Source organism: Vicugna pacos, chromosome 2 (assembly GCF_048564905.1).
Source record: "Vicugna pacos chromosome 2, VicPac4, whole genome shotgun sequence".
In the NCBI taxonomy this organism is placed as follows: domain Eukaryota; kingdom Metazoa; phylum Chordata; class Mammalia; order Artiodactyla; family Camelidae; genus Vicugna; species Vicugna pacos.
In genome coordinates, this window is record NC_132988.1 from 102,716,628 (window position 1) to 103,004,985 (window position 288,358).

The window sequence follows — 288,358 nt, forward strand, 5'->3', positions numbered from 1 at the left end:
TGCCAAAGGCGGGCACCAGTATGTTCGTTTACATCTGAGAAGACCAAGGTCTAGAAGGTTGAGAGACTGCCCAAGATTACATCAATAAAATGTGATGGAGCCAGGATTCCAACCCAAGCTGTCAGCCCCCAGAGTGTAGGCTGTCTATCAATACAACTATGATGATGTCCCTGGGAGGTGAGGGCCCAGTGACCCCCTGCTGCCCAAACAAGTGGGGGGAAAAAAGGAACAATGACTTCTAGATCCCCAGAGGGCTCCCATTTCTCTGCTCACTCTCAACCTGCTGTTTCCCCTGAGTGTACAGCCAAGAGGGCCAGAAACTCAGCCACTATCCCAAGTCCACTCCCCTCCCTGCCCCGCCAGCTGCTTGACAATCGGGGAGCCAGCCTCAGCAGTCCTCCAGTCACAAATGCCTGTCGCCCAGGGCATGCTGTCCTCTTAGCAGGAAGCCGGCCCGGCAGGTGGGTGGGCTGTGGGGGAAGGGGTCAACTGGAAGGTGGAGGAGAGGGGCTGGCGGCATAAAGACGTTCCAAGTAGTCCTTGACAGTAATTTCCGTCGAGGAGGTGGTGTTCGGAACATCATAGGCTATCATTTTATTTTAGGCTCTTTCATGGGGCCAGGGCAGCAGGGGGGAACCTGGAGACTTTGCTTCCACCCTCTTCTCCGCTGCGCACTGGCGGTAGCTCCCTGCAAGTCGCTCAGTCACGCTCTCGGGGCCAAGTGAGTCTGGACGTGATCGAGGCATGCGGCGTGGGGGGTGCGGGGAGTCTTAGGACCGAAAGTAGCTCACTAAAACTAGGGGTCCTCGCCGCACAAAATGCACGTAGCCATCTAACTGGGCAGGAGGATGCAGACTTCCCGGAGGGAATCCCCAACCACTGGTTAAGATCGGCGGGACTCCGGGGAGTTTTAGCTGGCGTGCTCCTGCTCTCCGAAAGCCGTGGAGAACCGCTCCCCCTGGCTCTGCTGCCTCCTGTGGAAGGAAACCTCGCAGGCACCTCCTGGGCTCCTGTGCCAGCCGCCCCGGGGCCCGCTGGGCCGTGGAAAGCACAGCCCCTCCCCGCAAGCCAAGGCCGCTGGCGGCCTGGCACCGCGCCCCCGGACGTGCTGGCGGACAGACAGCCCTCTCCACCGAGCCTCGTGCGGGGTGAGTCACGGCCCAAGCGCCTCTGATTCACAGGTAGCATTTATTCGACAAAGGAGGTTGAAGGGGACTTGCTTCCCTCTGTGACAGCTCATCCTTAAAATCATTTGCTTCTTCGCCGTCAGGGGAGGGTTTCTGCCGTGCGCAGCCTTTCAGCTGCTCCCCGGGAGCTGGGGGAGAGGCCGGCTGCAGCTGTCCTGGGCACAGGAAGTCCAGGAGCTCCTTGTGAAACGTAAGGGGAACTATAAATACTGTAAAAACTGAGAGCCTCCAAGTTCAAAGGAAGTCCGGATGTGGTCAAGGTCAGGCTGAGGAACAAAGGGGGCCCAGAGGGAGATTTTTCTGCTTCCTCTGAACCTCCACGATTCCCTGCTGACCTCCCGGAAAAGCCAGAATCCCTTAGCATTTCAAGTCCTCTAACTCAGGTCCCATTTACCTTTGCAGCTTCAGGAAACTACAGCTCCAGGTAGCCTCCCTCAGTGACACCAGTGTGCTGCCAGGTTTTCCAGGTACATGCTCTCAATGTCCTGTTCTTCCCCCAGACTACCCTTCTTCTCTTTCCATCCATCTCCATCCCATCCTTGCTCCAGGCCTGCCTGTAATCTATGTCCCCCAGAAACTTTTCTAGACCATTATGAACATAAAGAAGCATAGTCACTCACTCTTGATCGAGTGCCTACCATTGCCATGCTTTACAAACCTCACATTTGATTCTTTCATCAATCTTTCAAGGCAAGCATTCTCATCTTGTTTTATAGGTGAGGAAATTGGATTTGAAGGAGTTAATTAAATCTCCTGAGGTCATGCCGCTTGTAAATGACAGGGCAGCAGCTCTTGCCCAGCTGGCTTTAAAACCACTGTGTTACGCTGCTACACCCATGCATGTGTGCAGGCACCCATCTGTCTGCCTGTGCCTGCACCCTCCCATCCATCCATTCGACTGACCAACGCTTCTCAGACTTTTGTTCCTCTCCCAAACCTACCGGTAGCAAGGCACCTCTCGTCCTCTTCCAACATCCTGGGACATCAGTATCTGTGCCCCTCCCAGCAGCCCAATGTGGTTCAACTTCTTTCCTAGTGTAGACATTACCGTTCTAACCAGATTAGAATCACTAAGGACAGGGGTCATGCGTCCCTCATAAAGCCTACCCCAGCCCTTTGGGCATTTTGGACAGTTACTGACAACTGGCTAATGACTGAATATTTACCCTGCTTTCATGGGCAGGCTGACCACATGACCAGAAGCCAGGAGACCAAGTCTTCAGATGACCAGGGCCAGGGAAGGCCATGCAAGAAAAATCAAAAACAGAGAAAGGACCTCTTGCCAGAGTCCTGAGCCAGAGTCTCCTGGAACCCCAAAGAATCCTAGTTTTACATTCTTTAAAAGACTTTTTGACAGGTGTACACTGCTGTCAAAAGACTCCTGCAGCAAGCATGGAAATTTAGCCTTGAGATTGTAATCACAGGAAACAGCACTCAGTTTCCTAAGCAACCATAATTCTTTTTCTCTCCATCCTGTGTGCCTCTCATATGACAATGAGATCTCTGATGCCTGGAAGACAAATCCAAAATGCTCTTCAATAGCAGCCCAAGTGGTATTTTTAAAAGACCCTGGAGATCCTGGTCCTACGTGGCACAAGGAAAAGGAAATAAATAAAGCAGCGGCTGCCTGAACCCAACTCTCTTCCTGTTTACATAGGCTGGTGGACAAATAAGCAGTCATTTTACAGTCATCCATGCACATCTGTGTTGACTGAATGGTGTGGTCCCCACCGTACCCCTGCCCCCAGCTTTGGCTGGATTCTCCTCTTTATTCCTGATCACTCTTCATGCATTATTCTCAGTGCACTGTATTCCGATCAGCTGTTTACTTGGATGCTTCCACCACTGGGCTGTGAATTTCTTGAGGATGATAACCATGTCGTCATCATCACCATCATCACCACCATCATCACAGTGATAGTTCACGTCTTTCAGTGCTAACTGTGTGATGGACATTGTGTTGGCTGCTCTGTGAGCAGCATTAATGGAATTACTGGTGGCTGGTCCAGAAGCCTGGGGGAAGCTTCCTGGAATTGGCAACCACCAGAAGGTGTGCTCCAGAAACGCTCCTGCCCTGGGTGTGCAAAGCATCCTTCCTAGTTTATTCACCTGCCTCCATCCTTCTATCTTACATATTCCCTGTCTGGCTATTATTTTGACATTGTAGTGCCAGTCTTTACACTGAGTTCAAAAAGCATAGCCACTTGATTTCTTGGAGATGACAAGTTCTTTTGCATTAAAAGGAAAAAATAAGATTGGCCAATGTTTCTACCAAATAGTTTTTTTTTAAGTGCTTTTTTACCTTGGAATAAGATATTCCAATTTGTCCTGATCTTTCCGGTCTCTTTTAGAATGTTTTTCAGTAAACCTTCAATCTGAAACCAGAATTTTTCCCCCTCGTACATTTCAATAGGTGTTTCTCTAACGCAGTGCAAGTCACTTTTAGCGATCAGCATCCAGAATCAATCACTCCTCATGCTCTTAATTAAATCTGCAAGTTGGAAACTAGTTAGTGAGATTCTTTGTTGAGAAATACCAAGAGGAACATAAGCAGGCTTCATTTCTGGTTGTAACAATGCCAGTTTTCCATAATCTGACCTTCACTTGACTTCAGTGGACCAGGACCTTTCTTCAAAGCAGTGTATGTATTTTTATAACCTAGATGCACGAATGACGACAGAGGATTATCTTCGGTCATTAAAGATGTTGGAACACTCTTTATTACAGATGGAAAAAAAATAGCCCTGCGGTTAGTTTGGATTCCTGTTTGAAGCTGACTTGAGTTGTCTTTTGTTGTCTCAAGGTTGGACTCCAACTGTAGGATTATAAGTACCTGGGTTCTTTAGGACCAATATTTAAAAGCAGATTAGATATGTGACTCATGCATTCTGTAGAATGTATAATATGTGATCATAATAAAATGCAGATATACTCACAAACGAAAAAACTACTTGTATTCTCATCCCTGAGGAAGCTGTGTTTATTTTCAAGGAAAACTTATTTATGCATTGTGTTCAGGATGTATGCCATGTTTTATTCTTCTGTGATTTTTAATAATTTGTTTTATAAGAAAAGAATCTACACATCCTTCTGGAATACGAATAAATAAATGATCAGGGACAGAGAAAACTGGCATTGACACAAGATACTTATGTCAAAAGAAATTTAATTTGACCATAAAGCTTTTTTTTTGAAGTATAAATGATTAACAATGTTGTGTTAATTTCTGGTGTACAGCATAGTGATTCATTTATACATATATGTATTCCTTTTCATGTTCTTTTTCACTATAGGCCATTACAAGGTATTGAATACATTTCCTTGTCCTATACAGTAGCACCTTGTCATTCATCTATTTAATATACAGTAGTTAGTATCTACAAACCCCAAACTCCCAGTTTATTCCTCCCCACCCCCTTTTACCCATGGTAACCATAAGTTTGTTTTCTATGTGAGTCTATCTCTGTAAATAAGTTCATTTGTGCCCCACTCCTTTTTAAGATTCCATGTATAAGTGATATATATAGTATTTTTCTTTCTCTTTCTGGCTTACTTCACTTAGTGACCATAAAGCTTCTGATCACTGTTAACCACACTGCAATGCTGGGGAGGGGCTTCAAGGCAGCATAATAGAAGGACGGGTCACTCACCCTCTCACACAAATACGACATACAATGCTGAATTTAAGACAAAGATGCAAAACTGTGCAAGTAATGAAGAGTCCATCTCCAGTCTTGACATTTGTTTGCTGAGAATCTTCAAGCTCACCTTCCCCCTTTCCCTGATGGTCCACCACCGGGCAAGCTAAGGAGCCTGCTCAGGGTCAACCTCCTTTGACACCAGTGGGAAGCTCAAACCATGCAAAGCCCCGGACTCTGGTGCAGGAACCATCACCCCATTCCCAGCTTCTAAACACACACACAAAACCCAGCCAATCTCTGTCCCCTGCTCTCTCAAGCCATTTTTGGACCTCCTTCAAAGACTGCCCTGCACTCCCCAGAAAACCTCATCATGAGAGTAATAAACCTCTTCATATCCTCTTGGTGTGTGTGTGTGTGGCATTGTCAATTTTGACATCTGAATCAAATTTTGGGTGGGGGGAGTCCATCCTGCCTCTGCAAGGTGATCACAGCAATATGGCATGATCCTATTAAAATTTTTTTATATGTACACACATTAATGATTATACCTGTGAGCAGAACACCAAACCACAGAGAAACATACTGAAACATTAACAGCGATTAAGTGATTATCTCTAAGTTGAAGGATATGGGTATTTTTCTCCTTTACATATTTCTCTGTACTTTCTAAAATTCTTGCTAAAAAGATACTCTTTTAAAAATATGTAAGTAAAAACAATGTTGCATACAATATAGAGGCAAAAATGTTGTGCCTTGGGGAGTGGGAATAAAACTCAGTGGTAGAGCACGTGCTTAGCTTGCACAAGGTCCTGGGTTCAATCTCCTGTACCTCCATTAAAAAATAGAAAGATAAATAAAACAGCGAAGTTTTTAAAAAATGTGCCTTAACTAAGAGTAAAAAAGAAAATGCTCAAGTCATTTTGATTTGTTTTGTTAATCCTGAATTACATACACAAAAACCCAAATCAAGCCTCCCATGGTGTGTTCTTCCTCTTTCTCTTAAAAAAAAAAGGAGGAAATATAACTGCATGAATTTAAGTTTCACTTTTTAGGAAAATTTTAATCTAATCTTTGAAACTATTTGGATGAGAGTCAGCATGAGGAAACATATTTCTGCTAAAAAAAAAAATCCTTATCCTCAGGACTCAAAGGCTGAACTGAACTCTTTTAAATCGAGAGCCATTAAAAAATGTTAATTAAAAATGTATTAACATTAGCATCCTGTACATGTGTGGCCATTTCCTGTCTTGCAGATTTTCACTCTAAGGACAGTAGCTCTTGTTCTGTAAATTTCCTATCAGAAAGACTGGAATAGGAAAGAGACAGAAACTATTACATGCCAGACACACGGCGCCTCCTGGGGAAGGGGTGTTATTTGCCTCTTAGGGCCGAGGGGACTGGTTTGCAAGGTCACGTGACTAGGAAGTTGCAAAGCTAACGTTCAGAATCAGGCAGTCTGACTTAGAAGCCCCACTTTATGATCCAACCCTCCTTACTTACCGCTGGATGGTCCCAAAGCAGCCTGATTTAAGGGGCTGAACAAATGGTGGGCAGTGATCCTTAAACCTGAGGTGCACCACAGTCACCTGGAGGGCTGGTTAAGACGCAGACTGCTGGATCCCGCTGCCAGAAACTGGGACTCAGCAGGTCTGGATGGTGCCTGAGAATGTACATTTCTAACAAATTCCCAGGTGAAGCTGATGCTGTTTTTAGCATCCACACTGAGAACCATTGGGTGAGAGCAGGACGGTAACTCTGGGGCTTTCCAAGGCAGATGGTTCAAGGCCTGGGTCTTAGAGCCCTTAAGAAGTTCCTCTAATTTATTGGATGCTTAAGGCTGCCAGAGGGCCCCATCCTGCAGATGGCCACTCCTCAACACACAGGGCTGTTCCTCCGCTTGCCCCGGGCTTCCCTCTAGAGTGGCGTCCTCCTCTGCTCAGTTGATTAATTAGCTACCCCCCCAGGTGTGGTTTCACAAGGCCAATTACTTACCAGCCAGGAAATTTCTTCTTTTGTTTCTGCCTTCAAATGCCTACATTTAAATAGCGCCCCCAAGGGGGTGTCACCAGGCTTGGGGAAGTGAAAGGAACTTCAGTCTCCTGAGACCAGTCACGGGAGACCCGAAGCAGATCTGAGAGGCTGGGTCCAACCTCTGGCCCCTTAGTCGCTGCCACAAGAGTCTGCTGATGTTGTTGGCCCCCTTGTCTGGGGATGAAGCATTTCCTTGGCTCCCCTTTGGGGAAAAATAAGGATTAATTATGCTCTCAGGAGAGAGAAGAAACTGCTCAGCCTTTAAGCTACATTAACTCCTTTAGGTCCCAGACTTTCTCCAAATCCTTAGAAACTGGCAGGAAATTAAAGAAAGTCTCAAGAATCTGGGCGGGGTGGGGGCGCTGGTGGGAGGAAGGGTATTGCCAAGGTTAAACAGGTTGTGATCTGATGTCTAGTTTTATCTGGCACGTGGTGAAATGCCTTGTAAATAGTGCTCAGAAAAAATGTCAAGGAACAAGCCCCAAATTAAAACCACGGGACAATCTCAGTGCAGAAAGAGTCCCCTCCTTGGCTGCCTTCGCACTAGACGTCCTACGGTCTGCTTTTCCCTTCCCTCTCCATTGTCTCTTTTTTTTTTTTTTCCTGTCAAGCCTTGAGAAAAGTACATTAGTTTGCTCCATGGTACAGGTTAGTTTTTGGTTTCTGGAATTTTGGGTAAGCATCCTACCATCTTAAAACAGGGTCAGTTAAGGCTGCCAGGGGGATTCCTCAGGCCAGAGGGTAGCCCTTACTTACTTCGCTTCACAGACACCCATCCCCATCCGGCCACAGGCCAGGGGATTTGGGTCAAAATGGGGCCACAGCCGAACCCAACACAGGCCTGCCTCACGCTCAGCAAGTCCCACGCAACCTGCTGATGACAGGGAGAGAAATATGTAAATTATAAGCTGGAGCGAGGACAGTACGTGTTAAGTCCTGCCAAGCTGCAGTCGTTAGACCAAATCTTGCATGTCGTGAGTGGAGCCAGCATGAACAAACAAACCATGTTCTGTCACGCTGCGGCTCCCGGGCGCTCATCCCCGTGGCCGTCATCCTCCTGGCTTGAGTTCCTCAGCGTCTTGGCCTGAGCTTTGGCAGTTGTGACTCAGTCTAAAGCCAAGTAAGCCCGCAGGGGGCCGAGCAAGTGCCTCGGGGACTGCTAGTGGACCTGGACACAGGACCCCGGGAAAAGTGAGGGTGTGCTAGGGACAGGGAAGGTGGACAGCCCGTGAAGGCTGTGGAAGGGAGAAATGTGAGCTCGCACGAGCCCTGCCCTGGGGCCCCAGCACAGCGACGATGTGAGGCCGGCGGCCCACTCAGTCCGGCCAGGTGCAGCGCCCAGCCCAGCCCCAGGTGTGAAGCAACCTCCTGGAAGGCCCTGGAAGAGCCTGCAGGAACCCCTCCTCTGCTCCCCGGGTTCCTTGTTTCGTCACACTCTCAGGACGGTGCCTGAGATCAGCTTGCCTTCATTCTGTGCTGTTTGTACTTACTGGTGTTGTTGAAGGAACCCCCAGATTGTTTCATTTTGCTCCAGAAACTCCTGGGAGCAGAAGCATCTGTCACTTGCGAACTTGTTAAAAATGCACAATCTCTTTGGGATTGGCTGATACAAACTACGATGGACAGAACAGATAAACAACAGGTCCTACTGTATAGCACAGGGAATTAATTATATTCAATGGCTGGTAGTAGCCTGTAATGATAGAGAATATGTGTATATATATGTGTATATACACACACACACATATATATATATATAACTGAATCACTGCGCTGTATACCAGAAACATACAACATTACAAATCAAAAAAAAAAGAAAGAAAAAAAAGAACAACACACCATCATGTTATACACCTAAAAAATTTATTGAAAAGTAGGTACAAGTTTTTTAAGCCATAATGGTGAAGTTTGATGCTAAGAAAATGCTGATACACTTAGTATCTGTTATCGCCTTAGTATTGCCATCACTTCATGAAGCAAGTAGTAATAAATCTGAATTTTTACAGTTGGGAAAATAACTACAAAGGAAAAGAAATACAGAATATCAGGCCCCACCCTGCATCCACTAAGTCAGCATCTGCCATTTAAGATGCTCCCAGATGATTCCTAGGAACATTAAGGCCTGAAAAGCATGGCCTTGAGCACTGGTTCCCAAACTTGGCCGCACTTTTGGGGAGTTTTAAAATATGCTGATGCGTGGGCTCCGTCCTGAGAGATTCTGACTCATTTGGTGGACTTTGTGGCCTGGGTATCAGGATTTTTAAAGGATTCCAAGGCGATTCTAACATGCAGTAAAAGTTGCATATATTGCATAAAATACCTTCAGATTTTTCTCCTAGATCAGTGCTTCTCAAGTTTTAATGTCACAGGAATCATCAGGGCATCTTGTAGAAATTTGGATTCTCATTCAGTTGTCCTGAAGCAAGGGCAGTTCTGTAGCCCTAACGAGCTCCCAGGTAATGCCAATGCTGCTGGTCCAAGGACTTGACTTTGAGAAGCAAGGTTTTAAGACAGATGAGGGCGACCATCGGAAAGAAAGGCAGTGAATTAACAGGGAAAATCCAATTGTGACACATCGGCACCTGGGCTGCAGGGAGAAAGGCCTCAGGAACAAGAGCTAAGGAGATGGGCGCTTTAGTTTCCTCCTACAAGCTGTGGAAGTTTGAACAAATTATGTAATCTTTCTGATCGTCAGTTCTGTTAACTGGAAAATGGAGATAAGAAAGCCCATTTAACAGAGCTATATAAAGACATAAGGTGACCTGCAATCCCAGGGTTTCCTGTGGAAGAAAACCCAAACAAAGAACCAGGACCGATACTAAACACTATACGTCAGTCAAGCCTTTAATCACTTACTGCAAAGTACGAACTGGAGGCTAAGCTGGCGAAAGTACCGCCCTCCTCTTCCATTTTTTCCCCATGAAGTGGCTCTCATTGAAGGGCAGGTGGATCACCGCAGATGTGTGGAATTGCCTTAGTGCTCAGGGAGTCCCAAACAAAGGCTCCTGCAATAGTAAGGCCCTGGGGACCAAGAGGAGCGAGAATGGGAAGAGATAGGAGCGGAAGGGTACGTAGTGCTGGAACGGGTACCTAGTGCTGAGTTAAGGTGGAAGAAGGTGCCAAGGCCTCCCTCCGCTCACAAGGGGGTCTTGGCAGAGGCACCTGAGGGAGGCCCCCGTGAAGACCCCTGATAAAGGGGCTTCCGTGTGGAGACACCTGGGCCAGGACTGCAGCGCTGCTGAAGAGCGTGGCCGGCCAGGGCAGCCTGCATCTGCGACTGCACTCCCTTTAAAGCCTGCGGGGCACTTGCTGAGTCTGGTGCAGGGAAAGCAGCTTTCTCCCTGAGGCCTTCAGAACTGCCTGTGAAAAACGTGACGCGTGGGTTTTTGGCCGTGAGCCAGACTCCTCAATAAAGATACAGAGGTACCAGGATAGCCAAGAAAACTTTGAAAAAGAACCAAGTTGGAGGGCTAGAAGTACCTGACATTAAATTTATAGTCATGACCTCAATAACAAAAAAAGCTTTTTGTAATTTATAACTGTGAAGTTGTTTGTAATATTTCCTGTAGTTACTTACAGCATCGCTCTCATTTCTGATATTGGTAATTTTGTCTTTTCCCCCTGATCAGTCTGGATAGAGGTTTATCAATTTTATTGATCTTGTCAAAGAAGCAGCTTTTTGTTTTATTGACTTTCTCTGTTGTTTTTGTTTTCTATTTCATTGATTTCTGATCTTTTATAATTTCCTCTTTTCCTGCTTATTTTTGGCTTAATTTTTTTTTGCTAGTTTTTTAATGGAGGCTAAGATCACCGATTTGAGAGCTTTCTCTTTTTCTAATATAGGTATTTATAGTATCAGTTTCCCACTAAATACTCTTTAGCTGCATTCCAAAAATGTCGATATGTTGTGTTTTCATCCAGTTAAAATCCTTTCTTATTTCCATTTTGATTTAGTCTTTGATCATGAACTATTTTGCAGCGTGTTATTTTCCAAATTGTTCAAGTTTTTTTCTAGATATCTGTTATTGATTTCCAATGTAATTCCACTGTAGTCAGAGATCATATTTTATGTAGCTTGAATCCTTTTAAATTTGTTGAGACCAAAATACTATTTGGCCTAATGTTCTATATTCATAAAAACTTCGTGTGCACTTGAAATAAGTGTATTTTGCTGTCATTGGATGGAGTGCTCTACAAATGTAATTAGATGAAGTGGTTAATAATATTCCTTAATACCTTGATTTGTCTGCCTATTTTTTCTGTAAATAGTTGGAAGAGGGGTGTTGAAGTCTCTATAATTTTACATTTGTCTATTTTTCCTTGTATCTCTATCAGTTTGGCTTCATATATTTAGAAAGTGTTGTGTGTATAAACATTTAGGACTGTTACACCTTTTTGATGAATTCACCTTTTATCATTATGGTAGTGTTCTTTACTTTGAAATTTAATTTGCCTGTTATTAACACAGCCACTCCAGGTTACTTCTGATTCATGTTAGCAAGCTGTATCTTTTTTCATCCTTTTACTTTTAACCTAAATATGCTTTCATATTAAAATGGATTGATTGTAAGAACTATATAGTTAGGCCTTGTTTTTTTAATCTAATCTGAAAATCTTTGCTTTTTAATTGAAATATTTACATTTAAACCTTACATTTAATGCGATTATTGATTTGAATACTTTTCTATTTTCTTTTTCTAATTAAAATTTTAAAAATTTTTATTGAAGCATAGTTGATTTACAATGTTAGTATCAGCTGTACAGCAAAGCAGTTCAGTTATACATATGTATTTTTTTCTTTTCAGATTCTTTTCCATTATATATTATTACAAGAAATTGAATATAGTTCCTTGTGCTATACAGTAGTTCCTTGTTGTTCATCTGTTTTATATATAGTAATATGTATCTGTTAAGCCCAAACTCCTAATTTATTCCTCCCCCACTCTTTCTCTTTTGGTAGCCAGTGTGTTTTCTATGTCTGTGACTCTGTTTTGGGTTTGTAAATAGAATTTGTATTTTTTTTTTTTAGATTCCACACACAAGTGATATCATATGATATTTATCTTTCTCTGTCTGACTTACTTCACTTAATACGATAATCTCTGCATGTTGCTGCAAATGACGATGTGGCATTCTTTGTTATGGCTGAGTAATATTCTTTTGTGTGTGTGTGTGTGTGTGTGTATGACATCTTCTTTATCTATTCTTCTTTATCTATTCACCTGTCGATGAACACTTAGGTTGCTTCCATGCCTTGGCTATTGTAAATAGTGCTGCTATGAACATGGAGATGTGTGTATCTTTTTGAATTAGAGTTCCCTCTGGATATATGTCCAAGATCAAGTTTCTGGCAAGGCAAGTTTCATTCTAAGACCTCTTCCCTTGGCTTGTAGGTGGCTGCTATATCTCTGTGTTCTCACATGACCTTTTCTTCCTCCTGCTGAAGAGAGAGGTCTGGTTTCTTTCTCTTCTTATAAGACACTAATCCCATCGGGGCTCCACCCTCATGACCTCATCTAAACTAATTACCTCCCAAATGGCTCACCTCCTAATACCATCACGTTCTGTATTAGGGCTTCAACATATTTGGGAGCAATACAGTCAGTTAACAACCACCTTGGACAGAAGCGGAAGTCTTCTGAAACTGTGTTTTGGGAAAGACTAAATCTGCCAGATGTTAATAGCTTGTGTTATATATACTATACTGAGAAACTTTGGACTAAGCAGTTATTCAGGTCATTAATTGCAAGAATTCTCAGAGTCTCTAATGCCTTTGTGTGCAATATAAATCTCCAAAAGGAAGATATAGCATTAAACATTTCCCAAATGTATTGATCATGAAACCCTAAAAATGGCGGAGGCTTTTGATGGGTCCTGTTATTCTGGGCTTGCTATTTTTTTTGCATGACTATGTACCTATTCATTCTATATCCCTTGAGGAAAAGAACAGTTTGCTTTCTAATTCGTAGTTAAAGTGTTAAATGTGAAATGTTTTATACATATTATGTCATTTAATTTTCAGAGTAACCAGCCCTATTTGGTTCTGATTAGCATTTTATAGGTAAAGAAATTAAGCCTTATAAAAGTTGGTTAAGTTTACCAAGGTCATGTAGCTAGCAAATGGTGGAGCTGGGTTACAAGTCCATGTCTAATAGAATATAAACAAAAATAGGGGATACTGAATAAATAAAAAATAAACAGAGCCAAAGATCACCAGAAAAAGATGTGGGATACTGGGAAAGTATTTGTTTTCAACAGTGGTGCCCATTCTCTCTGTCTTCAGCATAGGAGTTACTAATATGCATGGTTCTCCACAAAGCACAGGTATAGGAACCCTTGCCCTCCCTTCCAGCAATCTCCCTCACATGGAAGAGGTGTCTGGTGGTTCCTTGGAGTAGAGAGTCCTGAGGGTAACTCTGGGAGGTGTCCTCACAGTCATTGTGTGTAGTAGTAAGAGAAGTCTTACTAATGTAGAAGTAAGGTCAGGTCAGTACTCTTTGGATGAGGCCACTGACCTTGTTCTAGGGCTGGAGTCCTGGGCTGGCCTTCTGTCCAGGGGAGTTCCTGGCCCTCGTACAGTGCCCCCCCAAGTACACAACACTTGTGTACTTGGCCACCCATTTGCCAATGTCAGATCTGTCAGAGTTGGGGTCCTACAGGCTTGTCCGCAGATCCAAATCTTTCTTCCCATTCGTGTGTTCAGGTCTTCCCATTTTCTTTTGGATCTCACATGTGAGATACTTAATCATTCAGCCACTTTTCAACTCCACTCAGGGGGAGAAGCCCATCGACATAGAAAGTAGTATGCTTCTCTTTGAGGGTAAGGCACACAGTCCTTTGAAAAGTGACGGGGGGAAGAGGAAAACCTGCCTATTTCTTCCTATAGTCTTACTACTGATAACCTAATCTTCTCATTCATTCATTCTCTCTCTCTCACATACGTACATTCTCTCCATGAGTCAGTCCATCACTGTACACGCTGTGGGTGCAAATTAAGTCATGTGTTAAGAGATAATTTGCTGCTTTCTATTTCATGAAAACATTGCAGTGATTCCGTTTATAAAGGAAGGGTCCTTTTATCTGAACAATTAAAATAATCTATCCCTAAGCCATGAATAAGTTGAAACATGAATAAGCAAGAGCCCAAAGAGGGAGAGGAGGACCAAATTCATTTGACAAGAAAAAGAAAAGTAGCCAAGGCACCAAACTAGTGCGGTGCTAGAGCAGAGACAGCCACGACTCCCGCTGTCTGAAGAAGCAGCTGACTATACTTAGACCATGCCAACCCCAGGCTGCCACCGCAGGAAAATGGTCCAGGCCACAGCAGCCACCTCTGAGAGGATTAGCCATCCACACATGCCTGTTTATCCCACTCTCCATCCGAATTCCAAGCTTCCCGCTCATCAGTTACTTACCCAAGTTTCCTCCTTTGTTCTGACCTAATTCCCACCCACCCTTCGTTCCTCTCCCTAGAAAAGTCCTCCCCCTCTGCCTCTTGGAATTCCCAATTCCCAAGGTGAGATCAGTGACCTCCTGTATTTTCCAACCTCTTCTCTGAAGACCGTATTCACCTTTTAACTCAAAGCTGGCTGCATCCTGGGGACACGTTTTCTATGCAGCCGTCTCAGGTGGATTATGTTTTCTCATTTACCCAAAGTGCTCCAGTGCCAGCCTTATGCCTCAATGACAATTTGAGTTTTATTCCCCCTTCTCTCTTGCAAACCTCTTTTGCTCCTTTGAGGCTCACACCATCTGACTACCCCACTCTTCTTCCTCCGTGTTATTGTCACTGACTAGTAGCCTCTGGGACTTTCTTCCTCATTCTCAGTAAAACTAACTTGCGATTCAGTTTTCTTATCTCTTCCCCCGTCATTCTTCTTGCTGATTTCAACATGCAGGCTGATGATTCACCCACTACCACGGGCTCCTGGTTTCTTGACGTCCTCGTTCTCACTGACGTTTTCTTCTACTCCACCTCAGCGATCCACTATGCCTTAGATCCCTGCATCAACCAAAATGACATAATCTCCAAAATTTCAAACGCAAATATCTTACTCTGGCTACAAATATTATCCTTCCAAGGTACTTGCGGAAGTACACGTTCTTCAAAAGTGCTTTTCCTTTTTTTGTTGTGACCTTCAGTCCATCCATTTTTCTTTATCCATATCTATCATCACCCCCTCCTTACCCTTCATTTCTTCTTTTTGAGCTCATATTCCATGATCCATCACTATGGCTTCATCCTGAACTTCCTTGCCCTATTGAACGAAGGGTGGCGGTCCAATAAATAGCACCTTTCTTCCTGCCGGGGTTCTGAGAACTTGAGACATAAAAATTAAAATCGACACAAATAAAAGCAGATGAAGATGATGTTCATCCACACCTCTACATTTAAAACAGATCAAGGACCTTCTGTAGCACAGGGGACTGTATTCAATACCCTGTAATAACATATAATGGAAAACAATCTGAAAAGAACATGTATGTATGTATAACTGAATCACTTTGCTGTACACCTGAAACATTGTAAATCAACTGTATTTCAGTAAAAAAAATTAAAAAAAAATTGATGTATCATCTTTCTTACTGATAAAGCTAATCCCACGGAACGTGATTTAGTTTTTCAGCAAAGACAGGAGTTTCAAAACTGCATCTTAAACTTACCCACTCACTGATGAGCTGCAGTCACCCCTGTCACCCCACTTTCTCCCATACCACGGGACCTGGATTTTCTGAAGCTAGGACATAGAGGAACAGTACGGAACATATGTTTGCTGTGGGCTGCTGGATCCCAAAAGAAATATGAGAGAAAGAAGTTGGCTTTGCATGCCCACTCATTGCTCCCAACCTCCTTATCTATCTGTCTGTCTGTCTGTCTGTCTATCTATTTTTTTTAGAGAGGAATAGTTTTCATTCAGGCCAAGGAGCCTTTACAAGTAAGTCAACCAAAAAATCAGGGATGAGGAGGGGAGGCATACATGTTAAATCATGTACACTTTATTTCTAGTCTCTAAATTGTTAAGGCACCTCATTTCCAACTTAAAAAAATCACACAAAATGCCAACCTCATCAGTATAATTCACTCCTCTCACTAGCGGAGTCTCCCCACGTGGAAGGAGACCTTAAGACATGGCTACACACTTCCTCCAGCACCTCTCTTCCTCCGTGACACCTGCCTTATAAAAGCCCAACTTTCTGGGGTCTTTCTCCTGTCAGTACCAGGGCAGTAGAAGGTAGTCTTCAAAATACTTTCACGAATTTTATTTTATTTGGATATTATAAAAGCCACACGAGAGGAACTGGACAGGGAGAGTCACCTATTTTATAGGTAGGAGAACTGAGGCAACGTGAACTCACTGTCAGAGGTTCCAGGTGACGGGTAAACCCAAGTAATCTGAGAGGAGGTGGATTCGTTTCCTGTTGACACTGTAATGAATTACCACACACTTAGTGGCTTCAAATAATACACTTTTATTATCTTACAGCTCTGGAGGTCAGAAGTCCTAAAATGAAGGTGTTGACAGAGCTGAGCTCCTTCCAAAGGCTCTAGGGGAGAATCCATTTCCTTGCTTTTTCCAGTTATTAGAGGCTACTTGCATTCCTTGGTGCATGACCCCTTCTCCTCCATTTCCCAAACCAATGGCATAGCATCTTCCAATCCCTCTCTGGTTCTCACACTCCCACCTGCCTCCCTCTTTCCCTTATAAGGACCCTTGTCATTACACTGGGCCCACCTGATAATCCAGAAGACTAGCCCCAGCTCAGTTCCTTAATCTAATCACAAAAGCAAAGTGCCTTTTCTCACGTAAGGGACCGTTCACAGGACTCGGGGACTGGGACGTGACAATCTTTGGGGGATCATTATTTTTCCCACCATAGGAGGGATGGCACCATTACTTCAAAAAACAGGTGTTAGTATTCTACTTCCATAAGAAATAATCTCACCACATTTGTTACTGAAAAAGCAAACATACAAATACATATAAACAGTTGAAGTAATACAAAACAACTATGTAATTACCATAACAAAGACATTGGTAATACCCGAGGCCAACTGCTTGAAGTTGAAAGAATGATTCGAAACAGCCATTTGGATCATCAACAACATAAAGCTTGGTGAAGTTATCTTGACTGTGTTTCAGTGGGTCTCCCCACCTCATCCTGAATGTCTCACTTCCTCTCACTGTTTTATCCCTAAATTGGCCATACTAGTACACTGATCTATATTCAAAATATTGCACTTATTCAAGAAAGAAGTACATTTAATTTAAAACGAGGTGAGCTGCAACGCTTGTATGTTCTATTGCAGGTTCTAGTCAGTGAATGAAGGAAAAAAAAAAGAAATAAAAGGCATATAGATTTGAAAAAAATGAAAAATTGTCTTTATTTATAGATGACATATTATATATGTAGAAAATCCTAGGGCAGCTACAAAAAGAGATACCAAAAGTAGTAAATTTAGCAAGATCTCAGAATACAAGTTTAATGTAAAAAGGAACCAATTCTATTTCTATATACTAACAAACAATTAAAAAGTGAAATTAAAAATACTGTTTACAATAGCATAAAAAGTAAAATAATCAGGAATAATTTAACAAAATATGTGCAAGAATTCTACATGGAGAACTACAAAATACAGCTGAGTGAAATTAAACAAGACCTAAAGAAATAGAGAGCTATTCCATATTCATGAATTGGTGTGAAATGATATTGAGACCCAATGTCGTTAAGATATCAACTGTCTCCAAACTTATCTATAGAGTTAATGCTATCTCAAAAATTTCAGCAGCTTTCTTTTTGGGGGGTGGGTACAAGTGGAAAAGCTGATTCTAAGAGCTATTTTGAAAAGCAAAGAACTTAGAATAGCCGGAATAGTTCTGACACAGGTGAACAAAATGAGAGGATGTCTTCTACCCGATTTCAAGATTTACTATAAAGCTACAGAACTCAAGACAGTGTGGTATTGGAATATGGACAGACATAAATCCATGAAATAGAATAGAGAGTCCAGAAATAAGCCCACAGATATATGATCAATTGATTTTATACATAGGTGCTAACATAAAGGGGAAAGGGCAGATTTTTTAGCTGGAAATGATGTTGGGACGATTGTATATCCATATGCAAAAATGTGACCAATAACACTTTAATTTGTACCACACACAAAAATTAACTAAAACAACAACAACAACAAACATAGGGCGAAAGGTAAGAGCTAAAACTATAAAGTTTCTAAAAGGAGAGGAAAAAAAAATTTGTTTGTAACCTTGAGTTATACAAAAATTTCTTAGGACACACACACACACACACAAAGAACCATTAAAAAAAGGCTAAATGATTCAACAAAATAAAAACTTTTGCTCTTTAAAGATAGTTAAGAAAATTAAAAGATGAGCCAGAGGCTGAGAGAAAAATTTTACAAACCAGAAATGTATCCAGAATAAATAATTCTTACAACTTCAAGTAATTGATTAAAAAGGGGCAGAAGACTTAGACACTTTACAAAAGAATATGTACAAATGGCAAATAAACATAAAAAGATGCTCTACATCATTCGTAATTAGGGAAATGCAAATTAAACCACCTTTTGAATGACTAACATGATAATACCAAATACTAGGATTTGGAGCAACTGGAACTCTTATTACATTGCTAGTGGGAACGTAAAATGGAGAATAACTTCAGAAGAGTCTGGAGGTTTCTTAGAAAGTTAAACTTGTGCTTACGTATGACTCAGCAATTCTACCCCTGGGTATTTACCCAAAAGAAATAAAGATATACGTCCACATGAAGGCTTGTACACACGTTTATAGTAGCCATCCATAATACACCAAAATGTGAGAACAACATGGATGGCCGCTAACAATGATGGATAAACAAATTGCAAGAAAGACTACTGAGTAATAAAAAGGAATGGAAAACGAATCGCACAAAACCATGGCTGAATCTCAGATTATGCTAAGCAAAAGAAATCAGACACAAAAGGGTACATATATGATTCCATTTACACGAAACTCTAGAATAAAGACCAATCAAATGTTTACGGACAGAGCAGATCAATGGCTGTTCGGAGTGAATGTGTATATAGAAGATCAGATGGGAAGAGGCATAAAGAGAATTGTTTCAGGCGATGGAAATGTTCAACACCTCGACTGTGGTGGTGGTGACGTGGGTGTCTACATTTGTCAAACTTTATAGAACAGTATAATTAAAACGTACACATTTTATTGTACATAAATTATACCTTAATAAAGTTGATTTAAATGAAAAAAATTGAGTGAACTGAAGCGTTTACATTTTTTTTCTCTCAAAATATTCTTCTTTATTGGATTTCCACAGGCAACTCCACAAATCAACCTAGTGGGTGAAATAACGGGGTGACACTGAACAAGTAAGTTACTACTCCGAACCTAGCAAGTTTCCTCATCAGTAAAATGAGTGAATTAGATTAGCTGACTTCATTCATTCATTCACTAAGTGTTTACTAAAGCCCATTAAGGGGCAAGCACTATGCCAGGTTCTAGAGATAGAAAGCTGAAAAGTGAAACCATCTTTGCCTGAAGGAATCAGTGCAGTGGAAGAGAAAGACAAGCTAGCACATGGTTATGATACTGCTTAGGTACATTTAGGGATGAGAAGAATTCAGAAGAGAAGCAGTCTTCCCTGGTCATGCAACACCTGAGTTGGGTTTTGAGGTACAAATAAGAGTTCGGTAAAGAGGGAAGAGAAGGCATTCCAAGCAGAGGGTGCTATATGGGCAAAGGGACAAAGGAGAGAGAGTCACACCATGTGTTTCAGGTACTGCAGGTAGCTTAGTAGGTCTGGAACATGGACATTGTCCTTGTGAGGTCATGGTGTGTCTTGACTGAAAAGAAGTTTACAAAGATTCCCCTAGTTTAACCAGTGTGTAGATAGGGGTCCTGTGCCAAATAATGATACCCATGTTGTAGAGGATTACCTAAATAGGAAAATAACTGTGTCTACAGTGAGGATCCTTTCTGCTGCAAAGAGAATCTTTGGCTCATGTAACAGAGTAAACAGTCCAGACAGAGACTGGGGGGGGGGGGTTGACGTGAGGGTCAGCAAGGTCGACAGAGCAGCTTCCTGCTCCTTCCGTCCCTAGGCTGGGGCAGCGCCAGACCCTATATCCATCCTCCCTGAAAGATTAAATCAAAGCCTCAGAACCAACTTTCATTGATTTTGCACAGTCTTAGATTTTGTGCCGATCCTGAAGCAATCCCTGTGGCCAGAGGGATGGTACTTAATGACCACTTGGCCGGGACCCAGAGGTCCTGGAGGTGGGAGTCAGCCTCATCTGAAGCACATGCAGGAGGCGGTCGATCTCCAAGGAAAAATTAGAGTCTTTGTAGAAGAAGGGAGACTATAGATGCTGATGAGGAATTATGTTGTAAGAAAAACAGATTCCAACAATTTTTAGAACAAGTCAGGGGGTACAAACACACATGGACAAATTTCCTCTTTCATCTTCCATGCCTACTGACTTCAGAATAGTGATGTTGAGACTTCACACGTGTACAAAAAAACTATCACTCAATATTCTAAGCACCATATTAGTAAATGAATGGTTTTATGAGAAAAAGAGTAGAGTGTAATTCTAATTTATAGGCTCTGGGTACCTTCACAATAGAGGAGAGATTTTTAGTGGGGCCTTGAACAGTGGAGGTCTTTCTGGAAGAGACCAAGTACGTGGCCACAGCTGGTGGAGGACCAGCACGTAATCTGGTCAGGCTGAAGTGAAGCGGGATGGTGAGCAGGGTGGGAGTACAGGAACGGGAAGATCAAGTTGTGGAGACTTTCCCCCCACTACGCTACAGAGCCTGGACTTTCCCCTTGAAGCAATGGGGTAGTGTTTACTTTTTAAGCATATAAGTGACACGGCGGAACCTGTATTTAGAGAGTGCAGGAGCAGATTAGACACTTCCTGAGATAAGAACGGAGATAAGTGTTGGGGAATAAAGCCAAGCTGTGAGCTGGAAGCCGAGGGAGTTCAAGCCTAATGGTGTCTAGTTTCTCTATGAAACAGGCAGAGAGAGCACGTGCTGCGTGTAAGCGGTGCATGCCGTTCAGACAGGCTGGAAACTACAGTTAGCCCTCAATGCTGCATTACCAAAATATTCTGATCAAAGAGATTGTTCAATAAACTTTCATAATATAAGACTGTACATACCACATTAGTGAACTGATAATCAGAAAAACCAAATATAATTGGTCTATTAGGCCATCTCATCTTCGGTGAGAATGCCTCAGGCAGAATACTTATGTAATTATCACTGGTCACTCAGATCCCTGTGATCACGGGCAGAGCCTAGGCCAGGGCGTCAGGGGTTGGTGGGAGAGGGCTTGGGAGGACGCTGGAGGAAGGAGGCCAGTACTGTGCGGAGTGCAGCTGGAGACGGAGTGGCTGAGGCAACCTGAGTGCCCCCCATGCAGTATTTTCATAAGCAGCCAAGAGCAGCCCGTGGCTCAGACGGGGTTTGTGACCGTAGCAAAATGCCTGGCAGCCTCCCAGGTTTGGTTTTGGGATTCAGATTCAGGACTACTGGCTGGAGCCACCTGTTCCAAATGAAAGGATCTGTATGCCATGGTCCATTCATTTTTTAAAGATATGGATAAAGCCTCAAATCATCAAATAAAGTCATACAAAAGCTAAGGAAGTTGGGCATTCTTCACAAATTATCTTCTACCACTTGACCTTAAAATGTCATATTTAAAATTGATTACTGACAACCTCTTATATTTGCTTGGTGCTTTGTAGTTTAAAAAAAAATCACTTTCAAACATATTTTTTCATTCGGTCTTACTCAACCCTTTAAGGTAAACAGAGCAAATACAAAAAGTTCCTGCTGCCTGTCCGCTTCCCGCCCCTCCTAACCTCCTGCACCCAACTTACAGACACGAGAGATTAAATTATCTAGGGACTTAGAGCTAGGACAAGAACTCTCCAGTCTAATTCTTCTGCTAGACTACTACATTAACACTTTTAAAAAAGCTTATGGATATTCTCCTAAAGAAAAAAGCCAAAGATGGGTGTATCTGTATACATTTGACCCCAACCATCCAAAACTCTCTCTCTTCCTAACAGGGAAGAGAGGGAGACAGCAGTCAGGCGTGTGCTCATCCTTGTGATGAACGTGCACTGGTACACACAGAGCGGCAAGAGTATGATTATAACTGTACCACCTGCAAAAGCAGTAAAGTGGGGTTTATTAAGAAGCACTCACTGAATAAATGATTATTTAGTCCTCAACAAGTCAACATGTACCTGATGGATAAAAGCATATCATTTAGGTTTTCAAGTTAATAACTAGCAGTTACATCAGATTTCACCAGGCTTGCAGTCTTGTGCTAAACCTCATACATTTCCTAACATATACTCTCTTAATAAAAGGCTCAGGAAATACATTTGGATAAAACTTAGTACAATTCTAGGCATTCAGTAAGACTATTAATCTACTGATTCAGAGTTTTGTTGAAATGATCAGCATCTCGAATTTGAGTTTAAAATTGAAAGACAATGATTTTTAGGCTTTTTTTCCCCTCACATTCTATTATTCTGTATTACAGAAATGCTAGGTCTTTAAGTAGAGATATAAAATAAGACCCTTCACTTACAATAAGGACCAAAATGAGACTGATGTCTTGCAGAATGTCTTCCCTTCTAGAGTGAATGTATAGTACCTACTTCTGGCCTCTCTGCGCTGCTCTGTCCTAGAGGTAAATCTTGTTAAACCACGCTTCAGTTAAAGCGGATGTAGTTCCGATTTTTCATTCCCTTCACGGAATCGTTGGGTGTCTTCTTTGTATACTTCTCAAGTAACGGAATCTGTCAACCTCAGCCCCGTCAAGGCTTCTAACCAAGAGACGCAAGGTTGCGAAGTTTGAAGGGATCACTCTGTAATTTCCTTTTTTCCAGAAATCATGACTGAAATACTGTCAGCTAGAGATGACTGCATTTGGCCTTCCCCAACAGAGATCTTTGAGGGAGAAATAAGGTGGGAGGGATCTAGAAGATCTCTGATGAGAGAAAGGTTGTTAAAAACACCAAAGGACATTTGAATTCCTATTTGAAAGCATTATCTTTTTCAAGTCTTCCCACATCCTACCCCACCCCTGGCTCTGAGTGAAGAGCAATTTATAAGACAAAATGATTCATTATCTAGAGACAAATTTACAAACTGACATAAGAGAATTGTCCCAGAGGCTACATGACCTCTTCAAGTTTATTACAGTATCTTTAGTTCTTATTGCATCTATTGTTACATGCCTTTCACAACCCAGGATTATCTAGAGTGTGCTCAGTTTAGCAGAAGTTAAGTCTATTGCTTCTCTCTTGAAATTCAGCAGCATGCAGTGCATTCATGACATGGTGTGCAGAGCTATTGTTTCAAAAAGTGAAAAACTACTTAGGTTTAACTGAGGAGGGAACATGATCTTTATTGGCTTATATGCAAAGTTTAATTTTGGTTTTATGCAGAGTTTGCATAGTTCATGATTTTACTTTCTAATGAAAAACTAGATGTGTTGTCAGTGACCTTGGAGAAGATCAGGTGACAGTAGCAAATAGAAAAATCTGAAGAAGAGGCATAACTTTTAAAGTAGAAAGGTCAGCAAGAACTGCCTGAAACAAACAAACAAAAAGGAATTATTAATATGGGTGTTCTGGTCAACAAAGTGAAGCCTATGAAATAAGGTACAATGGAAACACCCTTACAATGCAGTTCTGACATCAACACGCTCTAAGTCCTTCAGATTTGTCCCAAATCTCTGTACTGAAGCTACAACCTTCCTTCTCTTTTCTGAATATCTTAATGCTAGAACGTGTGTAAAATGCTCAAATGTGTGGTAGAAAATAACCTGGACTCTAGCCTTGAGCCTTCTTCAAATACACAAGGTAGCATGAGTTTCTAAGAGGTCTAACATTTCAACATGCTTCTATAAATAAACGTACATTATGAATCCTGTCCTGTTATACTAGTGTAAGGAGTAACTGACTTTGGGAAATCATTTTGAGATGAAACTAATGTTTATTCAGTTGCAAGATGCATAAACATCCTCTTCCCTTTAAACAAGAATGTAGGCAGCTATTTTAAGGATAAAATTTACACTTCTGTGAGCGATAACAAAGAGAGGAATACTGTAAGCCACTATTTAATTGAATCATGTTTCAGGTATAAGTTATACTCTTGAAAAGAAATCAGCTTTAAATAATTAACTCACAACTAAAAATAACCACAAAGCCCCTATATCTTTACTATATCATCCAAATATATGCTCTTTAATTCCTTTAACGAGTTTGTCTTTGCTCTAGGAGCATAATGCGTGGATGTGAACAATTACAACAACACGCAACATAAACCCCAGTAGCTCCTATTAAAATGACTAGGCCTCCTGTTTCCCATAATGATTATAGTAGTTTCCTATAACAATCTGTTTATGACTCCTTCTCAAGAGCATTGTTTTCAAGTAGTTATGGATTTTGAATACTTAATATTACTTAGCTCGAAACTTAGAGGTTTTGCCCAAGTTAAACAAACTAGGCTATGAGTGTTGTGTGTCCTGCGTGTCTGGGACCGAAGTGCCCACGCCTGGCGGTCTCTCAGGAGCTATTTCCATCCCATCTGAGTGAAACTTATCCTTACTTCAGCTGCAGCCAGTGATGTCACCTCCATCAGGTTCACTGCTCGGAAAGCAAACACAGCAGCTGCCAGGACTGGAAAAGAATGCACACTATTTCAACTGCTGGCCTGCTGAGCAGACAGACAAATTTACTGCTATGCCCACAACCTACTGTGAGACCTCAGACGTAAGTGCAGGACTGCCTTCTGTGTTAAGGTCTTATTCATTATGATGAATGGAAATTGTCTCCTCTGGCATCGTTTTGGGAAAAAGAGAAATTGAGTGGTCTTAAAAAAGTCATTTTATAAATTGTTTCTTTCATACCTAAAACTTCAATTGTAACAATTTTTCATTTGTGTTTATTTTTTTGTCTTTTTTTTTTTTTTAGTGGGGTAATTAGGTTTATTTATTTTGACAGAGGTACTGAGGATTGAACCTAGGACGTCGTGCATGCTAAGCACACACTCTACTCCTGAACTGTACTCTCCCCTTCAATTGTGAGTTTTTAAAAGGCATGAAGATCTAATGACTGTCATATAAATGAAGGTTTCTTTGGATGCAGGTGTTTCTTACTGATGCAATGGAGAGGCTTCTGAGAAGTTATATGCAGATTGAATTTTTAAAAATATCAGATGATGTTTCATGTGTAGCAAGGAGGTATCCTGATAAAAAATGTGGCAATAAAGTCTTTCCTTAAAACTATTTTTATAATATTTTGTAATATTTATATTTTTGTACTCAGCACTGATTTTCTTAGAGTGTCATAAGTGGATGTGTGAGTGGGGTGGGCTGCTGTGGGACTGATCCTGACATTTACATTAATGTTGGCTACAGGAAAAAGAAGTTGAAACTTTGAAAACCAACCAACCAATCAACCATTATAGAACATCCTGAAGGTCAACAGTATATATCGAGTAGAAAACCACATTTGGATTTTTGCTCCCATGAATCATAAGCATATGAAAAGAATAATGCTGACATGCAGTACGTTTTATTATCTAATCTACCATAAAACCTCATGAAAGGGAAAGAGTCACCATGAACAATGGAAGGACCCATGTAACAGGCTGAGGCAATTCTGATAAGGAGATGGTACTCTGTCATCATGATGTGACTTCTCCCCACTTTTTCCATCACCAGGGGTGGAAGTGCAGTCCCTACCCAACAAATCCTTGGAGTTTAGGAAATGAATGGTAAGGAATCTTTAAAATTATTTGGAAGACTGGTTTCTAAGTATACTGCATAGCTAATGCAAATTTTTAAAAATATTTTTTCTCTGTGGGAACAATAATAATGATATGAGTTAATTCTCATATCAACTCTATGAGTTAAGTACTAATGTTACCCCATTTTACTAATGTGGAAACTGAGGTGCTGTGAGTCTGGACGACATATCTGGAGTCACACAAGTTGAATACAGCACAGTGAACACTCATCTCTGACGCCAGAGCCCAAGCACTCAACCACCATGTGATGACATTGCTGAGACTGAAGGTAAGCAGGAATGACTCATCCCTGACATGGAAATCTACTGCTTTCCTAAGAATCACTTTCTTTTCTGTCCCTCAGGATGGTTTTCCAGAGTGGCCTGAAGGATGGTGCCATGCTGGTCCTGGGCTCTGGACCACGAGGTAGGTGGTAGTGCCTGAGGAGCAGAAGTCAGGATCAAGGCCTCTTAGCTTCCTCAGACAGGGGCCGAGTGCAGCCAGTGACTGGGAAGCACAGGCACTTTTTGAGGGGACAATAGATTTTTGGACAGTTTGGCCAAATAAAAAATAAATAAATAAATAAATTAGGGCTTGTTAGAGAGAAACAATAGGGAAAATAGGTGGTAATGGTAAAACAAAATTTAAACAGCCAAATTAGTAGGGATTATCTAATATGTAACAAGGGATATAAGAGATCTGGGACAAAGAATTGACCCTTTAATTGAAATAGAGAAAATTAAAGTACTTTAAAGTCACTGAGCTTCCATTTTTACAAGAGTATCAAAGAAAACCAGGCCTGTGGACCAGCAACTTTATGGTTTTCTAACATCTGGAATCATATTTGACAATGGAGACATTTTAGAAGCTAATGTGATCACCATTTCCTTTTTTTGTGTATAATTTAACGGAGTTGGTGAAAGCTTGACAGCATGGTCAAATTTTCTGCTGTAGCAGGAAAGAGTTTTACATGGCGGGAAATTGTTTTTCCAAAGGTAGATAAGAGGGGGGAAAAAGAGCAGTTCACTAATTAGCTTCAGCACCCAAAATGCTTATGTGCTCATAACCTTTATTTATCTTGATGTCACATCACAGAGCTTCCTTTCCGTCTGCTTCATGTTTGGTTTGCCCAGCCCTTCCGCAGACCAAGTTTATTTGCCAAGGAGAAAAGGTCTATACTTTGGGATATTTTCAACTGAAATCATGCTTCATATGAAACATAGAAACTCAAATATTTACCTTGGTCTTTTAACCTGTTCTTGTTACTTTAATTCTAAGCAACTCTAGCATGAACGTTAAGACACCTGTGCTTTATACTGTTCTTCAAAAGCCCCCAATTAATTCACAATTCAAACCAGTGATATTTACTAAAGTATTTCTAAAGACCATATAGACTCACTTGAGCAAAAAAGGTAGCCCTAAAATATGCAGAACAGAAAATGCATAAGATAATCAAACCTGATTTGTATCCATCTACTTGTAGTTACCTATCCTCTGGCTCTTGATCGGAATTCCATGGTAGGGGAGTGCCCATCAGTCTAACTCCATTTCTAGATGTTCTACAATTCTTCCCTGTTGATTTTTTAAAAACACTCAGAGAAAGTGAATGGATGCAAGTGTGGACTGCACATCTACCTGTTCATCAGTAACTTTTTTAAATGTATTAAGTTCAGAGCAGAGTACCTGGCTTAGAGCAAATGCAGCAATCACCACTCCCTTATTTCTCTCTTACTTCAGTTTGCTGAGGGCTGCTAAGTTACAGAATGGGAGAATTTAAATTGGAAGAGGCTTTGAAAGTCTTTCAATTCAACATTTCTTTCATGACAGAAAACCTCTTAATCCTTCAGGTGACAGTTAAAAAGCCCATTCTACTTTTGGAAAGTCCTAATCGTTAGAAAGTACTTTCTTATACTGAACCCATTTCTTTAATATTCTCTAATGTCTTTTTGAAATGATACAAAAAGCTACATGCAATACTCTTTAAAATTTACAACCTACCTCGAAGAGAGTTATTTGGTGGAAAATCTAAAATCCTGTCACCTGAGAAATGGTAGCAAAAAAACAAGACTACTTAGCCCAGAAAATAGAAGACTTCGGGGAAAAGAGGGGCTGAGAGGTAGAAAAAACCTGATGGTGACCCTGGTGTAATGGCAGTACATTGTAACAAGTTATATTACTCAGAAATGAAAGTGGCTACTTGGTAAGACAGAGATTACCCAACACTGAACATTCAGACAGAGGCTGATAAGGACTGCCTGTCAGAACCATTTAAAAGAAGTTGTACTGATGATCTCTAGGAGTCCTTCCATCTCTAGACCGTATGGTTCACTGCCATTCAGCCAAAAAAGATCAGGACAGACCATTTCTTCCTAACTCATGTTTGTAAGGGCTTTAAAAACAACAGAGATAGAAGGGTACTGGGAGTTGTCATCTCTGAGTACACCAGGGGCAACGTTTATCTTCATGGCACTTTGTTATTACCCTAATTTTCCTTTTCAAAATGCCACCTAATTACTCTAGACCTCTTAGCATTCAAAAGTATATTCATATGATACTGAGAGAATCTTCTGCGAGAAAAGGATCTTCAATTAAGCATTATTTCCAAGTGGCCCAGAGAGGGGTCTTTACAACACACTTGTTCTTTACATTGGGTAAAGAAACAAAGGTTCACACACGCTGCATAATTTGCTCAATATCACACAACTGGAGAAGGTTGGAACCAGCACTCTGCCAACTTTTCCACCCTCCATCCATGTGAAAACCCTGCAATACTTATTTTGAATTTCCTGATAATCCTAATGATAAAAATATTGAGTCTATTTTGCATAAGAGAAGCAAAATATATAATAAGAAATCTGTGCCGTATGCATTATCAAACAGTTGCCTGGGTGTGTATCTGTTGCAAGAACTGCTTAATTATTAAATAAAAGATGGATTTGTGGATTCCTGAAAAAAAAATTTCTTTTTGGCTTAAGAGACTACCTAACAAGGAAAACAGCCCATCAGGCCAGGAGTCAGAGGCTGCTAGCAAAAACGAAAAGGTTTTAAATTCAGCAGAAACTTAAGTCCAGAAGAGCTGAGGTTTCAGCTACGCAGGGAGGCTCAGTGTGAGTCTGGATTTTAGGCAGCAGTTGTGAAGGGGCACAGAACAGAACGCTAAGAGCGTCAGAGGAGTCAGGAGAAGAGCGGAAGTGTGCTACATGGCTGCACAAACCCAGCGGATGCTGAGACCGTAAGCCTAGGCTGAACTAAAAGCAGGGGAGGGATAATGGACTTTCCTGGAAGTCCAGAAAGACTAGGAGTGGACTGGTGTTGGGCAGTTATATAGGCAGTGCTTGACTTCTAAGGCAGATAAATCTATTAAATGTTCGTGAATTAGAAATGACAGACAACTGTAGGGTCACACTCCAATTACGGGCGGTGAATGTTAGAAGGGAAAGGGGCTTTACCCTAGAAACAGCATGTGATTTACAAACAAGCACTTACTCTTACCAGCAAGAATTTCCAGAGAGTTGTACCCTAGGATTCTATCCCACAAAAGCAAGAGCTGATCTGTAGCTAAGTATCCAGAGAAAGCTCGAACCATCCATTTAAATGATATGCGAAGTCTGTAAGCAAAGAAAAAAGAAAACAAGTTTTACCAGGGGAATTTTTTCTCATCAAAAAGCAGTATCAGAAGAACATAACCAGTTCGATTATTAAGGTAACTCCTTTGTGGGTCTTAAAAATCACCTGAACATTTAAAACTCAAGCACTCTATTAAAAGCAGTAAAAGTGCAATAGTGAGAAACCATGAGTCCTCAAATTAGTGATCTCAAAGTATTAAAGAGAAAGAATTACATTGCTGGGCCCTACTTTATGTATGAGTTGATCCTTTAGTACACTCACTACTACATTCCTGTCTTTCAGGGTGTGTACTAATTAGCTATCAATGAGGTGGTCTTAGAGTCTTAACAGTTCAAGGCAAACAATTTGAATTTTTATTCAAAATACCTGAAAGAGAGCTTGATAGCTGCATATTTTTACAATTCAATAAGTTATATTCCAACCTTTCACTCAAATAGCTACATAGGATAAAAAAATAAAACAATAGGTAGGAGTTTTTGAAGACAAAGAAGAATAGTTTTAAAACTATAAGGGAATTTAGAAATAGATTTCTGATCTCAAACCTTTTGTTTTAAAAAGTAGGTTATCAGAACTCTAAAAGATCAACCAGAAAATTCAATTAAATTCTATTTTGTCCCCCCCCAAAATCCTAAGAAGTATGAGATCTCACTGTTTTTATAAGTAGGTAAATTTACAATAACAATTTATCTCTGGAAACAAGAAATAAACTCTTTAGCTTTGGTGCCTAAAGAGATAAAATAGCCCCTCACATTTCTGTGCTATCTATCAGCAACTAAACATCACTTGACTGCCCTGAGAGGTACTAGCCAAACTCTTTGTTAAAATTGTTATCATATTATATAGATAAATAACTGTGCTTTTTCTTAACAGAGAGAATGGGATCCAGAGGTTGCCTTTGCTGGTGTCAAATTAATTCTCTTAAGATTGAGAAAGACCCCCAACTTTCAGAAATTCCTCAACACTAGATAACTATTGTTCTAATATAACAAGACACATGTCAGCAGTAGTACTGATAAGTCAAGCTTTTTGGTTGGTTTTGGAATATCTTTTTATAGACGCCAAAGAAAGTTTTGGTCACCGGATATTTTAAATTTTAAAAATTCACTAACTTTCAAGTCTAAATTATTAACTTCAACTAGTTTCATTTTACTGGATCTCGCATAGTGTCTCACCACATGTCATGCCTCCCTGCTCCCTAGTATATGTAGCACAGAATTAGTTTCTTAGAAATAAAGTTTATTGAGGTATAATTTATGTATAGTAGAATTTGTTTTTATAATGCACAGTTCTGAGTTTTGTTAAGAACCAAATGGGAAGTTTAGAACTGGAAAATACAAAAACAACAAAACAGTAACAACAACAAAAACCCTCACCGGATGGATCCAATAGCAAAATGAAAATAACCAATGAGAGAGCCAGTGAATTTGAATATAAATCAACAGAAACTATCTAGTCTGAACTACAGCGTAAAAAGGATTGAAAACAAAATGAACAGAGCTTCAGACACCCATGGGATAAGCCTGAAAGTTTTAACATTTTTGTCACTGGAATTCCAGAAGAAAAGGAGAATAAGTGTGGTACAGAAAAAAATATTTGATGAAATAATGGTTGAAAATTTCCTAAATTTGGCAAAAGAAGTAAGCCTCAGATTCAAGAAGTTCAGCAAACCCCCAACAGGATAAACCCAAGAAATCCATGCCCAGATACATCATAACAAACTGCTGACAACTAAAGATCCTGTTAGCAGCCAGAGGAAAAATGATTGATATTATTTATTCCTGAAATGTTTGGTAGAATTTGCCCATGAAGCCCTCCAGGCCTGGAGTTTATATGAAAATAGAATGTGATTAATTACAGATGTGTATTAAAAACCCTGGGGCACTGTTATATACTGAATGCTTATGCCCTCTCCCCCTAATTCATATGTTCAAACTAGACCCCCCGATGTGACGGTATTAGGAAAGTGGTGTGGCCTTTGGAAGTTAATTAGGATTAAAGCTATGAAGGTGGGTTCTCATGATTGGGATTAGTGACCTCATAAGTCATGAGAGGGCTTGTTTTCCCTCTCTGCTCTCCATCATGTGAGGATACAGTGAGAAGTCAGCAGTCTGCAACTTAGATGGTCCTCACTGGAACTCGACCATACTATCAACCTGATCTTAGACTTACAGTCTACAGAACTGTGAGAAATAAATCTCTGTTGTTTATAAGACAGTCAATTTATGATAATTTGTTGTAGCAGACTGAACTAAGACAGGTATCTATCAAAAAATATTTATAAATAATAATCCAATACTGAAGATAAAAGGGACTAAAAAAATTCAAAAGTAGGCAGGAAAAGAGGGAAAAAAACAAAGAGCACAAGGAACATACACAAAATGTCTATCAAGATAGGACATAATGTTAATTGATATCACTGTAATTCAATAATCAATTACATTAAATGTAAATAGAATAAACACATTGATTAAAAAAGAAACTGTCACATTGGAAGACCCATATTTTTGACAAGAAAGTCACCTAAAAGTAAAGACATTGATCAATATATTAAAAGTAAAAGGATAGAAAAGAATACTGTACACAAATCATAATAAAAAGAAAGCTTGAATGATTATATCAGAAATAGTAGATTTATTACTAGGAAAAGATATTACATGATGATAAAAAGATCAATTCTCCTAAAAACAACTTCAAATACGTTAAGAAAAAATATATATAGCAATGAAGGAAGAAACTGACAAATTCATAATTTTAAATGGAGACTCGAACAATTCTTTCTCAAGAATCAGTAGAAAAAGTAGATAGAAAATTAGTAAGTATATAGAAGTCTCAAACATTGTCAACAAGTGTGACTTCATTATCACTTATATAACATCCTACTCAACACCAGCAGAATATGAATTCTTCTCAAGTATAGATGAAAGATTCACCAAGACAGATCATTATCTGGGTCATAAAAGAAACCGCAACTATTTAAAAGAACTGAAATCTTATGAAGCATGTTGTCTAACTGTAACATAATTAAAACAGGAATCAATAACAGGAAGGTATCATACCTTCTGAAATATTCGGAAATTAAACAACACACTTCTATGTAACCTATGGTCAAAGAGGAAGTCATGAGAGAAATTAAGAAACATTTTGAACTGAATGAAAATGAAAACATAACGTATCAAAATTTGTCAAGTGGAGATAAAGCAATGCCTTGTGGGCAATTTATAACATTATTGCTTATATTGGAAAAGAAGAAATGTGTCAAATTAATGATCAAAATTTCACCTTAAACAAGTAGAAAGATAAGCAAAATAAAATTAAAGCAAGAATACAGGAAGAAATAACAAACCGAAGAGCTTATAAATCAATGAAATTGAAAATAGAAAAACAGAAAATCAATGAAACCAAAAACTGATTCTTTCAAAGAAGAATAAAATTAATAAACCTCTAGCCAGAATAATCAAGAGAGACAAGACGCAAATACTAATCTCAGGAGTGAGAGAGGTGATGTCACTCTGATTCTACAGATATTAGAAGGCTAATTAAGAATAATTAGGGAATATTAGGAATAACTTTATGTCTGTAAATACTATAACTTAGCTAAAATTCACAAAGTACTCAAGAAGAAAAAAATAACCTGAAGAGTCCTTATATCCTATTTAAAAAAATTAAATTCTAAATTAAAAACCTTCCAATAGCATCAGCTTTAATTCATGAAAACATTTTAATAATTGATTTCTAGCCTGACAACTGAATTTTTATATTTTCTCCTGCATAAGAATTTTAATTCATAAGTCACTGAAATAAATTTGTTCCTTTTAATGATTAAATTTATTCATTATATAAATAGTCTAAGAAAAAAAATCAGGATTTTAGTTTCTAGCAATAAACTACATGTCTTCACCTAGTAAAGGAAAATAGTACATTCAAATATTCATTTCACAATAGCAAAAAAAAAAAAAAAAAGAGGTCAGTTTACCACAAGTTTAAGGAAGAAAAGACTTGTGTATAATATAAAATATCTCTGCCATAATATTATATTTTATAATGTTAGTCATTAACAGAACCCTATTTCTTAATGGCTACAAAAGAAAGCGTGTCAGCTAGGTAATATCAAAGAATGATATAAGGTGTTATTTTATAAATGGCATTTTTGAGATCTAAGATGTCGGAAAATTGATGGTGCTTTACATAACGGAATATATATATATATATGTGTATATATATATATATATATATATATATATATATTCTTCAAATAACTCCATGAGGTAGGAATTCTCTTGATTTTAAAGATGAAGGAATTGAATTATCTTGATTTAAATCATGAAAGAAACTGAAGCTTAGATAAATTAAATATCTTTCCCAGGATTATACAGTTTAATAGAGAATTTGAGTCTGGGTCTGTCTGTTAAATCCACCCATTCATCCATCCATCCATCCATTCATCCATCCATCTATCCATCCATCTGCTGTGGATTCAAGCATGGAGAAGACAAATACTGAACTGTTCTATTTCCCGTTAACTCCTTTGTGGTTGCAAAGAGTTAATGTTCCTTTCAAATACGCTCTTATAGAGGAGAAAATTGTTACACAGAGAGGAAGACAGTAACAAAACATTGATAAATCATTAGGAAATTTCTGTTGCCTTAGACATTGTTAAAGAGAGAAGAGAATCAATAACAATGAAGTCCACAGACAACCTACATATTCACTGATAACTCATACTGAGATAAATGAACAAATATGTAAGCTTTTGGAAGGAAAATCACAACGAGATAATTGACCTAGTTTCTTTTAATGAAAGACAGCAAACTTAAACCTATCTGGCTTTCATAAGTTGTTCTCTGATAAACTTAGCCTACATCGACTTAATTTTAGTATTGTCACATTTCTTAGGTAGTATTTGTTGCCACAAATTGTTACCTCAGTTCGGGCCAACGCCTTTCATTATGAATAGAAATTAGTTCTTTTGCTGATTCTTGTACCAAGCGCAAAAATCCTAGCAAATAAGAATTTATTAGGATTTTGGTAAGTCTTCAAAGAATTTTTTGGCACAATGTCGAGTTACAATTTACTACTTGATAATTATTGTTTTATTGGGGAAACTGTTAGTTTAATTTCTCTGAAAAATTACTGCATCTTTGATGATAAAAAAAAGCCTTCTGATATCAATTTATTCTTCAACTAGTAGAGAAAAATACTCACGGTTGAGCCCCAATTTCTCGTAGATGATAAAAGAGCTGGGGGAGATAAGTTTGAAGAAGAGTTTCAAACAGCAGACAGAGTGACACAATACCCTGGATACAATAATAAATCACAAGAGAAATGCATAATTTAGTATTTCAATATGAACTCTGCTGACAAATTATTTAATTGGAAATGAGAAAAAGATTATCAATGTAAATATTTTTTATATTGTTTAAGAGCCAAAAATAGTAAATGCACTAGAGTTCCCTAACACTGTTCAAATGTAAGTTTTATCCCCCTTTGTGGATCCTCACTCTTAAAGACACGCTAGGGAGCCTCCTTTTTGACAACAGTAGGGCTCCCCACATAACCTGGCATGTAGCAATGTTCAAAGTTCAAGGAAAACACCATTTAACAGAAAACCTGCTACTTTGTAAGCCATGTATTCTCACTTAGGCCTAGCAAAATTAGTTTTTTCTGGAAGCATTCCAGTTTCCAGGTATTTCTCTGGTGCTACAGCCACACCCTTACTTTCTCCCTCCACGTGTCCCTTCCCTTCCAGCTGCCTCACCCATCAGGGAAAATATTTCCTGCTTTTTTTCACTCTCTCATTGAAATACATCCCCAGGGAACGACTGATTGCTGAATGCTTGACATTTGCGTCAGGAAGTTATCAAACACGAATGTTTGATTACTTATATAAGGATAATTTTTTTAACTGAAATCTACTTGTTTAAAAGGGCATTATTTGTAGAGTACAAGCAGATGGTTTTTTCAAGTGCATTTATTACTTGACAACTCTGAATAAAGTCTTTCTTGCAGCTCAGCATTCCTTAGGGTTGATCTCTGTAAGGAAGTTTTAATCCTCTTTTTGAGTTTCTAAAGAAATAAGGCTGTCATGGTACCAAATAGTTCAGTCTGGCTGCAGGCCAGAAAAGGAGATGACTGCCTGGAAATCTTTATTTCACTGAATAAAGAAGGGCAGAGGCAGGGCTGTCTCAATCAATTAGCTGAAAAAGGACACCTTCAGGTCAGCATGGAGATAGAGAATGAATATTCAGAGTTGCTCAGTGGCAAGCTTCAGTGGTCTGCACAGGGGAACACTAGGGTATGTAATGGGCAGCCAGTTAAAAATTTTTTTAAAAACTCTGAAGTATAAGCTAGTACAGAATATGAAAGCAAGAAATCTGGTGGCTAAGAATGAGTTATTAGAAAAGAGAATTATTAATATACTTCTGGTTATTCTAGATTAAATGTTAATGTAAGATAGGCACTAAATCAAGTTGTCTCAGAGAGAAGAAACCCAGGATGACTGCTGGTACTTCATTTGCTCATCTGTGACGTCCTGGGTCTCTGTTATTTGCCAGCTTTCACTGGCAACGTATGAGAACAACACTGGAGACAGGAAGGTGGAACAGGAATACATAGGATTCAAATGAGGGGATAACGAACAGCTACTTAGTTTAGTAGCGGTGACAGTTTCTTCTTTTGGGAAACTTGGTAGCCCTGACATATTCTAATTTTTAATATTTCTTCTGGAGAGTCAGTCTGGTTACCAACAAGCAGAGCAAAGCAGATTCAAAGACAGAAAAAGTATAACTGATATAAACACTGTTTTAATGCAGGCTTCAGTGGGGGTGAGGGAAGGATATGATAAAGGACTAGCCAGAATAAAACAGATGCAAATGTTCACCTCCCAGTATGCTTCTTGAATTTCATGTTAAGGCCAAGGAGCCATCTACTGAACAAACACAAAGAAAACATCTAGTTTGACAACTGGTAATTAGCCAAATACGATACTGAAAAATAACCGACAAACAAATGTTTACTTTTCATTAACGAAGAAAGATGATGATGATGAAAACCATAACAACAACAATTTATTTATTTATTTATTTACCGAACACCTGCCATGAGCCAGGTACTACCCAAGTGCTCTGTACACTTCTCCACAGCACTGCCGAAACTAATTATCAACCCCATGTCATAGCTGAGGAAACCAGCATTCAAGACAGGCAGGCACCTTTGTCAGAGAAAATAACACAGACTTTGCTATGTTTTGTCTTTCAACATATAAATGCAATTGATTTAGATGCTACTGATAAAGGACTGTTTCCTCTCTAATTGTTACCAAAACTATTAAAATACCAATTTCTTCTTCTCTTTCATTTATTCTATAAGCAAAGTGTTGCTTGACATCACAAATTAAGATTTGTTTTTCTTAAGGAAAGAAAGACAGATTAGAGTCTAGTTTGATCCAATTTTTTATGAACTTACAGAAGGATGAGAAGAGATGGAATGAAGTCTGAAGAAAAAACGCACATACATCTCACGGAATATCTGATACAGTTTGGAAGGTTCATGGTATAGAAAACAAAGTGGTGCAACTGAAAGAACAAACAAATTAATTGATATTATTGCAGAAGTATGAGCATTTTAAAAATAAGCTCACAAAATGTGAAAGAAATATTTTATAGTTATAATATTCATTCATAGACAAGTTTAAAATCATATATATATTTTTTTCATACTGAAAAGGGAATATATGCACATGTAAAACGTTGAGTCATTAAAAATTAGAAAGGAGTAAATTATAAACTATTATAATCTCAACAGAAGAATAAGAGTGACAAAATGGAGTTATACAGTGATATTAAAAATTCTAAGTAACTTTTAAAAACCACATAATGCCAAATCTCTCTTTTTTTGTTAAGTGAAGTGATAAGAAATTGACAATCAGGCAGTTCATTTTTACTCTGCCGCACAAAGGATCTTTCAAATTTTCTTAAATTTTGGAATTTAAGTAAGTAAAATATAAGATGATTTACGACTAGCTTTTAGAATGATGGTCCTCAACTAATTGAATTTGAAAATTAACATTTTGATCAACACTTTATTGTTCTATACTGCCATGTCTCAAAATGTATCTAGACAGTTTTCACAGGCTCAAAATAAAACAGCTCTAAGAACTTATTTCTCTAATGAATTTGAATTGTTTTCTTTTGAACCCAGTTCATGGCAGCTCTAAGCACGGGCGGGTCAACTCAATCAGAAAGCTCACAGCTGAACGTCACAAAGTCAAATTTTAAAATCAAATGGGAACCTGACAGTGTGATTATTTTGCACAGACAGATGCGGTTATGCTTTTTATCTTTTCAAGACTCAAGAATTTGAGGCAGCATAAATACACTTACAATGCAGACATATACAAGTTTATTATCTAAATATTAATTTTAATAAAAGCGTCTTACTTATTGGGTAATTTCATCTGAGATACAAATCAGACAGGTAAGAAGGTTTTGGGCTCTACAGTCCGCAGGTGATGCCCCGAGGGCAGTGGGCATTAAGAAAGAAAACCAGTGAGCCAACTCAGCTCATTTCTCTTTGACAGTGTGAAAGGAAAAAATGATAAAAAAAAAAATTTAAATCTGACAAAACAAAAGTTCAATTATCTGGGATAAATTTTGGTGCACAGTATTACTGATGAATAAATCACCAGAAACTAGCATTACAACTGAGAAATTTCACTTTTTCTGAGGGGCAAAAGACAGACAAACCAATTTTGGGGTAAATATCTAAATACATACAAAAATAACTTCTTCTATATATTATAGGAAAAAACTTTATATTATACATATATTTAAAAACTGACAGCTATATCTTTTCACTTCAAAATTAATTTTATTTTCAAAATAATTTACCACTTATTAAAATAGACCGAATTGAAGTATTCTATAAATTAAAAAAAAACTCATGTTCTAATTGCAACAACCTAAGAAAAAGCAACGTGGCGCAAATACATGGTATTATTGCAGATTCAAAGTGAAAGTTTGGAATTTATTTACTTTTTCTAATGACGCATATTTTTCCTCCAACTTCTTAAGTTACTGATATGTAAAAACTGTAATCTGAATCTAAAGACTGGAAAGGTTCAGTAACCATTAATGATCATTTCCAGTGAAGGAATGAAAGAGAATTTTTAAATCAGCACTTTTCTACAAACATATATAATACAGAAAACTTTACAATCAGCTGTTATTCAAGAAGCTACATTTGTTTACGTTGAATTCCCTTATATAGCTATGAAATGGAAAAGCTTTAGGCCATTACATATAGTATGTAAAAATATCTTCTACATGACTTTGTTTTCTTTTTTAAGCATCTTTCCGTATTTAATTCTTCCATAAAAATGAATTAGATCATTATCTTTTTAACTAATTAAATACTGCACTAAAGGAATTTATTTATGAAATAATAATATACTATACCAACAATAAAACTTTCATTAATCTCCATTAAGTAGGAGAGAGGAAGGAAGCCCAGTTTAAATTAGAGAAAAGTTTTGAATAAATTTTTAAAAGAGATAAGTATTATAATTTTAAACAAATACAGTAACCAAATCTAAAACGTCCAAGTACTATCTCCAGTTCCTAGGGATGATTTGTGATTATTCTAATATACTGGTTCTAAGCAAGTGGTGCAGATCTTCAGTGCTTGTGGATACTTAACATATTTTTCTAAAATAGTATAAATAAACTCTCAAAATCAAATATTTGGCATCATCTATTTCCTCAGTGAACATTTTCCCCTCGAGTGTATAAACCTTAACCTTTTCAAATGTCCAGAAATGTGAATAGGCAGGAGTCAATGATGTAATTTGTACCCTGAGACTTGTTAGATTTAAAATTTCCTGACATCATTAACTGTCCTCCACATCACTCAAGTATACCTTTTAAAAACGATTTACTTAAAAAATCCTTGCAATTGGAGTTACTAAAATAAAAGATATAAAAGGGCTAACATTTTTATTATTAGAGATAAACATTTATATTCTTAACCTTGTTTTTTTAACCTTTTCTATTTTAAATTCCTCACACATTTATAAAAGAGAAACATGCTCGAACTTCAATATAACGTTATGTATGATGTTATGAAATTTTGGTTGCTCATGAAATTAAGCAAAGGGACCTATAATTCAAGCCCATGACCAACACCGCCCAGAGCAGCACAATGCAGAAATCCCAGGCACTCTGAATCCTTTTGGCTTTCATTGCTATGCTGGTTTTAAAAGGTTTATATTATGTCATCACCCTGATTCTCTGATGTTGAACACCCTGAGGGGCTTTTTACAAAGAAAAGTGTTAATTTATGGCTGATTCTTTCACAAAAGTAAGCATTAAAGTATTTCCATTTAGTTTAAAGGCGGGGGAGTAGGAATGGTTGGGACAACAATCTTCAACAAGTTCACATGTAATGCATGAAAACGTACAAATTAAGTGGCATTAAGGTGGAGGGTGTTCTTCCACCTGTTAGTCTTCGTTAAGCTTCCTGCATTCGTCATCCAGTGACACGGGAGGCCAGAAAGGTGCTCAGGGCTCTCTAGCCTGCACGTGTTTTTCATGTGTGCTTCAGTGTAACTGTGGCTGTGCACACCAGCCAGTCTGGAGAAACCACAAACTCACATTCAGTGTTGCCCCTCCCTCTGTATTCTTTCTGACCTATTATTTTTTTTTTAAAGACATGAGAATTAGTTCAGGAATTTAAGCAATCTCATTTTACATCTATTAGAAGTAAATATCAATGTGTATCTCTAGTTTCCACCGAGTTAGAAAATGGTAAACCACAGAACCATTTTCATAGTATGTTCAATTCTAATTTGACAAGCAATCATCACCTGAACAATTATGATGATCCTTTATTTAAAAGTCATTTTAATTGGACATATAAACAAATACCAAACTCAATGTTTAAAAATATTCACAATAATATTGTTAAATGTGTGGGTGATGTGATATAAAGTGTGATCTTCGTGTTTAATTTTCTAAAGTGTAATAAAAACAGTGAATGTTTTAAAGCCCAACTTACCATACATTGAAAATCCATGAAAAGGGATTACACCTAAAAAAATAAAAAAGTATATCTTTTCAATTTGTATACCCACTGAATTACTAGGTAAACTAATAAAAGGTTAAAACCCAAAATAGAGAGATTTCCTATTTTTGCTTCAACTTTGTTCTTGAATGTCAGAAAGACTTAGTGATGGTAACCAACAAAATGATATGCTTTTTAATACCTTTAGGAAAACAGTCTAGAGGTTTTCAAAATATATCCAGTTAACTTTCTGTTGATAACGGTGGAAATTAAGATTGTGAACACATGTTACAAAATCAGAACAAGGCAGATCACAGAAATAAGTGTAAGAACTAACTACTGTGGTCTCGGAAAGTCAACAGATTAAATTCTTCCTGAAACGACTTCATCCTGTATGTTAAGAATCCAATTTGTTAAAAGGTTTAAGTGAGCATTTCAAGGCACCTCTCATATGGATGCATTCCCTTATAAACTTACCAAAAATTACATCACAGGATGTGGTTTAGAAAAAGTGCTGGCAGGAGTACAGTACAAATTCAGTGTAAGCTTTGGCAAGAATTACACACAAGTAAAGTACACATTCATTTAAAAGAAATACTCGAAGCCTAACCTGGTATACTAAACATCTCGTCACATTCTATGTGAAAGATTAGAACTTGTACAGCTTAGGCCCAAAACAGAAGTTCTGTGGTGTATACACCACATACACCTAACAGTGTACTAAGTCAGGCTGCAAACACAGAAGAACGCTGAGAAGTTCACTCTTCTGGGCAACAGTATAGAGATGCTTTATTCATCTGCCACGTTCAGAGGCAAAACAGCGTTGGCAGAGACTTCAGAGGTCATTTAGAGTACGTTCAAATGAATGCTGGCTCAGTCTCAGTCTAAAACACACCCAGCAATCGGTGACACCCTAATTCTCAATGCAACCAATTACAATATTGAACAGGTGTAACTTGGGGGGAGTTACTTCTCATACTGAGTCAAACTCTGGCTCCCTATAATCCCCCCTTTCTGTTGCTAGTTCTGACCACAAAGGTCACACGGAACAAGCCTAACTTCCCTTTTATGAAAACTTTCAGAAATACTTGAAGACCTTCTCTCCCTAACCCCCATCACCACCAGGTTGGGGATTTTGTGTTTGTTTGTTTTGCTTCTAGACTTTATGAGTTTGACAGTTCCTCACATGGAGCAGTCCTGAATAGCTTCTTTACTCTGTTCTCCTCTGGACAAGCTGCAGCTCACAGCAATCCTCAGAGCGAGGTGACTAGAGACTCTAAGCACTCGCCCTCCTCCACACCCACGGCTAAAGCACAGCGCACTTGCGCAGTTGCTTCTGACCTAAGTAAAGGACTGTATTCTTATCTCTGTTCCATCTCTTTTTTAGCGGACCGTTCCAATTTGAGATAATCCTGGATTCTTATCTCATTATATAATGTAGTCCCCATTTTTCCTGCGTCACATTGTTGGACAGTTTGATAAATGCACTATCTATGTCCTCATGTAGAACATTATAAAAATGCTGAACAAGACAGAGTGAGGACAGGACTTGTGTCTAGAGACCGCCTTCCATGTTGATAGTAACTCACTGATCAGCACCCTACTGCGGTGAGTTAAGAGCACAGAACAGGTGTCGGACAGACTTGGCTGGGTTCATCTAGCTCTGCTGTTTAAGAACTCTGTATGCCTCTAGGTAAGTTTCTTAACTTCTATAACCTTCAGGTGCCTCACCTTGTAAACCAGAGATAAAGCTAGAACCTACATAAATGATTGAATGAGATAATAACAATAACTGTAGCTTGGCCATTAATAAATAAATAACTTAGGCTCTTAATAAAAGTTAATTATTGGTATTATCATTCACAAGTTAGCTCATATTTCTTTGTGGATTCTAGGTGTAACTTTATCAAAAAAAGAGTATGAGAAAAATCCAATACAGCTCTGAACTGGTATGCCAGGCCAACCACCTTTAGAATTCTGTGCAACATCACACTTAAACTTCACAAGCTATAGTTCTCAGGATCTGCTCTTTCCCATTTTCCCACAGTCTTCTAGAACACACCACAGAGTCATGCTGTCCAGCTTGGTCTGAATCCTGCGTTGTCCACCCCTTTCCTTGGCCGTCTCTATTTGATCAGCCGCCCTGTTCTTTCAGAACCTTCCTACTCTGCACCCACCTGCAGAACTCACTTCCCCTCCTTAGGAGGCTGACGCCACGGACAGAAACTCTCACTTGTCTGTTCTCTACCTCAAATGTCCTTCACACACTTCACCTGTTTCCTCATGTCCCTTTGAGGGGGTCTTCAGAGGAAGCTGGTTCCTTTTTCTTTTTCAGAGCTAACATCTTCACCTGTGCTTAATCCTGTTTCCTTGCCTTTCTCAGAAGCTATGGTCAGATCTGTGGCTTGTCTGTGTGTGGCCTGTGAGCTACGAATGGATTTTACATTTTTCAAAGGTTACTTAAAAAAAAAAACACAAGAAAGAAGAATAGGTGGCAGAGACAGGTTGTGGCTAGCAAAATTTAAAATCTTTACTATCTGGCTCTTTCAAGAAAAAAGGGTGCCAGCCTCTGCTCTGGAATCCTGCCCATCAATCTGCCCCGTCCTCTTTTACGTGCATCAGTCAACAAATATGTGTTGAGCCTCTACTATGTATGCTGTTCTGAGATCTGGAGCTTACTTTTCACTAGGGACAGAAAAGTCATGATAAAATAGGTGAATACATGTCAGTGATAAGTACCATGAAGAGAGAAAACGGAGGGAAGAGGGGAAGAGGGGACAAGGCCAGGGGAGCGGGGATAAAAGAGCTTCTGAAGCTCTGGAGGTGACAGTCATCTGATTAGGGGTGGCCTGGAAGCCCTGGGGTTCGTGGGGTGATTGCTACGAACTGGGGTGAGTTTCCTGAGGTCAGCTGGTCTGCAGGCGGATAGTGGTGGCATCGGCTCTCATTCCTAGTGATGGAGGAACAGAGGCAAGAGGTGGGCAGGTCCTGTGAAAGTCCTCCTCTCTTCAGTCTCCTACCTCACTGCAAACTTTCACACAAAGGTCTTAAACATATCCTCGCTAATAATAATAATAATCATAATCATAATAAATAATGAAGAAGAGGAGGAGGATTTGTTCCTGTTCTTCCCTGGACCTTACTTTCCCATGAAACAAATCTCTAATCTCTCTCCTTCTTTTGAAGCCAGGCTTAATTTTTAAAAAACAAACTAAATTAACTTTCTTTTCTTCCTCATTATATATCCCCAATTCCTTATAAGCTGGTTTCCCTCTCTGACCCCGATCTGATGCTGAATCCAGAGGTCTCCTCTGTGTGTGTGTCCTGGCCCCACAGCCACTGAAAGGCCCTTCTCAGACGTGAGCCCATCAGGCCCTGGTGACGCTGCGCAGGTCAGGCTCCCTGCCTCTCAGAAGCTTCTGCTTCTCGGTTTTTGCTTGTGTCCTGTTGTGTTTGGGGCTAGTTCTGCTACCCACCCCTTAAGTGCAGCCACCTTCCAAGACTCTGTCATCCTTGTTTTCTCCCTTCTTCCACCGGTGTTCTCATTATTAGCCCCTAATTCAAACAGGAAAAGCCCAGTTTCCTGCGCCTCCATCTTTGCTTCCTAGTTTTCCCTCAGCTCTTGTACCTAAATATGATTGTGTTCCTTTCCTGTCCCTTTAGGATAAAGAATACTTAACTCTTCAGGACTTGACCACAATCTAACATCAGCAGTTTCACTTTTCTCCCCTATCCCACAAGCACAGCTCTAATCCTGCCAAACTGATGGCCACCCCTTCCGCCTCTAGGGCTGAGGACACGGGCTGCAGGCAGAGCCGCCCTCCACCTCCAGCGCTGTTCAGCCCCACCCCTTTGAGATTTCAAACTATATTAATCAGTATGCTGTGCCACCTGATTCGCCCTGGCTGACTGAGGTACCCCGTCCTCTGTGCGCAGAGACAGTCCTGCACAATTCTGGCTCTGCTTTCTACCCGTGTACGGTTGGGTCAGTTACTTAACCTGTTTCTTCATCCAGAACTGCTCTTAGGCCAAGGCAGAGGGGCTTGGAGTAAGGGCCCTGCTCGGACTTTCCTCTGACTATACCCCTCACCCAGAGTCCATGTCCCTCCTTCCAGACCACACCCAGATACCTAGACTCTGAAATTCCCAGCCCAGAGGCCCTAAGTCAGCTTCCCGGTTCTGCATGGCCTCTTCGGTGGAGCTACCTTCCTGATGGGTGCATGTCTTCAGGATGGAGAGGTGGCCAAAGGGTGGCTACTTGTGGAAGATGTGAACAGAGCTTGGACCTGCAGGTAGAGGGTCCATATGCATGAAGGCTGTCTGGGTGTGGCGTGGAGCCACCACGGGTGAGGAGTGAGTGGGGGTACCACTAGCTGGGGACTGCTGACAAGTCTAAGAATTCTGAATTTGAACCTGGTCATCCAGATTGCTTAAAGGTACATCTGTCAAGACAAGAAAACAAAGCAGATGTTACTTATCAGTTTATCAGTCTGGTTTAGAACTTTAAAAAAAATCTAGACTTATAGTAGGTGGACTTTCAATTGTACTCCTGCCCTGTACCCTGAGAAAGCTAGGAACAGACTTGCCTTCAGGTATAAAGTGAGAACAATACCAATGAGGTTGTGAAGATTAAATAAGAAGATGTATGTTATGTGCCCAGCACAACACTTGATGCAAAGTCGGTACTTAACAAATGATCTTTTTCCTTCTCTTATACACTATATTATAATCACTTTTCTTTCTTCCAATGGAATAAATCCCTTGAGTACAAACTATTCCTTATTTATTTCCATCCCGAGGCAAGTATAGTGCCCAGAATTTAATAGGTCCTCATTAAATGTCTGTGGAATGAATACATGAAGCCCTAGAGGACCTACTGATACCATTTTTTAACTGTTCATTTCCTTCCTACTTCCAGGGCCTGAGTTCAGGCTCTGATAAACTCTTACCTATGGTCCTGCAAGAGTCTCCTAATTGGTGTCTCTTTCCCCAGACTCTGCCCTCCAACCAACTTTCGTAATGGGTCAGGTTATCTCCTAAAATGTTGATGAGACCTTGAAAAAACACCTTTACTGACCATTCATCCACCCACCAAATATTTTCTGAGTTCCTACTCATCCAATCAACCAATGTTTGAAAACCTACCCTGCAGCTTCTGGAGATATTAAAATGAATGTGACATGTTCTCTGTAGTTGTGGAATTCACATTCCAGCCTTGTAATATAGGTTAAGTAACTACAGAGTGAAACCAAAACCTTTCATCTGGTCTTAACCATTCATGACGTCAACTTGAGATATATCTGCCTCCCCTTTGTCATCCTGACTCTACACCTACTGTGGTTATGCAGCTACACTGCATTACTCACCATCACCAGAATGCATCATGCACTTTCATACTTTGGTAGCTTTGAACTTGATAATTCTGTATCCTGAAATGCTTTAATTTCTATCAAAACCTTGCTAAGGACAAGTACAATCTCAGAGAAACATCGCTTAACCTCTTAGTCATAATAAGTGCTCATTCTTCTGTATTCTCATGGCACTTTGTTCATATTTCCATCACTATCCTTCCACTATATTTTGCTTTATAATTAGCTGGTGAATGAATTGCTGCAGAGGACAGGAAATGTGTTTTATTCATCTTTGTATGCATTTCATGATACCATGAACGTAGTTAATTATGAACGCACATTTGCTGAATGAATGAATAGGTGAAAGAAGGAGTAAATGATGAATAGAGAAGCAGCATGAATTTTACTGGCCTGTAGTCAGATCAGGATTCCATCATGGGCTTATCAAACCAGCTGGGTAATCTTAGGAAAGTTATCAAACCTCCTGAGCTTCAGTAATTGGTTGTCATTAAAAGGGACTGAGATTGTCTCTGAACTAACTCTAAAATTCTATGTTTAACAGTCATGTCTAGAGAAAATACAGAAAAATTTGTGAGACTTGAAGAAAACTGGACATATGAGGATCTTCCAATAGTAAGATTCTTTCCAACTTAAAGATCTTTTGCTTTTTAGAAACTAAAAAGATGCAAAACCAGATTAGATACATATTGAAAGTCAATGTTCCTAACGAGACTGCAGCTACAGCTCTAGCTCAACAGCACACTTAGCAGGAGGGCCCAAAGGCTGTTCTTCTTCTTCAGTCCCCCTCTCTGCTTTTATCTGTGGCTGAGTCTCTCGTTCTTCTTGTGAACACCCATGTTTTCTATCTTCCTTAACTGAGGCCTCATTTTGTTTCCTTTACTGATTAAAACCTTTTAACAATTTTAAACGTCCATCTTTTCTAACTTTTCCAAAATAATCATGTTGTCATGTGAAAGAAAAGCTAAGAGAGAAAGATAAGTTAATAAACAGAAGGAATATTTTGATACCTTGCAGAAAGAGAAGTACATATTATATCTTTCTAAACACTAAATCTCAAAGCAGATTGCTATTATACAGAACCCTATATTCTAACTGCAAAAACACTTTTTGCTTCCTCTGTTAAGTACTGCAGAAACATTTGAACAAACAAGTTAAGGTAGTCAGAAATGAAGGCCTTACAAATTTTCATCTACAAATACTTATAAAGATGTCCTGAGTGTAGGAATACCTTAGGACAAAGCACTTTTCCTTAGGAAGCATATAGTGAATGAATCAGTGAACTGCCAAGCAGCAATAAGGGATGCATGTATTAAGAAGACTAATAGTTAATCACACTTTCACCACATTTCCCCCAAGTTCTGAAATCTATAGCTGTTCTATAAGCAGCTAGGTCATAAGCTCTTTGCGGAAGGGCCACAATTCAAACTGTGTATTACCTTTAGCATCCAGCATAGTTTCTTCTACAGGTGAGATGCTCAATGTATGTTGCTAATGATGTAGATTTGAACATTTATAAATATAATCAAGGCTTATAAATAAAAAAGTACAAGACTTATTTATGAATAAGTAATTAATATATAGGATAGGAGGCTCTCAATAACTCAGAGTTGAAATTATAAGTGGCCAACAAAGTCATACAGACATGAGTTCCAGTCCTGTGTGTCTCCAGGAAAGTTAGCAACACTCTCTGAGTCTCTATCTTCACTTCTGAAAATGGAGATAAATAATACTGACTTCACTGGGTTGTGCTAAAGCACGAATGAGTTAATTTATTTAAAGCGTACCAGCATAGTATTCAGTACACAGCAGATGCTCACTAACTAGAGCTGTTTCATGCTCTCAGAAGGGAGAGTATCACATTTAACTAGTTAAATGTGATAGCTTAGATAACTAGCTTAAACCCAAGAAAATCTTTTTGGTTTTTTTGGTCAGTATTAAATAAGAGTTCACTTCAGCTTAGTCAAGATTAGCCAGGGCTTCAGATGCCAAAAAAGGGTAAGTTGTCTGCTCTGTTGAAGAAGGACAAAGTCAGATTCTGGCAAAGAAAAGTAGGAGGCTTAAGAAGCAGTGGAGAATTCATTAGCTCTCTAGGGCACATACCACCTAAAGCATGTCTTTGATCTCAGAGGCTGTCATGTTCTTGGCCAGTTTTTCAAAATCCTTTCCTTTGCCACGCAGCACTTCAGTCTTTCAAGGGTCAAGTTTCACCCACCTGGCCAGCATCCAAGAGTGCACTTCTAACAGGCAGTGGGATGCTTGGGACACCATCTCTTATCTGGCCTCAGAGTTCCACAAGTCTGCTGTGGGTGATTCTTTTAAGATCCTTTATTTAACTGAAGAAGTCTCAAATATTAACTGCCTACTCCAATCAATAGAAATAACTTTATAGAGTAATGATTTAATGGGCCTCTGATATAGCAGAACGGTAAACATTATCAACAAAAATAAAATCTTGAGCTAGATGAGATATAAATAGTAAATATGACTGTGAAAATACTCTAGATATAAACATGCTTTGCACTTACTAAATATTTGCCCTGATCTTCACACCATCTCTATTAACACTTAGCATTTGTAGCTGGATCATAATCATCACATCCGATTCCCCTTAACATCATTCCAGTTGAAGCAAATTTTTACACTCACTTGGGATTACTTAGCATAGTTTATTCATTTGTTGAAACGATCATTTCCTTCGCTTATTCTCATTCCACATATAGCCTACAGGTCAGTAAACATAGGGATTAGGCCCACGGTCAAATTGTTTTCTAGCCAAATCTGTTATCTTTCTGAACTAGAACTTCAGAATATGACTTTGTTTCTTTATTATAGCAGTTAAAATTTCCCAGAACATTAGTACATAATCATTATTGTCAATCTAAAAATCATACTTTTCAATTTATGTCTAAAGTTACACGTGCAGTGAATTTTGGAATATAAGGTGTTTTGAATTTTATTTTATTAATATAGTTGACAAAGCACACTGCTGTTTACCAACCTGACACCTGAAGGCAGGTTTGAAAGGATATATTTTTGTCATTTCTTCTAAGTCTTCCCTAGTCTTTGTGAAGGGCTGTCCTGTGCACTGCAGGTGTAGCAGCATCGCTGGCCTCCACCCATGAGATCCCAGTGAGTATGCCCTGCCCTCTGACAACAAGATGCGTCTTCAGACATCACCAACTGTCCCTGGGGGGCAGGGGGTGGGACTGCCCTTACTGGAGAACCACTGCTCTGAGTCCTAAAACTCCTCTCCCTAATGTTCACTAGCAATGACTTATTTTGTCTTGGAGGAAACAAATGGTATTAGCAAATTATGATGTTCATTTAAGTCTCAGTCAGGTCTATGTATATTTTCCCCAAGTCTCACCTCCTTGCTTTTATTCTTGCTCCTCTATAATTATCTACAGTCATTCCCTCATTCATTCGCTCACTTGTTCAATACTGTTTCCTGAGCAACGACTTGATGCCATGCATGGTTCCACGTGCTAGGTATGCTGGTCATCAAAATTATTAAGGCCCTTGTTCTCGCGGAGCTTAAGTTAGAGTGACACTTTTATTTTACATAGTATTCAGGATGATCTTTTTGAAATATTAATCAGGAATTGGAGGAGAGATGTCACTGAGAAGACAAAGTAGAAAACTAAAACTCCATCCCCTCCACTAAAGAAATGGCTAAGCTGGCTAGAACTGCTAGAATCAATTTTTTCACAGTCTGGAATCTAATTTAAAAACACAGCAATCAAGGAAACTTAATAAAGACGGACGCTCCTGAATTTTGGAAAGAGAAGATTGTGGTATTTTAATTTACCCACTACTATCCCCTACTTTCCAGCTTGGTGGCTATAAAGACAGCTGCCCACAATCCTGGTGCAGCTTTCTGATGCCAGAAGGGGGCAATATGGATCTTGAATCAAAAAATTGGTTGTGTTTTGACCTGAGGGATTCGGCTGAAGTGGCCAGCCAGGGATATTGATCAAAAGCATTTAAAATATATTTGCATGTGTGTGTGTGTGTGTGTGTGTGTGTGTGTGTGTGTGTGTGTATGTACATATACCTCAAATATATTAGCCTTAGCCACCTGGGGCAGCAAGGGATAACAGACGGGGCGAGGAGCAGACAGACTGGAGAGCCTGGGAAGGAGGAGGCTGAGGAAGTATGTATACAGAGGGATAAAGGCTCTGAAAAGCTCCTCTATAATCAGGGGAATCTAAAAAAGACCTTCAGCTTTCTTTTCTTCTTCTTCTTTCTTTTTAAAATTTCAGCTTTCGCTTCTGCCTGACTTCTGGGCTCTGTGCAAGCAGGAAGTGAAAGCTAAGGCAGAGCTGTAAACGGCCTGGCTAAGCCTTGAAGGAATACCCCTTCACACGGCCTATCAGCAAAGACTGGGAGAATTTTTTTCTTTTTTGGTTTCAGACATACGGAAATCTCTTGTCAAATCACTTACTAATTACTGAGCTAATAGAACAGAGACTTCAGTGGGCACTCAATACAAAAGAAGGTAATCTTTATAGTTTAGAAAAGTCACTCAACAAACAACTACAACCCACAAATAATAACAGCAAATTCTGGGAAAGGGAGAAAATTATAATACTCAAATATCTAGTTATCAACAACAACAAAATTACTATGCACGCAAAGAAATAAGAAAGTATATAGTCAATTCACAGGAAAAGAAACAATTAATAGAAATGGCCTCTAAGGAAGCCCAGACACTGGACTTACCAGATGAAACTTGTAGCTGTCTCCCGACCCGACCAGGCCCCTGTCAACCTCTCCTCCCTCACCTTGTACCAATTTATGTTTTGCTCACTGTCGTCGATCACACTGGCCATCTTGTTGTTCTTCAAATCATCGAGGCCATTCCTGCCTCAGGCCTGCGAACGTGCTGCGCATTCCCTCCGGAGTGCTCCCCCCCTTCCCTGCAGATCCTGGGCTCTGTTCACATTCTACTGCCCCAGAGGCATCTTTCCTGACTCCCTGGTCTACAAGAGCTGCGCCCCCCGCCTCCCTGCCTCCCTGCCTCCCTGCCCACTAACAACTTCCGTTCCCTTTCATTGTTCACATCATCACTCCCTGTATAGTTGCAGAGTTATTTATTCACATTAGCTACTCATCGCACGTCTCCCTCACTAGAACGCACGGTCCCTGAAGCAGGTCCTTTATCTGTGTCCTTTACTGTGGGCTACTCACCTAAAAGGGGAACTAGAGCAAGGCCAAGAAGTATTTATTAAATGAATAAAGACAAATTATACATGTTGAACAAAGAATAAAAGCAGGAAAACCTTATAAAATTCCCAGGCAGACTCTCCTTCAGCTCAGAAATTTTGCTCACCAGTTGTTAAATGAATCTACTAGAGACAGTCTATCCATGGACAAGGCCTCGAATGTCCTGGCCCCTGTGGCCTGCTATTTCTACCCAAGGAAAGGCGATCACAGGTGGGGAAGTGGTGAGCGAACCTCTGTCCCTTGTAAGCACCTCCCTGGTCAGGTTGGAGAGTGTGTCAGGGAGCTACAAGCAAACCTCTCTGTGTGAGCCCCAGTGACCTGAGAGCCAGGCCAGTTTTGGTGGTGGTGGTGGTGGTGGTGGTAGAGATGTCCTTGAGATTTCAAAGTAATCCTATCTTTGGCAGGGGTTGAAAAACAGGGCAGGTGACAGAAAAATGTTGCTAGTGTTGCCTTGAGGAAAGAGTAAAGGGACAGAAAGACTGACTGCTCTTTGTCTCTTCTTGTTATGCAATTTCGGACTCATTGCCAGAGAAGAGAGTCCTCTCTGATCCTGGTAAGGCTCTAAAACAACCTGAGGAAAGAAATGATTCTTAAGTATTAAGTTTACGAACAGCTGTGGGTTTACCCTATTAAGCATTAACCTATTTTTATTCTGGATGAAATTCTTTCTGGAACCTATTGTATACATCTACTTTTTCAATATGTTAAATACTTAATTTTCTTCCAAAAGACACTATAATGACTCAATAACGTCTTTCTGAGGGAGTAGGGCATGGGGATTAAGAATATTGCTTCTGAAGTTGAAGAGTTCGGCCTCAGAGCCTGCATTTGCCACTCACCAGCGGGGCAAGTGGATGCCCTGTGCCTCAGCTTCTTTATCTATTAGTAGCTGCCTTGGAAGGACCTTGGAAGGATTAAGTGAGTTAGTACGTGTAGTGTACTTTGCACACGGCCTGGTCTATAGTTTTGCGTGGAAGATGTTAGCGGCTGCTGCTGCAACTACTATTACTGCTATTATTATAGGAGCATTTTTTTCTTGGTGCCTTAAGCTCATTATAAAAGCCTTAAATTACCATAATATGTTACAACCCAATGATATTTTTTAAAAGGGTGGAGGGTTACTGGCTTTTCCATAAAATGGTCCCAGACTGATTTGCGGGAATGCTTTTATATGCTGTTTTATAGCTTTTCTATTTTCCTTTGTGAAGTCTCTGATTTTCGCTTCTGTTGTCAGCCATTTTCCTATCTATATCAGCTTCTTTCCACACTTCTTTTTTTGTAGGAGGGCATAAAGACCAGCAACCAAGTTTGTTAGACATGTATGTTAAGTAAAAAGCTAATATATCCCCAACGAAGTTGGAAAAGCTCTCCTGTGAATAGAGAGAAGGAACTTGAGTCCATGGACATCCTATTTGGCCTTTCAGAGGTATTAATTTTTTTCTTATTTCCTGATTCTTATATAAATATAAAAAGTTATATGAAAATTAAGTTTCTGGGGAGACAGATGTAACAAAGGTTACACATAACTATTAAATTAAAAAGCCTCTAATTTAGTTCAAATAAATACTCATTAAGGTCCCACTACAGGTAGCTGCTGGAGGAACAGAAGTCAACGATACAATCTTGAACCTCAAGAAGCTTGCACTGTAGAGGGCAGATAAGCATAAGCAAACAATACCAAGATAACATAGTAAGAGATACCATAGATTTTCACCCTGGGTACCATGGGACCCTAGAGAAAGGGCCCCAACCCAACCTGGGGATGCAGGAAAAGTTTCCTGAAGAGGACCGTGCCTGACCTGAGCTTTGAGGATGGCCAAGTGAAGAAAGGCTGGGCGGACTACTGCCAGCGGGAAGAGGAGAGGTAATGATAGTGCTTATGTAGCCGCGTGTGGGTAAAGAGTTAATCATTTGATATTACTGTGATTAAAAAAAAAAGTGAGGTGGGACAAGGTGAGAAATGAAGCTAGGAGTTAGACTGAATGGGGGCCAGAGACAAGAGATGCCTCTTACAGTGTGCTTGCACACTGCTTAAAAGGGATGAGGAGGTGTTAAGAAAACTCTAAGGAGAAAAGTGGCAGCTTTCAGGTTTTCCTTTCAGATGTATAACTCAGACAGCATTGTGCAAAAAGCTAGAAAAGACTGGAGGAAGAAAGATTAGCCAGCTATCTGCTACAGTGAATGAACTAGAGATAACAGTCTGAATGATGGTAAGGCAGTAGTTATGGTGAGGGAGAGAGGGTCCCAGATGTATTTTGAAGATAAAATTGGATGAGCCTGGTGACTTATTAGATGAAAGGGGTCCAAGACTGAAAGGAATCAAGAATGACTACCAGGTTTTAGGCTTTGAATTACTGGTTACATGAGAGTCCCATTAACTGAGAGAGAAACAGGACAGAGTTTTGTTTTGTTTTGTTATTTAATTTTTGTCTTTGTTTGTTCTTTTTTAAATAGTGGGCATACGAAGATGAATTAGTTCAGGCTGAGACATGTTAAGTTTGAGTTAAATACTGTAGAAGTCAGAATTGAAGACATAAATTTTAGAGTGACTAACAAACAGAAGCAAGAGAGCAGGTAAGAAGTCCCAGGAAAATGTATGAAAAGAAGGGCAGCAGAACAAGGGGGGCATGGGACACTGGGACACCAGTGCTTAAAGAAAGGCAGAGGTGGATGCCCTGGGAAAGACTCTGGGACCCACACTGAGAAGTGCAAGGAGAGAACAGTGCCATGAAAGTCAAGGATGAGTTTCAGCTCGGCTGGTCAATAAAGAAGCTAAACACAACTTGTAACAGCTGCATTTCTTGAGCACTCACTACCTGTCAGGTACCATGCTGTTTCATACAGTGTGTCTCCTTTCATCTGTTACCCACATGTTACAGACGGAGAATCTGAAGTTCAGCGAAGATGCATAACTTGCCCAAGGTCACAGGGTGAACTGGCAGAACTGGGCTCTGAACCCATGTCTGCAGGGTTACAAAGCCCATGTTCTTAACTCTACTGGAGTAAAATAATTTCTTCAGGATGCAACTTAATATTATCATAATAAGGACTGCTATATATTGCTTTTCCAAGAAGCATATCTTAAAAACTGTCTAATAATCTCAAAGAAATATTTAATCCCTAAGGAGGTCACTATACATTTGATAATTTTAATCAAAACACACTATTTTGGTGATATATTTCTTCAAATCTTTTCATTTATAAATACCACAGTTGTCAAATGATGAGAACAATAAAGTGCAACACAAGGCGATCCGCTCATTACAGCACTGCTCCAATAAAGCCAAAAGGCAGGCCCGGGATGGACCAGTGAGAGTCCTTCAGAGGAAAACTAAGCACCTAAGCCTACTCAGCTTCCTCTAAATGCTACTACTGGTCTCAAGAAAATACAGAAAGGGTATACATAGTTTAGCACAAACCTACGACAAACATGGGAGAATTAATTAGAATGGCTATTCTATAGAAGGTTTATTTAAGATGATAAATTATTATCCACTTAAAGACAGTGAGTGAGAAAGTCAAATTCCTATTATAAAAGTTGCAGTTTTCCCTATTTCCCACTAGAGGAAGCAATAGCATTATTCTTACCATTTGGTGGATAAAAGACAGCATATTCTTCTAGTCCTAGTTTTCCTGTGAGAGAAAACCATAGAGTTTCAATGTGATTAAACAAAATAGGAAAAAAAAAACTTTAAAAATTAATTTTGTGAATGTACTAATAATTAAAGGAATTTAAAAATTGACTACAGTACAATCTCCTTTCATTTTATTTTATGATATGGAATTAATCTGAAAACATGCCAGCTAATCTTTTGATATTAGCAAATCCTTTCATCAATTAAAGTCAATAATATAAACTTAAGTAGAAGTGATACAAAATAATTAAAAGAACAAACATTTTCTAGATCTTAATCACTTAAGAACAGCATCTATTTATAAACATAGAATGGTTGTGCTAATTATAAATAAGTCTATTCATTAAAGTAAGTCCCAAGCTTTGCAATGCCTCATTAGTTTATATTTTTATGGAATGTGCTGAAAAGTTAAAATTAAATGTCTTTAACTGTATGATGGTAATATATTCTGAATCCCTAAACAGTTGATAAAGTCCGAGAATGAGGCTAAATATTTGAAATCAGAATTGTCTAAAAAAATAAAGTATATTCACAATCATTAAATGTTTAAAGGAGTTTTTAACAGTTTTTCCTCCAAACTTTTAAAGGTCTGAATTTTTTTCCCACTTTCCACTGAAAATCTTTAGGTAGCTTTTATCTTAACAGTTTTCTAACACTGTGAGTCTACCAAAAAGTCACATACGTTTTTGCACTTGGCTTTAAGGTAAGATTTTTTAATTAAAAATTTTTTTGTTGTATTTCTGATTGGGAATGGTGGCAGAGAGGAGACAAAGAACTTCATGAGCAGCTTAGGTTAGGGTGGAGACAGCAGGGGTTGATCTCGTGAATAAGGAGAGAATCGGTGGATGGATGGATGGCTGACTCTGAATGGGCTCCTGGATGGAGGCTGGTTACCAGAAAGACCAGGACATGATTAGAAGCTTGGAATTTTCAGACCCACTCCCCATCCTCCAGAGGAGGGAGAGGGGCTGGAAATGGAGTTTAATAATGGATCATGCCTGTGTGAGGAAGACGCCATAAAATCCTAATAGTAGGGGGTTCAAGAGCTTCCAGGTGGGCAAACACGTCAAAGCTGGGAGGATGACGCATTGCAACTCTTCATCTGGCTGCTCATCTGTCTCCTTTATCATGGCTTTTAATACACTGGCAAGGGTAAGTATGTGTTACCCTGAGTTCAGTGGGCCACTCTAGCAAATTAACCAAACTCAAGGGGAGGGTTATTGGAACCTTCAATCTATAGCTGGTTGGTCAGAAGCACAGGTGATAACCTGGGTTTGTGACCGGTGTCTGAAGAGTATACGTGTGTGTGTGTGTGTGTGTGTGTGTGTGTGTGTGCATGAGAGAGAGAGAGGGCAGTCTTGTGGGACTGAGTCCTTACCCTGTGGGACCGACACTATCTCAGATGTCAGAATTCAGTTAAATTGTAGGGTACCCAGCTAGTGTCAAAACTTACCTGTTGCTGTGGGGAAAACTTCTACAGAGTTGTGACCACAGGTGTCAGAAGTGAAGTGTTTTGTGTGAGTGGTAAAATAAACACACAGAAGAGAAACACAGTAAGAGAGAACTGGGTTTTTCCCTGCATAGAAGGAAATACTCTGAATTTTTCTGATACGGTGAGATATAGGCTAGTTCTTCAAGGACCTATGATTTTGAGGGTGGAGGAGTGCGACTCCTGACACATAGTGAATATATGGAAATTAGAATGAATCTGCTGTAATATGGAATAAGCCGGGAATCAAAATCAGCTAGTTTAAGACAGGATCAACTGACAGAAAGCCTTACAATCTTGGCTGAATTTAGAGGTGACTCCATTAGATAATTAAGTTCTACAGTAAGTGTTTCAGCAGGTGATGTTAAAGAAACAAACAAGCAAGCCAAATGTTTCTATCAGTTCCATGTAGAAGCAACGGGACTGGGAGAGCCCCCAGGCTGTGGGGAGCCCGGTCCCAGCACCAGGCAATGCGGGCCTGTCTTAGGGCAGGGGCTGCAGCGATCATGCAGACAGCAGACTTAGGAGGTACAGGACAACAGCTTCTTTCTTTACGGGCACAGCAGAACCACCATACACAATACGCTTATACGCTTGCAGTGCTGGTTGTTCACTATTTTATACAAAGGAGAAATCAGGGAGAGGCTTCTAGGTGAAGTCAGTTCAACTGTCAGGTGACTGTAGGATCCTGAAATAGTATTATTTTGTAGCAGTTAGTGATAAAGAGTAGAAGCATTAAAATAGAAATTAGAGAGCCAATAGCATATAAATTGTATCAAGCTTTTACATGTGGTATAATATTTTGAGATAAGGAATAAAGATGGCAAAAAAAAAAGTAGGAAAAGCAAATTCAAGCGACACTCACAGTCAGAAGGGGAAATAGTCAACAGATACGGCAATAACAGCAACAGAGGAGAGAGCAAACAGGAAGGATAAAGAAGGTAACTTTACATGCTGTTTTGGGAATCACTTTCCTGTGATTTGTGGTAAGTTGCTTGGGCACTGACTTAAGTGGGAGTGAAAGGATGGTTACCATAACCTGAGAGAAATCTTATTACATAATTTACAACAACAGTTTTGACAATACTGATATATGCTATAAAACAAACAGTCTTGGCATGATTAAGTAAGTGTTAAAGAATACTTCCTTTACGTTACTAAAATTGTACCTCGTATGTACGATTTCGGTGGCGAAGCACTGCTGTACGCAAAGTGACCCAACACAGACGTATCTCGAGAAAAGCAAAGTAATACCTGGGTACAACATTGGAAAAAAACAAACCATTAAGCACTGTCTTATAACACGTAATTCATTGCTGCTTCTGCTTGGGAGGCACCGAGGTAGAATCTTTCAAGTCCTGTGCCTCTCAATGGGAACAGCGCCCTCTGTTGGTACACCTGCGGTACGTGTTAACAGTAGATACCAAATGCGATGGCCAAAGCTCATCCAAAGATTCCTCACTGTTAGTCACCTAAACCTCGAACAACAGCACAAAATACAAGTTATTAACTACCAGCTGATTTTTTTGAGTGTGTTTTTAAGCTGGAAAAGATAACCAGCTGGGAGAACTTTAATAAGGCAAGCAATGTAGAGGGGGGACCCGAGGTAACTACAGTGGCATGGAGCAGCTGGGGGAGTGGAGGACAGCGGAACTAGGCTCGTTGCTGGGATGCAGCAGCTGGCAGCTGAGCACGTCAGGGTGGGAGGGACGGCAACTCATGGCATCTAAGAGGCATTAGCAGCAGTAGAACAAGCAGCAGCCCAAAACAGGTTGGAAGCTGGTTGTCCTGACCAGCAGGTAGAATGCGACAACTCCACCTGGAGTTGAAAATAGGTAGGGCAGAAAGTCAAAATCAAAGGTGTCCATTAGGAGGCACTGGACTGTTGACACCAGCCTGGAATTTAGGAGCAGGGGGCCAATCCCCAGGAAGGTGATTAGTGAAGGAAATCTGGGTCCTGGTATTAGAAGGCCTGGGATTCAAAAGATGTTACTGAGAACAGAGTCTGACAGTAACAGAAAAAGGCAGAAGCCCAGTTAACAGAACAGGGGCACAAAGTCTGGGCTGGACTAGCAGCAGTGTGAATGGAGAGGGGAACCGTGGGTCCAAGACTTAAGAAAGGGGCTCAGCTTTAGAGAAAGGCTAGATATCGAGATTGGGTATCAGCCAGTCCCAATGGTGACATGTGTACCAACCACTGCCACTGATTTATTTTTACATTTTAAAAGACTATGCAAGCAATACATGTTTATGATAAAAATTAGAAATACAGATCTTCAAAAAAGGAGAAAAAACACACACAATCCCTCCAGTGTTAATATTTTGATGTATACCCTTTCAGACTGTTCTTATACATACACATAAAAATTTTTCAAGCAAAACAGAATTATGCATACTGTTCTATATTTTCTCTCCCACATTTTTTAATGCTATAGAATATTCTGCTATGTGCATGAACAATCACTTACCATGTCTTTTGTTGAACATTTGATTATTTCCACTTTTCCCCAGCTATAAACAATGTTGAGTAAGCTCCCTTATAGCTAAATATTTATGTATAACTTGATTTAAATTTCTAAAACTGGACTAGCTGTCTGGTCAAAGCGATGGGCATTTTAAATCTAAAACTTTTGATATTATTGCCAAATTGCCTTCTGGAAAGGTTTTGTTTTTGTTTTTAACACAGATGGCAGTTAGTGCACATTTTCTCTTATTCTCTTCAAAACGGTTTATTACCATCTTCTAGGTAAAAAAGGGCATCTTGCTTTAATTACTAATGAAGAAGATTACTCTTCCATTTGCATTTTTTTGTTATTTTCCAGTTCATCATCTTAGTCCATTTTACAATGGATGTTTTTAAAATTATTGATTTGTTTAAATTTTTATATATTCAGGAGTCTAACCTTTGGTCTAATTATATGTTATAAATGGCTTTGCTCAATAACTTGTTAATTATTTTTGACATAGATTTTTTTTAACATTTATGTGATCAAATTACCAATACTTTCATGCTTAGAAAGTCCCTTCCCACATTTATAATATTCTATACATATTCACCTAAATTCTGAAAGTCATTGGTGTTTTTCATCAACTGTTTCTGGTTCTTCCTCTGTGGGAACATATGTCAGCTTACCTTTTTGGCCACTTTGGTGTTAGGTGTGGTCACAGGATTTGCTCTTTACTCAATGAAATAGATACGTATCGCTTGAAAGTTTCCAAATGAAAGCTCCAAGAACCACAGTAGTTAACATCGTTCCCTCTTTCCCTTTGCATGGAAACCGTCAAGTGTTCCAGACAGGGTTCCACTATCAGCTTGGGTTCCAGAGTCAGGATGACACAGAGCTAGGTCCCCATTCTATCTGGGATGGACACGACCATGAGCAAGAAACAGACCTTTGTTGTTTTAAGCCACTGAGATTTTGGATTTGCATGTTGCCACCATATAATCTAGTGCATCCTGTCTAGCATTTTTAATAGTTTCATTTTGTGGTAAAATCATTAACCTATCTGAATTTATTTTGAAACTAGACTGCTGGAGTTCAAACTCTAGCCCCACCACTTACTGGCTGTGTAACATTGGGCAAGTTACCAGACTTCTTGGTATCTCAGTTTCCTCCATGTAACATGTATACAATAATAATACCTACATCAAAATCTATTGTAGGGATTAATTAATATTCATAAATAGCTTAGAACAGTGCCTAGTATATGATGAATATTATTACAATGTTAGCTGTAATTACTACTACTACTACTGTGACTTTAATTTTATTCTATATTCAATAGTTTTCCCCCCAAATATATTTAATTTGGGGTTTTTTTTTCTATGACTTAAGACTACCATGTTTCTTCAATTTGAAATTCTGTTTATCTTCATTTCTGGGAAAATCTCAGCTATCACCTTTGTGAATGAGGCCTCTTTCACATTCTCTAGTCACTTCCACCTGACCCCTGTGAGACCTAAGATTGACTGACACTTATTCAACCTGCCACAGCTCTTAGTTACTTCCATCCCTCTGTGCACCATTCTGGATGACCTCCTCAGACTTTTCCATCAGTTCACTAATTGTTTCCTTCTGTTTCTACTATGTATCAGGCTCTGTTCTAGCTGTTTGGTGCCTGGGATACAATGAAGGAAACAGACAAACAAACAAAAAATCCTACCTTATGGAGCTTAATTACGGTCGGGGTAATAAACGGAAAGCATTATAAATAATTACATTATACAATACATTAGAGGGTGAGTGCTATGGAACCAAAGCAAAGGGGAAATGGGGAAGGATGATTGCCATCGTAAAGAGAATGGTCATACTGGGCTTCGTTGAGATGGTAACATCTGATCAAAGACTTGAAAGGACTTGAGGAAGTTAACATATACATATCTGGGGGATATCTTCTGGGTGGAAGAGCCAACGATCACAAAGGTGCCAGGGCAGGAGTATGCCTGATGTGTCGGGGGAACAGCATGAAAACAGGTGCCGCTGGAGCAGATGAGTGGGAAGAGAAATGTGAGAGAGGTTAAATTATACAGGGCATTGTGGGCCATTGTCAGGATACTGGCTTTCACTGGGAGTGAAATGGAGATCTGCTGCAGGGGCTTCAGCAGAGGAGTGAAATGATCTGACTTATTTTCTCAGGATCACTCTAGCCACTGTGAAGAGAACTGGCTGTGGGGGGGGGGGGCAGGGCAGAAGCAGGGAGGCCCTGTGGAAGACTAGTGACAGTGGCTGGGACTCAGATGGTAGCTGTATGTGTTGGCCACTGGGCTGTGTCACCCAGATCCCTCTTCAGGAATAAAGGACCTATTGCAGCTGCTCGCGGTGCTGCAGCAGACAACTCTCAGCTGCCCTCGGCAGGCAGCTTCTTTTAGGGAAGGCCTCTGCCAAAGAAAGCTATTTTCCTCAAGGATTATGCCCTTTCCCTGGAATGACCTACATCCAATGACAACTGATGAGATGCACGGGAGAAAGGTCTGCACCTCTTACCCCAGCCTCTGGACAGACCTGAGGATTTATCTCCTCATCAGAACTCTCTGCAGCAGCCCCTGAGGCTTCCACTCAAACCACCGTGGCTAGACTTCTCCCCCTGCTCAGTCCCGCTTCACTCACTGCCTGCTATAGCTGTTGAGCCCACCAGCGCTCCCTAATCAGTCTTTGGCATGCTCATTTCCACCTGAGTCTCCTTGCCGCGGAACCCAACTTGCAGCATGATGACAATGGAGGGAAGTGGTCAAATTTTAAATACAATGTAAAGACCGGGCCAAAAGGATTTACTAACAGATTGGATGGTGTGTGTGAGAGAAAGGAATCAAAGATGATGCCAACTGGAAGGATGCATGATCTGAGTGAGTGGAAAGATGGAGTCACCATCTACTGAGACAGGAAAAGTTGAGTGAAACAATTTGGGGAGTAAGAGCAGAGGTTCAGTTTTCAACTTGCTAAATTTGAGATATCTGCAAAATAACTAAATGGGGATGTTGAATAGGTAGTTGGAGATACTAGTCTGGAGTACAGGAGGGAGGTTTGGACTGAAGATATGAATTTGGAAGTTATCAACATATAGAGGATAATGAAATCCACAAGATAGGTGAGCTTGGTGAAATCTTCAAATGAGTGAGTCTAACCAGAGAAAGAAAACCAAGAACTGAGATCTGGGACACTCTAACATTAAGATATAAGAGAGAAGAGAAGGAACCAATTTTGGAGACTGAGGAGTAAACAAGAGAGGGGGTTTCCCATGATGCTAATGAAGGCGCTTCAGTACCCTTCACTAGCATGGGTCCCTCTCAGTGCTGGGAACTGCAGGGAGACGTAGGTAAGGAGAGTCTCTATGTATGCATTTCTAGTAAACTGCCTAATAACATCTCAGAAAGGGACCTAAATCTCTTATGATTCTAATAAATTGTTATTCTAACAATTATACATGTTCTTACCTGATTTGGTATTTATAATATTATATTTTCTTAAAGATTTATAATATTATACTCTTGTTCTTAAAGAGAGCTCTCAAAATTGTAGAAGCCTTAGGTACCCCAAATGTTGGATTTGCCTCTGTTAACTGGTAAAGTAAAAAAAGAACCAAAAAGAGTGTGTGTCTTGAAAGCCCAGTGCAGAAAGGGTACACCTAGGTCAAATGCTGCTGAGACATCAGTTAGGAGGCTTGAGCATGGGCCACCGGATTGTTACTGGTGACTATGACAACAGTATTTTCAGGTCAAATGGGCAGACATCGTATACAACGTTCAGTATCCGATTTTTTTAAACTTAACAATGAATTGTTAAGAGATCTTTTTATACCAGTATATATGAATATACTGTTGCTTTACAAAGAGTTGCTTCATTTTAAGGGTTACATTTTAAGGGCTATATATACCATGATTTATTTAATGGCTTAGTCTGCTATAAATGAATATTTAAACGATTTTCAACTGTATGCTATTTCTAACAATGCCAAAATGATAGCCTTTATTGCATCATTTCACACATATATGAATATCCTTATAAATGAAAGAGAGAGGCAGCAGAATCAGAATGAGAGAGACTTGAAGATGCTGTCTGCTGGCTTTGAAGACGGAGAAAGGGGCCATGAGCCAAGGAGTGCAGGTGCTCTGAAAGCTGGAAAAGGAAGGGAATTTACTCTTCTCCAGAAGGAACACAGCCCTGACAACAGCTTGATTTTCGCCCACTAAAACCCATTTCAAAAGACATCCAATCTTCAAACAGAACTGTAAGAGAACACATTTGTTTTTAGCCACTAAATTTGTGTTAATTGTTACAGCAGAAACAATAAACTAGTACCATTAATATAACAAATAAATTTATATAATTAATATAATAACAAATACAACTAATAAACTAATATTTTTCAAGTAAAATAATGCAAGAGAAAAATATACTTACAAATATCTTTCTACCGTTGCCTAGAGGGACAATGATTCCTAAAGAAATGTTTATATTAACTTTCCCTTAGAAGCTGGTGGGAATATGGTAACGTCAGGAGAAGCTCTGTGTTTAAATATATACCCCTCAAGTCCCCATTGTCCTACAGAAGACAAGATACTTGAGGCTGCTCTTGGGACAGTGTTAGTAACTGTAGCGTGGTAATGCCAGAGGTGGGATGTTACGCATTACCTACTGGTGTGCAACCCTAGCATGCAAGCAATGAGCTGCCAACCCCCAGTGTAACCTGCACTGCTGTTTTAACTTCTGAGATTCCAATTTAGTATCTATAATGACGTGATAATTCAATTGTAAATTTGCTAGAATGTAATTACATGAAGATGACAAGTTCAATCAAATTAACTAGAAAATTTAACTTTGATTACTCACTAATTAAGTAAAAACTGAACTTTATGAGGATTAGGTTATACATGGTAATGATTTACTTTATTTAGAAAAGCTGTAAGTGTAAGCTGGACGTGTAACTCTGAACTACGGTTTATACAGCAGAACTGTCCCCAACATTTCTACACACAACTGCAAGAGTCACTGGGGCCTAGAATTTCTTTAGTCTTTTGAAAATATATAATGAATGTTTCTGAGAAATGTTATTTACGTAATAAAAAGTACAAAGGACACAATAGGTCTCAATTGGACAATCACTTTAACTTAGAACTAAATTTTTAAATTTGTGGTGCTTGCATTTTCATCCAAACTAATCTGGAGAATTTTCAAATGATAAATTTTCAAGAATGACTTTTTGAAACACTCTGCCCTGATTTAATTTTCCTATATCAAAGGGCAATGTGGCTTACAGGGCTTTGAAATTGAAAAGACCTAGCCTGGGTCGTGGTAGCTATGAGTTAGGACTCTGAGCTTCTGCGTCTTCAGCTATAAAACAGGAAAAAAGCTACCTTACCCGGGTGCTGTAAGAATTAGTTACAAAGTATGTACGTGTCTAGAGCAGATCTTGGCACCTAATAAACACTCCATAAATAAATGATGAAGATAGTGTTGATAATCTCACTTGCAGTCATTAGAGAATACTGGGAGAAAAATAAAGAACTTTTTTCTGGTCTAATTTCTTGCTTGGGCATGGGGTCTCATCTTCTCCTCACATTCTTCTGGAGAAAAATATACTTTAGAAAATCTTTCCCGGCCCTGTCCCCCTGCCTTCCGACCTTATACATCCTTCCTGTGTCTCTAAGCTCAATTCCCATTATCACCATGCTTGTAACTATCCAAAGCCTGAAAACTCAGCCATTCTTGACTCTTCTTTCTCCCTCAACCTGCATATATAGCCAGTCACCAAAATCTTCCTGATTCTACCTATAATGATAGCTCCTTCCTACTTTCTTTCTTCCTCTCTCTCTCCCTCCCTCTTTCTGACAAGTATTTACTTGAAAACCTATTATGTGGCAGGCACTGCTCTAGGGACTGAGAATAAACACATGAATTAAAAAAAAAATCCCTATCCTCACACTGTTTGTTTTTGTGAAAGGAGAGAAGGGGAAAAAAACCAAAATATATCGTATATTATGTGGTGTTAAGTGCTACAGAAGAAAACAATGCAGACAAGAAGGATAATGCATGTTGCACATGAATATATTTGGGAGAAGTTTGCTGTGTGTTTTAGTTAGAAACCGAAAAGTGGTCAGGAGATGAGCCTGGAGAAATAAGACTTTGGACAGAAGAATGGCTCCCCAAGACCAGATAAATACCTGGAGTTGAAGGGAGAGGTCTAGAAAGAGATATAAATCTGGCAGTCATCAGTGTATAGATGGTATTTAAAGCTATGGGAATAAATGAGATCACCAATGGCCGCATGGGGGAAGAAAGAGGTCCTTGGAACTATCCTTGGGGTCCAGGGTAAGACAGGGAGATGAAGAGAACCTGGCAAAGGTGAAGGAGAATGCCAGCTAGTAAGATGAAGCAAACCAGAAAGCATGACATCCTAGAAGCCAAGTGAAGAAAGAGAATCAAGGAGAGGGCGTGACTGAGTGATCAAACACAGTAAGATGAGAAGTGGGAAATGACCACTGGCTTCAGCAGTATGAAGTCACTTGTGATCTTAGGTGGGACAGCTGGGCAAAAAAAAGGCTGATTAAGGAAGGTTCAAGAGAGAACAGGAGGATAGGATGTATCAACAATATCTACAGACTTTTAAAAAAGAAGTTTTGTTAAAAAAGGAACAGAGGAATGGAGTAGAAGCTGGAAGGGATGTGGGATTAAGAAAGACTTTTGTTTCACTTTATTTTGCTTTGTTTTTCAGATGAGAGAAATAACAGTGTATTTGTATATGGAGAAGAGTGACCCAAAAGAGATGGGAAAATTGACAATGAAAATATTAACAATTGCACTGCCCTTGAGTACCAGAGAGATGAGCTTTCGTGTCCAAATGCAGGGACTGGCTTTATGATAAATAAAAGCACAGACAGTTTACCCATGATAAGAAGGGAAAGCTGAGTATATGGGTGAAGATGCAGGTAGGTCAAATATATGTGGTGGTGGGAGTATATGTGGGGCTGGTTCTCAGAGCTTTTATGTTTTTCAGAAACAGGACTCAAAGTCATGAACTGAGAGAGAAGAGGTGGAGATTTGAAGAGAGAGGATTGCGAGAAGTCTTCTAGGAGAATGGATGAATGACTGGACTAGGGAAATGCAGTAGAACTAAGGATTCTCTTGAGGTTAGTGGTCGTGAATTTAAAGTAAAACTCGTTATCATGGTTGCATGTTTTTTCCAGCCACTTGCAAGTGCACACTGCAGCTACAGAGCTGGTGGAGGGCTGTACCGAGCCAGGATTAAGGTTTTGTTAGGTCATTACTATTAGAAAGTGGGAGAAGGGCAGGGAGCAGAACACGTATTCAAGAGGAAGTGACAGGACAGGTCATGGTATTGACAGCCTTTCACATCCGTTCTCTTTCTGTTCACAGCCCTTGCTCTGTATCTGGTGCTCATTAACGCTAGCCTGAACTGCTTGTTCACTGTCGTGCTAAGCTAATCTCGCCTCACTAATCACCCTATGCACATGGCTCACGTTTATTTTTGTTTTTCCCATTCTCCTCCTCACTCCTTGCCTTTAAGAACCAGACATGATCTCAGAGAAAGATAAAAACCATGTGAAAACCATTCATTTATATGTGGAATCTTAAAAAAATTAAAATAACCACAAGCAAACAAACAAACACACAAATAGACTCATAGCAGAAAACAAATCGGTGGTAGCCAGAGGGGAGGGAGTGGACAAAATAGGTGAAGGGGGTTAAGAGGTCAAACTTCCAGTTATGAAATAAGTAAGTCATGGGGATGTAATGTGCAGCACAGGGAGTATAGTCAATAATACTGGAATAACTTTGTGTGGTGACAGATGGTTACTAGACTTATCATGGTGATCAATTCATAATGCATATACATGTTGAATCACTATGATGTACACCGGAAACTAACATAATATTGCATGTCAACCATACTTCAATAAAAATAAACATTTTTAAAAATAAAGGAAAAAGAACCAGACAGTTCTTGTAACATGTCTATTCTGAAACCACAACTAAGCTGGACTACTCCCAGAATTTATTTCCACATTAATTGTATTTGCATGGAACACTGCATAAACCTTTATGAGAGCATTTATCAGATTATAACTATGTATTTGCCTTTCCCTGATTTTTCACTATAATGTAAGCTTAATAAACATCTTCTTATGCAGCACCTAACACAGTGCCTGTATCAGAACACTCAATAATTTGACATAACAGTTTCCCAAAGCAATAGAAATAAAAACAAAAATTAACAAATGGGACCTAATCAAACTTATAAGCTTTTACACAGCAGAGGAAACCATAAACAAAATGAAAAGACAACCTACGGAATGGGAGAAAATACTTGCAGACAATGCAACTGACAAAGGTTTAATTTCCAAAATATACATACAGCTCATACAACTCAATAAAAAAAAAAACGAACAACCCAATAAAAAAATGGGCAGACCTATATAGATATTTCTGCAAAGAGGATATACAGATGCCCAAGAGGCAAATGAAAATATGTTCAACTTCACTAATTATTAGAGAAATCAAATCAAAACTACAAAGAGGTATCACCTCACACCAGTCAGCATGGCCATCATTAAAAAGTCTACAGATAATAAATGCTGGAGACAGTGTGGAGAAAAGTGAACCCTCTTAAATTGTTGGTGGGAATGTAAATTGGTACAGCTGCTATGGAAAAGTGTATGGAGGTTCCTTAAAAAAAACTAAAATTGGAGTTACTATATGATCCAGCAATCCCAGTACTAGGGATATATCTGGAGAAAACTCTAATTCAGAGAGATACACACGTTCCAACATTCATAGCAGTACTATTTACACATAAACCATGGTGGAAAGGAATAGGAAAAGAACACATACATAGGAGCGAACTCTAATGTGAAAAGATACATGCACCCCAATATTCATAGCAGCACTATATACAATAGTCAAGACATGGAACCAACCTAAATGTCCATCGACTAATGACTGGATAAAAACGTTGTGGTACATTTACACAACGGAATACTACTCTGCCATAAAAAAGAATAAAGTAATGCCATTTGCAGCAACATGGATGGACCTAGAGATTGTCATTCTAAGTGAAGTAAGACAGAAAGAGAAAGAAAAATACCATATGATATCACTCAAAAAAAAAAAGGCACTATGAACTCATCTATAAAACAGAAACAGACTTCAGACTTAGTAAACAATCTTACGGTTACTGGGGAAAGGGGGTGGGAGGGGATACATTTGGGAGTTTGAGATTTACAAATGTTAGCCACCATATATAAAAACAGAAAAAAGTTTCTTTTGTATAGCACAGGAAACTATGTTCAGTATCTTGTAATAATCTTTAAAGAAAAAAATATGAAAATGAATATACGTATGTATATGCATGACTGGGACATTATGCTGTACACCAGAGACTGACATACTGTAATTGACTGTACTTCAATAAAAAAAGTGTGTGTGTATATATATATATATATATATATATATAAAACTAAATATATATGTAATCATTTTGCTGTACACCAGAAATTAACACAACATTGTAAATCAACTATACTTCAATTTAAAAAGTAATAATTTGACATGAATACATGATTAAAGGTTATCTGATTGCACCTGGGCCTTTCTTAAACTCCACTCAATGGCATTAAATGTCTGTAAGTCTGGCACACTCTAATATGTCAGTGCTGCCACTAAGCACACGCTAGACACGCCAAGCACATGACAGAGGATTTGTCACACACTAGGAAGAGTCAATTCCCATGCCTTCCCTTTACTATATAAAAATTCTTCCCTAGAAATATCTTACACACTTCGGACAATAAGTTAACTTTGGTAGGTTGTCATGATGTCATTAAGTAGTAGAACCTGAAAATGATATTATCAAACTACCCAATTTACTGCCATGGAACAAGGATTGTCTTCTGTTTGAACATGTTTTAAAACTCTGACATAATTTAAAACTTTCAACACCACTAAGTATTTTTACAAATTTCATGCAAAATAAAAACTAAATGTTGGAATACTAAAAAGTTGACTTATTACTCAAAACATTCTTTCTATAATATGCAGTGCTGTTGCCTATGAAATTTAGGTAACTGAGTTACTCAGAAGAGTGCCTGTGTATCCTTGTAACACAGGCCCAGATTTTCCTTCAAGAGGATTACTGGATGTCTTCTCATTTATATACAGACAACAGCAATGCCATACGCCATCTAATTTTGTAGTCTCATCACAAAACTCAATAAATGTGTTATGACCAAGAGCATGACCAGAAATATTAAGTTCTCTCCATTATCATCAACAGTTTCCCTATAGAGCAGTTGTGTTGCTAGACAGCTCTGACAAAGGAAAGCCTATAATTAGTGACAAAAGGCTTTCTTCTTCTTATGTCATACATAAACACACATGCGGGTGCACGCAAACACACAATAGGAATAACGTGAAAAGGCAACCTACAGAGTGGGAGAAAATATTTACAAATCACATATCTGATAAGGGGTTAATATACAAAATATATTAAGAATTCATACAATCCAATAGGAAAAAACAAACAACCCAACTGAAAAAATGGGCAAAGGAACTGAATAGAAGTTTTTCCAAAGAAGACATACAAATGGCCAACAGGTATGTGAAAAGATACTCAACATCACTAATCATCACGGAAATGCAAATCAAAACCACAATATGTTATCACCTTATACCTGTTCAAATGGCTACCATCAAAAAGACCAGCACCGCCCCCCTCAAAAGACAAGTGTTGGCAAGGGTATGGAGAAAGGGAACTCTAGTGCACTGCTGGTGGGCATGCAAGTTGGTACAACCACTATGGAAAACGGTATGGAGGTTACTCAATCCTGCTCTCAACAGAAGTCTGCCCTATGAGTGGAAGCAGGGAGCCCTTGACTTCTTGGCAGCATTCTCCCGCAATTTAGTATCTGTAACACAGAGCTGAAGACCATGAGAAATACTGGCCACCTGCCCCTCCTACAGAGATACTGTAGCCCTTGACTAGAAGTTACAGGGAAAGGGAACCCCTTCCTCCTGGCCACACTCAAGCTGGACTGAAGCTCCCATCATGCTGATCTGGGGGCCATGGGGGGAGAAAGTGCATCATGGTTTCAGGGCTACAGACTGTTCTTACTGAGATTCAGTAGCTTTTCTTGAATAATATATTTTTTTAATTTGCTGACTTCATGTATGACCTTAAAACAGTTTCCAGATAGTTTAAATTTTTTTAAAAATAATTTTCACCAGTTATGATTTTTCTACTAGGAATGGTTCCGTGGGCCTCCCTATGTTACTATTCCAAAAGTGATAATTTCCACTCAATATAGTTAAGTACAGAAACTATATAAATAAAGAATTAACTTTATTGTACATTCAAAATTTTACTGAGTACTAAGCAAAGTACCAGGCTACATATTACCTACATAAAGAAATAAACTTTAAGATTTTTGTATTTTCCAACTTTTAATTAATAACTATACTAAAGAATAGGATTTTAAATCTTTACTATTTTTTAAAATAAAAAAATTAATGGTATATTTGAAATCACTGGAAATTTCCTTAACATTGTTTCCAGGGTTATTCCAAACTTTAATTTTACAAATAAATTTTATAAAGTCTTTGGACTTCAGTTCTTGGAATGTATGATTAATTAAACCTGCTTGAGAGATTCTCATTTAACTCTTTTTTTCTGAAACAGATGCATAATTACCGCCACTATTACCAATCAGAAACCTGCTAATCCAAACAGCTGGAACTGATTTACATTTAATCAAGCAGGAGTTACCATGTGGAATCTAGACATTTCCTCCACAACACATATTGATATTCACTCAAAATCAAATTATTAATTTATCTATCTATCTATGTGTGATCTTTTAAAAGAGGATATCATTTAGGCAATTCTACATAAACTACATATTTCCTATTAGTGATAAGATGTTTCTATTTTAGTAGATATGAAAAAGATCTAGGTAAATCTAAACATCTACAATATCAGCATATGAAAATGATCAAAGAGTCAAAACGCTTGAATCATAACACTTCAAACTGATTTCAAGACATTTAATTATTTATTCAATACCTTTAATAGAAAAGTATCAGTAAAATGCTTTCTCTAAACATCTTGGGATGGCTTAAACATGAATCTGGTGCTGAATTTAAGAATCTGTGCCTCTACCTCTCCTGGCCGGAGAAGACATGTAGCTCTTATTCTTCCACCTAGTCCCACATAAGAACAAAAGTTAACCTTATCCCAGACTCAGAACATTTAGTTTGATAATAAACATGGCTTGGACTTCAGGAGGATTTAGTTAACAACACAGGTATTTTCTAAAGTATCTTGAGTTAGAGAATTTAAAACAAGAACTATACATTTTAATTTTTCAACTTACCTGATATAAATAATCTTCAAATACAAAATAATAATCATCATTGCTTGCTGTCAACTTCACATCCTATAATTAAAAGTAGAGAGCAATGAAAAAACCTAAATGAATGTGTCTATAGTACTAAGACATAAAAACAACATCTAGAAATAATACTGCAATGATTTGATTACTTTAGGTATGACTATAAATGTTTCAATTAGATTTTATCACTGTACTTATCACACGCAAACTTATAAATTTACTCAACTAATATATGAGATACATTATTTGACCTCAAATTGTTCAGACTTTTTTGGTTCCATTAGTACTTCTTTATTACTTATCTCAATTTTATCCCCTTTAAATATAATATTTAGGTCTCTTGAAATTAGAAAAACAGATGTAAACATAACATCCAAAAGCAACTATAACAAACTGGCCTCAAATTATTGTTCCAATCTCATCCTCCACTGTTCAAGTCCACATTCTTGCCATTCCCTCAAAATACCAAAAATCTTTTGTGTTTTTGTGATTATTCACTTGCAAGTCATCGCTTGCCAAACAAACAAAGACAATGTTTATTTCAATCTCACCAGCGAGAAAATATACATAGTAGAAATACTGGAACAATTACAAAGAAATATAGCAGAAATCCATGATAATATTGCTCAGCCTACAAAATTCAGTTGGGCTGTTAATCAAAGCAGCAATTAGGAGAGGATGAAATGAATTATGGATGACTTCGGAGGCAGTGGATGTGTGCTAAATCTGGAAAAACTGAAAGACACAGATTAAGAGAAGGGAAAGGAGCCAGTCTAAATCACAACATAGGCAGCCGTAGAGATCATGCAGTCTCAACAGGGATAGTATTGCCTCTAAGGGGGTGGGAATTGGGTCCTGGGAACCCAAAATTTTTACATAGTACAATGGTTTGTGGACCTCCAAAGCTTATCCCTACCCAACAAATTCTTATTCTTTAGTATTTCATTTTTTATATTAAAGAATTTTTTCTCTTTAGGGGTATAATAATGAAGAAAAAGTTGAGAAACACTGGCATAAACTGTCAGATCATAGTAAGTAGTGGAAAACTGTAGATGGTGTGGATTCAAAGCAGGTTTGTAGAAAAAAATATGTAGTCCAGAGAAGACCATTTAATATTTTAGCTTAAGGAGGGCTTGGTGTTCTGTATTTAAGCATTGCTGTGTTTCTTTCATTCATTTCTTTAACCACTAAAATAATTCTACTTTAGTTTCAGTTAAATTAAGAATGAGTCTTTGCCAAAGGGAGTTGTAATGAACCTTCAAATAATTTTTTAAAACGTTCATTCCCTCAAGGGCTGACTTTAATAACGTTTGGAGTTGCTCCAACAAGACAGCAGAGCTCAACTAACACAAGTCAGGAACAACCAGAGACAGAGATCTTCCTAAAAACACTCATGTTGTGGACAGTCAGGATTGATTCTACCAAAATTTATAGTCAATTCTTCAGATACAAACTGTCCACCTCCTTCTCACAGCAGATTTTCTTTACTGATTCTAGCAGAAATTCATGCTGGCAGCCAAGAGAACTCTCATGCTAGCACTCTTCGATTCTCTGAACTTCTCTTGTGAGCCTTCTCTCATTTGAACAGAAAAGAGGTTGAAGGTCTTAAAGCCCAAAGATCTTGTAGGCTGTTGCTAAAATAATCCTCTGAGCACGATCATTTGACCTCAAAGTTAACAGTAGTATCTGTGATCTAAATCTATGTAAAACCTCTGTGAGAGTCAAGACTTTTGATGAAAACGTCTTGCATTCTCTTCACTTTCATCTTTTCTCCCTGTAGAGCAAAGTGGTTAAAGGTACGACTGTGAACTCAGATTACCTAGGTTCAAATCTTGGCTTTGCTACTTAATATGTGAAATTTAAACACATTTCTTTAATATTTCTTTACCTAGCTTCCCTCATCTGTACAATGGTGAAGTGACAGTACTTCCTGTTTTGCTGTAACAAATGTATCAATATGTGGCTGGTGACTAAGGGAAAGATGTCAGTATCTCTTGGAAATAGTGTTGGTTCATATGTGATTTTTCTTTAAAAAAGAAGAGCCAGAACAGCAGGAGTAGAATTATAACCTCCAGCAAGAAAGGAAAAAGCCTTCAGCTCAGCTGCAGCACATGCATGAGCCCTTATAACTGTATTTCAGGAAAATGAAAAATGAATGAGTGCACTGCAGGCTCCTACTCTGGAGAAGCACACCCGTCAGCCTTGCACATCTCTTTGCTGCTGCATTTCCTCTTGCACCCACTTGAACAGCAGCCTCAGTGGCCCAGCGCACCACTTCTATCTGCATTATTTTAGCACTTACACTTCATTATTTTTGTACATTTTTAATAGCTCCTGCGGAAGCAGCCTGCCTGAGCTGTCCAGTTCATATCCCCAGCTATGAATTCTTGTTTTTGTTAGCACTCTGGTTACAAACTTTTGAAAGCTACCCCAATACTATTTCCCCCATAAACATTATTTTTAATGTATGATTTTGCAGAATACACGTTTTTTTTCCAAGAAAAAACAATGCATTTATCATTTACAGCCCAGATGCTCGTATATATAGTAGCCTTAAGGTAGCTGTCAGAATCAAATGAAAATTTATGGAAAGAGTTTGGAACAATGTATGGCACATAGTAAGCAATCATTAAATGCTAGTAGTCATTATTATTAACCTTGGCCATGTTCTCCTGAGACAAATCTTTAAATTCTCAATGTGTAATCTTCTGTCCCCTGTTTCTGAGATCTGGAATATATGACCGACTCCTCTATGTTACAAGTTCTAAATCTAAAATCTATTTATAAAACAACCCAATTATTTAAAAAAAATTTTCCTTTTTCAGTTTCATTAGGTAGAATTATTACAGTTTGCACATATACATTATATTGCATGTAAATACATATATACAATATACTGTACTTTTTTTTAGTTTATTGATGTATATATACATATATATATACTGATCATTGTTTCTAAGAACAGGTTAGAGCTTTAGCTTTTCAAACTTACATAATTATCAGAGGAATAAAGCCAACCACAAAAAAAGAATCAACCGAATGTGGTAATCCAATTATACAGGACAGTCAATAAACAACCCAATTACTAATCTAGAATCAGTCATATCCTACATCATGCTTTCAGCATCTACATCTTGACTCTCAACTTAATATCAGATGCCTAGGAACAAAACCTCAATGTATCCCTATCTAAAACTTGAGATGTGCTTAATTATATGGTGTGAAAGTAGAAGAAATTAAAAATAAAACATGACTTCAACATAATAAAACAAATAAATAAGGAGGCCCTAAAGAATCATGAGATAAATAAGATAAAAGTTCCATAGTCTAGTTTTCCTTTTAGTTGCTTTTTTAGTTTGTGAAAAACTTGTATTTATAAGGACAAGGAATGCTTATCATTCTCTTAATCCAAAAATGGGAGGGCCAGGCAAGGATCTTGAGAGGTTAGCTTCAAAGGGGAAAAAAATAACATCGAATGGAAACTACAAATTTTGAAGGTCAAACTAAACTTATAAAGTATAATGATCACTTAAAATTATTTTTCAAGGCTAATAGGTATCATCATATATAATGCAGTCCCTGAATGTTGAAAACTCTCAATAATTGCTTACTGATTTTAATGAAATGGAAAAACTATGTACACTTGTACTTACTTTATAAATTAGACTATCCACCAAAAGGTCATGTTGTATCACATTTGTCTTAAGCTGCTCATAATACAAGATGTCCTAGATTTAAAAATAAAACAAACAAAAACATTAAAAGTCAATCACATTTATAAAGTCAGCCTCAAACTTTAATAAGTAGTATCCTCTAGGACTATAAACACTAGAGGATAAGGACTTTATTTTACTCGCTACAGTCTCCATGTCTGGCCAACAGTGGATGCTCAATGTGTATCCATCCTAATCCCATCAGTTAGGATCAAATCTGACACGTGGTGGGCATTCAATCAATGTTTGCTAAACTGATTAACTGTAAGTTAACTTTAATAGCAAACACAGTGCTTATTAAGTAATTATTAGGTTCCAGGAACTGTTTTACCCACTATACATGGCTTAATCTATTTAAACCCATGCCAACAGAATAAAACAGTTCAACTTGCTGTCCAAGACTACAAAGGTAGTAAGATTTGATCCCAGGAAACCTGGCCCCAGAATCTATATAAAAACCTAGAATGACTACCCTATACTGTCTTTCTAAAACCCTAATTACTATAAAATAAAAAAAAAATTTAAACATACTAAATCATCCCTGAGGTAGTAAAAGCAATCAAATAGCATAAGAAAAAAGTCAGGTTTTAAAAAATAATAGAATATGGTACCACAGCAATAGAAAACCTGATTAACTCTAAACAGTGATATGCCTACGCTAATGTTTAATTTAATAGAGAATAAGAAATAGAAGGAAGAGAGGAAAGACAGGAAGGAGAGAAAAGGGGAGGGAAGGAAAAGAAGGAAAGCCAGAGGAAGGGAAAGAGGGAGGAGAGATTTAAGATGTAATCCAGTTAAGCATCAGATTAGTAGCGGGTCAGGCATTTGTAATAAAGGTTAGAAAAAAAAAAGAAGAAGAAGAAGGTTAAGAGTAAGAGGGTAGTAGCTGTGTTAAAGAGATGGAAATATCATCTCATTACTTTAGCTGATCCCTGTGTTCCTCCCAAACCCTCCAGCCATCTCCCAGGCACTCGAGCCCTGGTTTCCGCCCAGACCCATACTGCCAGCCTCCATCAGTACACACCAGTCTGTGCGATTCTTTCTGAAGATATTCCCTCAAACAAGCAAGAGGTGTGAAACAGGGTCATCTGGGACAAAGAAGAATATCTGTTGTACGCAGCTGCCTTGGCAGAGTGATTCCCAACCCTATTTTTCCTGAAATATGATTTATTTGCCTTGAAAAGACTCTTAATACACAGTTCTCTGATTTGAGTCAAAGTGCTCTTTGCCTCAAGATAATCTGGGGATTTACTGGCTATTTTTAGTCCCTTTAATTTTAAATAAAAAGCCTTACTTTGTTCTCATTCATGATGTTTTGATTTCTTTTTTTTTATGATGATGTTTTGACTTCTTACCTGAGCAAAATTATTTACTATTTTATTTACTCTATTGTATACATTAAATCCATCTCTCTGGCTAGAGTAAAAGAACATTTTTAAAGGCAGGAACAACACCTAATTCAAATACCAATCCTTGACAACTGGCAAAGGGCATAGTATTATACTTTAATGTTTTCTAGTGAACGTAGTGGAAAATTTGAGAAGTTTAGAGTCATGTCTCTTTTTAAAAATACAGTAAGTTTAAAATTAAAAAATGATACATGACCATTAAAATAAGTGAGGCAGTCTGAAGCTGGATAAAGAAAAAGTTAATAATCTTTCTTTCTTCCATCCCACCTCCCTGAAGAAACATTTTATTTATGTTGTATCTGTAACATTATTATAATTTGTGTTTTTCCATAATTTTATTCATGCTTATACAAACATATATCATAGTTAGGGATTTTAGTTATTGTTTTTTAACATAAAATGGAATCATTCTATATTTATTATTCAGCTTCCAGTGATATATCATGGTCATCTCTGTCAACAAATATATATCTATCTTATTCTTTTTAATAACTGCATACACTTTAATATTTTTAAAGCTGTGCTACCAATGTATCACAATTTATTTAACCATGCCCCTATAGATGGATATTCAGGTTGTTTCTAGTGTTTGTCACTACAAATACTGCAATAAATATCCCCATGCACATATGCTTTTGTATCTATGTGATACACTGGCAACGTTAGGATTGAAGGCTGAAGGCTACACATATCTTTAGTTGTACTACAGACTGCCTACTTTCCAAAAAAGTATCAATTCAAATTCCCACCAGCACCCCATGAAAGTAAAAGTTTACCTATATCCTCACCATTTTAACTTTTCCACAGATAAAAAATGGCTTATCATATTGTTGTATTAATTTGCACTTTCTCAAATACCAATAAAGTTGAACATTCTTTCATATGCTTATCAGCCATTTGAATTTCCATTTCAATGATTTACCTATTTTCTTCTAGATTGTATTTATTTTAGTAAGTAGTATTATCCCTTTGTCATTTGTGTTACAAAAGCTTTTTCTTCAAATTAAATTGTGTTGTTATTTGATTTTTGTTTATGGCTCACATTGGCAAAGTTTTAAAAAAATCTTTTAAAAAATCCTTTATGTTCTAGGCTTCTTGTCTTACACAAGCCTCTCCTACACTACACGTTTACAAAAATATCTTCCTAAAATTGCTATGTTTTAATTTAAATACTTATAATCTACCTGGAACTTATTTTTATATACGGTAGGAAAGGTCTGATTGTTTTCTTTCAAAAATAGTTATCCACATCATTTACTAAGTATACCATGCACTTCCAGTTGAAATAAAACTTCAACACTTCTCTATCAGAAATGGATTCAGGAGGCAGAAAATCAGTTAAGGTCAAGGTTGAACTCAACAATACCATTGATTAACTTGATACAATGGACATCTATTTATTACTTCATCCAACAACAACAGAATATACATGCTTCTCAAGCTCACATGGAACATTCATCAAGATAGACCACATTCTGGGTCATAAAACATAACTCAACAAATCAAAAAGCACAGAAATCATACAATGTCAGCTCTCAGACCACAGTGGAATTAAACTAGAAGTCAATAATAGAAAGATAATTGGAAACCCCCAAACACATAGTGATTAAACAACATACTTCTAAAAAACACATGGGTCAAAGAAGAAATCTCAAAAGAAATTTTAAAATATATTGAACTAAATGAAAATGTAGCTTAGTAAAATTCATGGGATGCAGTAAAAGTAGTGCTTGTAGGGAAATTTATAAAACTGAATGCATATTATGAGAAAACAATAAAGATCTAGAATCAATAATCTTAGTTTTTACTTTAGGAAACTAGAAAAAGAAAGACAAATTAAATTGAAAGTAAGCAGAAGAAAAATGATATGACTTAGAACAGAAATAAATGAAATTAACAACAGGAAATCAAAACAGAAAAATCATCGAAACCAAAAGCTGGTTCTTTGAAAAGGTCAAACTGGTGAGCCTCTAGCTGGGCTAAGAAAAAAAAGAGAAAGGACACAACTTACCCAAATCAGAAATGAAAGAAGAAACATCACTACTGATCATGTGGACATTAAAAAAGATAATAAAGGATAACTATGAACTATGAAAGAGATAAATGAATAATCTGCCCACAAATTTGATAACCCAGGTAAAATGGATCAATTACTTCACAAAACAATTTGCCAAAATTCACACAAGAAGAAACAGACAATCTGAATAGGCCTGTATCTATTAAAGCAATTGATTTAACAACTAATATCCTTTCAAAACAGACAGTTAACGGGCCCAGAGGGGTTCACTGGTGAATTCTACCAAACATTTAAGGAAGAAATTCTACCAATCCTCTACGATTTCTTTCAAAGGACAGAAGCAGAGGGAATAATTCCTAACTTATTCTATGAAGCCAGCATTATCCTAATACCAAAACAGGACAAAGACATTACAAGAAAAGAAAACTACAGATGAATATCTCTCATGAACACAGACATAAAAATTCTCCGCAAAATGTTAGCAAAATCAAATCCGACAATGTAAACACAGAATTATACGTCACAACTAAGTGGATTTTATCCCAGGTCTGCAAGACTGGTTCAACATTTGAAAATCAATTAATGTAGTCCATCACATCAACAGGATAAAAAAGAAAAAACACATGATCATATCAATAGGTACAGAAAAAGCATCTGAAAAAATCTAACACACATTCACAATAAAAACTCTCAGTAAACTAGGAATAGAAGGGAACTTCTCAATTTAATAAAGAATATTTACCAAAAATGTACAGATAACATCATACTTAAGTGTGAGATATTCAAGGTTTTTCCCCTAAAATCAGGTACAAGGTAAGGGTGTCCCATCTCACCACTCCTTTCAACATCATGCTGGAATTTCTAACTAATGATATACAACAAGAAAAGGAAACAAAAGGTATATAGATCAGGAAGGAAGAAATAAAACTGTCTTTGTTTACAAATGACATGATTGTCTACGTAAAAAATCCAAAAGACCAGATCAAAATACTTCTGAAACTACTGAGCAATTACAACAAGGTTGTAAGATATCAGATTAATATACAAAATCAATTTCCTATATACAAGCAATGAACAAGTGAAATTTGAAATTAAAAACAAAATATTTATATTACTACCCAAAAATGATTTCAACTTAGGTATAAATCTAACAAAATATGTACAAGATCTATATGAGGAAAACTATAAAACTCTGATGGACAAAATCAAAGCGGAAACAAATAAATAGAGAGATATCCATGTTCATGTATAGGAAGATTCAATATTGTAAAGATATGCACTCTCCCCAACTTCATCTACAGATTCAGTGCAATCCTAATCAAAATCCCAGTAAGCTGTTTTGTTAACATCAACAAACTGATTCTGAAGTTTGTGTGGAAAAGCAAAAAGACCCAGAATAGCCAACACAACATTGTATGAGAAGAACAAAGTTGGAGAGCTGACACACTACTCAACTTCATGACTTACTATAAAACTACAGTCATCAAGACAGTGTGGTGTGGCAAAAAAACAAATAGATCAATAAAACAGAATAAAGATTCCAGAAACAGACCCACATAAATATAGTCAAGAGATCTTTGACAAAAAGCAAACACAATACAAAGGAGCAAAGACAGTGTTTTCAACAAATGATACTGGAACAATCAGATATTCTCATGCAAAAAAAATTAATCTAGACACACATCTTTCATCCTTCACAAAAATTAACTCAAAATGGATCACAGACCTAAATGTAAAATGCAAAACTATAAAACTCCTCGAAGATAGCAGAAGAAAACCTAGATGACTTAAGGTATAGTTATGTCTTTTTAGATATAACACCAAAGACATGATCCATGAAAGAAATAGTGACTAACCTGGCTTCATTAAAATCGAAAACCATGCTCTGCAAAAGACACATCTGATGAAGAACTGTTATCGCAGATTTACAAAGAACTCTTAAAACTCAACACTAAGAAAACAAAAAACCCAATTAAAAAGTGGGCCAAAGACCTTAACAGACACTTCACCAAATAAGACATATAGACAGATAATAAGCATATGAAAGACGTTCCACACCACCATATGTCACCAGGGAAATGCAAATTAAAACCACAATGAGATACCACTACACGTCCAGTAGGATGACCAAAATTCACAACACTGACAACACAAAATGCTGATGTGGATATGGAGCAACAAGGACTCTCATTCATTGCTGGTGGAAGTACAAATTGGTATAGCCATTTTGGAATATAGTTTGGTGGTTTTCACGAAACTAAGCATTCTCTTACCATATGGTTCAGCAGTTGTGCTCCTTGATTTTTACCCAAAGGAGCTGAAAACTGTGTCCACACAAAAACCTACATGCAGGTGTTGACAACAGCTTTATTGATAATTGCCAAAACTTGAAAGCAACCAAGGTGTCCTTCAGTAGGTGAATGAATAAACTGTGGTACAGTCAGACAATGGATTATTCAGCACCAAAAAGAAATGAAAACTATCAAGCCATGAAAAGACATGGAGAAACCTTAAATATGTATTACTAAGTGAAAGAAGCCAATCTGAAAAGGCTACATAATATACAATTCAACTATATGACATTCTATAAAAGGCAAAACTATGGGGACAGAGGGGAGTTGGGGGGAAAAGGGGAGGACGGAGATAGGAGAATTTTTTTATAGCAGTGAAAACACTACCTGTTAATTATACATTATAATATTATACATACAAACCCATAGAAAGTACACCAAGATGAACCTTAATATGAACACTGAACTTGGAGTGATTATGATGTGTCAGTACAAGTTCAATCAGTTGTAACAAATGTACCACTCTGGTGGAAGATGTTAATAACTGGGGAGGCTACCCATGTGTTGGGGTAGAAGGTATGAGAGATCTCTGTATCTTCCCCTCAATTTTGCTGTAAACTTAAAACTGCTCTAAAAAATCCAATCTTTAATAAAGAAATATTGCTTTAGAACAGTTTGAATAATTTTAATTCATTACTTTTGTTATTTAAAAGTTGTCTTGGTTTACATTTATATTAACATAAAAGAGCAAAGTAAAATCAATTAAAGGAAATATTTCTTTAGATAATATATACTGCAAGCATGTATTTATATCTGTATGATTAGCTACAACTTATAAATTCCCACAGGGAATTTCATTTTAATTGCTATTCTAAATAATAATTTGTTTGTAATTGAATTTATAATGCTTCTCATTATAAATTAATATCAAATATGCTTCATGACTAAGCTAGAAAAAGAATATTTTAATAAAAGGAAATCATTAAAATTCTAATTTTAGTACAGTATGCTTCCATAAGAAAGATATCTTCAGAGGAGTTGGGGTGTAACTCAGTGGTAGACCGCATGTGTAGCATGCATGAGATCTTGGGTTCAATCCTTAGTACCTCCATTAAATAAATAAATAAATAAATAAACAAACCTAATTACCCCCCCAAAACCCCAAAATTTATATGCATTTTATATATTTATATCAGAAAATTGTGGATAACTTAATGTTTAACTTTAGACATAGAAGAGAGTTACTAACAAAAATCTACTTTTATTTCTAGAGAAAAAAGAAAACTATATCAGAGAATTTGAGACCTAGAAGGGACCTTAGATATACTTCATCCATTTTTCTTATTTGTACATTAAGAAAATGAGATCTGGACAAGTTAACTGCCTTAGCCATAATTACAGAAATACCTAGGGACTGAATTAGTCCTCCTAATTCCCAGTCTATGGTATTTGGTTTCAATAGTTTTTAGTGTAATTTATCCATATAAAATGAAGGAAATACATAGATAGAAGAGTCAAAATTACAACATAATGTTATAATGATAAGGGACAATTTTATATTAGTATTTTAAATTTATTCTATAAAACACACAAGCATTTATAAAATACAACAATTGCCAACAATATAATAGGATATTTTAAGAGTACCTTGTATAAGCTCTGACAATATTTAAGAGTAACAAATCATGATTATAAAAAGCAATCTCTGAAAAACAAAATTAAGCAAATTTTCAGCATCAGAGAATATTTAAATTTTAGTATATGTATTTATTTGGTGTTTTATGCAGACTTAAACTATCTTTTTAACTAAAGGAAAAAGGAAATGTATTCTCAGGAAATCAAAGAACGCACAGAACACTTCTAACATTTTACAGTTAATTATTCATTGAGCATTTACACGGGCCTACCATTTCTAGTCACTGTTCAAGATATTGACATTAGAGTTGATGAAGAAAAAAACAATTCCTGTCCTTAGGTACTCAATCTAGAAAGGGAGACAGCCAAATACAGTAAGAGGTATGATATATGATTCTCTGTCTTTAGGTCATTGCTCCTGTCCTGATTATGGTGGGAGAAAAGAAGAAGGAAGTATCTAACTGTGGCAGTGATGGAGTTGGGAGAAGACAAAGTAAGGAGAAGTCAGGAAGTCTTCTCAGAAAAGGTGATGGAACAAGCTACACATGAAAGAAGTGCAGAAGTATCTAAGAAGACAAAAGTCTGAGAAAGTTTTTTCAGGGAGAGAACAGCATGGTGGGAAGAGAGACAATACAGCATCTCTTGGATGACCACAAACACACTGAGGTAAAGATTACGCCTTTTCTTTTAGACATCAGAGGTCTGAAACACTTCAGAGCATGTACTGGAGTTCTGCAGGCAACTGAGAATAAAACTTTAAGGCTTAAGTTTGGTTGAAAACAGAATTGAAGCCATTAGGTAAGAGGAACTTGTGGATGAGACAGTCCAGGGAAAATGTACAGAAATCAAAAGAGGATCAAAACGGAATTCTGAATTCTTCAAAGGTGTGAAGATCATGAAATAAAGAAAAGAATGGGGAACTGTCAAAAGTTAAGGAGACAAAACAATTCAATGCAATGTGGGATACTGATTGGATTCTAAAACAATAAAGAAATGGCATTAAGGAGAAAAAGAAAAAAAATGGAATTCTGAGAAATTCAAGCACTTATGGTACAGCAGAGGAACTCAAATACAGACTTGAAAAAAAAAAGAAAAGAAAAAGAGGGAAAGAACAACTAGGAAAACATGGTGATTAAAGACCAACAATATCTCAAGGACAGAGTAGACAACAGTATCAAATGCAGTAGGTGTAAAGACTAGAATGTGTCCATGGTTCCTCGGTAGCTTTACTAGGACAGTTCTGGGCATGTAGTGGGGTGTACGCCAGACTGGCAGACTGAGTGCCTGATGAAATTAAGGAAGCAGGAGCATCCAGCATAGACTTTTCTTTCACAAGGTTTAGCTGTAAAAGTAGAGGAGGCAAGAACAGGTGTGATGTAACTAGGTTTACAGATTTCGTGGAAGGAATTAAAATGAGTTTCTTCTAAAGACTTCTGTTTCCTCTGGATAGGAGAAGGTGAGATCGTTTGCTAACACTCTGAGAAGTGGCGAGGAGAGTGAAGGCCAGAAACGGGCATTGTGAAGACTAGATGAGCTGACCAGAAAGATCTAGGAAGGTCAGGCATTGTTGTAGCCTTTGAGGTGAGGTTGTGGAGAACCTTATTATGAAATTATTAAAGAAAATGTTAAATATTACTACTCATCTTGGCTATTCTCTCAGTAAGCAAGAACCTAGAATAAAGTGTAACAAAATTTTCTGTCTTCACTTAATGAGCAAACTGAAATTAAGGCAACAAAATTAAATACGAATATGGATATTTTGATATACACCTAGAGATTGGTAGAAAAAATGTAAAAGCAATCCTTTTAAACATCACATACTTTCTTAAAAAGAGAAAAATAATCACAGATAATGTTCTAGTGAAAGTACCACATAAACTAACTGCTAGGAACTTAAAGCATTATATCCCAAGTCTTTCCATTGAGATTTAATTTTAAAAATGGCTTTATGGATATGAAATGTGAAATATTCCATTTATCTAACTCCTCAACTAGGATGCATTTGTATGTGTAGTTTATTTTAAGTGACTGAAAAGTAATTGAACAAAAAGTTCTGATAATGTATTCTTCAAAAAAAGTATTCTTCCTTTTTTCCTCCCTCCCCTTCCCCCTCTAATGTACCACCTACAACAATTATTTTGCAATTGCTACAGTTTGTTCAGGTCACACTTTACAGCTGAAAATAAGTGTAAGTGATGAAGTGATTCAATAAAATCAAGATTGCCTTTCTGATAATATTAATTTCTATTTACGTATCTATTTACAGATCTCACCTTCTCCTATAATGTAATTACATATTTGCCATTTTGCCTACAGAAAATTAAGATAACTATTAGCTGCAGATTTCAAGTGTAAAAACTGCCTTTAAACATTATAATAAACAATCATTATCCAAGATTACTGCTTTCATTCTACAGTGATATTTCTGGAAAATTCTAAATCTGTTTTTGAAATGGTAGTTGTTAGTTCCTCTGCAGAGACAGGATTTCTTAACCTAGCTCCTTAGTGAAGCTGGCAGGTCATCTACACAGTATATCAGGACAAGACTTGCCACTTGTACAAGAATTGATACAGTCACAAAAAATACTCAACATACATTCAAATCTGTTTTGTAAACTGTTACTTTTAAATGTCCCTACAAAAGTTCAGCAGTATAATTTGGTTTAAAACTGCTCTAAAATAAATGACAAGGTTTAGTCTTTCAAAAAGGAATTAGGTGATTTTTGACTATGCTGTTCACAGAGGGAGATTTAAAATGCTTTCTCTCATACACATATAGGCATGCATGCATATATAATTTGCAAAGGTTAAGTGTGTAGTCTTTATAATAGATGTTAATAATGTTCGATTTTCTTAAAAATTGCATTATTATAAACTATAATTAATTTATAACATAATTACACATAATATGTAATTATTATTGCTACCATTAATGGTGACCAGTTATCTCAGGTATTGTGTTAATAAAAGACTCACATAGATTTCATTTAACTCTCACAACTACTCTGTGATATAAATATTATTAACCATATTTAAGTATGGGAAAGTTGAAATTTGAAGAAATTTTGCTCACTCAATGATTTACTTCAAATAAGTCGGGGGAGCTAGGAGTTGAAACCAGGTCATATGATTCCAAACAAAACCCACATTTTTAATCACTAGGCTAGGGAACTATTAGTTTGCTATTTTTTAAGATCTTCACACAGATGACTCAAAGGACCAATAAGCTTATGCAAAAAAAAAAACACCCTAAAATATTTCAAAAAGAATCTAGGTCTTATATATTTTTTCTTTATTGATCTATTACCTACCTGTTGGTGATTTCTCTTCGTATTCATTATATTCCCTAAAATAAAATGTTCTTATACTTAGAAAAATAACAATCCCACATAATCTGCCAACTTTTAGTACCATAAAAATAGTGTATATTTCGAAAGTAACTGCAGAGACAAAGTACTCATTTACATATACCGAGTTGCCCATCTTTATTTCTCCCGATTCTAACATTTCAATTCTATCACACACCTTCACTGATCTAAGCTGGTGGACTCCACTTCTTAAAGTGTTACTTGTTGTTCTGCTGTATGTATAGGTTCACACTATCCAACCAATTATTAATAACAAAAACTTCTATATTAAGCACACAGTGATTTAATTAGATGTTAATCTTGTCTTAGAACTCTATTCAACTATAATAAATTTGACAATTAAAAAGGGGATAAATACTAGACTAAGAAGAAAAGTATTTCCATTTTGAATAAAGGGTCTTTGAAAAATAAATACCAATAGCTCAGATTGGGCCCATCCATTTTCTCCTTACCTCAGGTTGACTGGAAATATTCAAAATGAGAGCCCACAGTTCAGCTCTCAGCGCTGTGGGGCTTCCTTGCCTGATATACTGCTGAGCGGCAGCACTATCTTGCTCTGCTAGAACTGTCAAAAGTGTATTAAAATCTCATTAGGAAATTCATAATGTAAGATATAACACTGAAATATTTCATTAAAAATCTTTTGGGAAGCTAACATTTCATCTTCACATCGAACATACTTACATCACACCTTTTACTCCCTGAACTTTGATGTGGCCTTATTTACAGCCCTGTAAGTTTTAAGCCTTAAGCTCTTCCACCTCCTACCCAACCTGGGGAAAGTTTTTAAAGCAGGTATCTTGAGATGACTTTGCTTTAACTATAGTTCCATGGATCTGAAACTAGTTTTGCATATATATAATAATTTTTGGACTCCATGATCAAGTAAGGTCATATCTACAGAAACCCTAAATTTCTTACGTGTATTCTATCTACTAAGTCATGAATGTTCTAGTATTTGGAAGTAGTACATTATTTGAAGTATTACGGCTAAGAGTTATAAAGGATGTAGATATCCATTCTATTAGATTTTTTTTTTAGCTTTTTGCCAAAATCAACAGAAAAGAGGGATTTTTAAAGAAGTAAAAACAAAAAAGATCTGACAATCTTTTATGAAGGCCAAAAATTGTTCACAGTCAGGTTCACAAAATTAATATATTATCCTTTTGCTTTCATTTTCATTTTCATGACAATACTAGCTATTAAGTCTGGAAATTAAGCACCCCCCAAACAAACAAAACAAAACAAAAACCCCACAAAAGAAGGCAAACTAGACAACTGCTGATATTTGTCTAACAATATTGTTTTCCTGTATTTTTTTAAAAGAAAAGGGAAAAAAAATCTTTCACTAAATGAAAATGATAAGACCAAAAGAAATAAAAGGACCATATGAAATAAAAAGAGATGAAACATATTCTTCAATTTGCAACTGTGTTTAATGAAAATATCAAATCATAAAATGAAGTCTTTGAAAAAAATAAAATTCTGGAAAACTGAACCAGGGAGTTTAGAACATGATAATATAATTGCCACAGAAAGTTCATTCTGATACAAAGACTTATCTGCATTTCATATTTCAAAGGCGTTAAAACAGGATTTATTAAAACAAGGAAAAGAATCTTCAAAAGATGGGGAAAATTTATTCTCCAGAACGCTAAGAGCTGCTTCAATTACTAACTCCTGCCATTGTGAACAGACATCAGGAAGTGAGACAGTTATTATTTTCTCCTGATGCAGAAGCATTTTCCTATTAACGCTAATGAGAAGTGTGTGAGCACATCAAAGAGAGAACCTGCCTCTTTGATTTTAAAATGAAATTCTACTGTTGAATGGATTAAGCTAACTTCCTTGAGGAATGTGTGCCTGCATTTATTTCCTTTTAGTGAACCATTTGTGTACTTCTTTATCTAACATTTATTGGAAAAGCCAAAATGATGCATTTCCCCTCTTTATAAAGGTTCCCATTGTCTTGTCTACATCGTTAAATATTATTCCTTTTTAGGTTTTTAGCTTTTCAGAGATTAAATTTCAGTTGAGGGTACACTATGCAGACATTTACTTAGGACTGTCTCATTTTCAGAAATTATAGTAAGCATAACCAAAAGCTTACCTTTTTGCCCAATACGTACATGCTCATTTTCAAAAAGTTCTAAAAATGATAAAATAAAATAATCAGACACAAATATGATCAGCCACATTTAGAACAGTATTATCTATTTTTCTCTGGTATTGACACTTTTAATTATTTTCAAAGCTGAATGGCTCTATAGGAAACTATAAGAATATTTCTCTTTATATGTAGAAAAGTCTTTTTTTTTAAATTGTTTAGTTTGTAGAAATTAAAAGGAAGTTAAGCACATTTAATTAGAAGAAAAAATGTATAAATACCTTTCCTTTGTTCAAATAATATAGAATATCTTCTCACAACACAAATTTTTCTGTCCATTCATCTTTGATTTTTTTTTCCCTAAAAACTAAACCTGTTGACAGCTTCATTTGCAAATCCCTACTTCTACTCTAATCTACCATGAAAGCATATCTAATAAAAGCCTTAACACTATATAGGTAAAATCCCAGTATACAAATGCCATTTAAAAAGATTATGTGGGAGAAGCAGATTTGTTTCCTAAGTGCTAATCATAATGAAAAAAAACCTCATAAGCTGGATTACATTAAAACCAAAAATTTTCTGTTCATCAAAAGACACTATTGAGAGTGAAAAAGTAAGTCAGAGAGAGGGAGAAAATATTTACAATACGTATATCCAGCAAAAGACTTATATTCAGAACAGATAAGGCACAGGTAAGTCACAAATAGGCAGAAGATGTGAACAGGTCCTTTACAAAAGGGGTGATCCAAAGGACCAATGAACACATGAATAGATGTTCAACCACATTAATCATCAGAGAAGTGCAATTAAAACCATTATGAAATGCGCACCCACCACAATGGCTAAAATGAAAAAGACCAAGAATTTTAAATGTAAAGAAAATGGAGCAAATAAGCTTCTCGTACAAAGGTGGTGGAGTGTAAATTAGTACAATCACCTTGGAAAACTGTTTGGCAACATCTACTAACACTGACTACATGCACACCCTAGGACAGTCAGCAGCACACCACTGTCAGGTGTACACCCTAATGTGTACCGATGTGCACCAAGAGACTTACACAAGAAAATTCACAGCAGCGCTACTGATACTACAGTCCACCCTCCATATCTGTGGGTTCCACATTGTGGCTTCAGCCAACTGCAGATTGAAAATACTTGAAAAAACATTCCAGGAAGTTCCAAAAAGCAAAGCTTGAATTTGCCGTGTGCCAAGCACTACACTGAATCTGCACCAGTGAACTGATGTGCTGGCAGTCCCTCCTGTAATCTCCCACCACTTCCTGGACCCTCACCCTCTCTCCAGCACTTGGGTTAAGTGTTGTTTACCTTGTGTCCCGCTCATGCATTGCTTACGTTGTGTGCGCCCATTGTTTCTGTGAAAAATGGCTCCTAAAGAGCAATGAAGTGGTCCAAACAATCCAGCAAAAACTAAGAGGGAGCATAAAGTGCTATCTCTCAACGAGAAAATAAAAATCTTAGATCTTCTGTAAAAGTGGCATATTGCTTGCCAAGGTGGGCTATAAGATTGGTAAGAACAAATCAAGCATTTGCAAAACAAAGTAGACAGAAGCTGAAATTTGTGGAAGTGTTAGTGCTGCCGCAACAACAGCAAAAATGGTCTCTGGTTTGTGACCAAGTGCTTGCAAAGTCTGAGAAGGCGTCAGGTGTGCGGCTGGAGGATGTCACAGAAGCATATCCTTGTTAATGGCAAAATTATGTGTGAGAAAGCACTTAGTCTCTTCGAGCACTACCGTGAGGCAGGCAGAGAAGAATGCAGGAGTTTAATTAAGTCTAGTAAGGATCAGCATTCTTCCATAGTAAGGGATGGCTGGCTAGTTATGTAAAGTGCTGCAGCCTTAAGAACTTAAAGATCACGGGAGAATCAGCAGTGACTGATGCCAAGGCAGCCGCAGCATTCCCAGAAGAGCTCAAAAAATTTATAGAAGAGAAAGGCTACCCTCCAGAGCAAATCTTCAACTGTGATGAAACGGGCTTGTTCTGGAAGAAGATGCCCAATCGTACCTACATCCATAAGGGGGACAAGCGGGCCCCAGTGTGAGATCTGGACACGAGGGAGAAGGAGACTTGTCCTGGGCTAAGGTTTTAATGGTTTTCTAGAAAGAAAGCCTATTCTGTGATGTCCAGGTTTAGCCCAGCTAAATATAAAGTGGTACTGTACTTCTAGTTTCCATTTGTTACTATTTTCAGTGTTAGTTTTTTAGATTAAAAAATTATCCATAAAGCTGCTTTTACTAAATAGAATATTTGAATCAAAGTATCCTATTCTTTCAGTTTATTCTATTCCTAATGGCTCTGAAGTAATTAGTAAGCAGATTATATCATGATGAAATAAAGTGGTTGGGGTTCCAGCCAAAATACAATCATTTTCTATTACTAAAGTTCTTGAATACATTTATTTTAAAGACTGCATATAAAATAACAATACCAGTTTCATTTTAATTAGCTCTGATTGCCGAGACAATAACCAAAGAATCAAAAGTCATCAGCCAATTCCTGTCTCTTATAAAAGTGGACAAAACTACTGAATGCTTAGTGTTGTATTACTGAAAGCAGTATGAAATTAAGACTCCTGTACAGAATTTATTCAGTTACATGAAATATAATGATTTTTCTAAGTGCTGTTTTCTATAGTCCAAGAATAAGAAGCCCAAAGAAGTCAGATTTCCAATATACACTCTGTGTTACTCAAAGAACACTCTGAGGACCACTATATTAATAGATATATCTATATTAATAGATCTTGCTTGGGAAAAAAAGATCCCTAGTGAAATGAGTTGGGGAGAGGCTGCACTAGAAGTTAATTTAGGACTTCCCACAGTCTTTAAGACAGGAACATACACTGTTTATCTTAAAAAGGTATATGGCACAGCCTTTCCCAAACCTTATTTGACAACAAAGGCAATGATGCCCTCTTTTTCACAGGGCGTCTATCTGATGCACGCTTCATGGACTGCACCTCAGGTGAAGATTGTTTTTTTTTTCTTTTAGAAATAAGCTGTAGAAAATGTCTATTTAGCAGAACCCTCATTTAATATGATTCATTATTATATATAGCACACAACAGTATCAGATATATGACCCCCTCCTTTTCATAAAGCCTTATGGAAGAATGCTGATCCTTTTAACATAGACCTTATAAATGCTTTCTGTAGAAAGTTTGTGTACATATGCATGTGTGTGTGTATGTGTGTATTTAAAATAAATGCATATTCACAAGAGTTTGTAGGAATAATGAATATATTTAATGGCTCTTTTATTATTGTTAAATAAGGACTCTGTATTACAAAGGTAAGAACTTTTCTCCTGATTTTTACATAAGGCTATTAAATTAGTAAGAGAGGAATGTACTTCAAATACAAAAATTGAATAATAGTATTTATAAAACATAGGTAACACAGATTTTTAAAGATGAGTAAGAAGAATATAGTTTCATTAAGTAACCCTTAATCCCAAATATAAAACTGGCCTCTAGCCAAACACAAGTATTAGCAACACTTTCAAACATTTAGCATTACACTTCTAGTTTAACCAAAGCCATAGTCATTGACTAAGAAAAATAAGTAATAGTGAATTATAGGCAAAAGTAGTTACATATGACTCCATTCTTTTCAAGAAATACTGTTAACTAGCAATTCTCAAGTCAGGCAAAAATCCTAGTGCTAAACCACTGAAAACAATCTCATTGGATAAATACCAATTTAACCCAATTTTTAGTAGTCCTGCTTTGAGATGTAAAGAGAGCAAAAATAACTGCACCAACTATAGAGATTATCAACCTCCTATATAGGCAGACTTGTGTTCTTTCCTCTGCTCCAATTGCTTCTTATATATAGGAATAGCAAATGCCAAACTGATTGTTATCTGAATCTTATTTTCTGCTGTATCATTCCTAAGAGCAAAAATTATGTCATATTTATGTATTCACTAGTGCTTGGCCCTTAGTAGGATCTCACATTTGTTGTATTATGAGTGAATCAAAGAACTATACTCTAAATTTAGGGGGGAAATAGCTTTTCTAAAGCATAGCTACTATTAGATTTAGAATAATTTTAAATAATTCTTAAGGGCTGTTTCCAAAGTGAAAAACATGATTATCATCCAAGGCTGTGTATTTCCTTTCCTTTTTATTATGCATTGCTATCACTAGCCATGAACAGAAAAAGGTATTAGTCTTAGTCTGTTCAGGCTGCTATAACAAATTATCCAGAGGCTGGGCAGCTTATAAACAACAGAAATTTATACCTCACACTTCTGGAGGCTAGAAGTCCAAGTTCAGGGTGCCAGTATGGTTGGGTTCTGGTGAAGGTCCTCTTCTGGGTTTCAGACTGCCAACTTTCTGCTATGTTCTCACATGGTGGAAGGGGCTAGAAAGCTCTTTTATAAAGACACTAATCAAACTCATGAGGGCTCTGCCCTTGACCTAACTACTTTCCAAAGGCCTTACCTCCTAATACCATCACCTTGGGGATTAGGACTTCAACATACGAATTTTAGGGGGACACAAACATTTAAACTGTAGCAATATCTTATTCTATAAGATATCTGATATCTTCTTATAAAATAAGAAAAGACTATCAAAAGGGGAAGGAGCGGGGGCAGTATATAACAGCAGGCTTTGGAGGCAGGCTGCTTAGTCTTCAATGTTGGTTCTATCACTTACTAGCTTTGTGACCTTGGCTAAGTTACTTAACACCTCCACTTGTTCAACTTTAAAATGGTAGTAATACTTCTACCTCACATTATATGAGAAATTAAAATCATAGTTCAATACTACTATCTACCACTAAAATGACTAAAACAAAGGAGCTGGAACACACCAAGTATTAGCAAGCATGGAGAGCAACCACCACTTAGAGACATTGTTGGTGGAAGTGTAAACTGGTACTTCTACCACTTTTCCAAGTTCTTTGGCAGTTATCTACTAAAGCTGAACTTTTGTAAACCCTAGGACTGAGAAATTACATTCCCAGGTATATTCTCAACAAAAGGGTACCCATATGTTCACTGAAAGACATAGTAGGATGTTCATAGCAGCTTTATTTTTAATAGCCCTAAGTTTGAAACTGCCCAAATGCCCATCAACAGTAAAATGAATAAATAAATTTGTGATATATGAACTCACTGGAGCATAATAATGGAAAAAAAGATCTTCAAATACATACAACAATATGGCTGAATTGCATAAATATAATGTTGAATAAAAGAAGCCAAACATCAAAGAGTGCATACCATATGCTTCCACTCACAGAAGTTCAAGAAATGACAAAACTACTCCATGCTGCTAGAAATCAAAATAGTAGTTATTTCTGAAATAGAAGATAAAGACTGAAAGAGTGTAGAAGGGGGCTTCAGTTTATTGATCTGGTGGTACTTTAACAAGTATGTACAGTTCATAAAAATTCATTAAGCCATTTTCTTATGATATATGTACTTTTCTATATGCATTATGCATTAATACAGCTTTTTAAATTCTATTTTATTGAGTTATAGTCAGTTTACAATGATGTGCCAATTTCCAGTGTAGAGCACAATTTTTCAGTTATACATGAACATACACATATTCATTGTCACATTCTTTTTCACCATGAGCTACCACAAGATCTTGTATATATTTCCCTGTGCTATACAGTATAATCTTGTTTATCTATTTTGCATATGCCTGTCAGTATCTACAAATTTCAAACTCCCAATCTGTCCCTTACCACCCCCCTCCCCACTGGCAACCACAAGTTTGTATTCTCTGTCTGTGAGTCTGTTTCTGTTTTGTATTTATGCTTGTTTGTCTTTTTCTTTTCTTTTCTTTTCTTTTTTTTTTTTTTAGATTCCACATATGAGAGATCCCATATGGTATTTTTCTTTCTCTTTCTGGCTTACTTCACTTAGAATGACATTCTCCAGGGACATCCATGTTGCTGCAAATGGTGTTATGTTGTCGTTTTTATGGCTGAATAGTATTCCATTGTATAAATATGCCACAACTGCTTTATCCAGTCATCTGTCAATGGACATTTAGGCTGTCTCCATGTCTTGGCTATTGTAAATAGGGCTGCTATGAACATTTGGGGTGCAGGTATCGTTTTGAAGTAGGGTTCCTTCTGGATATATGCCCAGGAGTGGGAATCCTGGTCATGTGGTAAGTCTAGTCCTAGTCTTTTGAGGAATCTCCATACTGTTTTCCACAGTGGCTATGCCAAGCTGCATTCCCACCAGCAGTGTAGGAGGGTTTCCTTTTCTCCATAGCCTGTCCAGCATTTGTCATTTGTGGACTTTTGAATGATGGCCATTCTGACTGGTGTGAAGTGATGCCTCATTGTAGTTTTGATTTGCATTTCTCTGATAATTAGTGATATTGAGCATTTTTTCATGTGCCTATTGGTCATTTGTATTTCTTCATTGGAGAATTGCTTGTTTAGGTCTTCTGCCCATTTTTGGATTGGGTTGTTTGTTTTTTTCTTATTGAGTCGTATGAACTGCTTATATATTCTGGCAATCAAGCCTTTGTCGGTTTCATCTTTTGCAAAAATTTTCTCCCATTCTGTAGGTTGTCGCTTTGTTTTACTTATGGTTTCCTTTGCTGTGCAGAAGCTTGTAAATTTAATTAGGTCCCATTTGTTTATTTTTGCCTTTGTTTCTATTGCTTGGGTAGACTGCCCTAGGAGAACACTGCTGAGATGTATGTGAGATAATGTTTTGCCTATATTTTCTTCTAGGAGGTTTATTGTATCTTGTCTTATGTTTAAGCCATTCTCTTATGATATATGTACTTTTCTATATGCATTATGAATTAATAAAATTTTTAAAATGGTAATAATACATACCTATATCTCGAGTTGCTGAGTGGTTAAAATGAGATAAAACACATGTAACACATAGTATATGCTCAATAACTGTTTATTATTATTAACAACAGCAATAATAATAAACAGCCAACTTCCTTATTTTATAGAGGAAGAAACAAGTCCAGAAATATAAAGTGACTTCTCCAAGTCATACAACTAGCCAGTGGTAGAGGAAAGACAGGAACAGTTCCCTGACTCCTGTCTAGTATGATTTTACTAAAATATAGATCTCTCATATTTTATGTCAATTTTTGCTTTCTGTTTATCATAATTAAACATTAATCTGGTCTTTTATGAAAAGCACATTGTATTTATGCACAAGAAGAGAAACATCGGGGTAATTTTCTGGATGAAGAGACACTATTTTTAAAGCCTAAGTTTATACAAGATAGAATGTCAGTATTCACTTAAATTGGTGATATTAAAAACAATAGATAGTGATGTCCAATAAAGGGAAATATGAGCGTTGCTAATGAAGATTTTGCCAACAAAATGACTTATATATGTCTGATGTCTTTTCAAAATTATTTTAAAGACCTTCAAATAAAAAGACAAAATCTAGTTGAACTCTAATAATTACAACATACAATATTCTATTCAATAAATTATAGCAACCAAGGAGAGGCAAAAAGCATGTTAGTTGTCAGATATTAAAAAGTTACTACATTAATTTGAAAATAAGATAAATCTTAAACTTACTCTCATGTTCATTTATTATATGCCATATGGCGAAATACTAACCAGGAGGCACTTGTGTAGAGTCATCTATACCCAGTTGTCCTGTAGTTAAGCCAAGTTCCACAAAGAATTCTTTCTGAAAAATAACACATAGAATTAACATACATCTCAGACACTGCCACACATTATTAAAAAAAAAAAAGCCTTCATCTAAACATCAACTTAAGTGAAAAAAATCACAATGTAAAATAAATCTTTGCTTCATCAAATATTTAAAATAGAACCTTTAAATAGTAATGCATTAACCCAAAATTTTCCCTTTTAGGTAATAAGCTAATCAGTAAAAGTAAGGAATAATTATTCTTTTGATTAAAAAACTAAAACATTCAAATCTTTCTTGAAACATACATACACACAGTCTATGTAGCACTTATCAATTTTATTTTCTAAATTCATTGTCTAAAATTACCAATATAATTCTGTATCTGTGCCTTCTATGCTACCATATTTCACTCAGCTCTTAATCAACTAAATACTGCAAATATACAAAACAACTTAAATTAACTTTTAAGCAAAATTAGACTATCAAGTGCTCTGCTAAAATAAGAATAAATTAGATTTATTCTGCAGGCTTCCTCTACTTATCTAGTAATCTCTAAGGAAAGTAATCATATTTGTCTGTTGTTTTTAAAATATAAAACAATTCCATATTATTCACTTATTTTTATGCCATAAGTAATTAAATATTTCTATTAATATCTGCCTTAGTGTTTTATTACTATTCTGATTGCTAAAACCAAACTTCCCTCTCCTTTAAAAAATGGAATTAGTTTTAATCCTTCATAATAATCTATTATTATTTAAACTAGTGATTTATTTGTGTCCCTCATAAGACTGTTATTCAGCTGAACATGCACACACAGTTCATTTTTGTATTGATTTTAAATAACTGCCATTATATTTCAGCTCTGAACTAGCTTGATTTTTACCTATACTTTAAAAAAGCATTGCAGCTTGTTATCAATTTTTAATGACTAAAGAGGTAAAAATTTAATGTCATTTTTCCATTTTCAGCCACTGTCATCCATTTACTTCAAACACTCTTCCTTCATTGAAATCATTAGAATTAATAAGGCATTTGATTTAATAATCTTGATCTTCATACTACAAAACGAACTTAGGCACAATAAACATTCCAGTATTAGGTTCTGTATTCACAATGGAAAATTTTACTTGTGCTGAGACATGTTAAGGAGCATAAAAGAACTCTGAACATCCTTTTTCTATTTCACTGCTCTGCACTGATTTTTTACAATCAGTAGACCTGGGCCCTAATCTCAGATTTTCTTCTCTATGAACAAGCATTACCTTTTATCAACCTCTATCAAAGCATAAAATCACATCATATTGAAATGATCTTTTTACTGTCAATCTCCCCACTAGCCTGAAGCTCTTGGAAGAGAGGGACTATCTCTTACACTTATTTGTACCTCCAGTATTTAGCATAGTGCTATGTGACCACAGTGGCAGGGGGGAGGTGGCCGCTAAATATTTAACCACACTACTGAGTTCTACTTCCAATCTTCTGCCTCCATATGACCAAATTAGTGAATAGGAATTGATTAGCAACTTTTCTTTAGAATTAATAAACTTCAGTTTCAAGAAATTCCCTTTTGGCAAGATAGGGGTAGGGGATTAAGAGGTACATATAAAATAGATAAGCTACAATGATATATGTACAACACGGAATATAGCCAATATTTTATGATAACTATAAATGGAATATAACCCTTACAAATTGTGAATCACTATGTTATACATCTGAAACATACAATATTGTACATTTGCTATACTTCAATTAAAAAAAAAAGAAATTCCCTTTTAACATGAATGCGTCTACATAACATCATGAATAACATTTAAAGGCCATCTACTATAAATTCACATAAGACTCACTGAGTCTTACAAGTTCAGTGCTCATACAGACAGCCCAGGGTTACAGATAAACTATGCATGCTGGAGTCAAAATCAACATATATCACCAGGCCACATGATTCAGGAAAGGCAGGGACAACTATCCCTAATGCCTGCAGACATTAGGTATAGCCAGTTTTCTAAAAATTAGCCATAGGCTTTTTTTTAGAAAATTAGCCATAGGCTTTTGGTTCTCCAATAGTTCAGAATAAATCCATATCAGTTCCAGGGCTCTTCAGACAGACAGAAGGCATAATGAGTCCCACTTATGTAATGCTGAACCTTTTCATACACTACCTTTCCCCTGCTTCTTTACCTAACAAACTCCCTCAAACTATTTCAAATGGTAATACCTCTAAGAAGACCTCCCACCACTACCAGAAGAATCTGACACTTCTTCTTTTGTAGAGCCATATCACTTTGTATAAATTGCTAATAGGAATTCTAGCATCTTTTAAAAATAACTTCCTAAAAATTTTTTTATCAAAGTTGCAGTAGCAATGGTTAATAGTTATATACTGTTTGCCATATTCCAAGGATCATCTATATGCTTCATTTTTACATATTATACAGTTTCCCAGGGCTGCCATTAAAAAAAAATATGTAGTTGTAAACAACAGAAATTCATTCTCACTTCTAGAAAGTCCAAAATCAAGATGTAAAACAGGGCCATGCTCTCCCTGAAGGCTCTAGGAGAGAATCTGCTCCATGTCTTTTTAGCTTCTGGTGTTGCTGGCATCTCAGTGTTCCTTGGCTTATGGATGCAACACTGCAAACTCTACCTATCATATCACCTTCTCCTTGTGTGTCTCTCTTCTGTGTTTCTTGTCCTCTTATAAGGACAACAGTCATACTGGATTTGGGGCCCACCCTGCTCCAGTAAGATATCACCTTAATTTCATCTGCAAAGACCCTATTTCCAAATGAGGTCACACTCACAGGTAGTGCAGGTCAGGACTTCAACGTATTTTTTGAAGGAACACAATTCAACCTATAACTTATATCTTAACTTACTGATCTGCACAACACTTCAGTGAGATACTACTATCCATATATTTATAAGAAAACTAAAACTTAAGGTCAAGAAAATTTGCCTAAGGTCACACAGCCAGTGAGTGGCTGAGCAAGAATTTAAAACCAGGTTAAAATGGTCATACTGCCCAAGGCAATCTACAAATTTAATGCAATCCCTATCAAATTACCCAGGACATATTTCACAGAACTAGAACAAATCATAATAAAATTTATATGAAACCACAAAAGACCTAGAATTGCCAAAGCATTACTGAAGAAAAAGAAAGAGGCTGGAGGAGTAACTCTCCCAGACTTCAGACGATAGTAATCAAGACAGCATGGTACTGGTACAAAAACAGACATATGGACCAATGGAACAGAATAGAGAGCCCAGAAATGAACCATAAACTTTTGGCCAACTAATCTTAGAGGCAAGAGTATACAATGGAATAAAGATGGTCTCCTCAGCAAATGGTGTTGGGAAAACTGGACAGCAGCATGTAAATCAATAAAACTAGAACACTCCCTTACACCATACACAAAAATAAACTCAAAATGAATCAAAGACTTAAACATAAGACAAGATACAATAAACCTCCTAGAAGAAAATATAGGCAAAACATTATCTCACATACATCTCAGCAATGTTCTCCTAGGGCAGTCTACCCAAGCAATAGAAACAAAGGCAAAAATAAACAAATGGGACCTAATTAAACTTACAAGCTTCTGCACAGCAAAGGAAACCATAAGTAAAACAAAGTGACAACCTACAGAATGGGAGAAAATTTTTGCAAAAGATGAAACCGACAAAGGCTTGATTGCCAGAATATATAAGCAGTTCATACGACTCAATAAGAAAAAAACAAACAACCCAATCCAAAAATGGGCAGAAGACCTAAACAAGCAATTCTCCAATGAAGAAATACAAATGACCAATAGGCACATGAAAAAATGCTCAATATCACTAATTATCAGAGAAATGCAAATCAAAACTACAATGAGGCATCACTTCACACCTATCAGAATGGCCATCATTCAAAAGCCCACAAATGACAAATCTGGAGAGGCTATGGAGAAAAGGAAACCCTCCTACACTGCTGGTGGGAATGCAGCTTGGCATAGCCACTGTGGAAAACAGTATGGAGATTCCTCAAAAGACTAAAAATAGACTCACCATATGATCCAGCAATGCCACTCCTGGGCATGTATCCAGAAGGAAGCCTAATTCAAAAAGACACCTGCACCCCAAATGTTCATAGCAGCACTATTTACAATAGCCAAGACATGGAGACAGCCTAAATGTCCATTGACAGATGACTGGATAAAGCAGTTGTGGCATATTTATACAATGGAATACTATTCAGCCATAAAAATGACAACATAACGCCATTTGCAGCAACATGGATGTCCCTGGAGAATGTCATTCTAAGTGAAGTAAGCCAGAAAGAGAAAGAAAAATACCATATGGGATCTCTCATATGTGGAATCTAAAAAAAAAAAAGAAAAGAAAAGAAAAGAAAAAGACAAACAAGCATAAATACAAAACAGAAACAGACTGACAGACAGAGAATACAAACATGTGGTTGCCAGTGGGGAGGGGGGTGGTAAGGGACAGACTGGGAGTTTGAAATTTGTAGATACTGACAGGCATATGCAAAATGGATAAACAAGATTATATTGTATAGTACAGGGAAATATATACAAGATCTTGTGGTAGCTCATGGTGAAAAAGAATCTGACAATGAATATGTGTATGTTCATGTATAACTGAAAAATTGTGCTCTACACTGGAATTTGACACAACATTGTAAAATGATTATAACTCGATAAAAAAAAAGTTTAAAAATTTAAAAAAAATAAAACCAGGTTAGTTGGTTTCAGAATCTAATCACCTAACCATCAACCTAGTCTATCTCTATACACAATAAATAGAAGTTAAATCAGCTAAAAGACTTAACAGGAACAACAAAATAGCAGCTCCCTGTCTTATGTACTCCTCCCCAACACACACACATTCACACAGACACAAACCCAAACAAAATTAGCCCACTATTCAGAAACAACCACTTTCAGCTTTTTTTTCTGGTATTTATCTCCATATCTCAAGTCGCAAGTATATACTGCTATTTTTAATATACCAGTTTCAAATACCTATTGATTTTTCATGATAAATGAGGATTTTTAGCTCATGTACATTCTCTTTTCCTCCCTCCATCATTCCAATATAAGTATATATCAATTTTTGATTAAATCTATATTAAGAGATTACATTATCATGACTACTTAAATATTATTCACTGCTGAGGCATGCAGTATGCTATAAATGTTTCCTTTGTTATACTTTTTTTCATACTGTTCATAACTAAAGCACTTTTTCACTTATACTATTTTCTCTAATCACTTACCTCTTCCTATACCCTGTAGCAACTCTGAAAAGACCTTCCACAAAACAATTTGCATGTGGTGAAACCTGCCAGATCATCTATACTTGGAGTGTTTTTCTTGCGCACACTCATTCTGGAACCCTCCAACCTCCTGCTCCAATTTGGAAGCTCTGTGCTCTGGTTGTGTTGCACAGACTTTGTCCTGGAACTTCTCTTCACTGTCCTTCTGGTAAATTGTTCTTCTCTTAGGCTGAATCTCATTTCCTGGATTCGCTATTTTGCTTTTTTTGTTTATGACCTTGTTTTGGAGCACTTCTATAATACAATAGCCCCCTGATTAAGAGCAAATGTTTTAGGTCACATACATCTGGAAATATCTCCTTTGACTTCACATTTGATTGACTGTTGGTTACATATAGAATTCTAGGCTGGAAATCATTTTGATTTTTAAAGGAATGACTTCAAAATCATCTGGCTACCAGTCTTACTGCTGAGAAGTCAGATGCTGCTCTGATTCCCAGGACTTTATACATAATCTGCTTTTCAGGTGCCTTGGTATGGGTCTTCTTTCATTCATAGCATTGGGTGCTAGGTGGGCCTTTTCATAATGAAGATTCCTGTCTTTCAGTTCTTAAAATTTTTAATAATTCTTTTACCTCTGTTTTTCTTTCTGGAACTCCTGTTGGTCAGATGCTTACCCTTCTGGATTGGTCCTCTATTTAAAAAAAAAAAACTTTTCTCTCTTATTTTTGATCTCTTTGGCTTTTTGATTTTGCTCTGTCTTCTGATAGAGACTTCCTTGGCTTTCTCCTGATCTTTAAAAAATTTTTTGGCATACTGTATTTTTGATTCCTAAAAGTTATTTTTCATTTTCTATTGTTTTGTTTTATTGTTTCAGTGAAATTCTGTTCTTGTTTCATGAATAATACCTTCTCTCTGAGAATATTAATGTTTGCTTTAAATCTACTATTGGGAAGAAATGGTTAACAACAGGCTAACCTCTTTGTCTATAAGATTATAACCTTGGGTTTATTTTCTCCCAGCACTGGTGCCCTGAAAATGTACTGGGTCATTGTGGAGAGGAGAGCTAGCTATATTACTAAGCAATGTAATTTACTGAAAAAATATGACCCTTGACTGGTAAATTACATCTGAAATGGAAGACTGTAAGTAGACTATAAAAATCTATTGGCAAACACAGGCCTTAGCTGCCTGGTGTTGGAAAACAGAAGACTTAAGCTGCCTGATGTGCCTCCTGAGAGGACCTGGAAGCTATGCTCATGTGCATTACAAGAAATGGTTCCTGTTATATATGAGACGTCCCTGTGTTATGCCATGTAACCGTGTCATTTCCAACTGCACGAATTCCTTGTGGGGGCTGGGAAGTAGCCTCTGGTTGGCTGTAAGGACTCCCACTGAAGATCTACATGATATACTGACATGCTATGTTTTCTGTCCTGTTTCATTCTACAGATCTACTTGCACCTCATACAAGTTATGGCCTACTATATCTTGTGAGTGTAGGTGTAAATTCACACCTGAAATAACTATTAGTGGTCATGATAAGCACTCATTCCCTAAATTGGCTACTTCTTCTTCCTTATTTTTTTGTTTGTTTGTTTGTTTGTTTTAGTTTTGAGCTATGCCTTTCAAATTGCAAGATTTCACATATCTGGAGCTCCTGGGCTGGTCACTCATGTTTAGGTCTGAGGCAATGAACAACTGACTGGAAGCTCTGTCTGCAAGGACTGGGCACCCAGTGGGGTGGGCTTCACTGTGAAGCAATTTTATAGCCAGCCAGCTACTCTTCTTTCTTTTCTTTTCTTTTCTTTCTTTCTTTCTTTTTCTTTTTTGGTGAGGTTTCTCCAAATTCCCTTTAGCCTTCTCTCTGGGGCCCTAAAGCTGGTGGAGGGCGAAGAAGGGGAGGCTGGGCAGGCACAGTGATGGCAGTAAGGCTGAGGTATTAGTCTCACTATTTGGCCAACTTTCACTTACTTCCTCTGTTTTCAATATGGTGCCTCGTTCCTGTTCAGCTCTATATCTGAGGTCTCTATGAGTTCATAGCCTTCCTGATTCTGTTCTGTAATGAATATATACACCTCTTGTCTCCTGTTGGAGACGAGGAGTCACCAGAATATACAGGATGGGAAGAGTCTGGGGGTCTAATACCTCCTGACACAGATTTTCACACAATCTCCATTTTCAGCTCTATAGCCCACCAAAGCCTTCTATAACATGTGATACCTCCAATTCTTGATCCTTCCCAAAGTTCTAGAGAGAAAATCATCTGGCTTCTTGTATCAGTCAGAGTGCAATCAAGAAATAGAAGCCATACCAGACATGTGAATAGGGAAAAACAGAATTACCAAATGAAGAAAGCAACCATGACTTGTAGGCTGAAGGAGAGTGAACCAAGAAAGAACTAGAACTCAGGAAAGGGTCCCCCATGCCCTTAAGACAGAGATTTGGATTTTTAAGGAGAGAGAGTGGCTGCCACAGGAACGTGCAGACCAGAGGTGGTGCCAGAGAGTACAGGCTGGAGCCGATTGACTGAGGGCTGCCAGGGTAAATGCTACTGGACCTTTTGTTTGCTGATCTGCTGGCTACCATACACGGAAGGCCCCTTTCTCCTGTTATGGTCTTGCAGTGTCCCTCTAGAACCTTCCATTCACAAAGCCTAACATCGAGCAAGTTGGCAAAAGGAAATGTTTATAAGGTCCAGCTCCAGTATAATGAAACAGGGCAAAAAAGTATAGATTTGCAAAACTATAATGTGGTAACACCTCACACCAGTCAGAATGGCCATCATCAAAAAGTCTGCAAATAATAAATGCTGAAAAGGGAACCCTCCGACACTGTTAGTGGGAATGTAAGTTGGTGCAGCCACTATCGAAAACAGCATGGAGATTCCTTAAACAACTAAAAATAGACTTACTATATGATTGAGGAATCCCACTCCTGGGCATGTATCAGGAAAAGACAAAAACTCTAATTTGAAATGATACATGCGCCCCAATGTTCATAGCAGCACCATTTATAATAGTGAAGACATGGAAGTAACCCAAGTGTCCATAAACGAATGGATAAACAAGATGTGGTATATATAATATACGTGCAATGGAATATTACTCCGCCATAAAAAAGGATGAAATAATTGCCATTTGCAACATTATGGATAGACCTAGAGATTATCATACTAGGTGAAGTAATATAGAGAAAGACAAATATTATATGATGTCACATATGTAGAATCTAAAAAGAAAAAAAAATACAAATGAACTTATTTACAAAACAGAGACAGACTCACAGACCTAGAAAACAAACTTATGGTTACCAGGCAGGGAAGCGGTAGGGAGGGATAAATCAGGAATACGGGATTAACAGATACATACTATTATATATAAAATAGATAAACAACAAGGATTTACTGTATTAGCACAGGGAACTATATATATATATATATATATATATATATATATATATATATAATCAATATCTTATAATAACCTATAATAGAAAAGAATTTGAAAAAGAACATATATATATATATATATCTGAAAAAGAATATAAATATATATCACTTTGCTGTACACCTGAAATTATCACAGTATTGTAAATCAACTATACTTCAATTTAAAAAAAAGAAAGGTAGATTTGGAACTGAAAGATAATAAACTGATTATCGGCACACTTGTCATCCATACCTCCCATCTTTTAGAGGCATTAAGGCTTGACCTTCTTCATGTTTGAGTCATCTGTTGATCTCTTTATCTTAATACTTTTTAAAGCTTAGAGTTACAAGTTGTTTCTTAGTTTCACCAAAGACAATGTTTACATTTCTGTGCTCCCTATTGTTTCAGAGTAATTAACAAAAGAAAGAGTGACGGTAATTTAACTCCATCAGCAGGAAATCTCTCCACCTTTCTACAATTACTCTATTTTAAAACTAACTTCCTTACCAAAATGTGACAGTCTCCATAGCAAAGATATCTCTAATTCATTTTGAGTTCCTTTATCTCTCTCAGTGCCTCACCATGTTATGAGTTTAATAAAGGTTGGTTGAATTAAGTGAAATGTACATTCTTAAAATTTTTTAAACAAAATTCACAATTTGTTTCAATCTGTTTTATGGCCATACATCAGCAATACATACCAACAAGATGTCTTATAAATCTATGCCATTTATTAAAATAAGAAATAAGCAAAAGCAATTATTTATTTAAGATTCTCCTATTGCTTTAGATATATGCTGCACTAAGATATTTTTCTAATAGCTGTCTTCTAAAATATGTTAATTTATTTTTAAATGCCTATACTTACCAATTCAGGGATGTCTTTTACTTTGAGAGGAACTTGGATTAAACCCAAATGAGTCCTGAAACTAAGAGAATCACCATTTTCATAATTTGGGTTGCGAAGATTAATTAATACCTTTAAAAACAAATCCAACAAAATTGGTTAGTTTCTTTATAGATTATTTACAGTTATAAAATTGGCAGTGATATTCTTGGAGTATCATCACAAAATAAAAACTATTTGAGTTATGTATGTACTTTAATTGCATTCTAAAAACTATAAAATTGTATTAAAATGTTAAAATACCATAAATATGCTTTTAACTTAATATTCCAACAAATGATCTACCATATGAAATTCTGACAAGTTAAAAATTTAGTTAGAAAGAAAAACTTTTTGATGGGAAGAAAAAATAAAAATTGTTTGACTGTAATATTTTACCAGGGAAAATGACAGGAAATTTTAAATTGCTTGATTGTAATATTTGCCAGAGAAAATTTTAGAACCATCTCTAACCCTTTTAAAAACAGATATTGACAAGGTTTACAGAAAGATGGCAGAATAACATCATAAGGTATCACCTTTAAACCAAAACCAAAGAGAAAAAAATGTTTTTCAGAAGCTAAGCTAGCAAGAAAAACCATTCAGATATTTTTCAAAATTAAGTAAATAGAAAAGATTAGATATCCTTTAATCTAGGAATCTCACTTCTATGACTATGATTATGGAAATAATTAAAGCTGTTTGCAGAGACAGTGCAGAGAAAATGTCAGGGAAATACTGTTCATTAACAGGAAAATATGAAACAATTTAAAACATTCCATTAGAGGAAATTACCTAAATAAATTATGGTTAATTCATATAAATTACAGTGTAATATACCTCAGTTATATAGGTAATGTAGGTAATGACATGAGAAAAATTTCACAACATACTTATTAAGTTAAAAAATTATAATATAGTAGTATTTACTGCTGTATGATGGCATTATGAGTAATTTTTGTTTTAAATTTTCTTATATGTGTTTTCTCATTTTTCTAACAATTAACATACATTTTGGGGAGCAAATAATAATTTTTAAAAATATTTTTAAATGGAAATTCTTGAGGAAAAGAAACCACTAAGATTCCAGTGGAGGAGATTATAATGACAGGCACACCGTCATATCTGAGGAAGGCATGAATAAATTGATAAATAACGGCTGACAAAATGGAATATGCTGTAAGGCCAAAAGAGTTTCCCAAAACTGCAAACACTAAACTGAAACTAAAAATATCAATCGTATTTGTTTAAAAAAAAAAAAGACAAAGCAAAAAATCAACAGTGTTAAATACAGACTAATATAGAACAATACAATTTTAACCTAATTATGCAAATAAGGGATCATACTGCACACGAAACTCACAAGCACAGAATTGAAAAGAAAAAGAAACTATGAATATGTGGGAAATAGAAAAGAGAAAATATTAGAAATGTAGAAACTGTAACTAAGGAAATGATTATAGGAAACCTGCTTGAGTTAAAGAAGAATCCAGCATGATTCATAAAAGGATCAATTCAGCAACAGTCCTTAAGAAAACAGAATGCTATGATTATTAAGGAGAAAAAAACATAAAAATAACCATATAAAAATTACATGAAATTTAAGTGCTAGAAAAGGAAGAGTTTGGGAGAAATCTTTAATAAGCTAAGAGAAATAATGCTATCACCATAAAGGCAGTTTCAAACCAAACTAACTTTTCTTTAAAGTTAAATGTTGTTTACAATTCTAAAAGGCCTGAAATAATTTCTAAGACTGTTTTATGCTGGCAAACTGGTATCAGAGACAGCAGGCTCAGGAAAGAAATTAAAATAAAATGTGAGAGAGTCAATCACTCATTTACTCATTCACTCCACACCTATTTATTGAGCAACTATGTGCTAAGCACTGCTCTGCCTGTTAGAGAGGAGCAGTTAAGGACAGGATTAACTTGCAGCTGGTTTGTGGTGGCTCTATCTTATCTTCAGGGATACCTGGACATCTGGTAGTGACTCTTGGCCAAGATGGGATGAAATGCACTAACTTGTCATTAATAATGTGTATTTAATGTCCCCTGGAGGCACTCCATATCAGTTTATTTACATTGTTTATTGAAAATTTGCAGATTGCTAGTTTGCACCCGATATAAAAGACCCCTCAGAAGACTTGTATCTTGACTCCCAAGACCAAGGTGTCTTGCCTGTATCTTAGTAATTCATAGTTTAAAGACAAAGTGCATCCTGTACAACTGAGAAAGGGCCCTGGGAGCTGTGCCTGGAAATTTGTATCTTTGTATTTGCATGTGCTTTCTTTCTCTTCCTGAAAGAAAGCCTTATGTAGGTGAAGTCTTGTGAGTCTTTTCGATTATCTGACTTTATGTTGTAGCAGAGAAAAATGCTTCCATCCAGTAGGAAAAGGTGGGCAATAAACAAAACAGAAAAACAGTATGTTATATAAGGATAAATGCTATGGAGAAAAACAAAGTAGGAAAGGGCTATAAGGAGTTCAAAAGAGGGGAGCCAGGGAAGGCTTTGCTGAGAAGGTGACAATTTTGTGTGTGTGTGTGTGTCTGAATTTTTAACACGAATGTTCTTTTTTTATACTGAAATATAATTGATGCAGAATATTATGTTAGTTTCAGGTGTACTACACAGTGATTTGACATTTGCATGCATTATGAAATGATCATCGTGGTGAATCTAGTAACCATCTCACCCTGTACAGAGTTATTACAATATTATTGACCATATTCTTTATGCTGAGAATGTGACATTTAAGCAGACATAAGGAGTAAAGGAATATACACACAGGTATCTGTGGGAAAAGGACGGCAGGCAGAGAAAACAAGTAGCAAATGTCCTCAAAGGGGAGGAAGCCAGGTTTGGAGAGCAGGAGGCCTTTAGAGTTGGAGAAGAACAAATCAGGAAGAAAAGTAACAGGAGATGAACTCAGAGAGGTGATGGGGGATCAGATCAAACAAGGAGTTTTAGATCACTGCATGACTTTGGTTTTTAAGTAGAATGAGTTGGGAAGCCACTGGATGCCGGAAGAGTAGCTTCTTCAGAAGTGTACTTACAAGGTTTTCTCTAGAAACTCTGTCCAGAACAGAGTCTAGGAGGGCAAGGGGAGAAGCAGAAAGAGCAATTAAGAGGCTACTGAAATAGTGCTGATAAGAGATGGCAGCTCGGACCAGTGACATAAGAATGGTGGTGATAAGAAGTGGCTGGATGCTGGTTACACTTTGAAGGTAAAGCTGAAAGGATTTGCTGACGGATTACATGTAAGGTAAGAAGAAGTGGACTCAAAGATGGGTGAATTAAAATAATTAGAGCCTACTGAAGAGCTCCACTTGAATACTCAATATGCCTCTCAACTTGATCAAGCTCATCATCTTCACTAACGGAGCTGTTCCTCCTCCTGTGCTCTCTATCTTGAGAGAGCAAGTTACTTCTGCCCAATTACCCAATGTAGACACTTAATGGTCACCCTGATTTTTGATTTTTTTCCTACTCCCTGATCTAATCAGTTCCTAAATCTTCCTTAAAATCTCTCAAGTCTGTTGAATTCTTTCCATTTTGAATGCTATTTTCTCAGTGCAGACCTTTACCTTGTCTTACCTGAACTACTAGAACAGAGGGGCAATAAAAAACAAAAAGACTCACTCAGCACCTGTATGTGCCAGGCAGCAGGCTACATGATTTACAATCACTATTTTTTAATCAAATTTTCCTAACTGATTTACTTGCCTCTAATCTTTCCACATTCTAATGTATTTTGCAAGAGCAATTTCCAAACAAAAATCTGATTATGTTATTCCACTGCTTCAAAGGCTCTGGGGTTTTTCACATGGTGATTCCTCTGCCTGGAGAATTCTTATATCATCATTTCTTTTACATTTTTATCTCATTAATATATGCATATTTAGCCAATAGAACCTACCTCAAGGAAATCCTTAGGCGCATAAACAGGTCTGAAAAGGCTTAAATCTAGAATTAATAAGATAGATAAAATATCAGTTAATATATTATACTTAATGCTTATAACAAATTTTAATGGTTCTTTTATATGTTGCTGTGCAACTGATGAACTCAAACAACTGCAGAGTATCAATTATTTGTCATACATGGTGTTAAGTACTGGGCCAACAAGAATAAAAGGCCCTTTTTGTGACAGCCTAGATGACATATTCTAGAAGAAACTAAGAGTCCTCCTTTCATAAATTTGCAAGATTATTTGTAATTGAATCGGAAAACAATGTCAATATAATACGAAATTTCCATATGAGAATTCTTAATGTCCTTAGAATACAAACAATGCATTCTCAGTGAACTGCTGTCACTGTAGTGAACTGTTCTCCCTTTTGAACTTCCATAACGCACTGCTTCATTTATTACACATGTATTTTTTGCCCTCCCACTTTTTTTAAGCAGTTGTGAGGAATTATGTACATATCTACCTAAATAATAACAAACATCTATTTATCATAATAAAGGAGATATAGTTGTCACTCATTATACATTTATAAAATTGATTGACTGAATTTTAAACATTAAAATGAACAAAAATAAATTCTTAAAAACATTTTAGAAGTCTTAAAACTTTTCAACATTTAACCTGCCTTTAACATCTCAACGTAATTAAAGCTTGAAAAAGATTTACCCTAATTGTAAGTCTAAGAAATCCACTGAATGACTTAATTTACTATTTTATAAAAATGTTTTCAAATGCTGCTTTAAAAAAAGATAAGTGATTTAAACATTCTCAAAATAATTGAGAACACTGACCAAAGTTAGGAATTTTTAAACTGCAAAATAGAGGTTTGAGCAAACAAAACAGAGGACAATAAATTAGTGGGGAGGGAAAGTTGCCATCTTCCCCTCAAAATTGTTAATATTGTTATTTTGGATCCATAATTAAGAAAGCATTTTTCACCCATTATCACATTTTGAAGAAAGTTTTCATATACCTGGTTCATCGGTTCCCATTTCATTCCATTTATTGAGAAGCTCTTTCTGTTCTCCAACTGGCCTCTAAAAAAGGTAATTTTAAAACTGGTTTCATTTTGTGAAGTTAGGCAATACAGCTGAAAAATAAGAATCAATACCTCATCTAAAAGCTTAAGTAAGCTACCATCACACAAGGAAAAATAATTTCATTACATATGGTGAGTTTTTTTTGGAATTACACTTAAATTATTATTACTTAACTATTACATTATATGTAGTCTCAAGGGTTCAGTTAGAACATGGTGCTACTGAGCCCAAGAATAGAAGGTAAATGATCTGTACTGGTCAGTAGAAGTTCACAAAGAAAAACTGCTCCTCAGCCACATACTACATCTCTTACCCCATCCCGCAATCTCAGAAAAGCACCCAAGGGGGACGGGCCAAGAGAGTGTGGCTGGGAGTCAGTAGCATTGTCTTCCTACATGAAAGACAGTATATTACACAATACTACATATTTAGACAGTTTTCCATATAAATTTATCTTTTTTTATTTTTTACGCCATCCTTCTGGTGACTTGAGTGACTTGTGCTGGGATATTATCCAAAGTACATCCACTACATCCTGCCTAAAAGCAGGGAATAAAGAGCAGGTAGGGAGAATGAAGGGAAGAGAAACTTGTTCTCTCCTACTCGTGAGCAGCCAGGAGAATCCAGAACATTCCGCAAGTGGCTTTTCTCTCTTTTCTCATCTTTCCCCTCCCAAAGCCCAGAGTGACACATAAATGCTGAGTATTAGTTCTGCAGAGAGATGACAGAGCATTCGAGCAAAGAGACTAAAGGTAACTAAGACCTTTGAAGTGCATTTATAACCTTTACAGCCAAACCTCTAAGTAAGCTGCACTGCAGAGCCTACGCTTTTTTCATTTTCAAGCTATAGGTTTACTACAAAAACTGTGACAGCACACGTAATAGAGATCTATACAGAATACACCCACGTAATTGGCCTTCTATAGGTCAAAACAAACCGATATATTAGTAAAAAAAAAAATCCGCCTAACAGTTATACCTTCATGATACCTCCTAGTAGCTGATTCACAATGAAATACTTCAATGTTAAAAGTACCTTTCGTGCCAACGGGATACTCAGTTCAGTGCACATACTATTTAAACTCTTCAAAATTCTTTTTTCCCAACTTCCCTGAAACATAAGGAACAGTCTATTATTTTTTTCTGGTTGACAATACCAAAACTGATAGTAAAAATTAAAGATACTATGAGTTACACAGAAATGGTGAAGATGGTTACGATTGGTAATCTTTAGTCATTAGGTCACTCAACAAATATTGATTACTGCCTACTATGTGCCAGATACTATCCTTAGTGCTATGAAGGAAGCTGTGAGCAACAGGAGGCCTCAGACCTCACGGAACTGACATTCTAGCGGAGGATGTGAATGAAGACAGATAAAAAACAATACATCAACAAGTCAGATGGTGATAAACGTTATAAGGGAAAATAGCAGAAAATAAAAAGGTAAGTTAGATTTAAGCATTTTATAAATCCCATTAATGACCTAGTAAAATAAAATTTTATAGGAATTGTTATATTGTAATTTTTCCAAACGTGGTATTTTACCCCTAAATACTTCAGCATGAATGTTCTAAGAATAAGAACCTTCTACATAACCAGAATACCACTGTCACATCTAAGGAAATTAACAATAATGTTTTGTATCATCTAATATTTAGTCCATATACAAAATTTTCCAATTGTCCCCAAAATGTCTTTGTAGTTTTTTAAAAATCCAGGATCCATTAAATATCCATGCATTACATTACATTTGGTTGTTATGTCTCTTTCAGTGCAGCTTCATCTAGAGTGCCTTTGTCCTTTTCTTTTTCATATTGACTTGTTTAAGGAGTCCAGGCCAGTTATCTTTTAGAACGTGTCACAATCTGGGTTGGTCTTACTGTTTTTTCACAATGTTGATACACCTTCTTCTCCATCCCCTATATTTCTTGTAAACTTGAAAGAATAAGTTAATTTGAATGGTCAGTCAATAAATCTATATGTACCATTATTTTAGTAAGCTACTCTTTTTAATGGAAGCTAAAATGCCATAAGCTTTTTGGTCTTTTTTACTGAAATATACAGGCCACTTCTGACTCACTAAAACCAGAATAAAATAACATCAAAGCTCCAAAATTTAGATCTAGTGAGGAGAAAATGAGTTATATGCATTATTTATAAAGAACAGTTACAACCAGTTAATAAAAGTAGAATAATAATAGCTCTTTTACATGATTGTTATAAAGATTAAAAATGTAAAATGCTTTGAACGGTAACACAATAATGATAATAGTAGCCATTCAGTAACTGACAGCTTTACTAGAGCTATCATCACTCACAGCTTCTTCTTTAACACACATACTTAAATACTTTACTCTGTATCTGGAAAATACTCTCCATGCTCTGCTCCCATCCCAATATCCTTATTCCTACTTTATCTGAATACATTTTATTCACCTTTCAGGTCTTCACCTCTCTTAAGCCTTCTCTTACCTGGTCCCCCACCCCAGAGAGTATGAGGTGCCTTTGCTTACGGGTTCTCACAGCACCTCGTCCTCCACCTATCACAATACACATCACACTTTATCTAGCACATGATAATTTCTCAATAATTGAACAGATTTCTACTCTAAGCTATGTTGCAAGCATTTAAAAAACACTTTGATACAACTGCCTACTCAGTCAGTGAACAGAAAAAAAAATCACCTAGGAGAAATACAGAGCTGTGTGAAATGCATAAGGCTTAGTTCACTAAATATAGAGAAATAGGTTTTTTAAGAATAAAAGAATACTGTTAATAAATCACACGAAATATTCCACCCCCCCAAACTAATACCATTTACTGGCTTATTTTTGATTCTCTCTCTGTCTCTTTTTTAATTATAAATAATTCTTAGACCCAAAACTTAAAATTTGGGTACATTATTTATAACCAAACATTAATTACTGCAATACAACCCACTTCCACTCTCAACATCCTTATCTTCAATTTATCTGGATAAATCTTACTCAACTTTCAGATCTCAGCTTAAAAATAATCTCCTCTAGTAAGTCTTCTGTCACTTGCTCCCCCAACTCCATATTGTGGGGGGAGCAGGTATGAAAAAAGTTAATTTAAAAAATTTTTAATTCAGTCATTACTATAAAAATAATATTTATATAAAGATTTAAAACTCAACCCCTGAATTTATAATATTTATCCTATTATATGAGGGACTAAATTTCTAGCTATTGAATTATGGCTCTAAAAATTCTCATTTTCAAACACTAATAAAAGGGTTCCTGAGTTGATAAAAAGACAATATAACCCTCAGATATAAAAATAAAATTAAAATTACAATAGACATTGATGTGTGGCTCATAATATATACTGTACAAATTTTCAAGACTATAATATATAATTTTAATACAGCACAAAACCTACAAAAAAACATTTAAAATAGAATGATACTTTCTATAATTATATCTTGACAAGATATTCTGAAACATATTTAACTTATCCTTTAAAAAATTATTTTAACAAAAACATTTTTTCAAGTGTTTTCTATAAAGTACAATCTTAAGTGAATAATCATAATTCTCCTAAATGGATATCCCACTGTACCAAGTATTTCAATTTAACAAATTTAAATTTCACGTTAGATGTAAAGTAGAGAAAATAGTTAAGAAAAAAGTTATCCAGACAAGAAATTAGATATTAGAAGAAAGCAGCATTTTGAATGAAGAGTTTAAGAAACAGAGCTGTGTGATTTACACGTGTTTACATATGTTATTAATCCTGTGAGATATGTATAATTACCCTCATTTTACAAATGAGGAAACTTTTTAAAAGAACCCATGAGAGTAGAATGGAAAAAATATGAAGCACTAAAGCAACACGGAACAAATCTGTATTCAGTTATCATTTTGTTCTGTGCTCCACAGCTACAGTAGAAACTTGGAAATGATCCAGAGCAGAAGAACGAACACAACTAAAAACTGAGGGAAGGACAGAGGAAGAAAATGTTCGAATCAGAAAAGTTCAAATTTTTATAGCCAGAATGGGGGAAATGAAGTGTAATAGCTGAATTTTCAAATAATAAAAAGACACTAATTCAACAAATATTTATTGGGTGCCCATTAAACACATGCCACTAAAGGATGGATAAAACAGCATAGTGAGGGTGGGAAGGATAAGACAGAAACACAAATAGTATGGGACATGTTGCAAAAAGTTCATAAGGGCTGTATCAGTCTATAGATCATACACCACAGAAAACATAAAACAATAAGCAAAGAAACAGGAAGCTAGATATATCAAAACTTCTGGCAGACAACAGAACACATACCACTTCCTAGAAGTTCCTAAAGATAATCAAAGAAAGTGAGCCCATAGTTGGTCATGTCTTCCCTATTCCCTGTCTATACCTATGACCCAATGACAAGACTGGCTGGATTTTTCCAAGGTACCCCTTGTGAGAACTTCAGTCAGATTGTCTAAAGTCATTTCCATAGAAGTCTTGGATAAATCATTTCCACAGACATGAGAAATAATAAGAATTTCCTGACAGTGAAGGGATGATCCAAGATAAGTATGCATTTTGAGGGGGGGGGGTTGAAGGGAGGTAACTAGGTTTATTTACTGATTTACTTTTAGAGGAGGTACTGGGGATTAAACCTGGGGCCTCATGCATGCTAAGCATATGCTCTACCACTTGAGCTATATCCTCCCCAGAAATCCAAGATGAAACTTGGCTGCTTTCCAGCTGGGTCATTGTTTAGGTTCCCTCAAGAACTCTGATCTTAATTAAGGGCTTCTCGCTCATTCCTCTGTCTCAGTGACTGGCATGTATCGACTGCCTTCTATCTGCACGCAAAGCTCAGATCAGCGAGGAAGTATTATAAGAAGCACATGACCATTTAACACAAGAAAGAAACTTTCCAACAAGTAAAAAGATTTAATAAGAATGGGTTAAGTCAGTGAAAATGTGAATTCCCTGTTTCCAGAAATTTTTGACCAAAAGGAGATGAACTCCAGAGGTTGGACTGGATAAATGTGAAGGTCCACATTAGCTCCAGTTTTATAGATTCTTAATTTTTTTCAGGTCCTATTCGTGAAGGTGAGTAAATAAGCCCTAAGTCTCAAAACTAAATGCTCAAAAAAATCATAGTTATTCCTATGTTATTATTTGAGTAAAAATTCCAAAATATACCTAGCTCCAAAAAAAAGTAGAGGTAGCAAATAAGTTATTGAAAAATGACAGTGCATTAATACAAAATAAGAAGAAAATAATCATTTCTACCCCAAAGACTTATGAAATAAAGACCCTTTAAAATGTTATTTAAAAGGAAAATGAATGGCCTTTTACATTTAAAATGTTTAAATAGGAAGACATTACCTTTTACCTAAACCCATATCCTCTCTAAATGAAATTATTGTTGCTTTCAAATCAGTTTCCCTAATAATTGGAATCTATGGTATTAACTCAAAGGATTTCAAGAGTTTTATAAATAAGGTAACTTCTAAGCCATGAGAAGCAAAACAGTCACAAAGGAATTGCAATTGTATTGAAGTCTTTAAATGGGTATTAACTTGTACCTTGCTTTTTTTTATAATAATGAAAGTAAATAAGAAGTCATTAAAAACCATGTAATAACTACTTAGCCTACAAAAAGTACAAAATTATAAAATTAAAAAATTAAAAAATTACCTTCTTCACTCTGAAAAGAATAAAGCAAAATAATTATAACCCAGCTATCTACTGGAAAAAGGTTTTTAATAATTCTTTGATTATAAAAGTAACACATTTGTCAAGATAATTTGAAAAACAGAATAATACGTAAAGAATAAAATAATAAAAAAAAGCATTCATAAATTTCCATCAGCCAAAAATAACCACTGTTAACATTTCATTCTTTTGATTTTTTTTCTATGCATGTGTGTGCACAATTGAGAAGTATGTGTGTAGTCACACACCACATGCATATATATATTTAATTAAAGTGGAATTATATTGTTTTATAGTTTCTTTTTCTGTTTAAGATTATATTGTATGCAATTTCCTGTTTCATCATATTTCTTCAAAAATGTCATTTCTAGTACCCATATAACATTGTCTTTTAGAGATTCCATGTTACATTTAAGCAGACCCTATTGCTACTCACTTAGATGCTTTTAAAGTTTTTACTTTTATTGAACATAAATTTCTGTGATTCTTTCCTTTAGATAAGGTTCAAGAAGTGAAATTACTAGCAATAAAGGTATGAATGTTTTCTAGAAGAGAAGATTTTCTATTTTTTGTTTATTCAATTCATTCATCATTAAAAAAAAAATATATATATATATATATATATATATATATATATATATATATCTCTATTGAGCATCTACCATGGGCCAGGCACTGAGCCAAATGTTGCAGATACAACTGTGAAAAAAGAGACACTGGTCCTGCTTTACAGAGACTACAGAATCTAGGTGATTTTACAGACAACCCAAGCCTTGTGGTAAGAAGTACAGGGTGGAAGACTGGAGATACAAGATAAGTACCTGGGTATCTGAGATCTGGGGATCAGAGAGCCTTTATAAAGAAATGATCATCTACCGTAAGACCTGAAGAATGTGCAGAAGTTAGTCAGAAATTTGTGGGTTTCGAGGGGAGGTGGTTTTGGGGGTAGGAGCAGCAGCATAAGCACAGGTTCTCCTGCTGAGGAGATCGAGTGTTAGAGACAGAGAGAGTGTGTGTGTGTGTGTGTGTGTGTGTGTGGAAGTGGGGAGAGGAGTGGCAGGAGAGGGAGGGACAGCGTGAGGAGCCAAGAGATGAGACTTGAACAGTAAAAAGGGGCAAGATCACTTACAGCCTTTTAAGCAAAAGTAAGGAATTGGAGCTCTATCCTAAAAGTCTTAGAAATTTTAGGAAAAGGAGTGGCAATACAGAAGGCAGATGAAGAAGGGGAAGAGAACCGAAGTAATATAAAACTAGCAAAATTCTCATTTTTGCTAGGGTTCCTGGATTGACAGAGAACAGGATAAATTCAACCATACAGCATATCTTGAGTTTGCGTGAGCATTTCTAGACTGAATCCAGAAATAGGCTGAATATCATCAGGTGGTGTAGATTCTGGAGTGGCTTTCCAGGTTCAAATTCCAGGTCTTCCACTTAGTAGTTTTGTGAAGTTGGACCCATCTAAGACCATAAGAGTAACTCATCTCACATGGCTGGCATAAATACTAAATGAGTGAGCACTTTTAAAGCACTGGAATGGTACCTGGCACATAATTAGAGCTGTATGTGCCTACAGGTATTATTTCACAAGAAAACTTAAGCGCTTACATTTATCGCGCTGTGTATAGCTTCTTCATGCTGTTTTCTGTGAAAGGCGTAGCAAAGTAGTCCCCAAACTATTTTACATGGAAATAAGTCACATAAATTTGAACAAAACTGGATTAAATAAAAATTAACAGTTTCTTTACTGCAGAACCTCTCTGAGCCTTTAACAAGCCAAAATAAATTGTAAGCAACAAAATTAAGGAGTATCAGATTAAAACCCAAAGTATAAAATAGTATCCATCAGTCCATACTAATAGAAACAAATGACTGAATAAATAAATACATGGGGGAGAGGAGACAACTCTTCTATGCAGAAGAATTCCAAGTATTTTCTGTAGATACTCCCTCTTTAAGGAGGTGGAGCATAACTTCTCCGTAAGTGTGAACTGTGACTTCCTTCCGGAGAGTACAGTATACACATGGGGGCAGGGAGAGTGACTTTGCAGTGGAGAAACCTTACAAACACTACCTCAGTCAGGCAATCAAGGTCAACATCAACAGTGACATAGCATGTTGCTAATATGTATCATGACATAATTTAATGAATATAAATGGCACTTTATATCTGTGATCTTCCTCCCAAAATCCCACAACCCCAGTCTAAACAGGAGAAAAACATCAGACAAATTCTAAGAGAGGGATATTCTACAAAATACCTGACCAGTACTTCTCAAAACTGTCAAGGCCATCAAAAATAAGGAAAGCCTGAGAAACTTTAGCCAAGAGGAGCCTAAGGAGACATGACAACCAAATGTAATGTGGTGTCCTGGATGGAATCCTAAAACAGAAAAAGGACATTAGGTTAAAACTAAGGATATTTGAATAAAGTATGAACTTTAGTTAATAAAGTATTAAAATTGGCTCACTAATTATAACAAATGTACCACAGTAATGTAAGATGTTAATAAAAGGGGAAAGTGAGTATAGGATCTATGGGAACTCTATACTATCTTCTCAATTTTTCTGTAAATATATAACTCTTATTTTTAAAAAATCAAGTCTATTAAATATAATAAAATGTGATTCGCCAAGTGGAAGGCAGGATGCCTCTATTCCCAAACTTATTTGTCCACGTAACCCCCTTTCATGGAGCATCTCTCAGGGCTATAGGATTCAGCAGAAAACACTCTGGGAAAGGCTGATGAGGTATAAGAGGCCTCTTTCCCTCATAAGCCCAGAAAACTTCCTAACCATCTTCCCCAGAGCACACAGCACTTTCTACCTTATGTTAGAGCTACATGTGTCCAAGTCTTATTTCAATTATTAAACCATGAAGTTACCCAAAGGCAGAATTTGTATCTAATTTATTTTTGAATCTCCATAGCACATAGCAGCATCTTCTACTTGTAGGCATTCAGTAAATATTTTTAAAATAAATATTATAATAATTGGTAGAAAAGATGGTAAATGCCTTTACTTATTAATTCATCATATGCTTAATAAGTTCCCACTACATTAAAGGTCAGTACACTAGAAGTATGGGTATACAAAAGTATTTTAAAATTGGTACTGCTTTCAAGAGGCTTGTAGGAAAAGCCAGAAAGATATGTACAGAAATTATGATAACAGAATGTCATTTGTGATAAGGGCCATAAAATGATAGTATGCTACAAAAGTCCAAAAGAGGGGGAAATCCTTTTCAACAGAGCTAATAACAGCCTCAGAGAAGAGATGCCATCTGAACTGACACAAAATAGATGAGATTTTCACAATGCAAAGCAGGCAGAAGGGCTTTCCATGAAAGGAACACAAAGTAAGGAAGGGCACAAATGACAGTTACAAGACAGCAGAGCCCGATACAGTGGAAGGAGCAGCTGGGGACAGGTAGTGAAACTCTTTTAAGAGGTGGGATTTGGAGTAGGAACTTCATTTGTTAAGAAGCTGGCAGTCACTGGAGGTATGCTAGAAGGCAGTGAGATACATTATAAAGGTTCATCTGCTCATCTTGATCATCACCATGATCACGGCGGTGATGGCCTTGGTAATAAAAAGTAACGGAAGACCATATAATCTTCCTCCTAAGTATTCAACAGTTTGGGAGAAGAGAGAAAGTGGATGGTAGAAGTGACCTTGGGCTGAGGACTGGAATGGCAGGCAGAATTGAAATCTAATGGGGAAAAAGGCATGAGGTGCAAGGGAGAACATGATGGAACAGCAGTCATTCAATACACGCCACGTAGCTTTCATGCAAAGACAGAACTGCCTAATAGAACAGGGAGCAGAAAACTAGACAATTAGAGGAGAACAAATATGGGAAGACAGGCAGGCACTAACTGGTAGAAAAGGTATTTAGTGTGACCATGGCTCAAGAATTATTTACAGTTGACCCTGGAGCATCTCAAGGGTTAGGGACGACAACCACTGCCACGATGCAGTGGCAAATCCAACTACAGTCTGAGAGTTGGGCCCCTGTATCCGCGGTTCCACACCTGCAGATTCAACCAACCCCAGACAGTGCAGTACTGTAGTATTTTTTAGCACTGAAAAAAAATCTGTGTATAAGTGAGTCCACGCAGTTCAAACCCATGTTGTCAAGAGTCAACTCTATTTCAGCAAATGTGGGCTGGGTACCATGTTTAGATGCTGAGAATAAAAATCACAGTCCCTGCTCTTAAAGAACTGAATCATTTAGTGCATGGATTTGCAAACTTGCTGTAAAAAGACAGAGAATAAAAATTTTAGGATTTACAGGTCATAAGGTCTCTAATGCAACTACTTCACTCTGACATTGTAGTGCAAAAGCAGCCACAGACAAAATGTAAATAAAGGAGCAGGACTATTTCCCAATAAAACATATTTTATTAATTCATATAATTTTCATGGGTCACAAGATATAAAAAATATTCCTAGCTTGCCAGCCACACAAAAACAAGTACAGGGCAGATTTGGCCTATGGGCTGAAACATGCCAACGCCATCTCTTGATCTAGTGGGTAAGTCTGGAGAGAAAGAGGACCATACATATATTTACACAAGACAGATACTTACCAGTCATATATAGTCACAGCAATTAGCAGTAGACTTTAAGAACAGACCTATTACTTATCTCTGTATCTCTTCAGTCTTAAAAGGAAACCAACTTTTGTGTTTTGTTTCTTACACTTATGCTAAAACTGATACTTTCCCTAAAACAGAAATTTCCAAACTTTGCCAAAAAATATTCAGACCCAAATTTTTAGTTTTATTTTCTTGATTTTATATCTTTACAACAAAAGACCAAACAACTCTTTCACACATGTATTATTTAATGATTATGCTTTATGACGGATCGATAATAAATGTCTGATGGCTAGCCCTAAAGGTACCACCTAGAGATAGAAATAGATTACGTATTTCCTCAAATATCTCCATGTTTTTTGCTTATATTGCACCTTTCACCATCTAATTTTGAAGATTTTTTAAAATGAAAATAAAAGCAGAAAAATAAAAACCTGCCTAACATTCACGATCATGAAACATGGGAACTGAAAGCAGCAGAACACATCCCAGGAGCAGCAGAACCACCCTGACAATTGTTGCAGCTTGGTGATGGGTGCGTGGGAGTTCTTTGGGGCATATTTGAAAATGTTCATAATAATTTCTGAGACTATGATGGCCTTAGGATGGCCTTAGGATGGACTTAGAATGGCCATTAAACACCTCGGCAGTGGCAGTTAGAGTCCCCAGGACTGGGAGGAAGGCTTTTGAACAGTGCGACTTCACAGCAGGTAGACCAGGCGATGCCAGGCAAAGGCCAGCGAAAAGAATTAGGGGCATGTGACAGAATTTATAGGGAACAGCTTTTTACAGTTTTTCTGTTTAAATTATTTTATTTTATTTTATTCTTTTAAAGTGACTTTTAGTTGTTTTCAGTGCATTTTAGATACAAGGTTCATTTGAGTTTCAGAACAGAATACAATTAGCATTTAACAACCTGCTGTGAAAACAGACATATTTCAAATACAGTATCAGTAACACTGGTGTCAAAAGTCAAAATGTTGAGGGAAGAGTGAGTCAGTTCATTCCCATTTCATTCCTTTAAGATCACAGAGCATGAGGAACAAATGGTTGTATAATACTCTTACCATATTTGAAATTTCAGGCCAGTACGGCACATGATTTTTTTTCTTCTACTCAATATTTTCAGGATCACTACAGTTAACTAAGTGCGATTGTTGGTTACGGAAAATAGAAAGAAAGCGTACGCAAATACTGTTCACATCACTTCAGTGGTCTTTACCCAGTCTTTCATACAATAAACATAGTCCTGATAGTAATAAGGACCTTCTGCCCTGCAGTATATAACTTTGTATGGAAGAAGAAAATTAAAATGAACAATAGCCCACCTGCGCTTTCCTCATATACACCAAAGGCTCTTTAAGATGTTCAGGAGGCGCAGCAGGATGACTAGGTAAAGGAAACCTAGGGACAAAAGGAGGGCGCTGAATATCGTACGTTACTCTTGACAATTAGTCAGTTCTCTTGGTTAGAAATTACTTACCTCTGAGGTCCATGATATAAATGGAACAGAATGAGCAGTTTTACGTGCCTACACAAGGTACAACCACCTAATAAAATTTTAATTCTTATCCTACTAGTACTGTAGTTTTAAATTAGCAATTTAATGATTTACTAAAAGTTAAAGTAAATTCATAAATTGAGGTAATTTTTAAATTATTTACCTCTGTAAATGCTCATATGAAAATTATCACAATGGTTCATTTTAGTATACAATATTATATCACTAATTTTTTTTAAGTCTAAAGTCTAAAAAAAATCCATTAACTTACCAATATGTCAAATCTTCTCATTTCTCCCAGTTCCCTTTTTACATAGTTGAAATATAGTATAAAAATACTCCCTTTTCTAATAGCCATATTTTAGTATATAATAAATTCATAAATTTAATAAAAATTTAAACATTTAGTATCTTATAAATTCTTCCTGTTTTCAAAGTAAAATTATATCTTATATTCAAAATATATTGTTTTTAATAAGAAAACAGATTTATTTATTCAACAAATATTTGAGTCATTCTAGGTATTAATACTAAGTATATGGTAGGATTAAGACAGTGTCTCCTGTTCTCATGTACCTAATATTCTTGTGAAGAAAAATAGTCAATATTTACAAAAACAAATCAATAAATAGAACAATATCAATAAGTAATAAGTGCCATGAGAAAATGAGAGCAGAAAATAGAGTCAAAAGTGATTTGGAAGGCAGGAAAGGTGTCTAGGAAAGCTCATATTTGAGCCAAGACATGAGTGAAGAGGAGCCAACTCTTCAAAAATCTGGGGGAAGAATATTCCAGGCAAAAGGTAAGAAAGCACAAGACTCTGAGGTGGGGAAGGCGGAATGCCTAAAAATCAGAGACAGCCAGGATGGTTGGCATGTAATGGCTGAGACACAGAGTGATGTACAATTACAGAGAAAGCAACCGGAATATACAGTAATTTAACATTTACTTAGAGGTTTCAATCTCTTTCACAACAACATATAACTCCCATTGAACTTAGTCATAGAACTTGTACCTATAGCAAAGCAACCATGTTCTAACAATCAAGAACCCTATACTGAATTTTCAAGAAATTCCTCTTCTAAAAGGGGACATCAGCATGTAGAGGGTTAATGATATGCCAAGTCTCTTGCACCTATCCCAGAATCTGAGCATAAAAGATTCAAAGGTCCATAAGAAACATTTCTGGAATAGAAAAAGCCAACCTATCCTACCAAATCAATAAGGCAATTTCACTAACTGATTATTCCTGGCTAGTAGTTCTTCCTATGAAAATCTGTATTCCATGTACCTAAATAAATCACCTTTCCCCACTCACAAATGAAAAAAAAAATGATAATCTCTGGATACCTCAGTGTATCTTCTTATATGCAAGATAGTTGAAAAGCTACATATTTTATACCACTCCAAACATCATTTGTAAAGAGACATGTGGTTTATAATTAAATATAACTCTAAAATCTTTCCATTTTAATGGTAATTATTTCTAAATTTAATAAAACTTAGAAATTTAAGATTGAAACTAGAGAGCACTTACTGATGATCTTAACAGTTATTTAATTAATGTTCAAAGAAATTTATCCACAAAAACAGGTAACAAGAAGTGGCAACCCTAAAATCATTCACATTGAAACCAAAATAAACTTAGGTATATTTATTCATTTGTAAATATTTAATGAGCACCTACTAAGTGTTCGAGGTAATACAGATACAGCAGTGGACAAAGCATGTTAAAATCTCTGTTATCATGGATTTTACATTTAGTGCACAAAGAGATGAGGATCAGCAGATAGGAAGAATGTAGAAACCTGAATATCACTCTTGACTCCTCTCTCTTCCTGTCTCCCTAAATCCCCATGAATACTTCTCATCTTTTTCTACCCCAGTGACTTTGTTTTAGGCAACCAACATTTCTTGCCTGCATTCATCTGACAGATTCATAAGCAGTCTCCCCTGCTTCCACACTATTTTCAAATTGCCAATTGGCCTGTCTGTTAGTCAGGAGCAGTATCTTCCTTATTCACCAGTGACTGTATTTCCAGTGTCTAACATAAGGCTTGGCACATATTAGATACTCAGTACATTGCTAAATGAATAAAATGCAAATGTGATCATGTCACTGCTCTGCTTAAAATCCCAAAATGGCACCCAAATGCTTTTAGGATCCAGCCTACAAATCCTTGAGTAAGAAGTGCATCCCTGCCTACAGATCTAGCATCATCCTTTCCTATGCCCCTTTTCCCTCTACCATCCAGCCATACAACTTTTGTTCCTCCAATATTCCACATTCTTTTACATCTCTAAACCTCTGTTGTTCCCTTGTGCCTTAAGCACTTTTCTTCTTTACTCCTCCTGACTAACTCTGGTTTAGCTTTGTGATCAGTCTGAATATTATTTCCTCTGGTAAGTCATCATGACATCTCCAATGTGAGTTAGGTGCCTGCCCTATGTACTCCTTGTACTTACCCTATTATAGCACTTATTGTATTGAATTGCAATCATCTCTTTGAAGTCTCTGTGCCCCACCAGGACGGAAGCTCCATAAAAGCAAAGACTATTTACCTTGTTCATTATCCTCAGCACCTAGCTCCGTACATAACGCATAACAAGCACATAGTAACATTTAAAACTAAGAAAGGAGAAAAAACTTTTTAAATCTACTTTTATATATAGTGGCTAACATTTGTAAATGTCAAACTCCACAAATTGACACATTGTAACTGACTGTACTTCAATTAAAAAAAAACCAGAAATAAATAAATAAAACTAAGAGGGCAAAGAAGAACTATAATTAAGACATTCTGGAGGTGCCCAGGTCTACTACTTGAGGACTCTTCCAGGAACATATGAATGTCTATAAAGACTTTCCCTACCTCGTGGTCTAGGGTAAGGTACATCATCTAAAATCTTTCCATTTTCAGCTCTTATACTCAGCACATACACCCTCCAAGGTATGGCAGACACTTGCATATAGCTACTTAACAGTAGGCTATGGTATATGTTTTTATAATATATTCATATATAGAAAGTTTAAAAAGGTTTATCTATTTCTCTAATTCATATTCCTTAAAGGAAAATAATAGGTCTTCTAATTCTTTATAAACTGCTCTACACAAAATAAAATAAAGACTAGGATACAGAAAAAACTTGGTACATTTTCAATGTAAAGGCTTTCTTAAATCTTTACAGTAAGTTTAGGATTAATAATTATGCTATATTTCCTCAATTCAACAAATCTTTATTGTGCTAGCATTGGTAGGTGACAATAACTACTTGCTGACTCAATGTCATTTATTTGATGCTACAGGAAATATTGAAATAAATTTAAGACAAAATTCTTGTTTAGAAGACTTTTAATCTAGGTAAGAAATAAGATACAAATATATGTGAGATGTAGTAAAACGTATGGGCTTTGGAATCAAACAGCTAGAGGTCAAGCCCTAGCGCTGCTACTTACTAGATATGTCATCTTAAGCAAGTTACTTAAGTGGCCTAAGACTCAATTTTCTCTTCTGTAAAATGATGATAATAACAAATTCTACTTCACAGGGTGGTTATGAAGACTACATTATATAAAGCAATGCATATAAAGTGCTTAGCACAGAGCTGAACATAAAATAAGCATTCAGTCAATGTAAATTATCATTAACATAATGTTAAGTGGTTATTAACACAATAATAATTAAACAAAGTAGGCAACCTGAAGTGGGAAGAGCTAACCTGGGCTACAGTTACAAGTTTCATGTAACAACAGAATACAGAAAATTTTCTGCTATATTTGTTAAATAAAATATGACTAAAATCTTTGGAATGTTTACTAAAATAAGTAAAATAACATGAGCAATTTTCAGGCATGAGCTGTTTAACCCATGTGTCCTTCTATTAGGAATGAGAATTTTTTTTCAGCTCCAATTATTTAACTTAATGAATATTTATACTTTCTGCTTTCTTTACTTATCCATCTAATGGTTTCTGCCAATGAAAAACACAACAGAACATGCTAAGTCCACTTTATTCTTCTGATTTATGTCAGGAAACACACCTTCCCCCACTCTGGATGTGCCCTTTCATCTGAAGAGTTCCTCACTGTAACATTCTTGGCCTCTCTCTAAGGCTTAAATCATTACACCACAGATGAGGTTTAATGCCTTATCCAACTTTCAAATTTTGAAGGAATAAACTGAATATGTTCATCAATGCTACTTAACTAAAAGGTAAAGTCTACTGAAGTCTAGAGTTCAGTTAAAGAGCTTATTCTGCTCTTGAACTAAGCTATGTCCTCCTACCTAGTCTTTACCACAAATAAGAGTATGCTTTTGATCTCTCATTTGCCTTTACATTTTATCTTATTACTCAGTTTGTTCAGAATCCAAGTGAGGAAAAAGGTAGTTTTTACTGAACCCCTTCAAATATCCCTAGAAGTTATTAAAAAATAACTACTTATGTCTATTATGTAGGATATCAAAGACATGTCAATGAATGAAATGCCTGTCCCTGGCACCAAGTAAAGAGGCACTCTGTAGCACAGCACAGTTTTCAGGAATGCATTATACCACAAAAAAAGCAATCATCACTAATATCTCCTCAGATGAGAATCTAATGTTTGGAATTATACACAACAGATGCTTTTATTCTGCTGGTATCAGAGACAAAGACACTGAAGTCACAAGCTTTAACAGGCAGGAGAGAAATCACCATGTCCATATTAGTGTAATCAACTCATGGCGTCTCTACTATATTTGTGGAATTTTAAAACTTTACTTGTTATGATAACTGTCTTTTCCTTTGGTGACTAGAACCAAAGGTATGGTCACAGTCAACTTTAGTTAATAGATAACACTTTATTTGTGATGTTAAGAGTTCAAAAACCAATTTGGAAGATGGCAATAAGCAAAGAAGCAAATACTAATTTTAAAAATGTGTCTAAGCACAAATCCACAGGCATTCATCTGAGTCTCTTTGTTTCAGAAACAATTCAGGTAAACAAGGTTATCTCGTTTCCCAGTTATCAGTAGATTAGAAAGAGCAAATTAGAAATGGAAGTGTGAGAAACTAGAGAATGCTAGAGACACAGCTAACTGATAGCAGGAAAAAAAAAAAAGGACATAAGAATTCTATTAGATTATTAACTCCATGAGGGCAGAAATTGTGTTTATTGTTCTGTGCTATATTCCCAGTGCCTAGGACGGCACTAGCAGTAAGTAGTTAATGAATAATGGAACACTGAACAAACTAACGCTAACATTCAGGATCTGTATTTTTTGTAATGACAAATAGTTCTACACACTTCAACAGACTCTCAGGACAAGTCCAGATAAATAAAAACATTGATATTCTTAATAAGGACATCATTTTTTCAAGGAAAAAAGTTGTGTTTAAAACGGTCAGTTTATAAAGACAGAAAAAGGAAAATAAAAAGAACATTGGTAAATTTAAATTATCTGAAATATTAGCTTATGAGAAATATCATTCCCTAATTACACTGGTTAAATGAATTGTTAATATATAAATTTTTTAGGCAGTAAAAAATCCCCACCTCTTTATTATTAATTCTCAGGCAAGACTGTAATTTTCAATAGTGTTAATGTACTTGAAAGCCATATAAATACTAAGAAGTAATAACAATGAGTACACATAGCAATACAACATTCACTACTTACAAAGTAAATACAGCTAAACATAAGAGGATCTCAAAATAGGTAGGAAAAACTCACACACTCAGTTCACTATATACAGCATTCTGAAGCTTCTTCTCCCAACCTATTTTTTTTAAAAAAAGGGATAAAACATACAAACATATTAGTGTTTTAAATAAACATACATTATAACTAAATTTATCTCACAAAAACTAACATCATATTCATTTGTGAAAGGACTTTATCAACTGCCAATTGCTGTGTAAAGTGTTATATTAAGGAATTATTCCCTATATATTTGCCAATATCCCTTGGCTAACACTAAATAGCAAAGTCATAAACATGATACTATTTTGTGAGTAAAACTATGGTACCCTTTTCTTAAGATGGGAGGAACATTTCCTTCTTCCACTGTTAAGGTGCTCACTCAATGAACATCAAAATCTTTGGCTATTGTACTACCAGAGCTGTGAGGAATGTGCCAAGGACAGGGCAAGAAACAGCCAGGCACTTGACAAAGATCACAAGTAATTCGTTACAATTAACTAGTCAGTAAACTCCTCAACAAGAGAAGACGACTATTACGAGGCACCACCAGTCGGATCAGTAAGTTTGGCTGCTAACTAGCTGAACTTATCTGGGTAAGTAAACCATTTAATATCTCAGTTCCCATGTGCGAAGGCTGCTAAACAGGTTGATTTAAAAAAAAACAAAAAAGGAGGGGGAGATTTTCTCCTGTTTTCTTTGAAAGGTAGAAAAGAGGAGAGAAAAAAAGTATAGAAGAAAAAAAGCCACAAATGAATGGTAAAAGACAGGTAACTTAACTAAGGAGATTCTTAATACATTCAGGATATAGCTTGACCATGAAGGTAAACAGTATTTAAAACTGATTAATGTAAAGCAGTCATTCTCACAGTGCTCTGAATTTTTGCAGCATTCTATTGAAATGTCTGAAAGTTCTAATTCTCCCCAAATAGAAACTTATCCAGCCATCATTTCACAATTTTGAATGAGTAATTAGAAGGCTAGGGATACAATATTTCCTCAAATAAAATATTTCCTTATTTTGCTTTAAAGAATTAGAGGGAAAAAAAAAACAACTTACAAACCTGATATTTTAAAGAATTCCTTAATATCTTCTTTTAGTGATTCAAGTTTAATCTCGGGTCTCTGAAGACTGGCCTAATTTTAGAATGAAGAGGAAAAAAGAAGAAAGGAAAAGACAGAGGTCAAAAGTAAGTTATTTGGGATGATATTTAATGCTAATGAAATTTTTAAAAAGGAATGTCCAAATGTGCATACTGTTTTAAAAATCCACCTTGAGGTCAGACCACCTGAGCATCTGGAATACCTCATAAGAGAAGACTTTTTCACCCACTCTTAAAATAAGGATCTGTGATAGTATACTGCAGTCTACTTAAAATATTAAAACTTGAAGCTTTTGAATAGTTAAAGTCTCCATCTAAGGCTTTTATTTTTATGAATACTCAACATCTATTTTTCTAACAGGAAAAATACTTAGATTTTATCAATTCATTCTCTTAGTATTATATTCATTTTTTATGAATACTTAACATCTATTTTTCTAACAGGAAAAATACTTAGATTTCATCAATTCATTCTCTTAGCATTATATTCAACATATATGGCACCTACACCTAATGACCAAAAACCTTCCTGCACCCATATAACTAGATCTTTGAACAATATCATCCTCTTTGGACTGCTGCTCTGTAAGCCTGCATTTGTTGTACATATTTACAGAAAATACATAAAACTACTCGTTCACAAACGCTTATTAGTATCTCTTTCATCTTCAAGTGCATGCTTTCTATTTCACTGGTTTTTCACACTAATTTTTATCAAAAATAACAATTTCTCCAACTTAATATGCCTTTAATTACCTTCAAAGTGTTGGTATTTCATCACTTAGATCTTTCTATCAAGTTCTGGAACCATATTTCTTAAGAAGGCATTTCTACTAGGATCTCTCATAAACATTTCAAATCTAAGAGATCAAAAATTGATCTTATCTTCCACTCACCATCTTTCTCATCCCCTTCTATTTTAATCCTCATCCATGAAATTACTGTCTACCAAATCTTCCAAGTCAGAAAATTCAATTATTCTCATTTCTACTCTAACTCTTCTAGGATTCAATCTCTTTCTGGGAAGGTGGTATTGGTGGTAGTGAGGTTTTTTAAATCTTCCTGATCTCCACATAAAAACAGACCAAGAAACTAGACAGCAAAATCAAAATCACATGGAAAATATTTACAGCAAAACTTGTTGATAAGCTATTCTCCACAAGTGTGAAATACAAGCAGCTGGGAAAAAACCAACAGCCACAACGGTATTAACATTTATACAAAAAAAGCAGAGGGGTATCTGATGGATATGAAAAGAGAAGAACCCCAAAATAGCCAGGAAGTACTCATTGGACCATATGATGAACTAATTTTAGAAATAGTAGCTGACCCTGGGAGGGGTTTTGTCTAATCCAATATAAGAGATGAAGTCTAAAGACCCCTGAGCAACCTAGCACCTTTGAATTCTTGAAACTGACCAGCCAGGGCTCCATTTCTGTCTTTCTGAGGAGAAAATTTTGGTAGAGTAATAAAAATTGAGGATGTCAGGGAACCAGTTTATTACCCTGAAAACTTGGTAAATAAATGAAAAGGCATTTATCTAGCCTGCCATTCCTATAGGAACTGTACCACTGGGTAACCAAATAATAAAGGGAAATGTGTCTTTATAAAAGTATTCCAGCTAATAACTAAAACAGATATGATATAATTAGAATATCACCATATTGTAACCCCTAATTAATAAATTGTTTATTTATTGTATGAAGTTCCTCAAAAATGGAAAAATTTGAATTACTATATGATCCAGCAATTCCAATTCTGCATATATACTCAAAAGAACTGAAAGTCGGAACTTGAACAGATATTTGTACACTCATAGTCATGGCAGCATTATTCACAATAGTTAAAATGTGGAATCAACCCAAGCATCCACAGATAAATGAATGGATAAAGAAAACGCAGTATGTACCTATAGTGGAATACTATTCGGCCTTTAAAAAGGGAAGAAAATTCTGACACATCTATAACATGGATAAACCTTGAGGACATTATGCTAAGTGAAATAAGCCAGTCACAAAAAGACAAATACCGTATGATTTCACTTATATGAGGTACATAGAACAGTCAAATTCGTAGAGACAGAAAGTAGAATGGCAGTTGCTGGGGACTGTGAGGAGGAGGGAATGGGGAGTTATTGTTTAATGGGTACAGAGTTTCAGTTTGGGATGATGAAAAAGTTCTGGAGATGGATGATGATAATAGTTGCACAACAATGTGAATGTACTTAATGCCACTAAACTATACACTTAAAAATGGTTAAAATGGTAAATTTCATGTTTATTTTACCACAATAAAAATATTTGTTAACTCATTTTAAAATAACAATATAAACAATATATTAACCTAAATAATTTGATTTAAAATAACTATTTTCAGAAACGAAAATTAGTGGGGAAAAAAGGCTTGTTTTACATTTTGCAAATCTCTTTGATGTTTGGATTAGAAGACAGCTGGATTCTTCAATCCGTTGTGATATTCCATCTATGGTACTAGGTTGTTTTGACTGATATATATGAAAATCAATGTCACACAGATATGCAACTGGAAAAGGGAAGGATATTTTAGTATCCATTTCAGATACTGTGGATATACTCCTTTGATAGTACACTAAAATTTGACAAGTAGTAGTGTCCTAAAGATTAGCTGCAATGTGGAATCTGAACATCAATAACGTTTTCGTATTTTATTACATACATATATATTGATCTACATTGCACTCTGAATCAATTCTCTGCCTATACTTGATTATGTAACATTATGTAGTGATCATTTCAAATATATTAACTAAGCGATGCAGTGGACACATTCCACTGAACAATATTAAAAAGTAATATTTGTTATTATCACCACCCATATCAGCAGAAAAGACTTTAAGTATTGGCAAGCCATCAAATTCACAGTGACTGATACAAATTTTCCAGAATCTGATTTTAATTTAAAGCTTGAATTTTATCACTGCCAACACATAATGGTTTCTTTGGAGTGATGAGCTCAGTTTGCTCATTTTAGAGAAAATTTCTGCCAAATATCCAAGTCTGAATAAGTTTGTCAGTAGCTTACTCTTGTAAGTAAAGACACTGTTTCACTAAAAAAGAAGAAGGAGAAAAAAAAAGAAAGAAAGAAAGAAAACAAGCCAGCAGTTCAGCTTCAGCCTGTAACTCCTGAAACTCAATTAATTGCTGGAGTGCTTTTCCTCTAGATAATCATCTTATTTCAATATATAGTGGTAGTGCTTTATGTATATTTTCTGTTTCCTAAAACAGAATATTAAAAAATGTATATTTAAGAAAAGAAATTTAATAAAATTGTTCACTGTTTCACTAAGTACACTCAAATGAAACTGGCTTTTTTTTTTTTTCAGAAACTGTGAATGTGTATAGTGAAGAATATAATGACTATTAGCACAGTTTGGTACCAGTTCCTTGATTTGTGCTAATACACCAGCACTTAAACCCACAGTCATTGCTTTTGTACCATCAGTGCAAATGTCAGCACAATTTTTTTAAAAAAGGTCTTTGTATCATATGGAATAGTTTTGACCTGAAAGGGTCTTAGACAAGGGTCCACAGACCACACTTTGAGAACCACTGTACTAGACTATAGGCTTCTAGAGGACACATGTCTTTCATCTCTGTATCCCAAGATCCAGCACAATAGCTGTCACATAGTCAGTACTTCAAAAACATGTTTTCAATGAATGCATTTGCACTAAAGATTTCTTAGACTTACAAATGCAAAACCCCATGGGGAACACAAGATGAATTAAGACCCTGTCCTTGTCATATGGAGTTTTAGTTCAGAAAGGAAGATAGCCAATAAAAAAACTAATTCACTATGAGAAAGAAAATATGTTAGTTACAACAGAGGTATCAACCATAGAGAAAGGAACAATTAACTCTAATTGAAGAAGCTGGAAGAGAAGCAAAGGAGTACAGGCTGAGCAAAAGCGTGGGAATGTTCTTATGCTCCTTCAGTCTGTGGAACAGCACAGTTCCAATAGAACACAGGAAGGAATAAAACGGAGGATGAAGCTGGAAAACTCTCCCCATTCCTATCTATCCTGCTCACCAGTGCCTGACTACTGCTCCTGAAAACCACTTTCAAGTCTCCACCCTCCTCAAAAGACCTCAGTGACCCCTTTCCTGCCTACAAAATAAAAACAAACTCATTCTGGTATTTACAATCCTCTAAAAATCTTATCCCACCCAACTTATACAACCTATCTCTCTAGAAGTGCCCTACAACAGAACCTTCTGCTTAGACTTCTCGCTAATCCTACATTAGGAACTCACTCCTATCTTCCCATTTTGAGTGCCATCCAAGCACTCTCCAACCGCAGCTGTTTCCTTTCAGTATGGTTATACTCAAGTATATGCCTATTCATTTGCATTCTTCTTTCAATATTTAATTGAAAACCTACATGTCAGTTGCTGAATATAAAAAGAAAAACAAGGCATAGTCCTCTCTCATTCTTGAGGAAAAGAGGCTCAATTAAAACACGTTGGGAAAGTGGCCAAGATGGTGGAGTAGAAGGACCTTGAGCTCACCTACCCTTATGCGCACACTAAAATCACAACTAACTGCAGAACAACCATCGATGAAAAAGACTGAAACCTACCAGAAATGATCTTCCACAGCTAAAGACATAAAGAAGGAACCACAATGAGATGAGTAGGAGGGGTGGATTTGCGATATAATCAAATCCCAGACATCCTGGATGGGTGACCCACAAACTGGAGAATAATTACATTGCAGAGGTTCTCCCATAGGAGTGAGTCCAACATCAGGCTCCCCAGTCTGAGTGTCCGGTACCAGGAAGAGACAACCCCAGAGCATTTGGCTTTGAAGGTCAGCAGGCCTTAACTGCTGTCCCCACAGGTGTGAGGGAATTAGAGACCTCACTCTTAAAAGACGTACACAAAATCTCATATGTGCCAGGATGAAGGGCAAAAGCAGTAATTTCATAGAAGCCTGGGCCAGACCTACCTGCTGGTTTTGGAGAGTCTCCTGGGGAGGCAGTGGGGAGCTGTGGCTCACCCTGGAGACATACAATGGTGGTGGACATATTGGGGAGTATTTGTCTGTATAGACTCTCCAGGAGGCTGACATCTTGGGTCATTAGCACCAAGACCTGGCCCCACCCAACAACCTACAGGCTCCAGTACAGGGATGTCTCAGGCCAAACATCTAAATGGGTGGAGACACAGCTCCACCCATCAGGAGATGGGCTGCCTAAAGACTTCCTGAGCCTATAGCCACTTCTAGACATGCCCCTAGACACAGCCCTGCCTGCCAGAGAGCTAAGACCCAGCTCCACCTACCAGGGGGAAGACACCAGAAGCAAGAAAACTACAATCCCACAGCCTGTGGAAGAAGTCCACAAATGCAGGTCAGTCCCTATCCTGGGACCAGCAGACCCCAGGGAGAGAGAAGTGCACAGTCGGAATGCATAGGGCATCTCCTGCAGAAGGCCACTTCTCCAAGGTCAATAAACATAATGAACCTACCACATACACTACAATACAAATAGCAATTTAGATAAAATGAGGTGGCAAGGGAATATATTCCAGACGAAAGAACAAGATAAAAATCCCAGAAGAACTAAGTGATCTGGAGATAGGCAATCTACCCAAGAAAGAGTTCAGAGTAATGATGGTAAAGATGATCAAAGAACTTGGGAGGAGAATGGATTCACAGAGTAAGAAGACAGACATTTTTACCAGAGTTAGAAAACAGAATTGAAGGATATAATAACTGAAATGAAATACACTGGAAGGAATTAATAGTAGACTAAATAATGCAGAAGAATGGATCAGTGAGCTGGAAGACAGAGTAGTAGAAATCACTACCACAGAACAGAAAAAAGAAAAAAGAATGAAAAGAAATAAAAACAGTTTGAAACCTCTGGGAAAACATCAAGCATACTAATAGGCATCTCAGAAGGAGAAGAGAGAGAGTAGGGGCCTGAGAAAACATTTGAAGAGATAATAGCTGAAAACTTCCCTAACCTGAGAAAGGAAACAGTCATCCAAGTCCGGAAAGTGCAAAGAGTCCCATACAGGATTAACCCAAAGAGGAACATACCAAGATTCACTGTAATCAAAATGACAAAGATTAAAGAGAGACTATTAAAAGCAACAAGGTAAAAGCAACAAATAACATACAAGGAAACTCCCATAAGGTAATCAGCTGATTTTTCAGCAGGAAACTCTGCAGGCCAGAAGAGAGTGGCACAATATATTTAAAGTGATAAAAGGGAAAAACCTACAACCAAGAATACTCTACTCAGCAGGTCCTCATTCAGATTTGAGGGAGAAATCAAAAGCTTGCAAGCAAAAGCTAAAAGAATTCAGCACACCAAAGCAGCTTTACAAAAATTGCTAAAGGAACTTCTCTACACAGAAAAGAAAAGGCCACAACTAGAAACAAAAAAGTTATGAAATGGAAAAGCTCATCAGTAAAGGTAGGGAATCATCCACACACAAACTAGTCAGGAGGTTAAAAGACAAAAGTAGTAAAATCATCTGTATCCACAATAAGCACTTAAGGGATATATAAAACAATTAGAGGTAAAGTATGACATCAAAAACAGTAAATGTGATTAGAGGAGACTACAAATGCAGGGTATTTAAAATATATTTGAAATTAAGAGATCAACAACTGAAAACAATCACTTACACATATTGAATGCTTTACCAAAACTTCATGGTAACAACAAACTGAAAAGCTATAATACATTTACACACAAAAGAGAAAAAAGGAGTTCAAACATAACACTAAAGATAGTTTTCAAATCACAAGAGAACAAAATAAGAAAGGTGAAAAATACCTACAAAAACAAATCCAAAACAATTAACAAAATGGCAATAAGAACATACACATTGATAATTACCTTAAATGTAAATGGACTAAATGCTGCAATCAAAAGCACAGACTGACTGAATGGATACAAAAATAAGATCCATATATATGCTGCCTACAAGAAACTCACTTCAGGTCTGAAGACACATACAAACTGAAAGTGAGAGGATGAATAAAGGTATTCCAAGCAAATGGAAACCAAAAGAAAGCCAGAGTTGCCATACTTATATCAGCCAAAATAGACTTCAAAATAAAGACTGTTACAAGAAACAAAGAAAGACACTACATTATGACTAAGGGATCAATCCAAGAAGAAGATATAACAATTGTACATATAGTTCACCTAACATAAGAGCACCTCAATATAAAAGGCAAATGCTAACAGACATAAAAAAGAAATTGGAACTAACCCAGTAATAGTGGGGGGCTTTAACACCTCACTTACATCAATGCAGATGATCGGACAGAAAATCAATAAGCAAACAAAGGCCTTAAATGACACATTAGACCAGATAGACTTAATTGATATTTATAGAGCATTCCATCCAAAAGCAGCAGAATACACATTCTTTTCAAGTACACATGGAACATTCTCTGGGATAGACCACATGCTGGGCCACAAAGCAAGCCTCAATAAATTTAAGAAAATTGAAATCATATCAAACATCTTTTCTGACCATAATGCTATGACATTAGAAATAAACCACAAAAGCAATTTTTAAAAACTGCAAAAACACAAACAGGTGGAGGCTAAACAATATGTTACTAAACAACCAATGGATCACTGAAGAAATCAATAAGGAAATGAAAAAATATCTAGAGACAAATAAAAACAAAAACAAGAAGATCCAAAACCTATGGGACACAACAAAATCAGTTCTAAAGAGGGAAGTTTCTAGTGATACAAGCTTACGTCAAGATATAAGACAAATCTCAAATAAACAACCTAACCTTACACCTAAAGCAGCTAGAGAAAGAAGAACAAACAAAATCCAAAGTTAGTAGAAGAAAAGAAATCATAAAGATCAGAGCAGAAATAAATGAAATAGAGACTAAAATAAAATAGAAAAGATCAATGAAACTAAAAGCTGGTTCTTTGAAAACATAAACAAAATTGATTGAAACCTTTTGACAGACTCATCAAGAAAAAAAGGGAGATGGCCTAAATCAATAAAATCAGAAATGAAAAAGGAAAAGTTACAATCAACACTATCAAAATACAAAGGAACGTAAGAGACTACTATGAGCAACTATATGCCAATAAAATGGACAACCTAGAAGAAATGGACAAATTCTTAAAAAGATACAATCTTCCAAGACTGAATCAGAAATGTAAAATATAAACAGACCAATTACCACTGCTGAAATTGAATCACTAATTTAAAAACTCCCAACAAACAAAAGTCTAGGAACAGATGGCTTCACAGCTGAATTCTACCAAACATTCAGAGGAGAGTTAACACCTATCCTGAAACTAATCCAAAAATTGTAGAGGAAGGAATGCTTCTGAACTCAATCCATGAGGCCATTACCCTGATATTAAAGCCAGACAAAGATATCACAAAAAAAGAAAATTACAGTCACCATCCCCACCCACCCCATCCTATCTTGTGAATCACTGTTGTGAACCAGTGTTCTTGACAATTCACAGATCTCTGTGACAACTCAAAACTCATCTATGATGAACACAGATGCAAAAATCCTCAACAAAATACTAGCAACTCCAACTCCAATAAGACATTACAAGGATCATATACATAATCAAGTGAGAATTATCCCAGGGATGCAAGAATTTTTTAATATCTTCAAATCAATCAAGGTGATACACCAAATTAAAAATTGAAAGATAAAAACCATATGATCCTTTCAACAGAGACAGAAAAAGCTTTTCATAAAATTCAACAATCATTTATAATAAAAACTCTCCAGAAAGTGGGCACAGAGGGAACACACCTGAAAATAATAAAGGCCATATATGACAAACCTATGAATAATATCATACTCAACAGTGAAAAGCTAAAAGCATTCCTTTTAAGATCAGGAATAAGACAAGAATGCCCACTCTCACCACTTTTATTCAACATAGTTTTGGAAGTCCTAGCCATAGCAATCAAAGAAGAAAAAGAAACAAAAGGAATTCAAACTGCAAAGGAAGTAAAACTGTCACTGTTTGCAGATGACATGATAAATACTAAAGACACCACCAGAAAACTACTAAATCTCATTACTGAATTCGGTAAAGTTGTAGGGTACAAAATTAATATAGAAATCTGTTGCATTTCCATACACTAACAAAATATCAGAAAGAAAAATTAAGGAAACAATCCCAGTTACCATTTCATCAACAACAATAAAATACCTAGAAATGAATCCACCTAAGGAGGCAAAAGATCTACACTCAGAAAACAGTAAGATGCTGACTAAAGAAATTGAAGATGACACAAACAGGTGTAAAGATATACAGTGTTCTTGGATTGGAAGAAGTAATATTGTTAAAATGACCATAATACTCAAGGCAATCTACAGGTTTAATGTAATCTCTATCAAATTACCAATGGCATTTTTCATAGAACTGGAACAAAAATTTTTTAATTTGTATGAAAAACACAAAAGACCCCAAATAGCCAAAACAATCTTGAGAAAGAACAGAGCTGGAGGAATCATGTGCCTGGAATTTAAACTATACTACAAAGCTATGATAACCAAAACAGTATGGTACCAGCACATAAACAGACACATAGATTAATGGAACAGGATAGAGAGCCCAGAAATAAACCCACACACTTATGGTCAATTAATCTACAACAAAGGAGACAAGAATATACAACAGAGAAAAGACAGTCTCTTCAATAAGTTGGTGCTGGGAAAACTGGACAGCTATATGTAAAAGAATGAAATTACAACATTCTTTAACACCATATATAAAAATAAACTCAAAATGGATTAAAGACCTAAATGTAAGCTCAGACATTATAAAACTCCTAAGGGAAAACCTAAGCAGAACACTCTTTGACATAAATCACAGCAATATTTTTTGGATCTTTCTTCTAGAGTAATGGAAACAAGCAAAAATAAATAAATAGGATCTAATTAAACTTAAAAGCTTTTGCACAGTAAAGGAATAATAAACAAAATGAAAAGACAACCTATTGAACGGGAAAAAATATCTGCAAATAATATGACCCACAAGCAATTAATATCCAACATATATAAACAGCTCATACAACTCAACATCAAAAAAAAAAAGAAAGAAAAGAAAAGAAAAAAACCAACCAACCCAATTAAAAAATGGGCAGAAGACCTAAATAGACATTTCTCCAAAGAAGGCATACAGATGGCCATCAGGCACATGAAAATATGCTCAACATCACTAATTATTAGAGAAATGCAAATCAAAACTACAAGGAGGTGTCACCTCACACCAGTCAGAATGGCCACCATCAAAAAGTCTACAAATAATAAATGCTGGATAGGGTGTGGAGAAAAGGGAACCCTCCTATACTGCTGGTGGCAATATAAATTGGTACAGCCACTATGGTAAACAGAATGGAAGCTCCTTAAAAAGCTAAAAATAGAGTTACCATATGATCCAGCAATCCCCACTCCTGGGCATGTATCTGAAAAAATGAAAACTAATTCAAAAAGATACATGCACCTCAATGTTCACAACAGCACTATTTACAAGAGCCAAGACATAGAAGCAACCTAAATGTCCATTGACAGATGAATGGATAAAGCAGATGTGGTATATATATATATATAATGGAATATTACTCAGCCATAAAAATGAAATAATGCCAATTGCAGCAATATGGATGGACCTAGAAATTATGCTAAGAGAAAGACAAATGTCATACGATATCACTTATATGTGGAATCCAAAGAAATGATACAAATGAATTTGTTTACAAAACAGAAATAGACTCACCAACATAGAGAACAAACTTATGGTTACCAAAGGGGAAGTTGCAGAGGGGGATAAATTAGGAATTGAGGATTAATATATACACACTACTATATATAAAACAGATAAACAATAAGGACCTACTTATAGCACAAAGAATTATATTCAATATCTTGTAATAATCTATAATGGGAAAGAATCTGAAAAAGAATATATATATATATACACACACACACACACACACACATATATATATATGTATAACTGACTCACTCTACTGTATACCTGAAACATTGTAAATCAACTCTACTTCAATAAATTTTTTTTAAAATGTTGAATTGGGTATGTCCATTTCTTCCCAATATTTTTGTTTCTTTCTAAAACTGTAGATCAGATTTGTTTCTGTAACCGTAGCAGTCCCAGTGGACATACACTGTAGCCAGAAATGAGTTTAGTTTCAAATTGGAAATGTTGGCTCTGTGCAAGCTGACCACGCCTTATAACCAATCTGTGTCATATAATTCGAGCTCTACTCTGGTTCCTCTCACCTGAGGATGGATCCCTCACTGGTTTTCATCTGATGACACCGCCAAGCTGATCCACTTCTCTGTCAGCACTGGCTGTCTTAAACTCCTTACTCCACATCTTTACTTCCTTAGCCTCCCTCACAATATACTTTATGCCTGAAACATTAGTAATCAGTCTTTTCCCTCTCATTTCAACATGGCCTTATCTAATTCAAGAACCCTACATTACCTTCTCTAAGCAACTTAGTACAGAAATAAAACATGAGGAGATATACTTACTTATACACAGCAAACCCACATTTCTACAGTTATCTAATCCCTCAAGCACATAAATTCTGTGGGGACAAGAAGTTCCTTATTTTGTAATCCTGTACATTATAATTCATCTCTTCACTGTCTTACTTTCCAAGATGAAAGGACATGAAAAAAGCCTAGGTAGATATTGGTAAAGATGAAGCCACTCTCTGGTTAACAGCAAACACAAAGAGTCACTGAATTATTAATTTATGTATCAACTGCAACAGTTTCATATGGAGCTTCCTCTAATATATGCCAAATCCCACCCTAGAGAGAAGAAAAAGACAGAAGATAGTAAGCTCTAATCATGGCACGGGCTTTAAATACTAATATATGTCCTACTCATCCATGCCTAATAGAAAATATAATTAGAATCTATTTAAGTAAACATATTTAATTTTCATTTCCCTAAAATAAATAATAAATAAATGCCAGATTATTCTCTCATTTTTATGATCTCTAAATTCTCTATTCATGGTACATATTTCTGATAATGATGAATAAAAACAAACAATATTTGAGATATGATTTCCTAACTTTTTTAGTACGGAACACTAGCATTGTAATGCTCTGTGGTTCTAGACTCATGACAACATCCTATCAGTTATATTATTCCTTCTCTCTTCAAAGCCTATCTTCTTTCAGGTTTCTTCCTTTCACAATTCTATTATTTATAATAACAATGTGAGCAACAAGACTTACCAAGCACTTAATGGAATGCAAATAACATTTGAGGTCTTACACAACATCCATTTTAAACACAAATAATGTGTGATACAAAATAACAATGTTAATCTGGTGCTAGACATCAAATTTGGAATTAGGTTATCTCTCTAATGTCTAGAGGATGAGTTAGCAAATTCAGTTTTAAGATGTAGGCTGTCTTTGTAACTTAAGAAAACTCAGAAATCAAACAGCACAACCTTTTTTCCAGAAACACAAAATTCCGTGTTATTATACTAAGATCTTAAACAATCAAACTTCAATTTATAAAAAGATACATTAAAATAAAATCACTGTTTAATACTAAAAGAGAAGAGCTAGTGGCAGGGGAAAAATCTGAAAATCATTCATATTTGGCTTTGAAAATATTCTATGTGATTTTATTTTTCTAATTAAGTTGGGCCAACACTGCTGTAGCACTTTCTGAATATACTTGGACAAAATGAAGGCAGTGTAGAAAATGCTGGTGTCAGGAAAAATGCCCTACTGATTAAATTTTTAAAGTCATGTAACGAACAGGCAACTATTTAAAAGTATATTATCAAAGCTGATTGTAAGGTTGCTTTTAAGAGTTAGATGATTTCTATTAAATGTCTGAGCTACTGGATATAAACTAAAGCAAAGTTGTTACTACATATTTTTTTCAACCCAAGACTGTATTAGTTTTAAATGATTTATAATTATATTTTTAAAAATATGAATCTATAATATTATATATCTTTTATTTTATCTTAAGAATCAGCCTAATACATGTTTTTGAGTTTCCCATGTAACTATCTCCTTTCCCTGCCTTTATTTTTCCTTCCCTGCTCTATTTTTTATTACAGCAAGGCAATTAACTGCCTGAGGTTATATGTATAGATACATAATCATTTATTTGAAATTCCAAAGTTTTCTTCATAACTGAATTGGTGGCAAAATCTGTCCTGACTTGTACTCATTTGTTGGCAAAATCTGATCTGATCTGAATTGATATGAGACTATTTATAGCCCTTATTTATCACACTTAGTGTTAAAATTCATACATTTTGCTGCATAAATATTAATTACAAGGTTTAATTACAAGGTAATATAAGATAATGGTAGAGATATTAAATAACATACAAAATATGCATGAATTTCTAAAATTTGAAAAATCTGAATTCCCAAACATATCTGCCTCGAGGTTTTGGATAAGGAATTGTGGACCTGTTTTTATTTGTAATACTATGATCGCTCCATGAGGGGAGAACTTTATTTTTATTCATTGTTATATCCCCTGGCCTAGAACTGTGCCTGACACATAGTAAATACTCAATAAACACTTATTGAATAATCAAATAAATAATTACACTGAATTAATACAAGTAGAGTTCAAAACAAAAAGGAACAAAAATATTTCTTCAAGGTGGTCATCTCCAAATAAAGTTATAGTTTATATAGGTCTTAAATCTCTTACTTGCAATTCTAAAATACAAAGAGCTTTGAAAACAGTTTTTTTCATTACTGCTTTCTTTCTGGAACTTCAAGCTATCTTATAAAATTGAGAAATAGTTATTAACTTATTAGATTCCAAATCAGAATAAAAAGAAATATTTAAAAGAAAAACATTTTTAAAGAAAAGCAGAGTCCCACATCAAACTTTGAATTCCTTAAGGTAAGAAGGCTTTTAGAAAATTTTTATCACTAGCAAAGTGTCTAGCACATAGTAGGTACTCAATATATATATTGTTAGAATGAGCATTAAAAAAGAAGAATTGAGATTTATTCCATTTAATGCTGAGCACCTTCCTCACGCCAGTCATTATGCTAGGTGTAGAAGACAGTAGACCAAGAAAGACACAGTCTTTTCCTGCCTTCATGAAACTCAGATTTAGTGGGGAAGGCAAACATATAAATAATACAAAAGCTAAAGTTCCAGGTACTATGGATCACCAAAAATGGAGTACCTAAATTAAACTGGGAGGTTACTAAAGACCTATAAAACTTAGACAGTCATGGCTGAAGGGTAGAGGGTGAAGAAGAGTGCTGTCAAGCTTTTAGGCCTAATTAAGGACTTTGTGCATTTTTCTAAGGGCAGTGAGAAGCACTGAAGGGTTTTTAACAAAGGAGTGATACCTCATTCCAACTTTTAAAGAACAATCAGGCTTCTATTTACCGAGCACTATGTGCCAGGCATATTATCTTGTTCAATCCTCACAAAACAGGCCCTATATTTCCAAGTTGTATAGGGGAGCTGGTGGCTGGTCAGCATCCCTATGTAGAAAAACCAGTAGAGCCAAACAAACAAGCAAACAAAAATCCAACCATTAGAGGACAGAAGAGGGTTGCTGAGAGAACAAGAATTGGAGTGAACAGTAAGGGAAAAATCCTGTGAGGCAAACTGCCTTCTGCAGCCATGTTTTCCTTGGGATCGTTACTCTGAGCATGAGCAAAAAAATCAAGAATCAGGTCAAACCCAGTACAAAGCCTGATGGAGGGCTCATAGGATGGACAGAGAAATAAGCAGAGCTTTGGCAGAGACTTAAGATCTTATGCACATGGCCAGTTTTCTCAAGCAATTTTTTAAACACTAGAACTCTGTCGGGTGGAAGACTAAAAACCTAACCAGAAAACCTGTGAAAAAGTTTTTTAGCAGTCTGACAAGAAGAACGTTAGCATTCAGGACCCAAGAGAGAAAATGATCCTTAGAATTTATCAAATTATTTGTTGAAAACTTAGGAGAGCCAGGAGAGAACCATTCGAAGAGCAAGCCTGAAAGTAAAACTCAGCCTTAACCCAGCACACTCCTAATTGGATTAATGGAATCAGTCACAAGACTATCTGCCCAGCAGAGGGGAGGGTAAACCCTCAATAAAGAAAGGTATCAGCAAATCTCAAACTCCCAATATACACGTATGGCTGAAACACTATACTGTGCACCAGAAATTGACACAACATTGTAAACTGACAATACTTCAATTAAAGCATAAATTTTAAAAATCCAAAGGGGGAAAAAAAAGGAAAGATATCAGAAGGAGACATTACAATTTTTCAGACTCAATGGCATCAAATAAAAATTAGTAGGCATGCCAACAGACAAAATTAGATGAACAAAATCTAAGAGAAAATAACATAAAATAACATAAAATAACCATAGACAGAGATCCATATGTGATCCAGATATTAGTGTTAACTGACAAAGACTTTAAAATAATTATGAGTTATATTTTTTAAAAGAGAAAAACTGGACAAAGTAGATGAAAAGCAGATAATTTTACCTGAGAATTGGAATCAATAAAAGAGAACTATCTGGAAATTTCAGAACTGAAAAATACACTAAATGTAAATAACAACTCATTAGATGGATTTAACAAGAGATGTAAAATAGCATAAAACAAGATTAGTGAATTGAAAGCAGATCAAAAGAAAATAACCAAATTGAAGCACAAAGGAAAAAAATAATACAAAATAAAAAGAGTACTAGAGATCAGTGGAACTCAGTGAAATATATAACATGTATAAATTGGAGCCTCAGAAAGAAAGGAGAGAGAAAAATGTGGCAGAACAAATATTTGAACAGATAATGACCAAGGATTTCCAAAACTGGAGAAACATATCAATCCCAGATTTAAGAAGCCCCAGAAACTCAAACCAGAATAAATTCATATTTATAATTATTAGTAATATATAATATTATTATATATTATTGATAATTAATAAATTATTGTTATTATTCAAGGAACAATAACAACACACCAAGGTACATCTTAACAAGACTGCTAAAAAACAAAGACAAAAAGAAAATTTTAAAACAGCCAGGGTGAGGGCTGGGGACACACCTTAAATGGGTAATAAAAAGCCTAATGGCTGACTTTATGACAGAAAACAAAGAAGCCAAAAGACAATCAAATGTCTGTCTCAACATGCTAAAAAAAAAATTACTGCCAACTTTGAAATCTGTGTGCAGGAAAAAAAAAATCCTTCAAAAGTAAAGATGAAAAAAAAGACATCAGACAAATAAAACTGAGGAGCTTGTCACCAAGAAACCTGTACTAAAAGAAATAACAAAAAAGAGCTTATAGTAGAAGAAGAATAATCCAAGGGTAAATGTGGAAATGTAGGATGAGAAACAAAAAGGATAAAATTTGGTTAAAAATGAGTAAGTGTTGATTAAATACTGATGCTTCAAAACAGTAATAGCAATGTCTTGTGGAATTTAAAATAAAATGCGTGACAAAAATAACAGAAGAAAAGAGGTGTAAATAAGTAGTGTTCTAAGTTCTAGCATTACATTATAGGGAAATTGTAAAAGTAATAATTTATACAAGACTATAATTAATCAATAATAAATGCTATAACCTCTATGATAGGTACTTAAAGAACAATAAAACAATGTGTAACTACCACATTAATGGAGATGAAATTAGAACAACAAATATATTTGAATAATATTTGAATAATCAAAAAGAAAGCTAGAAAAGAGAGAAAATCGTATATGAGGCAAATGTATCAAATTTAAAAAAACAAATATTAAGACCAAAAATATAAAACCCAATATATTGGTAAATTCATCAAATGTAAATATACTAAATAATAAAATTAAAATATTTGTCAGCCTGGATTTTAAAAACAACTATATGATGTTGATGCAGAAAGGTTGAAAATGAAAGTATGGAAGAAATCATACCATGCAACCACTAACCAAAAAAAAAAAAAATGTATAGTTATCACTATACTAACATTAGACAAAATAGACTTTAGGACAAGAAACTTATTAGAGATAATGAAGAACATTTCATAATGATTAAGGGGCTAATCCAACAGGAAGATATCACAATATAAATCTGTATACAACCAATAAAATAGCCTTAAAATTAAAAAATAAAATAATTGAGAGCATTAAAAGAAATAGACAAATACATAACCATGGTGGGAGATTTAAATATATTTCTTTGAATGGCTGGTAACAAGTAGAAAAAAGTTCAATAAGATTATAGAAAAACTGAAAGGCATAATTGACACCTGGACCTTAGTGGCTTATATAGATAACCTGACCCAACAGTGACAATATACACATTCTTTACAAGTACAAGAGAAACATGCAGCAAAATTGACTATATACTGGAATGTAAAGCAAGCCTCAACACATTTTTAAAAATTTAATCAGTCAGAGAATGTTCTCTGACAACACAGACTTTAAGCTGGAAATCAATAACAATGACATGATACCATACATAGAAAATCCTAAAGACACCACCAGAAAACTACTAAAGCTCATCAATGAATTCAGTGAAGTTGCAGGATACAAAATTAACAAAGAAATCTGTTGCATTTCTATACACTAACAACAAAGTATCAGAAAGAAAAATTAAGGAAACTATCCCAGTTACCATCACATCAAAAAGAATAAAATTCCTAGAAATAAATCTACCTAAGGAGGCAAAAAATCTATACTCAGAAAACTCAGAAGACACTGATGAAAGAAATTGAAGACGACACAAACATATGGAAATACTATGTTCTTGGATTGGAAGAATCAATATTGTTAAAATGACCATACTACCCAAGGCAATCTACAGATTCAATGCAATCTCTATCAAATTACCAATGGCATTTTTCACAGAACTGGAATAAAAAACTTTTAAATTTGTATGAAAACACAAAAGAACCCAAATAGCCAAAACAATCTTGAGAAAGAAAAACGGAACTGGAGGAATCATGCCCCTTGACTTCAGACTATACTACAAAGCTACAGTAATCAAAACAGTATGGTACTGGCACAAAAACAGAGAGATCAATGGAACAGGATAGACAGCCCAGAAGTAAACCCACACACTTATCATGGTCAATTAATCTACAACAAAGGAGACAAGAATATACAACAGGAAAAAGACAGTCTCTTCAATAAGTGGTTCTGGGAAAAGTAGACAGCTACACATAAAAGAATGAAATTAGAACATTCTCTAATACCATATACAAAAATAAACTCAAAATGGATTAAAGACCTAAATGTAAGCCTAGATACTATAATTCCTAGAGAAAAACAGGCAGAACACTCTTTGATGTAAATCACAGCAATATTTTTTTGGATCCCTCTCCTAAAGTAGAGAAAATAAAAGCAAAAATTAAAAAATATGATCTAATTAAACTTATAAGCTTTTGCACAGCAAAGGAAACCATAAACAAAATGAAAAGACAACCTACTGAATGGGAGAAAATATTTGCAAATGATATGACCAATAAAAAATTAATATCCAACATACGTAAATAGTTTATACAACTCAACATCAAAAAAACAAACAACCCAATCAAAAAATGGGCAGAAGAACTGAATAGACATTTTTCCAAAGAGGACATACAAATGATCAATAGGCACATGAAAAGATGCTCAACATCGCTAATCCTCAGAGAAATGCAAATCAAAATCACAATGAGATAACACCTCACACCTGTCAGAATGACTATCCTCAAAAAGAACACAAATGTTGGTGAGGATGTGGAGAAAAGGGAACCCTTGTACACTGTTGGTGGGAGTGTAAACTGGTGCAGTCACTGTGGAAAACAGTATGGAGATTTCTCAAAAATCTAAAAATGGAACTACTACCTGACCCAGCAATTCCACTCCTGGGCATATATCTGGGAAAAAAAAAAACAACAAAAAAACAAAAAACAAGGACACTAATTAAAACCAGCAGCATTATTTACAATCACCAAGAAAGGAAGCAACCTAAAAGTTCATCAACAAATGAATGGATAAAGATGTGTGTGTGTGTGTGTGTGTGTGTGTGTGTGTGTGTGTGTGTGTGAGTGTGTATGGTGTACTACTCAGCCATAAAAAGAATGCAATTTGGCATTTGCTGCAACATGCATGGATTTGTAGAGCATTATGCTAAATGAAATAAGTCAGACAGAGAAAGATAATTACAGTATGATATCACTTATATGTGAAATGTAAGAAATAAAACAAACTAGTGAATATAACAAAATAGAAAGACTCACAGATATAGAAAACAAACCAGTGATCACCAGTAGGGACGGGAAGGGAGGAGGGGCAATACAGGGGTAGGAGACTAAAAGGTACAAATTCAAACTATTAGGTATAAAATAAGCTACAAGGATATACTGTACAACATGGAGAATATAGCCAATATTTTATAATAACTATAAATGGAGTATAACCTTTAAAAATTGTGACTCACTATATTGTACACCTTTAATTTATATAATATTGTAAAGCAACTATACTTCAAAAAAGTACAAAAAAGAAGCAAATATCTCAACTGCTTGGAAATTAAGCAATGTACTTCAGGATAACCCTTGGACCAAATTTTTAAAATGACAAAAAAAATTACGGAATGTTTTAAACAAAAGGACAGTAAAATTATGACTCATTAAAACAGTGGAATGTAGTTAAAGTAATGCTTAGGGGAAAAATCATAACCTTAAATATATTTTAGAAAAGAAAAAAGTCTTGAAAACTATGATCTAAGCTTCTATCTCAAGAAACTAAAAAAAAGAAGAGAACAGCAAATCAATCCCCAAGATAGTAGGAGAAAATTAGTAATAAAGATATGATCCAAAATTAAGAGAAAATTAGCAAAGCCAAAATTGGTTCTTTGATGAGATTAGTAAAATTGATAAACCTACAGCAAAACTGTTTCAAAGATATACATGCACACAAATTTTCATTATCAGAAATTGTGATAGACTTTTCATACATTAAAAAGAAAGAAAAGTTCATTATAAACAACTTTAATCAATAATTTATATCATTTAAATGAAATAAACAAATTCTTTGAAAAACACAACTTATCAAAACTGACAATAGAAGATACAGAAAATCTGAATACTTCTATATCTATTAAAATTTAATTTCTTCCTTAAAATCTTACCAACACAATATTGAAGGACAAAGTTGGAGGACTGACAACTTCAACTTATTATAAAGCTACCAAAATCAAGACAGTGCGTAATGCTGAAAAAATAGACAAACAGATGAATAGAATCCAGGAATCAGGTTCCTTGGTATTTACCCAAATTCGTTGAAAATTTATGTCAATACAAAAATCTACCCATAATGTTTACAGTAGTCTTATTTATAACTGTCAAACTTGGAAGCAACCAAGATGTCCTTCAATAGGTAGGTGGATGCATAAACAAACTGATACATTCACACAATAAATATTATTCAGAGAGAAAAAGGCTATCAAGACACAAAAAGACATACAGTAAATTAATACACATTGCTACGTGAAAGAAGCCACTTTGAAAATGCTACATACTGTATGATTCCAATTATACCACATTCTTAAAGGCAAAACTATAGAGTCAGTAAAAAACCAAGTGGTTGTCAGGGGCTTGGGAGAAGAGGGAGGAATGAGTAGGTGGGGCACAGAGGATTTTTAGGGCAGTGAAACTACTGTGTAAGATACTGGAATAGGAGATACATGGTATTATACATTTGTCAAAACCCACAGAACCCACATACAGGTTTCACTCCTCTGCAAGGACGAACCCTAATGTAAACTGTGGACTTTATCTAATAATAATGTATTGATACTGATTAGCTCACCAGTAGTAACAAATGTACCACACTAATAAATGCAAGATGTTAATAATATGGGAAACTGTGTCTAAGGAGAGAGGATGTATGGGAACTCTGTACCTTCTGCTCAATTTTTCTGGAAGCCTAAAACCATTCTAAAAAATAGTCAACTAATTTGAAACAAAACAAAACAAAAAAATTTTCCCAAAAGAAAATCCGAGACACAGGCTTCAATGGAGAATTCTTTCCAACATTTAAGAAAGAAAAAACACACTCTTATAACACTCTTATAGCAAACAGAAGACAAACAAAGAGGGAACGCTTTCCTACAATTTTATCAGGCCAGCATAACCTTGATATAAAACTTGTCAAAGACATTACAAGAAAGAAAACTTACAGACCAATCTTGTCCACAGACATAAATGCAATCCTTCAACACTTATAACCAAGTTTGGCTAATGCACAGGATGTGGAAAGCCTTAACAAGAAATGTCACTCCCACCCGAACAGTAAGAAAAAGCTATATAATCTACAAAATCATAACTTTGAACCCATCAGAAAAATGAAGTTTTAAGACAACTGTGTGAACCAAATTCCAAAGAGTAACAAGCCCCTTCAAAGAGATAGGATTCCAAACTACTTCATGCTTGGCAAAGCACAGAAAGAAAAGGAAGCTACCATACCAGCAAGAAGGAAGAAATCAGCTAAAATTTTAAGTCCCTTATGGACTAGCTGTGGGTTAGCATGTCAGTTTAGAAACACTGGGAGCTCAAAACACAAGGGGAATTCATACTCGCTTGCGTGCTCTTTTCCATGGGTCTCCACCAGGTGCTCACACAAAATATCGGGGGCAGAGCAGGGAACTGCAGAGAGCCCCTTTCTGTGGCACAGGTGTGCAAGAGAGGATAGGTTACCATTACAAAACAAGCATACAACAGTGCCACCTTGCCCAAACTCTCCTCCCATTTGAGGAAAAGGCCTTAAACCTCTAGGGGAGACAACAATTCATTGTTTCTGGGGGTGAGATGGATACAAAAACTGTCTTCCTCATGGAAAGGTAAGAAAACTCTCGCAGGCCCAGAATCTTACACCAGTATAAAGTAGAGGTAAACCAGCACTAGGGAGGGGCAGGAGTCTCTCCTTCACCCGTCACCTGCCACAAGGCAGAGCCTGGCTGCCAAAAGCAGAAGAGAAATGAGCACAGTCAAAGACCCATCCCCAGCGCACCTGGACTAAAACAGGACCAGGAAAACAGAGTGCCTGTACCTACAGTGAACTTTAAGACTGAGTAACAAACAACAGACGACTGCTGAGGAAGGGATCAGAGGATGGAGAGAGACTTCCCTCTGTGGCACAGGCGAGCAGAGACAAAGGAAAGCCGAGGACGTAGTAGAAACACTGAGAAAAACCCTCAGTACCCCAGGGAGTTATTGGGGCCTGCAGAATTCTTTGTGGCCCCACGAAGTTACAGGAACCCACTGAATTTGAAGCCTGTGGCACACTGAAGCTAATGACAACAATAACAAAACTCAAGCCTAGCTTGACTCTTGGCTGTACTGACTGAAGCCTCCACACTCAGCAGGGCTGTGGAGCAAAACTGTCTATCTACCTGACCTAACTGACATGTGTGAAACAGCAACAGCAGAATGCTCATGCTTTTCAAGTGCACATGGAACATTTAACAAGATAAATAACCTGAATGGCCTTGCACATGTTTTTTAAGTGAAATTTTTTATTTAATATGTTCCCACAGAGAATACTGCAGGCCCCAATAACATTAGTGGGAATTCTACCAAACATTTAAGGAAGAAATAATATTAATTCTACACACATTCTTCCAGAAAATAGGAGCCAGAGGAACACTTCTCAACTCAATTTAAGAGATCAGCATTACCTGATATAAACCTAAACAAAGATATTAAAGTAAAACTGTAAACTAATATCTATTATAAAAATATAAAATCTTCAACAAAATATTAGCAAATTGAATCAAGAATTATAGAAGGACAATGTATCATAACCAAGTGGAATTTATCTCAGGAATGCAAAACTGGTTCAACATTCAAATCAATCAGTATACTAACCATATCAACATATTTTTAAAAATCATGAGCATATATTATATCTACAGATACAAAAGAAGTATTTAACAAAATTCAACATCAATTCATAAGAAAACCAGAAATACAAGAGAGCTTCTTCAACCTAATAAAAAGTATCTATAAATATGAAAACAAATATATGTATGTATGTGCATGACTGGGACATTGTACTCTACACCAGAAACTGACACATTGTAACTGACTGTATTTCAATTTTAAAAAGTATCTATACAACATTGCACTGGGGGCACTAGCCAGTGCAAGAAAAAGAACTAAAAGGTATACATATTGGAGAGGAAGAAGTTATTATAACTAACAAGGAAGTTTAGTAAGGTCGCAGGATACATAGTAAATATACAAATATCAGTTATATTTCTGTATACTAACAATAAACAATTGAAAACTGAAATGAGGAAAAAATCAGCATTTATAATAGTATCAAAAAATATGAAATACTTAGGGGAAAATCTTAACAAAATATATGCAATATTTGTATACTGGACTATAAAACACTGACAAGAAAAATACAAAGATATAAATAAATGGAGAGATAAAGCATGTTCACAGGCTAGAAAATTCAATATTGTGAAGATGTCAGTTCTCCCCAAATTGATCTATGTATTCAACATAACCCCAATGCAAATCCAAGCAAGTTTCTGTAATAATTTACAAGATGATTCTAAAATTTATATGGTAAAGCAAAGAGCCTAGAGTAGCCAAATCAATTTTGAAAAAGAGGAACAAAGTTGGAGAACTAATCACCTGATTTCAAAACTTACTAGAAAATTACAAAAATCAGAATAGTGTGATATGAACATAATAATAGATAAATAGATCAATGGAACAAAACAGAGTGTCATAAATTGTGTGTGTGTACTAAATAAATTTTCAACAAAGGTGCCTAGGAAATTAGCAGAGATAATATAGATTTGTCAACAAGTAAGTACTAGAAATAGATACAATATTGGACATCCACATGCAAAAACAAAAGCAAACAAACAAACAAAAATCTTTACATTACATCATACGCAAAAATTAACTAAAAATGGATCACACATCTAAATGTAAAAGCTAACATAGAAGAAAATTTTAGAACAAAACATAGAAGAAAATTTTTGAGACCCTGGTGTAGATTCTTAGGTAAAGCACAAAAAGCACATGTCATAAAAAAATGGATAAAATTGTATGTCATCAAAAGTAAAAATTTCAGCTCTTTGAAAGACCCAGGTAAGAAAATGGAAAGATAAACCACAGCCTGGGAGAAAATATTTGAAGAGTATCTCTGATAAAGGACTTGTGTCATATATAAAGAATACTTACAATTCAACAATAAGAGAACAAACAATTTTTTAATGGGCAAAAGATTTTGACAGACTACTTCACTAAAGGAGATAAAAAACATATGATAAGATGCCTAAAACCTTTGGTCATTAAGCAAATACAATTAAAGCCGTAATGGGATATCATCACACTCCTACTAGAGGAGTGTAATTAATAAAAATTAATTAATTAAAAACTGACATCAAGCACAAGTAAGGATGTAGAGCAACTGAAACTCTCAAAATTGCTAGTGGAAATGCAAAATGATACAGCCACTTTGGAAAAGTCTGGCAGTTTCTTATAGAATTACACGTACACTTACCAAACAACTCAGCAATTCCACTCCTAGGTATTTACCCAAAAGAAGGAAGACAAATATTTAAACAAAAACCTATACCAGAAAGAATATATCAGCTTTACTCATAATCTCTACAGCCTGCAACCCGTAACTCTGTAACTGAAAATGCTGAGCAATCAATGAATAGATCAACAAAATGCAGTACATCCAAACACTGAAATACTACTCAACAATAAAAAGGAAGAGAACTACTGACATACCAACAACGTGGATGAATATCAAAAGCACAATGCAAAATGACAGAAATCAGGCACAAAAATTTACAAACTGTATGATTCTATTTATGACTTTCTCAAAAAAGGCAAAGATCTCCTGCAATCTCTGCATCCAAAGAACCTAGCACATGAGAAACCTCTCAATAAAAACTGGGTTATATGGGAAATTATTGCAAGGTAGGTAGAGATCAAGAAGGTGATAGATTGACTTGAAAGCCAAAAGGAACCTGGGGGCCCAAACCCATCTACAGGACCTAAAAAGTGAAGGAAGGTATAGCCCAGCCTACCTCCACTGATTTCAGCAGCTTAAAAAATTAGACCCTGTAAAGGACTACAGTATGAATGAACAGTCCCAGCCTTTCTCTGACCTGAAGAAAGGCGTGGTGTGCTCCACCCTTCCTTAAAAATCTATTACCCCAAGCGACAGGCTGAGAAAGTGGAGCGGACACCTGGCAGGGAGGCTTTTCCGTGCCCAGGAGCAGTGCTGGAGGGACCAGAGGCGGGCTCGGGCTTAGGTCGGCTGGGTGCAGGAGGAGCCGCAGCACCCCGCGGTCCCGCGGGGCTCCGTCCCTTCCCACTCACCATCACTTACCCAGGCCTGCCGTTCCAACTGAGCGTACAAATTGGAGCCCTTGAGCTTTTGGACAATCTGAGCAATAATGAGAGACAGATCCGACTCCTCCTGCAACATTTCCCCTGTCCTAGCCCGCCAAGCAGCGGGGCCTGGCCGCTAGCGCGGAGAGAACCGGCCACGCCGGGGTCCCACTCAGGGCCAGTGACACTTCTCGGGGACCTTATTAGGCTGGGACTCCTCCAGCGAGCGTTACCAGGCAACTGCCGAGCCGTGTGTCCGTTCCTCTCCGGTCCCCCCCGCGCCTGAAGGTCTCAGCACCTGCGTTCCGCTGGCGGAAGACGACCTGCGGGATTGGGGGAGGGGAATAGCTTTTCATTCCATTGTTCCAGTTTAGTCTATGGTTGAAAGGCAGGAAGAGGAGCTCTTTCCTCCAGAGCCACAGGGCCTCTGATGAACCATGGGAAATCAGAAAGTTGTGTATTTATGTGTTTATAAGGATCATTCCTCTCCCACCTTCCAATTTATGTAAAAACAGGGCAGTGCACACAGTGACGTGGCAAATTACTTTCAAAATTATAAGGTTCTGACACTAGCTGTGTTAACTTGCTTAAATTTTAGAATTTACGTTTCTGCTTCTTTAAAATAATACCTAATTCACAATGTGAATGAAAACTGTTGGGGGGAGGGTATAGCTCAAGTGGGACACATGCCTAACAATGAAAAGGTCCTAGATTCAATCCCCAGCACTTCCTCTAAAAATACAAATAAATAAACCTAATTCTACCTCCTCACCCCCACCCCCGCAAAAAGCTGTTACCTGACAGATCAGTAAACAAAAGATGTTGCAGCCATCAAGCCACTACAGCTCCCCCTGACAGTGATCCCAGGGGAGATCAGGATGAAGACCAACCGGCTGCCTGCTGCCAAGCCCTCAGACACTGCAGACTACACTCTGAATAGCAAAGGACTAGAACAAGTAAACAACAGAAATTCAAAGGAACTGGACCGCTGGCATCTATGCACAATACCTGGCCTTCACAATACTACTGCTCAGAATATTGTGATGGTAAATACAAATTCCAAATGATCCATTTGGCCAGGTTTGTCTATTAAAAACATCTTTGGAAAGAGGCAGGTAGGGAAAAAGAGCCAAAGTACTTAAGGCAATTAATGATAGACTCTACAAAACATCCTCCCACAACTCAGAATTTCTCAAACTTGTAGTTGAGTACATCTCCTCAGCTCTTTACAATCTCCCCAGCATCCCACCCAGCCATGAATCTCCAGCCCACACCTCACTTTGAACCAAAGAAGAAAACTATGGAGACAGTTCTTTTGAGATTGAGAGGGGTGAAGTGATTAATAACTAAAAAATAAGGATGCTAAGTTTGAGAAGGGCCATAAAGCATAGAGGAGAAAGCAATGAAACTCCAGAGCAGAAGAAAAGGCATGGTGCCTAGCGTTTAGCTCCCTTCCTGCTTCCTGCTGCCTTCCTGCAATTCCCTTGGAGTTGCATGAGTCCCTTCCTTCATCAGATTTTCAGCTTTCTCATCTGTAGCAAGAGTATTAAATACCCACCTGAGGGGATATTATGAGGAACAAATGTATCTGTTATTAAAATAGCAGTAAATATTAATAAATTAAACATTAAAATTGAGATAATTCAGTAAAAATAATGTCCAGTTCAATTGACAAGGGAATAGAAAGTACCCAAATAAATGTAGTAAAATATGTGAAAGTGCCCAGCACAGTTCTCTTTTTTTAAACTACTTGCTTGAAATTTCTTTTTTGGGGGGGGGGGTGTGATCAGGTTTGTTTGTTTATTTCTTCATTCATTCATTCATTTAATAGTGGTACTGGGGATTGAACCCAGGGCCTCCTGCATGCTAGGGACTCACTCTGCTGGGCTATATATACCCTGCCCCACCCCAGCACAATTCTTTGTACAGATAGAGACTTAGGAAATTTTTTTTTTTAAGGAGAGAAAAATTTGTAGCAAAACTACAAATTGCTTCTTAATCAGCAATTAAGAAGTTTGTATTTGATTCTGAAGGCATGTCCAAGCAAAAATAAATTTAATCCTAACATTAAAAAACTATTTTTCACATCCATAGAAGCAGGTGTGTTACAGCATATCTCAATTCTAGAATGCTCTCTGTTCTCTTTTCAATTCAGTTTAGCAAAACTTTTCAGAACAGATACTCTGTGCTAGGAATGGCAAGGGGAATGCAGATATGAGTAAAAAATGGTCCCTTCTCTCAAGGAATTTTCAGTCTCAAAGGGATGGTGAGGCCAGTACACAAAGAGCTGTGAGGGTAGTCAGACACCTATCGTCTCCCACCTGAGTATCTGGAAATGTTATCACTTTAAAGTCATTGTCTCGTAAGACACCAAATGTGCAGATTTCCATATCCATCCCACAAGGAAGAACTTTGCCTTGGAAATCCTTACTCTCCCCAGTGTGGGTGGGGATTGGGAAGACATTCTCCTTCTGACATTTTAGAATGAAACATGACCCAGCCTAACAGATGAATAGCAAAGGAGGTCCAAATCATCTGAGTAGTTAAAAATGTATAAACAGAGACAAAAGCAAAATAGACGTAGAGAGAAGTCTCCTCAAAAATGGTCTTAAATTCAGAGCAGAGGTACATGTGTGTCCAGTCTTGACTTTCTCAGACCTGCTCTGCCTTCATCTGTTTTACAGATGAAGTATCAGGTTTCACTGTGGGTGAGGGGATGCATTTGAAAATAACTGACCAGTGGCCTCACAGGGGCAGGGATGTGCACCACATCAAAAACACCCTGCCAACCTAACACAAAAACAAGGCATTCTTCAGGGTATACCAGAACTCAGCCTACCTTAATTCCTATAAGCATGGCTTGCATAAACTCTAAAATCTACAATGAAAGGATTTTCAGCTGTTGTTACAGACAGAGATACTGCTTTTAGCATGCTGTGTCTGCAGAATAGCTTAAATTGTATGTTGCCAGAAATTTACTTAAATAATTATGTGTGTTGTGTATATCACAAATGTCACAGGCCTCGTTGTCTTTGGGAACAAATGAACTCATTGTGATATCAACTACCTGTCACTGGACAGTAAGCCCCACTTGCTAGCACAAGACCTCACGCTCCTTTCCAGAGTCTTTTCCTGTTACTCCTGAGAGTCATTAGGAAATGAAACATGTGTGCTTAGGAAAAATTCTACTGCTGATCTGCTCTACGTACTTCTGTGATACTTGATGCACCCAAGCCACTGTCCAGGGTGTTGCTTATTGTTGCTCCCAAAGCTGCAAAACACCAGAGGTGCTTAAACCCCAAGGCTCGCTGAAGCCCTCATGAAAAACGCCCCTTTGATTCTGCTTGCCACCTCTCTTTACAAGGTGGCCATACCTCATGTGTGAGTCCAGGCTAAGTATCAGACATGCTGTCTTCCATTCCCATCTTTCCTTCCTCTGGTGCCAGGTGATTGTGTATGAATGGGGAGGACTGGGCTACTAGCACTGTACACAATCTCATGGACCGTGTTGACTCCTTACAAATAATAAAACTCTCAAGAGAAAAGCCAAGTAACAGTGGTTTAAATTATAGGATATTTATGATTAACAACAAGTCTGGAAGACTGTCCCGAGCTTGGTTCAGGGCCTGAACATCATCATCAAGAATCTGAGGTCTTCTCTTCCTTCCCATTTTGCCATCTGCAAGCTCACTTTCACTGCGCACCTCATGGCTTCCGTCTCAGATGGCTGCTGCAGTTCCAAACTGGCAGGAAGTGGGGATATGAGTTCTCAATGGCTGTGTATGTCTCTCTTTATTCAGAAAAAAACTTTTGTTTTTTTTTCAAGAAGAATTCCCCATGCATTGTATTGCCTGAAGCTGTGTCGTATAACCACCTCTAGCTACAAGAGAGTCTGGCAAGAAATAATCTAGTCTTTTATTCTCAATCCTGGGAGAAAGATGAAAGAGAAGAATTGCTTGTTGATGCTGCTATAGTGTCCAAAATGACTTCAGTATAAAATTGTAGTAGGATATGAGCACTTGTAAAGGAACTTCCCTGACTGATATTTGGGCCATCAGACTACAAATAAATTAAAGTCCTTAGAGTTAGGCAATATTCAGATCACATACCATTCACACAGAGTTGATTGTGTGCAGTTCAAGATCCAGAATCTAAATTACAGTACTTATCAATGCAGCAATTTATCCATATCATGGTGAATTTTTTTAATTGAATTATAGTTAGTTTACAATGTTGTGTCAATTTCTGGTATACAGCACCATTTTTCAGTCATACATGAATATATATATATTCATTTTCATATTCTTTTTAACTGTAAGCTACTACAAGATCTTGAATATATTTCCCTGTGCTATACAGTATAAACTTGTTTATCTATTCTATATATACCTGTCAGTATCTACCAATCTTGAACTCCCAGTCTTTTCCTTCCCACCTGCCTCCCCTCTAGCAACCACAAGTTTGTATTCGATGTCTATGAGTCTGTTTCTGTTTTATATTTAAATTCACTTGTTTTTTTTTTTTTTTAGATTCCACATACGAGTGATATCATATGATATTTTTCTTTCTCTTTCTGGCTTACTTTACTTAGAATGACATTCTCCAGGGACATCCATGTTGCTGCAAATGGCATTCTGTTGTCATTTTTATGGCTGAATAGTATTCCATTGTATACATATACCACAACTGCTTTATCCAGTCATCTGTCAGTGGACATTTAGGCTGTTTCCATGTCTTGGCTATTGTAAATAGTGCTGCTATGAACATTGGGCTGCAGGTGTCTTTCTGAATTAGGATTCCTTCTGGATACATGCCCAGGAGTGGGATTGCTGGATCATATGGTTAGTCTATTTTTAATCTTTTGAGGACTCTCCATACTGTTTTCCACAATGGCTGCACCAAACTGCATTCCCACCAGCAGTATAGGAGGGTTCCCTTTCCTCCACACCCTGTCCAGCATTTACATGGTGATGTTTTAAAAGCTAGAAACAACTAAGATTTGCAAAATAAGGTCTATAAGTAAAAGATTATGTGCCAAGAGAAAAACATTTGCAAATGTTATTGTAAAAGAAAAAAGAAGACAATTGGTGATGTGTGAAGAAAGCAGCTTGTGCATAAATACCTTGCGGGGAAGGGCTCTCTGTATCTGAAAACCTCTCTGTTGGAATTCTCGGTTATTCTCTGGTTGTACAAGCCAAAGTGAACATTAGAAGGAATCTGTTCTTCAGTACGATCTGTCCTGCTCGGTAAGAAAGAGATTAACTGCTGCAAAGTGATGCCCTGGTTTCTTCAGGCCCTTCCTCTAGCTTTCAGGTAACACAGCAGAGTAGGCTCTACACTCATTTTCTCCTCATTTCTATGAATACAACTCTACTTTCTCACCTCTCCTCCAAACTGCAACACACACACACACACACACACACACTCCCATTCCAGGATATTTCCTTTTGCACTGTTCTTTTCCGTTTTATAGGGCCTTTCCACGTTTGCCTCCTGGGAACTTACATACTGTTTATCATCTTTTTTTGGTGGTGTTGCTCCAGGGTTCTTGAAGGCATAGTGACATGTACAAGGCAATCATACATATCAGAATAAGACAGCCACAATATTAAGTCCTTGAGATCAAATTGAAGATTGCAGTGGGTCCTATCTCTGTCTACTATGAACACTGTCCCTGTGGATGCAGATGGGGAATTAGGATCAAGTTATAAACCTAGAAAGAATATCAAAAGCCATATGTCAGAGGCCCGGTCATCTGAGAGCAGAGCTAGTGGGAGGCAGAGTAAGGCCTGCTGGCGCATAAGCAGCATCCCACGACAGGTTGTGAACAGGAGGGGGCCCGGGGAAGGGGCCGACAGGGCTGTTACCGGGACTTAAGCCCGAGTGAGACAAGCTCTATGCAGTGGAAGGACCAAGGCTATGAAGCCTGGAATAAAGTGGGTGTCACAGCAAGGAGAAACTTTCAAGTGGGAAGTTGAATTACATGTTTGATAGAGGGAACTTGACAAAAACTACACTAAAATAGTGGTTCTCGACTAGCTCAAAGTATCTTTGAGTTCTCATGCTTTATCTCAAATATGCACAAGACCATATAGCTATTCCAAAATATGCCTGTGTTTATTTTATTTTATTTTAAATTTTATTTATTTTTAAGCCTTGGAGGGGGAGTGTAAGTTAATTAGGTTTATATAATTTTTTTTAATAGAGGTACTAGAGATTGAACCCGGGACTTTTTGCATGCTAAGCACACACTCTACCACTGAGCTGTACCGTCCCCGCCAAAATATGCCTGTGTTGATTTTAATATAAAAATACTTTAAATAATGCAACATCTAGAAAACTGATGCACCTTTTTTTCCCTTGATATTCAGCACATTCCCTGGCACAGAGCTGTATGTCCCCAGGGCATAGAGGGCCCCAGTGTCAGTGGCATTGAACCTTAGCCCACAGCTGTACTCCACTTACTAACATTCACTTCCCTGTCTGCTTCCCCACTCCCTATCTGTTTTTGCTGGGATCACCTCAACACACTATTTACACTCAAATTCTTATTTCAGTGTCTGCTGTGGGGGGAACCCAATCTGAGTGGAACACCAAATAAATTGCCCAGAAGGTAGCAGGCACAGCTGGTCAAAGGGGAAAAAGACCACTTCTCATTTTCTGTAGGCAGGGCTGCTTGGCTGGAGTCTCGCAGCTTTAAACTCAAATTTCCAGCCCAAGAGAGTCTTCCAAACTTTATACCCTTGCATTAGAGAAGACAAATCACAAACAGAGATATTATCAGTCAGGATCCTCCAGAGGAAAAGAATCAGTAGATACAGATGTAGATATAGACAGAGATAGATTTTAAGAAATTGACTCGCATGACTGTGGGGACTGGAAAGTCTGAAATCTGTAGAGCAGGTCAGCAGGCTGGAAATTCAGGTTAAGAGTTGATGTAATCTTGAGTCCAAAATCCATAGGGCAACAGGCTGGAAACTCAAGCAGAATTTCTAGGTTACAGTCGTGAGGCAGAATTCTTTCTTCTCCAGGAAACCTCAAGTCTATAATTGATTCCATGAGGCCCACCCCCATTATGAATTTACATAAAGTCAACAGATTGTAGGTGCTAACCATGTCTATCAAGGACCTTTACAGCAACCTCTAGTTTAGTGCTTGACCAAATGGGCACCATGCCTAGCCAGGTCGACATGTAAAATTAACTAACACAAGAGGCTCTTTAAGAGCCGTGGTCATACCTCCCTCCCTCCACAAAGTCCCATTCTATCTTGACTCCTCTTTGTCTCCCTAACATCCTGACATTCTTTACAGAATTTCCATTCTGATCTTCTGCTTTATGGGATTCTGGCCCTTTACCCTGCTGTATTATTCTTCTGTTCTGGGTTTGTCCGTACTGAACTGGACTCCACTTTTGGGGACTGACCCCTTGAGCTGGGTCCACAGCCCCTTCCAGGGTGACCCTTGGGTCTGGGTCCAGTGGTCCATTGTGCTGGGTCCCAAATAAATTGTGAGATTCTCTTTCCAGATTCCCAAAACAAAGTTTAATTCATAGAACTAAACATGAAATGTATGTCAAATAGCACTTTTGTTAAGAAGAAGAGAAGGTGTCAAAATCAAACTGGGATCCCTAAAGGGAAAGGATAGGTGGCTGTGATTCACCACTAGCATTTTCATCAGTCCATATGTGCGTGTGTGTGTGTGTGTGTGTGTGTGTGTGTGTGTGATGTTGCTTAATATCAAAACATACTGGAAACACTTTAAAAGAATATCGTCCATACATTATATCAGATAAATAAATGTTTCCATCTCAACTGACTCATTTGCTGAAACAACTTCACTCCACAAAACACAGAAAAGGGCCAAGAAATGGAGATGGTTAAAAAACACATTTTAAGGTTTTTAGGATATGAGGAAAAGTGCACATCTTTAAATAAATTTTAAGAATTACATTTTATATTCCTGCACCATAAATTGTCAGAATTAGAACAAACCTGGGAAGCCAAAAATTTCATCTTTTGACAAGAGTGAAATTTGCTCTTTCCAAGAGTAAAACTAAGAATTATTTCAAGTCACACAAGAAGATGGAGGCCGAATTCCAAGTTTACACCCAAGTTTTCTGACAGTTTATCTCAGGCATTCTCATGATTCCAGAATTTGCATTTTGGTATGTGTGGTTTGTTGTCATTATTTTTTTTTATTTCCCTCCCTCCCTCCCTCCTTCCTTCCTTTCTTTCCCTTCAGAGCTGCAGAGATTCAACCTGGAGGGAAAGAAATTAATATTATCTCATTTAACCCTTGTAATGCCACATAAGATCTAAGTTATTTTCCCTAAGTTTTATAGAAACTAAGACTTGAAAGTTAGGTAACTTGTCAAAAGTCACAATACAGTGCGTAATAACAGAGCTGGGATCTGAACCAGCTTGTTTAATCCCACATCTCCTCTCTGGGACAAATGAAGGTAATTTTTGCCTCAAAAATGTTCAGGACCCACTTTCGTTTTGCAAGCCCAACTAGTGACAGGAATGAAAATTCCAAAAGTTTTCAGAAATCCTCCCTTTTAATAATGATAAAATTTAAATGTGAGAACTTCTATTGACTAAAGAGATTACAAAGCACATGAGGGGAGAATATCTTCTTCTCATTGTGCATTTCTGTGCATCTCTATAGGAAGTTCCTCTGGACATCATCTAATATCTTCTACATTATTAACTTCTAGGCATTAGAAAAGTAATAGGATTTTATTAAATCATAGAGATGCAATCTTAAGACTGTAAGGAATATTGTTAGTAAGGGGGAAAGGGTGGGGGACTCCACAGCTAAATAATACTATATCGATCTATTCTTCTTGCAAATGTAAGAGGTTTTCTCTAATAAATGGGTGGACCTAAAGGTCAGTTTTGTCATTCTTCACTTCAAAGATAACAATAAAATTCAGGGAATTATTAGTTTCATTTAAGAGAAATTATTCCTTCAAGCTATTCTTTGATTTAAATCGGCCTCATTAGACTTGGAAGTAGGCTGGCATTTATCCAAGAGACTATCGTTTGGTTAGAAAAGTTTTTGTTAGCCCAATATTTCTCTTTAGTAATTGAAGGACCTGGTCAGAGAGACTGAGATGTATTTAAGTTTTAAAACATTACTTGAAAAAATCTGATTTAAGTTTATATGAGATTCATCTTTAGGGTCTACAAAGAGAGATCATCCAAGCAGAAGACTCTAGTGGTCATGAACTTGGGGCTCATGGTCTAAGCTCCTGGGTGCTTAGGGTCAGATGCTAAGATCTACCACTTACTTGCAATGTGATTTTGGGTACTTTACTAAGGTTCTTTATACCTCAGTTTTCACATCTGTAAAATGGAGATAATACTACTTTTGACTTTATAAAGTCAACAAGTCACTAAATATCCAGTGCTTAGAAGCATGCCCTGATTCCTGGTAGGCTTCAGAGAATGGTTAAACCAGAGTTCCTCAAACTCTGGTGAGTATTAGAATCTCCTATGTAACTTGGTAAAACTACAAGGACTAGGGCCCTGTTCTACCTCAATGAGCCTGGGCCTTTGTGTTCTTCATTAGCAGATTTAGAACCACTCATTTAGACAACAGCAATTAACATGTGTTCATTGTCTACACATGCCAGGCACCGTGCTCAAGGCCAAAGACACAGAGGAGAATGCAACAATGTGGGTTCAGTTGTTAAACCTTCTAGCTTTCTTAAGCAGAAGGAGATTTTATATAAACCATTAAAATACTTATGGAATAGGAAAGACTTGAAGAGCAAGATCTAGACCAGGGTTCCAGAAACAACGCTGTCAAGGTGACTCACAAGGTGGCTGCTACCCCTGGCACAGTCAGCGAGGGAGAATCAGATCACCTTTAGGAACTGGGGAGTTTGCAGATACACTGCCTGGGCGGCCGTCTAGCAATCAAGAGGCGACTTCCACCACGACGACATCTGTCTTTCAATGCCCTCAAAGCTGGGATCTGGATACTAGAATGCTGTTGCAGAACAACTCAGCATCTTCATGACCGTGATCGTCCCAGCAACACCCACAGCAGCCCGAAGACAGCCCCTGCCTCACTTCCACATTCCAAATCTCCCGTAAGGGCATCTAACTGGGGAAGCTAATTTGCGTTCAAGACTGAAAGAGAAGACTTTGAGCTCTCTGACTCTACACTACAGGAAGACACATTGGAGGGAGGCTGGAAGGCTTGCTGAGTGCCAAGCTACCATCTTCACCACAGAGGACAGTATTAGTCGGCCAAGGCTGCCATAATAAAATGCCACAGACTGGATGGCTTAACCACCAGAAGTCTGTTTCATGTGTTTTTTCTCCACTATTTCCTGGACATCAGGAATTTCTTGGTTGAACTCTCGGAAGGTGAGTGTGAATGCTTGAAACTGAAAGTTATGTGTGGATGTTCCTTCCTGTTAGTTATCAGTAGAACTCAGGGCTTAGCCTTCCAGAGACCTGCCATTATATTGAAACTTAAAATGATTGTCTTAGCGAAAATTCATGTTTAAAATATACCTCATTATGTCAACAGGATGCTGGCTTCTGATTATACACTGCAGCTGCATTGCCTCCATTCTATCTCTTATGAGATATTTTTCCAATTCATTTTTGAGTATATCAGTTGTACTGTTTCATATTCAACTAAGCAATGTTCATTCATTAAGCTAGTAATCATTGAAATCTGTGCCTAAAATTTCCAATTATATTCCAGGTAGAAACAAATTGTTCCTTGATGGTAATGCAGGCTTGAATGCAGCTGTGTCCATGACTGTAAATCTGGATGATAAAATAAATTCAGGTAGTCATATGATACTTGCAGAACTGCCATATGTTTGTCATTAGGTAGCTAAAATACCCAGACAATTGACTGTTGTTTTTTTTCCCCAATTTTCCTCCAGACGATTCAGTGAAAATGCAGCCAAGGAAATCTTTGAATCATAAATGCTCAACTTTTATAGCAGATTACAAATTTCTACAACCAGCACGAGTCGTCAGGTTTTTCTCAGAAAGAAAGAACAGCTCCTCCAAGGACCAGGATCTTGGTATTTCAGTTTTTTAAGGACTTCTTTGATATTAATCTTGATTGTAACCTTTGGTCTTTAAGATGAGCTTCTGAATTTTCAGCATAAATTGGAAATACTTAATGAGAGAAACAGAAAACAAACAACCAGTTCAGATGTCACTGGCTCTATCACTCAGTTAAGCATCTTCCTTTCTTGTTAGGCCAAGCAAAACAAAAAATTGCTGAATGGAAAAGTCAGCCTCTTAAAGACAACCACATCATCTGAGAACATTTCCAGTGAGCTCAGAAAGCCTGGGAAAGAATCGCTTAGTCTCCTCTCCTCTTCCAGAATTGGATTTACTCTAAAGGAGTCACACCAGTCAGCATTCTCTATTTTTGAAATACATGGGATAAGTGTCTTTCTGGAGCCACCTTTGGGCTTATTGCAAAATAGTCCATGAGGTATAGTGGACGAAGAGCTGGACACAGCTTCAGGGGATTCAGGCTCTCAATTCTGGCTCTACAAACTAGATGGCTCTTTGGGTCTCAGTGTCTCATCTGCTTAGCCACACAGTGTATCTGAATAAGATGATCTTTAAGGATCTTTCATCAAAAATCTATGATGGTGTAAGGCTAGCAAGGGGCCCAGCAACTCAGTGATACCACATTTTAAGGAAGGGCATCTTTGGCAATGTGATGAAAGAGCTCAGTATCAAAGAGAATTAGTTGACTTTTCTAGTATTCTGCTATATATTAAATTTCATAAATATACAGAGAATAGTATGAAATTAATGTAAATAATAATGATTAGTCTTGGGACAAAAAAAATTAATGATTACGCTTGATCAAAAAGCCACATTGAGAAGCACCGGAATTGTAACATCCCACTGCTCAGATGTAGTTCAGCTGGCTTTAAAAAACCACAACCACCACTACCACAACCACAGCAACAACAACCAAAAATAGTGTTCCTGGTCTGTATCTAAATAGCAACAATACATCTCAAGAGACTTTTAACTTGAGATTTAGTCTTTATCAACTTCCTTGTTTATTCAAGCATTTGGATCTTGTGGCTTTAACTAATCAAATTTAGACTTTCTTGCCCTCACTTTTCTTATCTATAAAATAAAAAGTGTGTTCAAAATAGTTCTAAGATTCTCCCAATCTCTAAAGTCCTGAGTCAGTATTTTTGGATGGTTTGAAAATCTGGACTCTAATTAATTAAATTCAACTAATCCAAGAAACCCAAGACATCAACTATGCAGACCTGGAGAAATACCTTCCCAGAGAGCAAAATGGCTTCATAAATAGCTTCATTTCTAAGGATATCAAAAAGGACATTTCAAATCTCTCCTGCTGCCTGACCTATAGAATTACAGATTCATCTGTTTAACTTAAGACCTTATCTTTGGGTAAAATATAAACGCCTGTAGAAAGGTCACACATTAAACATTATCAGTCATTTTTACCTTTGTTTGAATGAATTTTTTTTTTCAGTTTGACCTCGTCTTGTTCCATAAAGGATTTGAAGCTGCTTACTGAGAATTAGTGGAGCAAATGCATTTCTGAGATCAGATTTGGTGGAAGTCCACAGGGACCAGGGGAAACCATGAGGAGGAGGGTGCCACCAACTAGAAAAGCTCTATGTAAATTGCAAAGTACTATAAAAATATTAGAGATCATTATTAATAAAAGGAGGAGGCTGGATGGCTAAAGATAAACCTCATTTCCCAATAATTCAGAGTCTGTTATGTCAACAGGTCAAATTATTCTTCATTCTTCTTATGGGGCTTAATGTTCCTTGTCTAATTCTTTGGATGCTTTGTTAGAAAAAGAAGTCCATTCATAATTTGCTCTTTACCTTGCTTGGGTTGCTTTCCTATTTCCTGAAGGGCATAAAATTCTATTAGCCATCACACTGTCTGGGACCACTATTTGCACAGTCTCATAATCGCCCCTATTCCTGGAAATGCAAAGATCCGTTCTCTGTCTTTGCGTAAATAGGTGTCTATTAAGCCCAGGAAGGAAAAGATGACTGATTTTAAATGGTTTTCTCAACTTTGTCAGAGCTGACTGTAGTGAAATGGATGGTTCTGCCATTAACAGCAAAGAAAAGTCATAGCCCATTTTCAAAGGTACAAAATGGCAAAACACAAAAAATTCAAGAAACTTCTAAATTGTACTGTATCGACTATTTGGTTTAGATCACAAAGATAAAGATAACACGACCTTGAAAAAGAAAGAACAAGAAATTTTAAGTCCTGTCAATTAGACTGGAAATATCTCACTTTACTGAAGATGCCAGTCCAAGAATGAGATCTACTTCTGGGTATATAACCTAAAGAATTGAAAGCAAGGTCTTTTGTGGGGGGAGGGTAATTAGGTTTTTAAAAAGGTTTTATTGATTTATTTAATTTTTTAGAGGAGGTACTAGGGTTTGAACCCAGGACTTTGTGCATGCTAAGCATGCACTCTACCACTTGAGCTACATCCTCCCCAAAAGCAGGGTCTTGAAGAGATACTTGTACATCCAAATTCATAGCAGCATTATTCACAATAACTAAAGAATGGAAGCAACCCAAGTGCCCATTGATGGATAAATGAATAAACAAAATGTGGTAGATACATACAATGGAATATTATTCAACCTTAACAAGGAGGGAGATTCTGACATACGCTGCAGTATGAATGAGCCCTGAAGACGTTATGCTAAGTAAAATAATCTAGGCACAAAAAAGGCAAATGCTGTGTGACTCCACTTCTATGACATACTTAGAGTAATCAAAATCATAGAGACAGAGAGTGGAATGGTGGTTGCCAGCGACTGGTGGGAGGGAGGAGAGGAAGGTTAATGGGTACAGAGTTTCAGTTTTGCAAGATGAAGAGTCTTGGAGATGGATGGTGGTGATAGTTGCACAAAAATGTAAATGTTTATTAATATCACCGAACTCTACACTTAAAATGGTTAAGATAGTAAATCTTATGTTGTGTATACTTTACCACAATAAAAGATTGCTTATTAACTTGTTTTAAAATAATAACAAAAATTAGTGATAAAAGGACATTATTTTGGATTTATGCACACTTTTTGATGTCTGGCTTAATAGAAGACAGCTGGATTCTTCAATCTGCGTAGCATTCAATCTGTGGTGCTATGTTGACTCCGGTTAATGAAAAAAACCCAGCGTCACACAGATATGTAACTGGGAAAGGGAAAACTGTCTTAATATCCTTTTCAGACATAGTGGATATTCTCCACTGATAGCACATCAAGTCACATCACAAAAAAAAAAAAAATCAGGCAGGCAAAACATGAAAGACCTCTACTACTTTTCAGCAATATTTAAAATCATATGATATCAGTCTAGTCCTTTACAACATTTTGTTACATTGACTGATAAATATTTAGAACACTCACATGAAATGTTTTTAGATTTGAAACCAAACAAGCCGCACATGATAGGTGGAAACACTGGTTCATCCCATGGCTGTGAAATGGCTGAAATGATACATTGAAAATAATATGATTGCAAACAAAACATTCATCTGTCAGAAAATATTCTTGGAAGATGTACCCAAAAAGCTGCCGCAGAATAGAATAAATCAGTATTAGTACAAAGTTAGCAGCATGGGAAGTTTGCTGTTCTGTTATAGGTAAACACAGTCATGACTGCATGCTTCACTGGACAGAGTTTTGGAGGTTCTGTTTCAGTAACAAACAAAGGAAAGACTGACTCCTTTTGTGTATGCATGGGAACCTCTAAGGAAAAGTGTCCAGTAGAAGAACTCAATAGTGAATTCTTGGGGGAGGGATAAATTAGGAGTTTGGGCTTAATGGATGGATACACACTACTACATATAAACTAGATAAAGAACAAGGTGCAGGGAACTAGATTCAATATCTTGTAATAATCTATAATGGAAAAGAATCTGAAAAAGAACATATATATATATGAATCACTTTTCTGTATCCCTGAAATTAACACAATATTGTAAATCAACTGTACTTTAATAAAAATGTTGTTTGTTTTGAAAAAAAATAAAGAATGGCTTCCATTTAAGAAAAAGAGAGAGAAATGTTTTAGTACAAACTACTGACGGGGCCAGAGTATTGATAGAAATACATAAACACATTCCCAGGGAAAGATGACAAAGTTAGCACTCCCTGTGGGAATGCTTGTGTAATATGTTTCAGTGAGATGAGAAATGACCGCAAAACTCGGGAACCTGTGGTGAACTGAATGTTTGGTTTCAATTCTTCATTCTCCAGCTGGAAAATTATACTTCAATAGCCTTGACACAGACTCAGTGTGGGCACAATGTTCTTTCCACTCTTGACTTCGCGTTTAGGGTGTGACTAGTTTGGGCCAATAGGATGCTAGAGGCTGTCACATGAGCAGAAGCTTAAGATGCACTACCCAAGCCCTGCTCACTTCCGTAGCCAGGAGAAGAATATGCCCTGAATTGCTGCCACCTGTCAGTCTGGGTTCCAGACTAAGACACATGAAGCAGCCCAGAGCCAAGCCCAGTCACCCACAACCAGGACCAGTGTCTGTCTCCCAGATCTGTGAGCAAGAAATAATGTCTATGCTGTGGGTCACTGAGGTCCTCTGGTTGTTTGTGTTACAGCATCATTGCAGCAACAGTAGAGTAACACGGTACCCCACAGACAAAGCAGCTCTCTCAAGTTAAATCGTCAAACTTTTTAGAGATGATACTCATTTTTCTTTTACAAAAAAGCATAAATACTAGAAGTCTGCTGACCTTTCCTGTGATGACAAGTAAATGTCACTAGAAGGCTACCTAGCAAATGTTTTTGAGACAAGTAAATATGTTTAATCTGTCCCTTCAAGGTAAGGGTGATTTTTAATGATGAGGGGAAAAAATGTCATTGTTTTAAAAACAGTATTTATGCTATGCAGGGATCAGTTTGGAAACTGATGTTGAGAGTTTTCCAAGGTTGTTTCACTGTTGTTGCAGACAGGTTATGTTTGTTACCTATAAAAGCAGCCATATCTGTGCACTTGAAAAACTTGGAAACTGAAATTTCTACTGCTTAAAAATCCTCTATCGAGCTTGAGATCAGTGTATTTTATTGTGTGCTATCACTCAGTAAAAATAATTTTTTTCCTAAACAAAGAATTTCAATGGGTTTAAAACCCATTTGTTAAAAATACAGACAGAATGCCTTACAGTTAATTTATGAGAACAAATGACTGACACTGGGGAAGATGGACATTTCCTAGCTGAATTTCAGTCACAACCTTTGCATAATTGATGAGTGGGAATAAAACGAGAATATCATAAATTAGTAAGTAAAGCAAATGATAACACTACTTCCAGTCAAATCTGCGTTTCTCTGCAAGGTCTCTTTTTCAGCTATGACAGACATAATCAAGTATTAAAATAAGCTAAAATTAGAACCAGACCTTTGAATTACTATAATACAAAATGTTAAATCAAGATTTTCAAAAATAGTGAAGCACACTTAATCACTTTGCTGTGCCTAAAAATATTATTGCTATTAATAATATATAGTCATGCATATAAATATTTTAAAAAGGAAAGATTTATGTGTCATGAAAGTTAAAAGTATTTTAAAAGATTTCATTTTCTGTCATCATTTTAAATGCACACTTGCCTAATTTTATAATGATTTAATAATGCCACGTAAGTAATTTGTAAGTAAATAAATACACTCGAATTCACTGTAAGCCCTCAAAAATATTTTATTGATGGGAGTGGCACAATCGAAAATTTCAAGACCACTCACCTAAGAAATGCCTATCCTTCTTACATCTGGGTGCTCACACATATGCCCTTCCTCTCTAATATTTTTAGTTCCCTGTTGGTGCCTCTTCCTTCCTGTCTTAAGCCTGCACACCTCCATCCTGTCTCAAAATCAAGCACATAAGAGCATCCTCATCTGATCCTGTAACTTCCTCTGTCTGAGATTCGATATCTCTTCTTTTTATTGTGGAATTTCTGGACCAAGTGAGCATCGAATATTCTCTGTTGCTTGAATAACGGTACCTTCATTGATTCTTTTTGTCCTCACCACCGGCCCCAGAATGTGTGCATGCACAGACCCTGTTGGTGAGTCCCTACAAATATGACTTCATTCCTTGAAATCAATGGTTTGGATGTTCCCACATTTGATTTGTTTGCCAAATCAAAAAATCTTTCCTTGATTTTTGACCTCCTTACCCCCAGTCAAATGTATTGCTCTTTCGTGTTACTTTTAAAAGCTATATTCAAATAAAATATTTTGCCCTCGTTCTGCATTCCTGCAAGAAACGCAGTGTCTTGCCAGATCTAGCGGAAGATTACTAAGTGAGAGATGCTTGTCCCCTCCCTCAAGCCTAGCTATACCAGGCTGCCCTGTTGGGGACCTCTTCCCATCTTGCTTCTGTTGCCCAAATGTGGGCACAGCCCCTTCCCTCATTCCTCGTTGCCCTGCTAACACAATTTTACTGTGAGCAATTACCACAGAGGACAAAAGAATTCAATATGGTATCAGTCATAAGTTAGATACCACAAATCCTGAAGTTCATTGGCTGGCCCTTTCATGGGGGACAGGCGTGAAGAGGGGACTTGGGGGATAGCCAACATTGGCTGTCTACCTCCTTAGCCCAAGGCCAGCCACCATGATGATGAAGGTCCACTGCTCATCAGATCAAAGTCCCCCTCCTATCTTCTCTCTCACAAGTTCCAGCCTCCCATGTCTAGCCCAAGGAAGAGGAAGATAAACTTCCAAAAGCCGCCTACTATCTCTACCACGGAAGACCGTGTTTTCACCTTATCATATAAGACAATTTAGTTCAGTTTAGCTCAATCCATAATTGCAGTGATTGGACTGTGCTTGCAGGGTTTCTGATTCACATGTCCTGAATTGGGGTCAGGATGCGGTTATGTTTTAAAAGCTCCCCATGTGGTTTAATGTGCAGCTGGAGTAAAGAAGTCCCAGCGTCCCTGCTCGCTGTTTCAGCTTCTCGATTCCAGGGCGGGTCTTCGTTCTTTTGCGCATAAAGATCTAATCTCTCCCTTCTCTCACCCGAAGTGAATCCCAACTGATGACCTTTAACAAAATAAATAACAAGCAGAAGCTTTGAAATTGTTCGTTGTTCTTAAAGGCTGCAAAGACCCCAGATCAAATTCTTAGGCTGAATGAAGGTCAAGTGCTCAGGCTTTTTCTAAGTGGGGGCGCTTTCTCTGAACCATGGGGGGAGCAGTGCTGATGTCGGTTAAGAGGGATTATGGTGGTGAGCTGAGTCTCATTTCTCTCTTCTAAAACTAACTTAAGGGGCTGTGACTTTACAATTTTTTTTTTTTACCCTTTTCTGATTCCCTGTAGTAAACACTGCCGTGTCTCCATTTTCAAGGAAATTTTATCCTATCCTGGCTACAGTTTTTACCCCAAAAGGGGAAGGGAAAAGACCTCACTTCTTGTCTTACCCAAAAGATAAGAATTCAAATGGGAGATGGAAGTGTTGTGTAGCAAAAGATTTTAAAGGTTTTGTTTAGCAAAGGGAAAGTACACCTCTAAGAATGGCAGACAGACTGATCCAAGCAGTGGTCTTTGTTTTTCCCTTCTCTTACACCCTTGCTTAGAGGTGGTCTCTTGATTGATTGACAGCTCTGGCCCCTGGAGTGCTTTGTCATGCTTGTCCCCTTTGCACATGTCCTTACCCATGATGCACACAGAAAAACCCACGGTGGCGAGGGAGCCTAAACTGCAATGCTAATTATATTGCAATAAGCATTGGGTCACTCAGGTTAGCTCCTCTCACTACCATGCAGTTGCAGCTGTCGGATTCTAACCAGTTCCTTGCTGGCACTCATTTAGAGGAAGTAAAGCTCCTTTATGCTGGAGGCGGACATACAGCCATCTTCCAGACCATCCTCCCTCTCCACCTATCTGCCTGGTGGCCCTACTTATCTAACTACCTAACAGAGTGGTGCTTGGGTCTCCCTCCTCAGGCTCACCTCCGTTTGGCTCACCTCGCCCCCCTCTTACTCAATTTAATTTAGGCTCTTCCCAAGGCTCAGTCCTTGGCTTTCAACTTTACTCTCTCTTCACATTTCCTCAAATAGGTTGTTTGTGTTGATATCTGCAGCAATTATATCCTTTATTCCAAGCACTGTGTGCTCAGTGCTGAGGATACCATGGAGCTTAAACAATGGGGCCCTGCCTCATATCACAGGGCTTACACTAGTGGGAGGACATCAACTTACTCAAAAGAGCCAACAAGCAAGTGCATCAAGGCAAGTTACCTTATGGAAAGAAAGAGGACTCACTAAGAATATATAACAAAGGGCTTTGCAGATTAAGGAAACTGACATTTGAGCTGGGATTTGAAGGATGAGAAGATGGAGTCAGCTTGCGCAATGGCGTTGAGCGTCCCCAACTCCTTGACACTGGGTCTCAAACTTGCTGTTCCCAACCTTCAGTGTCAATCTCTGGAAACTCAGTAAATATATATTGATGTCAGATTTATTCCAAATAGCAAAATGTTTCTGAGGTGACTGTTGTTTTTGTCCACATAGCACATCTCCTCCAAGTAGAGGAAGAGATCTTCCTCCAACTGAACGATGCCCCACTCCTGCCCTCTTCCCCGGCGCCTCAGCCGTTCTCTGTGGAAGGTCGCAGTCTCCCATTCCCCTGGCCAGGGAGGATGGTTCAAGGGTGAGAAAGTGGCCGTGCAGGGCCAGATGTGACTTTCTCTGGGATTTTTCCAATTGGAGTTGAAGGGACAAGGAGATAAAAAATATATATGCAAACTGGAGCTGCCGGTGGGCTTTTCCCTTCCACACGAAGAAAGCTCATCTTCTGCAGATGAGAATACAGGGAGACCAGAAATATGACAGATAGGTGATACAGAGTCCTGGGGCACTGGAGTCCAGTTTCAATCCCATTGTCCCTGGAGCTGCCATGATTCCTACAAGACTTGCTTTACTTTTGTAAACTACCCATCACAGGATCCACAATTAACTTCAGCCAACTTGAGTTAAAATTCTGCCCCTTATAACTGACAGATCTGACTAATACTTGTTGGCTCAACTACAATTCACAAACAGGTTTGAGGGGAGGGGTCTAATTTGTCTTTCATTATGAACATTGGTGGCCATTATTTATTATAAGTAAACTCAACAAATCATATAGCACTGGAACTATAGCAATAAAAAGAAGTGGGTGCTGCTGTCACACCCACAATCAACAGAGGAAACACTCAACAAGTAGCTGCACCGCAGTACGGCAGGGAGCGATGGCAAGTTACACACAGGGTACAGTCATTCGACTACTGCCTCATACTTCCAGTCTCATCTTGTCATTTCAACTTCCTGGAGAACTAGTGTTTAAATGGCATTTGCCTCAGTCCTCTGACTACCCCAGATGTGTAAGTGGACAATTTAAAGAGCAGTGCTATTTTTATAATCTTTCAATTACCCTTTCCTATTCTATTATTGTACGACCATTCAAAAGTTCAAATGAAGTAGACAATCAGCCTGCGTTTTTCTCTGTTGCAAAGTAAGAAATCATTTTAGAGTAGAAAGGGTGAGGAAACTTCGTTTCAGCCCTCTCCCTCCTTTACCATGGAAACGTTGGCTTTTAGGCTTTCTTGACACATTTCCGTTCCTTTAAATCATTTTTTCTTGGCTCCTTCTTGGGTTGTGTCAGATTCTGTCTAAAGCAGAATAAATTTGGACTCAAAGCTTTCTCGAGATAAGAAGAGCTCCGTCAGATATTTTTGTGATTCCCCTGGGCATATATTCAGTAGGCTGGGTGTGCCTCTTAGGGCCTTGGGGCCTGGGAGAAGTTACTTACCTCTGTGAACCCCGGTTTGCTTGTCAGTTAAATGGGGAGATAACATTACCATCTTATAGGATTCCATAGTGCCTGTCTCTTAAAAAGTATCCAATGAATGCTGGCTGCTGTCATACTATAGTGTTAGGTCCAGCGTGAGTTGCACTAAGATGCCAAGCCTCCATCTGTCCCGTGTACACTCAAGTCTGTTGCAGCCTGACTCACTGCCATTCGTTTCTCCCAAAATTGTTTCACTTGCTTTTTTTTTTTTTGAAGTTTATTTTTATTTTCGATGGACCATTTTATCTTTGGTAAAGGTGACTTTCAATTACATTTATTTTCCCCAATGTGTTAACAAGAAGGCTCAGTGGAGTAATCAACAAGCAATATAAACAAGCTTTGCAATGTTTTTATTCACATAATAAGAACTAAATCGTTCTGACCTCTAACTCACGGAGTACTAATCAGTGTGATTCCCCGGGGTGACTTTCAGCCACCTGTCAGTCTACTTGTACCACATCTTCTTGGTTTAATGAGAAAAATCATTATCATAATCAGATTTTTATTAACTGCCTGAAGCAGTGCTAAGAAGGAGGGAGGAAGAGAGAGAGAGAAAGGGAGAAACACCAGAAAGATCTGATCCTGTTTACAGAGAGAAAAATCCAGAATACGTAAACTTAAATAGGCCGTGTAGGGGGAGAGGGTATAGCTCATGTGGTAGAGCGCCTGCTTACCATGAAGGAGGTCGTGGGTTCAATCCCCAGTCTTCCTCTTAAAAAAAAAAACCAAAAAACAAACAAACAAACAAAAACCCAAAAACAATAAAACCTAGTTACCTCCCTCTGAAGAAAAATAATAATAACAAAAGATTAAAAAAATAGGCTATGTAGGTAACTAGAAATAAGACAAAGAATAATATACTTAACTGTCATTTAGGGTGGGAGTCACGTTTGAGGACATTTGCTCCAAGAAATTACACTAAGCCAGATCCTGTTCTGGACACTGGAGATACATGACTAAATAGTTGAAACTCCCTACCTTCATGGAAGTTAATCTAAATTTAGTGGGAGGTGACAGGCAAAAAAAGAAAACAAAACCCAAATAAACATATAAGTGTATATATTACACTGGGTGGTCACTGGTCTTTATGAAGAAAATAAAAGCAGGTGATAGGGAAAAATGGGGTGGGAGGTGGGGTGATTGCATTATTTTAAAAATAATGGTCAAGAAGACTTTTTTATGAAGTGATACTTAAGCAGAAATCTTAATGGTGTGGGTTATCTGGCCATGCAGATATCTGTGGGAATGCTTCTTAGGCAGAGAGGCAGTTGGTGCAAAGGCCCTGAGGCAGGAGTAGTTTGACATATTTGAGAAACAGAAAGAAGGCTAGTGTGGCTGGAGCATGGGAGCAGGGGAGCAGGGAAGGAAGGACGAGGAGATGAAGTCAGAGTTGGTGGAGTGGGGATGTGGGTGCCTGAATCATGTAGGCTTTTATAGGACATTAAATGGCTTTGGATTTTGTTCTGAGTTAGCCAGGAAGTTTCTGGAGAGTAGTGGCAGAAAGACCATTTAGGAGGCTTTTGCAGTGATACAGTAGAGAGAAAATGATGGCTTAGACAATGTGGGTAGTGTTGGAAGACAGCGGGTAATTTTGGAGGTAGAACGGACAAGATGTACTGATGGATTAGACGTGGAGGATAGGAGAAAGCAAGACATCAAGGATGACTGGGAGAGGGAGCTAACATTTGCTGAGATGAACAAGGAACAGGTTTGAGATTGGGGTTGGTTGGAAGGGGGTGGGCTGGAGAATCCAGAGTTTGGTTTCCTATTTCAAGCAGGACCAGGATCAGAGTGAACAAGTGTAGCACTTGCCTTAGGCAGAAAATTGAAAGGGCACCAAAAAATTCAGTAATCAATAAAAACAATATTTTAATGCAATATTTTTAACCAAAACTAATGCAAAACTTGATGTTGAACAAAATATCAAACTTTTAAATAGAGGTAAGCTGTTGTTATTTATTTGTTTGCCTCACGACCCTGCATTATTATGCCACAGGAACAATCATTTCCATCAGCCTGTGGTTCCTCATGGAACCTCCTCTCCCCACTTTACAAGGGTTGACAATGGCATTCGAACAGATGAGGCCACCCAGGGCTGTACATATAGACATTTTTTAAATGTAGAGCTTTTATTATCTTTTTTCATTTTGGTTCAAAATACTAGAGTATATTCTGATAAGCCTAGGGGCTCACATGTCTTCTTTTGCCTTAGGCACCAACGTGCTCAGAGGGGCCCCACATCCAAGCAGAAATGCTGAGTCTGGATGTAGACCGGGTACAGGAGAAAAGCTGGAGCAGGGGATATAAATGCAGGCGTGTGGGCACATAAAGTTGGTATTTAAAAACCATAAGACTGGTTGAGGTCGGATGGAGGAAAAGCGTGAAGACAGAGGAGACAGGAGCTCTGAAGAGAGCACCCTGGGGAGGGACAGGAGGAAATGAGGGGAGACCAGAAAACACGACTGAAAAGGAACAGTCAGAAAAGGACTCCAGAGAGAGAGAGAGAGTGAAGTCACAGAGATCAAGGAGTAAGAGCATTTATAAAAGGATACAGAGATTACCTTTTTTTCTGTGTCCAGTATTTTTGCTTAAGTTTCCCTGCCATAAACATCTTTACCATGAGATTTTTTGCCACTTAACTAATCCTTCAGGTAATTTTACTGTGAAAGTTAAAATTATTGGTTGACAGTTTGTTTTGAAAGTTTGGTTTCAACTAGTTGAAATATGTTAGCATTTCTTCCAGGTAGTGACATTATTGATGGCTTCGTGGGGCTGACAGATGGTGATGATTTTCCCCAAGAGATGGTTTCTTATTTTGAAACACACTATGTTGGATGAGAAAGAGTCTAAGGGCCTCAAAGTCATGAGTTGACCCCACATCTCCCATAGAACTTTGGAAGGTCTGTTAACAAACACATGACAATATGCCGAGAACAAGAAACTGTAGAGGCTTTCACAACAAGATGCAAAGCTCAGTTACAAATGTGCACCCTTCCACTTGGAAACTGATGCCTCTCTTTTTTTAATGAGAAAATATACATTTTATGTTTAGTAGTGAAAGTGGAATATGACCAGAGTATTAAACTTTCATACACATCCAACATATGGGGATATCATTAAAGTGCTGACTCTCACTCAGTAGTGGAAACTAGTATCTTTTAATGAAGGAAGAAATTTCAGCAAAGGACACAAATCAATAAGCAAAAAACATGTATATAAACTACCATGAACAAAAGACTTGTCAGCAATACACTGACATGAGAAGCCCCCTTTGGAGGGTCTGGTCAATGCCCCATTCTTCAGAACAAGTTGGCTGTCCTTTGCTCTCTTGTGAGCCAGAGACACTGACCCACAATTGGTGAGTTACCCATTTAGGGCTTGTTTCAAGGGAGAAATAAAGACTATTATTGTTTGGGGGGGAAAAAAAGACTTGGAAGACAAGGGGGTAGGATTGACCAACAAAATAAAATTAGTTATTTGCATAGTATAGCCATGAATCTATATACATTTTAAATGTTTCAAGTGTATTTTGTGTCTTGCAATAAAGTCTTTTAAATCTTATTATTCATTTTCATGTTTCATTACATCTTTTTATTGTGCCTCTTTTGTGTTTCATTGTTTTAGTTTTTATGGGAAAATATGACAATAAATGTGCAATTATTCTTACCACAGAGGAACCATTTGATGCCCACTTGGCCCAGAAATTTGGAAATAAAAATGAGAGAAATAGAATCTTAGCCAGAGGAGGTTACAGGAGCAAATGAGGATGCTCTTATGTGTTTGATTTTGAGACAGGATGGAGGTGTGCAGGGTTGAATAGGAAGGAAGAGGCACCAAGGGGAACCAAAGATGCTGGAGAGGAAGGGCATAGGTGTGAGGCCACAGATGTAAGAAGGGTAGGCATTTTTAGGTGACAAAAATGCTTGTGGCAAAGATGCTTTATGGCTAAAATACCTAGAACCTATATTTTCATCTGTAAGGTTAGTAAAGAGTTTTTAAAGTTTTAGTAAACTTGTAATGGATTGAATAGTGGCTCCCAAAGAGATAGGCCTTTGCCCTGATCCCTGGAACCTGTGAATGTTACCTTATTTGGGAAAAGGGTCTTTGCAGGTGTAATTAGGTTGAACATCTTGAGATGAGAAAATCATCTCAAATTATCGAGGAGGGTCCTAAACTCAATGACAAGTGTCCTTATAAGGGGGAGACAGAGGAGCATTACACAGTCAGACAAGCACAAGGCCATGTGAAGATGGAGGCAGAGACTGGAGTGATGCAACCCCAAGCCAAGGAGCCACCAGACACTAGAAGAGGCAAGGAAGGGTTCTCCCCTAGAAACTGTGGAGGCAGCTTGGCCCTGACCACTTCTTGGTTTTAGACTTCTGGCCCCCAGAACTGTGCAAGAATAAATTTCCATTGTTTTAAGCCATTAAGTTTTTGATAATTTCTTATAATGGCCTGAGAAAATGAATACAAACTCTATAAAGAAGGCATGGGGAAACAAATTCTCTGCCCACTGACTAGAGTAAATTGGAGGGCAATTTATATGGAGGGTAATTTAGTAGCGTTTATCAAAATCACAAACACACAAATCTTTTGAACCAGCAATTCCAATTTCAGAAATTATCACACATCTATACTCACATGCCTATAAAATAATATATGTGTAAAGTTACTCATTGAAGCATTGTTTGTAGCAATAAACTGGAAACAATTTAAATGTGTTGACATGGGTGTTAAATGAACTTGACTCTCTAAGATACAGGAAAAGCACAACTTTAAAACATAACTTTATTTTTTTCTGTCACTGTTCTCTGCTCTGGATGAAATCTCAAGCTATTCTTGTACTTTTTCGCCCAGACATTGAGATAATAAAAACACCTTCAGGAATTTTAATTACAAGGCTGACCCTATTGTATCAGCCTGAATATCCAGCTCAGAGGAATATTAAAATTGTCATATTTTTATCCTATCTAAAGATGTCCCCTCCCCGTCCAACCACAGGTTGGAGGTTTGCAGTGGGCCCAGGACAGGGCAAGTATGGCTACTTCTTATTTTCCTTCCTTGCTCCTTCCCTCCCTGCTTCACACAGAGTCTGCCTCTGAGTTCTCCAGGATTGGAGGGCTGGGGTGGGGAGGAAGGAAATAAAGGTAAGGAACATTAAAAGTCTTAGTTTTTGTCACAAATAAAATCTGGTAATGGTGTCCACTAGGTGTCCAAGTATACTAATGAGGTTTACACTAGCTGCAAAAACAACAACCCCAAATTAGAGTGAATGTTTATTGAGAAATGTGAGTGGGGTGGGGCAGCAGGACTCGGCTCCACACAGTCATTCAAAGCCCCTACTTCTTCCAGTCTGTTGCTTCTCCATCTTCTAGGGTCTCACCCTGCTCTGTTCTTGGTGGAAAAAAGAAAAGGCACTGAGGATCCTGGGGATGTACTTCAGTTGGAAAGGTGTCTGTCACATCACTCCTGTCCACACTCCACTGGCTGTAACTCAGTCACATGATCCCACCGAACTGCAAGGGCAGCTGGGAAGTGTGGTCTGTGTATCCAGAGTTGGAATGCATAGCATTGTCTCTAGTATATGGAGATTCCCAAAGCTGATTCTCTCTCCCGTGGGTGCTTTCGTGGATTCCCCAGAGATGCCCCATGTGTTCACAGCTTGCTCAGCGTGGAGGATCCCCCCTCACTGGCTACTTATAATTCCTCTAAGCCTGGGGGCATCTGGCTGTCCACTTACCCCTCTAGGTTTTCTTGGGTGGGGAGCCCAAGATAACGCCAACCTGGATCCTTCTAATTTGTCCCGCAGCTGGTCCCCCAGGAAGCATCTGTGCTCTGCATCAATGAACTACATTTTACTCCCCAGTGTGATTTCTACTCAGTCACCTCAGGCGTCATCATGTAGCCACCTGCCTGTAGAATTTTCCAGAAGTGGGTCAAATACAAAGCCCTGTGCTTCTTCAACTCCAGAGGACATGCTCTTTTGCAACCTGCAGAATGTGGCTTAGTGTGGGAAGGCAGCACTCTGCTTCCCGTCCTCACCGAAGGAAGAGAGAACACGTAGCAGGTGCAAACCTCTCTCCTCAACGCTGACTCTTCAGATCATTCATCTTGTGGTCACAAAACATCATTTTGGGGTTTTTCAAAATATCTTTTGCAAGACCTGATTAGATGGTCTAGCATCTCACTTTGAAATGTAGAAGCCCTTGACAGATTGCTTTGCTTATGATGGTTTTGTAAAAAGTTTTTGTTGTTGTTCATTTGTTTAATATAGTTCAATTTGCCATGCCTTTGACCTTAGGTCCAAGAAAAATTCTTATCCTACTGATGTAAGAACTTCAATTCACCTTTCATTTTTCCCGTTACTAACTGAGCTGCTATGGGCAAATTACTTATAGATTTAAACCTTGGTGTCTTTATCAGTAAAATGGAGTCATAATACGTAATTAATGGAATATTATCTGGGAAAGCACCTAACACTGTGCTCAGACAGACTAAACGTTCAACACGAAAGCTCTTATGCCTTCATTCTATTCTAGAACAGAGATGTCCAAGCTGCTTCTAAACTGTAAATAAAGAAATAAAGATGGTTTTCAACTTATGTTTATAATTAACAAAAGGCTTTGAAGAGAGGTCCTACCAAGAGAATACATTTGCTAGAAATCTAACCCGGACTTTTTTCCTTTTATATGCCTCTGGGTTAGACTGTTGCAGGCAGCCTGCTGCTGATTTAAGGTAAACTAAGAGCTTGGAATGAAAATGAGTTTAGATTTCACTTCATTTCAGCCACCTCCAAACCCAATCCTGCACAAACACTGCCAAACTGTGAAAGCTATCTATCGCTCCCCAGGAAGATCTTCTCTGACCATGAAGTGCCCGGGGAGATAATTGCTCTGAAATGAAATAAAGAAAATATATCCAACTTGCAATGACCAAACAGTTCCTGTTCAGTGTTTAGACACTATTTAGTCCTAATATAACCAGGGAGACCTGTTAAGTCTGCAAACCTGAGGACAGTGACACGCGTGGTCCTGGTGTGTTAAAGCCAGCCCCTGCAAGTGCAGTTAGCACAACGAAATTGCAAGACAAGCCTGACAGGTTACTGCGACCTGCTGGGGGGCTTCCCTCACAGTTTGCTCTAAAAAGGCATCACCTTTCTCTGAAAAACTCTATGTGTTTGAAAAAGGAGTAGCTCAGGTAATTTCAGGAGTCAAGAGATGAAAATTTCAACCATTTCAGATTCCAGGGGCTTCAATCAAGCTCCTACCTTGTGTTGGGGTCCATGCCAGGACCCAATAAGTTCTGAGCTAATTGAGAAATAAGGCAAAGGAGTTCTTTTTTTAGCCAATATTTGTTTGCTCTCGTCATATGTATTTGTCTCTAAATCAGGAACTCCGTGCACACGTGTCCGGCTGAGGTGGAATAAGTCAGTGCTCTGCCTTCTGGCTTCAGCTCTCATGCTGTAAACAAGTGCCCTTATGCAGTCTATTTAGAGCTATGATTTTTGCATTTTTGTGCTTTTTGTCAATAATGTCTCTCTTTAAAATAGTCCCCGTGTGTAATGGTGAAGGGCTGTCTAGTCTTCCTAAGTGCAAGTGTTAGAGAGGCAGATAGCTAGATATGAGCAGAGAAAGGGTGAGGCAGGCCAGATGGCAGGAAACCATGCAGCATGTGAACAATGGGGGTCCTTGGGCAGAGAAAAGTAGGAACCTTGGGACTCATAAGAAAGCACATATTTTGTGGTGACAAGTGTCCTGGAGGCAGGCAAAGAAAGGTGGAAAAAGGCAGGAATCTCGTGTCCGAATGTAACTTTTTGCTCATTATGCCCTCATTACAATAAAATTAGCCTTGCAGATTAGAAGTACCCATCATGAACTGACACCATGACACTTCCGATCCAGACTAAATAAGGACAAAAGTCCCTCTGTCCCTCAGGAAGGTGGAGTTGGGATGAAAATCAGGGAATATGACCCCAAACCCCTTCCTCTCCAGTGAATATTCCCTTCATTCATTTTTTAAAAATTCTTATTTTTTATTGAAGTGTAGTTGATTTACAACATTAGTTTCAGGTGAACAGTAAGGCAATTCAGTTATACACATACATACACAGATATATATATATATATATATATATATACATTTTCAGTTTCTTTTCTACTAGAACTCATTACAAGAAATTGAATATAGTTTCCTGTGCTATCCAGTAGGTCCTTGTTTTTTATCTATTTATATATAGTAATGTGTATCTGTTAATCCCAAACTTCGAATCAATCCCTCTCCTCCCCTTGCCCTCTGGTAATAATAGTTTGTCTTCTATGTCTGTGAGTCTATTTCTGGTCTGTAAATAAAATTTGTAAATGTTTTTCAGATTTCACATATAAGCAACATCATATTTGTCTTTTTCTGTCTGCCTTACTTCACTTAACATGATAATCTCTAGATCCATCCATGTTGCTGCAAATGGCATTATTTTATTCTTTTTTTAATGGACGAGTGATGTTCTATTGTATATATATGCCACATCTTCTTTATCCAGTTGTCTGTCGACAGACATTTAGGCTGTTTCCGTGTCTTGGCTGTTGTAAATAGTGCTGATGTGAACATTAGGGTGCATGGGTCTTTTCAAATTAGAGTTTTCTCTGGATTTATGTCCAGGAGTGGGGTTGCTGGATCATATGGTAACTCTACTTTCAGTTTTTTAAGGGACCACCATGCTGTCCTCCACAGTGGCTGGACCAATTTACACTCCCATCAACAGTATAGGAGGGTGCCTTTTTATTCACATCCTCAAGCATTTATTATTTGTAGACTTTTTAAAGATGGCCATTCTAACTGGTGTGAGGTAATACCTCATTGTAGTTTTGATTTGCATTTCTCTAATAATTAGCAAAATTGAACATCTTTTCATGTGCCTATTGGCCATCTGGATGCTCTTTTTGGAGAAATGTCTATTTAGGTCTTCTGCCCATTTTTTGATTGGGTTGCTTGTTTTTTTAATATTAAGTTATATGAACCGTTAGTATATTTTAGAAATTAGTCCCTTGTCAGTCACATCATTTGCAAATATTTTCTCCCATTATGCAGGTCGTCTTTTCATTTTGTTGATGGTATCCTTAGCTATGCAAAAGCTTTTAAGTTTAATTAGGCTCCATTTGTTTATTTTTGCTTTTATTTCCATTTCTCTAGAAGCTGGTTTAGAAAATATATTGCTGCAATTTATGTCATAGTGTTCTGCCTATGTTCTCCTCTAGGAGTTTTATAGTATCTGGTCTTATATTTAGGTCTTCAATTCATTTTGAGTTTATTTTTGTATATTTGTATATTTTTGTATATTCCACCCATTCATTTTTACACTCTGTATAACCAACTTGCCAAAGAAACTCAGTACAGCCACTCACCTTAGCCAGCCCACTCTCCCCTTGAACACACACTCTCTATCCCCTAATAAATCTTCACTTAACTTTCTTGACCTCTGTGTCTTTTCTCTGAATTCTTTCTGTGATGAGACAAGAGCCTAATCTCCGCCCTGTGGAGAAAACACATGTGTGAGCTCAGAGTCATTCAGGTATGAGATACGGTGCTATTGGCCATGAGTTCAATGTTAATGAATCAACAAGACATGCCAATTAAGGTGTCTTTAAATAGAAATACACATGAAATAAGGTATATATTGATCAATTGATGAAAATGTTGTGACTAGAGACTTGCAGGTTTGTAACGTATTTCATCTAGGAACAATGGTTCAGTATTGTTACTGAACACAGGTTTGTGCACCCAACGTACAGTGAGGTTAAAGGAACCAAAATGTTGGAGTCTGGAGCAGAGAAAGGTTTGTTCCAGAGCCAAAGAAGGAGAATGGGTGGCTCATGCTCAAAAAGCCCAAACTCCCTGATGGTTTTCAGGGAGAAGTTTCTATAGGCAAAATTTGGTGTGAGGGCTGCAAGGTGTGTGACTTTCTTCTGATCGGTTGGCAGCAAGGTCACAGGGCAGTGTTCCATGAATCCTGCTCAGCGTGAAGTTACATCCCCTGCCTGGGTGGGGGCCTTAGTTTCTGCAGAAGAACTCAAAGATATTGTCATGTATCTCCCTTGAGGAGGAGCCAGGACCCTGCTTTAACAGCTGCGCTAGCCTTTCTTGATTGTTCCTCCTTTGCTCCTGCATTCCCTGACTTCCCTGATTAGCAGCTGTTTGAATCTGCTCTTTTGTATTCAGGAAGGCCTAGGAGGCTGAAACCTTTATCCTGCAAATAATAAACTGGGGAAATGGAAAGGCTTTGTTCCTGCAAGGGCTCCACAGGGTTCTTATCGGTTTTAGTATGAACTAATTTTAAGTTCTCAGCAGGTCTTTGGAACATAACTATTGCAAATGATAAGAATCAATTGTATACAACATTGTAAACTAACTATACTTCAATTAAAAAAAGAATCAATTGTAATAATAGCAATAATAATCACATAGCAGTATGGTCATTTTGTTATCATTTATGATATAGTCATTAGAACTATTATTACTATGAAGAAAGAACAATTGGCAATGGAGCATTCTGGTCCCCAAGTCTCATGGTAACAGAAGTTAAAGCCTGCTCCTGTGGACCAAGCAGAATCCTAGAGGCCCCCCTCCACCCCCATCCCCGCCACCAAGTACAAAACTGAGCAGTTAATGATTAGGACAATAGAGTCACAGACTCAATGTCTGATGCACATATCTGAGTTGTTTTACAGGTACTATAACTGCCACTAGAGGGGGAAAAAAAGCTAACTGATGACCAGACTATAGGCATGGCATAAGCAACTCCACCTTGGACAGCACTGAATCCGTGGCCAGCACAGTTCCAAGAACTGGCCTCAGGAGAACAGGATTAACACTACTGCTCATTATAATCTATATCTTTGTGGATATCAAAATAATTGTAGCTTGCTCTGCTCTTATAGAAGTGGGCAACCAAAACTGTCAGCAAAGAGATGCTGCAGACCTATGTTGACTTCTTCCACTCTGAGGCTACGATACTCTGTATCAGCATGAAGAAGTTACAGAAGATGGACTTTTGCCCCTAAGCCCATAGAAATGGAATGATGTTTGACAGTGGGGAATTGAAAGTAGCTCTTTGCCCCTTTCCTGTTTGCTCATTTCTGTCCCCCTCTAACCTTAAAAGAACCTAGTTATTGGAATGAGATTACTAAGCAATTGAAACTATCTCCTGACTTATGCTCTCCTGAATGCATACCATGCCTTGCCTAACCTGTTGATTCTTTTCTTAAATGAAAAGAAGAAATAAGTAGTTAAAGAATTATTTGCTCTCTACTCCCAATAGCCCCCTTAGCAATCCTACAGGCAGATCATGAGGGCAAGACAACATCTGAAGAGAGAGTCAGCCAGTCTGCGTGCAATGCAGAATGATGCAGAACCCAACCTCCTGCCTCAGTGATTGGCGGAGATTCTTCCCCTCATTTTTCCCTTTAAAAACTGTCATGGCTGAGCAGAATCTTCAGGGTTAGTCTTGGGACATAACCCACCTTCTCCCCGGATTGCTGGCTTTCTGACTAAAGCATCTTTCCTTTCTATTGACACTTGCCTTTTGTTTATTGGCTTTTGAGCAGTGAGCAGCTGAACTTGAGTTTGATGACACCTGGATAAGAGCTGCAGGAACAACTTAAAGTGTGTTGGTGATATAAGCATTGCTGGAGGCCTCCAGGGGCCCACTGAGTCACGATGCCTTATTTAGCCCTTTCTCAGATACAAGTGATCTGGTAAGCTTGTATTTCAGACTCTCCAAATGTCTGCTGCAGGAGTTGAGTGAAATGTAATTATTTTTCATAATTGGTGGGGTTGCCAATAGGAAGTGTTAACATGATGAAAGAATTGGGAAAATTGGCTCTAGGAGAAAAGATTAACAAAATTGGTGTCATTTTCCTCAAGTAATGGGGGAGAAACATCCTAATAGCCTTCCAACAGTGGAGAAACCATCATTAAGGACTATGAATAGGTGTTCTCTTGGTCCACTAGGGACAGATGAGTTGAGCTGGGGGTAAGCAAAGATTGATACTGGAGTTGAGACTTCTGGTGAATCCATAAATCCCAAATTAATAAAGAGTTCTGAGCTACTTTTTATTTGTAATGGCTTTCTGATTTCTATGACAATAGGAGCAAAAATAACTTTAAAAATCAGAAAATACAGAAAAGTATAAAAGAAAAAGTTAAATTTGGTGTAATCCCATCAACAAAAGCCAGTAATTGATAGAGATGAACTTTGAACCAAGGTAGTCTGGCTCCAATCTGTCTAACAGCCTCTCAAATAACATTTAAATACTATTAGAGCATTGTGTTTATAGAGAATAAAAGGCTGGAGAAACCAATAAAAGGCAGATGAAACCCTTAAGTCTTAAAGATTGCTTATCTGAACAGTAAAAGATGGGAAGAGACACAGAAAATAAGATGACGTGGAAAGAGTTCAAGCAACAGTATTAGAGAGAACTGGGTGTGAGTCCCACTGCTGCCCCCTCTAGACCGCACGACTTCGGAAACATCACTTCACCTCTTGAAGCAATTAAGATCCCACTGATCAGACAGCTCTTCTTTATCTCCTCCCCACCTGTAGGGTATTGTTCACCCCTTCACCTGCCGCGGAGTGGGCTGCGCCCTCCACATCTGCACTGCGCAGGCTCAGGCCACCAGCCTCACACCCTGCAGCCCTTCTCTGTGTCAAGTCCCTGATTTGCTCTCCTTCTCCATTTTCTTTGCAGATTCAGTTGATTATCATCTGAATGATACATTTGAAATCTAACAAGAAGTCAAAAAAACATAAAGCACATATTTTATGTTGTCAGTAAAAAGCACTTGTCAGACCCTAGCTAGCCACAGGAGCTAAGTCCCAGTGTTCCCCAGAAGCTGCAATGAAAGGAATAAAAAGGATTCTTTTTGACTGCGCCACGTCGGTCTCCACTTCAGCAATAATACATTCAGCAGTAACCTTGTAAACAGAGCTAAGGGAACGGCAGGAAACGTCCACATTGTGACCCAAGTCATGCCTCTTTCTAATTAAAAGAATCTCATAAGTCTAGACATGGATTAACTTAAATTCCTCTAAAAGACAGAAAGTAATTTGGACAATAAAAATAATTAAACTTCCAAATATGTAAGAGCAGTTCTTAAGAGACTAGGAAAAACAAAAGCTTCTTCCTTAGAAATATAAATAATCCTCTGGGGTAGAACAGAGCTGGATTTTAGGCAATTCTGAGAGGGTTGAAATAGTTTCATTTAAACTCAAATTGTGTGATTGCTGATGATCTTATCAATATATTTTATTCTGTTGACTTTGGCCTTATGCATGTGCGTGTATTAAAGGGGGCAAATGCCACGTGGGGTGATCAGTCGAGTGGTTCATGGCCTGCTTAATGTGAGAAAAATTGGATTTTTTAGCAGTTGAATCTATTGATCTGTTCCTTTGTGACTTCTTCTATTGCTTTTTTGCTCAGAAAGTCCTGTCTTGTCCCAAGATCAGTTCAATGTTTGCCTGTATCTTTTTCTAGTCTTTTTAGGGCAACTTTTTCTTTTTTTCTTTTTTTTTACAGTTGACTCTGTAATTCCTAGAATTTATTCTGAAGTATTATAGTGAACATTTACTATGTTTTTGGCTGACCATCGACTTGGACACCATCCTTCTAGAGTGTGTGTGTGTGTGTGTGTGTGTGTGTGTTTAGGGAGTGTTCCCACCTTATCTGTTTGTATTTCCCTCATGGTAGAAGCCAAAAACTCGATGTTCTTCAGCTTTGCAAATGGGGCTCAAGCCTGTGACCAAGGCTCTACCAATCCCTGTGAAATTTCAATTTAGAAGCCAGTGATAAGCGGAGCAGGGGCCTCCAATGATCCGTTCTGTGCAGGGTGGTGGCCCAGGTGGCCCGACCTCAGACGCGGTGGTGGCAGAGGTGCCGGTGGCCCCAGCGTTTGCGCAGCTACAGTGGCGAGGTCTGGAGGTCAGTACTCAAGAGTGTCGACATCCGAGCTGGCCTGTGCTGTAACTCCTGGCTGCCTAGTCCTCAGGCATGGTTCCTGGCCATCAGAGAGAGAGTCTCAGAGCCAATTAATTCCCTTCAATAACATAACTTCCTTTTCTGCTTAAACCAGCTAGAGAGGGTTTGATTGTCTGCAACCAGGGACACTTAACTATTCAAGTATGCCGTGAGGTTAAGAATAGAACTCAACTGTTTTCAAATAGACAATCGCTCCTGTACGAATTGTTGAATAAAAAGCAATCTATTTTCCCCTAGCTAACTTGAAATGCCTTCTGCTATAGACTGAACGTTTATGCGCCCCCTAAATTTTTATGTTGAAATGCCGATCTCCAACGTGATGGTATCTGGAGGTGCTTAGGTCATGAGCATGAAGCCCTGACAAATAGGATTAGTGCCCTTAAAAAAGAGGAGAACCCCCCCAGCCCCCCCACCGTGTGAAGATACGGAGAAAACAACTGTCTATGAGCGGAAGCGGGCTCTCGCCAGCCACGGAATCCGCAGGCCCGCTGCTCCTGGACTCCCCAGCTTCCAAAACTGTGAGAAATGAACTTCTGCTGTTTATCAGCCCCTCAGTTCATGGTATTCTGTGATAGACGCTCAGAAGGACTAAGACACCACCTCACTTTCTTAAACACACTGGGGTCGGTTTCCGTGCTCCCAGCTGTGTTTGACTGATTGACAGCCAGTTAAATCGTCTGGAAGAGGAAGGAAAGCAGACGACCACAGACCGCCTTCTGGACTGTGACAGCAAATCTTTGCTTTCTGATTCCACCTGCAGATAATTGGATTCTTGCCTTGACTGCTATTCATATCGTATAAAGTAATGTGATTTTTACATTCTGAGTCACCGCTCGAATTTTTTTGCTTCGACAAAGCCAACTGTGCAGACATCTGACCCTCCCTGCACCTGTGTCAAGCAAACACCCTGATGGCAATTAGAGAATTCCGTTATTTAGCTGTTTGGGACTAGCAGATACAAGCCAGGGTGGTAAACAGAAGTTTTCCATTTCATTGTGTGGAACAGGCTGTGTAGACAGCTCTCTCCCTTCTTTTCTTTGGAGGAAGGGTGGGAATTAAGCAACAAGTGTTCTGAACCAGTAACTTTCCGATCCAGTCGATAATGGTCAGGATTGATGACTTCAGGGGCTTTTTGCTTCAGCTGCTTCATTCTCCACTCTAACCAGGTGCTCCCACATAAACTCCTCCTCCAAGCGTCAAGCTAAACAGGTAAATAGTCTTAATTGAGACATCCAAAGGACCAGGTTCAAATCCCATTCTACCACTAACTGGATGTGTGACATGTTCCGTAAGTGGGACAATAGCCAGGGTGGGGTCGGAAAGGGTGTGTCTGTTTCCTAGGGCTGCCACAAAAATGACCACACACTGGGTAGCTTGAAACAGCAGGAATTTATTTTCTCACAGCTTTGGAGGTCAGAAATCTGAAATCAAGGTGCTGGCAGGGTTGGTGCCTTTTGGAGGTTCTAAGGGAGGATCCGTTCCATGCTTGTAACCCGGGATCGAACCACCTTAGCATTCTTCAGCTTATAGACACATCACCCCAACCTCTGCCTCCAACTTCAAGTCACCTTTGCTGTGTGTCTCTGTGTCCTCTCTGTTTCTTATAAGGACACCTGTCATTGGAGGTAGGGCCCACCCTAAATCCAAGATGATCTCATTTTGAGAGCCTTAACTTAATAGAATCCACCAAGACCCCATTTCCAAATAAGGTCACATTCTAGAGTTCTGGGTGGACACGATTTGGAGGAGGGACTCCATTCAATCCATTACAAGGAGCAAGGAGACACCAAAGACTAGAGTCTGTCTGAGGTCAGCACCTGACCCCTGCATCGTGATCTGGTTGCCTGGGAGCCCAAACAAGCTGTGGCTCAGAGCCAGATGGCTAAGTGAGGGGAGCAAGAAACCCAGCTCATCACAGAGACATAAGGCAGGAAGGTGAAATGGGGATGTCGGCAAGATTAAGCAGAAGGGCAGAGATACTTGGAGATGTATGAATAGAACCAAAGGACCAAGGGAGGTTGCTGATCTAGCTCCCTACACTGCCCTCAGCTTCCCGAGTAAACTGGGCTGGGCCCCAGCCTCCTGGAATCCACAGGAGCCAAGCCGCTCATTCCCATACAGTCCTTGGGTTCATACTTACCAATCAGCTTATACCCTACAGCAGCTGGAGTCCGAAATTTGTTTTATAGAACAAGTATATGTTCTGCCTGGGAAAGCTCTGACTCACCAGGCCAGCTTCTGGTCCCTAAGCCTTCTCTTTGCTGCTCCATTCCCAGTTTCTTCTGCACCACCTCCTTGGTTTTCACTAGGGTTCCCCACATGGACCAATCCCTTATTTATCTGCCAGGTTAGACCTTCTGGCCCACATGTTCCACCACTGCCTAGGGGCCTGCTTCAGGCTGGACATCTTGTTTTTGCTGCTAACACACATTTGCCCTCTTCTGGTTTTGCTCTGAAGGACCAGTTCCTCCCCTGCTTTCTATCCTTGTGCCACAGGTAGACTTCACTCTACCCCAACTCTAGGGGGAGCATGTGCCTTGGGATTAGCCAGTCAGATATCATGTGTCATGTTTCCCTGACCATAGTGATGAGTTAACGGATGGGCATGTCACCCAGTACAAGCCAATGAGTCCTAATTAGGCTTCTACTGGGACTTTCTGGAGAAGGGCATACACTCTTTTCTACTGACTATGAACCTGGGAGAACATGGGCCTGGGGCTGCTGGTAGCCATCTTGCCACAAAGTAGAGCCTGAGTTTAGAGTAAACATACAGGAGCATATTGTTCAGAGATGGTGAGACTGGATTCTGGTAACATCACTGGAATCTCTGGATCAAGTCATATTTAAAGCCATAATATTCTTGTACATTTCCATTTCATTGGGCAATAAAGTCCTCTTTTTGCTTAAGGTATTTTGAGTTTGTCTTTATTTCTTGAAGCCCAGAATTTTGATTACTATTGCTCCAAACTTGCTAGATCCTCTCTACCCCAGAATTAAAACCTTGCTGATGCCTGGCTTCTGGGGTCACCACGGCTGGGAGTTTCTTGTGGTCTTGCCTTTCCTCTGCACCCCAGTATCACTCGGGATCCTCTTAATGGGATGGGTATTCATTACTTTTGGCTACCCCGAATCTGTGCCCCACACCCTTTCTGATCAAATGGATCCTTCTCCCTGGTCCCTGGCCACTTTAGCAGGGATATCTGGACAGGTTTTGAGACTCAGTTATTCCATCCAGAAAATGATACAAAGATGCAGGGACAGTATTTATAGCAGAAGCAGCAATTTTTAATCCAGTAGCCACAGTGGCAATGGTTGCCTTGCTGGAAAGTTCCTGAGATGTAGTCATGTTTATGTTTCTCCTAACCTGGACTCCTGCCACTTTTTCCAACTGGCTCTTTAAATTTTCCAACATTCCTATTAGAAACAGAGTATCCTTCTAATGAGTCCCTTTTCTGCCCCAGTTAACCAAATTTAGTTTCTGTTGCTTCCAGTCAAAAGCCTCGGTGATACATTTGGATGTGCACACCAGTGGAAATGAAACCTATGGTTTCCATGGCCTGCTGGACACTAAATTTTGTACAGAAAGTGGAGGTGTTCAGGATGAAGCAAGCAAGAGCAGTGGTGAACAAAGAGCTTTCCTCCTGAATCAAATGCTGCTTGAAGCTGAAAGCAGAAATATATACTGTTCACCGCATGTAGGATGGCTTAGTTAGTGAGTCAACAAGACAGGTCTCCTTACCAAGAAAGAGCTTAATAGAGCCACCTAACTTCTATGTGCTTCCTTTTCCTCATCTGTCGAGATGATTGTGTGACCCTTACAAGGTTTTGAGAGACGTAAATTCCCCACAAGGTTATGTATTCTGTGGTGCAGGCATCATGCATACTTTGTTCACTGTTGTGTCCTTAACGCTAACGGTGCCAAGAACTTGACTGGCAATCTGTAGACATTTTTTGAATAAATTATTAAAACAATGTTTGTAAATCACTTTATGAGCTCAATTGTGAAAATGTAACAATATTATTAAGATCACTCATCACAAGAAAAACATTGTTTTCCTATTTTTTAAATTTTGTGCATGTATGAGATGATAGATGTACACTAAACTTACTGTGATAATCACTTCATGATGTATATATATCAAATTATTATGCTGTATGCCTTACACTTATACACTATTGCATGCCAATTATAGCCCAATAAAACTGGAAGAAAAAAATATTAGGATCATATAGATTCAGCCCCAGGATTATTACTCAAGTGTGATAGATCTCCAAGGTCAGGATATCTTCGAAGCAAAATTTCTAGTTTCAAGAAAGAGTTTCAGAAAGGTCAGACCTTTTCATTGGATTTTGCAGACAATAATGTATCTAAGTATATTAGTTAGGACAAGTAACTCTAGCTGCTGTAACATGTCTCAATGACTTAACAAAAAGACATTTATTGCTAGCTCATACAAAGTCTGATACAGTCCGATGATGCTGTTGGACAGAGTGCCTTTTATGATAACTCAGGGATCCAAGCTCCTTCTACCACGTGGCTCTGTCATCTTAGAGAACTTTATTTCCAGCCATGCAGCTGGGGAACAAAATAGCACGGAGAACAGCACACTGTAGCAGTTATGGTTCTGCAGAGAAACAGAATCAGTAAAATGTGTGTGTATATGGAAAGATTTACTTTAAAGAGTTAGTGCATGTAATTATAGAGTCTAGCAATTCCAAAATCTGCAGGTTGGGTGGGTGAGCTGGAGACTGGGCAAGCGCGAGGCAGCAGGTCAAAGGTGAAGGCCGTCTGTTGGCAGAACTCTGTCTTGCTGCAGGAATGCCAGTCTTTTGTTTTATTCAGGCCTTCAGTTGACTGGATGAGGCCTACCCACATTATGGAGAGCAATCTGCTCTGCTCCAAGTCCACCAATTCAGATGTCAATCTCACCCCAAAATACCCTCACAGAAACATCCAGAACAATTTTTGAGCACATATTGGGAAATTGTGGCCCAATCAAAATGACACATAAAATTAACCACCACACACATTGTAGTCTATTGTCAGACCTGAAAGTAGTGTGTATCACTTCTGATCACATTCCATTGGCCATAACTCAGCACGAGGCCCCGCTCTACCCACAAGGGAAGGCAGGGCATCTAATTTTCCCATATGTTTAGGAAGAGGAAACTGGACTGGTGAGTATCTAGCTAGTCTCTGCCAGTAGGTTTTCAACATAAAGGATCTTTGATCCAGGAAAGAACAATCCCCGAAGTGTTGGAACCAGCTGAAGAGGATGCCCATCAAATTGCCAAAAAGAGCAGAGGGTGGTAAAGTGTAGGATGTCCTGGGAACTCAGAGCAGAAAGCAAACCAAGGGCACAGTGACCAAATCTATTACCAGGAATACCATTTTAAAAATTCGGTAGAATTAAAATAATTGTAAGTTTTGGTCAACAGCCTATGCTGAATATTGTTTTTGATAACATAGCTATGAAACCATGAGAATAGAAAATGTATTCCTATGTTTTAGGGTTGGTTTGTTTGTTTTCCCCAATTCTTAGTGCAAGGGGAATCCCTTAGGAGAACAAACTGACACAGGCGTCCTTCCTCTGCATGGAAACCAGAGGATCAAGAGAGGGTAAAAACAACAGTTTGGGAGAAAGCTGATTTCAGATCCAGGGGACTAGTAATACAAACACGATATAAGAAAAACAGGAGTCAAAAATTACCATTGCTGCATAGTGCCTGGTGTTTAAAAGGAGGATGACAGAGAGGAAAGAGCACTTGTCTTACACTGAGACAGTTTAGGACCAGGGTTCCACCACATCACACATTAGGCAAGTTTCTTAATATTTCTAAATCTTATTCATTATTATTTCCAAATGGAGATTTAAAAATATATCCACAAAAGGAGCACAGGGCACGTAGTGGGTCTTGGACTTGACGTTCCCTAGGAATATACCACTTTTAATGAGCCAGGCATTCAATTAAATGCTCGCCATATCTTATCTTAACTGATACTATTATTGGTCATTTTTTCTAGATGAGGAAAGCATGGTCCAAAAAGGATTAGTCCCTTGCCCAAAGTCACACAGCTAGTAAATGGTATAGCCAGGACTTGAAGCCAGGCAGTCAGTTGGCTCCAGGGTCCATGCTTTGACCATACGCCGCATGTAATGGGTAACTTAGAGCACAGATATACGGCAACACTGGTTCAGAATATGCATGTATAATCCTGGAAGAGAGCAGGGAGCCCAGAAATAGAATAAAGACAGGTTTAGGAAATATGATAAAGGTGGTATTTCAAATCAAAAGAAAAAGAATAAACTGCTATTCAACAGAGTATGTTGGAATAATTGACAACCAATTTATTAAATTTAAATGAAGATCCTACTTCATACCAAATAAAATAAAAATAAAATTAAAAGGGTTAAAATGTATTGGAGAAAAATCAATTATTGATTGCAGGAGATTTTCCTAATGATGAAGTGAAACCAAGAAAACCACTACATTAGGAAAAAACTGACAAGTTTGACTACCTAAAAATGGGGGGATCTCTTCTATTTGGAAAATTAGAATAAAATAAACAACCATGGATCACAATGTAAGTGATCCAATAATCTGAAAGCTTTCAGGGGACCTGAGATCAAACAAACAAACAAATGAAAAACAATATAGAGAGTTCCTACAAAATCAGTAAGAAAAAGGCAAAAAACTCAATAGGAATATGGTCAAATGATATATTAAGGAAATTCACTGAAGAAATATTAATGGTTAGTAAATATTTAAAAGGAGCAAACCACTACCAATAGTAAAAGAAGAGGATTTAAAGTCGCAACAAAGATTCCATTTTCCACCTGCTGTCTGGCAAAAATATAAAAAATTGATTACCTATGGTATTGGCAAGGATGTTGAGAAATAGGTACTTTATATAAAAAGTGTATGCAAAGTATACAATTTTGATGACAGTATAAACTGATAAAACATTTTTGGAGTGTTATTTGACAATATCTAAAAAATGAAAAAATACATATATATTTCACCTATGACCCAGAAATTCCACTTTTAGAAACTGAACCTTCAGAAATACTTGTGCCTGTGTATAAAGATAACATATATGAGGATATTTGTTGCTTTATTGTTTATAATCATAGAAAATAGACAAAAATTAAGTGCTCATCAACTGGAGAATGATTAAATAAATTATGGTATAAATAGACTATGAACTATCATGTAACATTTGGAAAGAATGGAGTAGAACAACGTATGTTGATCCATCATATAATCTTAAGTAAAAATCAAAACTATTGCAGAACAGTACAAAATATCCAATTGCTGCCCTAAGGGAGTGAAATTTGAGGCTGGGGAAAAGGAGTATTTTTATAAATATATGTACTTTTTATTTCTTCAAAGAATATGTTTGAAATGCAAAAGAAATTAGTAGGAAAGATTCAAATATGATTTGTTATATTTCTGGATTCCCTGTTCTGTAATTATTTTCTGGAGAATTGAACTATTGGAGGGTGGGGTATGTTTTTAATTTTATGTTCTTTATTTTAAAGTTTTGCAGGAAATATGTATTAATAGTGTAATAAAAATCTGAGAAAAAATTTTAAAATGCAAAAGAAATAAACAAAAATATCATCACTAAGGTTGGCAGCTCTTACTGCTTTCTCCTTAATCTCTGTCTCTACAAATAGAATGACTGAGAGTATTTAGAAGTTGAATGCACTCCAGTTAGCCGAGCTTGATGGCATTTATTCTAAGGTACCCAGGGGACTGGAAAACGCTACTGCAAAGCTATGAACTATTATTTTTTAGTTCTTCAGAAGGACAAAGGAAGCTTTTAAAAAATGAGAAAGGTCACCATTCTACTCAAAATGAGAAATGGGTGACCTGAGGTTTACAGGCTGGACATTTTTACTCTGTTTTTATCACTGGAAAGATATTAGAGAAAAGCCTTAAACAGATAGAAGTGCAGCTTCTGGGAGAAACGTGAAGTTCTTGGCGGTGCTGGGGAGCAGTAAGGGGGTGACATCACAATGAAGTGGCCCCTGTGCTCTCCAGTCACCTTCAGATGAGGGGGACAGCCAGTCCTTCGAAGGTGGCTCTGAGCAAGGGCAAACACACCAGGGGCGGAATCAGGTGAGCTGGGTCACGTCGGCTGGGCTGCTTTTGTGCATGTGGGCTGTGATCAGGAGTTGGCCGCAGAAACTCAGCTCACCTGGCTTAAGTCAGAAGGGGTGGGTCTTGGCTCGCTGAGCCGAAACTTCCAGCTGGATCCAGGTTATAAAGAAGCCGACTGTCTTCAACTCTGCGTCCTTCTGCATCAGCCCCGTTTTCAGTCATCTCTTTCCTCCTGTGGGTCCTCCAGCTTCACGAGCAGTAAAAAAGAAGGCTTTTCTCAGAAACGCTCCCAGGATAAGTTTGGGTTGTCTCTGAGGAGGTCACTGACCAATCTGCAGTGACGCTCAGGTGGTGTGTTACTCTAATATCCGTTTGTGGAACCATTGACTGATTCAGCCTCACAGGGACCTCATGCCCTAAGACCGGGGAAGTCGAAGCCAAAAAAATTGGGACAGTGTTTAAAAAAAAGGGGAAATGGATGCCAAGTGAACAACAAACATCCACCACAATCGCATTGGACAAAACACCAAAATCACCTAAGTCTCAGTTTTCTCATCTGTATGATGGGTGTAAAAATACCCATCTCATGAAACTGTGGAGAGGATTAAAGTCAGTGAATGAAAGCATTTGTAATTCAGAGAGCACTATTCAAACAGAAGACATTAATATCACTATTAACCTTGAATAACAGGAAGAAAAAAATGAAATGAGCAAAGAGAAAAAAAGTAGAGAGGAATGAATCCAGAAAAGATATGTCATTCACAAGAGAAATGAATACGGCAGTAGGAGAAAAATTAACCAGGGCAACAAATGAAGGAGTAACACAGCAATCTGCTGGAGAACTATTCCTGGCATTGGCATAGAAAATATCTGTCCGTACTAACTATTATATATAAAATAGATAAACAACAAGGTCTGCTGTGTAACACAGGGAACTACATTCAGTATCTTGTAATGGCCCATAATGAAAAAGAATATGAAAAGGAATATATATATACATACATATATATATATATATATTTCTGTATAACTGAATCACTATGCTGTACACTGGGAATTAACACAACACTGTAAGTCAATTATACTTCAATAAAACACAAAAACAAACAAAAATATCTGAAACTGAGAGCAGAGGCAATCTCAACATCTTGAGCATGAAGGGAGCCTTCTGTCCTGGCAGCGGAGGGGATGGGGAGCAGCAGCCCCAGACAGTGGTGGGAACCCGAATGTTAGCGTTCTTCTGTGGACCAGAAAAGTGCTGGACAGTCCTCTCAAAATGTAAATAAAGGCTTACTCGGCCTGCCTCTGTTCCCTGGCTCCCTGAACGGCCTTGTCGGCACTATACACATTTGGAAAGATAAAGGCATTAAGGTTGGTTTTATGAAAAGCAAACATTTGTCCAACAGTTAACTCGTTAAGGGCTGCATGGGCAGGGTCATTAGATAGCACTTTTCTCTCCCGGGGGAAGGGGCCTTTTCACTCCGGTGGTAAAGTGGTGTCTCTGTAGAGTAGCAGCTTTGAAGGCCAACATCTGGTTTAAATCTCACCTCTGCCCAATCTTTGCTAAGTGCTTCAAGACCTCTGTGCTCCTTTGTCCTTAACTTTAGAATGTGGGTAACGCAGACACTTGATTTATAGGCATGATGTGAGGAGTCGACACATTAACACCCCAAAACCCCTCAAGTGCAAGCAGCAACCATTAGCCAAGATTCTTATTATCACAACTAATCAATGTCACGTCAATCAAGGGGGTTGCTTGTCTGTGCAGGTGTGAAATCAGGATTGCAAGGAGATCCAAAATTTCCTTTTGGTTGAATTATGTCCTAAATGGAAGAAAAATGAGGGCAAGGTTATAGCTCAGTGGTAGAGTAAGTGCTTAGCATGCACGAGGTCCTGGGTTCAAACTCTAGTACCTCCATTAAAAAAAAGGGCACTAAAATAGATAGATAGATAGATAGATAGATAGATAGATAGATAGATAGATAGATAGATAAACTTAATCACCACCACCCCACAAAAAGAAAAATGACCACTTATTAAGATCCCTGAGGGCAAGACCACATCCCTCTGTTTATTGCTTCATTCCTGCCACGTGGAATAGTGACAGCTACATGTTAGGTGCTCAGTATAGCAATTCCACATGCCTTGACTTATTCCTCGAAACACAAAAAGGTAGATTTTTGTGTTGTTTTGCTTTTTGTTTTCTCCCAAAGGTAGGTGTTAATCGCGCTTTTACCCACAACCCAAATAAAACAAGGCCACCTTAAAAGAAGCACGAGTTTGACCTGCTGGCACTGAAAGCTACGTGACTCTCTACTGAAGGTTGCACTGGGGTGGGAGATGGATGGGGAGCTGAGGAGGAATCAGAGCCTCGCTGTGTATCAGGACTCCCCTCACTTGGAAACTTTTCATTCTGGAGTGATTTGTTTTTCAAAATCTCCTCAGAGACATTTGGAATCGACTCATAACTTTATCCATTAAAAAAAAAGAAATGTATTCATGATTCCTGTAATACGCATTATTAAAAGGCAAGGCTTTTGAAAACAAACGCGATAAGCTTTCCTTATAACCAAGTAGCTGCTTCTACACTTGCTGCAGTAGCAGCGGACGGATGCCTGTCTGCAGCCTCTGCCTCAGTTGATTTTGACTCAAAGACAGAAGTCCTCAGCATCCTTACTGTTCGGCTTTAGCAATACTTTCTGTGAAATGGTAGTGAAAACCATGGCTTTATGTAGGCAAATGGATTTCTTCACATTTCTCACACTTCGCTACCTGTGTATTCAAATTACTCACTTGCTCCGTGATTTGGACTTCTCCCCAGTTAGAATTCTCTGCTTGTCAGTAAGGTTGAGCTCTGACAAAAGACATGGCCAAATTCAGTTTCCCCATGGCTGTGACTTGGCTGATATTAAACCAATGAAATCTGTAACTAAGAAAAGTTTCACCTTCAGTCCCCAGCATGAATCCTCTGACATGAGTAAGGAGTGACACGGGCTAACGGGGTCTCTATGTTCTTTTTATTTGTAGGGTTTGATCAATGTATGGATTGCCAGTGTCTGTTAAAGTCTTCTCTGCCTTCCATTATTTACCTGGGAATTCTGAAATGTGGATTGATGTTTGAGCTCTGTCTAAAGGACTTCCTATAAGCATTGCCTTTGTAGAGCTTTTCTCCAATATGTTACTTCTTTTCATCTTATCCTTTTAAAATTCATACATAATTTAGAAATAAATAAATATTCTATAGTAGGGTTACATGCTCAAAAACTGGGGGCTGATGGGGGATAAATGAAAAATGTTTGAAAACCTGTTTTAGTCTCTCATATTTTGAGTATTCCAGACCCTTTACATTTTTTCATTTTTTTCATTCATTCACTCATCAGATATTCATTCAGCCCCTATTGTTCTTCCCCCATCCCAGGTGTGCGAATACAACACTGAAATCGGTCATTTCCTTGCCCTCATAGAATTTCCTGGGAGATATAGATGGTAAGAAAATTATGTAAAATATTTTATATTATATTTATGTAAAATATTTTATGTAAAATATTATATTTTATATCTAATATAAAATATACATATACAATTAAGTCAAGCAGGTCAAGGGGCTAAAGGTGATGGGAGGTGCTATTTTAAATGAGGAGACGTGACCCCAGAAGAAAGGCCAAAGTGATGAGATGTAAAGACCTCGTTGGCTATTGCTGGCTTTGGAGATGGAGGAAGCCAACCATGAGTCTTCAGAGCTTGCAAAAGACCAAGAGACACATCCTCTCCTAGATCATCCAGAAAGAAACAGCCCTGCCAACACTTACCTTTAGCCCAGTGAGACTGCTCTTGGACTTCCAACCTACAGACCTATAAGATGTAAAGTGGTGCTGTTTTAAGCCACAGAGTATTTGGTAATTGTCAGAGCAGCAACAGAACAGTAACACGGCCAGTTGAACAGTGACCATCAACCCTGCAGCCATGATGGTGTATAGGGCGAGGGCCGTCTTTACCCCTTCATCTACAGCAGACATGGGAGCATACGTCTCTAATCTCCCATCGAGAATGAACATGCGGTAGCTGACAGCCTTGTGCTGCAGCACCTTTGGCACCTTTGACAGCAAGAAGAGTAAGGCCACCCCTCCCTGGGCTGCTCCCAGGCAATGTGTGTGGTGGAGGGTACTTGAGCCCAGCCATTCCTGCCAGTGCATGCCTCCTCTCCTGGGCAGTCTGGGCTCTGGGGCTCCCATCAGCCTGGCCAAGACTCCCTCAGAGCTGCACTGCAGACAAAAGCTTTCATTCAACCTCCTTCCTTCTAAGTTTCTTCACAGATGTCAAACTTCCCTCCTGCTCTTCCCACTTCCTCTCTCTTTTATTTTACAGGCATTTTCTCAAACAAATCTCTCTACTGCTAATTCCATCTGGGCATCTGCTTCTTGGAAGATGCGAAATGACCCATCTTCTAAGCCCCAGCTCCACAGCTCGCGTGTCCTTGTAAATGGCCAGGAAAAAGGCTCCCACTTGCCCCCGTCTGGCTCACCACCGCCCCTCCCTATCTTTCCTCAGTAATGTAATCTGGCTTCTTCTGGTTTCTTTAATTTACCTCTCCCCGTCTCACCCTGGTGGAACCCATCTAAGGCCCAGTAACTGATTACACAGGCAAAGAATGCTTGCTCATTTCAGGTGTGTTGTATTGTGGAGTGTGTGTGTGTGGAGAGAGTGCAAATATTCATAATCTAGTATCTTTTCTTCTTTCTCTGTCACATGAAGATAAGGAACCCAAGGCTCAGAAAGGTTGAGTACCTTGGCCACGGTCACACAATGAGCACATGATGAAATCACTTTCAATTCCAGCTCTTGCTGACGGCAAGGCCCCTGCTCTTTCAACAAAACCGTGTAACACTCTTGTATGCATTTGTGGGCACTCCCACGGGCATTTTCTGCAGGATTCAGCTACATCTCTGGAAGAACAGTGCGGAGAATCCTATCAGGACCTATTTGCGTGAAGAACAGAAGCTCATCCCATGGTAAAGTCAAGAGCGCAGACATGATCCAATCTCCGCAGGATTAGTGCGGAGGGAGGGCTGGAACTCAACATGAGACCCACTTCCACAGTCTTCCCTGTGATCAGCCCCCAGGGACTCACACCTGAGTCCTGGGAAGAAGGAATTATAACAAACAAGTTGTTTTTCCACGTATCAGTAAAGATGAAAACACCCAATGTTAGCATATCCAGTTTTAATAAAGCAAGAAAGAAAGACACTCAGAGAACAGACACAGCGTGGAAAATATTAACCATAAAAAAGCCCCTCTCAAGGTGGCCAGGATCAAGAGCAGGCTGGGGCAGGCTGAGCAAAAGAAGCAAATTGCCAACAAGACAGGAGCAGGAGGAGGCCCAAGGGAGAGCAAGGTAAATGTTCCAGGGAGCAGCTGCTCACCACTCCCGCGGGGCTAACCCCCAGTGTTAGGCGCTAGAACATTCAGTGCCGGGTAAAGTGCTCTCTGTACTCCGTAAGCAACAAAGATCATTCCACATGTGTGCTCCTCCCTTGGTTTTTTTTCCCCCTCTCATTTAAAAGGGAGGTTTTGAGAAACTTGCTTTTTTACTTCAACTCCCAGCTTAGCATGGTGCCCGGCATGTGGAGGGTGTTTAATAAATGAATGAGAGCTGGTCTATTTAAAGTAAAAGTAGCAGTAGGCATGCCAGACAATTTAGAAATTGAAGGAAAGAAGATGCCATCCTCACTCCCAAGCTCCTGTGCTAAAGGAAAGTAGAAAAGGTTCCACTTGGTCCTAAAGCCTGTTCATGTGCTGTGGTTATTTCATGGCTGGGGTCTTCCCCTAGATTCTACATCAGTTGTTCAGGAGGGTCAGCTCCTTGAACCATTCCCCAGGGGTGACAGGGAGCATCAGCAAAGATGCAGGGAAGGACAATACCCTCAGAGATTTTCTCGGGGATCCAACAAATCACTGTGTATATGCGCTGGTGTCTGCGTTCTTTCTCTGTCTCCAATGCCAGCTTCCATCTAGGCCTTCTCTTACATCACTCCTACTTCAGTGAGCTCCAAAGAGGGTACCTGAGAAAATTCATTGATACCTAGGAAGTTCTATTTCTCCTTTTCACCTTGTCCTTTTAAAATTCATACATAATTTAGAAATAAATAAATACCCTATAGTAGGGATACATGCTCAAAAATTGGGGGCTGATGGGGGGTAGATGAAAAAAGTTTGGACACCTGTTTTTGTTTCTCATATTTTGAGCTTTCCAGATCCTTTAAATTGATTCATTGTTTCATTTGTTCACTCATCACATGTGATACCCCCTGTCCCAGGTATGTGAATACAACATTAAAATTGGTCATTTCCTTGCCCTCATAGAACTTACTGGGAGATATAGACCATAAAAAAAAATTTTAGATATTTAATATTATTGTAAATCAGCTACACTGCAATTTAAAAATATTTAATGTTGTATAGTAACAGATAAAATTAAAAAATCAAGCAAGTTAAGGGGCTAGAGAGGATGGGAGGGGCTATTTTAGATGAGGTGGTTGGGGGAGGTCTCTCTGCGAAGGTGGCAGTCAAGTACAGGTTTTAGACAGAGCATAAGCCAAGCAAGGGCAGGATAGGCTGCTAGAACAAAGACACCCCACAGTACAGCTGCTTTAACAGGTTAGATATTTATCTCCCTCTCATCCAACAGACTAAATATAAGTAATCTACAGCTGATAGGATAGGAACCCGGGATCTTTCTCTGGCTTATCTGCCATCCCCTAGAACAGGAGTCAGCAAACCATGACCCATTCATGGGCCAAGTCTAGCTCACTGTCTGTTTTCATCAACAAAGTTTTATTGGAACACAGCCATGCCCATTCCTTTATACATAGTCTTGCTTCCTTCATGCTCTAAGTGGAATTGAGTAGTTGCAACAGAGAGCACAATGCTCATAAAGTCAAAAAAATTTACTCTCTGCCCCTTCACTGAAAAGTTTGCCGAGCCCTGCCTTAGCTTATTGTTTGGAGAACACATTTTAAGGGTCACTTTCCCTGTCATTAAGCAGTTAACTTCACCGATGCAGGGAAGACCCAGCAAGGAAAGGCAGGGGCCATTTCCCTTGTCCTCATTGTCAAGGTCATTCAGAAGGGCTGGGGATTAAGAGTGTACAGTAGATCCTGTAGTCCTCATCTGCATTCTCCCCTCCTCCGATAATGGGATCTTTGTGTTGTGACCCCATCAGAATCACCATCCTCAGAAACACCTTCATCCTGCACCCGGGTCCTCCCTCCTCATTGCTTTCTAGTCCAGATGCCCCAGGGACAATGTAGCACGGCCCAGCTAGGGGGCAAATGAGGTTCTGATGTGCCTATAACCCTGTCAGTATAGGAGGGGCCACAGCATGCAGGTATCTGAGCTACAAAACCTATGAATGATTTGCATTGTGAAATAAGGAAACCCCAGCAGGCCAGTCAGGGAAGCAGCCAGCAGGGCAGGATAGTCAGAGGGGATCTGTGGGGCAGATCTACCTGAAACACCACCTCCAGCAGGCAAGCACCAGCAGGCCCGGGCCCACGTGACCCTCCCAGCTTCAGAGGCCAATGCTCCACTGATGGACTGCACCACCGCCGGGCTGGCCAAAGGCCCGGGAGAAGAATGTGGATCTGCAGCGTGTCAAGATTTCACAAAGAGAGAAAGACAAAAAAGGAGCCTCTTCTTTCCATCCCCTGTGTTTGTGAAGTTGGTCAAGAGTGAAGCAACTCAAATAACTTCATGATTTGTGGCTACGAGGTCTGACATCATCATATCTCATTGTCAGGGTAATGTTTAAAATCGCAGATAAAAGAAAGAGCATGGGGCTTGAATTATTACACATAGATTATTTTAAGAAGCCGTGGTGCCTCTTCCAAAGTCTTGAGAGGGCAGGACTATCTTCGATCTAGTAGCCTGTGTTCTATCAGGATTCCCCGCCTCCCCACCACCATCTTGGAGTCAAGTTACGAGGGATACATTAGACCCAAGGGAAGAAGCCGTGATGTGAGATGCCGCTACACTTGGGATCTGATAATCCCCTAATCCGAAAGTGTCTAGCCTGGGTCTCTGTGCTAATCATGCAATATGAAAGGTTCGGTGAAAGGAACCAGTTGCACTGTGTTCATTGCGGTGAAACAAGAGGGGAGAACTGGTAGATTATAGGGAAAAGAAGGGGCGGGCCAGGGGTCACCCTGGCCAGTTACTGAGAGTCAGTGTGAGTGAGCAAAGCTGCTTCAGATGAACAGGGCTGACAGACAAACAGCGCTGCATCCCTCCAGATACCCAACCCCCCTGGTTTCTCTATTTCCCGGACCAGGTCCACACTCAGGAAAACCCAGATGGGGTTTGTTCTAAGGAGAATATGACTGATAAGAGCCTATTGTGTCCCAATCCTGAACATCTGCTTTTTCACAAGGATGAAAGATGGAATCTGGTGCTTGGAAGGGAGGACATTCAAAAGCCAAGCGGGAGAGGCTTGGAGGGGGTACATCTTCCAACGCCCCTTATGGACGGCTGCCTCCTGGGCCCCGGAGTTCAGGGAGGCACCTGCAGGCATTCTGGCCTTCTGCAGGGCACAGAGAGGGGAAGTCAGAAAAGGGAAGCCTGGGAAGAGGATCCTATCCCAAGAGAGGGGAAAAAGGAGTTTTGTTTTGGTTTTTTTAAAGTTTTTATGGTGCAAAAGTGAGAATGCTCGATAAAGCCACTCCGGAAAACAGTTTGGCAATTTCATAAAAAGTTATATACATAAGACTCAGCAATACCACTCCTGGAAATTTGCTCTAGAGGAATTAAAACATAGGTTCACATAAAAACTTGGACGTGAGTGTTCATAGCAGCTCTACTTATTAATTGCCCTAAACTGGAAGCAACCTAAATTGTCTTCTGTAGGTGAATGGATAAATTCTCTGTGCTTTACCCACACAAAGGCATACTTCCCAGCATGAAAAGGACAAACTATTGCTACACACAACAACTTGAATGGGACTCCAATGCATTATACTGAATGACAGAGACTAGTCTTAAAAGGTTCACACTGTATGGTTCCCTTTATGTGACATTCTCGAAAGACAGAATGATAGTGATGGAGAGCAGTCCAGTGATTACCTGGGGTTGAGGTAGATGACGGTGTGACTGTAAAGGGCAAGTGAGGGAGGATTTAGTGATAATTGAATAGTTCTGTCACTTGATTATAGCAATGAGTACACAAAATCTATACATATCCTAAAATTAACAGAACTCTATATACACACCCCCTAGAGTCTATTATACCATATGATCATTTTTGACTTAAAAAAATTTGTTAATACATCTAAAAAAGAAGTACTCTAGATGGCTTATGAAGACCTGGGCATCATTTTTTAGCAGCTATGACAGCCAGCCATCCATCCATTCACCCACCATTGATCCATCCATCCATCCATCCATGCATCCATGCATCCATGGTAGGTAGATATTAAGGATGCGTAGACAGAAGATAGAGTTTCTGGTGACAAGGAACTCATCTACTGAAGGAAATCACACCTCATACACATAACTTGAACATGGTTTGATAAGTGTGTACATGGTGGGATGGAGGTGCCAAGAAGGAGACTCCAAATCAGACTGGGAAAGTCAGAGATGGCCTTGCCACCCAGAGCCTCTGTTTCTTTATTTGAAAGTTTAGAGGAAATAGTTCTTCCTGTCCTACCTATTCTAGAGGATAGTAGAAGGAATCAAGTTCATGAGCAGGTCTCTGACCTGTAGAGCATGGTTGTTCAGAGAGTCTTATGACCATTCAGACCATTCAGAGGGAAATGTTTGGTCTCTTGAAACAAACGGGTGATTTTAAGAGCAATGACGTTGTGGTTAATGCGATAGCAGGAAGAAGACGGATGTCTCTGTATCTTCCCAAGCTGTTGTTAAAAATGTTTTTTATAAATTTGCTTTAAAAGTTTTTTCAATAAAAACAATTTTACTTCTATTCAGGCTTTCCCCTGCTGTGCTAACAATTTGATTTCTACAACATCGGCTGGAAGTGAAAATAAAATAGACCCATTATGGAAGTTATAAACTAAAATCAGGTGTGATGTTTTCCTACATTCATCCTGAAAGATCTTTCAGGTTTTCATTTTTGTTTTCCTGTAAAAAACAGATCTATAACCATGGGGTAAAAGTTGAAGGTAGGCATTATTTTGACTTATACATGGAAGAATCTTTAAAGATTGTCAATGAATAATAGTAATAATAAATTCTGAGCGCTTATTATATGCCAGGCACTGGGCCAAGCATTTTATAGTCATATAAACGTGTATAACAACAACCCTAAAGGTAAGTGCTACTTCCAGTTCACAGATGAGGACTCACGCTCCAAGGGTAAGTATTTATTCAAGTCATTCAGAAAGTCAGTGTTAGAGCCAGGAGTTTAATCCAGATGTGCATATTACAAGCACAAGAGAGAGATGGACAAAAAATATTTGAAACATATTAATATATGGTTAGAATCAGAATATAAGAGAGAGCTCATAAGTCAATGGCATAAAAGAAAGTGCGTAGAAAAATGAGCAAAAGAAATGAGCAGGTCATTCACGAAAGAAAAAACACAAGTGATCAATAGAATGCAAAAAGATGCTCAACATCATTAATAATCAAAAATGCAAAATAAAACTACCTGTTTCTCATCCATCAGATTAGGGAAGATTGAAATGATTGGTAAAAGTCATGACTGAATGTGGATAAATACGGATCTTGGACATTGTTGGAGGGCTGCCAACTGATATGGCTATTTTCCAGGGAAATTTGGTGGTATTTTTCTTCCATATTTAAAAAATGCATATATTCTATGACCCAGAATCCCAGCGTTTTGGTGTCCTTCCAGACAAACACTGGCTCACACACTTGAAAAATCTGTATGAAAGTGTTCATTGTGGCTTTGTCTGCAAGAGCAAAAACCTTAAAACAATCTAAAGTCACTTAGACTTTAAAGTGAGTAAATGGTAATAGTGTGGTGCATCCACATTATGGAATACTACACAGTAGCTTAAAAGGATACGGCAGATCTAACTAGGCTGAAAAACCTCTAAGATGACTCTTAAGTGAAAAAAAAGCAAGTTGGAGATAAAAGGATATAAAACAGTGTCATTTTTGTAAACGCCCCAGTAACATGCAGCCATACCAAGTAATTGCCATGAGTACATAGAGAGGTATTTAATGTACAGAAAGTGGATATAAGATGATGCCCCTCGTTACTTCTAGGAAGGGTCCTGGAGTTAATTGGCCAAAGGGAATTTAGATATTACGCCTAATGTTTGATTTTCATTAATGAACATGTACTCAATTAATAATTAAAACTTTAAAAACAATAACAACAAAGAAAGAAACCAGGCATGTCTGATTCCAAACCCTAAGGATATTGTCACATTGGTTGTCAACTTGTGGTTTACGGTTAGATTTTGTCAAGTCCATAAACATCCTGAAACTGTGCACAGCTGTGTATGTTTTGAGGCATGTGAGCTTTTCCTTAGGCGGAAACTCATAATATCGGATTCAAAAGGAGGATTTATAACCCAAAGAAGATCAGAAACAACTCTAGTGGAACATGTTCCTTTCCGAAGTCTGTGGTTTTGGGGAAAGTTACTCAGCCTCTCTGGGAAATGGGGATCCTAGTAGTTCCTCCCTCCCTCAGGGGCTAATGTGAGTATTAACATGAGTCAATGTGTATCAAATTCTTGAAACAGAAGTCAATAAATACTAGCCATTATTATTACTTTCATTGTTGCTGCTGTATTATTAATGGCTTGGAAAGAGCCCTTCGCTCAACAGACTTGACTTCTGGAAACAGTTCTATCACAAGTAAAATAAGGAAGATAATTCTATGCAGTGTGGAAAATCCCACAATTTCAGACTCCTAAGTTTTCCTCCGTCTAGAAGAATGATAAAATGACATTAGATGACATCAATCCTCCCATCTGCTCATGCATTTACCCAGGAAACATTTAGTGAATGCTTACAATGCGCTAGACATCGTAGGAACAGCTGGAGATGTAATTGCGGCAAATGCGGCCAACAGGGTCCTGCCTGCAAGGAGCTCGGCGCCCCGGTGGAGACAGGAGGGAGGCGAATTACACCACCGCAGACTGGCGGCTCAGGTGCTGTAATTACTCTGTGACCTGTTAGTACCTTTCTAAGATAACTGAGTTTCAAATCTAAGCTTGCATTATTGACAGGCATAGAAATCAGATTTTTAAATCCTTAAATCTGACACTTCTTTAATGTATTAGGCCGTGAAGGGGGCTGAGATCAAGAGTTCTGTTCTGACCCTACTTTCAGTGGTAATTAGGCCAGATCAGCATTATGGTGCTTAAACATTTCAAGGCACTCGTGCTTCCAACTGCTTTCATGGTTAGTCCAGTTAATGGATTCGGTAGCTGTTAGAATCCCAAAATAGCAAGTGGACACGTGGGTGGACCAGATGCCAGCAGCCACAGCTCTCTAAAAGCTTCCGGTAAGAGCAGTGTTGCTAGCTCCCCACACCTCTGAGGCATGTGAACCCCAGGTTTTTAGTGACCTCCCAGGGTGTGGCAGCCTCTCCTGGCATAACTGGAACACATCACTGAACAACGGTATTCACAATGGAGTAAGACATCTGGCCGGCAGGGTTGGGACACAGACCTCCCATCACATCCAGCTTTTTGCATCCACTGACATCCCCGGGAACTCTGGATTTTTTTTTCCCCCTTTTTCTCTCTTTTCTTTTTAAATTAAACTATAGTCAGTTTATAATGCTGTGTTAATTTCTGGGGTACAGCACAGAGATTCACTTATACATATATATTCCTTTTCATTATAGATTACTACAAGCCACTCAATACAGTTCCCTGTGCTCTGCAGTAGGATCCTGTTGTTTATCTATTCCGTATTTAGTAGTTTCTATCTGCCTGTCCCAGGGCTTTGGTCTTTTAACTTAGGGAGGAGGAAGGCGTTCGGGTGGGGGAGTGCAGCAGGAGAGTGGGAGATGGGGAGGAGGGGGCCAGCGTGACTTCTGTGTGGGATTTGAGGACTGAAGCTGCTGGAACAGTTTTCACAGGAGGCATTCTGAGGTTCTTGCCCAAATAGAGCCATTCGGGTGCTCGGTTCCCATCTCTGCCTAAGGACTGGCCACGGTGGAGATGGATGGGGACAGCATCCTTTCCACGGCCTGTGGCGTTCTCCTGTGGGATTCCAGTGCTTGCAAGGGTAGTGTATGTCCACAGCGGGATCCAGGGTGGGAGGCAAAGTGACAGATGTCATGAGGGAACAGTAGTTAAGAGAACAGCATGGAGGTGCCCTAGAGACCTGCTTTGAGGACTCCCACACCTAACTGGAGGGCACTCTGCGTTGGGGCAGCGGGTCTAATTCCTGGGACTCTGACTCCCTCATAGGAAAAATGGGATAATCGAAGCCACCTCACGAGGTTGTGTGAGGAAAAGCACCTCATGCTCAGTGAGGGAGTGTTCATGCTCAATAAATGGTGCTTTTATCACACAACTCTCTAGTGTCAAACAGAACTTTCGCACACATACCCCATCCCATGGCATCCTCACATGACCCTGAGGGGTTCTTCTCATAATTGACACTTTATGAATGAGGATCTGAAATCTAGAACCATGAAGGTCAAGGGTGCAGCCCAACTGAGACCAGGTCATAGAGTTGGCACAGAAAGGACACACGCTGGGGTCCTGGCGTGTTCCTCTCCTAGCAGTTGCCTACCGATGTCCTGCTCTGAGTGGTCCCTGGAGACCCCACGGTAGAGTGGGAAAATTCTAAGCTAATTGTATTTTGCCCTCCTGCTGACTCTCAAGTTATGGGATCCTCTGCCCCCAAGTGTCTCCCCCAGTGTCCATCATAGACTTTGAAATTCCATCCAGAAATTCACACTCTTGGGTCTTAAGCCCCTTCCACATCTGTGCTGAGGACCGGACGGGGTGGCAGTAAGTCAGTTGTTGGTCTCTGTTCTCATCAGACTCTGAGAATTGTTCTGATGGTATTTGTACTGTCCTGTAATGAAACGAGTGCAGATGTTGGCACCAGTCCTACTTGGGTCTGAAACTGATGCTGCATTTCCAGTCTCTTTGTATCTTATCCTCATCTACAAAGAAATTATAATAATAGATAATTATTACTTCCTGGAGGTTTCACAAGGAATAGTGCTGGACGCTTCAGTGGAGGAGTTACTACAGTGATGAGCAAAACGGACATGGCCCTTGTCTTCATGGAGCTTCAGGGCAGTGGAGAGACATGGTGATCCCACAACCTCACCAATGTAATATACAGGCCATAGAGTGTGCTGTGTACCATGCACAGTAAATGAAAGAGAGGAGACCTATATGAACATCCAACAGAGAAACTGGTTCAGTCTGGGTCCCAGGGAGAGTTCCCTGAGAAGGTGACATCAGAGAGTGGGGGTAAAGGAGGGTGAGACAGAGCAGCTGGGGCAGGAGAACCACGTGTGCCAAGACTCTGGGGAAGAGAGTGGATCCAGAGTGTGGCCCAGGAGGGGGAAGAAAGCACGCAGGGCACCTGCAGAGCAGGGGACTGGGGCGGGGGGAAGACTGTAAGATAAAGCCATGAAGGGAGGCAGAGACCATCCATTCTGAATTGGGTTGGAGAGTTTGAGGTAGACAATGACATTCTGGTCTGTGTTCTTCAAACACCACTCAGGTTACTGCATGGAGAAAGAAAGGGAAAGGTCAAGGGAAAGTCAGGACCTCAGTTAAGGGTCACGTGCATGGGGGTACAGCAGTGGAGATGGAGAGAAGTGAGGTAATTGGAAAGAAACTTATCTTCAATCTGAGAAATAATGAAGCAGTTTGGTTAAGTCTCAGTAAGGGGAAGGGCGGTGGCAATTAAGAGAATAAGTATAAGAGAACAAGAATAAGAGAATAATTAAGAGAATAAGAGAACAACTAAGAGAATAAGAATAAGAGAATAAGAGCCACAAGTCTGCTAACTGGAATGCTGCTTGGAGAGGGCCTTGAAGAGTGGAAGACTTTGGTTAGGTGGGAAGGGGTCGCTGGGGACTAAGAGCAAAGTTGGTGAAGTGAACCCTACCATGATGTATCCTGACTGCAGTTGAGGAGAAGCGTGAGAAAAGATAAAATGAAATATGCAGACTCTAATTCACAGTGTTTTAATCAGGATTAGGTTGCAATTGGCAGAAAGCCCTAAATAACATCGGCTTAAAAAAATGTATTCTTCTTTCTCACATAAATGAAGTCTGGAAGTAAGCAATAAGGAGTCCAGGGCTGGCTAGCATATAAATTCTAAGACCATGAAGAATCCAGGCTTCTGTTATACTCAACGCTTCACCCCCACCTCGGGGTACAAGATGGCTGCTCCAGCTCTAGTGCTCACATCTTCATTCTCACCAGAGGAAGGGTGAAAATGAAAGAAAGGGTACATGCCTTCTTTATAAAGAGACTTTTCAGGAGCTGTGTATTCATTTCTGCCTACTTCCCATTGGCCAGATTTCATCATAGAGCCACATTTAGCTGCAAAGGAGGCTGGCAATATACAATATTAATTCTAGGCCGTTACGCACCCCTGAGGGTGCCGATGTACATCAAATGCCTCAAAAATATATGTGCACAAGTGTCACTACAGGGTCACTTATAAAAGCTGAAGGCTACAAATAATAACTAAATATCCAATTGTGTGGAAATCATTAAATAAACTGGAGTACATATTCTTTTTTGGGGGGAGTACATATTCTTAATAAAATGATAGAAATCTCTAAAAATAATACTATGGAGAAATACATGATGATACAATAATGCTAAGGGAAAATAATGAATCTACAAAATAGTATGGACAGATGGATGTAAAACACTTGTTACATTCTCTGGATGATGAGATTGTGGATTTTTTTTAAACTTTTTAATCTAAATTTAAAAAAAATACATTTTCCAGAACACTACAAAAACCCTATTTTCCAGTTTGAGGGAAAATACTGTCTTAAAAACACATTTACAAAAAGTGATAGGTAGAATGAACACCATATAGAGTATGATTCCAAACTTGCTTTTTATTATTAAAAAAAATTTTTTGCTACGTACTGCAAGTATTTTTATTCTCACTTTTCAGAGAAGCAAACAGTAGTATTAAGAGTTTAAATTATATCTTCAGTTTCTAATTCAATGTCTCCACACATCAGATGCACTAGATTTTCCAAATTTGCTTTTTAAAAACTGTGTTTAGAGGTAAAGGCTGGATGGATGTCCATGAAATCACTAACAAATGTTATCTTGAAGAAGTTGCATTAAGTATGATTTTGATGTTCCAATCAACATGAAACATGGCTTATTATTATCATCATCATCATTATTATTATTTACTGAGCCCAAGACATGCCAAACACTCTGCTGGGTGTTTTACATGCACCATGACAAGTAATGTCCCAGCAGCCTCCTGAGGTAGACGTTACCTCTATTAACCCATTTTACAGGTGAGGAAATGGAGACAGAGAGGAAAAGCTACTTGCCCAAGCTCAGCCCTGACTCGCTAAGTGATATCCTGATCAGACAGGCAGGCATGGTGCTCGCCTTCGTCTGCAGCAAGGAGGGTTTTTTTTAATTCATCAGAAAGGATCCACCAGGATCTCTCAAGGAGGACAGCCAGTGGGAGAAGAGCTCTTGGGGGTGGTGGCACACAGACCTCTGAGGGCAGCAGGGCGGCACCAGCACCTCGGTGTCCATGATCCCGGGGAACCCAGCGTGGCCAGTGCAAGGCGAGGAGGGAAGGGAGTCCCAGTCAGGCCCTTCCAGAAATCTGAGACGGTTAGAAGAAGGAAAAGAGGAAGATCCTAGCAGGCAGCAGTCTGGGTGAGTTTGGGAAGAGAATGAGGAATAAGGAACTTAAAGAGTGACATTTGGAGCAGCAGAGCGGGAGCAAATTGCAGACAAGGGGCAAGAGGATTTTAAGAAATGTCAGACCGCCCTGGGGACTGAATCTCCTGCAACACGCAATTACCAGTTAACTACCTCTGGCTTCTGAACTGAGTTTCTCTGAAGATAAATCACATGGGCACCTGAAATATATCTGTGTAATATTTATACTCATCTATATTTTTCTTTATTTAAAAAAATTGCAGTGAGCATGTGATTAATGTTATCATGAGGGAAAAATATACATCTTTTCAGTGTTTTAGAACAACTGTTTCTCAAGATGGAGAATGGTTTGGGGGAGCAGCTACCAGTATCTTTCTCCAGGAGCCCACTGAGATTGCTCATGTTCCGTCTTCCTAGGGCAGCGTTTGCCAGAAGGGAGAGTTCCCAGCACCCAAAGGGTTTGTGGACCGCAGGAGGCACCCAAACTGTGTGTCCCGAAGGAAAGGGAGGCACTTAAACCATTTCAATTCAATTTAGTATCTTTTTTTTACCAATTCTGGATCTGCGCCCCATCAGAGGATAGGGCTCCGTGGCGAGAAGGCTGCTTCTGTTTTGCCCCATCTGTTTATCACCTGAGAATTTCCTCAGGGCGGGATTCCATCTATTTGCCTTAGGGCTTATCCCCTACACCTGACACAGTGCCTGGCACTCAGGCGGCTTTCAATACATGTGTGCTGAGGAATTAAATCAGGGCTAACACCCTGAGAAATGAATCAGTTCTTCCCTAAAAGCCCTAATGTCTCTGATTGGAATTCTTTCTTGTTAAATTTAACTCTACAGCTTGGAAACCCAAGAGTGAAAAACCCAGAGTTGACTAGGAAAAGAACCAATACAACAGAGACATAAAGGGATAGAATAAGCCATGCTACCTCGGCTCTCCTGACTTTTCACTCCTTACTCATTTCCATTTCCTGAGCACGTACTGTGTGCCAGGCACAGCACTGGGATGCTGGAGATACAAACCCTTAACCCAGCCTTGATAATGTGGGTCAATAGAGCATCTGTAGGATTAACCTTATCCTCTAATAATAACAGTTAGAGCCCAGCCCTATGTTCCAGGTATTGTTTGAGGTGTTTTCTGTGTGTTACTCTGTTTCTAGGTAGTGTGACATTATGTTTTACAGATGAGCAAGCTGAGACTCAGAAAGGTCATCTGTTCACGTTCTGCAACTGGTGGGAAGACCAGGCTTAGGTCTCTGCTGTCTGACACCTGTGCTCATGCTCTCAACGGCTTCCAGGGAGCTTCCTGAGAGGCGATCCTCAGATCACTGGCCTCTGAATCACTGGGGATGCTGGATGAAAATGCAGAGTCCAGGCCTGGGGCTGAAGGATCAGAATCCCTGGGAGGGGAGCCTTGGAATCCCCATTTTTCAACCCATTCACCCGGGTGATCAGATTTGCGCTAAAGTTTGTAAAGCACAGCACTCAGATGTGCCACGCTTACCCCTTGTGAGCTTATGAAATCTCTAGCACCCATCCACCCTTGCCTCCTGCTAACAGATGACCAGACGGATAGACAGGGAGGGAGAAGGGCAAAAAGAGTGAAGGAAGGAGGGAGGGAGGGACCTGCTTCAAATTTGGCTCCATTTCAATTCAGGGCAGGCTGATACAGAGCCCTCTGCTCTTCTGCTCTTGGACCCACAGCAGCGTTCTCCCTGCAGTGGCTGAAGCAGCAGCCCATGGGCCGGAGGACCCTCAGCAGGAAGCACCCTCTAAGGATGGGGATGTCAGCCCAGTTAAAGCAGCTGAAGCAGCCAGCTGCGAGGCACAGCAGTGTAGTGGAATTTAGCCATACTCAAGGCTCAAACCCTGAATGTCCATTTCTCCCCAAATCAGGGCAGTACTGCACCGGGTCCCCTCCTGGTGGGCAGGCTCCGTATCAATCAGCAGACTGGGAAGACTCAGCCAACAGGAACTGTGGCAGGAAGGAGAGGCAGAGACAGGGGTTCTGGCTCCAGACACGCTCCAGGACACTAGACTAACGAAGCAAGCGCTACGCCAGAGGGAGGGGAGGAGGACGCAGTGCCGGTCCACGAGGGTGTCATCGCTGGTTCTCACTGACAAATCACGTGGCTACTCTGGGTCAATTTCCTTGAGTGTAAAGGGAAAGGAACAGTAATTATTATTATCATCTGTGATTTATTGAATACTTCTTGTGTGTCCGGCATTGTCTTGGGGCCATCAGTCATTCATAACAAATAGCTATGAGGTTATCTGGTCCTCATTTGACGGAAGAAGGAAATGAGTATTAGGTGAAGAAGCTTGCCCAGGATTTCCCAGCAGGTAACCAGTGGAGCCAAGATTTGATCCCAGGTTGGTCTGATGCCAAAGCCTGTCCTCTTAATAATTACTGAGAGCTTCTCCAACATTCCTGCCATTCCTAGTTTCAATGACTAACGGCCTCCGACAGGAGCTGTTCATGGCTTCCTCAGCCTGGATGGTAAAAATGCCCATTAGGTCATCTGGGTCCGGCAGGGACTCAGCAAAGGCATAACACATAGCACTGTCGACTGAGTTATCAACACACAAGGGGCCCCAGAGGTGTCTAGAGCAGATCTCAGCTGGGCCAGGCAGCGTGGGAGAAACACTGGGCCCCCCGCTGTCACCTGCTTTCCCAAAGGTCTCAACTGAGAAGCCCACGTGTACAGTGGAGCTGGAGGAGATTTCAAGCACCGCAAAGCCTCACAGAAAATCCAGAGCCCCAGGCCGGCTCCTCTCTCTAACCTCACCTCCCACTCTTTGGCCTTCATTCACTCCTACTTCTGTTTCTTAAAAAGGCCAAACGCATTCCCACCTCAGGGCCTTTGCTCTTGCTGTGACCCTCTGCCAAAAAGTCTGCTCCTCCTGCTTCGAAGAATCTTTCCCCAGATCTTCACAAGCCTTCCTTCTCCCTGTCACCTGGGTCTCAGTTCATGGTCCCCTCCTCTGGGAGTCCTTGCCTGACCACTCTGTCTAAATCAGTACCCAGATCTGCTCCTCTCCCTTACACTTTCCTGCTTAACTTCCTTTGTGGTGCTTTACACATCCAAAATGACCTTGCTCGCTGCTTGCTTATATGTTTAGAGAAGTACCTGGCAAATGGTTGACTCTCAATGAACGTGGGCTGAATGAATGGACGAATGAATAAACAAATGAACGGAAATTCTTACGAAGTGTTTTTGTAACAACGATCCAGGAACCTGTATTTAAAAGTGCCCCCCTCTTTTCAGTTAACAAGGGCAGAGACCACAAGAAATAACCCTGTGGTTGGTAACAACTTAACAACCAGCTGGCACTGATATCCACACACACTGCTGGGCACGCTTCCAAAGCTAAAAAGGCACTAATTGCTTTTATATAAGGAGGCAGAAATGCAGTCCCTCCGTGTCTTTTAGTCCTGATGGTCTGCATTGTGGTATCTGTTACTGTGTTCGTTGTTTCTGTCTCACAGTTGGGGCTTTCTTCTGCAAACGTCTGGGATGGTGACAGGTCCCCAGACAGAGAAGAGAGGTACTGGGGAAGCACGTGTGTCTGCGTCCATGCGTGTGTGTATCCACGCACGTGTGCATGTGTGTGGCAAAGCAGCGACGCTCCGGGAAGGGTTAACTTGCAGTCAGGCCGCCTGTGCTCAGGGCCCTCCGGCTGGCCTGGGAATGGAAAGGGGTGGGCCTGGAAGGTGGGAGCGGGCTTGGCTCGCATGAGCTGCCCTTTCCAAGACAGGAGTGCAGATGCTTGCCCAGCTGGACTGAGCGTGCTGAACTCAAGTCGCCTTGGGGAATGGCTGCAGAAGCCCACACCTGGACATCACCCCCCGCACCCGCTGCCCCTCCACGGCAGGTTGCATTTGGGAGCCTCTCTGGCCGGTCTTTAGAGGAGTGAGCCGAGAGGGAGCCGTTCGCGGGCTCACCGGCACCTGGTGGAAAGCAGCAGGCAAGGATGGATGTGGTCGACAGCCTTCTTGTGAACGGCAGCAACATCGCTCCCCCCTGTGAACTGGGGATCGAAAATGAGACGCTTTTCTGCTTGGATCAGCCCCGTCCTTCCAGAGGTAGGTGTCAGAGTCTGTTATTTAATTCGGAAAACTCTGAAGTTGGGGGAAGAAATCAGCAAAGGCAAGGCTGATTGAGAGAATATAGCAACGTCTTCGTGAGACAGGCTGGATATAGTCATCTGTTCAGAAGCTTGGGTAAGAGATCAAAAAGCAGAATTGAGTCCAGTCCTCTTATTGTTCCCCATGGAAGAGCTGGGCTTCACGTAGAGGACTTGGGGGCACAAGAGCAGTGGGAGGAGGTGCTGAAGTGTAGCCAGAAGGGAGTACAAGTGTCGGAGCCTGAACTTACAAGCAGCAGAGAAAAGGTGCTGTCACAATCGAGCTGTCGCCTTTTCTTGGGGGAAATCAGTGTGAAAAAGTGATTAAAGCGAAATAATGCTTAGCAGCTAGAAAAGAAAGCAGCCCCCTATTCACTAGAGGAGCTTTGTTCTTAAGAAAAAGGGGTTCCCCGAGTGATCCTTTAACAGACTAACCTTTTAGAGGCAACTGAATGGCTCTGCACTCTCCTCACTTTGTTTCTGCAAAATATTGCAAGTACAGGGAGAGCTGGGTTTGATGATGTCCATCCCTGAAAAAAAAAACTAGCAGGAAATCCCCGTTCACTTGGTGGGCTAAGTTTTTAGCATTCTGCTCTCATCACCTCCGTCCCTCCATCTCGTCCCTGTTGCTCCCTGCAGAGTGGCAGCCAGCCGTGCAGATTCTGCTGTACTCCCTAATATTCCTGCTCAGCGTGCTGGGAAACACGCTGGTCATTACGGTGCTGATTCGCAACAAGAGGATGAGAACGGTCACCAACATCTTCCTGCTCTCCCTGGCTGTCAGCGACCTCATGCTCTGCCTCTTCTGCATGCCGTTCAACCTCATCCCCAACCTGCTCAAGGATTTCATCTTCGGGAGCGCCGTCTGCAAGACCACCACCTACTTCATGGGTGAGTTGCGGCTGGTGACTATTTCTGGAGCTCACCCCAGACCCCACTCAGCCACAGAACTTCCCAAACCCCTGACAGCCTTAACAGAGAAGCCCTGTGGGGTGTAAAAAACCAAACATCTGGCTTTGTGGGGCTGACTATGTGCAAGGACACAGGATCTGGCTTTATGGGGGGGTCAGTCCTCATAACTCCTCAGAAGTCAGACCCCAGTTTTAAAGGTCAGTTTCTCAAAGTGGAATAAGTTGGTTAAGAAGTACAAAAGATGTTGCTTTGCTTGCTTCTGTTAGAAAGAAAGACAGATTTAAGCTTCTCCGTCCCTTCCTGGAAGTTGATTGTACTCTGAGCGCCACCCAACCCTAGGCATGGCATGCAGGGTGGCGAGGGTGATGGAAGAAGGCTCTTTCTGCCGTTGCTCTGGCTTTCCTAGGGAACAGTGGCTATTTGAAAACCGGTCTCGTCAGAGATCTAGACTCCCTTCCTAGGATTCACTTCCCAGTGTGTTTTCCCAGGGGCTGGGACCATCTCAGGCAGAGAGACAGACAGACAGACAAACAGACCTTTGCCACTAGATGAGGAATTGAATTTTCTTCTGGGGTCTGTGAGTCACTGAACTGACCCTGACTGGCTGAGATATGTAGCTCTCTGCCTTTGCCAATCGAAATGATGATGACGATAATAAAAATCACAAGAGTACTTCTTTATTTTGAGCACCAGATGTTCTACTAATTGCCTTCAGTTTTCACTTCCATGATCATATTTTATCTCCCCACCATCCTATGAAGTATATACAGTTATTCTTCCCCATTTCACTGAGGAAGAAACAGAGGCACAGAGAGGTTAATAATGTACCCAAGGACACACAGGTGGTAAGCCACAGAGCTGAGACTTGAACCCAGATCAGCAGACACCACAGTGGTGAGTGAGTACACTGCCCCCGACTGCCAACTACTGTGACTCTCTTGAAGCAAAAACAACACATGTCTCTTAGTCCCCTCAGTTGGCTAAAATGCCTTGCCCCTTGCCTGTTCTGAGAACTAGCTAGGGGAGGAGGAGGCCAGGTGGCAAATGAGAGAGGAGTTGGTTTTTGTTCTGATCGAAGACTCGCAAAATCTGCAGAGTTGAGTTGGGCTGGGGCGGTCTTCAATGACCGGAAAACTTTAAAAGCCTTTATTTCTCCCAGTTGAGGAAGCAGGACTCAGCACTGACAAGATGATGATGAATTACTGATCTGCCTGCCACGGACAAATAACCAAGAATGTGTCAATCTGTGTCCAAGTCCTCGGAAAATAAAAATGGTCTCACCAATGAAAAGGATCATTGTTAAATGATGATACAATCGTAATAACTAGCATCTCATGGTGCTTTAGGTTTTCAAGGCCTGTCCATATAGATATCTTATAATAATATTGAATAATCTTAATCAGGGTTTGTGATAGGAGATTTAAAATGAGGGCATGTGTAGTTGCACAACATTATGAATGTGCTAAATGCCATGGAACTGTTCACTTTTAAATGATGAATTTCATGTAATGTGAATTTCACTTCAATAAAAAAGTGTTTTTAAAATAGTTGGGGTCTCAGCTGGGAGCATTAAAACTCTTCCTAAAAACTTCTAGAAAATTAAAAGCAAGATAATTCTGAAAGTGGGTGCAATACTGTAATGATTTTGTTGGATATCTGATTCCAGTGATTTCAATACTTCCCTCAGTTCTGTGTTCTCCCCAAGACTATTTCAATAGTCAACACTCACTAAACTCCTAATACATAGACAAAAAAAAAAAAAAAGAATGCCTGTCTGGTGGTGAGCTTAAATTACAGTGGACCCATTGTACAGATTAGACTCTGAGGAGTTTGGGGCTGTCCTGTCTAATTTAAACGTCATGAACTCCTTAGGGTCAAGCCCTATAAAAGACAGCAAATCCTGCCTCAGAACCTGAGTACTTATTTAATGGTTTGGGGGTTATAGATTCCTGTAAATCTCTAAGGAATACAAAGGTTATTCTCCCTAGAAAAAGAACATTTTTATACATAGTTTCAGAAAAGACCCCAGCCTACAAATTTCTCCTCCCAGACTTAGTTTAATTCCAAGGTTTAAGAAATCATGGTAAGAGATAATCATGAATGGTAAGAATTCATGGATGAAGAATTAATGGGAGTTTTAAAGGGATAAGAAATTATGAGGATCCACATGCAAAACACAGAAATCAAAGACAATTAAGCTTTTTTGACTCAGTGTAAGTATATCATTTTAAATGAGGCGTTTTGATGTCTTTCTCACTGATGACGCATGTTCCTTTTACAAAATACAGAAAAGCAGAGACAATGAGAAGGAAGACACTAGTTTTCCCACCCAGAGAAAACTTTAGTTACAATACAGGATTTTCATCTTTTTTTAACTATTTTTTTTCAACACTCCATTTTGAAGTTTAGAATGTTTCACTCTTAAAAATATTGTGTAGTAGAAATTTTCAGGAAGAGATTTAATCCTCCCAGCTCAGACCGCAGTGAACTTTCGGCTCACAGTCCTTGGGAATATTGGGTTGAAAGGTCAACTTAACTATGCAGACCATGCTCAAAATTAAAGATACTCTGCAGGTTACTCAGAAACCTCTTGTGTGGGACAGAAACATATTTCATCTGCTTGGTTATTAATTAATGAGCACCCTCAGCCTCAGAAGAAGTTAGGTTGTAATCAAAGTTCAATAAACTTATCTAAAAATTGGCAATAAAATGTATTTGCAAATACATTTCTTTAACCACCTCAAGTCCTTTTTGGAACAAAGCTGGGAATAAATCATTTTTTAAAAATATACATACACAGTATTTCTTTACCCTCTCAACGTTTTCCTTTGATATCCATCAAGCCTGTGTAGATCAGGTATGCTTAAGCTAATGTGCAAATAAACGTTGGCTTAGAGCCTACGTAACCAGCTTGTTTGTTCCTTTCCCAGGCACCTCTGTGAGTGTATCCACCTTTAATCTGGTGGCCATATCGCTGGAGAGATACGGTGCAATTTGCAAACCCTTACAGTCCCGAGTCTGGCAGACAAAATCCCACGCTTTGAAGGTGATTGCTGCTACCTGGTGCCTCTCCTTCACCATCATGACGCCGTACCCAATTTATAGCAACTTGGTGCCTTTTACCAAAAATAACAACCAGACCGCGAATATGTGCCGCTTTCTACTGCCAAACGATGCTATGCAACAGTCCTGGTAAGGCTGTACGGGTTTATCTGTTTCATACAACTTGATATAATTGTATAGCATTGATAAAAACTGGAATGTATTGTCCAGAGTGTCTGGAGGATCAGTTTCCTGGAGACTTTTTGAGAAGAATCATTCTAACCTCTTTCTGGGATAATAGTGATAGCAAACTCTTAAATGCCATACATATATTCATTCAATCAATCCTCTCAAAACCCTATAGGGTAAGTACTACTATTGTCCCCATTTTACAGATGAGGAAACTGAGACAGGGAGAGGTTGAGCATGTTGTTCAAGGTCCCAAACCTGGAAGAGATGACAGAGCTGCTGGGCTTAACCACCATGCAGTGTGCTTCTGGATGATCTAGTGGGGTTTTGGCTATATGACTTAAAGTATTGTAATTTTCCAGGAATTGGAGACAGAGCTGAAGATGAGTTTCAAATCCCATGTGGTCTTTCTCAGAGCTGTAGCTATGGAACTCACACAGACCACTTTATTAGAGATAAAAAGGCAAAGTTCTAATACCTGTTTCTATACCCACTAGTGGGTGATGTTCCACAAGGTCACACAACCTCCCCGACATTCAAGTTCTGTGTCTACAAAAGGATTTAATGACAGGCATATTTTTTAAATCTACCTCTTATAGATGGATGTAAGAGACAAATGAGAGTATGTTTATGAAAATTCATTAAACAACTTTAAAAAGGCTACACAAATGCAGGGCATTATGTTTACTGCTTCTAATCATGTTTTAGAAGCAGGGAGCAAGACATTCCAAAATGGCTCAAAAAAGGAGATAATCTCTGCTTTATTTGCCTTTTTTTTTTTTCATCTCAACCAAGTAACACACAAAAAGAATTATGTTGCAAATGAGGGACATTTCCAAGACTTGAAAAGAAATCTTATCAAAACATGTCCTATTGAAATGAGAAATGGCTCAGCCACTGTGAGCCTCTGACAATTTTATGGCCTAATCGTGTAACCTTACACATACCAGACTGCAAAAGTGATTTAGGGGCCAGACTCATAAAGAAGGAGGCTGCAAGGATTCTTCAGGAATCAAACATGTTTAGAGAAAGCATAGCTCTGGCCCGCCAGACACTAGAATGAGCTTGCTACTGTGCCAATGGGTCAGAATAGCCAGAATGCCTTATTTTGCAAAACCAAAGAGAGTTTCCATCACTGCTACCTACACATTTGATGATTCTGTTTTACAAAATCAACAAATGATATATTATGATGCTTAAGAACATAAGTTCTAGAGTCATATTGCTTGAGTTCAAATCCCACCTTTGCTACCAGCTATGTGACTTTGGACAAATAATTTAATCTCTTTAAGTCTCAGTTTCTTCATCCATTAAGTGGGTATTATGTTAATGGTACCTATCTCAAAAGTTGTTATGTGAATTAAATGTAGTAATATATATATACTATATTGACATTTAATGTCATCAATGAGTGTAAGCTCATTTATTATTATTACTATTATTATTATTATTATTATTATTTTGGTAACAGCTTTATTGAGATATTCACATACTCTCATTGGTTTGGATTTTCTTAAGCTCTCATTAGTTTTTTGGGTTTTTTTTTAAGATTTGTTTTGTTTTGTTTTCTGGGTTTTTTTTTCCTGTTTTGTTTTTGTTTTTTTGGTTTAAAGTGGTCCTTAGGTTTATTTATTTATTTATTTAAATGGAGGTACTGAGAATTGATCCCAGGACCTCGTGCATGCTAAGCATATGCTCTACCACTGAACTGTACCCTCCCCATCTCATTAGATTTAAATGTAGACTTGCTTCAGGCACAGACTTACACCAAAGTTTCCCAATTTAACTAGCCCCTCGTAAGAGAATTTATCTGAAAGAAAGAAAAGAAGTAAACAGCGTCTAATGACTGAGACTCCAGACATGGAATTTCCAAGGCTATTAAATACTCATAATTAATGTGTTTGCTGAGACCCGTTAAGATGGAGATGAACTCTATTTATTCCACCCCAAATACTGGAGCTGCTGGTGATTGGATTGCTTTTTATTTTATTAGGCACACGTTCCTGTTACTCATCCTCTTTCTGATTCCTGGAATTGTGATGATGGTGGCATATGGACTAATCTCTTTGGAACTTTACCAAGGAATAAAATTTGATGCTAGCCAGAAGAAGTCTGCTAGAGGTAACTATCTTTTAGCTTCATGTTTACGCCAAAAGATTACCACGGCTTGTTCTCTGTAACTTAAATAGATAGACCCAGAGTGTGCATAGAGTATATTCAAGACTTTACAAGGTATTCTTAGGAGGCCCTGTGTCATAAGGTACAGTCATGAGACCCAGTGTCTCTATTTCCTCATCTGTCAGATGGGAAAATTATTCCTCTCAAAAGAGTGCTGAGTGGGATAAAATGAGGTAATGCACACATCGGCCAATTACAAGCTGAGAGCCCATGGGTCCCAGGCATTCTGTGATGTTGCATCCAAATGGACCCCCTTCAGCAACCAAAGCAAATTGTAACTGCAGCCCCCAGACTCTGTCCTCGCCTTCACTCACGCTGCACCTGCCACAAAGACCCCATCTCTCCCCAACAGTTACAAGCCACCCTCCCCTGAAACCTACATGACACCTTTGTTGGCATAGCTCCTCCCCCTTCTCACTCCACCCCTCTCCTCAGTCCTTTTTCAAGTATACACCTTACAGGTCTTCTTAGGTCTTCTTTGGTTGTTGTTGATTTTTGCTCATTATCCAGAGTCTTCACAGTAAAAATAGTCTGGAGATCTACCAAGTGAACAGGAAACTCCCCCTTGAAAAGCTGGAGAAAGGAGGAGGAGCGTAAATATTCATTCTTTGATAATTTTTAATCCTTATAACCTACATACATGAACTATTATTTTACCATTATAAGTTGTATTATGCCCATCATATACGATACATCATTTTATTAGTTTTAAGCAGGTGTTGAGTCGCAGGAAGGGGTTCGTGTAGACAATACCTGCCCCATCAGTGTGCCCCAAGTTGCCCACCCAGGTCTGCAGTTCACATTTGGTTCGGCTCCTTGATGGAGGCGGCAGGGGTTCCATGCCTTCTGCCTGAGGTGACCCATCCCGAAAACTAAGTGATGTCGCTCGCCCACCCAGAAAGGAAGACGAGCGCCGACAGCTGCAGCAGATACGAGGACAGCGACGGCTGTTACCTGCAGAAGTCCAAGCGCCCGAGGAAGCTGGAGCTGCAGCAGCTGTCCACCAGCAGCGGCGGCAGGGTCGGCCGCATCAGGAGCAGCAGCCCCGCCGCCAACCTGATGGCCAAGAAGCGCGTGATCCGCATGCTCATGGTCATCGTGGTTCTCTTCTTCCTGTGCTGGATGCCCATCTTCAGCGCCAACGCCTGGCGGGCCTACGACACCGCCTCGGCCGAGCGCCGCCTCTCCGGGAGCCCCATCTCCTTCATCCTCCTGCTCTCCTACACCTCCTCCTGCGTCAACCCCATCATCTACTGCTTCATGAACAAACGGTTCCGCCTCGGCTTCATGGCCACCTTCCCCTGCTGCCCCAACCCCGGTCCTCCAGGAGCGAGAGGCGACGCGGCGGCGGAGGCGGAAAGCAGGACCTCGCGGGCCTCTCTGTCCAGGTGCTCGTCCGGCCCCGGCCACGCGAGCGCCTCTGCCCCGCCCCCGTGAGCTGCGCCCGGCAGCCGGGGCGGAAGGATGGAGCGGGGGCTGAGGGGGAAAGCAGAGGAGGAGGGAAAGAAGAAAGCCGGAGGAGGAGGAGGCAGGAAGTGGAGGAGGAGGCAGGCACCATTCCCGGCGGGAACAACTTAACAAGTCCACCTGGCATCCTTCATCCGGGTTCCAGGGGAAGACTTCCAGGCTGCGGCCATGGCTAAGGCCCCACCTTAGTTCCTAGCAGGACATTTTCAATAACATTCACCATCAGAAAAACCTCAGCAGGCCGGTAACAGGTGTCCAGCAGGGCTCCTGCTGCTGCTGCTGCAATTGCCAAGCACGTGTTCAAAGAGGGATGTGGACCCTCCTGAGCTTTAGAAGGTTCCGGCACATCCAAAGTGGGCTCTCGTTCCCCACAGAGACAAGCTTCTGTGCTCTGCTACTTCTGTGGATGCAGAACTGGGGAGGCTGCTTTGCCCCTGGGGAGTCCATCACTCTCCTGTACATTTGGTAGCCACCCACCTCGTCAGGACCACAAACAGGAACAGGAAGCAAACCCTCTCCTGGCCATTTTCTGTAGAAAGAGAAGAACCTGGCTTGTTCTCCTTGAGGTCGGTCAAGGACATTCAGAGACACAAGTTTATGTTGTCATCAGAAGAGCATACGGAACATCATCTCAAAGATGGAATTTGGAACTTATATTTCTGAAAAACAAAAAGGTATATAGCAAGTAGCTAGAAGGAATGCTGTCTTAGCACAAGGAATGTTAAATGCCAGAAGGGGCATAGAAATGTTTTTCTTATTTTAATAATATATATTACTTAACTCCACCTTTATATGGTGATATTATAGCCCATGGCTTCTTTGCTGCAACTTAATTTCTTACACTTACCATCTTTTCTGGAAAGGCCTCCAGGTACAAAGGAGAAGTGTACCCTAGGTGTACCTGGCCAAGATGGAAACACGTGGAATCGGGCCAGAATAAAAACTGGCATACTTGGACTCAGTTAACAAATAGCTTTTGAATGTCAACTTTGTCTATGCCTTTTAAATACAATCTGTGTGTTTGTTAATAATTGTCATAATTTTATGGTTATGTGTAAAACGAACAAAGAAGTATGTTCTTTCCGTGTAAGTATACTCTTTGGTGTGCTTCAAAAAAGAAAAAAGAACAGTGAATGGAGGTTGGAATTCACAGTGTTATCGTTCCACATTCCTCTACAACAGTTGGAGTTTCATGTGAACTTCTTTTCTTTGCAGAATTAGTGTTGAAATCTCTCTCCTCCAATGTAGAAATCTCAATTTAAAATAAGACATGAGCTGTGCATTTAGATACCAGTAAGTGCATTTCTAGAATAGAATGTGTCAGTCCAGTCTACCAGCACCCCCTTCTCTCTCTGTCTCTCCATCTCTGTCTCTGTCTTTGTCTCTCTCTTTCATAGTTTTCATGCCTCCAAGTGTCTGGGAAATGAGCTTTTCTTTTTCCTGTTTTCATGTGTCCACAACCACCCATTAATCCATGCCTGACTGATATTCTTTGTTAAGCACAAGTGCTGGTGATTTCAATTCTCAAACATATCCATATGGAAGGGGGAAGGGGCAGAATAGTGGCAAGAAATGATCATGAAGAGGGGAAATGATGTTGTATAATTTAACAAGATGCAAGTGTCACCATTTGTGGGGTTTTTTTGGTGGGGGGAGCGGTGGAAGAGCCATGTGCTAACAGAGAAGAAATTATTGAAGCTGTGACTATTTATTATAGGGGATTTTCAAGCCAGGTGTTAGTTTTTTTTGTTCCTAAGATTGTAGTCTACTTTTACTGTTTATAACCAGTCATCTCAGTCAAAAATTTCAAGGGAAAAATTCAACCAACTAAAATGTGCACTGCTAAAATGGGATAGATAAAAGGTTTAAGAAATGAAAATGTCTCCAATATTTGAGTAAATCCTACAAAACCTACAATTTTTCTACCAAAAGAAAAAGCCTTCCCCTCTGACAGTGTCAGCATATAAATGAAGAAAAATGTGGTCCCCCTCCCAATATTGGGAACCTCTGGAAATGCCAAACATTACATTAACCTAAAAATAGGGTTGCCAGATTTAGCAAATAAAATACAGGATGTTCAGTTAAATTCTACTTTCAAATAAACAACTAATAATTTTGTTTTAGTATGAGTATGTCCCATGCACTAAAATACATCTTGTATTTTATCTGGCAATCCTACTTTAATTTTAAAAGCATGTAAGGATATAAACAAGCCTTCCCAAATATAGAGCAATAACATGCCTCTGTTCACTAAATTTATTGGAAAGTCTTTCACGTAATGGAAGCTTTAAAAAAAGAAAAAGAAAAATGCTGTTAACTTCAGAATCTGTGCCTGACCTTTGGAAATCGTACTATCCACAGAGTGATTTTGCTTTAAAAGAATTTTTTTTAACATAAAGCTATTCTAGTACTTTGTCGAGTCAAAAGCCTTTATTTCATGCTAAACTGAATTATTGACTTAAATCTGAAATAAAGTGACCAATAGAGTTAAGAAAACAGATTCACCACATTCCTGGTGTTTTCTAGTATCTTTTGGTAGCTTCCACGCCTCTCCAGGGTGAAATGTATCTTTGATCTTTACTTAACCCATGTGCTTCAATGGCTTCTCATGCCCCAGTTACTGCAGCTAACGCTCATAATAAATTTGTACTAGTGAATAAGGAATGCATGTGTCTAGATGCTGGTTATACGTGTTCATGTCTGTATCTTATCCATGCACGTAAAATGTAATCACGAGACGAGTGGCTGGAGCTGTCGACCCTTCCAGTGTTTTGCCCGGTACTCTGTACACCATGAGTCTCAATAAATGCCATGACTGACTCCTGTTCCGCTCCTGTGCTTTGGGGAACTCTCTTTCTGGCCACAGCAGGGGGTAAGCTCTTGGGGGAGTTCCAGAATATCTGGGGGGCTTTTTCCAACTCTGTGTGTATCCCCACCCCAGACCTGGCTGTGTGAGCACTGGCGACCCTCTCTCCCTCCCCTGGGGGTGTGAGTGCGTGAGTGCATATAATCTGAGGTGTTCCCCATGGGAAGCTGTTGTGCCTGTGAACGATGCTAAGACAGATTTTTTTTTTTTTAAGGACAGGGTAAAAGGACAAATACTGTATGATTCCATTCCTATGAAATATCTAAAATTGTCAAAAATTATAGAAACCAAATGTAGAAAGATGACTTCCAAGGCTGGGGACTTAGTGTTTAGTGAATATAGAGTTTCAGTGTTTCGAGATGAAAAATTTCTAGAGATCGCTTGCCCGACTATGTAAATACACTTAACGCTACTGAACTGTACACTTAAAAAATGGTTAAGATGGTAAATTTAACATTGTTTCTAACAAAATTTTAAAGAGAGGAAGGGATGTTAACCACTGGTCTATAATATCCCTCGGTTTTGCTCCTTTCCGCCATCATTCCCTTTAAGAATAGTGAGAACCGTCAGCACCTCATCCAAGCTCAAGTCCTCATTAGGGCTGATAGGTATTATCAAAGCCCACGTGGTGCCCTGAGCTGCCCCCCCCACACCTGTCTGCTCTCCGGCAGGACTCCCCTGGGACAGCCTCTGAGCATCCTTAAGAGCCCTCCCCGACCTGCCCTACATCTGAGCCCTGTGGCTGGCTCTCAGCTCCAGCCAAGGTGCTTCCTCGATTTGGGTCCCTCTGGCCCCTCCAGCTTCTGAGTCACCCTTAAGTGAAACACAGATTCCAGCTTGCCTACACCTGCTGCCACAGCCGAGGGCCAGCCCCACAACCCTATACCTGACCCCAGCTCTGAGGAGCCTGGCCTCGGAGGAATTTCAGATCCTCCTTCTTGCCCAAGAAGAGAGGTCAGACAAGGATAAATTGTCCAGCACCCACCCTTGTGCGTAGCACATAACAGGGGCTCAGGACGTGTTTGGGGGTGAACGACAGAGTGAACGGGCGAGTATGTTTGAATGGAGTCCTGCTTCAGTGCTGGCTTTTCTGGGTCCCCTGGGAGATGGCACCATCCTAACCAGAGGCATCCTGTGCAGAGTGCGGAGGGCTCCTGACAAGAGCTGAAGCTGGCTGAACAGCCACACCGTTTCCAACTCTCTACGCTGTACATGAAGTCCGGCAAATCCTGCTTTCAAGTTTGCTGACCGCAAGCACCTCCTCTGTGGGTAAAGAGGATGTACCTTGGACCCCAAGTCCAGAAATCTGTGTCCCAGTCTTAGCCCTGTCGCTGACTTGCTGTGTGGTTCCAGGCAAGTCACGCACCCTCTCTGAGTATCAGTTCCCTTGTTCAGCATGAGGGGTTGTCGCTCCATCTCTGGTACCATGGGACTCCGTGGGTCAGAATTGGCTATGTGCTTTTATTATTCCACATTCTCCTTTAGTTTCATTGGCTTCCTGTCATCTTTGCAATCAGAGAAGCTCCCAAGCAGAGAACCACCTCTGAAGAGGGCTTGATCTTCAGGGAACCTCTAAGAGAAGGGAATCAGGGTGAGAAAAGAAAGGTCTCAGAGAGGAGTCTGCAAGCTCTCAGCCCCTTCTAGGTCACAGCTGCCCAGAGCACCTTGTGGGAAACTAGTCCCTGGAACATGAGCCCCATTTTCATTGAAATGTAGGCATAAAAATCCACTCCAAAACCAAATTTGGCCTGAGAGGGGTACCAACATTCAGTAAAGCCTGCTTCATGCATCAGGCAAGTTGCTGGTGACGGCAGGAGCCAATAAACTCTCGCAGAAGGATGGATGACTGTCCGGAGCATGTGGGGTTAGAGGAGGATGTTAAAAAGCCGTTTCTGCCGTTGACCCCTGAGCTGGACCTGGGTAATTGGAGGCTCCCCTTCCCCTCTTCCATCCTTGGAATGTGCTTAACACTTGCCTTCCCCACTCGCAGGAGCTGCTCCAAGGGTACAGCTTTGAGGTGGGAACGTGGTGCTGAGGCTGCTGAGCTGTGCAGGGGACTGAACCCAAGTGAGTGCTCTGTGTAAATTTCTGAGTCTAGTGGGCGGGCCTGGGGACCTACTCCTCTTACCGCCGCCCGGGAAAGTTCCCTTGCTTGTTATACCTGCCACCGGCCAGTCTGGAGGGGCTGCCTCTGTCTTCCGTGTCTCCCTGCCCTCCACCCAGGAGGCCAGTTTCAGGTTTCACCTGGGAAGCCCCTGAGAAGGTTACTCATGAAACAGCATATGGTTTCTTATTTAAGTCTCAAAACAACGTGTGTAGCATCATTTTCCACATTTCAGAGGCGGAGAAGTTGAGGCTCAGAGGAAGCAGCATTGTATACAAGGTCAGCTGCTGAGCGGCAGGGACAGATCGGGCCCCATTCTAATGCCACCAGGCTGCTGGTAGGAATCTAAGTAATCGATAGCTGGTGATTTCCTTTCCTACGACGCTTCACAGTTTCCAGTCCTGGTGCTGTAACAACCAGAAAGGTGAGAAATCCCGTCTCTACGCCCACACTGCCCCTCCTCCCAGGGACGTTTGGTCCTCACTCTGAGCTCCCTGAACGTGGGAGATTTGAAAGCTGGCCTTCTGCACTGGTGTCTTGGATGCTTCTGTCCCTATGTTTATTTTTAGAAGGAAGATAAATACACTCTGCCACCTCATGGGGAAACCAAGAGATAATATCAGTCAATGAGCTTTCACCTCTTGGACGATTTATCAACATTATTAAGGTAGATCTGTTTTCTCAGAATAATCAGAGAGGAGACAAATACAGGCCAACTTATCCATCAGCCTCAGGTGGAAAGCTTCCTGGTCTGCCCCTTCGCCTGTTACCTTTCACCCTTCCCCGGTGAAATTTGCAGATTATTATTACCCGCAGGCTGTCACGAGGATGTCAGGATGTTCCCACAGCCCCAGACTTGTTGTATCTGAACGGGAACGATCTGTCACATCTCACACCACTTCACTGCCTGCTAGTGGGACCCTCGTTGTCTCAGAGTCTCAGGCTGAAAATCTGGCTCATTTTTGGAAAGGTGGTATCAGGAAGTACTGGAGAACATGGAGCTTCTCCCTCTCTGTCCAGGAATTCTCCGTGGCTCCCCACTGCCTGAAAACCCCACTTCCTTAGCGTGCCTTCAAAGTCCTCAGCAGCCGAGAGTTCATCTTCTTCCCTGTCAGTCCGCGTCCTCTTCCTTTCACAGCACAGCGATCTGCTGTCCCCCGAGCACTGCCTCGCATCCACGCCTCCTTCAAATTGCGATCTTCTCCTTTTCTTTTTAGATCTTCCTGCTAAAACCCTGTTCTTCTTCATGGCTCAGCTCACATGTTATCTTCTCCATAAAATGCCCAAAATCCTCTGTTGGAAAGGATTTCCCCCTCTTCTGAGCTCCCAAAACACTGACTTTGTATAAGTCTAATTGCCTAATAAAAGCTCGTTTCCCTGCACCTTACTCATCACTGCTTGCTAATGAAGTCCTGTCATATGCAGGTATTGGTGGCATTATGTGCAGGGGGAAAGTCCAGGTCCAAGGGGTAAATCATGGTGGGTCTGTGTCAGACAGGACAATCTTACACCTTTTTGCCAGTTATTGGTTTAGACGTAAGTGTGTGTCCCATTTCTGGCCAGTGATATTTAACAATGGACCCTCCAGTTAAAAAAAAAAAAGGCCTTAATTTGCAGCAAGTTTGCTGATTTCCATGGTGTAAATACCCCCACTATGGCCAATTTCAAGCTGCCAGTGTGACATTGTTGAACTCAGAGCTTGGAAGGGTTGTACAGCAACACAGCATTTTGTAGGAATTCCACCACCACGCCAAGACCGCAGACATAAATAACCTCCAGGGCATGAGTAACAAGTAAGGGTAGTAAAATAATTAGGAAGTGATGTATTTTGAGTACAAGCAACACACCACTGGTTCTAGCCCATCACTATGGACAGAATGTTTGTGAAATTCGTATGTTGAAATCTAATGCCCAATGTGATGGTGAGGTCTTTGGGAGGTGATTAGGTTATGAAGGTCGTGTCCTTAAGAATGGGATTAGTTCCCTAGTGAAAGAGGCCCCAGAGAGCTCCCTCACCCCTCCCACCACATGAGGACACAGCACAAAGATGACCATCTATGAACCAGGAAGCAAGCTCTCATCAGATACCAAATCTGCCAGTTCTTTGACCTTGGACCTCCAGCCTCAGAACTGTGAGAAATGTTTGTGGTTTAAGCCACCCAGTCTGTGGTATTTTGTTATAGCAGCCTGAATGGACTAAGACACCAATGCAATATAAGGAGAAGTTTGCTTGGGGTTTCTGGGTTTATTGGTCAATTTTTGCTACCTTATGCTTCATTAGCAAACAACCCTGAATCTAGCACAGAAGATCATATACGAAGGTGTTCAAAACATGTTTGATAAATGCATCCTTCATCTATAAGATTAAATATTAGACTAGATGAGTGGTTTAAAACTTTTAACACAAAGGAACCTCTTTTTCCCCCCAAGCATTTCTGTATGGAAGCCCAAATGGGAAAGAGATGAAGGAATGGGGGCTTTGAGATACTTCCTTCAAATCGTGGTGGAACCCCTTGGGTTCCACAGAACATGATTTGAAAACCACTAATTTAGCTCCATTTGAGGACTAATAATCTGTGATCCTGGGACTTGTGATATTAGCATGTCTTCCATCAGGACTAGCCAGTGGCTTCAGTTAAGCTTGGCCTCACAAGGTCAGGGTCTTGATTTCCAAACATGCTGTGCCTTTGGCTTTGTTGAGTGAACAGACCACTTGATACACTGCAGCATTCAGCTGTAAGGGACTGTGGGTCCAATGTGCCTCCTGTTATGGGCTAAACTGTGTCCCTTTAAAATTCCTACATTGAGGCCCCGACCTCCAGCGTCTCAGAATGTGACTACATGGAGATAGGGCCTCTAAAGAGGTAATTAAGTTAAAATGAGGCTGTGAGGGTGGGCCCTAATCCGATCTGACTGATGTCCTTATAAGAGGAGGAACTTGGATACTCAGAGAGACACTAGGGATACATGTGCACAGAGAGACAATTGTGTGAAGAGGTAGCCCATCCCCAAACCAAGGAGAAGTCTCAGAGGAAATCAGCTCTGCTCATCTTGGACTTCTGAGTGGTGGGAAAACAAAAATCTGCTGTTTAAGTCCTCCAATCTTTGGTATTTTGTTACGCAGCCCTAGCTGACTAATATACCTCCCCTCCCAGAAGGATACAGGGTTCAGAGGGCCCTCTCATTCCTAAGGCCCCAAACCAGCCCAAACTGGTCCAAGAAGATGGAGCCTCATAAATGCCCCTTGGTTGGCACCCCCAGAATCCCTGAGAGTTAGTTAAGTCTTCATATCTGCTCCTAGGTCTCTTCTCCCTCAACTGCTCTTTCTTTCTTGGGCCCTAATTTCAGTTCCATTCCTTGAGCACAGAAGCAGCAGCAGCAATAATAAAATAGCCACCAAATAAACGAGACGGGCAGGTGAGAACAAGAGCGCCAGCCGAGTGGGTCCAGCCCAGATGAAAAACTCCTTGGGGTGGAGCCAACGAATCCCAAGACCTAACTCAGCAGGTGTTTCCCTGGGAGCCTTCCAGGTGGAGGCTTGCCAGACGAAATAAAAGACGCCATTTAATCTTGATTTCAGATAAGCAATGAATAATGTTTTAGCATAAGCATGTTCTGGGTAATGTGTTTATTCACTCTATCTGGCAACTGCATTTAGGGGCTCTCAGGTGCTGGGGGCGGGGAGGAAGAACAAGAAATTGACTGACAGGAGAGAAATTAAATATGATCACGTGCTGCACACACAGAGGACACCACAGGGATTAGCACAACATAGATGCTGAACCAAGTTGGGAAGAAGGAAAGGAGTGCTCCTGGGTGATGTGTCCTGCGGGCTGTGGGACAGCCAGGAAGATTGGTTGAGGTCTTCATTGTCAGTCTTGATCTGTCAGTTTCTTACTTTTAACTCGGCACTAACATACACTTATTAACTATGAAACAACTGTTATGATTGAATTTCCTGTGGGAAAGACAGTCTCTTTAAGATGACTCAGAAATGCTAGCTCCTGGCCCCCTTACTTCTTGTTTTTACAGAGGGAATTTTGAGAAATTCAGGTATACTGGACAATGGCTGGTTTTTGTCAGGGAGGGTGGTGGTGTTGGCCCCTGCCCCCAGGATCTGAAACAAGAATAAAAAGATCCAGGGGAGGAATGGAATGTGATCAATTTGGGCCCAAAGAAGTAAAGTAGAGCATGGAGTGTTGGAGTTAGGTGAGAGTGTTGGCCAGGGGAAGAAAAGAGACTCCTTTGCAGAATAAAATGATGGTGCATGAGAGGGTGATCTGATTTAAAGACCCTCATCCTCACTTGAGATTCACTGTCTTAATTCTGTGAGGACCCAATAAAACTGAATAGGTTGGTGCAATGGGAGGCTTACTGTGAGGATGGTCAAAGTAGCCTTCAATACCCAGGCCTGTGGAAGACTATCGTTCAGCAAATATTCTATCTCTTGATGCCACCTGCTCATCTACAGGAGGCATATTGTTCCCTGCCCCACAGATACTGGGATTGGCCATGTGACTTGCTTTGGCCAAAGGAAGCTGGGGGTGGGGAAGTGAAAGTAAGTTTTGAGCCTATGACAGAAGAAACATAGAGTGCTTCCATTTATTCCTCCTATTTGCAGCCAGTCCAAGAAGGATGAGAGACACATGGAGCAGGTCTGGACCTTACCGACAGTTTGGATGGAGCCAAGCCCAGCAGAGCCTAGCACGGATCAGCCAAACCCAAGTTGATCAACAGACACTTGAGCAAGAAATAAATGTTTTTTATGTATCACTGAGCTATGTATGATTTGTTACGCAGCAATGACTGATGCATCGTCCTTTCCCTGTTTTCTACCACCTCTCTCTATGTGTCTTCCATCCTTTTTCCTCTGTCAAAATCAAAATCTTTCAACCTAAAAATCTAAGATCAACCTTTTACCTCTTAGACTGAATCTCAATTACAGACTTTCCCCTCCCCAATATATATGCTTTTCAAGACATTGTCTTTTTGCAAAAAGAAAGACTTTCCTATGAGGATTTCAAGAATCAGCAATCAGATGAGAAAGGCATTTATAGACTGGGTCTCCTGATTTCATACTCCTAGTAGCCTAGGGTGAGGCTGCCCCAACATGTAGCTGATTTTTCAGGAAGGCTCAAAATACTAAAAGCCAAGCTCAGCAAAAGCCACTCAGCTGCTTCCTTCCATCATTTTCTCGGTAGAAGTGGAAGCACAGATTGGCAACTCTAGCTGAATGGATGAGGACTTCTCCTGTCCACCCCGCCCTTAGAGTTCGGCCAGCTCCCCAGTCCAAGCAGTAGCATGTGTTCGGGAAGATGATGAATGTTAGCAGAAGGCTCCAGAGACTCTCTCAGGGCCCTATTGTTTATTAAATATAAAAACCCATGTTTAAATATAATGTCGAAGTTACAATACAGACCAGCATGACCTACGACAGACTGCTAGCTCTAATCTTCAACAGCTAGACATTCTTCAAGTTCTAACTTCTGGGTTTAGAGCCTCTAAAGATCTTCCGGGAAGGCTCAAACCTATCAACGAAGAGGTCAGCGGAGGCCGACAAAGCCCATCTATTTCTTTCCATCATCTATTCTTCATGGCAGAAGCTGTGGTTTTCTGTCGGGTATGGTATGTAGTCGGTCTAATTCTTGCCGCATGGAAGGCGGGTGTTCCTGACTGCTTGGCCTGGGAACGGCTCTGTTCTCCCAGAGAGCCCAGATTCCATGCTCACACGTCCACCCCTTTAATAAAGGGCTGGGTGGCCCCCCAGCTCTAGGACCTGGAGGCGCATGGAGTATGGACAATGCCCAGGTCCCTTGGTTTAGGCTGTTGAGGTAGAGACACCAGTAAACGCAGAGTGGTTTGGGAACAAGGACTCTGAAGAAAACAAAACAGGGTGACTTGGTACATGTGAATAAATGAGGCACCTCATCATTAGGTAGGGTGTTCAGGGGATAACAGAAGTGAAGGCTTCTGTGCTATTTCCCCTGTGATGGACACTGTTCGAAGTACTTTGTGTGTATTAGCTCATTTAATTTTCACAGCAACCCTGTGGAGTAGGCGTTATTACTACCTTTTTACAGGTGAGGAAACCAGCACACACAGAAGTGAAGTAACTTGCTCTACATCACACAGCCAGTAAGTAGTGGGGCTGGACGCAGGCCCAAGGGTTGGCGTCCCAGTCCTCACTCTCACCCGCTATGTGCACAGGGGACATTGGAGCCGAAGTCTGCGTTATAGGAAGGGGCCGGCTGTGTCAAGATCTGGGGAAGAGAGTCCTCCCAGGTGGACGAGGGGATCAGTGCAGTCCTCTAGAACCAGAGTGGCAGCTCTGAAATCTGTTTTCACTCTGCAGTGTTACTCCTTGTTCAAAAGCCACGTTTCCCACTGAAGCCTATGAGGGCTTGTCCGTCACAGCTTTGCTCATCTTATGTCCAAATGCCTGACCCCATGCTTAATTCATAGATATATTGAATAATTCTTTTTTGGATCAATGAACATGTTAACTAATTAATTAATAAGCATGAGACCCACCTGATGTTGGTTTGAATCCTAAAGCCTTCACCTGTTAACTGTTCAACCTTCTCTGATCTTCGTTTTCATTTTCTGTACAATGGGGATAAAAAGAGAATCACAAGGTTGGGTACTGAGAGGGTTAAATGAAAGACCTTTTGTAAACAGTCAAGAGCAAGGTCACCATAGGAGAGGTCCTACAGAAATGTTGGTGTCCAACTTTCTTTCCCCACTACATGCAAAACCAGGATTGTTCCTGTGACATGAACCTATCATGGAATCTAGAGTTGAAAGGGACTCTAAGCCCTTGTTCCTTGGACTGTGGGCCAAGGACTAGCCCATCAGAATCCCAGGGGAGCTTGCTGGAAATACATAAGCCCAGGTCCCACCCCAAACCTACTGAATTAGAATTTCTGGATGAGAAGACTGGTTATCTGTGTACTTAATAAGCACCCCTCTCCATCCCAGGTGATTCTTATCATCAAAGAGAAAGTCAGGGTAGGTTGAGCCTGCTCAAGTCCAAGGTTCCATCTACTTTATACTGCTCCAAGCGCATGGACCCCAGCTCATGACCGCTGGTGCTTGCTGCCTGGGCCTCCACATTGCTGCTAACCCATTTCCTGGCTGCCATGTCTCAGACACCATCCACTCCTAGCTGGGCTCCCGATATATTGACAGCCACTGCATTAAATGTCCACTCTGGACCAATCAGCTGGGCTGTGGAGGGTCCAGGAGCATCACACAAAACAGGAACCAGAGTCTGACTGGCTCGCTGACTGGTGTCACAGCTCCCTGCTCCCTGTGAGAGGTGCCTTCTCTCCTTTGTAATCCTCCCGGCTCACTGGCTGTACCGCAGGAAACAGAACTGGATTCTGACGGACTGTGGAAGGCAGCCTCATTTCTGAATCATCAACCACATCAACAAACCCTAAAGACAGAGGCACAGGAGAGGACAAATTCTTACTAACCCATCAAACATTCTCCAGGCCTGTCTAGGCTCATGGCTCATTAATCAATTCTGATCTCAGGGTGTCACAAAATTTTGTTTTCTTTCATTTCTAAGATATGATCAAACATTCCAGAAACTAAATTTTCTTAGCTGGTGTGGAGCACACTTTAGTGAGGCATGGAACCTTCTATTCATTCTCGGCAATTGTACTCATTTGGAGTTTCCAAGGAGCCAAAATAAGAATGCCTTCCACACCACTCTGTAACTCCATGCTTTGTGCCTCAGTACACCTGCTTTAAACATTGTTTAGAGACCCTCTGTGCCGGGATGATAACCCAAGTGATGGCGCAAAGACATAACTTCAAAATGGTGGTGATCCTGTCTGCCATGATGGCCCCGCCCGGCACAAAGTGGGGTTTTGATTTATACTTCTTGATAAATAAATGCCAAAAAAGCATAGAGATGTAAATGGACTTTACAAAGATGCTCATCAAAACAAGGATTGGAGAACATATTGGGCTTACACATTGTTTGCCTTTAAATCTTTACTGTGCAAGGGCTGGCATTCATACTCTGTTCTAGCAGGTTAGAGAGAAAGTCTATTTCCCAGGCCAAGTTCAAATTTGCTGCCATCTACTGGCCAACACTTAACATTATATTTACCTGTGTATATTTAAATTTTAAGTAAGTCATGTAACATGTAAAACTTAAAATATTTGCAGAAAATTATGGAAACATGATCTATTATAAAGACTTGGTAGTGTTATTCCATTTCAAAAGAATAAATATAAGTTTTTTTGGATTAAGTGTTTTTAAAGCTTAGATTATAAATTAGAGCACAATGAATTTTCTAAACAGTAGATAACGTTACAGCCTCAGTTGCTGGAGGTGTTGGTCCTACTGGGTTTTATGGTGACTCCTTCATAGTCTGTGAGTTTGAGAAAAAGCAAATTGAGTCTGAAAGTCGAAGAATGTCTCCTAAAGATCTGCAGGCCCAGAATGTAAACATTCAGAAAACTCTGGCAGGTGCAGCGGCCCATTCAGTACAACATGCTAGGAAGTCCATCTTCCCCGCTCCCTATCAAAAAAAATGTGTGTGTGTGTTTGATACACTTTTTAAATATCTGACCTGCAAGCCCTGAAGAACAGTAGACCTCACCTTCCTCCCCACTGCAGATCAGAGGGAAGTCTGGCCCACGTAAAACTCCCCCAGAAAGAAAACACACAGGCACACACACAGCTCTAACTTCAAAGGTGTTTTTGAAACTCAGTGTGGCTCAGGAATGGCTGAGAAGCTGACGGTTCTGGAATAGGCCTGGATGTTTATACTCAGGGACCCAAAGTCCGGCTGGTGAGTCTTTAGACTGATCAGAACCGCCACTGCCCCACAGAACCACAAAAAGCTCCCTCTGGCCAGAAACGGGCAGACAGACTACATTGTAGTCCAGGAAATGGTCCCCTTTCTTGAAAACAGATTAAGCATCTCTGAGAATTAATGATTTAATGTTTGTCCTTGGGAACAGAATGCCTGTGCATGTGCTTGTGCGTGTATGTGTGTGTGTGTGTGCGTGCGTGTGAGTGTGTGTTTGATTTAAGAGTTGCCTCTTGGACAACTTCTCACTGGCAGGGATCACCAAAGCTCCCCTCACCTCTCCGCCCCTAGCCCTGCCCAGTGACCCACTGGGCAACCCCCACAGAGCCCATCCGTTCTACAAATTCATCCAATAAACATTTATGGAGCCTTTACAGACACTGTTCTAGGCTCTGGGGACACAGTGACAAGGCAGACGCTGCTGCCCTTCTCCTGGACCTTGCCCACCAGCGGCGGATGAGGGGACCACACAACGCAAGCTCAGAAACGCAGGGGCGCTGGGCTCTGGTGGAAAAGAGAACAGGAGCGCAGTGAAGAGGGCAGTCCGGGCCAGCCTGGCTCAGTAGGATGGCCGTCTTTTTTCTGGAAGAGCAGAAGACACCTGCACAAAGAGGGGAGACAGCCAGGTGAAGGTGTGGGAAGCTCAATCCAGGCAGGAGGAACAGAAGGTTTCAGGGGTGGGAACCTCTCTGCACGTTCAAGGAACTGCAAAACAATGCACGTCACATACAGAGCCTCAAAGAATCTCCCCAAAGACCCTGAGTAGTCAGTGCTATTATTATCCTTGCTTTACAGATAGAGACACTAAAGCTCAGAGAGGTTAAGTAACTTGCCCAAGGTCATCCAGGTGGCAGATGGCAGAACTAGGCCAGGAACACGGGTCTCTGGCCCTCGAAGAATCTGAATTGACATGAGAAGGAAAAAGTACCACGTGTCACCTGGAAGAGCTGTAGGCCGGGGCATGTGGAGGGTTGGAAGGTGGATCCCAGGACCAAACCAGTCTTTGGGGAGAAAGGGTGTTTTCCTTCCTCTTGGGGAGAATTGTAGAAGACATTCTTCCAGAAGAGGGCGTACCAGCTGACAGGAAAGGGAAAGGAGTACCTAGAGTGTGCCTGTGGGCTCCCCAGGGAAGTGTGTTCGGGCGTGTGTTCCCTCTGTTCCGGGGACAGTCACACCGAGTGTGTCATTTTAAATTCCTCCCCACTTTAGACCTGTGTGTCCTAACGACCTGGGTCCTCTGTGGAGTCAGAGGGTCTACACCGCTGCACACTGACCTCTAGGATGAGCATCTTATATTGGGAAGAAGAGGGAAGGGCCACTGGGGAGGAAATACGAAAGTTCTGTACCATCAGAGACAGGGAGCTGGAAATAATAGCAATAATAATGACAGGCATTTGCAGACAGCCAGCTTCTGCTGGGCTCCATTCTCAGCCCTTTACAAGTGCTGGTGCAGTCCTGGTAACAGTGCTGTGGCTAGGTAGTATCCACGGTCCCCACCGCACAGAAGAAGCTTAGAGAGCTCAAGTAACTTGCCCGAGCTCACACAGCCAAAGAACAGCAGAACCAGGAGTCAGCTTGCGCAGTCTGTGCCCTTAACCGCAGCACCTGTAAAAACTGCTGAGAAAGCACCAGAAAGGGGGCAAATTAGTGGGCAGCACTGCAGCTGATACCCAGTGCCAAGCAGGGCCCTGACGCGTGACAGGTGTTCACTGTTTGTCAAATGAATAAACGGTGCCCTGGTCCCAACCGTGTGCATTCGATGTCCTCAGACTGCAAGTGACTCAATTTCTGGGAAGTTGCGTTCTACTCCCCCCGTATCCTCTTGGGCTGGAGGTTCCTAGTGGGTGCTGACAGTTTTATTTTTAGGAGAAAATGAATAAATAATCATGATTGGAAGAAATAGCCTCTCCACCCTCTCCTTAGGTAGGGTTCTTATTCTTTCATCCACCTTGAATTTTCACCCTGGGCAGAAATTCCCAAAATGACTTTTCTGGGCGATCTTGATACCAGTTCTTGTCTCTGCTCTTCTGGGAAATCTTTCTTCAGAGACCACACCTATGCCACTTGCCAAACAGCAGACAGGGGCTGCCGGGCCCCACGTGCTGTAGACTCGCAGATCTATGCAGACACCTGCCCGACAGAGCGCCTGGATGCTGGGGATGCTGGGGACAGAGACAGCCCATGGTCTGGAGCCAGGCTCCCTCTCTGGCCAGGGTGTCTGCTGGGCCCAGGTGGGCACTGCCCAAGCTTGGAAGTAGCTGCTCTGCTGGGTGGTGCTTTTCCCCTAAGTAAGGTCTGAATCGGACCACCCAGGGGTGCGAGTAATGCCCAGAGCATTCATTCATTCACTCACTTCCTCCCTCCCTAGTCCATCCTTTCACTGACACTTATGTGAGCCTAACCAAGTGCTAGTCACGCTTTCAGTTGCTGGGGGATTAAAAAGAGGAGGAACAAGATGTCTCCCCGACGCCCTCCTCCCACCAGACCCCTGCTCATTCTCCTGTGAAGCTGAGACCTCAGGGGATCAGGCAGTAACCAACTAATCACACCCATCTCTGAAAGACCAGGAGCTAAGTGAGCATGTAATGAGGCAGTTGGCAGGTAGGGCCGACAGCGGAGGCGGGAGTGACAGCAAACAGCTCCCAGCAGAAGTGCTATCTAAGCCTAGTTCAGTAGAGTGAGAGGGAATTCAAGGTGAAGTGGGTTGAGGGGACAGGCATTCAGGCAGAAGGCAGAGACAGGGCAGAGGTGGTGAAGAGGGACTGACAGAGGCAGGTGGGGGGTGCAGAGGAGGGGGAGGAAGGAGCGAAGACGCTGGCAAGACCAGGAGGGGTCTGACCCTGCAGGACTTTGTAGGATTTGTTGGGAATTTTGTCTTTCACTAGAGGACATTGAAAATCTAGTTCTGGGGAATGGATTTAAGCAAAAGAGATGCAAATCAATTTCTGTTTTAGAAAGTCCCCCTGGCTGTTGTGTGGCAAACTAGAGCAGATAAGGGGAGAACCATTAAGAGGTTACTGGAGAAATCCACACAAGAGATGGTGGAGGTTTGGACAAGACCGATGGCCTTGGAAAGAGGCGGCATGGACAGGCCAAGAAATGTTTGGGACGCAAGTCAACAAGGCAGCTCTGTGACCAGGGTAGGTAGATTCAGAAATGTGTGTTCTACTCACCCCTCCCACCCAAGACAATCGTAAGACCCCGTGGGCCCTTGTTCTTGGAGGCCATGCGCTACATTCATATGAAATACCTACATCCCATGTTTAACATGGTTTTGTAGTTTTTCAGAAATTTTTAAAAAATTGAAAATATTTTAATGGCTGCCTTTCAAATTATCTAGCTACTTGTAAAATTAATATATTTAATTTGAGAATGATCACAGTTTCTTGGCAACCATCAGGCCCATCCCCAAATCCTAGCCAAGTGAGAAAATCAAACTTTCAAATTGTTTCCAAATATAATGAAACTTGTTGAGTGTTACACTGCATAATAAATTAGGTCAACACCTTCACACAGGCCACAAATTTAGACCTTGGACATGACCTCCACACAGGGCATGTGCTATCATTGTTTTTATCCTGGATGTGACAAGAGTGTGGATTTATTCAATATACCAGTCTGAGAACCCTGTTTTGGCATTTCTTCACTAAAAAAAAAAAATTTAGATTTACTGTGGTACCGCTTCCATCCAGTAAAATTCCATCTTTTGATGTGCATGATTCTACGGATTTGACGAACACGTAAAGTTGTGACCCATGACCACAATCAAGAGATAGAATATTCCCTTCACCCCAAAAGTTCCCTGGAGCCCCTTTGCGTTCAGTCCTCTCCCCTCCCCCTGGTCCCTGGCACCACTGATGTGATGTCTGACCCAGAGTCTTGCCTTTTCTAGGTCCTGAGATGGAATCACAGAGCACGGAGCTTTGGTGTGTTGGCTTCTTTCACTCAGCACGGCACACGTGACATCAACCCAAGTTTGCACATATCAATGCTTTGTTCCTTTTTGTGGCTAAGTAGCATTACACTGTGCAACCAGGAACTTGTTTATTTCTCGTAAGTTTATTTACAGAAATGGGTCTTCCCACAATTCTGGAGGCCAGGCCTGTGCCCCCTCCAGAGGCTCTCTGGGGGTTCGCTTCCCAATCTCCTCCAGCTTCTGGTGGCACCAGGGGTTCCCTGGCTTGTAGCTCCATCACTGCAGTCTCTGTCTCCGTGCTCACATGGCCTTCTCTGCCCCCTTCTCTGTGTGTCGTTTATAAGGACTCTGGATTTGGGATCCACCTTGATAATTCTGGATCATCTCATCTCAAAAGTCTTCATGACATCTGCAAAGCCCCTTTTCCAAAAAAAAAGGTCCCATTTGCAGTGTCCAAGGATTAGCACATGGACATGACTTCTAGGGGACACCATTCAACCTGTGACACACAGGTGGACCACAGTTTGTCTCTTCTCTTGCCAGCCAATGGGCATGTGAATGAAAAATCATTCCTGCCATATCAGCAAACAAAGGATGCTGAGGCCATCAAGCTAGCCCATTGCAGCCTCCCTGACAGTGTCCCCAGGAGATGCAGAATAGAGACACAGGACACTGACTGGCCCTAGAGAGCTAAGGTGCAGATCAAAGGAATGATTTTAATGAGCCCAGACTTGTATCCTCCCCTACATAGAAAAGCGCTAAATTCCTTAACTTGAGACGTCTGGTTTTCTTTTATTAACACTAATCTTTGGATTTTCTGACTACCTGGTCTTTGCTGCAAGACTCCTATACATCCTGGATCCTCCTCTACCTCAGTCTCTTAGAGCGATCTGACAGGCTGCCTCCTGGGCTTAAAGTCCTCTGAAAATGCCCCGAATAAAACATAACTCTCAACTTACACGTCCCGTATTGTTTTCAGTCCGCAGGCATTCAGGCGGTTTCCAGTTTGGGGACAGTAAAAATACAACCGTTCTGAACCTCCCCGGGTCTTTGCCCAGAGCCATGCAGCCATTTCTCCTGGGTGTGGGATGAGGGGGTCATTTCCTACACTTGGGAACACAGGAGCCACTTCGAAACACGGCAGTGGGCTGTCGCCCGGTCCACCTCTGGGCGGCCGTGCCCCGGGGTCTGTGCCCCCCAAGTCTGCTGGGCTTCAGGCCAGTTCAGATCCTGTCTGCCCCGCCCCCAGGCCCCTGCACTGATATAAACGGCTTTCGGAGAGGAAGAGCCCAGCAGGGTGCGGGATGGAATCTCATTGCCCTGGACCTGCTTCTTCCAGCGGCTCCAGCCTCAGACGTGGCGATTTCTCTTCTTGTCACTGTCCCTGGGAAGCCAGATCCACCGCCCTGCTGCTGTCTGAGCCTCTGCCGGCCCACCCATGACCCAGACCAGCAGCCGGGCTGCCATTTTATCATCAACCTGTAACTTCGTTATCTCCAAAAATAAATGAATAGTCGATACCGCCAAGCCCCTCGGGGTCCCCCGCCCAGCCTGGCTTGTGTTTGGCTACACATGTCCTCCTGTTGGTTCAAAGGACTCCTCTGTTTAATGTCAACATTTGCTTTCGAGCCCTTTCTTTCTCACTGTTTGCTTCTGCTTGTCCTTGCCCAGTATGGGAACATCCGGATGCCGGGCCCTTCTATTCCCAGGCCATCCGCCCCTGTGAGACCCTGCACACCTGTGTGACCCTCGAATCCCAGCTTATCTCACTCACGCTGACGGCGACACCTTCAAACTCCCGGACATGAAAGAGCCAGTGAAGTCGTTTGGAAAAAAGGCTTGCTGGGGACCTCACCTGTTCCCCAGGGAAGGCGCCTCCTCCCCTGCAGGGGGTGGGGTGGGGACGGGGGAGAGCCTCGCTGGGGACCAAGGAACCTAGACTGAGCCTCTGCCTCCGGGCTGAATTCTGTCCTTGACCCTCCCAGCTGTCCGGCTGCACTAACTCAGCGGGTCACGGCTGAGCACGCGCTTCCCTCCTGGATTCGTTCCCTCCATTTCAAAAGCCCCTCTTGTGCCATCTGTGGGTTGAAATGCTTGCTTTTGTTGTTGTTGTTGTTTTGTTTTGTTTTGTTTTGCAGGAATTCAAAATCCTAACAGAAGGCCCGCTTTTACGGGAGAGATGGAGAAATCTGGCTAATTTCTTCCCAGCTTAACTTTTATATTCTCTCTGAATTTGCAAACTGCACTCGGGAGTAAGGGAATCAGTTAGAAATGAGGGTTTTTGTTTTGTTTTGTTTTGTTCAAACCAAAAAGTTTTACGACTCAGGAGCTGGTCAGCGTTCCTCAGACTTGTGGGCACAGCAGTTTGGTCTTGGGTGCTATAAGGCTCTGGAGTTTAGGATGTACAGTTATGTGACACAGGCCTCTGTGCCGCGACAAGGATTGCCTGTCTTTAGGCAGGTGGCGTTACCAGCCCTGTAGGGAGAATCTGATGAGCCTGTTTGTGATTTGGTGTAGAAGGTCTTCTCAAGGGTGTGAATGAAATACTGCAAACCATATCAGTAAACAAAGAATGCTGAAGTCATCAAGTCATCAGTGGCTGCCGCCACCCCCTGGGGAAGACAAGCCTGCAGCCCAGCCTCTGCAGCCAGTCACAATGGTGCACCCTGAGGGGATTCAGAACAAGAAAGGACAGGATACTGGCCCTAGGTAGCTAGGGGCTTGTCAAAGGAATAAATTCAATGAGTCCAAATGTTTGCTTCCTCCCATACAGAGAAAAGCGCTAAATTCTTTAACTTGAGATGCCTGGTTTTCTTTAGTTAACAAGTAACCTTTTATTGTTCCAACTACCTGGTCTTTGTTGTAAAGCTCCTATATATCCTGGCTTCTCTCCTACCTCTTGGGAGCAGTCCCTCAGAGTCATCTGAGAGGCTGTCATCCTGGCTCGAGTCCTTCCGCCGAGTAAAACATAACACTCAACTTTTAGGCTGCGCATTTATTTCAGTTGACAAACATAAAGAGAAATCTTGACTCTGTACTTCAAAAACAGGCTAATTCTAAAACCATCATGAGTTAATTGTGACTTGGAAAGCAGTGATGTTAGTTAAGAACAGTCATTTAGTGGAATGAAGAGGCAGGTTACTCTTTTTGTCAGTCACTCCCATCTCTGTCCGGGCATCCTCAGGGCCCTCGCTACTCCAAGTGGGGTCTCTGGACCTGCAGGACCAATGCAGCATCGTTAGAAACACAGGATCTCAAGACCCCTGCCCACCAACCCAGAGTCAGATTCACATTTTGACACCCTTCCTTGGGCGATTCCAGCACAAAAAAAGTTTGAGAAGCAGGACTTTAAACTGCAGGGGTCCGGGGTTTGGTGGTCTTGGACCTCTTTTCTACCTACCCTTCCTGGTGATTTCATCAGGCTGTGGCTTTAAATCTCATCTGTATGTGACTGACTCCCGAACGTGTGTCTGCAGCACACACCACCCTGAGCTCCAGGTCTGGACCTCTAACTGCTTACTCAGCTTTCTAAATTGAAGTCTAATAGGTATCTTAGGGTGAACGTCCGTGACCCTGACTCTTGCCTCCCGCACCTGCCTTTCCCACCACCCCCCACCTTCTGCCTTCCCTGTTTCATGAATGGCATCTCCGTTCTTCTGGCTGCATCTCGAGGCAGGGAGAGAGGTCACACCTTAATCAAACCAGCAGAGGTGGCAGGACGTTGCCCCTGCAGGGCTCCTGCCCTTCCTCAGCCTTGCTGCTCCTTCCTGGCCTCCAACAGGATTGGCTCTTCACTGGGGAGGGTCTCCGTCCAGAAGCTTCGCAGACCCCATGTAAGTACGGGAATCCCAGTTACAGCCTCCTTCCTGATGGGCTTCCCCTGACAAAGACTGTCTTGTAGTCAGCTCTCGATTGTCCGCAGGTCACAGCACCTCACCCTGCTCAGTTAGCTCACGGCCCCAGGAAAGACAACAGGGACAAGCCCAAGAGCCTCAGACAGCTGCACGTGACTGTGATGTGTGCACAGCGTCCCCTGAAACGACTGGCCAAGTACTCCTTAAAGACTACAGATTTTTATATTGAATGTTAACATACTCAGTACCTCCGGGACACAGTGATTCTCCCATTTATGCTCCTGGATGCTGCTGAGGACTTTTGATGGTCAGGTTCCATCATCTCTGGGCTCTCGATGGTGGCATTTTCAGTAGGAGCCCTTTAATATGTAAGCATACATGAGGTATGCATTCATTGATTTTTGCCTGTCTCTCTCCACCGGGAGAGCCCCATGAAGCAGGACTTTGTTACTGTTTCTGCAGTTCCTGGTGGGAGCAGAGCTAAATTAATTCAGCAAAGTTATTAATATTGAGTCAAGGGCAGAGGCCAGGAATCTAACCAAATACTAAGGGACGGTCCCTCCACCAGGAAGACATGAATTGCACGACACTGTTACAGATGTGGTTGGAGATTCCTACCCATCTGACCCTAGTAACCTGTTAAATTTACACAAAATCATGTAGTAGTGAGTCCCTGAGAGCCCATCCCAGGGGGCATTTCTAGGGAAGTCTGGAAGGCTAGATGAGATGGGAGGGGTTTTGATGACTGGCTCATGATCTGAGCATCATTCACAAAACTGCCTGTTAAACTGACTTAGGAATTTGAGGAATATAAGAAATATTTCTTGTAAAGCCCTTAGCACACAGAATAGATTCTTAACACATTTTATTATAGAAGTTATTATTTGTAGCCACCTGGAACAGCTGCCCAGCACCTATTCCCCTGTCCTAGCTACCTCAGTTTCCCTTTAGGGAAATTCTCTCTTCTCCTATTGGTTCTAAATCCAGGCCTCATTATGGACAGCAAAGAGCCCCTTGAGGTTCCTTTTAAATGACCCTTCCTCTAAGTGCACAAGGTCAGGCAAGTGACCTAGGCTCACGCGACCAGTTGCTCTCATCTGCAAAACTGAATCTGGAGCAGCTGACTTAATGACAAGAGGGAGTGCATCAGAGCAGCGGCCCCCTGAGCAGACGACTTCCAGGATCCAAGGGTCCCTCCCTACCCTACAGGACCCAACTTCCTTGTGTGTCTAAGCATGATTCAGGCTTCCCCTCAATCCTGCGAGCTTCTGCTCTCCTTACAAAATCCTCTTTCCCTAAGTTAACCAGGCTTGGCTTCTGACTTAACTCTTGTTACTCTAATAATAGCTATCACATTGAACGTGTACATTTAAAAATCTTTTAAGTATTAAATGCAAATCCACCATATTTTCTTGAATGAGCAGCCAAAAGCCCGCAGACTAAGCTCACAATGATTCTGGAAGACCCAGGCCAAGGGGCCCCCCAAGCTTGACAATCATAGCAGAGACCCGGGCTCTAAGGTGAAGAAAGCCAGGACCACAGCTGAGGGCTCTTCATTTGTGCTTCCTCTTAAGTGCTGTGTGTCATTTACTCCGTTACAAATGAGACAAGTGAGTAGTGGAGACCTGCAGAATCAGCCACCCCAACGATGTTTATGATTTGAGCATCTAACCCTCAGGTCATCATTTCACACTCTTGTCTTCCTGAAGCCAACATATGAGGTCTAGAAACTCACCTGAGTTAGAATTAACTATCAGATCTATTAAGAGATGAAGCTCCATTATCTTCACTCAGAAGATGGAAAATATTCTGGAGTGTCTAGGATGGTTCTCTCTAGAGTTGTATAATTTAAAATCACTTTTGTTGTTGTTGTTTGTTTTAATGGAGGTACTGGGGATTGAACCCAAGTCCTTGCACATGCTGAGCACACAGTCTGCCACTGATGTGTACCCCCACGCCCTAGTTGTGTAATTTATCACATATTTATGTGTAAGGCTTGGCTAGGAGGACCACAAGCACTAACCAAGAGGTCAGGGCACCAAAATAATAATGAAAGCAAACACCTGGCAATTAAATAGTACTTTCAAGCAAATAAAGCATTTCCAATCCATAAGCACATTTAGGTTTTTCAACTTCCTTAGGGCTCGGTTTTCCTCAACTGTAAACTGAGAATGGAAACAGAATGGCTGTCCCCTATGAAGTTCCTTACACAACTTGTCATAGTAATCCCAGCCTCTGCTCCTTTGTGACTTGAGAAGTCTAGTAGCACTTAGAAGCGTGACTCTGGGCCACCTGTGTCCACAGCTGAATCCCAGCTCTGCTAAATTTACCAGATGACGTTGGACAAACCCTGAGCCTGTGTCTTCATCTCTAAAACAGGCACGTTAGCTCAGAGTTGTGGTCAGGATAAAATAATGGCCATAAAACAATTAACAGTGGTTAAAGTGACTTCTACCTCAGTCTTGCGTCTCCCCTTGTCCCTCAGCCCAAGTCCATTTTATCATCTTAGCTAACTAGTGAGAACTCCAACCAGGACTTAAAGTGCAGGAAACCTAAATACCATCCTGTAGACGGGCATCAATAAACTGTAATCTAGAAGGTTTTGGGGAAGGGTCCTGTTATGTACTGAATTGTTTCCCTCCCTCAAATTTCATGTTGTAGCCCGAACTCCCAATGTAACTGTATCTGGAGATGGGCCTTTAGGAGATGATTAAGGCTAAGTCAGGTCATGAGGGTGGCGCCCTAATCAGATAGGACTTTGGAAGAGATGAGATCTGTCAGGTGAGGATACACCTGCAGGGCACACAGCAGGAAGGTGGCCATCTGCAAACCAGTAAGCATCCTCTCCAGAACCTGACCATATTGGCATCTTGATCTCAGACTTCCAACCTTCAGAACTGTCCATGAGAAAATCAAGTTCTGTTGATAAATCTACCCAGTCTATGGTATTTTATTATGGCAGCCTGAGCACACTAAGACAAGCCCTCAGTGAAAATTTTCAGGGAACAGCCATGCCCTCCTGAGCTCAGAGACCAAAACATTATGCGCCATTTAAAAATTCCTGGTTGAGTCTCAACTAATTCCAACCTCTGGCACTACCCAGGTATAAAAGGGATGGATATTCATGCTTCTAAGCAAGTAAGATGTGTATTCCATTATCCTCCACCTGAGGTTCTTCCCAAAGATCACACCATCTGCACCTTTGGAATCTTAACGACGATGTTAAAATTCCCAGGGGACCTCTTAGACGCTCGAGAATAATCAGGGATTAAAGGCACAATGATTGTCCTCCAAGTCACGGTTATTTTCCAAAATTTTTCATTGTATTGTCTATTTATCTGAATTAAGAACTTAGTTGTGAGCCCTTAAGAAGAAAGCCAGAATCACTCACTTTGTGTCGTGCGGCGAGGAAGGAGAAGTACCTTGCAGGGAGAAAACTCAGTTCTAGGAAGAAAGAACCACTGTTCCAGACAGCTCAAGAGGCCACCGGGCATGACCTCGTCACGCTCGAATCCTTTACATGAACATCAGGGGGGTTTCTGGATTGAGAGTTTGGGATTTAACTGACCCTAATTTGTCCAGCACCAGGAGAAAATCAACCAGGCCAAGGTGCTGGGAAGGACAGGAGAAAATCAACCAGGCCAAGGTGCTGGGAAGGACTGACCCGAATGTCTGACTGGCGCAAGTGAGTGGGCAGTGGAATACAAGGAGGTGGAAAGCAGGGACTACAATGGATTATGCTAGAAAGAACTGGACACACAACTAAAAGTCATACTTACCTTTTAAAAAACGTGCCATAGAATACCACATTTTAAAATACCACTTCCCCAAAGTAAAACATTCCATCAATTCCAACAGCTGTAAAATCACCTATTTGTTTAGCATGTTTCTTGTTATAGTTAACGTTGTCCCTTTTCTGGTTATTAGAGTAATTATCTGCCTTTTCTATAAACCAAGATGAGTCATGGTTTTTACATACGTGTGCATAACACCTTAAACTATTGACTGAATACCTGTGTACCATGCACACAAATGACCGTATCCTTAGCACCAAGAACTGTGTTTAACTGTCCAGTCTTGCAGGTCCTGGCAGGCTGTGACGTCCAGTTCCAGCTCTTGGCCTTAAGATTTAGCGTCTAACATAGGTCAAGGTGAATCATCTCATTTACACTTTATATGCATCAACTTAATCTGTCGCCCTCACTGTTACTAGCACTAAACCAGGGGTTTTTAGGGTTTCTTTAGTGTATCTTCCTAGATTTTGGTTGTTTGCTTGTTTGTTTTGAGGAGAAGACTTCCTTCTGTCATCACTCACTACTAGAACCTGATGTAGCTGCCCTCTGAATTTTTAACTGGAAACCATCTAGGGGTTCAATGACCCCCCCCCCCACACACACACACAAACACACATGATGCATCTTTCCTAAGACTGCTTAGAAAGTGATCATGCACTGTTTACAGCAAGGGGTACAAACATTACTCTCTTCTAAATTCTAAATTAAGGAACTATTGCCAATCTCTGCCGTTAAAGGCCTCACAATTCAAATTCCAACTAAAATGTTTCTTATTTAACAGTCACTACTTTTAGAGGAAGATATCTTTCGCAAAATCCTGATAACTTTGCTCTTATTTTTTCTTTCTGGGGGAGGTCAGATATATCAATTTGCTGATTTAAAAAGATACATAACTTCCCCTTTTACTTTCTGTTTCCCTATTAAACAAAGTATACTCTCTCTCTGATTAGGAGCCTCCACCAAAAAGCACAAACCATTACACGTTCTTTCGTACACCAGACCAAATGACAACCTTATACTGGAAAAGCAAGCTGTTGTTAAATAATGCTCTCTAATCTTGCTAAGATTAGCTCAAAACGTTCCTGAGATACCCCCTGAGTGACAAAGTCCATCTTCCCATTTATAAGGAAGGAAAACACAATAACCCCCCCCAAAACAAACAAACAAACAAAACTCTCTTTAAAGCACTACATAGTTTTTAAAAACATTGTAAAAAAATCAGCAAGGCTATCACTTTGATGTGATGTAGATTAGACAGCAAGGTAAGACTGCAAATACACAAACTAATACAGAATTTGATATCATCTTTATGAAATACTCTGAAATCAAAGACGGTAACACATGCATCAGGCACATCCAACAGAAGACTTTTACAATGGTTTACATTTCCTTTTTATTTATTTCTTGAAACTGCCCATATTGCAGGTTTCTCATGGATGAAATATGGAACTGAGCAGATTCCTTTTTCTACAAAATTATGGTATAAACTTGCTCAATTTTCTATCTTATTGCTAATAAACCTTACAGGCGCACAGTTTGTAAAATAAACCCCTTAAGGACTGAATGTGTAGAGCATGCTGCAAGGTACAAGAAATAAGCTAAAAATGAGCATATAAATCTACATCTGGACCAACACAGTACTGAATGCTGGCGAACATTTATCACAACACAGGGAAAAATTAATAAAAGGAGATACAGTTCAGTCCTGAAAGGGTTACATAGAAACCCTAATATATTATTGTTTCTAACCATTCATCCCACATTACAGTGCTTGAAAACAAAGTCAAAAGTCTGGCACAGAAAATTACACACATTTGTTCAGTACTCATCAGAAACACAGCTGCTTTTGAAATCAAAATAAGTAACTTGGTTAATAATTGAGTAACATTTTGTTTCAAAAAGGACCTTCCCCAACCCTGCCCCCCCGCCCTGGTGTGGATTATCTGATTAAACATGACTAGTTAGTTTAGTTCTCAAAACTGTGTTGGATAATTTCTGTGAGGGTACAGATGGTACCAGTTTCATTAAAAACAAACAAAAAATTAACCTGTTGTAATCGTAAATAAGTCTGTGCAGTAAGAGTGACAAGTATTTCACTAATTCATACATACATGAGGATGCCTTTAGTTGCCACAGTTTAAGAAAAGTCAGCAGCAGGTTAAATATTTAATACTAGTGTTCAACTCGATAAAATCATTCCAAATAAAAAGGGCACTTTACATTTAAAAAAGGCTTTACATTTAAAGCCTTTGGCTTGCCTTCCCAATCTATGTGATCAATTCATTGTAACTAATAAAAACATATTGGATAAGACTCAGCTTCTATGCATATTTTGAGAAACTGCATAGACTCATGAGAGCATAGGATACACTTCCAAAATAAAACATAAAAAAAAAACCCAAAACTTAAATGTGCTATACTTTAATTGAAGTGGTTACCATCCTGAGAGTCTTTATGAGGAAAAATGACCAGCATTGTTAATAATGCCACCACTGGGGGAGGGGCCATGTTCTACTAAACCAGAGGGCAGGGCTCCTATAAATTATACTTGAAAGTAATTCACAAATCCGTGAAAAAGGTTTTTAAGCAGCTGACAAAAGAACTACTGATAAACAATAAGCCACAAAAGACAAATCATTTCAGTCTTAAGTTTATGGTATGTAGAATGGCATAAAATAGTGGGGATAAATGCCTGTATAAGTATATTCTTGGACTTTTCAAAAAAAAAAAAGAAGAAGAAAAGGGTTACGGTCTACATATAGTTAAACAGTAAACAAACGAAAGTTCATTTTAATAAAGTCATAAACTTGAAAAATTATTTTGAATTGCAATCTGGGTATGGAATAGTTTGTTCTTCAAAAGCATCTCATATGCTATCAGTTGATTAAATACAATTTTGTAACTGAATACAAAACCTGGGAAGTGAAGGAAACTTGTGGCCAATTCAAAGTACAACAGCACTGAAAACATTTCTGCGCTCTGAACAGAAAGCACTGTGTAAAGACTACTTCCAGACTCAACAGAGAGAGGAATAAATACTACTCAGAAATACACAAGTTTGCAGGAAAAAGCAGTAAACAGTTAAAACAAAGAAAGATAAGGCCACAATGAATTCTGCCCTTGGTCACTGAAACAGATTTAAAGTATGAGGCAGGATTAGCTCACAAGAGAGAAGCCGGTGACTGGAGCAGACTTGAAGAGAGAAAGGCCATATACAGTATAACACGGCCTGTGAGTAATTTAAAAGGCTTGCAGTAAAGAGAGAAGCACAGTAACTTTGACTTAACCACTAACGTGTTTTACAAATGACCTCCCCCTTGAAAACTGAGGGAAAAGCGATTTAAAGATGCGAGGAACTGTATTTACAATGACATAGTCTGAGCAAAAGGATGAATGCTGAAGACATCAAAGCTGAGGGGGAGAAAAGCTACAAACAGTGAGGTTTTAAAATGTCTACTGATGGAAACTTTTCAAAATAGCCCAGGACACCAGAAAGACCATTTCTGTAGGGAAACACTGCAGGAAGTTACAGTTTTGCATTCGTTAAGGTACTTGTGGCTCCTGTTTTATGGGACAGTAAAAGCTTACCACAATCTAGAGGTAGTTTTTACTCTAAGAAAGATGATTGCATGACTAGACCGTGTCCTTGAACATTACACACATGGTTCCTGTACTAAATGTAGCCCAACGAGTCTGCTGCAATTTCTAAGAAACTGAACAAAGGTATAACCGAAGTGCAGGAACAGAAGTGACATAAAAATGGTGAGCCCAGCACGCACGGCCAGCACACAACCCTGAATCTCAACTGAATGAAAAGAAATGCTTTCTGAGTAGGAGATATTTATAAAGACACTCAGTACTGGGGAAGACAAGACAAAAAAAAAAAAAAAAAAAAAGGCAGGGAGAGAGATGGAAAGAAATTATATTTGCATTTTTATAATCTTACAACTATCTGTTACTTAAGTACTGTCTTCCAGCTATTTTAGTTGGTCATCTAGTAAAAGCATCTTGTTTTAGGGTTACAATGATGTTTTGGCCTAGGCTACCAAAAAAAAAGTAAATAAAAGCATGCTTTTGCTAAGATTTTCCTCATTATACAATAAGGGCACCATCTACCAGTTGGTAGCAAATACTTCTCATGATATTTTTTTGTTATATGTCAACAAGGCAGAAAAACTCCCTGCTGAATGAAATCATGGAAACATTCCAAGTTCAAAATAAAATGTTTAACTTACACATAATACAAGTTATGTACAAGATTAGGAGGGGGAAAAACCTGAACAAATCCTGGAACACAAAGATACATTTCTGCAGGGGAAAGGAGGAGGGAACACTGCAAAAATCAACATGTTCCATGCCATTAAACTCATTAATGACTAAATGGCCACATTTAATTCCAGGTAAAAGTTAGAACCTCTTGGATTACCACTATAAATACATTAAAAAAAAAAAAAGGAACACAGAGAAATAACTATCAATGGTGACTGAGAATAGAGACTAGGTTAACGTATGTTGCATGTACTGCAGGCAAGGCAGAGGCATTTTTTTTTTAAAGCTTTTGCACAGACTTCATATAATCTTAAAAAAAATAGGCAGGCCTTTACAAGATTTGACTTGCTGAAATCCAAACAATTTCAACCCATGAAAAGTCATAAGACTTCAGCTTTAAAAAAATAATAATAATAAAATAAAAAGAACAGTTCCAGCCTTAGACCAAAAAGACCTGGAAGAATATGGTAATTAGATTAACAAGCATGGTCAGGCTTGGAACCTGAATGTACTTAAGAGCAAAAAACTCCAAGGGGCAGGGAGAACCACCTATTTGGTAACAAAGGTGTGCTATATACTGTGATATAAAAAAAGGTATGGTGAAAATGTACCTTTTACTAAAGCTTATACAAGTTCCTTGGTCCATGAAAACTGTTAGATTTTTGTCTTCTACTTTGATTAACTTTTACTCCGGCCACATCTCTATTTTTTTGCCCATTTAAACAAAACCAAACAAAACCCAACCAAACAAAAATTACAGCTGAAAAAAAAATGGATTTCCAAAAGTTTGTACATTTTGATGGGTTTTTTTGTTTGTTTTACTGTGGCTTCTGCACTTCAAATCAGCACTTGTAGGTAATGGGGTTTCTGAATAGTAATTATCACCTGGTATGAAAAGTTTTCCCAAGAAACCACAAAAGATTGTTCATTTTTTTCTCTCTCCTTTTCTGTCAACATTGTGCAGCACTTAAGTCAGTGTGAGTCCTGGCAAAGGACGGCGGTTAGGACACGACTGTCGCTGTCGATGACGTGACGTTGGTTGAATTTGTGCTGGCATTTGTGTAGCTTCCCTCACTGTTTGTGTTTGATTCATTAGAGGGCACTTGGCTTGAATTGGCTCGAAGGATTGCTCCCGCCGCACTGCAATGTGGCCGCGGCCCTGGTTCTGGTGTGTAGGTAAAGGTAAGGCTGGTGGAATATATGATTCCATCATTACGGACCAAAGTTACTGGAACCTGGACTGGCTGCCGGACCCATCTCCAGCCTTCTCGGAATGCAGAAATGTCTGGGACGACACAGAGCATACTCTCTCCACATCTGAGGAGGAAACAGGGATCACTCAAAAGCGAGGCAAAGTTTAGAACTGCAACTTAAAATAAGGTTGCTTAATACATTAAATTAGTATCAGGAAAGAATCTCACATACCCAGCCCCCATCAAAAACTCTGGATGATGTAAAAAAGTTGTATTAAGTACCTGTACATAGTTTCAGCTTCTACATCCCCAAACCAAACTCGTAAATTCGGAGTGAAATTCTGTCCTGTAAGTTCAAGCATTGCTACGTCCCCACCGCCATTCAACTGCAAATCACAGAAAATCAGAACAATGTTACGAAAGCTTTCCATTTTTCATTCAGGACACAGATGAGTTTCTCATTCGACTACCTACTTTGTGAGAAAATGGATAGTTAAAATGTTTCCATTAAATGAGATGATTAAGACAAAGTGAACTAAAAATATCTCAAGATAACATACAAATTGACTTAAATTTAAATTTCTTGCATAAAACCATGCTCCTTCTATTTTCTTTTTTTAATCAACAAATGATATGTAACACAAATCTAATTTATTGTGAAATGAAACCATGCTAAATCACAGCTGGGAGCGGCTGCAAAGGGCTAAGTCAGTGAATAAGTGGTCTCACCTGAAGGCTTTCCACGACAGGCACAGGCGTGACTGGGGCCAGAACAGGGCCCATCCCCTCATAAAACGTATACTCTGCCTTATCCGTACTGATGATTGTCCAGGAAGCCCCATCATTTATCATCTCTTTATTTGGTTCTTTCGGGCATGGAGTGGCCTTATGAAAAAAGAATGTTTAGAAATTGAGTTTTATATACATCGCAGTGTAAGAATTTTACCAAAGTAACACTCATAGACTGGCATTAACATGAAGAGAACTTAGTATAAATTTATAAAAAACTTCCCAAACATGGTGCTTAGCCAACGCAAGCAGAATATTAATATGCAAACCTCACATACAGGTAGCAGCTTTATTTTAATACAAAATATTTCAGTGATATATTAAAAATCTTTATAAACCAATACAGCCTTTCAGGGTAACCACTTAAGAGTACACCAGCACCTGCATAATTTCTTTAATAAAAGATGAGTATTTGTGATATAAACAGCTGTTTAAAACTCTTCAGGGATCCCTAAGAGTAAGAGGGAATGAGAGCCCCTCCTGCTCAGAGATCAGCTGGAATCTTCCGTACTTTCAGCAGGAAGGAACCAAGATGCTAACTGACGATCCTCTACCCCTACCTTCAAACACCTAGGCCAGACCACCAGGGCTGGGCTGAGGAGACTGGCTGGGTGTGGCCATCTCTCTGGAAAAAGTCTCCAGGTATTCACAAATGAGTGTCACGGGAAAGTATAACTTCTATTAAATGACTTGTTCATGTCATAAACGTCCTCGTGAAAGCCCTCAGAGTAAATATAGTTAAAAAGTAGCTCTTGACACCTGTCTTCATTACCATCTTAGAAGGCCCCCAATGTAAATCCGATGCGAATTATAAACCCTCCCCCAAAATATGCGTGCATCTATACACAATGTCATCTGTATGTAATCTCAGGGGATTCACTGAACATTCAAAACCTACTTTTGGATAATCTGAGGGGTTTTTTGTTTCCTGTTTCTCAGAGAACATCTTTATGGTTTTGAGTTCTTCCTTGAGGCAGGATGACTGCCATGTCTGAGGAACATCTGGGCTAAGGACCCTTGAACTTGAGATAAATACCTAAACACAGCTTGATGTATTTGGGTACAGTTAACATTAAATGAGCTTCCATATGCTGCTAACCTAACAGTTCGCACATTTTAGATTTCACTGGTAATTTAAAAACATACCTGAAACTGGATTATTCTTTCTTGAGAAAGGCACAAGTACATTCTTTCTGTATCCTTAAGGTAGAATGCACACTTATGGAGCTGTGACACAGGATCATCTGCATCCAGTAATGCAGTCTGCTTATCAACTTTCCTAATTATCTATATTTCAACAATTAAAAAAGAAAAGGCCATCACATATGGAGAGTTTTCATTTCATTCACTGTCAAGAGTATGCAGAAAGAACATGCTATATAATAATACATCACAATTATCTGTCATATACTTACATATACAAAAGCATTTACAAACAAAGCTAGGTACAAAAAACACTTTGAGATGTCAAGCATGTTAAGAATGTGGAAATGTCACTTTGTTCAATGAACTCCTAAAAAAAATAGAGCAGGCAGGTACTTGTTTTCTGTATCAGTGCTTTTCAAACTTCAATGTCCATACAAATCATCTGGGGTTCCCGTTAAACATGTATCTGTTCTGATCCTATAGACCACACGTGGGGCCTGACAGTCTGCATTTCTAGCAAATTCCCAGTTGATATTAATCCTGTTGGTCTATGAATCATATTTTGATCTGCAAGTTCAGATGACCTTTCCAATAAGACATACTTGACAAATATTCCAACATCAAAGGAAAAATTATCTCTGAAGGCCATTATGGGTGTGCTAGTCAGGACAGTCCATTATTATCTTATATGTGTTTTTTTAAAAAAAAAACCTCTAATAGGTATCATTTTGCAGATTGGGAAACAGGCTCAGAGGTCAGGTAAGTTCCTCAAAATCACCTGGTTAGTAGCTGAATGGCCACAATATGACTCCAGTGCTGGCTGCCCACCTGGCCTGAGCTCTCTCCATTACACACTATGACCTTACAATCCATATATTCCACAAAACACATATGGATATCTGAGATCATCCTATCAAACCTTAGATGTTACTTATCACATGGAAGGTAATCATGTGAGTGTTTGATGATTATGAAGATCACTCCCAACAGCATACAAACACGTTACAACTATTTCTCTTCTAAAATCAGAAGCAGGGTGGGGAGGGTGTAGCTCAGTGGTAGAGCGCATGCTCAGCATAAGTGAGGTCCTGGGTTCAATCTCTAGTACCTCCACCAATAAATAAACAAATAGCCTAACTGCCTCCCCCCTAAAAAAGATTAATTAAAAAAAATCAAATCAAAAGCAAAGAAAACTCTTCCATGATTACACGTAAGTGCCCTTCCCTCTTACCACCCTGTTTCTCGTTCCCCTTTGTGGAAAAATTCCTCTTCTTTACCGCCCCATCTCCTGAAATCTCCAGCCTTTTGTCTCAAAGTCTCCACTGCAACTGCTCTTGGCGAGGCCACTAAGCACTTCAAGACAGATGAATCCCACGGGCACTCCTGTCTTCATTCTTACTAGCTTTCTCAGAAGCATCTGACCCACACGTTCTTCTTCCAGGGATACACCTGCTGTAACTGGCCTTTAGTGGCCCAGAGTCAAGTCCTCAGGCCTCTTCTCTCTCCACACCCCATACCTGCTACACTCTTCAAAGGCTAGCAACTTCTAAATTTCTATCTCCAGCCATAGCCTTTCTCGGGCACTCAGCTTATATATTTAACTACCTATTCAACAGTTTCACTAAAATTGCCTATTAGTAGGCCTCCCAGTCTTAATCAAAAACAGAAGTTTTGATTTCTTCCTAAACGTGATCCTCCCTCAACTCACAGCTCAATAGATGACACCACATTCACTCAATTTCCAAACCTTGGAGTTATCCTAGACTCCCTGCTTTCTCTTACATCCAATCTGTCAACAAATTCTGTTAGTCTGCTTTCAAACAAATCAGTCACCTCTCATCACCTTACCAGTACAATCCCAGTCTAAGATATCACCTCCTGCCTGACTTATGACAAAAGCCCCACCACCTTCCCCTCTGCTTCCACTGCTTTATCTCTATGCTGTCTTGTCCACAGAGCAGCCAGGATTATTCTACCAAGCACAAACCAGCCATCATTCCCTGTTTAAAACCCCCCAAGTGGTCTCTCACCACACACAGATAACGTAAAGTCCTTACCCCAGATACAGAGAGGGACTCGACAAGGTGCTGCCCTCGACTAACCTGGCGGCATCGTTTCCTGTCACCTGCCCCTCCATCCCTCCCCTGGCTCTAGCAATGGCTTCCTTGCTAGTCTTCACACATTCCCTTCCACCTTAAGTTCTTTTTGTCCTCATTCTGTCTGCCTAGAATGTTCCTCACCCACTTTTTGGTTTCCCAGCTTCATTCTGGTCCCTGTTCTAAGAGCCCTACTTCCAAAAGGCTTCCCTGACCACTCTAAGCAGTCCCCCAACTCCCCATCCCTTTATCCTGTTTTAATTTGTCTTCCTATCACTTACATTAACCTTTTTAGTGCATTACATGGGTATTTCTGTAGCTGGTTTTTGTCTGTCATACTACCAAAACGTAAGCTCCAAGAGGAAGGGAAGTCTACCTTGCTCACCAATGTATCTCCAGCATCCAGACAGTGCCTGGCACATAGAAGGTTATCAGTACATTGTTAATAATGGTACTGCAACTTTCCCTAAGGCATTCTCTGGGTCCTTTTTTTTTTTTATTGCAGTATTTTTATACTCAGAGCCACATAGATTTGAATGTTAAAATATTCAAATAAAGAGGACTTTCAAGCAAGGCAGATTGGTACTTTACATGAAACTGTAAGTGAAAACACTATTTTAAGATTTGAGTCTGTCTTCTAAGTGGTCCATATATAGGCTGTTGCTGATCACAGGCATAACCTCTGAATTGTGCTTTTGTAGCACAAACATTTAATGCCAAAGCAAATAAACATTATTGTCCTTAGAATAGAATGACACAGAATGAATGAGAAGAGAAAAACTAGAGCAGAGGTTGCTTTGATTTGTTTTTCTTTCCAATTTTTACACCCTTCTTTCCCTACCTTTCCTCTTTTTATAATTTGTTTTAGTTTCAAGGTTTTATAACTTAATATTACTACGTTTCACATATTTTGGCTTATTAAGTTGAAATGGGAAATAAAATCACCTTGTACAACCATGACATAGAAAAATATAACAAAACAAAAATAAAATGATGCATTTACTTAGATTAATTATAGGTCAACCCAGTACTGCTGTAATAGTCCCAGAAAACATCAGCCAATGAAATATTCCATCAAAGAGATAAATACAAAGCATATTCAGGAACAGTAAAGCTAAATGATCTTCTGTTCACTCAACACTGACCTCGAATCAAACTTACTCATAAATCCCCTCCATCTTTAATACAACTACATCGTGTTCTGTTTCAGAAAAGGAGGGGGAATACAGTAGAGGGTGTTTAAGGGGTTTTGCTTCATTTTGCTAAGAAAAGCAGTTTTTTTTTGTTTTTAGTTTCAAAAAGCCCTAACCACTAAGCCTCTCTCCAAGAGTAAAAAAGATACCAATTTTATTTAACTTTTAAATCTATCTTCTTGTGGGAGAGTAAACTAATAAAAATTATGCTTGTATTTTTAAAGAAATTTAAAATTTCTATGCTTTTGAAAACCTGGTCCTATGTTGGGATGCAGCAGGTACCACAAAAAATGAGTAATGCATCTGCGTTAAGAAATCATAAATCATATTGCAATTTTATAGTGCCCTCTATCAAACATGTTTAATATACAACCAAAATTTATTAAACATAGTATAACAGGAAGTCATTAAGAATGTATTGATAAAAATTGAGTAATTGCTTTAAAGCATTTTTTAAATAAGGTGGGCTATAATTCCCAATGATAAACAGCAATGATTATTGATATATTCTTTCTAAATTAAAAAGCATGAAATTGAGGTGTATTTTTACATTTGAATGTTGTGACTTTTCTGTTTTCTTAATTTTTACTACATATATCACTAAAAAAAGTAGAGCCATACCAATCTTGGGAGTGCCATGCCAGTAACTGAACATACAAGTTTGACCGTTTGCCCATAATGGATGTATCCATCGCGGACTGTGAATTCCTCTCCTTCTGATTCATCATCATCCACTGCAGTACAATGGAAACAGAGATCAAATTATCATCTATTAGAATTCACTAATCTGCTTAGGAAAATGACAAAACTTAATATATTTGTATGTCTTTCTATCAAAAAAAATTTAACAATTTCTCACTAAAAACATCAAATGCATATTTTTATACTTACAGAGATGAATGTAAAATGCTCCCCACTGCTGAGAACTGGCATGGAAATTACCTCCTTCTACATGCAAGTATCTGGTACTAACTGTCTGGGATCGAAGTCGATTAAACAGAGCCACCTTTGTTCCTGAGGCAATGCATACTGCAAAGAAAAAACAGTTCTTATTTATGTGATGGGAGTGGGGGTGGGAGTGGAGAGCAAGAAGGGAACTGTATCTGGTAAGTTATGACTATTCTTTATTATAGTTTAATAATAAATTCTACAATTTTTAATCCTCCAAGAAAACACAGATACCCCCCCAAAGTCAAGAGAACTCTTAATAATGCCAAGCTAAGGACACATAATATGTCCATAAAAATCATTTTTAAATGAGAGCTACACAGTATGTTTAATGTAGTGCTATTCATTAAAAGCAAGTTACTTTTAAAATAATAAATGTCCATAACCATAACGTTACCAGGGAAAGGGGGTGGGAAGGGACAAATATGGGAGTTTGAGATTTGCAAATGTTAACCACTGTATATAAAAATAGACTACAAACAAAATTCTTCTGTATAGCACTATATTCAATATCTTGTAATAACTTTTAATAAAAAAGAATATGAAAATGAATATAAGCATATATATGCACGACTGGGACATTATGCTGTACATCAGAAACTGACACACTGCAATTGACTACACTTCAATTTTAAAATTTAAAATAATAGCTGTCCAACAGGAGGAAATTGATTGAATAAACTATAATATCATTCACCTATTTAAATAATGTATCTAAATGTACTGAAAAGAAAATACCTCCCCGAAATGTCACTGAATGAAAAGCAGAATATAAAACACTCTTTATGCTGTGGTTTTATTAGGTAAACATACATACATTTTTAAGTGGCTGCATGTGTCTCCATATGTTCACATCCAGTCCTATGGAATATATTCATAAAGAGGGGTCTAGAAGGATGTTTACCAAAGTTGATGGCATTGCCTCTAGATACTGTGATTTTAGAGATTTGGTTTCTTTTAAATACTTTAAATATAGCAAAGCATGAAGTTTCTTGAAAAAATAACTACATCTATGTAAGTGGAAAATACTCCAAAGGTGAAATACGTTCTCTGCCATCAAGAAACTTAGAGTCAACAGTAATACAAAGTTAAAGAGGTTAAATAAAACCATGTAATTTGAATTGGAAACAGCCTAAACGCGTATTATATACCTCCTGATGCAAGGACACTACACCACTATGAAGTAGCCTTGCCCTCCAGCAACAAACAACAACAAAAAAGGACCAAAGAATAACAAACTTAAATCTGATCAAGCTTCTAAGAGTCTCATGCTCTACGGGCTGAGCTAGCCGGGCACACTGATCAAGCTTCTAAATTAACTACTGACAAAGACTCTCTCTGGACCAAACTTCAAACAGGTTTCTCTGAGCCCTGTTTTCACTAAGATCCTTCCTTGGGCCCTGTCACTGTCCTGCCTAGACCAATTATTGTAAGAATCCGAAGTCATCCTCCCACCTTTCATATGTGATCAAGTTCCTTGCCCCCAGCTTTATATCTGATCACCTAGGCCTGTCTTTACAAAACTACTGGTAAGCTTGTTTGTCCAAAATCCCCCTGCCCTTATTATCTCCTCTTAGTAATTTTCCATCTACTGACCCCCTCAACTCTGCTCCTTGGCTATAAATCCCCACTTGTCCTTGTTTTTATTTAGAGTTGAGTTCAGTTCTATACTGAAGTCTCAGTTCACTACCACAATAGTAGTGAATAAAATCTGTCTTAACCACTTCTAATTAGTTTCCAGCTCCATTTCTGAAGCTTTGGCACCCAATTTATAGAAAAATACATTAAACTACACAAGGGAAATACAATTAGCAAATCCAGTATGTGGGAATCTCTCGTGGTCAACTGACTCAGTCTCTTAAATAAATAAATTAAAAGAAGGGAGAGAGAGTGAGAGAGAGGGAGAGAGAGAGAGAGAGAACAGAGAGATGGAGAGAAAATCCACAAATAAAAAATGCTCAAGGACATGTCAACAAAATATATAGTGTAACATCTCATGGATCTTACTTGATTTTGATTCAAACAACAGGCTAAAAAAACTCCCCACATTTTAAACAGTTTTAACTTTGGGCACTGACTGGGTATTTAATGACACTAAAAATTACTTCTTTTTATAGTTGGTTTATGTTTGTTTTTATGTGATCATGGTACTGTAATCATATTAGAAAATGAGGTTCTAGATATTTCAGAGATACACAGAAACATTTACAGATGATATAATGTCGTGGATTTGCATAAAACTAAAATGATGGCAAAGGAGAGTGTGGGTAAGGTAGAGTTACAGATGAAGATGAATTAAGCCTGGCCTGGAGTTAAGACCACTGCTGAAAGTTAAGAGGATGAACACAAAAGGTTTCATGTCATTATGCAAGCTACCTTAGTATGTTTGAAAATTTCCATAATATAAAGCAAATGATGATGATGATAATGACCAAGTGGACTAAAAACCATCCACTATATAAACCCCGTAAGTTCATAATAAAACAAAACAAAAGCAAGGAAATAGACCAAAATCCTAAAACCTCACTGGTCACCTTCAAAGAATACATTGCTATTCTGCAAATTATAAACAAGCACTTATCCTGCCTTTTCTCCAGACTACATTTAAAGCAAACATCCAACAAATGTAAAGTTTAAGAATAAAAAAGAATTAAGAAAAGCATCACTCTGTGACCCTTAATGAAATGCTGCATTTAAGCAGCCATCATCAGGGGCTACTAAAATCATTTGGCTAAAGGTTGCTGAGGAACTTTATAACTGATGAATTAGGCTAACAGCTCACCTTACTACAACCCATCTTAACACAACAAGAAGTGGGATAACCACATATTATATGACTTCTGATTGGTCAGAAATGAACACTTACAGGACCAGCTAACTCTAAAATAAAGTCTAACCAACAATTTATGGAAAATATGAGAGGCAGAGGAACGTGTAATCAGCCAGATCCAGAAAATGGAAATTCCACGGGAAAAATGGTCAGTCTCTTCAACAAATAAATAACACAGAAGGAAAAAAAGGCTAGTGGGGAAGAGAAGAAACTATTACAAATTATTATTAAAATTTATGAATTTTGTTTGGATCCAGGTTTGAATAAGTCAACTTAAAAATAACAACAAAACCACAACTGTAAAAAGATATTTCTGAGATGATATGGCAAATCTGCACATGGATTGGCCATTAGGTGGCATTAAAGAACTACTATCAACTTTTGTTGGCATAATGATGTTTAAAAGAAAACGATCTGTTAGAGAGTCACTGTTGCAAAAAAGGTTGAAAGGATAAGATGTTTGAAATTTACATTAAAAAATTCTAGCAAAAAACTAGAGAAGGGAGGTGGTGGTGATAGAGATAATGAAACAGAAGTGGTAAAACCTATTGAGGCCAGGTGGATGGTCACCTTACACTACTTTCTCCCTTTTGTTTAAGTTTGAAAGTTTTCATTATAAAATGTCAGAATGAAAAAAGAAAAATGGCTGTAGAGGTTGAAACGTACAATTCAAACAGCATTTATCTGCCATAGTCTAAAAATGTGCTGGTGACATAGCAGTCTCTGCCAGAGCAACCATGTCAAAATTTTTGTTTAGGTCTCAGGATGGCCTTCCAAAGCCCATTTGATGTAAGAGTGTTTCTCAAACGGGTGCTTTTGATACTCTGCATGGACCAACTCTTTGTGGAATAGGAATTATCTTTGGCACTGCAGGACACTTAGACACCCAATGCAAACATTACTTCCTCTGTCACTGTGACAGCAAAAAGAAAAATAACTCCAATATTTCCGAATGCCTTTGGGGGGGGCAGTAAGGAACCAACTCTGGAGAAGAATTACTTCCCTAGACCAGGCACTGCCCATTTTGAGTTTAAAAAGAAAAAAAAAAGACAATAAAGACAGCAATAATAATTGAATGTGATATTTTCAGAAGTGAGGGTCACAAAAATATTTGCGAAGAATGAATGGGCTACTGAAAAGCAATTTTTAATTTAAAAAATAGTTGAATTTGTCTTACTAATTCATGCTTAGAGTTGGGGATAAAAAAGAAAACTCAAGTATACATACAGTCAGCATTTTTCAACGACTGCTTCTTTTTGGAAGGTTTGGAGATGACTTTTATCCGCTTGCTGAGGAACACACCGATGTCATCACTGTTGCCATAAAACATCTTTACAGACAACATGAAGTGCTTTCTCTTGTCCGAATCAGATATGTACAATGTTTTGGCCGTGCAATAGTTCTGCAAAAGAAAAGGAAAGTTTTAGTGGCACCAATACCCTGTTAGTTACGCACCCACCACTCAGAATGGCTATCACTAGGTTTGGTCAGACTAAAAGGCAGTAATTCCACTGAAGAGCTTGATAAAAGCAACTGTAAAAAGCACTGAAATTGATCTCTGAAAACAAAGTACAAAGTCTTCCTTATCAAGTATACCAAATACTAACATTGTATTGTTTTGCCCATCAAAAAGACTTCTAAAAGATAGTCTTTTCTTGTTCTATATTGTTCTACAACTATTTCACAGAATTACCAATGTTATAGCAGTATTTTTTTAAAATAAAATTTTACAGTTAAAAAAATCCACAATTGTCTTTCTGCAAATAAAAAACAGAAAGAAGGCTATCAGAATTCAATCAAATTATGTGAAAGATTTTACCACTGGTCCTTCTCAAAATAGTACATACGATTTTTTTTTTTTTATATAGCCGAACACTAAAGTAACCACTGTATGTCTGAAGAAAACAATGTTAGACTAACTGGATGATTACACTTTAAAGAACTATTTTTTTTTTTAAATGGTCAACTTTGCTGAATGGGATAATTCATATTGTTTCACCAAAAGAACAGAATTTAAAGGCACTAGAGAAAATAAATACAGGAAGGTATTGTGTCAGTTTATCAGAAAATAAATTCTGGTAACTGAAAAGACAGTATTAAAGAGTTATAGCACTTGCAAAACAATTAAGATACTCTGAAATGCTATTTCAACTATATATGACAATTCTAAAATCTTTTCTATTCCCCTGATCTCTGTGAATTAGGGAAGAGACTAAATTATAGATCTCCTTTTCCAGATTGGGTAAGTAATGCTCAAACACAGCTTAAACATTTATAGTACCTGAATTACATTTAAAAAAAAAATCAATGCTATACTTTAAAATTAGGCTGAACAAATTTCTTTTACTACCTCTGCTGTGTGTTCCTTTTAAAAAGTAGGGCAAATGCCACTCATTCAGAAAACAGCTAATGTGTGCGAGGTTTTTAGTCTTTAAAATATTACTCACAGCCAATTTTAGTACCAGAACAAAAATAGTGCCATAGTTTATTTAATTTCTTAGCAGCAAAGTTATATAAGAAAATCTAGGTGCCATCTTGAATATTTTACACTTGATTAAGTTTTTATAAATTCAAAAGCTTTGAGAGGCTTTGTTCAGCAGAAAACAAAGTTACGATACAGTTAATAATAGTAAAATAAGAAAAATAAAAAAAAAACAACAGCACTTTGCACTCACACAACTCTTTTCACTCAAGGACCTCCAAGTGCTCAGGGATGCCGAGTCATCAGTCCGCTATACTTTAAAAAAGCACTGAGGGTCAACTAAAGCCTAAACTATGGGACTGTTCTGCAACATAAGACAAAGTCTAGGAAAATGGGTATTGATACACTGAAGCAGACAGCTGCAAATGAAATTTGTATCTAAATGATGGCAATGACATTCTAAAGGCATAACAAAAATAATGAGATCACTTAATTTGAGTGTTAATATCAAGGGATATGATCTATATCAGAAAAGAGAAAATACTGAAATGTAGCATAAATTAGAAGATAGACGGGCAAACAGGAAAGGAGAAAAGAGCAGAGAAGATTAGATCGTAATACCTACGCTCAAAGGACTTTATTTCGTTTGGAAAAAAGCAGATATACGTATACCTCCTTGGAAGGAAAGGAAATATATCCCTAATCACAAAAGTAAGTATTTTAAATCTAAATCCTGAGATAGCTTTATTAGCTTATATTTTAAAAGACTGTAAGACCACTAACCACAAACTACTCAAATTTCATAAGAGAAAAATAGGGAAAGTCATTGACTCAAGAGAAGTATTGTAACTTTAAGAAAATAAGTAAATAAAAACTGAAGTTACATAGGCTTCATCATACCAAAGGCTAAATTACATAACAGAATTCTAGAACATGGCATATAATAAATTTTTCTATAAGACAAAGAACAGTTTAACTTAAAAATTTTGAAGCTCTTCAGGCAAGAGAACGTTTGCCCTGAAATGAAAAAGAAATACGAGGTGTAATGCTACAAAGATATTATAGAAATATTTGAATTTTAGAATTTGAATTATAAAAACAAAATAATGCTAGCAAAAGAAGTGTAGGGGATATAATTTTTAAAAATAAAAATACAAGTGTGCTTATTAGAGAAACAGTTCATGTTGCAGAGCAAACTATGCAAGACGTAAAACTGAGGAAGCGACTATTTAAGAAATTAAAAACATCAGATCCAAAATATTATCAACATATAGTCAAATATCATGACAATAAAAATAGGGGCTACATATACTAGAACTCTGCCATAATGAATATTAAAGCAAGCACAAATACCCAATAATGCAAAATAAATATTCCTCCCTTTTCTATAATGACTAATTAATTCAATGAACAGACTTGAAAGAAAATATTACCTTAAATGAGTGGAGGTTGAGACAGGAGTCAAAGTACCTCTTTCTGAGGTTCAGCATCCATCCCACCACTCGGTCCATCCTTGCCTACCTGGATCCAAACTTACCTCGTTTCTGTACCTTTATGCTCCAAGCATGTTTATGTTGTTCTTTGTGCCCAGAATGCCTCCTCCTGACTCTCAACAAGTCTTACTCTATATAGACTTCTCTAATAGGATTTTTGATTAAAACTAAATAGTAACATATAATTTTGGCTTATAGACACTCTACCAGCCTATAACTAGGTGTTTCAAGTACTAGTTAATGCTTAAGCTCTCAGGTTTTCATGTTCTCTTCTGCAAATTTCTAGGGCTTGGGGAAAGGATATAATAATAGAAGTTGAAGAAAGATGTACTAGGCAATGATGCTGAGAAAGGCAAGTGGGGATGCTGTTTGGCATTACCTCCCTTAAAATTGCTGGAAGCTGAAATCGGTTAAGTGAGCACTGAAGGTCAATTAACACAGTTACATACACGTATAGCTAGAATCCCTGGCTTCTCACTACCTATCTGGTTATCATTCACAGTTCCAAATGTCTAGATGCACAGCTTGGAGACATGTAACTGAGACTTTCTATATAACGAAAAACAGATGACATATGACCAAGGATTATTTGTTCAACCCACTACTTAAATATATCTTTTACTTTGGCTCAAAGGTTATAATTCAGAAATATTTTATACTACTCTATTTTAAGATGAAACAACTTTTATTGTAGGTTTTATCCCACACCTAATTTAAAATACATAGTTGACAAGCCTTACCGATGAAAATTATAAAGACACAAATGACATAAACATACTCGGATTTGAAGAGGTTGATATTAAGTCTTCTTATTGTGCTTGCTATCTGTAAAGTGACTAAAATTGAATTTGAGAATACAGATCCCCTAGTTCACCACCCTCAACCTTGCCCTCGAACTCCTATCTCTTGTGTCAACTACAACACAGCAAATTCTAAGATACTCAACAAGACTTACTGAATAAGGATATCGCTTTTTATGCACTATTTTAAAAAACATTCTCGTGGTCAGCTAAGATCAGAATTAAATATTTTTTCAAATTCTAATATCAAGGGAAAACAAAGTAATAGTTAATGCTAAGTCAGTGAAGAACTATTTTTGAATACTAATGGTAGAGACTGAAATGACTGCTTTCTAATTTCATAATACACAATTACTAAAACTAATTCATAGATTTTATCCCCTAGCAAGTTAACCAAAGAAAATCCCTGTAAGTGAGTAAAGCTAATTATGGCTGTTCTTGTCTACACAGCATAGTTCTGCTCCACAGTGAAGGTAAGTAAAACATTTACGATCTTTATATAACCCATTATACTTTGCTTCTAGTATAAGACTAAGATTAAAAGAGTGGAGTAAAACATTATTGAACTAGTATCCTCATTGGTGTTTGAATACCATGCCCCTGTCAGACAGATGAGCAATTAGCCTCCTAAATTTATGACTGGCACCCAACAGAAATCAGATTCACAGCCTGCTAAAACTGCTGGCAAGCTGAGGACACTTTTTGTGTGCCACCTTTATGCGTCAACAGCTCAAGCTCCATGAATCACGACTAGACTGAGAAGTTTAATTCTGGTTCTGATTTATATATTCAAAAAGTGCTGCCAAAAGCCATAAAAAAAAAACAAACAACACTACAAAAACAAATAAGGAAACTATATTCCGGTACCATAGTACTTTTATGGGGAACCAGCATAGTATTAATTTACCTTTCCTTCCAAGTTCAGCTGCTGCATTTCCTGGTCACTATTTCCTATTCCAATAAATGCACATGGTTGAGATTCTTGTTCAGAACAACCATCGCGTTCCATTTGTTCTTTTTTTTTCTTCCATCCACTGCCCATAAGATACACACAAGGAGGAGGGCAAAAAAACCTAAAACAAGGGGGAAAACATAATGCAATTACATTTGAAAAGCATTTCCTTTTTTGAACATATGAATACAAAATCATATTCAACTACACGAAGTTAGCTCCTAAACATTTTGGTGAGGCTTTTTGTAATGCAAATAATTATATAACTGAAATTACACATTCAGTTCACCTAGATATTTTTTAGAGCAGAGAATATCCCTTTAAATTTTTGCATAGCTGAGTTTTGGACTACTGCAGTTCAACAAATTCAGTGAACATGGCACACCACCCAGAATCTGCAATTACTGATTAAGGTCTACTAGAAATGAGGTATTATTAATTAATGACATTCTTGGTATAGATATTACACTTAACTTTATTTGGTAATTAACCTGGAAAATGGAATTAGAGCAATGGCCCAAAGTACAAACTTTCAAAATATTAATACAACTAGGTAAAAGAATTAAAAACAAAATGAATCATTGGATTACTATGTCTTCTATATCTTACATCCTGCTGCATAAGGATGACTGCATGCATGTGGATGATGGACAGAAAAATACACTATATCCTTTCAACTCAGTCAACTAGCAGATTTCTTTTGCTAGCTGCCAAAACCAACTCACAAATTCTTCCCACGTAGATTAACTTCCGTATAATCTTCTCTTAACAATTATAAAATTATCTATTTCAAGGCATAGCTCAAGGCTCATACTTTACATAGTCTGGACCACCAATCCAGACCTTATGTAGGGTATAATTCTTTTGTTCAATCACACACACTGACTTATACATACTTTAAAACATTTACACCATGTCTCATCAAGGGGCCTGAAAACTCAAATACCTATGCAAATAGCTGCCAAGTAAACTCAAACAGTAGCCAGGTAAGTAACATAAATGGGTGGGCCAGGTGTACAATAAATAAGTAGAAATTTAACCCAAAGAAGTAGGTTCCCTACTTGCTTTCTTGAAACACAACAGCCCTCATGGTAAGTCCCATTTTTTTTGTATAGTTATGAGCATAGAAAATATTTTCTTAATTCTTTTAAACCCATCGTAAGGAAGAAAAAAAAGAGCTTAACTGCAACAATGAACAGCCACTGGTGTGTGACTCTCGTGACAAGGAAACAATAGGGAATCAAAGCACCGAGGATACGCGCACTGCTTGCTCATGGCTGAACTATGGGCACATCCTCCAACAGTTCTGATAGATGCTTGAAATCAAATTTTACATGAAATTCCTAATTTTAAAATCTGGCAAAAATTTACACTTTTTACCACTTTTTAGGCCAACAATGTGCAGACTTTAAAAAAAAAAAGAACTGTATTCACGCGTATGTCTATATATACACACACAGACACCATCAGGCTGACTGAGCTCTCAGGCCATCTTACGGGAAGGTGTATCTCCTTGTTGCTCTCCCCTCAGTACCTACCACAGTACTGGTTGAACTGAATCAAAATATATGATAGCACCTACTTTCTACTCAACTCTCCAAAAGATGACGTTAGAGGTAATTTATATATAATTTATAAGAAGTGAGCTGGGTTTATTTAATATTCATTAATTCACCAAAAACTTCTTTATATCCCTAATCTGTACCAGGCACTGGGAATATACTAGTTAAAACAAGCAAACAAAAATTCTTGTCCTGATGGAACTCACATTCTAATAAGAAAGACAATTTAAAAAAGGTAAATGACTAAAATAACATATATACTCTGTCAGCTGATGGTCTAAATACTGAGGGAAAAAAATAAAGCAGGGAAAGGGTACTTAAAATGTAGAAGACTTGGGTGGTCAAGGAAAGCTCCTTTAAGAAGGTGACCTTGAGTCACAACATACAGCCATGGTTATCTACGGTAAGAGCACTGCAGAAGAGGGAACAGCACGTGCAAAGGTTCTAATAATGCAGGAAGGACCACAATGGACAGTGGGTAAACAACAGACCGGTGTGGCTGGAGCAGAGGAGGGGAGCAAGAGGAGATGAGGCCAGAGTAATGGGGAAGGAGACCAAGTAGGCTGGAGGGGTCAAGCTAAGTGAGGAGGGAAAACTTCTGGGGTCTTCTCCTGGTATCTGAACTAACAGAAAGGAATTGGAGCCACTTTTGTGCCTGCATACTGTCATTGTGGCCGTGGACACAGAGGTCACAGGCGAGGCAGTGGGCTCAGCTCCAGGTCACTCCAAGTGTAGAGGGATGCCTGGATTAGCTGGGTTGGTTCTGGAGCTGGCTCACTTCAAGTCTACAACAGGAATCTTGCTGGCCTCTGATGATGGGAATCACCCAATGCTTACCATGGCACAGACTCAAATACCTAGCTGACATACTATCAGGAAGTTGAGAAGGCATCAATTTTGGAAACTTGTTTCCTATTGGTATTTTACTGAACAGTGACAGATATTAAGACTCCTTTAGTAGGCTGGTATACTAGTTACAAAACTCAAAGAGCTGTGCTTTAGTATAATGTACCAAATACAGTAATCAAATCAACAGGTTATCACAAAAGGTACTTGTATTTCACATCTGAAAAATATAAAGAGGGCTGAAACTGTAAAAAGCTCAGTGCTCCTGGTTTTCTCAAGGGCACTGTGAAAAAATGGCCTGAAATCAACAGGGCACAAAATCAGACAGGTTGACAAGAAATTCTTTATCACTTAAAACATTGACCAAAATTCTATACTGAAAGTGCTTTCCAATCATGTAATAAACCTAAGAAAAATAAGGACTCTTCAACTGCCTCTGAACTAGCTTTATTCTTACATCAATTCTACAACTATTCAGGAAAAGCTGTGATGCACGGGAGCACCAAATCCAATATAAGCATTCATATTATTTCCACCACGATGACAAGATCATATTTTAAATATTCCAATATTGCCACTCCCTAAAAGTCAGTTGATGAATCAAATCTTTTATTTCCGGAGACTTTAGTAGTAATATAATAATCAAATAAAAGATGAGCACCTACACAAAAAAATACAGTTGGGGGCAAGGTATAGCTCAGTGGTAGAGCGCATGCCTAGCAAGCACAAGGTCCGGGGTTCGATCCCCAGTACCTCTATTGTAAAATAAATAAATAAATATAATATAATTACCTCCCCCTCACCCCCATAGAAGTATACAGTGCTGTATGTCAATTATATCTCAATAAAAACTGGAAGAAAAAGTATGATTTTTTTTAAAAATACAGACAAAAGAAAGGAAATTAAAGAGAGTAGGGGGTGGGGAGGGTATAGCTCAAGTGGTAGTACGTATGCTTAGCATGCCCAGGTCCTGGGTTGAATCCCCAGTATCTTCTCTCAAATTAAATAAGCCTAATTACCTCCACTCCCTTCCAAAATAAACTAATTAAACAATACAGTAATAAATAAATAAAATACAAAACAAAGTTGAAAAAAATAGAGTGGGGATAAGAAAAAATGCCACTCAATTAACAGAAGAAAAATTAGAATACACCTTTATAATGGGATATGAATTGATGCTTTTCTGAATTTGGACAGTTGGCCAGTTTGCACCACTCAGTGAAAAGTCTGACCAATAAGTGGCTAGCTTCCAGCTTAACAGCTGCTATCAAAGAATATTTTATGAAACAATGTGTCTTTATTTTCTAATCTTTCCCAGTAGCTACCTCTAAGCAATTATGACAAACAATGCTTTTGTCTGCCACTTGGCGGTGATATGCACACATTTATGATTTTATTCATTTCCCAGTTCAAACAATCAGTCTTTTCAGAGAATGATTCAACAACTTTTTCCTCAGATTCTAAGATGAGGTCTGGAAAATATCTTACAGATTCAAAGGAGCCTTTTTATTCAGCCCAATATATAAGGTTAGACAAAATCCAAACACATCATCATTTACATTATCTGACTATCTTGGCAGAATCACTGCCCTTTGATGATTATTCATACTTCCCCTGACACAAAGTTGAAGGAATGTTAGTATGTCAAATGGCATTTCCATCTCTTTAACGGAAATTTTCCTCCAGACAAAATAATTTTGTAAAATTTATTTTCCAATATACAAAGACCTTCTTTAATAAAACAGCAAAACTAACCACTAACATAAATGGGATACCGGATGTGTTATGCAAATAAATACTCATTATTAGGCAAAAAAGCGGATACTGAGAACAATTTAATATTTTAGGATAAAACTTCCTGACCAAATACTTCTAGCATCATTCACTGGAATTATTTTGTATGCCAAGAGGACTGTGGTCATGTCCCCACGTTACCTCATGCCTAATGCCTTAGCAGCTTTTCAGAAAGGCCTGAATCTGATCAACAAGAAAGAAATCAGATCTTCCTCTTTCCACTGCACTCCACCGATGAGTAAGGGACAAGACCTCTTCCAGGAAGAAAATAAGCCTTGCCAATCATCCAGGAGGCTGGACTGTGCTAGCAGTCTCTCACTACTAATACTGTTTTAAAAATCAAATACTTTTAAGAAGTTTCTACCCTTATTGTACCATCAATGCATGTCTTTTCTGGAAATTTTAATAATACAAATAAGTTAAAATATAGGAAAGTAGTTACTCTGGCTTTTTCATCATTTTTTCTTCACTCTTGGGAGTCTCGAGGCTTAGATTCTTTGAGCTTTCTTTAACTGGGGTTTTAGACAGACCGGACTATAGCCAAATAACAGAAAGAAACTGAAAACAGAGGCAACCATAATAAAAGATAACCATTAAATCACTCAATTCAACTTTGATAAGCCACTATAGCTTTGTATTTTTAATAATGATTAACAGACAGGAACCTTATCTGGACTTAGGTGTAATTTTGAGTAGCTCTCCCCCTTCTGTTATCCCCACTGAGCCTCAGTTATTCACTGTAGTATTAACTTAGACAGGAGGGAAGGGGGCAGGGCACAACCATTAAAGAATGACACAGCAACTGAGGACAGGACATAAACTGGTTAGAACCGAGACGGTGGGAGAGTCAACTCCCAGTAGACCTTGAGGCCCAAGATGGCAGAAGATTTGACTTCCAGTAAACCTTGAGCTTCATTATGCACCCATTGTATTATACCAGCATGGGAAATGGCATACCCACAGGTGCCATGACATTTCCAAGGCTAACCATTCAGGCCAAAAAGTGGGTGGTGGCCCAATTCCTGGGAATCCCCACCCCTTCCCCAAAGCAGTTGGAATAATTCTCCAACTTGCTAGCATATGAAGTTACTGAGCTGTAGCCACCTCCACACCTCGTGGCCAATCCCACTTTCCTAGGTTGACCCCATGCTCTAAGGCTGCCTCTCGCCTCATGAGATGGCACGAATTCTGTCCATGGAATGTGTGTCTCCTAAGCTGCTCTCCCTTCTGAGTGAGACAGGCCACATTCTATGGAACGTGTGTCTACTAGGACCTCTCGTGCTCTCACCCTTGGAGACAGCCCACACTGTCTATGGAGTATTTATCTGCCTGAATAAATCTACTTTCACTCTACTATGGCTCACTCTTAAATTCTTTCCTGCGCGAAGCCAAGGATCCTCAATGGATAGGGCACGTCCCCAGGGACTCGCCTGGGACCTGGGACATGGCCATCCTCTCCCATCCCATTTTCCTGCAACAAAATGACATAGTGACTTCTAAAATTCCTAGCAAGGAGTTTTTTGCATAGTACTTGGAACTTAATGGGTTGTTAGAAATGAAGAATAAATGAGTTAATAAATGAATCGAATTGTATGAAAATGGATCTTAAAAAATCCAGAGGGGAAAAAAGCAACACTGCCACGTGGCAGCTATACAATGAACATCTGTTTAGTCATAGTTCCATTAGATCCAGCCCAGGCTCACTCACTAATGGTAAAAGAGATAATCCAGGGCAAAGTTAAGATTACAAAGTTTGTGTTCTTTAGGCATCTTTAGGTTCTCTAGTTCTTCTCCATCCTTAAGCCATGCTGTAGATAATTAACACTCAAACACAACATGGAAGGCCGTGAAAATTAGAGGAAAAAAACCCTGAAATTAAGAATTACAGACCCAGGAGTTCTAATCTTGCCTCCCTCAATTCCTAACTACAGTGAAACTGAGCATATTTAAAACCTCTGATTTTCTGTTTCCCCACTCACAGAATGGGGATTACAGCAAGCCTACTCTACAAGATTACTCTGAGGGCACCTCCAGAACAGCGTCTAGCTCACGACTGATAAAGGGAAGCGATTTCTTCTTCAGATTCACAATGAAGTGCAGGGCTAGCATTCTAGACTCATCTCAGATAATGAGGGTACTGACTTGTTCTGTTTTGCTTAGGGGGAAAAAAAGACAATCTCCTAAATACACACAATTTCATTAATGGAAAAAACAAAACAGAACAAACAGAAAACAAACTCCTGAATTTCCAGTATCAATTTCATACAAAAAAGGGACCTCTATCCTGATCTGGTTTCTATGTCCCAAACTGTAGATGCCAACTTCTTCCCATACTTAACTCTAAATATATGATTGTTTTACTAGTAAAGTAAGATAAAATAAGCAGAAACTTAGTAAACTTGAATAACTAAAAAGGAACACTTAGGTTTGAGTCCTAAATACTGTTTTCACCTGTTTGTCCTCTTTGAGGATAAAATTATCTAGAAAGTTTCAGTTCTTTTCAGCTCAGATTTAGAGGTCTCTGAGGAAGATACTACTCAAATTTCTTCTAGCACGTAAATCATTGTATATACTACATTTCCCTTCTCTTATGCATATGCTGAGATTTCCTTTATCTCACAAACTCTAAAATTCCATTCATTCCTTTCAACCCAACACCCAAGCCTGAGTTTCCATTCCTTCTCCCACTTCAGTTTTGGTGTCTTTCTAGCCAATCCAAAAAAATCTTTCATCTTCCCCCATAAGCAACATTTGTCCACAAAATGCTTATTGCAAAAATGCTATCTGAAGACAAAGACTTGAGAAACTCAACAAGAAAATTCCAGGAACCAAGTGAGAAAACAAGTAACAAAAGCCCACAATTATACTCCAAAAAAGCTGAAACTTAAAAGATATTATGACAAATATTAAACATACACAGCCCTGTTATAACTGAACTTGACTAGTCTGTGGTGTCGCATTCATGTGGAATGAGTGCCAGCTCAGCCTTGCTGTTTTTCTTCATCTGAACAGGCACAGGGTCATAGTGGAGAAAGCTGGGAGGATTTTTCTTTGCAATCACCCCATGACTCAATTTAGGGGGCTGTTTAGCCTTTTCCTTTTAAAATGGTACTTCGGGGTCACCTTTCTTTATAAAACTACATTTTCCACCAAAAGGAAAGCTACTTTCTGTATGAGCTAACATATCACAGAAATACTTAGGGACCATCGTGCAGCCCAAAATAAAAATCATGGATTATTTCATTTTGTGAAATCAGAGATCCTGCCATAGGACCTTTACTAAATAAGCCATAATTTACTTTGTTTTGCCCCTTCAGTAGAGACAAATCCTCTACTTCTCATTTTGTACTTGCAAATTAAGCCAAGAATAGAAACCACAGTCTTACTTGCATATTAATACGTCGTTTGCAAATTGTGATAGTTATTATTAGCTATTAATTATATATCCACCAGAAAAACAATAATCTTACCTTTTCTCATTTCCATATGACTTCTGTGCAACTTTTGCGTGAAGAATAAGTACTGTTTGATCCCCTCGCTCTTTTAAATAATTTCGCATAGCTTCCCTAAAATAAAATATAAACATTACCATTACAAGGGTAAGGTTTAGAATGTTACCAATCTCTGTAATGAGAAGAATCCTTAAGAATATTTTCCAAGCAAGCAAATCTAAAAAGGAAAATAAAGCAAAATAATTTCATAAACTAAATTTAAAGATGATACAATGGGGAAATAAATACTGCTCATCTTCAACTCTATACTTTGTTCTTTAAAAGAACTGTCCCTCACTCTTGGAATTTATGATGTAACTCAATTAAACCACAGTTACAACTTACAGAATAACTAGAATCCCTGTGTACATTGTTACTTTGGCTTTAAACTGTTTATAAAATTAATAACATACAGTATTTTTGTATTTAATAATCTAACTTAATACCACCACCTCTTCCCTGCCCCTCTCAGCTATTAGAATGAGTGTTTTTCACTGAATACAAAGCCAAAAAAATCATTATGTCATCCAAATTTATTATTATATGTTCTTAAAATAACAACCTTCCATAAGGACTAAGGGCTATCATTTATATATAAACACATAATTACCCTCAAAGATATTGTTAAACATATAAAATTTAATAAAAGTTAATACAAATTAGTGAAAAATTGAATTAAATTTTGGAAAAAATACATTAATTATTTTAAATATAAAATACTCCAACTACCTATTTATTATGCGAACACTGTATAAGAAGTTCAGTGTCCTAAATATATTTATTCACACAATTATTTTGCTAAATAATACAAGAGTATAAAGAACACAAGGTCTACATAGATTAAGCTTTCACATTTCTGAATTAACTGCATTCCAATTCTTGAGACGTTTTATACATTACAAAATCAAAGGCAAAGTGCTTCAAAGACAATCATCAAGAAACCCTTTTAATAAACTGAATGCTATTTTATTTACAGTATAAATAAAAGACAAATGTGTAAGGGGATGGCTGTACAACAGGAGTTATTAAATGTGGCGAATTCTAGCTTTGTAGCAGCTAGAAACTAAGTGGCCTGGGGCAAATCGCTCAACCTCATCCAGTTTCAGTTTCCGTATCTGATAATAACAGTGATGCTGACATATACAGAGAGGTTGTGAGTGGGGATTAAGTGAGATAACCTGGATGACAGCACTTATGTTTACTGACTGAAAACCTGCTGGCTTAAGGCAGGACAGGTAGCACTGGGTTTGAACAGATTTGAGAACAATCCCTACCACTGAAAAAGAGCTCAAAGTCCAGTAAAGACAATAAGAAAATGTTTGGAAAACGAAATGAAATACATGAGCCAAACAAAAGTATGACAAAAAGCTCCAACAGGGGATGCTTATGTAAAGGAAGAGAGGGGTGATAAAGGACCACTTCCCAGGAAAATTTTCTTAGAAGAGCTGACTACTAGAAGAAAGAGGACTAGACACAGGGAGTGGGAGGGAAGAGCATGGCATTCCAGGGCCTGGGAGTAGCATGAAGAGCCAAGAATGACCCTGCACATCTGGGTACAGGGAGAGACTCAGGCCGAGTAAGGCAGCCCAACAACACAACAGCAGCTGAGGTTTCTCGAGTGTTTATTACATGCCAGTCCCTGAACTAAGCTCTTTACATGCATTATTTCATTTAATCCCCATAATCCAAAAAGATAAGTATTGTTAACACCATGCTGAATGTCTTGCAATTAATAAATAAATGCTAGTCAGGAAGTTGAAACAAATTCTCTAAGACTGTAAAGTGAGCCATGGCAATGAATAAAACTGACCAGTTGGGTAGTCACATTGTGAAAGGCCTGTCAAACTCCTCAAAAATCTGACATTTGTAAACTTACACAGTATGTATAAAAGTTTAAGCCAATTCAAATATCACCCTATGACAGATGATGATAAAAGTGGTTAGCAGGTAATAAAAATTTTTAAGGGACCTAGAAAAAACTTAAAATGTTAAAATAAAAAAAAATCCATCTCTTTGAGAATTGGTTAAAGATCATCATTTAATTTGATCTCAACTCCATTATAGAAAAACACCATGCTGTGGAACATGGATTTTCAATCTACACAAATGGCAATCAGAGATTTTTTTTAACATACAGTTAATTTTCCTTTTTAGTTAATTCTAGTAGTGGAACAGAGAAAGGGTTTTAGAAAGCATAGAGAAAAGACAAACTTGAAGAAAGACTGACATTAAGAAAGAGGTAATGGAAGACAGTACAGGAGAAGAGTCTGCAAGTCTTTTGTTATGGGAGAAGGGTACACTGATAGGTTCTGTTTGACAAATGTCGACTCTGAAGGGCCCTGAACTCCACACTGGAAGTGTTCAATAGGTCGTTGAAAATAACCATCTGTAGTTCCAGAGAGGGATCTGGACTGGAAAAGTGGGGTTCACTGGTATATAGTTCACAAATGAAGCCACGGAAGTGAATGAAATCTCCCAGAAAGAAAACACAGTGACAGGAGAGTTAAGAAGAAAATGCATAAAAGGAAATGAAGAAGAACCAGTAGGGGCAGAACTGAGACCGTGTATTAGATGCTATGGAAGAGGCAACCTCAAAAGAGGGGAACCATCAAAAGGTGAGATGCTGCAGAGTTGAAGGTCACTTAGAGCAAGTCTAACAGATGCTAGCTAATAGAAAGCCTTACAAACTATTTGAAATGAGAGGCCATTTGATGTTTAACGGGTTTAAGAAAAAAAAAAGCTGTAAGTACAATTTGGAGACACCCTCTAGGGAGTGGAGAAAGAAACTGACTGTGTACAAATAAAATGACTGAAAATCAGTACTGAAGGACTAGCTACTGCTGGAATCCATAAATGATAGTGCAGATTCCCACTACCATTCCTAGAGTGGGACTGGAAATAGCATACTCTCAAATCTGCTGAGCACTGGACAAGACGCGTAGCCTGGAGAAGATAATGGTAAAGGATTTGAGGGGTTGCTAGGTCAGGTGAACAACCAGAGAGTTCAGGGTGGGTAAGAAAACAAAAGCAAAGCTAGGAGAAGGCCAGTATTTTGACAGAACTAGCACAGAAGTCCAGTTGCTGGCATAAAAGGTGAAAAGTTGCTATATACTTGAAAAAAATTTTTTAAAGAAATAATTTCAAATCTACTTCCCCACACTAAATTCTATTTGCATTTATAGTCTCTATTATGTCATTTAGCAATTACTTGATACGTGTGTCAGATTTCACATCTTTTTACATTGTCTTCCCAAACAGTATGGGAAGGCTTTAAGACATACTATTAGTTGTATTTTAGAAAGGGAGGAGGGGTTAAATAACTTCCCCTAAACGATACTGAAGTTCCAGGATTCAGAATTAGTCTAGCTCTTGTGGACAAAATTACACCATCATGTATTTTGCACTGGCTACGAGCACAGCTTTGGTATGAAACAGACAGGAGTCTGAATTTTAACTCCTGTCACTAACCCTGAGTCTTCTCATCTGTTAAAAAACGAAGACAGTAATAGCTCATACTGTGAAAAATATTTTAAATTAAGTAACTCTAAGTAAACCCGACTGAGTGTCAGTAAACTCCATTATTATTTTCTTAGAAGGGCTGCAGGAGGGAAAGGGAGGAAGGGGCCAGAGGAATTCCACTGAAGTTTGAGAGCAAACTTGAAAAAGACCTGGAGGCAAATGATCAGGCATCTTACCTGACTTGCAAGGCACACATTCTGCAGACATAGTAGGTATGCTGCACTTTTACCCATTTTCCCATTAAAGATGTACTGAGAGCCTACTACACCCCAGGCACTAATTACTGTGCTAGTCGCTTGTATTGGAAGTAACTTCACAGTAACGATCATGACAAAAGAGTTCAGGTCCCAAGGTGTTTATGATGAATACAAGATGACAGCTCAAGTTTTCCTTGTCCTTTCCCTTTATATTTATAATACAAGTTCTTGAAAAAGCAACTTGAACTTTAAGTAATCATTAATAACAGCTGTCCTGTAATAGTGATTTGCCAAATAGCTTCTTTCAACAAGAAAAAAAACTTTGTTAGTAGAACATGAAACATTAAAATTATGTTCTCTGGCAATTAAAGGCTGATAGCTTCATTCTGCATCTTAAGGAGCTTTTCTTTTTTAAAAATTTTTTAAAGGCAATATACTCAAAAGAAACACAAGTAGTAAAGCCCATGGACTGACAGCCCGTGTGCTTTTCATTCAAAGTGCGGTTTCCTTTTCGGCACTGTGGACGTACTGGCAGAACAATTCTTCGTTGTGAGGGGCTGTCCTGTGCACTGCAGGGTATCTGTCAACATCTCTAACTTCTACCCATTAGAAGCCAATAGCACCTTTGGAGTTGTGACAGCCAAAAACGTCTCCAGATACTGCCAAATGTTGGGGGGTGAGGGGAGGTACTTGGGTTGAAAACCAATGGATCAAAGAAAACCAAAAATATTCCAACAGTAAGATAAGAAAAGCACACAATGTCTTTTAAGGAAAGAATGAGGGAGATTTTACCACTGGAAAACATAACGTAGGTGCTATGAGAATCTCACCAGTAGAATTACTACTTTGTATACCTCAATTGTTAAAAACCAGTACTGACAAAGCTAAAATTCATAATTTGTTAAAACAGTTCCTATCTAACAGGGTTTGAAGTGTATTCTTTATTATTATTCCTTATAAAATATTCATTCTGAATGAGTCAATTAAAAATTATCTGAAGAACACAATGGAGCAACTATTTCTGAAAGTTTCCTTACTTAAAACATGAAAGCTTAAATGTTTACAAAAGTGGAAATTTTGATTTTATCAATGTTTCTACTAACATGAAATCATGGCAATTGTCATCCTAGTTTGACATGTTTAAACTATCATCCTCTTGGTCAAATTTTTGGCTGTGTTTTCTTTGATAAATTTCAAAATTTTTAATACTGCAAACAAAATTCACAAAAAGAATGTTCTTTTGATGTTAACCCCCATTCTTCTGAAAATAGACCCTCTAACTTTCTTACCCCACTTACATACACCACTGTGGTTGTCCCAACGGTGAACAAGTGGTTTAAACCAGAGGTAGGTGTGTGAGTGTGCGTGCGTGTGCATGTGCGTGTGCGTGTTTGTGTGTGTTGGGGGCTTGGGGCGAGGCATCTGAGCTGGCAGCTAAACATAGTGAGCCCCAAGTACTCAAGGAGAGAAATGGTCCACAAAGATGGGAAACCCAGCCATCCTTACCAACAGCATCAGTCCCTGTACTTTCTCAAGTTGGATTTTTGTCACTTGTCAAACCGAGATAATAAAGGTTCCAACACGAACTGTCTTCTAGTAAAGGAACCTATTTTGTTGTATCAAGTATTTCCAAAGTAACTGCACACACGCACCCCACCTGCAAACATTTCAGAGAGCTGCAGAGTATGCTTTGAGAAACAGTACTATAGGCCACAGGTCACAAGCGAGCCGGCAGCCTGTTTCTGTACTTTGTAGAAGCTAAGGATGCCTTTTACATTTCTAAAGGGTTGCAACAGAGACAGCATCTGGATCTCAAAGCCTAAAATATGTACTACTTGGCTCTTTTTACAGAAACATTTGCTGATCCCTCCATAAGCAATAAAAACTGAAACGATTTTAAAAGAAAAGCTGCAAAATAAGACATTCTAAAATTGTTTAATCAATGAAGTACGTCACATGGCTGATATTTAATAAAGTTTTGTGATTTTTTTTTTAACCTCTTCATCAAAATTGGACTTGGAGACAGCTGAGAGTTCAGGAGGCTCAGCTGGACTCTTCTCACTTCTTCAGAATGCTGCCAAAAGGCATTCCAGACTTACATACGACCACGACCACCACCGCCCGTCCCCCCAGATAAATGCCAAACTCATGGAGCTGCTCTGTTTCTGTCAGATTCCTGCAGTTAAGTCTTCTTTATTATCTCAGACAACATTTCTCATGGTAACTTCCACAATAGTTATGATTGGCAATTGAGATGTTCCCTTCAAAGTTTTAGAGAACCAGCTCAAATAAAGTGAAACCAACCACAGGACTACTCAGTCTTAAACCCTGAAGAGAGAGTATCTGTATACAGTATTCCCAACTGTTAAACTAGACCAAGATTTGTTTTTCCCCCCAAGCAGAGAAAACACTTCTCAAAACTGCATGCTACGAATAGGAAAGAAGAGATTCAAAATTAAATTTAAAAAAAAAAAAGATCTTACTCAAAGACAATGGAATCTCCAAAGCAATACAGGAAATACAGAAATATTTACAAAATAAATAAAACCCATGCTGAGGTGGACAACAAGAGGTTATGGTTATTTCTTAAGTATTACCTTAGGGGGTTATTACTTACTTTGGGGCAATCTCTAAAGCAAGCCAAGAAACAGCTTCAGAAACTGAGTTTTTCCATAGTCTGAACAGGGCAGTAACGGAGGCATGTACAGGTACAATGATAAAAGAGAGGTGTGGCAGTGAGACTGACAGGGGATGGGGCTTCAAAATGTGTCAGACTGAATGATGGAGAAAAGGTTTTCTGAGCAGAGAAAACAACATAAAATTGTTCCAGCAATCCTTAAAGAAATGAACCCTGTGAATGAAGTCCCAGTACTAAATAAATTCAAGCAAAAGCATGAGTTAGTAGGTATCAGTCTGGAGTGTTACAGGGGAAGAAAGTTAATACTCAGGCCTTTTAAGGTTGCTTACAATGCAAGGGTCTCCAAGATTCAAATTCTAACTTCTTGGTTATTGACAACAGGACCAAGTCACTTAGTACAATGGTGTGTTACGCTGAATAACATCTATGTTTTTTTTTAAAGCATGTGGTACAGGCCTGCTGCAGTCATAACTTCAGAGCACAGACCTGTTCTTACATGAGGAATGAGCACACTCACTGTGATCTGTCCAGCACGCCCGGAGACTTGACACCTAACTGCGTTGACAGCTAGTGTTTTCACTGATGACATCAGGCCCCAAATGATAAAATGAGAAGTCTCCACAATAAAAGAACAGTCGTTTCTATACATCAGTATAAGATCTGGTTATTCTGTGTTGGTTTTTAATCCACAGTGAAGTCACTTACACCTGTGAGCCACATTAAGGGGACTATTTCAAGAGGATGGGATGCCCCTGAGAGTTAACAACTCCTACTATCTGTATTTCTGAAAGAATATAACACTTAAAAAAGGCGAAACGCTGAATAGTACACAGTGTTAACTACTCTTAATCAAAAATTCAAACGCTGTGCTTTTAGAACATTATCTAAAACATTGTCCTCTACATAACAACACACTTTTCAATATTGCATAATTTTGGAAGATGGGAGTTAGGATATGATAGGTTGGTTTAAAAGTTTGTTTTTTTAAAAGGGAAACTGAATGAAACTGCCCACTCTTCATATACCTCAATAAAAGGGGATATAAAATTCCTTTTAAAATATTGAAGACTAAAGTTTTCCTAACAGGGAAAACTCTTTAAAGAAGAAATGGGAAAATATGGTGAAAAAGAGCCAGATGGGAACTAAATCTGCTATACTATCAAAAGGGGAAACTTTCTGATTTTTAACTTTGGGATCAAGGTTAGGTCTTTATCACAGAATTGGGAATCGATTTTGTATTCCAGTCTTCTTTTCTATCCAAACTGTTTAGCTAAATAGTTTTGATAATAAAGAATAAAAATCTGTAAGTTTGCCCTCTTTAAGAGGTTTAAACAGAAATGAAGGTTATCTAAATTCTCTTTTAGAAGATATACTAATTTCTTTTCAGGTATTTGGGGGGAGAGGGGTGATCAAGTTAGTGCTTTTAGTATTTTTAATTTTTCAAATTGAAGTAGGAAGCAACCCAAACAACCACTGCCAGATGACTGAATAAAGAAGTTGTGGTGTACGTACACACACACACACACTCTCTCTCTCAATGGAATACTACTCAGCCATTAAAAAAAGAATGAAACAATGCCATTTGCAGCAACAGAGATTGGCCTAGAGATCATCATACTGAGTAAAGTCAGACAAAGAAAGACAAATAGCATATGATATCACTTATATGTGGGATCTTCTGCACTTATTTTCAAGTATACAATTTGGTGAGTTTGGGCATCTATATACACCATCACCACAATCCAGAAAGGCAGTCATCATTCCTAAGTTTCCCTTCTGCCTCCCCCTCAAACACCAAGAAACCACAGATCTGCTTTGTTACATCAGTTTGCATTTTCTATTTTATATAAATGGAATCATATAGTATTTTTTCTTGACTTCTTTAGAAAATTGAACACAATTATCCTAAGATTCATCTACATTGTTGCATGTATCAACAGTTCATTCTTTTTCACTGCTGAATAGAAATCCAGTGTAGTAAATATACAATTTGTTGATCCATTTACCTGTTCTGGATTATGCTGTGTGGCTATTATGACTAACACTTCCTATTCAATCTTTGCATTAACACATATTTTCCTTTTTCTTAACTAAATATGTAAGAATGGAATGGCTAGGCCATATGGTCAGGGCACGTTTAACTTCTCAGGTGCCAAGTTACTTTCCTAAGTTGTTGGACTATCTTACATGCCCACCACTGTATGACAGTATTAGTTATTCCTAACAGGTGTATGTAGGCAGGCAGACCTCATTTTATTGTGTGGCACTGTACTGTACTTCACAGATACTGTGGGGTTTTGTTTTTTTTTTTAAATTGAAGGTCTGTGGCAACTATGCACCAAACAAGTCTATCGGCACCATATTTCCAATGCATTATTTTTTAAGTTTTTTCTTTTGGACATAAGACCACCACATTAGACATGATGCTATTATAATATAGTATAAATGTAACTTTTATATGCCCTGGCAAACAACAAAATTTGTGTAACTTGCCTCATTTGCGATATTCACTTTTTCACAGTAGTCTGGAATTGAACATACATTATCTCCAAGGTATGCCTGTAGTGGTATTTCACTGTAGTCTTAATTTGCATTTCTCTAATGGTCATTTACCATATGTATATATTATTTGGAGAAGTATCTGTTCAAATCATTTTCCCATTTAAAAATGGGTTATTTCCTTATTATTGACTTTTAAGAGTTCTTTCCATAATCTGGTTATAAACATTTTATTTCTAATTTTGATGAAGTTAAGTTTTACATTTAGGTCTACTTTGATCTAATTTTTGCATACGGTTCTAGGTATGAATCATAGTTATCAAAATAACTATGTTATTTAAGTGGTACGAGCATATGGATATCCAATTATTCCAGAATCCTTTGTTAAAAATCCTTTATCTAACTTTATTGCCTTTGACCTCGATTGAAAACCTTCTCTCAAGAACAACTTCTGACCACTATTCTGTTACAATGATCCACCTGGCTGTCTTTAAGCTGGTACCATCCTTGATTAATGTACCTATCTAAGGAGTTTTGAAATCAGGTAGTAAGTTCTTACCGTCCTTTTTCAAGGTTGTTCTGGCTATACTAGGTCATTTCCATTTCCATTATAAATTTTAGAAACAGCTTGTCAACTGTTACAAGAAAAGCCCACTGAAATTTTGATTGGGATTGCATTGAATCCACAGACAAATTTGGGAAGAACTGACCTCTTAACAATACTGAGTCTTCTGCCCAAAGAACA

At 38.8% G+C, this 288,358-nt stretch overlaps 3 protein-coding genes and 1 long non-coding RNA gene across 15 annotated transcripts in view; 2 read left to right on the forward strand and 2 right to left on the reverse strand.

Annotated features, from left to right (window-relative positions):
* Positions 1–1,476: 1,476 nt before the first annotated feature.
* On the forward strand, positions 1,477–2,819 carry LOC140700519 (uncharacterized). Its single transcript, XR_012078930.1, has 2 exons — positions 1,477–1,654; positions 2,371–2,819. It is a non-coding gene; the product is annotated as an uncharacterized lncRNA (long non-coding RNA).
* Positions 2,820–17,287: 14,468 nt separating this feature from the next.
* TBC1D19 (TBC1 domain family member 19) lies at positions 17,288–154,052 on the reverse strand. 4 transcript variants are annotated; one of them, XM_072945476.1, is made up of 21 exons: positions 153,787–154,052; positions 128,343–128,415; positions 127,312–127,357; positions 121,425–121,500; positions 110,845–110,919; positions 109,742–109,805; positions 108,715–108,761; positions 104,781–104,891; positions 95,152–95,224; positions 87,551–87,589; positions 85,893–86,005; positions 74,661–74,735; positions 70,990–71,052; positions 57,275–57,359; positions 54,570–54,614; positions 40,378–40,410; positions 36,790–36,899; positions 34,531–34,565; positions 29,194–29,309; positions 24,520–24,590; positions 23,062–23,498 (listed from the first exon to the last, which is right to left on the reverse strand). In XM_072945476.1, the coding sequence occupies exons 1-21, from the start codon at positions 153,883–153,885 to the stop codon at positions 23,424–23,426; spliced, it is 1,524 nt and encodes a 507-aa protein (XP_072801577.1). In that variant the 5' UTR covers positions 153,886–154,052; the 3' UTR covers positions 23,062–23,423. The 4 variants fall into 4 exon arrangements, with proteins under 4 accessions (XP_072801584.1, XP_072801577.1, XP_006207062.1 ...); XM_006207000.4 differs by having other exon boundaries at positions 34,531–34,622; XM_072945483.1 differs by lacking the exons at positions 23,062–23,498; positions 24,520–24,590 and adding an exon at positions 17,288–19,216 and having other exon boundaries at positions 34,531–34,622.
* A 63,382-nt stretch (positions 154,053–217,434) lies between these two features.
* Positions 217,435–225,797, forward strand: CCKAR (cholecystokinin A receptor). Its single transcript, XM_006207002.3, has 5 exons — positions 217,435–217,742; positions 218,423–218,674; positions 221,626–221,887; positions 223,920–224,047; positions 225,003–225,797. Exons 1-5 carry the CDS (start codon positions 217,631–217,633, stop codon positions 225,539–225,541), a joined length of 1,293 nt encoding a protein of 430 aa, XP_006207064.1. The 5' UTR covers positions 217,435–217,630; the 3' UTR covers positions 225,542–225,797.
* Positions 225,798–252,301: 26,504 nt separating this feature from the next.
* The window catches only part of RBPJ (recombination signal binding protein for immunoglobulin kappa J region), a 203,591-nt gene continuing 167,534 nt past the window's right edge, over positions 252,302–288,358 (reverse strand). For all 9 annotated transcript variants that reach the window (XM_015241525.3, XM_015241527.3, XM_031686816.2 and 6 more), the window contains 9 exons: positions 278,740–278,835; positions 271,023–271,188; positions 266,628–266,802; positions 262,514–262,651; positions 262,244–262,356; positions 258,334–258,474; positions 257,128–257,283; positions 256,681–256,784; positions 252,302–256,522 (listed from right to left, as the gene is read on the reverse strand). In XM_015241525.3, the coding sequence (XP_015097011.1) occupies positions 256,207–256,522; positions 256,681–256,784; positions 257,128–257,283; positions 258,334–258,474; positions 262,244–262,356; positions 262,514–262,651; positions 266,628–266,802; positions 271,023–271,188; positions 278,740–278,835 (1,405 nt within the window). In that variant the 3' untranslated portion in view covers positions 252,302–256,206. The remainder of the gene's footprint in view (positions 256,523–256,680; positions 256,785–257,127; positions 257,284–258,333; positions 258,475–262,243; positions 262,357–262,513; positions 262,652–266,627; positions 266,803–271,022; positions 271,189–278,739; positions 278,836–288,358) is intronic.

Bases quoted from the DNA above. Each gene is read 5' to 3' on its own strand.
- TBC1D19 (XM_006207000.4), bottom strand. From the start codon at position 153,885: ATGTTGCAGGAGGAGTCGGATCTGTCTCTCATTATTGCTCAGATTGTC. The intron at 128,416-153,786 runs GTAAGTGATGGT...TTCTAAAATTAG, and splicing joins AGTTGGAACGGCAGGCCTGG to GCCAGTCTTCAGAGACCCGA. The intron at 109,806-110,844 runs GTACTTTTAACA...TACCTTTTTTAG, and splicing joins GTATCCCGTTGGCACGAAAG to AGGCCAGTTGGAGAACAGAA.
- CCKAR (XM_006207002.3), top strand. From the start codon at position 217,631: ATGGATGTGGTCGACAGCCTTCTTGTGAACGGCAGCAACATCGCTCCC. The intron at 217,743-218,422 runs GTAGGTGTCAGA...TGCTCCCTGCAG, and splicing joins TCAGCCCCGTCCTTCCAGAG to AGTGGCAGCCAGCCGTGCAG. The intron at 218,675-221,625 runs GTGAGTTGCGGC...TTCCTTTCCCAG, and splicing joins GACCACCACCTACTTCATGG to GCACCTCTGTGAGTGTATCC.